Here is a 288,358-nt window from a genome sequence, read left to right as displayed (position 1 = left end):
TTTTTTTTTCTTTTGCTCTTTCCCAGTTTTGTTCCTTGGTCACAGTTAACATACACCTTGGTGGACACTTTTATAGACTAGGTGGTATTCATGGCTGCAGCTTCTGCTTGATGTTACCCTGGGCTTGCTTTACAAATGAAGTATTCACTGTATACTGATTTTCAGCAGCCTCAGGGTTAAACAGGGTGTAAAGCCAGAATGCTTTATAGAGTCTCTTATAAAACTGACTTAGGCTCTTGTCAGCTTCTTGAAGCATTTCTGAAGTCTTTTTTATATTACTTGCTTTTTTCTACCAACTCTTAGCCTCTGCAGAAGTGCTTCTCAGTACCTCTGCAAATGCTGAAGCTGAGTTGCATTCTCTGGGCTTTTTTCCTCTTTTTCCTAGAGTAACAGGCTCTTTTTTAAATATAATTTTTCGTGCACTTGGAGGGTTAAACAGGCATACCGAGAGTCAGTGTAAATGTTTACAGTCTTATCTTCACTGAGTTCTAAGGCCCGAATTAAAGCAATGAGCTCAGCTTAACGACAGTGTCCAGGGTTACCACCGCATATTCTGCACATCTCTCTCCTTGTGGGTTGATGAAGCTGTTCCCATCCACGTATAGCTCCCAGTTTACTGATGCCCAAGGCTGGTCCTGGAGGTCAGGTCTGCTAGAGTAAACTTGAGTCCAACACCTCTGCACAGTTATGCTCGACAGGGTTCTAGCTGCCAGGAGCAAGCTGGAGGGTTCAGGGTATTTCCAGTTTAGTAGATCAATGGTTGAAAAGGGCTGATAGATGAAAGTCTGTTGCCCCCCCAGATGTGGGCCTGGTCATTATAATCGACAGGTCCTCGTGTCTCCCTGAGAGGCATTTGCATAGCTCCAGCAAGACCAGATCTGAGACGGCCCATCTGACTATCTTGACTTCCTTCCTTGGCCTCTCGAGGCTCCAATCCTCCCCTTTGAGGTGAGACCTGGGGCGTGTTAGCTCCTGAATCTCATTTCTGAGGGGGCTGTTGGTCTCGGTAAAGGGGGATAGGCTGGGACATATGGAGAAAGAATTTCTATTATCTCTGGCAGCTCCCGCAAAACTGGCTTCTCTTGCTGTTTCTGGGACTCCCTTTTTAACTCCGTGTCTGCTGGGGAAGCTGCTCTTATTTTTACTTTTGGCTTTTTTGCAATAAGCTGTTAAACAGGGTTAAATTTATGCCAATTTTGTCTATATTATATTTAACTGTGAGTCAATATAAAGTAATTTGATCTAGGTACACTGGCTGTCCTCCGACCCCTGTCACCACCTTAAATACATGGCCAATTGTTCCCTGTCTATAGTTCCTTCGGTGCGCCATCCAACACCAAAAGAGGGCAATTCTAATTTACACAGAGTTCTTAACCTCTAGGGGTTAACTTGACTCTATAATCTCCTGCAAAACCCTTCTTAAGGTTCTGTAACCTGCATTTTAATGCAATTAGTTTTGATGACTTGATGACTTTCCTTTTATTTTTCTTTTTGAAATATTTTTTTAACACAGCTCTTAGTGGAGTAGGCTTACTTTATGTCTGACCTATTTTTCTCTTGAGACAAAACAACATTCACACTACAAGAAAAAAGGATAAAAGGTCACTCACTTGTCTAATTCACACTAAATCAAAATGAAAACTAAAACCAAAGTGTTGTTAAAGGCACACCTGTTCGTCAAGCAATTTAAGCCAAGTCAAAATCAGAACCAAAACCAAAGTGTCAATAAAGGCACGCCTGTTTATCAAGCAATTCAAGTCAAGTCAAAATCAAAACTAAAACCAAAGTATCAAGCAATTCAAGTCAAGTCAAAAACAAAAACCAATCTGCCTGTACAGGCACACCGTGGGTGAACGCCACACTTCCACTCAAGTGGAGTGGGCAAGTTCCAAAGACCAGTCTTACCAAGTTTCAGATGTCCAGACTTAAAGTGCCGGTTCCTTCCTGGTGTTCAGCCACTGCATTGATCCTCTGTGGGGGCCTGCTGTGCGCTGCTCTGGTGAGGCGTTCCACCGGGGCAAATGCCTACCAGGGAGCGCTCTTAGGATCCGCATCACTCAAGCTGGCCGGAGTCCCCCGCAGGGATGCTCTACAGGGCAGACATAAGCTAACTAAGGGGCTGCCTGGACCGTCCCTTAATCACCTCGCTTCCCGGTCAGGGAACCAAGAAATGTAACAGGGCGAGCCACAGACAAAACTCCTCAGACACTGGATTAAAGAAGGAAGAGGTTTTTATTTGGCCAGGAGCGTCAGCAGACTCACGTCTTAAGAGCCGAGCTCCCAGAAAAAGAAATTCTTGGCATTTTTAAAGGCTTACAACTTTAAGGGGTCCACATGAAAGGGTCGTGATACATCAAGCAAGCATGGGAAATGTGATTGGGGGCTACATGCATCAGCTAACAGAACAAAAAGTTTTACAATGCTTTTTTTCATACAGTGTCTGGAATTTACAGATAACACAAGTAGTTTAGGTCAGGGGTTGATGTTGTTATTACTTTTTTTAACTCCTAGGGCCGGGTGGTGGTGCCAAGGTTGTCTGGCTATTTATCTTACTTTTGTTTTTTTCCAACTTTTTGCTTTTTCTCTCTTCCTGTCTTGTGAACTATGCAAGGTGGGGAGAGGAGGGCAGCAGGAGTAGTAGTGGTCTCCTTCCTTATAACTTTTGCTAAAGAGCAGGTTGGTACTTTAAGAAAAACCTGTTATGCTTTTACTTTAATGTCCAGTTCACAGAAAAACTGGATGATACTTCTTTAACTTTAATATGTTTACACACAGAGTGTTCTTTGCAATTAACATTTTAAAACTTGCTTAAACCTTCAAAACAATAATTTTATTTTTTTTAATGTAGGTAAAAATGTACATTCTTACGCCTCCTTATAATCCTTTTACCAAAGGTATATTTTACTTTTCTTATATACCTTGCACATAAACTGTTTTTTTTTTCAATAGGTTTACATTCAGGAGGCCTAGTTACTTTTAAATTATACAACATTTTTGCATAAATTCTTTTTTATAACATTTTTCTCTTTCATGACTTTCACAGACAATTCTTCAACATGCCTCAACTTTCTGACTTATTACAAATATTTTTCTTTAAATAACCAGTTAACTTATTTCAGGACAAGAATTTATCATATAATACTCTTTTTATATAAATTCCGCCCCTCCTTTTTTTTCTTCCCCCCCCCCCCCCCGCTTAGGATACTTCTTTTTTTTTTTTTTAGATGGAGTTTTGCTCTTGTCGCCCAGGCTGGAGTGCAATGGCACTATCTCGGCTCACCGCAACCTCTGCCTCCCGGGTTCAAGCAATTCTCCTGCCTCAGCCTCCCAAGTAGCTGGGATTACAGGCATGCGCCACCACGCCCGGCTAATTTTTGTATTTTTAGTAGAGATGGGGTTTCACCATCTTGGCCAGGCTGGTCTCGAACTCTTGACCTCATGATCCACCCGCCTCAGCCTCCCAAAGTGCTGGGATTACAGGCATGAACCACTGCGCCCGGCAAGGATACTTCTGAACTGGTGAGGTTTGCTCACAATGAGGTTTCCTCTAAAAGTTAATTTAAAAAAAATTTTTTTTTGTTGTTAGCAAAGCAGATGCTGCTACAGATTGAATGCATCTGGGCCATCCGTGGGTTACTGGGTTAAGGATTTTTGATAGGAAGGCCTCAGTGCTTTCGGGATATGCCCTTGTTTTACACTGACAACAAAGTGGTATTGGAGTGTTATAGTGTTATGGAGAATACCTTCAATTATCAATTATAGGTTTTAAATTTACCTTGGCTTTTAAAGGAATAGGGTACACTTTTTTTTTTTAAACTACTTGTATATCTCTCTCTCTTTCTCTCTTTGACTTTCCTTTTGCCTGTCTCTTTTTCCCTCTCTCTGCCTCTCTCTTTCTCTCTCTCTCTCCTTGACTCCCTCTTTGTCTGTCTCTTCTTCTCTCTCTTTGCCTCTTTTCCTCTCTCTTTCCTTTTTCTCTCTCTGCTGGTCTTTCCTTGCCTCTGCCAGCCACTTATGCTGCTGTTCTCTCAACCACTGTGTGTTGGGGGCGGGGGGTCTAAAACCAGCTGTAACCAAGTGTCTATGTATGGGAACTGGTCTGGGTTCCCTGGCTTACAGGTTACCTTGTGCCATACCTTTGAAACAAGGGACCTGTCCAGGCTTCCTTCTAATGGCCAACCTACCTCTAATGCTGGCCAGTCTATCTTACACAAAGTTTTAAGTTTTCCTAGTGTCATAGTACTCCACAGTCTCCTTTAAATTCTTTTTTGAAATGTTTCAACATAGTTTCTAATAGGGTGGGCTTATTTGTGCCTGACCTATGCTTCTTCAAGACAAAACACCACGCTCACACCACATGCACACCACGAAACAATGGGTAAAAAGGGCACACACAAACTTTTGCAGTTTGCACCAAACCAAAATCAAAACCAAAATCAGAGTATCCAGAAATCCAAGCCAGGTCAAAACCAAAACCAAAGTATCAAGCAATCCAAGTCAAGTCAAAAACAAAAACCAAAGTGCCGGTACAGGCACACCATGGGTGATCAGGCCACACTTCCATTCAAATGGAGTGGGCAAGTTTCAAAGACTAGTCTTACCAAGTTTTAGATGTCCAGACTCCAAGTGCCCGTTCCTTCCTGGTGTTCAGCCAACCATGTTGATCCTCCATGGGGACCTGCCACACACTGTTCTGGCGAGGCGTCCCAACAGGGCAAGGGCCTACCCAGGAACGCTCTCAGGATCTGCGTCGCTTGGGCTGGTCTGGTCAAAGTCCCCCGCAGGGATGTTCCACAGGGCAGGCTTAAGCCGCCTAAGAAGCTGCCTTGACCAACCGCCAATCACCTCGCTTCTGGGTCAGGGAACCAAGAAATGTAGCAGGACAAGCCCAGACAAAACTCCTCAGACACCAAGTTAAAGAAGGAAGGGGTTGCGGGGTACGGTGGCTTACACCTGTAATCCCAGTACTTTGGGAGGCTGAGGCGGGTGGATCACGAGGTCAGGAGATCAAGACCACGGTGAAACCCCATCTCTACTAAAACTACAAAAAATTAGCCAGGCGTGGTGGCGGGCGCCTGTAGTCCCAGCTACTCAGGAGGCTGAGGCAGGAGAATGGCATGAACCCGGGAGGCAGAGCTTGCAGTGAGCCGAGATCGCGCCACTGCACTCCAGCCTGGGCGACAGAGCGAGACTCTGTCTCAAAAAAAAAAAAAAAAAAAAAAGAAGGAAGGAGTTTATTCGGCCAGGGGCATCGTCAAGACTCCTGTCTCAAGAGCCAAGCTCCCCGAGTGAGCAATCCCTTTTAAAAGCTCACAACTCTAAAGGGGTGCACGTGAGAGGGTAGTGATCAATTGAGCAAGCAGGGGGTACGTGACTGGGGGCTGCATGCACCAGTAATTAGATGGGAACAAAACAGGATAGGGGTTTTTTGTTTTTTTTTTTGAGATGGAGTCTCACTCTGTCACCCAGGCTGGAGTGCAGTGGCATGATCTCAGCTCACTGCAACCTCTGCCTGCTGGGTTCAAGCAAGTCTCCCTCCTCAGCCTCCTGAGTAGTTAGGACTGCAGGCACCTGCCACCATGCCCGGCTAATGCTTTTTATATTTTTATTAGAGACGGGGTTTCACCATGCTGGCCAGGCTGGTCTCGAACTCCTGACCTCGTGATCCACCCGCCTTGGCCTCCCAAAGGGCTGGGATTACAGGCGTGAGCCACCACGCCCAGCCAGGGTAGGGATTTCCACAGTGCTTTTCTATACAATGTCTGTAATCTATAGATAACATAACCGATTAGGTCAGAGGTCGATCTTTAACTACCAGGCCCAGGGTGTGGCGCCCGGCTGTCTGCTTGTGGATTTCATTTCTGCATTTTAGTTTTTACTTTTTCTTTCTTTGGAGGCAGAAATTGGGCATAAGACAATATGAGGGGTGGTTTCCTCCCTTAGTCTATCCGAGAGATCTCATATAAGTGGAGTCATACTATATATATATTTTTTTTTTTTTTTGAGACGGAGTCCTGCTCTGTCACTGCAACCTCCGCCTCCCAGGCTCAAGAGATTCTCCTGCCTCAGCTTCCCAAGTAGCTGGGATTACAGGCATGCAGCACCATGCGTGGCTAATTTTTGTATTTTTAGTAGAGGCCAGGTTTCACCACGTTGGCCGGGCTGGTGTCAAACTCCTGACCTCATGATCTGCCCGCCTCAGCCTCCCAAAGGCGTGAGCCACCACACCCAGCCTATACTATATATATATAAAAAATATATAATATATATTATATATAAAATATATAATATATAATATATAAAAAATATATAATATATTATATATAAAATATATAATATATAATATATATAAAATATATAATATATATGAAATATATATAATATATAATTAATATATAAAATATATATATTTTATATATATATATATATTTTTTTTTTTTTTGAGAGGAGTCTCACTCTGTCGCCCAGGCTGAAGTGCAGTGGTGTGATCTCAGCTCACTGCAACCTCTGCCTCCTGAGTTCAAGTGATTCTCCACCTCAGCCTCCCAAGTAGCTTGGATTATAGGTACCCACAACCATGCCTGGCTAATTTTTATTTTTTTATTTTTTTTTATTTTTAGTAGTGATGGGGTTTCACCATGTTGCCCAGGCTGGTCTCAAACTCCTGACCTCAGGTGATCCGTCCACCTTGGCCACCCACCTCGGCCTCCCAAAGTGCTGAGGTTACAAGCATGAGCCACCACTCCTAGGCCAATATTTGTTCTTTTTTTTTTTTTTCCCCCAGTCTCGCTCTGTCACCCAGGCTGGAGCGCACTGGCACAATCTCGGCTCACTGCAACCTCTGCCTCCCAGGTTCAAATGATTTTCCTGTCTCAGCCTCCTGAGTAACTGGGACTACAGGCGCCTGCCACCATGCCCAACTAATTTTTTGTATTTTTAGTAGAGACGGGATTTCACTGTGTTGGCCAGGATGGTCTCAATCTCCTGACCTTGTGATCTGCCTGCCTCAGCCTCCCAAAGTGCTGGGATTATAGGCATGAGCCAAAGTGCCCGGCCTCCAATATTTGTTCTTTTGTGCCTGCCTATTTCACTTCATATAGTTTTTTCAAAGTTCATCCTATATCAAAACTTCTTTTCATGACTGAATAATATTCCATCATATGGATATACCACATTTTGTTTATTCATTCATCAATTGATAGACACTTCGGTTGTTGCCCTTTGGTTATTGTGATTAATGCTTTGATGAACATTGGGTTATAATTCTTTTGAACGATTTGTCTACTAATTCTAACATCTGTGTCTGTTCAGGATTAGTTTTGATTATTTTTTCAAAATGGGTCATGTTTCTCTCTTACTTTGCATGTCTGACAATCATTAATTGAGTGGTAGAAATGAATTTTACCTTGTTGTTTATTTGATTTTTTTTTTTTTAGATGGAGTCTTGCTCCATCTTGCCCAGGCTGGAGTGCAGTGGTGCGATATTGGCTCACTACAGCCTCCACCTCCCAGGTTCAAGCGATTCTCCTGGCTCAGCCTCCTGAATGGCTGGAACTTCAAGTGTGCGTCACCATACCCAGCTAATTTTGTATTTTTAGTAGAGACAGGGTTTCACTGTGTTAGCCAGGCTGGTCTCCAATTCCTGACCTCAGGCGGTCCACCTGCCTTGGCCTCCCAAAATGCTGGGATTACAGGTGTGAGCCACTGTGCCTGGCCCAATATTTTCTATTCTTATACAACTTCTTGTTCTTTGTTCTGGGATTCAGTTAACTTATGTGGAAACAGTTTGATTATTTTTGTTACTACTTTTGTCATTTGTCCAGCAGGTCTGAAGTAGTGCTCAAGCTGGGGCTAGACAAAGCAAGCCATATCTGAGTATTTTCCCAGTGCCTGGTGAATTATGAGTTTTTCTAGTCTAGCTGGTGAGAACAGGCACTATTCCCAGTCGTGTATGAGTGCCAGGCACTGTTCTCCAATCCATTCTAATGGTTTTATCTCAGCTTCAGGAAGTTTCTCTCACACATGCACTGATCAGCACTCTGCTGAGTATTTGAGGGAGGCTCTCTGCAGATACCTGGACGTTTGGTACAAATTTAAAGACCTTGATGTTGAAGGAGTGAAGGACGTGCCATCCCAAAAGATGCTGGATTGGTATATTGATTATTTCTAGCTAAAAACATTGGTGAGGCCAGAGGTGGTGGCTCACGTCTGCAATCCCAACACTTTGGGAGGCAGAGGTGGGCTGATGGCTTGAGGCCAGGGGTTTAAGACCAGCCTGGCCAACATGGTGAAACCCTACAAAAAGTACAAAATTTAGCTGGGCATGGTGGCACACAACTATAATCCCAGCTGCTTGGGTGGCTGAGGCATGAGAATTGCTTGAACCCCCGGAGGTGAAGGTTGCAGTGAGCCAAGATTAAACCACTACACTCCAGCCTGGGCAACAGAGGGAGACTGTCTGAAAACAAAAAACAAAATGTTGGCAAAATTGTAGTTTCGGGAAAAACTGGCTAAACTGTGCCTTCCAGCAGGCAGTAAGCCATAAGGATTCCTCTAGGAGGAGTACCCTCCCCATACCAGGGTGAGAAAATAGCCCTCATTATCAGAGACACACTGGGGAGCTGCCATGGACCTGAATAAACATACTTAACCTAGTAATTCTTGTCTTCTATTAGTTTTACACCCTCCCCTACATCGCCTAATGACTCCCCTAGAAATTTACTGCCCCTTGCCAGATTTTCTTTGTCTTGTCATTTCTTCTCAAATTCATCATCCTTTGTCTAAAAAGTATAAAGGCAGCCAGGCACGGTGGCTCATCCCTGTAATCCTAGCACTTTGGGAGGCCGAGGTGGGAAGATCACGTGAGACCAGCCTGGCCAACATGGTGAAACCCCGTCTCTACTTAAAGTACAAAAATTAGCCAGGCGTGGTGATGGCCGCCTGTAGTCCCAGCTACTTGGGAGGCTAAGGCAGGAGAATTGCATGAACTGGGAGACAGAGGTTGCAGTGAGCTGAGATCACTCCACTGCCCTCCAGCCTGGGCAACAGAAGGAGACTCTGTCTTAAAATAAAAAAAGTGTAAACGCATCTTGCATCTTGCTTTGACCACTTGTTCAGACTTCACTGTCTTGTGAAGATCCCCATGCACATGTAAAACCAATACAATTTGTATGCTTTTATCTTGTTAATCTGTCTGATATCAATTTGGTTTCCAGACTCAGCCAAAGAGCCCACACAATAGCTAAAGAGGGGCTGGAGGTGATGTCTGGTTCCCCTACAAAGTCATCATTTCTTTCCTCACCAAAAGAAAAAGCTGAAAACACTGAAAAGCAATAACTCTTCTTAGAGCCAAAAGAAAATTGAGGTCACAGGACAAATTGCTGCCCCCCAAACTGGAGAGACAAATGAGCTGATACAGAAAAACACAGCCTACTAGGGGCAGAAGCCCAGGATGAGAAGCCTGCAGCTGAAGCCAGTAGTAGTAGGGACATTTTAAACTTAATTAACAAATCCCTGGAGGCTCCATGTTGACAAGAGTTAAAAAACGCTGCAGATGGCCAGGTGTGGTGCCTCATGTCTGCAATCCCAGTGATTTGGGAGGCTGTAGGCGGGAGAATCACTTGAAGCCAGAAGTTTGAGACCAGCCTGGGCAACAAAGGGAGACCCCCGTCTCTACAAAAAAACATTTTTTAATCAGCCATATAAGCCGGGCGCGGTGGCTCATGCCTGTAATCCCAGCATTTTGGGAGGCCAAGGTGGGCAGATCATTTGAGGTCAGGAGTTCGAGACCAACCTGGTCAACATGATGAAACCCCGTCTGTACTAAAACTATAAAAATTATCCAGGCATGGGCTGGGTGCCATGGCTCATGCCTGTAATCCCAGCACTTTGGGAGGGTGAGGTGAGTGGATCAGGAGGTCAGGAGATCGAGACCATCCTGGCTGACACGGTGAAACCCTATCTCTACAAAAAATACAAAAAAATTAGCCGGATGTGATGGCGGGCGCCTGTAGTCCCAGCTACTTGGGAGGCTGAGGCAGGAGAATGGCGTGAACCCAGGAGGTGGAGCTTGCAGTGAGCCGAGATCGCGCCCCTGCACTCCAGCCTGGGCGACAGAGTGAGATTCCGTCTCAAAAAAAAAAAAGAAATAGCCCCATAACTCAGAAAACCACCAACTTTTCTCTCAGACTAGCCACTTTGGTCAGTCTCCTTTTTCTGTTTTGTACCAAGATCACACCACTGCACTCCAGCTTGGGCAACAAAGCGAGACTTTGTCTCAAAAAAAAAAATCAGCCATGCATAGTGGCACAGGCCTATAGTCCCAGCTACTCAAGAGGCTGAGCCAGGAGGAGCTCTCAGGCCTAGGAACTCAAGGCAGCAGTGAGCTATCTTTGCACCACCGCACTCCAACCTGGGTGATAAAGTGAGACCCTGTCTCTTAAAAAAATAAAAAAATTTAAAAGTATCAAATTATACAGTTTAAATATATGCATTTTATTGTGTATCACATATCCCTCAATAAATGTTGGTAGAATTAGTGACTCACAGACACTAGGAATTCTATAGAGGCTCAGATATAATATTTCAAGAACAACTGACAAGTAATATAAGAACATCTATATATAGAACATCTTGTTCCATATTCTTGTTTTTATATTCATGTTCGATTACTTTTTAAGTCTCATTTCTTAGAGGCAGAATTCATAGATTTCTTAGGTACTTTTTCCCTAAAGGCAGAGGCTGAGACAAAGACATGGTTGTGGTGGTTTATTTGGGAAGTGACCCCAGGAAGTGGAAGTGAAGGAGTGGAGAATGTGATTGAAATAAGAAAGGGGAAAAAAATCCAATAAAGGGTGTTACTGAAGTGGTCACCATGCAAAGAACAACTGGGGCTCGATCTTACATGTAGACAGTACTTTGGACCGTCCTGCTGAAGAGCAGGGAGGTTGGGGCATTTATCCACCAATTCCCACTGAGAATTCCCCAGGGATATTAAATCCCCCACACTTACAGGTTGTGCCTCCAAATGGCAAGCAGTACCCCCAAAGCAGGAAAAGAGATATCCTCATAGCCTTTGTTTGATGTGGGATGATGATAAGTACATGAGAATTTCCACACAGAGATCAAAGCTGCACTCAAGTGAGCCTCTTAAGTGGACGGAGCAAGAGTGTAAAAGTGATTAAAAGCACAGGTTCTGGAGTCATTCCACACTGGTTCAAATCTCAGTTCCATCATGAGCAACTTTTTTTTTTTTTTTTGAGATGGAGTCTCGCTCTGTCACCAGGTTGGAGTGCAGTGGTGCAATCTCGGTTCGCTGCAACCTCTGCCTCCTGGATTCAAGCGATTCTCGTGCCTCAGCCTCCCGAGTAGCTGAGACTACAGGCACCCACCATCACACCGGCTAATTTTTGTATTTTCAGTAGAGAGGGGGTTTCACCATGTTGGCCATGCTGGTCTCAAACTCCTGACCTCAGGTGATCCACCTGCCTCGGCCTCCCAAAGTGCTGGGTTTACAGGCGTGAGCCACTGCGCCTGACCGCAAAGATAAATTTAGATAATGCATATCAAGTGCTTAGCACAATATTTGTCACATGGTAACAATCAACTCAATTATGTATTTTATTCATCAGAGAAGATTCCAGATAACTTTACCTACCCTCAAAGGGCGACGTTTCCTCATCACTCAGGATATTCTTACAGAATTAATCGTGGGCTTTGAAGGCAAAAGCAAATCAAAGGGTACAAAAATTTTACTGGTACAAAACAGAAAAAGGAGACTGACCAAAGTGGCTGGTCTGAGAGAAAAGTAAGTTCCTGGATAAGGAAATCAAGCTAAGTACTTTTAAGACTAATCATAATTCTTAAATACTATAAAAGAAGCACATCAGCCAGGCATGGCGGCTCATGCCTGTAATCCCAGCACTTTGGGAGGCCAAGGCAGGAAGATCACCTGATGTCGAGAGTTCAAGCCCAGCCTGGCCAACATGGCAAAACCCTATCTCTACTAAAAAATACAAAAATTACCCAGGCATGGTGGCAGGCGCCTGTAATCCCAGCTACTCGGGAGGCTAAGGCAGGGAGAATTGTTTGAACCTGGGAGGTGGAGGTTGCAGTGAGCTGAGATCTCACCACTGCACTACAGCCTGGGCGACAGAGTGAGACTCCATCTCAAAAAAAAAAAAAAAAAACACACATCAAAAATCTTTTTAAAAATTTCTCCTATCTGTTCAATTTCTTGAGACTGAAACAAAATAAAATGTTATTACAAGTAATATGTTTCCAGCATATTTAAGAACAAAGCCATATTTAATTTTCTTTAAAAAAAATAGGGAGAAACCACTTTATATCTAGTTGTACTAAAATACTCCATATTTAATGCCAATATTAAATATATGAAACCTTATACAACCAAGCAAGTAGAGAAAAAAAATTATTGGATAGGTTTATTGAGGGGTGAAATAAACTTATTTTCTTGTTCTGATCAAGAACATTTAAAAACTATTCCTATTTATTAACCCCTGAATACATACGCTATTCTTAGAATTTCTAGAATCTACCATAGGACACTAAAGACCCAAACTACACCAGATCTTCAAACATCTCAGCATGAGCAGAGCTCATGGATCCTCTTCACAAATTCAATGTGTGACTCTAGTGAAGACATTACCACATCAAAGTGTCCTTACCTACAGGAGACAGCAATAAAAGTCTCTAAGGTAATCATGGCCAGGGGTTTTGGAAAAATCAATCTACACACCTGGCACATGTAAAGTTCCTTTTTTTTTTTTTTTTTTTCCCAAAAGAAACAGCAACTGGGTGCAGTGGCTCAGGCCTGTCATCCCGGCACTTTGGGAAGCCAAGGTGGAAGGATTGCTTGAGCCCAGGAGTTAGAGACCAGCCTGCAACATGGCAAGACACTGTCTCTACAAAACAAAATTAAAAATTAGCTGGGCATGGTAACACACACCTGTGGTTCCAGCTACCCGGGAGGCTGAGATGGGAGGATCACCTGAGCCTGGGAGGTTGAGGCTGCAATGAGCCATGGTCATGCCACTGCACTCCAGCCTGGGCGACAGACTGAGACCCCATCTCTAAAATAAATATAATAAAATAATTAAATAGAAACAACTTCCACATAGTATTATAATATTAACTTTCTGGCCAGGCGCAGTTGCTCATGCCTGTAATCCCAGCACTTTGGGAGGCTGAGGCAGGTGGATCACCTGAGGTCAGGAGTTCAAGACCAGCCTGCCAACAGGGGGAAATCCCCTCTCTACTAAAAATACAAACTAATTTGCCAGGTGTGGTGGTGCACAATTGTAGTCCCAGCTACTTGGGAGGTTGAAGCACAAGAATCGCTTTAACCCGGGAGGCGGAGTCTACAGTGAGCTGAGATCGTGCGGCTCCCCTCTAGCCTGAGAGACAAGAGCAAAACTCTGTCTCAAAAAAAAAAAAAGTAACTTTCTTTTTCTTGAGGCTTTGAAAATGTCCTGGTCTGGTCTTTGTTAAATAATGAATGATGGTTAAATAGTAGTTGTCTACAGGAACGAGGCATAATAGAATCTTCTATACTAGTTTTTTTTTTTTAAGACGGCATATCCCTCCATCACCCAGGCTGCAGTGAAGTGGCACCATCTCAGTTCACTGCAACCTCCGTCTCCCAAGTTCAAGCTATTATCTGGCCTCAGCCTCCAGAGTAGCTGGGATTACAGGCATGTGCCACCACGCCCAGCTAATTTTTTTTTTTTTTTTTTTTTTTTTTTTTTTTGTATTTTTAGTAGAGACGGGGTTTCACCTTGTTAGCCAGGATGGTCTCGATCTCCTGACTAGAGATGGGGTTTCACCATATTGGCCAGGCTGGTCTCGAACTCCTGACCTTGTGATCTGCCCACCTCGGCCTCCCAAAGTGCTGGGATTACAGGCATGAGCCACCACACCTGGCCTTCAGATGTTCTTTCAAGAAGCTAGTCACATTATTTAGCCTTGAAGAAAATTGAAGCTTCTAGAATTTTAGAATCTATAAACTCCTCAATTGAAAGGTCTTTATGAGGAAATCTAAGAAGTTTGAAAGCAGAAGTAACATATTATTCTATAAAGTGACATTCATTCAGGAATATGGAAATGTAGAAAATTACACCTAATGCTCTAAGAACTACATACACAGAAATGAAGAAATAGGTCACAGACTTTAGAATTCTGTTTCACTCTGAGCAGCTTGGGCAAATTTTCTTGGTAGAAGGTGGTGACCTGCTAGATGAAATTTGCTCAGTAATCCACAGTATGGAAGAGCTGAAAAGTCCAGTCCTGTAATAAGCAGTGTGCCTAATGAAAGGTAATTTTACAATCAAGGCCGGGCGCGGTGGCTCATGCCTTTGGGAGCATGAGCACTTTGGGAGACCCAGGAGGGCAGGTCACTTGAGCTCAGGAATTCATGACCAGCAACATGGCGAAACCCTATCTCTACTAAAAATACAGAAATTAGACAGAGGTGGCGGTGCACACCTCTGTAGTCCAAGCTACTTGGGAAGATGACGTAGGAGAATCGCTTGCCCCCGGGAGGTTGTGGTTGCAGTGAGCAGAGATCAACAATCAGAACCAGAAACTTCAAGAGCTATGGTCAGAGCTTTAAAAAAGCTTTATTCTCACTAGGAGAAAAAAACAGCATTAGATAGAACGTGACTATTAAGTATAGATTATTTGTTTTATAGAGCTTTTCAGTATTGAAATTTAATATTATGTTGAATATTATAACCAGTGTTTAAATTTTGGACATCGCCAAATTTAAAATTTAAAAAGAGCGCCGGGCGTAGTGGCTCACGCCTATAATCCCTGCACTTTGGGAGACTGAGACAGGTGGATCACTTGAGGTCAGGAGTTTGAGACCAGCCTGAACAACATGGTGAAAGCCCATCTCTACTAAAAATACCAAAAATTAGCCTGGTGTGGTGGCAGGCGCCTGTAATCCCAGCTACTTGGGAGGCTGAGGCACAAGAATCGCTTGAACCCGGGAGGCGGAGGTTACAGTGAGCTCAGATCACGCCACTGCACTCCAGTCTGGGTGACAGGGTGAGACTCGGTCTCAAAAAAAAAAAAAAGAAAATTATTACAATACATTGTATTGCATATATACAAAAACTAGATATTTCTTTAGGAGACTGAGGCAGGTGGGTCAATTGAGGCCAAGAGTGCGAGACTAGCCTGGGCAACATGGTGAAACGCTGTCCCTACTAAAGAAACAAAAATTAGCCCGGTGTGGTGGTGGGCTCCTGTAATCCCAGCTACTCAGGAGGCTGAGACAGGAGAATCGTTTGAACCCGGGAGGCAGAGATTGCAGCGAGCTGAGATTGCGCCACTGCACTCCAGCCTGGGCGACAGAGGGAGACTCCATCTCAGAAAAAAAAAAAAAAAAAAAAAACAAGGAGAAAAAAAATAAAAGAAATAAAGAAACAAACTACTGATAGGCATGGTGGTTCACATCTGTAATCCTAGAAATTTGGGAGGCTGAGGCGGGAAGATTGCTTGAGCTCAGGAGTTCCAGACCAGCCTGGGCAACATAGGAAGATCTCATCTCTGCTTAAAAAAAAAAAAAAAAAAAAAAATTTTTTTTTTTTTGAGACACTCTCTCGTTGCCCAGGCTGGAGTGCAGTGATGTGATTTCAGCTCACTGCAACCTCTGCCTCCTGGGTTCAAGCAATTCGCCTGCCTCAGCCTCCCAAGCAGCTGGGACTACAGGCGCACGCCACCATTCCCAGCTAATTTTTTTTTTTTTTTTTTGGATTTTTAGTAGAGACAGGGTTTCACTATGTTGGCCAGGATGGTCTTGTACTCCTGGCCTTGTGATCGGCCCCGCCTCGGCCTCCCACAGGCTGGGATTACAGGGGTGAACCACTGCACCTGGCCTGCAAAAATTTTTTTTAAATTTGCCAGATATGGTAGTGAGCACCTGTGGTCCCAGCTACTTGGGAGGCTGAGGTGGGAGGATCACCTGAGCCTGGGAGGTCGAGGCTGCAGTGAGCTGTGATCATGCCACTGCACTCCAGCCTGGGTAATAGAGTGAGACTCTGTCTCAGAAAAGAACCCAACAAACTATTGATACACCTAACAATGTGTATGACTCTCAAAATAATTAATGCTGAGTGAAAGAAGCCAAATAAAAAAAGAGGCTGGGCGCGGCGGCTCACGCTTATAATCCCAGCACTTTGGGAGGCCAAGGTGGGTGGATCATGAGGTCAGGAGTTCAAGATCAGCCTGGCCAAGATGGTGAAACTCCATCTCTATTAAAAATACAAAAATTAGCTGGGCGTGCTGGCGGGTGTCTGTAATCCCAGCTACTCTGGAGGCTGAGGCAGAGAATTGCTTGAACCCGGGAGGTGGAGGTTGCAGTGAGCTGAGATAGTGCCATTGCATTCCAGCCTGGGCAACAGAGGGAGACTCCATCACACACACACACACACACACACACACACACACACACACACACACACACACACAACGCATGTCAAAGGATTCTATTCATATAAAATTCTGGAAAATGGAAACTAACCTATAGTGGTGAGTAAGCAGATCAGTGGTTGCCTGTAGATTGGTAGAGGGAAAGGAGAGATGTATAGGTACAGGAGTTAAGGATTACTAAGGGACACAAGGAAACTTTTGGGGGTGGCAGCCATTTTATCTTGATTGTAATGTGAAAATTGTTAGAATTGAGATTTAACACTAGGAGTCACTAGTGTTTAAAAAAAAAAAATAGAGCCAGGGAAGGCTTGTATGTCTGATAACAAAAGCTATCACAAAAGACTCTTGAAAAAACACAACCTTCCACAAAAGCCATCACAAACTTACACAAAAAATTCATCTGCAAAGACATCTACCAAGCAACTGCCTGTCCAACCTCAGCCAGGCAACACCCTTGTTAAGGATTTTTATAGCCAAGGATATCATTTCAAAACAATGATGTAATCCTCTTCATTTTTTCCTTTGAAAACCTTTCTCCTGTGTCTTTTTTCTTTTCCTTTTCTTTCTTTCTTTTTTTTTTTTTTCTTTTTGAGACAGAGTCTTGCTCTGTCACCCAGGCTGGAGTGCAGTGGTGTGATCTCAGCTCACTGCAACCTCTGCCTCCTGGGTTTGATTCTCCCGCCTCAGTCTCCCCAGTAGCTGGGATTACAGACATGCACCACCATCCCCGGCTAATTTTTGTATTCTTAGTAGAGACGGGTTTTCGCCATGTTGACCAGGCTAGTCTTGAACTCCTGGCCTCATGTAATCCACCCACCTCAGTCTCCCAAAGTGCTGGGATTGCAGGCATGAGCCACCGCGTCCGGCCAAAACCTTTGTCTTTCTTTACCTACTCAATACATATACATAGTTTACTGTGGCACACATATTCCCATTGCAATGCGTAACTCCTGAATAAATCTCTTTTTCTTTTAGAGAGCCTCTCTCTCTTTATTATTTAGATTGACAGTGGTAATGATCTTATTGGTGTATACATATGTCAAACTTTATCAAGTTTGTACTTCAAATATGTGCAGTTTATTGTATATCAATTACTTCATTTAAGCTGCTTTTTAAAATGTTCATTATGTTTTCCTGTGTAAAATGGAAATTCGTGTGACTATTTATAACTTTTTCCAACTTGTTCTGTCTCTGTTAAAACAAATCTGTTGTATTCAGCTTCCAGCTCAGACAGAAAACTGGTACCAGATTTCCCTTAGTGCTGTAAACAACTAGAAAACTGCATGAAGTATACGAAACAACTGCTGTTCATACATGGTATATGTGTTTGCTAGAGCTGCCATAACAAAATACCAGACTAGTGGCTTAAAAAACAGAAATAGGGGCCAGGCGCGGTGGCTCACGCCTGTAATCCCAGCACTTTGGGAGGCTGAGGCGGGTGGATCACAAGGTCAGGAGATTGAGACCATCCTGGCTAACATGGTAAAACCCCATCTCTACTAAAAATACAAAAAATTAGCCGGGCGTGGTGGTGGGCACCTGTAGTCCCAGCTACTCGGGAGGTTGAGGCAGGAGAATGGCGTGAACCTGGGAGGCAGAGCTTGCAGTGAGCCGAGATCATGCCACTGCACTCCAGCCTGGGCAACAGAGCGAGACTCCATCTCAAAAAAAACAAAAACAAAAACAAAAAACAAATAGGCCGGGCACAGTGGCTCACGCCTGTAATCCCAGCACTTTGGGAGGCCGAGGAGGAGTCAGATCACTTGAGGTCAGGAGTTCGAGACCAGCCTGGCCAACATGGTGAAACCCCGTCTCTAATAAAAATACAAAAATTCGCCGGGCATGGTGGCAGGCACCTGTAATCCCAGCTACTCAGGAGTCTGAGGCAGGAGAATCGCTTGAACCTGGGAGGCGGAGGTTGCAGTGAGCTGAGGTCGTGCCACTGCACTCCAGCCTAGGTGAAAGAGTGAAACTCCATTTCAGGAAAAAAAAAAAAAAAAAAAAAAAAAGCCAGAAATGTATTTTCTCACAGTTCTTGAGGGTAGAAGATCAAGATGGCAGTGTTGGCAGGTTTAATTTCTTCTGAGGTCTTTCTCCTTGGCTTGCAAGGGCTGTCTACTTGCTGTGTCCTTTCCTGGTCCTCACGTGGTCCACTCATCCATGGTGATTCTTCCTTTTCTTATAAAGATATTAGCCATAATGGAGTAAGGCCTTATCCGTATGCCTTCATTTTACCTTAATTATTTCTTGAAAGGTCCTATCTACAAATATAGTCACATTCTGAGATACACTAAGGGTTAAGACTTCAATTGGATTTTTGGGGGACACAATTCAGTCCATAACACATGGCAAAATAGGCTATACAGGATTGTGATTCCCGAAAAAAGGGTAATAAATGAGGCAAGCACCTCTGCACTCCAGCCTGGGTGAAAGAGTGAAACTCATGATTGTCACATGCTATCTGCCTGGAAGCATTATCTGATCCATGGTGTAGAGAAGAGGACCCAAACAAGAGCTTGGAGTTCTTGCTGCATTGAGGAGACAGAGTTCGGAGTTTTTTGTTTGTTTGTTTGTTTGTTTTAGACAGTCTCCAGTTGCCCAGGCTGGACTGCAGTGGCAGCACAATCTCAGCTCACTGCAACCTACGTCTTCCAGGTTCAAGTGGTTCTCCTGCCTCAGCCTCCTGAGTAGCTTGGATTACAGGCACACGCCAGCACACTTGGCTAATTTTTGTATTTTTAGTAGAGACGGAGTTTCACCATGTTGGTCAGACTGGTTTCAAATTCCTGACCTCAGGTGATCCACCCACCTCGGCCTCCCAAAGTGCTGGGATTACAGGCATGAGCCACTGAGCCCAGCCAGAGATTGGAGTTTGATAAGGCTGAAGCAGCTGGAACTTGTGGAACAAAATACTAGAAAGAAGGGAGCTATATAGAAAAAGAATCTGCATAAAATTTATTTGGAGTTATTGGCAGAATACTAAGTTGTGCATGTATAGAACAAGACTCCACAAGGTCAGAGAAAAAACAACTGTTGAAAAAAGAACAACAACTAGAGAGTTTTACGTTGAACAATTCCTAGAGCTTACAAGGGCTGGGGAGACATTCACATTCTGACTATTCAGAATAGAAGAACCTTGTTACACACCTAAGGCATCCAGTGGAAATACTAGAATTAGGCCTAAAGAAAAGGTCACTCCAGACTTGCTCTACCAAATCTAATTGCCTGCCAAAACAAAACTAATCACTCTTAAAAGTAAGACATTCGACAATGTAATATTCACAATGTCCAGTAAGACATTCGACAATGTAATATTCACAATGTCCAGCATCTAGTCAAAAATTATTAGACATGTCAAGGAGCAGGAAAATGTGAACCATAGCAGTAGAAAAAAATCAGCTAATAGAAAAAAAAAAAAAAAGGTCAGGCATGGTGGCTCACACCTATAATCCCAGCACTTTGGGAGGCTGAGGTGGGAGGATCATTTGAGGTCAGGAGTTCAAGACCAGCGTGGCCAACATGGCAAAATCCCATCTCTACTAAAAATACAAAAATTAGCCGGCCGTGGTGGCATGCACCTCTAATCCTAGCTACTAGGGAGGCTTAGGCAGGAGAATCACTTGAACCCAGGAGGCGGAGGTTGCAGTGAGCCAAGATCATGCCACTGTACTCCAGCCTGGGCAACAGAGCAAGACTCCCTCTCAGAAAAACAAAATTAAAAAAAAAAGTTAAAGTTCTAAGTCAAAAAAGAATACAATATGTGTTTAGTTTTATAAACATAATATAGTAATATATATTAATATAAGTATATAATAAATGGATTTTAAAAGATAAAAATATTTTTTAAAGAAAAAGAAAAATAAGGCCAGGCATGGTGGCTCATGCCTGTAATCCCAGCACTTTGGGAGGCTGAGGTGGGTGGATCACCTGAGGTCAGGAGTTAAAGACCAGCCTGACCAACACAGTGAAACCCTGTCTCAACTAAAAATACAAAAATTGCCGGATGTGGTGGCAGGAGCCTGTAATCCCAGCTACTCAGGGGGCCGAGGCAGGAGAATCACTTGAATCTGGGAGGTGGAGGTTGCAGTGAGCTGAGATCGCACCATCACACTCCAGCCTGGGGGACAAGAGCGAGACTTCATTTCAAAAAAAAAAAGTAAAAATAAATCCAATAGAGAATGACTGGTTAACAATGAACAGCACAAACCAGAATAATCAGCCAGGCGCAGTGAGGCCAAGCCCTGTTGTCCCAGCTACTTGTACTTGGGAGGCTGAGGTGGGAGGACTGCTTGAGCCCAGGAGTTGGAATCTAGCCCCATCTCTTAAAATTTAAAAACTAATAATCATTTCTATTTGTGTGTATCTGTGTGTGTGTGTGTGCACCCCTTAAGCAGGTAAAAATTAGAACATCAAAAAAACAAAAAACAAGTAGGGGGGGCAAGGGATGGTGGGAGGTTGGTGACGGATAAAAGACTACAAATAGGCTGCAGTGTATACTGCTCGGGTGATGGGTGCACCAAAATCTCACAAATCACCACTAAAGAACTTACTCATGTAACTAAATACCACCTGTACCCCCAATAACTGATGGAAAAATTAAAATTTTTAAAATTTAAAAATTTAAAAAAAAAAAACAACAAAAAACAAAGAGGCCAGGCATGGTGGCTCAAGCCTGTAATCTCAGCACTGTTGGAAGCCACGGTGGGTGGATCCCTGGAGTGCAGGAGTTTGAGACCAGCCTAGGCAACATGGAGAGACCCTTGTCTCTACTGAAAATACAAAAAAAAATAGCCGGGTGTGGTGGTGTGCCCCTGTGGTCCCAGCTACCTGGGGGACTGAGATGGGAGGATGGCTTGAGCCTGAGAGGCAGAGGTTGCAGTGAACTGAGATTAAGTCATTGCACTCCAGCCTCGGCAACAGAGCGAGACTCTGTCAAATAAAAAAGAAAAGAAAAAAAGAAAACTGTGAGTATCTTAAAAGTTGGTATTTGCTGCTTTTTGGCATCTAATGAGATGATTACATGGTATTTATCTTTCATTCTATTTATGTGGCATGTCACATTTATTGATTTGCATATGTTGAACCATCCTTGCATTCCAGTGATAAAAACATTTCTCGACATGCAAATGGCTAACAGATAATAAAAAAATGCTCAACATCACTAATCATTAGAGAAATGCAAATTAAAACCACAATGAGATATCATCTTATACAGTGCTCATGCCTGTAATCCTAGCACTTTGGGAGGCTGCAGTGGGCAGATCAAGAGGTCAGGAGATTGAGACCATCCCAGCCAACATGGTGAAACCCCGTCTCTACTAAAAATACAAAAATTAGTTGGGTGTGCCTGTAATACCAGCTACTTGGGAGGCTGAGGCAGGAGAATCACTTGAACCAGGGAGTCAGAGGTTGCAGTGAGCCGACATCGCGCCATTGCACACTCCAGCCTGGCAACAGAGCGAGATTCCATCTCAAAAAAAAGGGAAAACAGTATGGAGATTTAAAAAAAAAATCCAAACAAAAAATAGAATTATCATATGATCCAGAAATCCCACTTCTGGGTATTAATGCAAAAGACTTGAAATCAGTTTGTTAAAGGGATGTCTGCACTCCTATGTTCATTGCAGCACTATTCACAGTAGCCAAGTTATGGATTCAAGCTCTGCCCATCAACAGATGAATGGATTAAAAAAAAAATTATAGTGCATATACATAATGGAATACTATCCAATCTTTAAAAAAAGGGAAATTCTGGGCCGGGCACAGTGGCTCATGCCTGTAATCCCAGCACTTTGGGAGGCCGAGGTGGGCGGATCACAAGGTCAGGAGATCAAGACCATCCTGGCTAACACGGTTAAAACCCTGTCTCTACTAAAAATACAAAAAATTAGCCAGGCATGGTGGTGGGCACCTGTAGTCCCAGATACTCGGGAAGCTGAGGCAGGAGGATGGTGTGAACCTGGGCGGTGGAGGTTGCAGTGAGCTGAGATCGCGCCACTGCACTCCAGCCTGGGCGACAGAGTGAGACACCATATCAAAAAAAGAAAAAGGAAATTCTGGGCCGGGCACGGTGGCTCACTCCTGTAATCCTAGTGCTTTGGGAGGCTGAGGTGGGTGGATTGCCTGAGCTCAGGAGTTCGAGACCAGCCTGGGCAACACAGTGAAACCCTGCTTCTACTAAAATACAAAAAATTAGCCTGGCATGGTGGTATGTGCCTGTAGTCCCAGCTACTCGGGAGGCTTAGACAGGAGAATGGCTTGAACCTGTGAGGTGGACGTTGCAGTGAACCAAGATCACACCACTGCACTCCAGCCTGGATGACAGAGCAAGACTCTGTCTCCAAGAAAGAAAAAGAAAATTCTGGCTGGGTGCAGTGGCTCGTGCCTGTAATTCCAACGCTTTGGGAGGCCAAAGTGGGCAGATCACTTAAGGTCAGAAGTTTGAGACCAGTCTGGGCAACATGGCAAAACCCCATCTTTACTAAAAGTACAAAAATTAGGCCAGATGTGGTGGCTCACGCCTGTAATCCCAACACTTTGGGTGGCCGAGGCGGGCGGATCACGAGGTCAGGAGATCAAGACCATCCTGGCTAACACGGTGAAACCCCATGTCTACTAAAAATACAAAAAAATTAGCTGGGCATGGTGTCAGGCGCCTGTAGTCCCAGCTACTTGGGAGGCTGAGGCAGGAGAATGGAGTGAACTCAGGAGGCAGAACTTGCAGTGAGCCAAGATCGCGCACCACTGCACTCCAGCCTGCGCGACAGAGCGAGACTCCATCTCAAAAAAAAAAAAAAAAGTACAAAAATTAGCCAGGCATGGTGGTGCACACCTGTAATCCCAGCTATGCAGAGGCTAAGGCAGGAGAATAGCTTGAACCCAGGAGGCAGAAGTTTCAGAGAGCAAAGATCACGCCACTGCACTCCAGCCTGGGCGACAGAGTGAGACTGCATCTCAAACAAACAAACGAAAAAAAACAAAGAAAAGAAAAAGAGAAAGAAATTCTGACATTTGTGACAACATTGATGGAATTGGAGAACATTATGCTAAGTGAAGTAAGTCAGGCCCAGAAAGAAAAATATCACATGTTCTCATTTATATGTGGAATTTAAAAAATGAACTTATAGAAGCAGAGAGTAGAACAGTAGTGACAGAAGCTGGAGGATGGGGGAAATGGGGTGGTGATGATCAAAGGGTATACAATTTCTTGGGTTTTTTGTTTGTTTGTTTCTTTCTTTTTGAGAGAGAGTCTTGCTCTGTCATCCAGGCTGGAGTGCAGTGGCACGATCTTGGTTCACTGCAATCTCCACCTCACAGGTTCAAGTGATTCTCCTGCCTCAGCCTCCCGAGTAGCTGGGACTACAGGCATTGTACAGGCATGCACCAACACACCCAGCTAATTTTTGTGTGTGTTTGTACTTTTAGTAGCGATGGGGTTTCACCATGTTGGCCAGGCTGGTCTTGAACTCCTGACCTCAAGTGATCCACCCACCTCAGCTTCCCAAAGTGCTGGGATTACAGGCATGAGCCACCGCGTCTGGCCCAAAGGGTATACAATTTCAAATAGGGAGAATGTTTTCTCTTTTTATGCGTTCTATTGCACAGCCTGGTGAATATAGTTAATAATAGACTGTTGTAAATTTCAAAATTGCTAAGTAAATTTCAAGTGTTCTTGCCACAAAAAAATGTTTAGTATTTGAGGTGACAGATATGTTAACTAGCTTGATTTAATTATTTCACATTGCATTCATAAATTGTAACAGCATTTTGTACCCCACAAATGTTTTCCCCACACAACACCCTCTTCACAGAACCCATAAGTCTATACAATTATAAGTTGTCAATTTACAATTTTAAAAAAGAAGAAAAAAGTTGGCATTTGCTATAACAAAAGTACCCTAGAAAATAGTATATATATAAAAGTTGGATTTGCCAGTCTGACAAATGAAGGGTGAAGCTGGAGCAATATGTTCAAAGGCAAAGAGGAAGAAAACCCAAGATACACTTGGGGAAATAGAGAGTTTGGGCCAGGAACGGTGGCTCACGCCTATAATCCCAGCACTTTGGGAGGCTGAGGTGGGCGGAACACCGGGTCAGGAGTTTGAAACTGGCCTGGCCAATATGGTGACACCCCGTTCTACCAAAAATACAAAAATTAGCCAGACATAGTGGTGCACGCCTGTAGTCCAAGCTACTCAGGAGGCTAATGCAAAAGAATCTCTTGAACCTGGGAGCTGGAGGTTGCAGTGAGCCGAGATCGCACCACTGCACTCCAGCCTGGGTGACAGAGCGAGACTCTGTCTCAAAAAAAAAGAGAGAGTTTGGTTTACATAGAGCATAGTTTTAATGGCACAATGCAAGATGAACTAAAGAAAGAACCAGATTTGTGTGACCTGATAAGGAGTTTGAACTTTGTTGTACAGGAGAAAGTGATTCCAAGCCGAAGAGAAATGATCAGGTGAGTGTTTTAGGAAGGAAACTATGTCATGAGCAAAAGGTGCAGGAGTGAAGGCAGCTATGGAATCAATCCAAGTGTCCATTGATGGATGAACAGATAAAGAAAATTTAAGATACATACACAGTAGAGTACTATTCAGCCTTTAAAAGAAGGAATTCTGTCATCTTTGATAACACAGATGAACTTGGAGGACATTACCTGGGTGAAGTAAGCTAGGCACAGAAATACAAATGTCTCATGATCTCATTCATATGTGGAATCTAAAAAAGTCAAACTCATAGAAGCGGAGAGTATAATGGTGGTTACCAGGGGATGGAGCGTGAGAAGGAAGATTGGGGAGATAACAAAATTTCAGTTAAGAGGAATACATTCAAGAGTTCTACTATCGTACACCATGGTGACTACAGTTGATAACAATGTATTGCATACTTGCAGATCGCTAAGAGGATGAATGTTAATTGTTCTCATACAAATAAATGATAAGTATGTGAGGTGATGCATATGCTAATTAGCTTAATTTGCCATTCCACAATGTATACATATTTCAAAACATCATGTTGTATGCTATAAATATATATAATTTTTATTTGTCAACAGAGAGAAAAGGCAGGAAGACTGGGATAAGGGATACTGGCAGAGTCCATTGGGGTTATATAAACTGAGACACTGAATTCAAACTGTGCTGGCAGATACAAAAAATGCTGAAGTTAAAGACATTTAAGAAATATAAAAGGAGGCCACCTGCGGTGGCTCACGCCTGTAATCTCAGCACTTTGGGAGGCCAAGGCAGGTGGATCACCTGAGGTCAGGAGTTTGAGACCAGCCTGACCAATATGGTGAAACCCTGTCTCTACTAAAATTACAAAAATTAGCCGGGCATGGTGACACACGCCTGTAGTCCCAGCTACTCGGGAGGCTGAGGCAGGAGAATCACTTGAACCTGGGAGGCAGAGGTTGCAGTGAGCCGAGATCGCACCACTGCACTCCGGCCTGGGCGACAGAGCGAGATTCAGTCTCAAAAAAAAAAAAAAAAGAAAAGTAAAAGGGCCAGGTGTAGTGGCTCCCACCTGTAATCCCAACACTTTGGGAGGCTGAGGCAGGAGGATAACTGGAGCCCAGGAGTTCAAGACCAGCCTGGGCAGCATACTGAGACCCATCTCTATGAAATAAAAAAATTAGCCAGGCATGGTGGTGCATGCCTGTGGTTCCAGCTACTTGGGGGACTAAGGAAGATCACTTGAGCTGGGGAAGTCGAGGCTGCAATGAGCTGTGATTGTGCCACTGCACTGCAGCCTGGGCAACAGAGTGAGACCCCTGTCTCAAAAAATAAAAAGTTTGAAACAGAAAATAAGAAAACAAAATAAACTGGGTGTATATCGTCAGGATCATCTTTAGTCTTTTCCAGCAGTCCTTGTGGTACTACCACCGTTTTGTTAAATTCACCAGCCAAAGGTTTTTATTTTGTCTTAATATTTGATGAAAAGAAACTCCTGGTTCCAAACCAATAGGTAAATGGAGAGTACTTAAGACATAAGATAAAATATTGATAAATTCTCAGATGCAAGAATTCTTCTTTAGGTCTTGCCAAGGGAGAAGTCATCACACAAATGTTTTTTTACTGCTCAGTCCAGAGCCCTTTTCTCAGACACAGACTGGCTTCCCTTTTCTCTTGATGCAAGTCAGCTTTCCAATCCATTGTGATCACTACCACGGAATCTGTCATTCACGTATCTTTTCCCTCTCCATGCCACAGCCTCAGGGTAGAACCCTGTCCGAAGGCACCTTCCTCACTGTTCTGAAAAACAACCACCAGTCCCTTTTCTTTTAGGAATTGAGACACATCTAATCACTTTAAGGAAAAAGAAAGGATGTAAGTGTTCCAACCATCTCAACAGAGTTGTCACACATGCGAGAGAAGTAGCCATCTTGGACTTGGACACCAATAGCCTTCAGAAGACTTCAGACCTGGCCTCCCTCTGACCTGGAGCTGCCTGGCCGAGCCCAGCCAACCCTAAAAACCATAATGAGTTGTTGTCTAAAGCCACTGAGTTTAGGGGTAGTGTGTTAGGAAGCAATAGATAACTGAACTAGAGGTAGTGCTAAGAAACAGACCACAGCAGAGCAGGGGGTAAAACCAGTGAGGAAGTGATTTTAATAATCCAGGTGCCCTCAGTGCCTCTTGTTCAAGGATTCCCACTGCTCTTCAGATAAAGTTCAAAATACTTAGCATGGCCTACAAGACCTTTTTTTTTTTTTTTTTTTTTTTTTTTTTGAGATGGAGTATCACTGTCGCCCAGACTGGAGGGCAGTGGCATGATCTTGGCTCACTGTAACCTCCGCCTCCCAGGTTCAAGCAATTCTCCTGCCTCAGCCTCGCGAGCAGCTGAAATTACAGGCGTGTGCCACCACGCCTGCTAATTTTTTTGTATTTTTAGTAGAGATGGGGTTTTACCATGTTGGCCAGGCTGGTCTCGAACTCCTGACCTCAGGTGATCTGCCCACCTCAGCCTCCCAAAGTGTTGGGATTACAGGCGTGAGCCACCACACCCGGCCAAGGCCTCTTCTTACACCACTCCAAAAGTCTTTTTTCAATAAAGCTTTATTTAAATATAATTCACGCATCTAACAGTTGATCCATTTATACAACTTAATGGTTTTCAGTGTATTCACAGATATGTTCATCCATCACCACTCAATTTTAGAATATTTTATTTTTTTGAGATGGAGTCTCACTCTCTTGCCCGGGCTGGAGTATAGTGGCTCCATCTTGGCTCACTGCGAACTCTACCTCCTGGGTTCAAGTGATTCTCATGCTTCAGCCTCCTAGTAGCTGGGATTATAGGCATGCACCCGGCTAATTTTTGTATTTTTAGTAGAGTTGGGGTTTCACCACGTTGGCCAGGCTGGTCTTGAACTCCTGACCTCAGGTGATCCACCCACCTCAGCTTCCCAAAGTGTTGGGATTACAGGCGTGAGCCACTGTGCCTGGCCTAGAATATTTTCATTACCTCAAAAAGAAACCCTGCATCATTCAGCTATGATACACCTATTATTCCCCATCACTCTCTCGGCCACTGCCACTAATCTACTTTGTCTCTGTAGATTTCCATGTTCTGGCCATTTCACATGAATACAATATGTGGTCTTTTGTGACTGGCTTCTTTCACTTAGCATGTTTTCAAGCTTTATCCATGTTGTGGCATGTTATCAGTACTTCATTCCTTGTTATGGATTAATAATATTCTTTTGTACAGATATACTACATTTTGCTTATCCATTCATCAGTTGATGGACATTTGCGTTGTTTCTACCTTTTAGTTATTATTATTATTATTGAGACAGGGTCTCGCTCTGCCACCTAGGCTGGAATGCGGTGGCGCAATCACAGCTCACCACAGCCTCGACTTCCTGGGCTCAAGTGTTCCTCCCACCTCACCCTCCTGAGTAGCTGGGACTACAGGTACAGTGCCACCATGCCTGGCTAATTTTTGTATTTTTTGTAGAGATGGGGTTTCTTCACCATGCTGCCCAGGCTAGCTACTCCCAAACTCTGGGGCTCAAGCAACTCTCTCGCCTTGGCCTCCCAAAGTACTAGGATTACCGATGTAAGCCACCAAACCTGGCCCTTTTGGCTATTATTAATGCTGGTATAAACATCTGCATACAAGTTACTGAGCAAATGTTTTCGTTTCTCTTGGGCATTGGAATTGCTGGGTCACTTGGTGACTCTATGTTTATTTGCCGAATTGCGAGACTGTTTTCCAACATGGCTGCACCAGTTTACATTTCCACCAGTGATGTATGAGGGTTCCCATTTCTGCCCCCCGCCTCCCCCACCCAAGACGGAGTCTCACTCTGTCACCCAGGCTGGAGTGCAGTGGCACGATCTCGGCTCACTGCAAACTCTGCTTCCCAGGTTCAAATGATTCTCCTGCCCTAGCCTCCCAAGTAGCTGGGATTACAGGCATGCGCCACCACACCTGGCTAATTTTGTATTTTCAGTACAGACGGATTTTCGCCATGTTGGCCAGGCTGGTCTCAAACTCCTGACCTCAAGTGACCCACCCGCCTTGGCCTCCCAAAGTGCTGGTTTCACAAGCCTGAGCCACCAAGCGTGACCTTGATTCTAGCCTTTCTAATGAGTATAAAGTGGTTTGGATTGGATTTCCCTAATGACTAATAATGTCTAGCATCTTTTCATGTGCTTATTAGCCACTTACTAATCTTCCTTGAGAAATATCTATTCACCTTCTCTGCCTTTTTTGAGACGGAGTCTCACTCTGTCGCCCAGGCTGGAGTGCACTACAACCTCCACCTCCTGGGTTCAACCGATTCTCCTGCCTCAGCCTCCTGAGTAGCTGGGATTACAGGTACCAGCCACCACACCCGGCTAATTTTTTGTATTTTCAGTAGAGTCAGGGTTTCACTATGTTAGCCAGGCTGGTCTCGAACTCCTGGCCTCAAGAGATCTGCCTGCCTTGGCCTCTCAAAGTGCTGGGATTACAGGCATCAGTGCCTATGTCTTAAGTGTATTTATTAAATATTTTTGTTTTTTTCATTTTTTTGAGACAGGGTCTTGCTCTGTCACCCAGGCTGGAGTGCAGTGGTGCCATTATAGCTCACTGCAGCCTCAGCCTTCTGGGCTCAAGTGACCCTCCCACCTCAGCCTCCTGAATAGCTGGGACTACAGGCAGGTGCCACCACACTCACCTTATTTTTAAATTTTTTGTAGAGTTAGGGTCTTGCCATGCTGTGCAGGATGGTCTTGAATTCCTGGCCTCAAGTGATCCTCCTGCCTCAGCTGGGATTATAGGCATGAGCCACCATGCCCAGCCAGTCCTAAGAATTCTTTATATGTTCTACATACAAGTCCCTTATCAGCTGCATGATTTGCAAATATTTTGTTCTCATATTTAGGGCTTCAATCCATTTTTTAATTTTTGTATACGGTGTGAGGTGGCGTCTTTTTTTACATGTGGCTACCTAGTTTCCCAGCACCACTTGTTGAAAAGACCATTATTTCTCCATCGGATGATTTTGGTAACCCTTGTTGAAAATCAGCTGGCCATATGTGCGAGCGTTTATTTCTGGACTCTCAATTCTATTACTCTATGTCTATGCTTGTGCTAGTAGTACAACAGCCTTGATTACCATTGCTTTGTAGTAAGTTTTGAAATCAGAAGTGTGAACTCAACTTTGTTCAAGATTTGTTTCCAAGATTGTTTTGGCTATTCTGGGTCTCTTACAATTCTATGTGAATTTTACAATCAGTTTATCAATTTCAAGAAATTAGCTAGGATTATGCTGAATCTGCAGCCTAGTTTGCTAAGTGTTACTACCATGTTAACAATGTTATTATGGAATATTTCCCCAATTATGTGTCTTCTTTCCACAATTTATTTTCCTCTGAATCCTTTAGTTATTTCAATAGTGCTATGTTTCTTCAACTCTGTTTAGAACCAAACCTGTTTTAGATCCAGAACATTATGTGCCCACTATTTTGTTAAAATGTGGACTTTGTCATGTTTTCAGTTCTAGGCTTCTCCACCCTTCAAGACTATTGTTTTAGAACACCTGAGTCAGGTATTGTGTCAAGTACTTAACATACCAACTAATCAACAGCCCTGCTATGCAGCAATTCTTGTACTTAATTCTACTTACCATTTGAGGTTAAGTAAACTTGCAACAGATGGCCTCTCCTTGGGACTTCCATTCCTTTCAGTACTTAGGCTCTTTCTAATTGTTCCCTATGGACTACATGATCTGCAAGTTAAATTTTCTCCCTATCAAAAAACTGCTAATCAGGCTCTTCTGATTACATGGTATACTAAGGGAAATATCCTTTTTGCCTGTGAACCTTATCACTGGTAAAGAGACTTGAAAATACCATATGCTCCTTTTGCATCTTTAGGCACTGCTAAATGTTTTTGCATCATTTTCTATCTCAATGACCCTATGAAAAAGGTGTTTTGCAGATGAGCAAACTACAACTAAACAAACTTGCAAGATAATGCAGCCAGGCAAATTGCAGAAATAATGTATGAATTCCGGTAGTATGACCTCACATACCCCTAAACCACTATAATATACTTTATATTGTTTTTGCCTTGAGATCCACAAAGCTTCAGATCCACAGTGGGAAAACTAAGTATTAACAGAATTGAGGCAAAACAATGACTCCAAGATTCTTGATTTGGGTGTAAGCTGACCTGATTATTTAAAAAACACAGAGTATGAAAAAAATTGACCAGATCTTAGTCTCATTCCTGGGAGTTAACTGTACACAGCTTCTCAAAACAAATTTCATACTGGCCGGCTGCGGTAGCTCACGTCTGTAATCCCAGCACTTTGGAAGGGTGAGGCGGGTGGATCAGGAGGTCAGGAGATCCAGACCATCCTGGCTAACATTTTTAGTCTCTACTAAAAATACAAAAAAATTCGCCGGGCGTGGTGGCAGGCGCCTGTAGTCCCAGCTACTCAGGAGGCTGAGGCAGGAGAATGGCATCAACCCAGGAGGCGGAGCTTGCAGTGAGCCGACACTGCACCACTGCACTCTAGCCTGAGCGACAGAGCGAGACTCCATCTCAAAAAAAAAAAATTTCACGGGATGAGTAGATGATGTACCTTAACTTTGTGGCTATTTCAAATTCTCTCAAGCAAACCTGAAATTTTTTCTGCTCAATTGAAGCAAAATAATTAACTTTCTGAAATTCTGCACTATTAGTAATGAGGCCCCACACAGCAACACAAATACCTTTAAGCATGAGCCTCAGATCTCATCCTGAACAAATGCTTTAGTGAGCGCTTGCTTTGGCAGAACATACTGTAAAACTGGAATGTTTGTGGGAGGCCGGGCGTGGTGGCTCACACCTGTAATCCCAGCACTTTTGGGGGGCCGAGGCGGGCGGTTCACCTGAGTCAGGAGTTTGAAACCAGCCTGGCCAACGGAGACTCAGTCTCAGAAAATAGTCATAATAATAATTAGTGTGCGAGACTAACAGCTTCGCAAGTTTTAGTATAAGGGCTCCAAGAGTGAAGGGGACAGATAATTTGTGTACAATTTTTACTAACAGCTTTTAAGTCAGTTCCAGATTTTTCCTTACATTTAGATGTTCTCAAAAATTACCCAGATCACACTCCATTATCAAATTTTATTTGACTTTGAGAAATTGACAGCCCTTCATTATTACTCAGACCAATCAAAACACAGTAGAGTCCTCCCTTGTCTGTGAGGAGGTAACATTCCGAGACCCCCTCAGTGGATGCCCAAAACCACAAATGGTACCAAAGCCTAGCCTAGCCTACATGGCCTTTTTTTTTTGGATGGCAAATAGCATATACAGCATGGATATGCTGTATCCAACATTCCCACCAGTATCCCATCCAAGGTGGGAAGGACAGGATGCCTCTCAGAAAAGCACACAATTTAAAAATTAATAACTCTGAGATTGTGGTTAACCATGGTTGCAGATAAGGGGATATTACTATATTGTTATTTGACTATGCTTGCTTGTGAAGCGATGTGTGACTATCTGATAACCGTCATCTGATAGTTCGTACATACAACAGAAGTTGGAAATACAGAATGCTATGTCTGAAATCCAGTCAAGATGTAGGTAGTAATTGCTAAATTAATAACATGCTAATTTTAGAAATAAAAATTAGAGTGAAGGCAAATATCTAAAATGGACCATAAAAACTGATCAGTAATTGAGACTGAAACCAGCACTACCAAGTCACAATAGGATCCTGAATTATACTTAATCTGGTTCTGTGTCTGTAATACAGACCATCTTTTTTTTTTTTTTTTTTAATGTCACTTTGAATACATTGAAGTCAGGAAAATTCTAGAAAATAAATGAACACTAAAAAAGCAAAAACAAAACCAAAGGATAATTAGGATAATGCCTTTATTAACGAGAACGAAACGTTCATTCCTCCTTCCACTCCTTCTCGTTGGTTTTCTGGACACAGCTCACCTGATCCTGCTAATTAAAGGGTATGATTACTCCAAAGGATAGAAGAATCAGAGTTACCAAATTCTCAAACATAACATTATATAACTGTCAAGTGAACTAATACCAAAGAAATCTTATCAATCGGCCTGGCGCGGTGGCTCACGCCTGCAATCTCAGCACTTTGGGAGGCCGAGGAGGGTGGATCACGGGGTCAGGAGATCGAGATTACTCTGGCTAACATGGTGAAACCCCGTCTCTACTAAAAAATACAAAAAAAAAATTAGCCGGGCGTGTATGGCGGGCGCCTGTAGTCCCAGCTACTCGGGAGGCTGAGGCAGGAGAATGGCGTGAACCCGGGAGGCGGAGCTTGCAGTGAGCCAAGATCACGCACCACTGCTCCAGCCTGGGCGAAAGAGCGAGACTCCGTCTCAAAAAAAAAAAAATTTTAATCAAAGAACATGGCATTAATTGTAAATAGGCAGGGCGGAGTGGCTCAAGCCTGTAATCCCAGCACTTTGGGAGGCCAAGGTGGACAGATCACCTGAGGTCAGGAGTTTGAGACCAGCCTGACCAACATGGTCAAACCCTGTCTCTACTAAAAATACAAAATGAGCCGGGCGTGGTGGAACATGCCTGTAATCCCAGCTACTTGGGAGGCTGAAGCAGGAGAATCGCTTGAACCCAGGAGGTGGAGGTTGCAGTGAGCCAAAATCACGGCATTGCACTACAGCCTGGGCAACAAGAGCGAAACTCCATCTCAAAAAATAAAAAATTAAAAATTAAAGGTTCCCACATTAGTAATGTTATTTTTGTACCACCCAAGGGCCTTTCTGAAGACAGTTTAACAGACTAAATCATTTAACTTACCTAGAAACATTGTCAGTCTGCTTGTGGCTTCCCTCCTTGATTGACTCACGCTGTGTGATGTCTTGAGAAGTATCTATCCACCTGTAACAAAAAATCTAACTTGCTCACTGCAGCCTCAACCTTCCAGGATCAAGTGATCCCTCCCACCTCAGCCTCCAAGGGAGTTGGGACCACAGGCACACACCACCACACCTGGCTATATTTTTTTCTGTAGAGACATGGTCTATTTTGCCCAGGCTGGGCTCAAGCAATCCTCCCACTTCTGCCTCCCAAAGTGCTAGGAATATAGGTGTAAAGCCACCATGCCTGACCTTCTCCTACATTTTCTTAAGTAAAAAAAGAATCATGGAGTTTTAGATGGAGTCTAAACTTGAATTGAATATTGAGAATATGGCCTTTCCCCTTATTAAGTCAAGCTTTCTTTTCTGTTCTTCTATGATTGTTATATAACCATCCACTTTTTTTGAATTCTATTGTTTGACATTTTTATAATGCCTCTCACTTGCTTTCTCACATACATCCCTAATTTCCAAACAAAAATACAGGGATATTATCTTAGAAAAGGTAAACATCTCAAAGTTTCACCCCACATATCTAAATGAAATTATTTAAATCAAACTCAAAAGCCTCTAGATGTTAAGATTTCTAAAGGAAACTTACTTCATGTGAACGAGCACTCCAACATCAGCCAACATCAATCATTCTTACCTAAAGAATAATAAGAAAAAGTTAATATAAAAGACAAGGGTATAAAATAAAGGTTTGAAAATGCTAGTCAACTTCAAAATTTAAAGAGTAAAAATCCAGAGATAAAGATTGGGGGTAAGTTACAGCATAAAAAAAATAGGAAGAAACTTCATGGTGGGGGGGAGATCTAAAATTAATCTTACATAAAATAAGTAAACACCTGAATTAGAATGAAAACTGTATTTTCTTTAAAATGTAAAAGCCTAACTCTTATTTTCACCGGTCTGAGCACAAGTTTGACTGCAACCCAAAATATACTATCCCTTATGTGAAGGTATGTGACAACGTTGACCTCACCAAATGAGTTTTAACATCAGCTCTTTTTTCATATGAAAGCACATACCCTGCTCCCCATTCAAGTATGTCTTCCATTGTCAGGCGGGCTGACCACCTTCAGCAGGAGTCCTCCAACAGTGCCCAACTCCCCTTCCCACAGTACACAACGCTGCAGTTGTTGTCCTGCAATCCTTTGTATTTACCTCATTCTTTCCCATCTAAGTCCTCACTGAGTTTTAAAGTTAGGGCTGGAAAAGCTATGCCTTACTGGGACAGCAAGGAACCAATTTTTTTCTGAGGGAGAAGACATTCACCTTCACTATATGCCTGGCAGGGCCACAGTGCACAAAACAAAGATCAGCCTTCATTCAAGTTCCAGGTTTTTCTTCCTCCCTGAATGATTACTGCAAAGGGTATATGAAGTAAGAGTTCCCTGTTGCACATGTACCATCCATAAGGGATACTATATCGTTTTGCATTCTTCCCCCCATTCTCCACATTGTCCTATCCTACGTCCAAGCCCTTTTCACTCTCAAAAAAAAAAAAAGCAATGTATTTTTTTCAGCACTGGTGTTCAAAAGCAACATTTTGATGGTTAATGGTTTACCAGCAACTGTTGAGATTTCCAGTTGAGTCTTAAAAATCGCCAATCATTATCTAGCAGCAATGACAGATGATTAGGAGCAGTCAAATCCTCTGAATTCTTTCCCTAATAGGCAGCCATTTGAGAACTGCACTAGCTGACATCACTAAAACATTATCAGCTAAAACCAAAACCAAATAAAGGCCCAGACCAACATCCTAGCTCTCTAAAACCTGTCCAAAATCATTAAGTGAAAGGCAGTAAATGCAGGACTGTGGATCATGTCACTGCAGCTGACAATGATTAACAATAGGAGACATGCAACCCCCATTAAGGTTAAAAGTCCAAAACTAGTCACACGCATCTCTTTATTGGGGAAAAGTGAGACTATTATGCATTCTTGGTAGGTTTGCAACCTTGCATGAAGAGCACCCATTGCATTTCTTTCATCTTTCAGAAAGCACCGGTATCTGTTCCAAGGGCCTAACAGTACGAAAATACATTCTGGCATCACACCTCTGAACCCAAGACTGTTCTCATTAAAAATAATTTTGGTTTGTAACAAAATTATGAAATACAATGCAAGCACCTCGGTATAGCATTATTACTGAAACCACTTAATTCCCAGCTTTTTGACTGAGTTTTTTAAAAAAACCCACTGCACTAAGATTCACAATTCATTGCTACATACAAATTAAAGCTAGTAAGAACACACTAACGTCACAAGTTTCTCATTCTAAAGTGCAAAAGCCTAATCATCTGAAAGTGAACAGGGTAAGGCAAAATTAACCCCCCACCCCAATAAAGTTCCTGAAGTCCATATATTATACCAAGTACATTCTCTAAAAATTGTTACTGACTGGTAAGAAATAGACCCGAGTTTTTATTTCTAACACCCAATTACTAAACCACGGCAGCAAGCACTGGCCACCGATTTAATGGATTACGACACAGGAAACCCCATCAGGGTTCTATGTAATTTAGTGATACTCATGTCACTAATATTGAGCATTATACTTGACCTGCATTATATTCTTGATATGCAGAGGCTAAACTAGTCATCATTTGCTCTTTCATCTATCAGTAGAGTCCAAAGTTGTTTGCTTGAATGGACTACATGTTAAAGTACAAGTCTGTCCCCACCTTGTGAATTGCTTGCCAACGAGCAAGCTCTTTTTCTAGATACACAGAAGAAAAGTCTCATAGTCATGAAGTTTTCATCAGCATTTATGCAAAGTAAACCACTTGCCAGTTACAGAGCAGAAACATTATACATGAAAGCTCTCTCTCATGCATGCTAGCTAAAAACCAGCTCAGAGACCAAAAAGTTGAAATGAGGTCTGGAACAACAGTTGATGCAAAGTCCTAAGCAACAAAAGTTGTGCTTTTGAAGACTTAGGTTTTCTTGTAAACATTTTGGACTATAACATCACATCCCTAAAGCTAAGGGAACCAAATTCAAAAAGCTACTCTGAACATATGCAGTCATCCTACAGAAACGACGATGTCTTATGATTGGGAATGATTCCCAACATGTATTCGACTGTAGTCAAGTCAATGTTCCACACCACCTTCCCCCAGGTTTAGAGTATAGACATATTTAGACAAGTCCCATAACTTGAACTATTCACATTAGATTCCCATCTAAGCCCAAGTTAGTAACAATGGTGTTTTCATGAAGCCCATGTTTTTAAAAATTTTAAATCGCATTACAAAAAAACCTGTACTTTTAGTTCAACTCAACTTGTAGAATTACCAAGATTGCATAATGAAATTACTGATATTGCCGATCTATGGGCAGGTCAGTTTGCTACAATAGAGACTAATTATCACATGCTATACGGTCCACGTCAAGGTGCTAAAAGCACCCTAGTTCCCAAGTATAGTTTAGTTCCCTCTCCCCCACACCACTGATGTGTTCCATGTTATCTTCAGTTACAATGCAACTAAAGGAAACCACACAACTGAGTCAGATATACCAAAGTATCAAGTTTGCACTTTTTATCTGAGAACTGCAACAGCACTGAATTCTGCCTGACAAATTACAGATCTAACCCCACACCCACACAGTTTTGATGTAAGCTAGCTTTACCATACAAGTGTCAGGTGCTGCACTGTAATTTCATTGTCAGAAATGTGATGCCAGAATGCCCACGGAATAAAAGTACATAGCAAGTCACCAAGTTAGATTATATTGCTTGTTACCTACCTGTATGCAGTCGGCAATGAGAATCTTGGAGCAAGCAGGAATACTACATCCGGGTCCTAATGTCCATTGCCATTTGCGGTACTACGTTCCTCACAGTTACGCACTGCAGAAATGCTGGCTAAATGCAGTTATGTAGCAGGCCACTACTTTAATAGTGCATAATTGCAGTCCAAGAACACCAGAAAACATTCCGCCACAACTTAGTGGCTTGCCCAAGAAAAGCCAAGTATCTAAATTTTAATCTGCCATAATATGCCACTTAAAAATTGCACAGGCGTAACGTTACAATTTCCCCAATTTTTAGCTGTTTATATTAGTGGTACAATACATCTATAAAGAGTGGTGGGGTTTGTAGTACTTCTTAGGAGTTTAATTAATGTTCTAAGCAAAGAGGATTATGGTTTCACTAACATGAGCCAATGGGCTATGCTTATAAAATACCTATTAAATACACTGGGGTCTTAACAGTATGCAGTTTTTAAAGATTAGGAGAAGTATAAAAAACAACCAGTGTTCCTCTTAAAACAAAATTATGAGAAAGTGGAGAAGAGGAAATGGGGACAAGTGGTTTCTTTAAATGAGAAAAATGGCTAAAATACTTCAAAATTGCTACCTCCCCTTTCCCACCCCAAGTTTCAGATCGACTTTTAGGAAACTATTAAGATTATTTAAATTCACATTAGGCTAAAAACTATCATATATACATTGAAGACTTATTGAAAGTCTATTTGAGTAAGCTTACAACCCTGGGTACATTGCTGTTTCAGTGATGAAAGTCAAATGTCATTTGAAACTAAGCAACATTATTTGCTAAACAACGTTTAGCAACTCTACAGTCCACAGTAAGGGTATCAAAAGCCACAACTTTCAGGAGATTATCCATTAGCATCCTTCACCACTCTTCAAAGGTACAGTACTACCAAAAGCTTATTTTAGGGGGTCTGTGCCAGCATCCCTTATAAAGAAAGGCATGTAATCTGAAAAATAAACTGAAACATTAATTTTATAGGCAGATTTTCCCATTTCCCGACCAGCCCCCACCCACACACATTCAAAGATCACCCTCTGTGGGTGTCTCATGAACACCCCTTATTTTCTTGTCTTTAGTAGTCCCTACTATATAATTCAACCAAACTGCAATGGATTCCTTTCTAATCAAGACCCTTGTTTCCGTACAGAAAACCTCTTATGTATCACCAATTAATAACCTGTTTTGGGACAAAACTTCCTCGTTGATATAATCATGGTAAAACTACTCATATTTCCGAGTGTGCTGGTGAATGATATAATGAGCATTTTCTAATGAGAGTCTCTCCTTTAGCACACCACGTACCTGTCAGTCATACAACCATAATTTGGTGAGATGCTTTTATACACTAGTGTTTACTTTCAGCATTATCCTGTTTCCTATGCAGAAAGTGCTCAGATTGTTCCAACAATAGGTCTCCTTTTGTACACAGGCACAATACTAAACTTCAGCATGTTAATAAAGGTTTGACTTAGAATTTTTCTTTTGCCAATTAGCACCAAGAACAGAGGTGAAAAGGAGGAAGACACATTCCATAGTAAGAGATCTATAATGTACAGATTTGAATGGAACATAACTAAGAACAAAGCCAAACCATTCAATTACTTTACCTACTGTTAGGAAGCTGTTCCTCTAACATATTTACACTGGGAAATCAGGCTCCCATTATACTAACAGGCAACAATAAACAATCTACTTTAATAGTCAAAGTCTCTTGTTCTAATGGAAGGGGGTTCAATGAAGTTGACAATTAACTGACAACACCATGGAAACATTCCAAGCCTTTATGGTGGGAGAAAGGGATATTTGTACTGTGTAGCATGAGCAACTTTCTCCAGATTTAGTGCTACATGATAAACGAAACTATGTAAAAAAAACAAGTTAACAAATTTACAATAAGAATGATTATCTGCAACCCTATTTGTTAACAGTCACCACTAGCTCTTAGAAGAGAACCAATAGATTTTTATAGTCCTATAGATTTTGCCCAACAGAAGTAGCACAAGGAGATGTAAAAGTTACAGAGTACAAATGTATATATAACTAAACCTACTTCAGTTACTAAACCTTTTTTTTTTTTTTTTTGAGAGTCTCGCTCTGTTGCCCAGGCTGGAGTGCAGTGGCACAGTCTCAGCTCATTGCAACCTCCACCTCCAGGTTCAAGCAATTCTCCTGGCTCAGCCTCCCGAGTAGCTGGGATTACAGGCGCCTGCCACCACTCCCAGCTAATTTTTTGTATTTTTAGTAGAGACAGGGTTTCACCATGTTGGCCAGGCTGGTCTTGAACTCCAGTTCTCATGATTTGCCCACCTCAGCCTCCCAAAGTGCTGGGATTACAGGCGTGAGCCACCACGCCCGGCCCAGTTACTAAACCTTCTTTCTTTCATGTTTTGTTTTTTAGACTACACCCCATCTTTATAAATCACTTGAATACATGAAAAGGCTTCATGTTTAACAATCTTTAATTCAAATGTAAAAGTTCAATACAAGCCATTTATAGGGCTTGAGATTTGTTGGTCTTTTAAAAACAAGAAATGGGGAAATGCAACAAAATGATCTTTCCACTTTTCAAAAGCTTTCAAAAGTAAAGGATAGATCATAGGGCCATAAAAGATCCATTTAATCAAACCCACTTTCACCCCCTACCAATTGTCTTACACCCATTCCACAATCTTAATACATATTCCTGAATGAAGATTTACAGTTCAGCTTTGCTTACATAACCATTTAAGAAATACTTAGCACCAGCGTGCTTCCTATATGCCAAACAAATCATGAAACTACTTCAATATGCATTTCTTCTTTTTAAAACAAAGGGGGCAGTTATTTGTAGAAAGCAATACTTAGCCTCCAGATACATTTCCCAGAAATGGCATATGCCATTCAAAGGCCTAGACACTCTCATGCTTTCAGTGTGGAACACCTAGCCTAATGTGCATAGAAGCATGAATGGCAAAGTTGAAGATCAATATTATAACTATTTTTCTATTTATTTGAAGCACAGTAAAAAAAAAAAAAAAAAAAAAAAATTGGTACACTTTGGAAATTCAGTGGCACAAGGTACACTGCCATAACTTGAGGGACATTATACAGTAAAAAAGAAAAAAAAAGAAATAAAAAGGAAAAAAAAATTCTCCTGTTTCAAACACTGCATTACATAATTTTACCTGCCCAAACAGACCATTTACAAATATTAGGTCAATAAACTGCTAACATCCATAAAAAGATAGCTTTCTTACTAAAATGCAAGAATTTAAAAGATTGGTATCTAAACAAAAAACAAAACAAACTGGAATGAAAACCTAAATATCACATCTAAAATCGGGGTTTTTTGTTTGGGCCTTCGTACTCTTCTCTCCCTCTACCATATCCTGCTGGAGTTCCAGGCCCCATTCCTCTAGGACCCTGTCCACCCACAGGCCCCGCACCTCCCTGCCCAAAGCGCTCAGTACGCTATTGGAACAGTAATTAACAGTTCATTATAAGTAGTTGATGTCCATGTGTGTTAAGTAAATATTTTAGAAGGTTCCGTAGTCAACGTTCGTCGATACAATCACCAATGAGTCGATCCACAGGTACCGGGAACATAGAAAGGAAAAAAGGGTAATTTGAAAATTAGTTTACGATAATACATGCCTTGTGGTATGTTCCCACTTGAGCCATTCTCATACACCTGTTTCAAAGAACAGATCTTCCCTGTAGTGCTAAAAAATTTAAGAATTAGTGCAGATGTGAAAATCCATTCCAAAATGAGTTCTAAGAAATTTCACATCAGATTAACCCACTGAAAAGCTTGCAAACTCTCACTTTCAACGTCTGAACAGGAAATTTAATTTCCAAGTAAGCCTAACAAGCCCAACCAGAGATTCAATTCACTCAATGAAGTGACAAAGACCTACTCACCAGTTAGTGGCATGTGCTGCTTAAGAAACCTTGCGCTTTTCAAGATCTTAAGACACATCTGCTAAGTTGCAGAAATCTTAAAAGGTTGAAAGTTTTAATAAAATGCTACCAGACTACAAAAAGAAAAAGCATAAAAGACTGTAGATTTAGTCACTTAACCGGCACAGTAACTTGATCAAAAAAACTTGTGTTGCCAAATTCTCACAGGCATACTACCTTCCGAGCCATCACTATATAACCAGAGACAATTACGTTCTCAGTACTATTCTATATTGTTGCAAACTAAATGAACAAACCCCACCCACCTTCATCAGTCCATCTTTTCCCTTAGGTCTTTGAAAAGTGCAGACACTTTGCTGTAATTCCATGTTTTAGATACTTCCCAAACAACACCAAGCTAAAGTAACTGCAATAAAGCAGTGAGTGACTTCACTATTCCCATCTAGTTTTAGGTAATTCTGGAGATAGAAGTTTTCGATAGAAACATATGTGCCTTAAGTAGCAGACCCCTCAGGTATGCAAACACAGCAGCCTACACTTTTTCTCATTCCATTTATAATAGACTAGTTACTAAGAGTATTACTCCAAATAAAAAACTAAAATGGCATCAGGGTTTAACTGTTCCTATACACAATTTCAACATTTTTTTAAACAAAATACTATTGAGCTACTCAAAATGACTAAACCTTAATCCTTTGTTTTTCAAAATCTTATAAATTACAGGGTTTTTGGCTCATTGTTCTGTGTTCTACCTCTAAGAGCTTAAAAAAAAGAAAAATTTGGGGCTTTCATAATTATGTTAATTACACCAGCTGAGAACCCAGGAGCTATCAGCTACCTGTTATCTAGAATATAAACCTTTAATTGTGAGAACATGAGGTCAAATTAGATTTTACACATTACCTAACAATCTGTCTTTAGGAAGAATATAAACCAAAATGTTACCCACATACTCTGAAAAATCTCAAGAAAGCCCATAAGTATTACATTTTACCCAACCAGCCATTTATAATTCTAACTTTAATTCCCAAAAAGTCTTAGGTAGATTATAAATAGGTGAGGCCCTATACTAAATCTTTATGTTTATACTTATAAAATGCATCTTATGAGCTACACACTGCAGCTCCCCTCCTTTGCCAAAAGCCTGTAGTGAACTCATCACATTCAACTCAGCTATAAAAATGCACTCTCTAAACCCACCAAAATTCAGTCCTAACGATTTGTAAAGCCCTAATGCAGCCACTCATACCAGTTCAACTGATTGTTCTAAGCATCTGACAGGCTATATTCACAGCTGAAACATGATAGCATCAAGAAGGTTCAGATCAAATGCACACCATTAGTATGCTTAAAAATTATTGTTGATTTTTGCTACTCTGTAGCAAAATGGAGATGTCAGTTGATTTTAGAAGGTATACCTACAGACAGGCCCAACAGGTGGGAAACGACGAGTCAAAACACTCAATTCCCTTTTCATAGGATAGAAGCCACACCAAATATAGGTCAAAGTCCTACACATCACTAAAACATGCCTAAAGCTTCAAACTACAAGTCTGATTCCTACTCATGGCAAATACCAGCTTAAAGAATGACAGTTTGCCATTTGATTATTCTCACTTGGATGTAGAATAATCAGATACATTATCTAGCATCTAGAATTTGGATTTGCCATGCACTAGAGTTCAAAAGCACCTAAATCTACTTATTGCCAAAGGTAATTCCACATACTACTAACAGCATTGACTCCTTGTTGGCAACCGTTATCTGTTTGGGTTACCACACACCGAGTTCTTCTATGTTGCCAAAGTATTCCTCAATATTACATATTTATGTATGAAATTGGTAGGGGAAACTAAAAGAGGTCCAGTCACCTACTTAAAACAAAACAAAACAAAACAAAACAAACACACCTAAGTTGTGAAAATGAGAATTTCCTTGGTACTACGTCCCACAGGATACATTACCATGTCACTTCCCATCATGGAACCACTCATGGTTGCTGGTGGAACGCCAGGATTAGCTTCATAACCTATGCCACCACCACCACCTAGAGGTGGAAATTTCTGGCCTCCTGAACCATAGGGATCTAGAAAACAAAAATAGTGGTTACAACTCCACCAGAATACCACTCTCTACTTATATCATTAATTTAAATTTCACACTTACCTCCCATGTTCATTGCTCCTCCACCACCCATTCGCATGTCTCTTTCCCTCTGCAAGAAAAAAATTCCTTTCAATATACCTGTACTATACCCACAGCAAGCATTCTTAAGAACTGAGAAATTTTCAAGAGTTAAACAAAAAACATGGTAAAGTTCAAAAGTTCATCATCTGAATTATTTTTGAAATCAATATTCTGAAAACTAAGTTAGACTCAATTATCCAAAGACCTATAAAACTTCCTATTCAAGGCCAGGAGCAGTGGCTCACGCCTGTAATCCCAGCACTTTGTAAGGCCGAGGCAGGCAGATCACCTGAGGTCAGGAGTTCAAGACCAGCCTGGCCAACACGGCAAAACGCCGTTTCTACTAAAAATACAAAAATTAGCTGAGCATGGTGGCAGGCACTTGTAATCCCACCTACTCAAGAGGCTGAGGCAGGAGAATCACTTGAACCCAGGAGGCGGGATGCTGCAGTGAGCCAAGATCAAGCCACTGCACTCCAGCCTGGGTGACAAGAGCAAAACTCTCTCCAAAAAACAAACAAAACAAAAAAACCAAGAAACAAAACACAAAAAAACTTCCTATTCAATTAAATCCTCTGACCCATACAAGGAAATCAAACATAATATACTTGGTTAGAAAAAAAGCAGAAAATAACTGTAATTTGATATTAAAATTTCCTGTAATTCCTTTTAGGTACCTGCAAGTTCTATAGACAATTCCAATTAGAAGGCAGTAAAGGTTGACTTACTGGATCCATGTAGCCCATTCGGCTGTAACTTTCCTCTCTTTGGCGCCTCATTTGTTCTTCCATCTCACGTTGACGAATCATCATCTCTTCCTCTCTTCTACGTCGTTCCTCCTCTTGCCTAGAAATACCCATCAGGCACATAACTGAAGAGTTATCTACATCTTTTAGAATTCAATGTGAAGAAACCTAGCAGTTGGCCTAAGAACTAGGTTACAGCTAAAAAACACAAAGGCTTAGAGTGAGTCTAGGGGCACAGTACTAAAGACATCCTGGCAAATAATGTAGGCTTTATTAAGGAAAATCTTACACTGTATTCAGTTTTAAGTGTTAAACCAACACTGACATAATATTTAACCTTTGTATTTTGCCTGACTGACCTGAAAAACTAAGTACATCTTTTCCCTAAATGTCAGAATATAAATGTTAGTGCAGAAATCAAGGCTTAAGGCCAGGGTTGGTAGTTCATGCCTGTAATCTCAGTACTTTAGGAGGCCAGGAGCTTGACACCAGCCTAGGCAATATAGGAAGACTCCATCTCCACAAATACAAAAAAATTTAAAAAATTAGCTGGGGGTGGTGGCCTGTGCCTCTAGTCCCAGCTACTCAGGAGGATTGCTTGAGCTGAGAAGTTTGAGACTGCAGTGAGCTATGATCACGCCACTGCACTTCAGCCTGGGCCCATCTCAAAAAAGGAAGAAAAAAAATGGCCAAGCGTGGTGGCTCATGCCTGTAATCCTAGCACTTTGGGAGGCAGAGACAGGTGGATCACTTGAGCTCAGGAGTTCAAGGCCAGCCTGGCCAACATGGCGAAACCCCATATCTACTACAAATACAGAAAAACTAGCCAGGTGTCGTGGCGGAGGCCTGTAATCCCAGCTACTCGGGAGGCTGAGGCAAGAGAATCGCTTGAACCCAGGAAGCGGAGGTTGTGGTGAGCTGAGACTGCACCACTGCACTCCAGCCTGGGCAACAGAATGATACATTTCGAAGAAAAAAAAAAATGAAGGCTTAAACCTTAAACACAATTTTACCTCAATTGCATTTCTTTACGTTTCTGCATTTCTTGATTGTGAAGTTCTTCCATGCGTCTTAATTCTTCCTGTCGTCTCATCAGATCTGAACATTGGAAAATATTTTGGATTCACATTAACAAGATTCTAATAAGGTGAAAAACAATTGACCTTAGCAGCGATGTTCATGCAGAGATCTTTTTACCTTGGCGCAAAAGATTTGCCTGATGTTCATGATAGGCATCTTCCATTTCACTTTCCAATTTGTCTTTTGCATCTTTCATGTTTTTTTCAACTTGTTCCCTTTGCTGTTTTTCCATTTCATCCAAAGACTTCCATCGCTGAGAATATTCGTACTCAAATGTGCCATGCTGGGCAAAACGAGGAGGGGTTTCTCTCTCCCTAACAATACACAAAATTTTAAAATGAACCAATTTGTGTATGCATACCAGAAAATACTTGCCCTAGTACTGGTCTTTTTCCTGTTATATTTCTTGTAAAGAGTACAAAAGGCAAAAATTATCCTGATTCATCTAAAAATATCTTCATAGCAAAAATACTCAGAATACTCAATAAAAGAATACAGGCACTGGAGATAAATCCTACCTTCCTCGTTTTCTAATTCTGTTTTCCTCTAGCCAAATTCCTTACCGAGGCTTATTTTTTCCACCCATAAAAATGTACTCCAGGCCACGCACGGTGGCTCACCCCTGTAATCCCCGCACTTTGAGAGGCCAAGGAGGGTGGATCACCCGAGGTCATGAGTTTGAGACCCATATGGCCAACATGATGAAACCCCGTCTCCACTAAAAATACAAAAAATTAGCTAGGCATGGTGGCGGGCACCTGTAATCCCAGCTATTCTGGAGGCCTGAGGCAGGAGAATCACTTGAACCCGGGAGGCAGAGATTGCAGTGAGCTGAGATCACGCCACTGCACTCCAGCCTGGGAAACAAGAGCGAAACTCCAACTCAAAAAAAAAAAAGTACTTCAGCCAGGCACGGTGTGTCATGCCTGTATCCCAGCACTTTGAGAGGCCGAGATGAGCGACTCTCCTGAGGTCAGGAGTTCAAGACCAGCCTAGTCAACATGGTGAAAGCCCATCTCTACTAAAAATAAAAAATGAGCCAGGCATGGTGGCACATGCCTGTAATCCCAGCTATTTGGGAGGCTGAGGCAGGAGAATCGTTTGAACCTGGGAGGCAGAAGTTGCAGTAAGCTGAAGTCATGCCACTGCACTCTGGCCTGGGCAACAGAGTGAGACTCAGTCACACACACGACTTTATGCCATTATTGTAGGGACAAAACAGGACTGCATGTGAATGTATCCACCTCAGAAACAAACAGCTATCCGAATAACAGCTTCAAATCTTCCTCAGTCTGAGATTTTTTACTAATAAGCACATCCACATCAAATAATTTTGCATATTTTAAGCAAAATTGGAAAATCACTAAAATAAATTTATCCTTTACACTTAAATTAAAAACTGCCAAAAAAGTTTAATCAATCTTACTTTTGATACATTGGATTCTTCTGGGCAAGTTTTTCAGGAAGACCATCTTCATCGTCTAGTTGTTCAAGTGGTTCCACAATGACTGGACGAGGAGTTCTAATAACAAAAATGGTTCCATCTTAGCTTTGTTCCAGTTTTATTGCCACCATCTCATATAAGTTGATAGAAATTATTAGAATAAACAAGACAACTTACGTCGTCAGTAAGAAAACACCTTCACTGCATCGTTCAAATGCCTTTCTTGCTGCTGGCTTAGAAGCAAATTCAACAATGCCTTTCCCTGTAGATCTTCCACGATCGTCCACTATTACAACAGCCCTTTCAATAGGACCAAATTGGCTAAAGGCTTCTTCCAACAGTTCATTGGAAACATAAGGTGAAAGATTACGAACAGAAAGGGCAGCAGCATGTGTGGCAAAGCGAACTCGAAGCTGTCTACCTCTCATGGGTGTATCATCGAGTTCGGCTTTGGCAATTTCAGCCAAAGCTCTAGATTCCTGTGTATCAGAGACACTCATGTTAATGATCTCCAAATTGGTTGATGTCTACTCTTAAATTGTCATAAGCCTACTTCCTACTCCCTTTCTTCCTTCAGCTCAGTTTGAGCATTACCTTTAGGCAGCACCCACTAACACCACTTAGTTTACCCACCCCACCCCTCTTTTCTCTTGGGTAGCAACAATTATGCATTATACCGCACGCATATTTTTCCTGTAAGAACGGTGAAAAATCTAAAAGACCAATTTATCCTCCCCAGTTTAAAAACCAAGCCTTCAGCGTTTGTAGTGACAAAAAAATCCCCCACCCCTTTTAATTCTACATAAAATCAAACAATTACACTCACAAGCTTAATAAATCCGAATCCTTTGCCTTTGTTGATAAAAACTTCTCCTGGTTCTCCATATTTAGCAAACAGTCTTTTGAATTCATCCTCCGTGATATCAGCAGGTAGATTCCCAACAAACAACCGACATCGCTGTGTGTAAGTTTTCTCTCCAGGCCTCCTCAAGAGAGACAAATTGGCTTTAAACCCCTAATGAAAAAGGAAAGAAGTTTTCAAACATCAGAGACCTCTGCAAGTGAAAATCCCCAAGATAGTACTTGCTTATCTGAAACTTATCAGTTGCCTTTCTGTTCCGTTTGGTCACAATCAAGGTTTTACTATGTGAAATTTCTAACATGAGCACTATCTTAACATTGAAAAAAGGGCCCTATCATCCAGAATGTTCGAGAATAGACACACTTCCCCAAAGAGTAGACGTCCATCAGCAACTCTGTCAGCCACATATGTTGAGTGTCCCTAACAAAATCTAAATAGTATGAAAATTAAAATAGGAAAATAACACTTAAGTCCAAATGCCACTGTAGCCTACACAATCTGCGCCTGAGCTTTTATGGAACTTCCCGGTTCTCTCCAAACCTACGCCGCACGCTCTGCACTACGCCAGTACCAGGGACAGGCTACCTTCTGCAGGGCCGACCACCGCAGCCCGGCGCTTCCTTCCGAAAGGAAACCTCCCCTAGCTTTCCGCCCGCCAGGAGAACAAGGCGCGGCGGAGGCCAATCCCCCGCCGACCGACGGCCCCGCAGGCCGCCCCGCCCCCGCGGCGACGCGCGCAGGCGCCCCTTCCGGCGGCCGACAAAATGGAAGCCCAGCGCGGGGGCGGGGGCGGGGGCGAGGAGGGGGCCGCCGCCATCTTAGGGGAGCCGACGCGTCGCTCCCATAGACACTCACCTCCGAGTCCGAGATCTTCTCCTCGCTGCGGCCGCCGGGCCCGCCGGGCGGGGGCCCCTGGTGATGCTGCTGGTGGTAGGGCGGGTGGTGCTGGCGGCCCCCGCGGGGCTCCCCGCCGCCTCGATGCGGCGGCTTGGGGTGGCCGCCAGGAGTGCTTAGGCCCGGGCCGCCACCTGGCTTCGGCCCGCCAGGCATTTTGCCGCCTTTGGGACCACCCGGACCTGGGCCCTGCTTAGGCCCTGGACCCGGGCCCGGGACTGCCGCCGGCGGAGGCGGTGGGCCTCCGGCCTGAGGAGGTGTGGTAGGGACCCCGCTGCTTGGCGGGGTGGGTGGCGGCGCCCCGGGAGGGGCCGAGGTGACTGCAGGCGGCGGGGTCGGAGTCGGGCCTGGCCCGGACCCTGGCGGGGCCCCCGAGGTTGGTGGAGTGGCGGGCGGGGCCGAGCTGGAGGCTGGCGGCGCACTGCCTACTCCGGGAGCGGGGCCGGGTCCCTGAGCAACGACGGGCTTGGAAGAGTCCTGCGGCGGTGGCGGCGGCTGCTGCTGCTGATGCGGCTGTGGATGCGGCGGCGGCTGATGCGGCGGCGGCTGCTGCGGCGGTGGCTGTTGCTGCTGTTGGTGTGGAGGCGGTGGCGGGATCGGAGGCTTAGGGCCGCTCTGGCCCGGGCCAGGACCCATGGGGCCGCGATTCTGATTGAGGCCCATGCCGGGCGGCGGAGAACGGAAGTCGTGGAGGCCGCCGCGGCCGCCGCCTCCTCCGCGCCTGTGGAAGCCACCACCACCACCGCCACGACTCCGGAACCGATCCCGAGACATGTCCGTGGTCAAGGGGCGGTCGAGGCAGAAGCGAAGAAGACGCTCAGGAAACGTGGAGGCCACCTTGCTCCTCACAAAATGGCGGATGACACAGGCGGCGCGCCGCCTTTGTCCTCGTCTTATATAGGCCAGCTGGCACGGCTCCGCCTACTCCGCGATCGACAGTTACAGTAGCCAATTGCAATTACTATGCTTGATGACACTAAGTTGCGAACCTCTGATCTTTCCTATTGGCCTCTGGGTGAGAGGCGGGAGGCATGGAGGGACTGAAGTTTCCAGTTGGCCAGTGAGCGAAGAGGGCGTTGGGTGTAGGCCACTATGATTTGCTAGGAGAAATTTGAATGGGTATGCCAGGGCAATTTTCACTTGCGAGCAAATAACCAGGGCCCTATCCGCTCCTGGGGAGAAGCGTTGGAGGTCTCTTCTTTTTTGATTGTCCCTAGGAGCAATCTGCTGATATCCTTGCCCAGAAAAACAGATGTTTTCCGATTCGAAGTCAGAAATCGAGTGCCTGCTATCTACCCTACCTCGTGCCAACTCAATGAAAGTAGAGAAGTAAAATCTTACCGATTTCAAACACACGCAGTCTTAACTGATTTCATTATGGAACCTCATAGGAATACAGATTTATTGTAGCAGCATAAACTTTTCAATAGGCTTCTGTGGGTGCGCGCTTTGTTCAAAAAGAGCCCTTGTGTGTATGTGTGTTTATATACACGTTTAAGAATACCAATCACAGGAGTAATGTAAATATTCCACTCAACACTTTGCGAACAGACTAAGGTACTTATAAAAAAGTACAATGTTAGGCTGGGCGCTGTGGCTCACGCCTGTAATCCCAGCACTTTGGGACACCGAGTCGGGCAGATCACCTGAGGTCAGGAGTTTGAGACCAGCCTGGCCAACATGGCGAAAACCCGTCTTTACTAAAAAATACAAAAATTTGGCTGGGTGCGGTGGCTCACGCCTGTAATCCCAGCACTTTGGGAGCCGAGGCGGGTGGATCACGAGGTCAGGAATTCGAGACCAGCCTGGCCAATATGGTGAAACCCCGTCTCTACTAAAAATACAAAAATTAGCTGGGCGTGGTGGCGTGCGCCTGTAGTCCCAGCTACTCGGGAGGCTGAGGCAGGAGAATTGCTTGAACCCGGGAGGCAGAGGTTGCAGCGAGCAGAGATTGTGCCACTGCACTCCAGCCTGGGCGACAGAGCAAGACTCAGTCTCAAAAAAAAAAAAAAAAAAAAATTTGCTGAGCTTGATAGTGCACACCTATAATCCCAGCCACCTGGGAGGCTGAGGCAGGAGAATTGCTTGAGCCCAGGAGGCGGAAGTTGCAGTGAGCTGAGATCACGCTATTGCACTCTAGCCTGGGCGACAAGTGCCAGACTGTCTCAAAAAAAAAAAAAAATTACAATGTTACAATGTCTATAGGGTATTAACCAGTCAGATGCATCAATTATTTTTCTTTTATTTTCTTTTATTTTTTTGACACAGAGTCTCGCTCTGTTGCCCAGGCTGGAGAGCAGTGGCACTATCTCAGCTCACTGCAACCTCTGCCTCCCAGGTTCAAGTGATTCTCCTGCCTCAGCCTTCCGAGTAGCTGGGACCACAGGCGCACGCCACTGCACCCAGCCAATTTTTGTATTTTTAGTAGAGATAGGGTTTTGCCATGTTGGCCAGGCTGGTCTCGAACTCCTGACCTCAAGTGATCCACCCACCTAGGCCTCCCAAAGTGCTGGGATTATGGGAGTGAGCAACCACACCCAGCCTGTATTTCACAGTCTCCAGTTTCTTTGAGGTCCACAGACCTTTTGGGGAATCATTCCTCCCTCAACATTAGCTCATAGCTTATTATCTTCTTTTCTGCCTCTAACTCTCTTCATTCAAGATCCAGGTGCGGTGGCTCACGGCTGTAATCCTAACACTTTGGGAGGCTGAGGCGGGAGGGTCACTTGAGGTCAGGAGTTCGAGACCAGCCTGGCCAACATGGCAAAACCCACTCTCTAGTAAAGATACAAAAATTAGCAGGACGTGGTGGCATGCACCTGTAATCCCAGCTACTCGGGAGGCTGAGGCAGGAGAATCACTTGAACCCAGGAGGCGGAGATTGCAGTGAGCCGAGATCACACCATTGCACTCCAGCCTGGGCACAGAGTGAGACTCTGTCTCATAAAAACCAAAAAAAGATCCAGGCAGATGACCCACCCAGCACCTAATGCTCAGTTCCTTACCTCCTCCATTAGTATTTTCTTCTAGCCTGTATCACCATCCAGTCTCCCATCCTCCCCTCATCACACTCACCCCTGTTTGTTATTACCAGTAACTGCACTATCTCTGAAATCTTTAGTTCAAGCATTCCTCTTACTGATCATACCTTTTCTTTCTGGCTCACATAACATAGTAACCTCATGATTCCTTTTATTATTTTTTTTTCTTTTTTTTTTTGAGACGGAGTCTCGCTCTGTCACCCAGGCTGCAGTGCAGTGGTGCGATCTCGGCTCACTGCAACCTCCACCTCCCAGGTTCAAGCTATTCTGCTGCCTTAGCCTCCCGAGTAGCTGGGACTACAGGCACGTGCCATCATGCCCAGCTAATTTTTTTATTTTTAGTAGAGGCGGGGGTTTCACCATATTGGCCAGGCTGGTCTTGAACTCCTGACCTCAGATGATCCACCCGCCTCAGCCTCCCAAAGTGCTAGGATTACGGATGTGAGCCACCATGCCCTGCCCCTCTCCTCATATTTCTTTGAGAATATAACAGTCATCGGAGAGGAACTTTCCAACCCAACTGGAAAAGCCAGGAGCCTACTTAAATTTGCCTTGTCTCTCTTAATCTTTGTCCCTCATACCACGAAAAATGTGTCTTTGCCCCTATCAAAGGGCAAACCCATGGCTGGTCTGAGTGCAGCGGTGTTTACAACTAATTGATCACAACCAGTTACAGATTTATTTGTTCCTTCTCCATTCCCACTTGACTGGCACTATTAAAAAAAAAAAAAAAAAGCAAATCCTCTTCTTGTGCTATGGATCCCATCTCCACAAGCCTTCACCAGAATTTTTCTTTACTCTATCAATTACTTCTATTGAATCATTACCATCCCATTTCTTTTATCCTATCTCATCTTTGCTCCTCTTTGTAACAAAACTTTTTTTTTTTTTTTTTTTTGAGACGGATTCTCACTCTGTCACCCAGGCTGGAGTGCAGTGGCATGAGCTCGCCTCACTGCAACCTCCGCCTCCTGGGTTCAAGTGATTCTCCTGCCTCAGCCTCCTGAGTAGATGGGACCACAGGCACACGCCACCATGCCCAGCTAATTTTTGTATTTTTAGTAGAAATAGGGTTTCACCGTATTGGCCAGGCTGGTCTCAAACTCCTGACCTCGTGATCCACCTGCCTCAGCCTCCCTCCCAAAGTGCTGGGATTACAGGCATGAGCCACCACGCCTGGCTTTTTTTTTTTTTTTTTTTTTTTTGTTTTTTTGAGACGGAGCCTTGCTCTATACCCCAGGCTGGAGTGCGGTGGCCGATCTTGGCTCACTGCAACTTCCGCCTTTTGGATTCAAGCGATTCTCCTACCTCAGCCTCCTGAGTAGCTGGGATTACAGGCATGTGCCACCATACCCAGCTAATTTTTTTTGTATTTTTAACAGAGACAGGGTTTTGCTGTGTTGGCCTGGCTGGTCTCAAACTCCTGGCCTCAAGTGATCCACCTGCCTCGGCCTCCTGAAGTGCTGAGATTATGGGTGTGAGCCACCGCACCTGGCCATGTTTGTAACAACACTTTTAAAACAAGTTGTCTACGCTCACAGTCTCCATTTCCTCACTTCTCTTTCCTCTTCAATCCACCCCAGTCTGTCCACACTACTCCTCCTAAACTGTTGTGGAGGATACCAATGATTTCCATGTTGCCAAATCCAGTAAACACTTATCTATAGTCATCTTTGTTTACCTGTTAGCAACATTCAACATATATAGTAATCTGTCTTTTTTGAAGCACTTTTTCTCACTGTCATTCTGTGACACCACACTCAGGATTTTTCTCTTCCTGCCTCACTGATCATCCCATTTCCTCCTTGTAGGACCTCCAAGCATTGAAATATTTTAGGACTCACTTCTCGCCGGGCGCGGTGGCTTACACCTGTAATCCCAATACTTTGGGAGGCCAAGGCGGGCGGATCACGAGATCAGGAAATCCTGACCATCCTGGCTAACACGGTGAAACCTCCTCTCTACTAAAAATACAAAAACTTAGCCGGACGTGATGGCGGGTGCCTGTAGTCCCAGCTACTTGGGAGACTGAGGCAGAAGAATGACATGAACCCGGGAGGCGGAGCTTGCAGAGCCGAGATCGCGCCACTGCACTCCAGCCTGGGTGACAGACCAAGATTCCGTCTCAAAAAAAAAAAAAAAAAAGGACTCAGTTCTGAGATATCCAGCCGTTTATTAGACATAGCCACCTGGAGACGACTTAGTTGATATATCAGATTTATTTATTTTTTTTTTTGAGACGGAGTCTTGCCCTGTCGCCCAGGCTGGAATGCAGTGGCGTGATCTCCGCTCACTGAAACCTCCACCTCACGGGTTCAAGTGATTCTCCTGCCTCAGCCTCCCGAGTAGCTGGGACTACAGGCACGTGCCACCACGCTTGGCTAATTTTTTTTTTTTAATAGAGACGGGTTTTTGCCGTGTTGGCTAGGCTGGTCTCAAACTCCTGACCTCGAACAGCCTCCCAAAGTGCTGAAATTACAGGCATGAGCCACAGCACGCAGCCTATTTCTTCACTTGTCTATTGTCTGTCTCCTCTGTTGGACTGAAACTCTGAGTTCTTTAAGGCTGTATCACTGGCACCTAAAACAGACACTAGCACAGAGATAATAAACATTTGTTGAGTGAATGAATAAATAAAAGCATAATGGTGAAGAACAGGCTGTTTCCATCTGAGCAGGGTATTGTTCCAAGATCTTTCACTTTTCTGACACACTTGCTTTTTGGGGACATTGTAAGGATTGTGTGAAGTGTTTAGTACTTTCTAAGTGTTCAGTAAAGCCAGGCGCACTGGTTTGAGCCTGTAATTGAGCTCCTGGTTTCGAGCTCCTGACCTCAAGTGATCCTCCCACCTCACCCTCCCAAAGTGTTGGGATTACAGGCATGAGCCACTACGTCTGACCGATATATCAGATTTAATATGTCCAACTTGGAGCTGTTGATTTTATCAACTGAATCTATTCCTTCCCTCAAACTCTCCCAGCATACTAAATAGTACCACCTGGTTGTTTAAAACAAAAACCTAGAATTGGTCCTCTTTATAAAAATCCAAAGATTGGTTCTACCTCCAGAGTATATCTTGAATCCTCCCCCTTTACCACTACATACTAATCTTCTCCATCTCTATGTCTCACGTAAAGTCCTGCAATCACTAATATTTCGGTCTTCTGATCCATTCTTCACATGGCAGCTAGAGTGTTACTTGTTTATTTGTTTATTTTTTTTTCTTTTTGAGATGGAGTCTCACTCTGTCACCTAGGCTGGAGTGTAATGGAGCGATCTCAGCTCACTCAAAAAAAAAAAAAATCAAATAATGTCATTTGTTTCCCCTATTTAAAGGCCCTCAATGGCTTCCGGTTGTTGTTAGAATAAAATCCAAATGCCTTAGCAAGGTCTACAAGTCCTGACTTGGTCTGACCCCTACCTGCCTTCCCAGTCTTATCTCCCTAGTTCCCTACTCTATTTGCACTAAGCCCTAGCTATTCTTTTTTTCTTTCTTTTTTTTTTTTTTCTGAGATGGAGTCTCACTCTGTCGCCCAGGCTGGAGTGCAGTGGCGCGACCTCGGCTCACTGCAAGCTCTGCCTCCCGGGTTCACGCCATTCTCCTGCCTCAGCCTCAGGAGTAGCTGGGACTACAGGCACCGACCACCACGCCCAGCTAATTTTTTGTATTTTTAGTAGAGACGGGGTTTCACCGCGTTAGCCAGGATGGTCTCGATCTCCTGACCTTGTGATCCGCCCGGCTCGGCCTCCCAAAGTGCTGGGATTACAGGTGTGAGCCACCGGCCCTAGCTGTTCTTAAGATTTATCAAGTTACTTTACCTGTATGTTTTGCCTCAGGGCATTCGCACTTGCTCTTTACTCAGCCTGTAGTGTTCTCCCCACTCGCCCTGCCCCGGCTCTTTGCACAGATATCTCTTCTTAATCTTTTTTTTTTTCTTTCCCTGCTTTATGGAATGATCTCTTCATCCTCCTATCTGAGCTTGAAAATCACCTCAAAAAAGTCTTCTGTGCTCATCATCACATCCAAAGTAGGCTCCTCCTCTCTGTTGCAACATCCTGTATGTAATATATACATTATAGCTGTCTTCACAACTTGTATTTTCTTGTTTATTTCTTTTTTCTTTTCTTTTTTCTTTTTTTTTTTTTTTGAGACAGATTCTCACTGTGTCACCCAGGCTGGAGTGTAGTGGCACAATCGTGGTTCACACACCCAGCTAATTTTTGTGTTTTTAGTGGAAATGGGATTTCACCATGTTGGCCAGGCTGATCTCAAACTCCTGACCTTAAGTGATCTGCCAGCCTCAGCCTCCCAAAGTGCTGGAATTACAGGCATGAGCCACCGCACGCAGCCTATTTCTTCATTTGTCCATTGTCTATCTCCTCTGTTGGACTGAAACTGAGTTCTTTAAGGCTGTATCACTGGCACCTAAAACAGACACTAGCACAGAAATAAACATTTGTTGAGTGAATGAATAAATAAAAGCATAATGGTGAAGAACAGGCTGTTTCCATCTGAGCAGGGTATTGTCCCAAGATCTTTCACTCTTCTGACACACTTGCTTTTTGGGGACATTGTGAGGATCGTGTGTTTAGTACTTTCTAAGTGCTCAGTAAAGCCAGGTGCACTGGTTTGAGCCTGTAATCCCAGCTATTCAAAAGGCTGAGACAGGAGGACCACTTCAGGCCAGGAGTTTGAGACCAGCCTGGGCAACATAGCAAGACCACATATCTAAAAAAAAAACTAAGAAGGAAAGTTATCTGGGCATGGTGGCAGGTGCCTGTAGTCCTAGCTACTTGGGAGACTGAAGTGGAAGGATCTCTTGAAGCCAAGATCCAGGAGTTGGAGGTTGCAGTGAGTTGTGACGGTGCCACTAAACTCTATCCTGGGTGACAGAGCAAGATTCTGTCTCTAAATAAAAGTTAAAAGTTTAGTATGTGTACCAAAAGAGTAATTATTTAATACTATAAGTAATATCTACTTCAAATAATAGCCAGTATCAAAATAGCCAAAATGAAACTGATCATTTAGTTTATGCCGTACAATGTAGTAAATACTTAATATTGAATTGTGTTTTCGTTTTTGGTATTGTTTTGTTTTGTTTTGTTGAGATGGAGTCTTGCTCTGTTGCCCAGGCTGGAGTGCAGTGGTGCGATCTTGGCTCACTGCAACCTCCGCCTCCTGGGTTCAAGCGATTCTTCTGCCTCAGCCTCCCAAGTACCTGGGACTACAGGTACCTACCACCAGGCCCACCTAATTTTTGTATTTTTAGTGGAGACAGGGTTTCATCATGTTGGCCAGGCTGGTCTCGAACTCCTGACGTCAGGTGATCCACCCGCCTTGGCCTCCCAAAGTGCTGGGATTATAGCTGTGAGCCACTGTACTTGGCCTTAATATTGAATTCTTATTACAACTCTGAGACTTATGGTATCATTTTCTCATCTTTCAGATTAAAAAACCACCATTACTGTAATCCAAGGTAACATTCTTTCTCTCTCCTTTTTATTTCTTGAGAGGTGGAGTCTCATTATGTTGCCCAGGCTGGTCTCGAACTTCTGTGCTCAAGTGATCCTCCCACCTCAGCCTCCTGAGTCTACAGGCACAGGTCACTATGCCCAGCCAAGCTAACATTGTTTTGTTACATCCAGGATACACATTGGAAACTAACAATGTAACATGATTTCTCACCTAGACTTCTGCAAAAGCTTTCTGACTGGTCATCCCAATTGCCTTCCTCCTTCCTATTTTCCAGGCAGCAAGCAAATTATCATCTTTAAAGGCAAATCTGATGCTTCAGTTCCCCTCTTTTAAACTCCTTATTGTCTTCCTATTGCCCTTAGAAGAAAAAACAACCTCCTTAACTCCTATGATGTCCTCCATTCCCTGGCCATCCCATTCCTCCCCAGCCTCATCCCTGACTCCTGAATTCTTTGCTGTAGTCACACTGACTGCCTTTAGTTCTTTTAACTTCTCATGTTCTCACCTGAAATAATATCTTCCTTGTCACCGTCTCTCTCCTTTATGGTTAGCTCTTATCCATCTTTCAGGACTTGACTTACACTTGCCCTTCTCTGGAGGCCTTCTGTGACCCCAAGGACAAGTTGCTGCATTTCATTAGCATCCTGTACTTTCACTCTTATAGTATTCATCCCGCTTTGTTATAGAGACTTGCAAAATTGTACACTTTAGCCTGTAAGATCATGAGGACAATGACTGAGATTCTCTTTTAAGTACCAAATCCTCAGGGCCTAGTGCTGTGATACTCTATATTTGAACAAATGAATAAGTGAATGAGCCCATTAATCTTTCCTATTCTGAACCATTGAAGAATGTCCTCAACATAAGTGACTAATTTCAGATATTAAACACAACTCTGTAGTTCACATCTGTGGTAAATTATCATGCCTGAATAATATGTAGAACAATCTTTACCTTGTAATACTCTGAATGTGGGTGAACTTACAGTTCAAACACTATAATTACAATAAAATGAAAATTATAATTATCCTCTTGTTTGAGTATTTATAAGGCCTAGAAGGGTAGGGGATGGAAATAATATGCTTGATGAAACACGCTGCTGCTCTCTAATGAATATTAATTCAATTGACTAAATTTACATCTTCAGCTGTCCCCCAGGGCTTGAGAAACCATGTTGGTCAGCAGGTGTTAATTTAGCTTCGTAGTTCTCTCTTCCAACTTTGAAGAGGCTATTCAGTTTTCAGATCTATCAGCGCTTGTCTCTGAGGCTTCATGCACACAATAGAGAGCTCAAATTATTTTACTGGGGGCAGAAAAGGAGAGCTAAAAGAAGGACATCTAAGCTCCTCAAATGCACACCGCCTCCCCCAAGGAAGTGGCTCTTAGATGAGCCCAACTGGCAAACTCTAACCGTGCAGTAAAACCCTCACCACTAGGTGTCTCAGTGGCCGTGCCACTTCCTCCATCTCCTTGGAAAGCAGCTAGCAGCATACACTCCATTACTCTATTGTTATTGAGCCTCCAAGCAAATAACCTTTTGGAAGGGTTGATTTCAATACCTGGGTAAATTTTCCAGTAGATCTAATCAGTATCTAGATTGCCTCTCTTAATAAGGGAAACATTGGATTAACTGCAGTGTCTTCCTCTGTTACTGCCTTCCTTTATTTAGGGAAAACATGCTCTGTTTGTAGTACCTTTATTTATTTAATTATTTCTCCATCTAATTTATTTCTTTATTGTGTTGGGGGATGGGGATAGGTCTTCCTTAGTCATGATGAGCGACCCCATTTTCATCACCTGTCACCCCCACACTAAACTAAATGTCTTTCCAGGTTTTTTCCACACAGTTACTTTAGTCTTGAAGGCATTTATTTTCAACTGCCTCTAAGTTTACCACTTGAACTGATTTTAAAGGTAAAAAAAAAAAAATGGAGTTTAAAGAATCATCAAATGGAGGAAGGTAGCTCAGAGGTAGGTACAAATTTTTGTCATGAGTATACTTCAGAAATTAATGAGAAGGGAAAGAAATATTCAACAAATGGTATTAGAGTATTTAATTTGCTATATATGTATATATATATATAAAATCAAACTGATTCCAGATGGATAAAAGAAATATGCATATTTTTAAAACAAACCCAGAAAGAATGAGAAGAAAATAAAAGTGAATATCAGATCTTTGTCAGGAAGGGCAATTTTTAAGATTAACTCTGATAGAATAAATCGCAAAACAAAATATCAGTAAATTTCCCTGCATGAAGATTAGAAACCACCAGGTTAAAAACCAAGATGATAATAAAAATTAAAAGTTAAATTGAAAAAATAATTGCAGGAAAAAATTATAATAAGTGGTTAATATCTTTCCTATGTAAAGGATGTGTACAATTTTATAAGAAAAATAATCAAGATCCCAATTAATAGCCAAAATAAATGAACTAACACATGGAAAATATTCATCCTCTGATGATAATTACAGAACTGGAAATAAAAATGAGAGACTATTTTTCATCTAAGTTAACAAATTTAAACAGCCATTACTGATATAATTCTTTTGGAAAATACTTTGGCAAATTCATTTTCTCCCTCTCTCTCTCCTTTTCCCTCCCCCTCTCCCTCCGTCTCTACATCCTCCCCCCTTTCATTCATTCATTTATTTAACAAATACCCTCTGTGTGCCTGCCAGGTGCTGGAATCTAGCCTAAATTCTAAATACAGAAAAAATTTTATGTATAAATTTGTTCATCTCCACATGATTAGTAATAGCATTAAATCAAAAACATCCTACATTGTCATCCATAGGCAAGGTCTTATTTTGCTTAAGACAATCTTAGTTTATGTTTGATATCCCAGCATAATTAATAAACAGTCCCCCCCCCCACCCCCCGCCCAACTAAGACAGCTTTCTGGCTGATAGCAGTCAAGTATCTTGAGGAAGGGCCAGTTTTTCTAATTTGTACAAAAGCACCATTGGGATTAGCCACTGTCCATTAAGTTACTAAGGTTGGATGATTTCTGGTTTCCTATTTTTCTGCAATTTCTAGATTTTCTAAAATGGATTTTACGTGTGTGGGCTTTACATGCATTAACTATTTAATTTTCACAACCCCATGATTATTTATTTTTCTTATTTCACCCCCTTTTTTTAAGATAACGGATTAAGTCACTGAGAGTCACATAGTTATGAAGTGATAGAACCAAGATTTACACCTGCATAGTCCATATCCAGACCTTTAAACAGCAAGTTATCCTGTCCATAGGGATAACTATATCCAGTTGGACATCTTATTCATTTATGGGGGGATAAAGATTACCTATGCTCACAAATGTTATTTGGAAAGTGCATACAAATAGTAGCCCCAAAATGTGTCTATCTCTTATAAATAAAATGTGTTCTCTTAAGTCCACTAATTATAAATACATTGTAAATACAGTAATTGATTTTTTAAAAAAATGCAAGAATTCATTAACAAATAAAATGGAAGAATCCCAAATACCCAATTATGAAGTATCTTTTTGATGTATAGTTATATCTGTTTAAATTTCTTTTTATTGGCCAGACGTGGTGGCTCATGCCTGTAATCCCAGCATTTTGGGAGGTGGATCACTTGAGGTCAGGAGTCCAAGACCAGCCTGGCCAACATGGTGAAACCTCGTCTCTACTAAAAATTAAAAAAAACAGCCAGGTGTGGTGGCGCACGCCTGTAATCCCAGCTACTTGGGAGGCTGAGGCAGGAGAATTGTTTGAACCCGGGAGGCAGAGGTTACAGTGAGCCGAGATCCAGCCTGGGGAACAGAGCGAGACTCTATCTCAAAAAAATAAATTAATAAATACTTATTTTTATTTATTAATTTCTTTCTTTCTTTTTTTTACTCTGGGCTCATTTCTCAATCTGTTTAAATTTCAACATATGAGGCTGGGCACAGTGGCTCATGCCTATAATACCAGCACTTTGGGAGGCTGAGGTGGGCGGATCACCTGAGGTCAGGAGTTGCAGACCAGCCTGACCAACATGGCGAAACCCCGTCTCTACTAAAAATGCAAAAATTAGCCAGGTATGTGGCACAGGCCTGTAATCCCAACTATTCAGGAGGCTGAGGCAGGAGAATCGCTTGAACCCAGGAGGCAGAGATTGCAGTGAGCTGAGATTGTGCCACTGTACTCCAGCCTGGGTGACAGATCATGGCTCATTGCAACCTCTGCCTGCCAGGTTCAAGTGATTCTCCTGCCTCAGTCTCCTGAGTAGCTGGAACTACAGGCGTGTGCCACCATGCCCTGCTGATTTTTTGTATTTTTAGTAGAGACGGGGTTTCACCATGTTGGCCAGGCTGATCGCAAATTCCTGACCTCAGATGATCCACCTGCGTTGGCCTCCCAAAGTGCTGGGATTACAGGCGTGAGCCATCACGCTTGGGCCACATACCACTTTTAAATGTATTGATGGAAAAATAATATTTTTTGTAGGTCATGTGTGGTGGCTCATGCCTGTAATCCTAGCACTTTGGGAGGCTGAAGCGGGTGGATCGCTTGAGGCCAGGAGTTCAAGACCAACCTGGGCAACATGGCAAAACGCCCATCTCTACAAAAAATACAAAATTTAACCGAGAGTCGTGGCATCTGCCTGTAGTCCCAGCTAGTGGGGAGGCTGAGGTGGGAGGCTTGCTTTAAGACAGGAGAGCTCCCTGGACCCCTTCACAGGACTTGCAACAGGAGTGTGGTTCACTTACTCGGCTACCATCCTAAAACTCTTTGTGGGAGGGGGAGCATGCAGGCAAGTGGGTGCTGGGGCTCTGACGAGAGCTTTTGGGCTCCATCTCCATGGTAGCGTCTAGGGGTATGCTACAATTAATGCTCTTTTAGCAGTTTCTGTCTGCAGACAGCTAAGTGTTAACCAGTTCAGTGGAGAGTCAGGGTGACAGCCTTTCACACCTTTCCTTCTTGGTACCCAGGTCCTTGTCTGGTACCCAAGAAGAATCTGGCCACATGGACTTGAAGGATGGTGAATGTGGAGGTTTCATTGAGTGATAGAGGTGGCTGTCAGTGGGACAGGGAGCTAGAAAGGGTATGGAGTGGGAAAATAATCTTCCCCTGGAGTTCGGCCGTCCCCAGCTGACCTCCTTTCTGATAGTCCAGCTGTCTCTTCAACATTCAGACGCTTCTTCTCTTCTCTCCTTCTCTGCCATGCCACTCTGCTCCTCTGCCAGTGGAGTTTGGGGTTTTTATGCTTACAGGATGGTGGGCGTGGCAAGCCAGGGTGGTTTTGGAAAAAGCCTTTGTGGTTTGGGTGGGAAAAGAGAGATGTAAAGAGAGGGTGGTTTGGGTGGGAAAAGAGAGATGTGAAGTTTTTATTTAGGGCTGCAGCCCCAGGCTTGTGGGTGGGGCTTTTGCGGGGAACCACCCTCTTCTACCCAGTATTTCCCCGCCTGTGGTCCGTATCAACATGACCCCAAGTGGTCGAGGCTGCAGTGAGCCAACATCACACCACTGCACTCCAGCCTGGGTAACACAGTGAGACCCTGTCTCAAAATACACACACACACACACACACACACGCAGACATATATATATACATACACACAAATATATATAGAGATGTTTTTGTTACATGATTTATTGAAATTAAACATGTATCACTAATTAAATGGGCAAGTATAAAAAATTACAGTTTATGAGTATTATTAAAGATTTATAAATACAGGCCAGGCACAGTGGCTTGCGTCTGTAATCCTAGCACTTTGGAAGGCTGAGGTGGGCAGATTAACTGAGGTCAGGAGTTTGAGACCATTCTGGCCAACATGGTGAAACCCCGTCTCTACTAAAAATACAAGAATTAGCCAGGCGCGGTGGTGCATGCCTGTAATCCCAGCTACTTGGGAGGCTGAGGCAAAAGAACTGCTTGATCCCGGGAGGCGGAAGTTGCAGTGAGCTGAGATGGCACCACTGCACTCCAGCCTGGGTGACAAACCGAAACTCTATTTTAAAAAAAAAGGCCAGGTGTGTGACTCACGCTTATAATCCCAGCACTTTGGGAAGCTGAGGTGGGCGGATCATGAGTTCAGGAGATCGAGACCACCCTGGCTAACATTTTGAAACCCCATCTCTACTGAAAACACACAAAAAATTAGCCAGGCGTGGTGGTGGGCGCCTGTAATCCCAGCTACTCGGGAGGCTGAGGCAGGAGAATGGTGTGAACTGGGGAGGCAGAGCTTGCAGTGAGCCGAGATTGCGCCACTGCACTCCAGCCTGGGCAACAGAGCGAGACTCCGTCTCAAAAAAAATAATAACTAATAAAAAAAAGAAGTTTTTTTGTTTTTGTTTTTGTTTTTTGAGACCGAGTCTCGCTCTGTCACCAGGCTGGAGTGCAGTGGCCCCATCTCAGCTTATTGAAACCTCTGCCTCCCAGGTTCAAGCAATTCTCCTGCCTCAGCCTCCCGAGTAGCTGGGACTGCAGGCACACACCAGCATGCTTGGCTAATTTTTGTTTTGCATTTTAGTAGATACAGGGTTTCACCATGTTGCCCAGGCTGGTCCCGAACTCCTGAGCTCAGGCAATCCGACCGCCTCGGCCTCCCAAAGTGCTAGGACAACAGGTGTGAGCCACCACGTCTGGCAAAAAAAAAAAAAAAAAGCTTTATAAATACAACTGTATAATGTTGCCTTTAACTATATGCTAATCTGAAATAAATTATTTTGGTTGGGTGTGGTGGCTCACGCCTGTAAATAAAATAAAATAATAAAATAAAATAAAATAAGAAAATAAAATAAACTTATGGCCGGGTGTGATGCCTCACGCCTGTAGTCCCGGCACTTTGGGAGGCCGAGGCAGGTGGATCAAGAGGCCAGGAGTTTGAGACCAGCCTGGCCAATATGGTGAAATCCTGTCTCTACTAAAAATACAAAAATTAGCCGGGTGTGGTGGCACACGCCTGTAGTCCCAGCTATTCGGAAGGCTGAAGCAGGAGAATTGCTTGAACCCGGGAGGCAGAGGTTGCAGTGAGCCAAGATCATGTCACTGCACTCCAGCCTGGGCGACAGAGTGAGACTGTGTGCCAAATAAATAAATAAGATAAAATAAAATAAAATAAAATAAACTTGTAATTAGCCGGGCAAGGTGGCAGGTGCCTGTAATTCCAGCACTTTGGGAGCCCGAGGCAGGCGGATCACCTGAGGTCAGGAGTTCAAGACCATCCTCTCAACATGGTGAAACCCCATCTCTACAAAAATACACAAATTAGCCGGGCATGATAGTGAGTACCTGTAATCCCAGCTACTCAGGAGGCTGAGGTGGGAGAATCGCTGGAACCCAGGAGGCAGAGGTTGCAATGAGCTGAGATCATGCCACTGCACTCCCGCCTGGGTGACAGAGCAAGACTCCATCTCAAAAAAAAAAAATATATATATATATATAATACATATATATATCACTCATGCCATGCTTCCATTGTGTTCTTCTCTGCTTAAGCAGGTGAGATTATATATATATATATATAAAATACATAAAAATACATATATTAGATATAATAATACATGTATTATATCTAATATATGTATAATGTATTATATATGTATAATATATAATATATAATAATACATGTTAGATAGATAGATAGATACATATAATCTCACCTGCTTAAGCAGAGAAGAACACAATGGAAGCATGGCATGAGTGATATTTCCTGAGAAGATAAGGAAACAATCTGGAAGGTCAGGGCCAAGCAGGCGAAATCACCTAGTTGGTTTTTGGCAGGCATTCTGTGCACTGCACGGGAGTGTTTGGGACAAGCAGGACTAGCTTTCAACATTCTTCAGACCACAGAGGGGATAAGCTTCCTGCCCTCCTGACACTGTCGTGGAAGCCAGGTTGGACACTGGCACTGCAGTAAACGCAGTAAAAGAGCCTCGTCTCACCGGCTTCCCCCCAGACAGGCCCAGAATGAGGCCTTAGCTCCAGGCTTACTGCCACTCTTCAAAGCTCTCATTGTTATTGAATAACCTACCTTGGGCTCCATGAGCACCTTACTACACAGGCGACATGCCTATAAATCCCTTTGCCAAGCTTCACTGCCCTATTCAGGATCAAGGTTGTGAGGATTAAGTGAAATAATGCATATTTAGTACAATGCCCGCCAAGAAATGTCAGCTATTTTTTCTTCAGCACCTCCATGCTCCATGTGACCAGGAATGCAGTGGGCATGGGTTAATTAAAGGCCACCTTCCTGGGACTTCCTTGGGCAGGGCCCATCATTTCTCCTTTGGGCTCCTAAATCTCCTGTTCTTCGTTTGTCGCTATACTTACCACTCTACATTCTGTTTCAATTGTCTGCTTACTTGTATGTTTCCTCCACTTGGTTGTGAGTTCTTTGAAGGCAGAGATCACGTTTATCTTTTTTTTTTTTTTTTTTTGAGATGGAGTCTCACTCTGTCGCCCAGGCTGGAGTGCAGTGGCACGATCTTGGCTCACTACAACCTCTGCCTCCTGAGTTCAAGCAATTCTCCTGCCTCAGCCTCCCGAGTAGCTGGGATTACAGGCGTGTGCCACCACACCTGGCTAATTTTTGTATTTTTAGTAGAGGTGAGGTTTCACCATGTTGGCCAGGCTGGTCTCCAACTCCTGACCTCAAGAGATCCACCCATCTCAGCCTCCCAAAGTGCTGGGATTACAGGTGTGAGCCACCATGCTCAGCCCGGGATCACGTTTTTCATCTGTGAATTCATATCTTAGGTGCTTGATGAATATTTCATGACTGTTAAATAAAGTGAAGTATGTTGAAAAAAGTATGCATTTTAGAGTCTTTTTTATTTTCCTTTCTGATGCCTTTTTTTTTTTTTTTTGGAGACAGAGTCTCACTCTGTGGCCCAGGCTGGAGTGCAATGGTGCAATCTTGGCTCACTGCAACCTCAGCCTCCTGAGTAGCTGGGACTACAGGTGCATGCCACCATGTCTAGCTAAGTTTTGTATTTTTTGTAGAGACAGGGTTTCACCATGTTGCCTAGGCAGGTCTCAAACTCCTGAGCTCAAGCAATCCACCAGCCTCAGCCTCCCAAAGTGCTGGGATGACAGGTGTGACCCACCACACCTGGCTGCATTTTAGAATCTTTATAGGCCTGGATTTGAATCCCAGCCTCATCATTATAGCTGTTTAACCATAGTAAGTTGCTTCTCTCAGAGTTTCCTCACCTAAAAATGGGGCCAATCATGACTCCCTTGTGGCATTGTTGTGAGGATTAACAAGGATAGAATAAGAAAACATGTATCCCCAGGACCTGGCCAATTTTAGGTGCTCAGTAAATGTGTTCCTTTCTAATAAGCAAAAGAGATGGAAACACAAATCTGGAGACTGAGTTTCCTTCATTTGTAAAATTCTCATGGAGTAAGAATACATGAGGTCAATGTAAAGTACTCTGATGTCTTTGGCTAAGCAATGGTGCATTAGTTGAAGGAAAAGTCGGGTGTTTTATTCCTGTGCTTAATGAAGCCCTCTCTGATAGTCTGACCTCACAGATGTAAATACATTGTCCTTGGAGTTCATTCAAGGAACGCCACTCACAGGAGGGAGGGCCCAGGGAGGGAATCATCAGGGAGGCCTGGGGCCAATCCCCCACCCCAGGCAGCTGCATTTCTTCCCAGTCCTCTATGTGGACACCAATAGACCCTGCTAAGTGCATCCTCCTCCTCCCCCGGAGCTTCTTATGAGCCACCCCAACAAGACCAAGCCTGGAAACAGGACGCAGGATTCACCAGGCCTGGGGGATGGCTGACAGCAGGGGCTGAGTCTGACAGAGGAGACTGCCTTTTAAATAGACACACATCTGAGGCAGAGAGTGAAAGATGATGAGAAGGAGAAAGAAACCAGAAGGATAAGTGGAGAGATTTTCCTACGAACGCCGATGTAAGCCAGATTCTGAGGTTGCCAGTACCTCCTCCGCAGTCCGTCATCACCCACCTTGCAGCCCTCCCCCACTGCCTTTGTACTGCGTGCTGAATTTAGACCACAAGCCACGTGCCTGCTGCCTCTTCAGAGCCCTCCTGGGAGTGAGGATCTGATGCTTCTGCAGCAGCCCGGTAATCCACTGCACAAAGTTAAACAGCCTGCTCCCTCTCTTCTCTGCAGCTGGCCTCCATTATCTGGAGTCAATGGCCAAAACAATGAACAGCATATTCATAACACTGGATTAAATCCCGCAGCAACCCCTTTGGGCCATCATTTCAGCACCCGTCCACCACCGGCCACTCCCTTCTTTCCAAATGCCTTCCCACTGTTGCCTACTCCGTGGAGAATGGCCTCTTTTACTCCCTCTGTCTCCCCCAAGTTAACAAGTTTTTTCAGAAAATTACCTCAGCCTCACAAGTCTGAAATCCTTGATTCTGAAAAAAGCTCAAAACCCTTATTTCTAAAACTTTAGCACCTCCCACCTCTTTTCTTGGGATCTCTTATCCAACTCTAAGAAAATTCCCCCATGCTATTTTCTCATGCTCTCAACATTCTCAAGGAATTGCCTACCTCCAGATGTCTGAAACCAGTTTCTTGGTCATAAAAGAAAAAATAAATAAATAACAAAAAACATTTCAGGCAATAGAAACAAATTTACTCTTGAGAGGCAATATAGCGTAGCTATAAAGAAGGACAGAGACTCTAAGGCCAGGCAGGATGACACATGTCTGTAATCCCAGTGCTTTGGGAGGCTGAGGCTGGGGGATTGCTTGAGCCCAAGAGCTCAAGATCAGCCTGGGAAACATAGCAAGATCCTGTCTCTACAAAAATTTTAAAGATTAGCTGAGCATGGTGGTGCACACCTATAGTCCTAGCTACTCTTGAGAGGCTGAGGTGGGAGGATCACTTGAGCCCGGGAGGTCAAGGCTGCAGTGAGCTATGATCACATCATCACTGCGTTCCAGCATGGCAACAGAGTGAAATGCTGTCTCAAAAAAAGAAAAAAAAGGTGCATGGACTCTAGATTGTCTAGGTTTTGAATCCTGGGTCTGCCACTTACTAACTAGTTGTAAATGTTTTGTTAAGTCTCCTTTTTTGTTGTTGTTCTCTCTCTCTGTGTGTGTGTGTGTGTGTGTGTGTGTGTGTTTGTTTTGCTTTTGTTTTTTTTAGAGACGGGGTCTTTCACTCTGTCACCCAGGCTGGAGTGCAGTGGTGCAATTATAGCTCACTGTAGTCTCAAACTCCTGGGTTCAAGGGATCCTCCTTACTCAGCTTTCCAAGTAGTTAGGACTACAGGTATGCATCACCACACCCGGCTAATTTCAAAATGTTTTGTAGAGATGAAGCCTTGTTATGGCTGGTCTCAAACTACTGGCCTCAAGCAATCCTCCCACCTCAAGCAATCCTCCCCTCTCAGCCTCCCAAAGTGCTGGGATTGCAGACCTGAGCCACCATACCCAGCCTGGCTTTGTTAAATCTCTTAACTTCTCAGGGCTTCCGTTTCTTCAATATGAAATGCAAGAATACCAATAATATTTACCTTTTTCATCAGGAAGATTAAATGATTGTTTAAAGCACATAGAACAGCAGATAGCACATAAAACATACTGGAAAAATGCATGCTATTGTTTTACTGGAATGTAGATTTGAACACTAGTAAATAGATGGCAACTGGAACTTATATCCCAGATCATTCTGAGAAGCCATCATTCCCAGTCTATTTTATTTATTGAGACGGAGTTTCACTCTGTCGCCCACCCCAGTACATTCTGAGAAGCCATCATTCCCAGTCTGTTTTATTTATTGAGATGGAGTTTCGCTCTGTCACCCAGGCTGGAGTGAAGTGCCACGATCTCGGCTCACTGCAACCTCTGCCCCAGGGTTCAAGCAGTTCTCCTGCCTCAGCCTCCCAAGTAGCTGGGATTACAGGCATGTGTCACCACGCCCAGCCAATTTTTGTATTTTTAGTAGAGATGGGGTTTCGCCATGTTGGCCAGGCTGGTCTCGAACTCCTGACCTCAGGTGATCCACCTGCCTTGGTCTCCCAAAGTGCTGGGATTACAGGTGTGAGCCACCGTGCCTGGCCATTCCCAGTCTATTTAAACTCTATTGCAACCTTATCCCACTCTCCTATCTGGTCACCTGAATGCTTAATCTTACAAGGGTAAAGTACCTCTCATCAGTGAAAGAGGCTAAATGAACCCATCCTGGTCAGAACTTCTTTGGTGAAACAGTAGTGGCTCAATTTCTAGATTTGAAAATATTTCAACTCGTGGAAATGAGAATGTCTGCAGAGTTGAATGAAGGAAGAGCAGGCCTCAAGAAGGAGAACAAGGACTGATTCAGAGGTTAGAAGGGTTGGCAGTGTCCACAAGCACAACTAAAGATGAGCTCAAATGCCTTGAAATTTTGCCCTTGTCTCAAACACATTACGGTAGTTGTTACTCTGCAAAGTCACCGATATCCCCTTTGAGCCAGTCCAGGCCTTTCTTCAGCCCTCATCCTTTCTTCAGCCTTCATCCTTTCTTCAGCCCTCATCCCTTCTTCAGCCCTCATCCTTTCTTCAGCCTTCATCCTTCTTGCAGAGGCCAGCTGTCACTTCTTGCTCCACACCAAAGCCTTTAAGTCCTAAGAGGCATGTTAAGGGCACAATGGCAAGGACACAGTCAAAAGGTTACAGGAAAGCTCTACAATGAAACAGAACAATGGAGATAATAACCAGGCCACAGAAAATGGAGGAAAAGGAATACAACTGTACCAAAAGCGGCTGCGACAGATTTATTGCCTTCTCCCTTTTTTCTTTTGTATTTGTTTTCCCTACATTAGATTAGGGAGAGACTTTTCTTGTGAGGAGGTAACAGATTATAAATATATAGATAAGTTTATAATTTTTTTTTCATGGCACTTACCCAATTTATCATTTTACTGATTGTTTTCTTGAGTTTTTTTGCTTGTTTGTTTGCTTGCTTTTGTTTTTGTTTTTTGAGATAGAGTCTCACTCTGTCACCCAGGTTGGAGTGCAGTGGCATAATCTCGGCTCGCTGCAACCTCCACCTCCTGGGTTCAAGGGATTCTCCTGCCTCAGCCTCCTAAGTAGCTAGGATTACAGATGCCCACCACTACGCCTGGCTAACTTTTGTATTTTTGGTAGAGATGGGTTTTCACCACGTTGGCCAGGCTGGTCTCGAGCTCCTGACCTCAGATAAACTGCCCGCCTTGGCCTCTCAAAGTACTGGGATTACAAGTGCGAGCCACTGCACCCGGTTTCTTGATTTTTGGCTGTTACTCCACTACAATGTAAGCTCCAGGAGGGGCAAGAACAGGCCCCTCTGTCCTGCTCATCCTTCTATCCCCAGCAACCAACACAATGCCTGGCATGTTGTTATAGATACTAACATAGAAAACAAACTATGCAAATGCTAGTAGGAGATATTAGGAAACATTTATTTTTCTATTCTTGGGGTTCATAAAACCATCCTTAACAAAAGAGAAAATAGAGAAGCCATGAAGAAAAAGATCACTAGATCTGACTACATAAAAAATTTAGGGCCAGGCATGGTGGCTCACGCCTGTAATCCCAGCACTTTGGGAGGCCGAGGCAGGTGGATCACCTGAGGTCAGGAGTTCAGACCAGCCTGGCCAACATGGTGAAACCCCGTCTCTACTAAAAACACAAAAATGAGCTGGGCGTGGTGGCAGGCGCCTGTAATCTCAGCTACTTGGAAGGCTGAGGCACAAGAATCACTTGAACCGGGAGGCAGAGTTTGCAGTAAGCCAAGATTGCGTCATTGCACTCCAGCCTGGGCAACAAGAGCGAAACTGTTTCAAAACAAAAAAAATTTTTTTAGACATTCTATCTGAAGAGTAATAACATAATAACCAGCAATTATTTATCACTTTATATATGCCAATTTCTGTTCTAAGCAATTTACATGTCTTAACTCATTTAAGCATCCCAGTGATCTTATGATGCAAGCATTATGATTATCATCTGCCTTTTATAGACAGGAAATGGAGGCACAACAAGATTAAATACTTTGGCCAGGTGTGGTGGCTCACGCCTGTAATCCCAGCACTTTGGGAGGCAGAGGCGGGTGGATCACAAGGTCAGGAGTTCAAGACCAGCCTGGCCAACATGGTGAAACCCCGTCTCTACTAAAAATATGAAAATTATCCAGGCATGGTGGTGGGTGCCTGTAATCCCAGCTACTTGGGAGGCTGAGACAGGAGAATCACTTGAACCTGGGAGGCAGAGGTTGCAGTGAGCCGAGATTGCACCATTGCCTTCCAGCTTGGGTGAGGAGAGTGAAACTTTGGCTCCAAAAAAAAAAAGATTAAATCTTTTGCTAGAGATCAAATAGCTATCAAGTGGTAGAGCCCAGTTTTGAACTCATCCAGTCTGGTTCCAGGGTTCATACTCTTGACCATTACATTATAGTTGCCCCTGAAAGAAACATATGGCAGACAAAAAGGTAGTCTTCATAATGTGTATGAATTTTCACATATTAATAAGAAAATTACAAATAACCCAGTTGAAATATTTGGTAAGTAATAGGAGTCAAAAATTCACTGAAGAAGAAACACATATGGTCAATAAATTTTCCTGCTTAATAGATAGCAATTCCTAAAACTGTAACAATAGTAAGATACTACTTTTTACCCTTTAGATTAGCAAAAAGTAAAATATTGCTAATATCTACTATTGGCAAGAGTGTAGGGAAGAGTAAACTGGTACAATTGCTTTCTTATTTTATTCAATGTGTTATTTTTCATTACACTTTCTATTGATGTTGATTCTCAAGTTGTCCCAGATTTGGCCAGTGGAGCCTGTTCGAGCTGACTCATGTGTCCTCTTGACTTATGCAGTCATTCTTTGAGCACTATTTACTGTCTGGCACACAATATCCACAGGCTCATTCTGTCCCAACTCTGGAATCAGTCATTTCTCTAGGGGGCTCTGTTCCTTTTGGAAACCAACTGTATTAATTGCTATTATATGTCATTGATTTCAGGTCCTCTTGAAAAGCTAGAAAATGAATGTATGTAAAAATGCTTAATGATAAATTTTAAGTAATATAAGACAGAAATTGTATATACAGTATGGTAGTTTTCATTTAAAGCACACACACAGATATAGCAAATTGCTGAATTATGGTGTTTGGGGTGATTTTTTTTTCATTTCAATTTGTATTCTAAAATTTTCAAAGTGTGGCCAGGCACGGTGGCTCATGCCTGTAATCCCAGCACTTTGGGTGGCCAAGGCGGGTGGATCATGAGGTCAGGAGATCGAGACCATCCTGGCTAACACAGTGAAATACCGTCTCTATTAAAAATACAAAAAGTTAGCTGGGCGTGGTGGAGGGCGCCTGTAGTCCCAGCTACTCCGGAGGCTGAGGCAGGAGAATGGCGTGAACCCAGAAGGCGGAGCTTGCAGTGAGCCGAGATCACGCCACTGCACTCCAGCCTGGGTGACAGAGCAAGACTCCGTCTCGGAAAAAAAACAAAAAACAAAACACGAAAACAAAGAACAAAAAACAAAAAATTCAAAGTGTTATATTTTCCCTCTTTCTTTCTCTTTCTTTCTTTCTTTCTTTCCTTCTTTCTCCCTTCCTTCTCTCTCTCTCTTTCTTTCTTTTTTGAAATGGAGTCTCACTCTGTCACCAGGCTGGAGTGCTGTGGCACGATCTCAGCTCACTGCAACCTCCGACTCCCTGGTTCAAGCGATTCTCCTGCCTCAGCCTCCTGAGTGGCTGGGATTACAGGCACGTGCCACCACGCCCGGCTAATTTTGTATGTTTAGTAGAGATAGGATTTTGCCATGTTGTCCAGGCCAGGCTCGAACTCCTGACCTCAAGTGATCCACCCGCCTCAGCCTCCCAAAGTGCTGGGATTACGGGCGTGAGCCACCTCGCCCGGCCTCTTTGTCTTTCCTCTTCTCTTCTCTTCTCCTTTCTCTTGCTCTGTCACCCACGCTGGAGTGCAGTGGTGTGATCTTGGGTTACTACTATCTCCACCTCCCGAGTTCAAGCAGTTCTCATGCCTCAGTCTCCCAAGAAGCTGGGATTACAGGCATGCGCCACCATGCCCAGCTAATTTTTTTTTTTTTTTTTTTGTGATACGGAGTCTCGCTCTTGTTACCCAGGCTGGAGTGCAGTGTCAAGATCTCAGCTCACTACAACCTCCACTTCCTGGGTTCAAGTGATTCTCCTGCCTCAGCCCCCCAAGTAGCTGGGATTACAGGTGCCCACCACTATGCCAGGCCAATTTTTGTATTTTTAATGGAGACACTTTTTCACCAAGTTGGCCAGGCTGATCTCGAATCTGTGACGTTAGGTGATCTGCCCGCCTCGGCCTTCCAAAGTGCTGGGATTACAGGCATGACCCATTGCACCCAGCCAATTTTTGTATTTTTAGTAGAGACAGGGTTTTGCTATGTTAGCCAGGCTGGTCTCCAACTCCTGGCCTCAAGCAATCGTCCTGCCTCCGCCTCCCAAAGTGAGGAGATTACAGGCATGAGGCACCACACCCAGCCTATTTTTTCAATAAATTTTTTATTTTAGAAGAAATTTAGATTAAAGAGAAGTTGCAAACATAGGACAGAGTTCCCTTATACCTCATACCCAATTTTCCCTACTGTTAACATCTTTTGTCATAATTAATGAGCCAATATTAAATTATTATTGAATCGTTATTATTTTTTGAGATGGAGTCTCACTCTGTCGCCCAGGCTGGAGTGCAGTGGTGCGATCTTGGCTCACTGCAACCTCTGCCTCCCGGGTTCAAGCGATCCTCCTGCCTCAGCCTCCTGAGAACCTGGGATTACAAGCGCTTGCCACCACGCCTAGCTAATTTTTTGTATTTTTAGTAGAGATGGGGTTGACTATGTTGGCCAGGGTGGTCTCGAACTCCTGACCTCAAGAGATCCACCTGCCTTGGTCTCCCAAAGTGCTGGGCCTGAATCATTATTGACTTAATAAAAATCAGTGAAATTATTGACTTTTATTATTAAATAAATAAAAGTCCACAATTTATTCAGATTTCTTTGGTTTTTATCTAATGTCCTTCTTCTGTTCCAGGATCCCTCAGAGGACACCACATTATATTTAGTTGTCCTGTCTCCTTAAGCTCCCCTTGGTTGTGAGTTTCTTGGACTTCCTTCTTTTTGATGACTTTCATAGTTTTGAGGAGCACTGGCCAGGTATTTTGTAGGATAAATCTCAATTTGGACTTACCTGATGTTTTTCTCATAATCAGACTGGAGTTATGGGTTTTGGGGAAGAAGACCACAGAAGTCAGGTACCATGCTCATCACATCATATCAAGAGTATTGTTGGTAGATTTATTTATTTATTTATTTTATTATTATTTTTTTTTTTCCAGAGTCTCGCTCTTTCACCCAGGCTAGAGTGAAGTGGCATGATCTCGGCTCACTGCAACCTACTCCCCCTGGGTTCAAGACATTCTTCTGCCTCAGCCTCCGGAGTAGCTGGGATTATAGGCACCCACCACCACACCTGGCTAATTTTTGTATTTGTAGTAGGGATGGGGTTTTGCCACGTTGGCCAGGCTGGTCTTGAACTCCTGACCTTAGGTGATCCACCCACCTTTGCTTCCCAAAGCCCTAGGATTATAGGCGTGACCCACCACGCCCGGCCAGGTTATTTTTATAATGAAGAAATAAATGTGTGTTTTTTTTTAAAAGTTCTGCTCAAGAACAAATCCAATGCATTTTCTTATATATTAGCTTAGTTTGGAAGTTTGGCTGCAATAACAAAAAGAAACAAAACCAAATTTCAAACATGATAGAAGTTCTTTCTCTAAAAAGTGTCTAGACAGGCCAGTTCCATTGGCTCATGCCTGTAATTCAAGTGTTTAGGGAGGCTGAGGCAGGAGGATCACCTGAGGCCAGGAGATCAAGACCACCCTGGGCAACATAGTGGGACCCCCATGTCTACAAGAAATTAAAAAAATTAATGGGGCGTGGTGGCATGTGCCTGTAATTCCAGCTATTTGGGTGGCTGCAGTGGGAGGATCTCTTGAGCCCAGGTGTTCAAGATTACAGTAACTTGTGATTGCACCATTGCACTCCAGTCTGGGGACAGAGCAAGACCCTGTCTCTAAAATAACAACAGCCGGGCATGGTGGCTCACGCCTGTAATCCCAGCACTTTGGGAGGCCGAGGCAGGTGGATCATGAGGTCAGGAGATCGAGACCATCCTGGCTAACACGGTGAAACCCCGTCTCTACTAAAAATACTAAAAATTAGCCGGGCGTAGTGGAGGGCACCTGTAGTTCCAGCTACTCAGGAGGCTGAGGCAGGAGAATGGCGTGAACCCGGAAGGTGGAGCTTGCAGTGAGCGGAGATCGCGCCTGCACACCAGCCTGGGCAAGAGAGCGAGACTCCGTCTCAAAAAATAATAATAATAATAATAAAATAAATAAATACATAAAATAACAACAAAAAAAGAAAAACAAAAACAAAAGGTCTAGACAAAGCAGTTCGGGCCTGGTTGGGCAATTTGCTTCACAAGATTAGTAAGAGGTCCAGGTTTCTTCTAACCTATAGTTCTGTGTTCCTTAGCAAGTAGCTTCCCTAGCTACTATGGAAGTTTCCGTGGTTGCATAGGTATAGGTACTCTAGAACCTGCCATCACATCCACATCCATTGGGAAAGGGAGGATATACTCCCTTTGCTTCTAAAGACACACCTGGAAGTTGGACATTTCACTCATCCTGGTCATATTCCATTGGCCAGAACCTAGTCACATGGCCACATCTAGTTGCAAGGAAGGCCGAAAAATGTGGTCTTTTACTAGGCAGCTCTATGCTCAGCTAAAATCGCGGTGGCTCACGCCTGTAATCCCAGCACTTTGGGAGGCCGAGGCGGGCAGACCACGAGGTCAGGAGATTGAGACCATCCTGGCTAACATGGTGAAACCCTGTCTGTACTAAAAAAGTACAAAAAATTAGCTGGGCACGTTGGCGGGCGCCTGTAGTGCCAGCTACTCGGGAGGCTGAGGTGAGAATGGCGTGAACCCAGGAGGCGGAGCTTGCAGTGAGCCGAGATCGTGCCACTGCACTCCAGCCTGGGCAACAGTGCAAGACTCCATCTCAAAAAATAATAATAATAATAATAATTTCTATAACTATCAAGGAAGAGGAGGCTGCCTTTGGGGGAGCCAATCAACAATCTCTGCCAAAGCTGGGTTGCAATTATCCAGCCATGAAATATGAACATGGAAAACCCAGAAATCTCACACTCTAGTGGCTATTAACTATTACCTCCATATTACCATCAAAAATGTCAATGTGAACACCAGACATTCCTTTCTTTCTTTTCTTTTTTTTTTTTTTTTTTTGAGACAGAATTTTGCTCTTGTTACCCAGGCTGGAGTGCAGTGGTGCAATCTCAGCTCACTGCAACCTCCGCTTCCTGGGTTCAAGCAATTCTCCTGCCTCAGCCTCCAGAGTAGCTGGGATTACAGGTGCCCACCACCACGCCCAGCTAATTTTTGTATTTTTAGTAAAGACGAGGTTTCACCATGTTGGCCAGGCTGGTCTCGAACCCCTGACCTCAGGTGATCCGCCCGGCTCGCCCTCCCAAAGTGTTGGGATTACAAGCATGAGCCACCACGCCTGGCCAGACATTCCTTTCTAATGTCATCCGGCTGCCCACTGCTAAGGATTTTACACCAATAATTTTCACTCCACAGAGTCACCACCTTCATGCCATTTCCACCTTTCTTTGTCCAATCCCACTCTCCATTATCCTTCCACTCAGGAGAAAAACTGAACTCTTCAACTCACTTAAAGTAGTTTAGCCACAGTCATGCCCTTAAGGTTTCACCTTCTACTCCAAGAGGATTTTACCAAGATATTTTCCAAAGAAATACCTTCCCTTACAAAAATGGTTTGTTTTTTGAGATGGGAGTCTCACTCTGCCTCCTGGGTTGCAGTGCAGTGGCAGGATCCAGGATCACTGCAACCTCCACCTCCTGGGTTCAAGCAATTCTCTTGCCTGAGCCCCCAGAGTAGCTGGGATTACAGGCATGTGCCACCACACCCTGCTAATTTTTTGTATTTTTAGTAGAGATCAGGTTTCACCATGTTGGCCAGGCTGGTCTCAAACTCCTGACCTCAAGTGATTCGCTCACCATGGCCTCCCAAAATGCTGGGATTACAGGTATGAGCCACCACACCTGGCCACAAAAATTGTTAACATTTTCAGCACCTCTTCACTAAAACGTCCTCCCCACCAACAGACCCCTTGTGTTTCTTCACATGGCCACCAGGAGCATAGGCTGAAAATCATTGTTCACAGCAGGCTTCCTGGCCCCATATGAGACTATAAACATTTGAAAAGGTTATTCTCGAGTGCCTACAGTTTTTCCCCTACATCCTTTTCCTCTCCCTCAACCTCTTCCCTCTCTCCTTTCCCACCATAGGCTGCTCACCCCCCAAGCCTTCTTCTTGCCTTTGCTTTCCCAAAACAATTCAGCAACTACATTTAACTAAGATATAAATAACAGTGGGATGTCTGGTTACTAATTTCAGAGCCATATACATTTTAACAAGAACTAAAGACTGAAGCCTAGGAAGTGAATGTCTAAATGGGAGAATTCCATGGTTCTTGGGGGAAATTCCTTCATCTTTCATATCATTTAGGCAAAAGAATGAGGTAAAAAATGAGCTTTTACTGAACAGCTTTGTATGGAAGGCCTGTATGCACTAGTCTTGTACACAAGACTTTCACATGTCAGTGTATTTAATTCTCACAATAATTATGGTGGCATTATTATGCCTATTTTTCACATTAATTGAGGCTCAGAGAGATTAAACAATTTGAACCCAGATCTGTCTGATTTCTCAAACCTGTATTGTTTCCACTATAGCAGCTGTTAACATTTATGTAGAGAAAAGAAATTAAGGATTGCTACAGTCTCAAGGGACCAAACTTCTAGAACCACCCCCAGACAGAGTGGTTGCAAGAGATCAGTAAATTCTTTTTTTTTTTTTTTCAGATTGGGTCTTGCTTTGTCACCCAGGCTGGAGTGCAGTGGCAAGATCTTGGCTCACGGCAGCCTCCACCTCCTGGGCTCTAGTGATTCTCCTGCCTCAGCCCCCCAAATAGTTGGGACTACAGGCGTGCACCACCATGCCCAGCTAAGTTTTGTATTTCTTTGTAGAGACAGGGTTTTGCCAAGTTGCTCAGGCTGGTCTCAAATTCCTGAGCTCAGGCAATTTGCTCGCTTCAGCCTCCCAAAGTGCTGGGATTACAGGTGTAAGCCACTGCTTTTGGTGAGATCAGTAAATTCTGTACCCAGACAGACCCAGTCATTTTTTTCAGTGTTTCTCAAAAAGTGGCCTACAATCAGAATCACCAGTGTTCATTAATAAAAATGTGGCTTCCTGAATCCCTTCCTAGACTACCGAATCTGACCTCTGGGGGCAGGGCCTGTGAATCTGGACTTTAAATATGACTTTCTAAAACACACTAAGTTTGCAAATCGCTGCTTTAGTGAATAAACAGAAAAGAAAAGCTGTCATCCTACTTCCTACGACTGCCCATATTTTTGTAATTTTACAGCTTATTCACACTCTTGTCAGAGGCTGGGAACCAGAAAGGCTAGGATTCATTCTCCTAAATTATTCATTTAACAATTATTTATTGCATGCTTTCAAATGTGCCAGGCATAGGAAAGCAACCACATTGCTTTTGAAATGTATTACAAGGGAGGGCAAAAGACTGTTGAAAGAAGATTTGAAAGCAACGGTTAAGAAGAGATTAGTTTTGAGAAATTATCTGAATGGCTGGTCATTCACATGGACTATCAGGGTCCCCAGAGAGGTAGCTGCAATAATGTGGGACTACACTGGAATTGTTGGTTACACATGTGCTCTCATGTTACAGGCCTGGCCTGGAGGATATTTGTCCACATATGCTGGTCAAAGATGGAGAGGCAGTAGAACTGTTTCCTCTTCTGCTACCAGTGAATAAGCCAGATCTTTAGCTTTTATCTTGCTGGGAGGAGATGCATTTCTATATTTGGAGTGGATCCAGGTTTTGTAGGGCCTGAGCTTTTGCAATTCCTGAGGCCCTTTCCAAGAAAAAGAATACAAAATTATGACTACAGTGTTAAGTATGCATGTGAATATTTGTTTGGAATGAGAAAAGACATCAAGACAAATTATTGAAGACAGAGATTCAGATCCTGCTTTTCTGAGATAGTCCAGGCAATTTTTCAGAAATGCTTATGCAGAAATTCTTCTTGATTGCAAACTGCTTCCTTTCCTTATCTAGAGCAGACTACAACTCCTAGCAACACCCATCTCTCAGAGGAGCCCCTGCAAGTGAGGGGTCCTGAAACTTAAGCTCCATTAACTTCAGAATAAATCCTCCTTCCCTCCTTCTCTCCTTACAGGGCTTGGTGCTAATTTTTTTTTTTTTTTAAGACAGCCCAGGCTGGAGTGCAGTAGCACCATCTCAGCTCACTGTAGCCTCGACCTCCCAGGCTCAAGCCATCCTCCTGCCTCAAAACCCTCCTCCACCCACTTCCTTGAGTAGCTGGGATTACAGGCTAGAGCCATCATGCCCAGCCTTGATGCTAATCTTTGCTTCACTGGCCTTTGCTGTAGGCTAGCTTCCATAAATATGTACAAGGCCAGTTGTTTAACTGATTGATCTAGGCAGCAGTCTCTTTTCTTTTTAATTAAAAAAAAAATCTTTTTAAATGTAGAGATGGAGTCTGGCTACAGCCTAGGCTGGTCTCGACCTCCTGGGCTCAAGCAATCCTCCGGCCTTGGCCTCCCAAAGTGCTGGGATTACAGGTGTGAGCCATAGCACCTGGCCTGGGCAGCAGTCTTGACAGAAAAAACTCTGATGATGGTGGGGTATAGGTAGAGAAAATTGATTACTGAATCTGAGACAGTTATCTCACCCCGTTCACCCTGGGGAATCTACAAGCAGCAAAGGGAGCTAACATAGTTTACATTATTTGCTACAGTCAGGCTGTGCAAGCTGGAAAATAACATTCTTTTGGCTTAAATTTATTAATTCAGTTAGGTTGCAAGGGGTGTGTCTCCCCTGCTATCCAGAAGTTCTCATAGACTGCTATCTCTTTTTTTTTTTTTTTGAGACAGAGTCTCCCTCTGTTGCCCAGGCCGGAGTGCAGTGGCACGACCCTGGCTCACTGCAACCTCGCCTTCTGGGCTCAAGTGATTCTCCTGCCTCAGCCTCCCAAGTAGCTGGAATTATAGGCGCCTGCCACCACACCTGGCTAATTTTTATGTTTTTAGTAGAAACAGGATTTCACCATTTTGGCCAGGCTGGTCTTGAACTACTGGCCTCAGGAGATCCACCCGCCTTGGCCTCCCAAAGGGCTGGGATGACAGGCGTGAGCCACTGTGCCTGGCCAACTGTCATCTTATATGAGTAATACATACCAGGAAGGAGAATAAATAATTTCTTAGTAAATGCATTTTGTTTAATAGATAAAAACATGGTGTTCAAGACAGGGGTAGTAAAAAGGTTGAGAAGTAATAATCTGGTCCACGCACCTTACTTTAGACATGATAAAACTGAGGCCAGAGAAAGGAAGAGAGGTGTTCAAAACCATATAGACAGGCAGTAGCGTAGCCAAAATAGTATTTCTCACCCAGGCTTCTTGTTTGACCAGACAACCTTCCCAGTTCAAAATTCTAGTTTCTAATAAAAGGCAGAAGAATGAGTCAGAAAGCCAAGGAGAATAATCTCCTGTTAAATTAGCTTTGGAGCTATTGACAGTCTGGTTGGGAGATGATAGGCCAGGCTACTTCTCTGCTGAGAGGAGTAATTTTTCTGCTGGAGAGTTATTTCTGTAACTTGTATCAAAAGCCTTTAACATATGTATGTGTCCTGACCCGGAAATTCCATTTCTTGGAATTTATTGTAAGGACATAATCAGAATGAGTGTGATGATGTATATACATTGATATTTATTGTAGCATCATTTTCATTTTTTAAAATATAGTCCAGGCATGGTGGCACATGCCTGTAATCTCAGCACTTTGGGAGGCCGAGGTAGGCAGATCATGAGGTCAAGAGATTGAGACCATCCCAGCCAATGTGGTGAAACCCCATCTCTACTAAAAATGCAAAAATTAGCTGGGCGTGGTGGCGCATGCCTGCAGTCCCAGCTACTCGGGAGGCTGAGGCAGAAGAATTATTTGAACCCGGGAGGCAGAGGTTGCAGTGAGCCAAGATCATGCCACTGCACTCCAGCCTGGTGACAGAGCAAGACTCCGTCTCAAATAAATAAATAAATAAATAATAAAATAAAATATAAATATATTGGCCCAGCACAGTGGCTCACACCTGTAATCCCAGAACTTTGGGAGGCTGAGGCAGGCAGATCACTCGAGGTCAGGAGTTTGAGACCAGCCTGGTCTACATGGTAAAACTCCATCTCTACTACAAATATGAAAATTAGCTGGGCGTGGTGGCGGGCACCTGTAATCCCAGCTACTTGGGAGGCTGAGGTAGGAGAATCGCTTGATCCCAGGAGGCAGAGGTTGAAGTGAGCTGAGATTAGGCCACTGTACTGTCCAGCCTGGGAGATAGAGCAAGACTCAGTCTCAAAATAAATAAATAAATATAAATATAAATATGAACAATTTTAAATATTACTTACATAAAACTAATATATAAATTAATATAAGTAGAATTATCAAGAAACCCAGTGATCCTTTTCCTACCAGTCCCTGCCCACTAACTTCACTTCCCAGAATGTCAACTATATTACCTATATATTTTTTCTGAAATCTACTTTCATATCTCTTAATCATATACTGATATACTATTTTTTATTCCTCTTCTTCTTTTATTTTTATTTATTTTAAATTGTTATTTTTTTTTGAGACGGAGTCTCACTCTGTTGCCCAGGCTGGAGTGCAGTGGCACAATCTCGGCTCAGGGAAACCTCCACCTCCCAGGTTCAAGTGATTTTCCTGCCTCAGTCTCCCAAGTAGCTGGGATCATAGGCACCTGCCACCATACCAGGCTAATTGTGTTTTGTATTTTTAGTACAGACGGGGTTTCACCATGTTGGCCAGGCTGGTCTCAAACTCCTGACCTCAGGTGATCCACCTGCCTTGGCCTCCCAAAGTGCTGGGATTACAGGTGTGAGCCACTGAGCCTGGCCTTTATTTATTTAGTTAGTTATTTATTTATGAGATGGAGTTTCGCTCTTGTTGGCCAGGCTGGAGTGAAGTGGCACAATCTCAGCTCACTACTATCTCCACCTCCTGGGTTCAAGTGATTTTCCTGCCTCAGCCTCCCAAGTACCTGGAATTACAGGCATGCCCCACCACGCCCAGCTAATTTTGTATTTGTAGTAGAGATAGGATTTCACCATGTTGGCCAGGCTGTTCTTGAACTCCTGACCTCAGGTGATCTGCCTGCCTTGGCCTCCCAAAGTGCCCAGCCTTGTTCTTCTTTTCAGAAACAGGACTTTATTCTGTCATCCATGCTGGATGGAATACCATGGCATAATCCTGGCTCACTGCAGCCTCAACCTCTTGGGCTCAAGCGATTCTCCCTCTTCGGCCTCCTGAGTAGCTGGAACTATAGGTACACACCATCATGCCCAGCTAATTTTTAAATTTTTGTGTAGAGATTGGGGAGAGGAGGGCGGGAATGGATCTCACTATTTTGCCCGGGCTGGTCTTGAACTCCTGACCTCATGAGATCCTCCAGCCTTGGCCTCCCAAAGTGCTAACATTGTAGGCATGAGCCATCGCTTCCCAGCCATGATTTCTAAACTTCAGACATTATTCATTGACTTCTTAAGGTAAGTGAGAATTTAGCTCCAAACACCCACCACTCCCTCTTCCTCTTTTCATTCTCCCAGTATCACAATTGTTCGTTAAATCAGTAATCAATATTTGCATTATTATGGTTTCATAAGCATTATTTACTTCTGTGCCAATGAGTATACTATGAAATTCAGTTTTTGTCCTATTGTATTTTCCTACAGGTATTGCTTCACTTTTAAATTTGCTTAGTTTCCCTTATTCATACAATCAGCTTTCCTTATGTGTTCCACGATACACTGTATGCCTATCAATACTATTTTTCAACTGATCAAATCAATTCCATTTCCCCGCCCCCCACCGACATCGCTGTTCCATAGCCCGCTACTACTACATTCTGCAATAAGAGCTAGATGTCTAGGTCTGCGACAAGATGTTACCACTAGACTTCTTTTCACCATTTTCTTGTGTTGTGTCTTCTGCTGCCTTGATCTTATTTCATTCTCTTTGTAGGACTATTCCCTTATTTTACTGGAGCACATCTCCCAGTTGCTTCTCTATTGAAGAGAGTTTCTAAGGTAAATCAACTGAATCTTTATAAACTGAAAATGTTTTGGCCAGGTGCAGGGGCTCACACCTGTAATCCCAGCACTTTGGGAAGCCAAAGCAGGTGGATTATGAGCTCAGGAGTTCAAGACCAGGCTGGGCAACATGGCAAAACCTTGTCTCTACCAAAAAAAAAAAAAAAATTAGCCAGTTATAGTGGTGCATACCTGTAGTCCCAGTTACTGAGGAGGCTGAGGTGGGAGGATCACTTGAGCCAAGGAGATGGAGGTTGTGATGAATCAAGATCCACTGCACTGCACTCCACTGCACTCCAGCCTGGGCATCAGAGTGAGACCTTGACTAAAAAAAAAAAAAAAAAAAAAGAAAAGAAAAGAAAAAGAAAGAAAAGGTCTTAATTCTATTCTCACACTTAATAGTATGGCTACTTGAAGAAAATTAGATTGATCAGCCCATTTTTCCCCCTCAATGTTTGAAAAGGTTTGTTCGATTGTCTTTCAGCTTTCAACGTTACATTCTGCTTCCAGAATGTCATCTGTTTTCTCTCTCTGGAGACTTTGAGGGATTTTTTTTTTTTAATATCTTGCAGTTTGAAATTTTTAGATGATGTGCCTTAGGCTGTAGAGATGGGGTCTCACTGTGATTCCAGGCTCTTAAAATTCATATGCTGGGCCCATTGGTAGGCTCTTTCAATCTGGAAACAATTTATCTTAACAAAAAAGTATATAAAATGTCAATTGTGCACAAATTTCTTAACACAAAAATATTAATAATATGGCTTGATTCCCTTAAACTTTTCTATATTATGTTATAAAGCTTTCCAGAGTTTCAAGATGTAGACTAGAAAAGGAAACATTGATTGAGATTACGAATGACCAAAGACATACCAAAAACTCTTTAAAATTATTATATCGTGGCTCACGCCTGTAGTCCTAGCACCCTGGGAGGTTGAGGTGGGTAGATCACGAGGTCAGGAGATCAGGACCATCCTGGCTAACACGGTGAAACCCCGTCTCTACTAAAATTAAAAAATTAGCCGGGTGTGGTGGTGGGTGCCTGTGGTCCCACCTACTTGGGAGGCTGAGGCAGGAGAATGGCGTGAACCTGGGAGACAGAGGTTGCAGTGAGCCAGGACTGAGCCACTGCACTCCAGCCTGGGTGACAGAGTGAGACTCTGTCTCAAAAAAAAAAAAAATTATATTGATGAATCAGTAACTTCAAGTGGAGTTATAACACAATGATACCACAGCCCATGTCAAATATACCCATTTCCTAATTTATCTTTTTCTCACATTCTTGTCGTGTTAATTAATTAATTGATTTTGCATTTCTTTGGTTCTTCAGATGTGTACATGTCTTTTATTTCAAATTCTTAAAACCATTTAATTTGATGAGTTCATAATATATTAATATCTTCCATTTAAAATGTTTTGAGTTTTAAAGACTGGAACTTGGAGGAATCTTAGAATCTTGCATTCTTACATATTACCAGAGTGAAACAATTCCTTTGAATATTTGATACCTCACTTAATTTTGAATATCTCATAGATTTTGTCTGACTTGCACTTACAGCCTAAAAGATCGTTCTAACTTTTTTTTTTTTTTTGAGATGGAATCTCAGTCTGTTGCCCGGGCTGGAGTGCAGTGGCATGATCTTGGCTCACTGCAATCTCCACCTCCCGGGCTCAAGCGATTCTCCTGCCTCAGCCTCCCAAGTAGCTGGGACTACAGGCACCTGCCACCACACCTGGCTAATTTTTGTATTTTCAGTAGAGATGGGGTTTCACCATGTTGGCTAGGCTGGTCTCAAACCCCTGACCTCGTGATCTGCCACCTCAGCCTCCCAAAGTGCTGGGATTACAGGTGGGAGCCATTGTGCCCGGCCTATTCTACTAACTTTTGAGTGGTAGGGTTCCCTGGGGGAGTATAAAAAGGCTCATGAGATCAAATCTGGATGATGAAGTCAGAAGGCTATGGAGAAAAGACTAGATTTCCCTTGTAACAAATTTTCTCCAGGTATTGGTAGCAACAACTGTTAGGACATCATAATACTAGTATTGTTTATTAATAATCCCCTTGTATTTTACAATGCTTCCCTATTCAAATCTGTTCACTAAATACATATTAAGGGAAGGGAAGGCTTTCCCATTTATTGTGGTCCTCCTACCGGATAGAAAGTCTTGACTGCCAGTTGTCCAGGTTCTTGGCACATTGAACAAAGAATAGAACGAAATGCACAAACAAAGCAGCAAAAGAATGAAGCAATGAAAGCACAGATTTATTGAAGTGAAAGTACACTCCACAGAGTTGGAGACCACTGGAGCAAGAGCCCTGATTGTAATGTTCCTTGGGATTTTTATTGAATTAAAAGAACATGGTAACACCCCTAAGTACCCTTTAGAGACCTCTGATTTATATAGGTTATATCCTACACAAATGAAGACTTCTGCCCAGGACCAGTCAGAGGGAGGATTCTTCCCAGGACCAATCAGAGGCATCCTGCCTGTGATGTATATGCAAATGAAGGTTTCAGAATAGACCAATTACAGACATTCCTGTTCAGGATGTAGGGGAGGAGAGGTTCAGAAAGTGGGGGACTTTGGTCCCTCATTACTTTGTTGTGGAAGGGTGGCGTTTTCCTCTTAGTCCACTTCCAAGAAGGTAACCACGGGTTGGCCTTAGGCTTCCTGTCTCCAGACCCTATTCTCCCACCTAAGTCAGATGTGCCTGGAACTAGGCTAGACATCAACAGACATGATCTTACTGAATCTTCCCAGGAACTTACAAGATGGGTGTCCTTGTTCCTACCTTACAGATGAGGAAACAGAAGTTAGGAGAACAGCTAACTTGCCCAGCTCACCCGAGGAGGCACTGTGCTAAGTATGCAGTAAGGGAAACAGGTTACCTGTTTCCTATAAAAATCACCCTGGGAATTTTTACAATCTAGTGAAAAGACAGACACACAAATGACTAAATAGAGAACAAAGAAAATAAGTAGAAAGGTAAACGGACAAATAAAATGCCCAGAGAACCTACAGAAAGGGAAATTTTATCCTGACTTGGTGAGAGACAGGTGTTTGTGCTGAATCCTAAAGGACAAGTAGAAATTTTTTTTTTTTTGAGATGGAGTTTTGTTCTGTCATCCAGGCTGGCGTGCAGTGGCGCCATCTCGGCTCACTGCAACCTTCTCCTCCTGAGATCAAGCGATTCAGGCACCCGCCATCATGCCCTGCTAATTTTTGTATTTTTAGTGGAGACAGGGTTTCACCATGTTGGCCAGGCTGATCTTGAACTCCTGACCTCAGGTGATCCGCCTGCCTCGGCCTCCCAAAGTGCTGGAATTACAGGTGTGAGCCACCGCGCCTGGCCCAACAAGTAGGATTTTAACAGAATGAAAAGGGGTTCCCAGAATGTGGCTTGAGCAAAATCATAGAAGTGTGAAAGTGTATTTTGTGTGCGGAGTACAACAAATGTCATTGTGACTAGAACACAGAGAAGGAAGAACAAAAAGGGGAAATACGGCCAGATCATGAATGGTCTTGAAGGCCATGTTGTGGAGTGTGGACTTGTTTCTGAATGCAGGAAAGACATAAGCAGAAATGAGGACAAAAGTATTATGTCAATGCCTGGTTTAGAGCAATGATTCTCAAGGATTCTGGATTCTGGAGAATCCCTGAGACCTTTTCAGAGGGTTCATGAGGTCAAAACTATTCTTACAGTAATGATGGTAATAGTAATACTACATTATTTGCCTTTAAAAATTGTGATAAAAATAACAAAATGTACCATCTTTGTACATTGAAAAATTTTAAATTTTATTTATTTATTTTTTTAGAGATGGGGTCTTGCTATGTTTACTAAGCTAGGGTACAGTGGCTAATCACAGGCATGATCATAGTGCACTACAGCTCCAAACTTCTGGCCTCAAGTGATCTTCCTGCCTCAGCCTCTCGCGTAGCTGGGACTACAGACAGTGTTTGTTGCCAATAATAAATCCAAGCTTTCACATAAAATTAGAAGTTTGGAAAAGTTGTATTTGCCATCATGAAGTTGATAGCTTTGCGATACTGAAGGCTTTTATTAGATTAATAAGGTTGATTGTGATATTAATGAATAAGACTTTTAAATGTCTATAATGATATATGCACCACTGCATCCAGCTTACCTTTGTACATTTTTAAATGTATAATTCAGTAGTGTCAAGTATATTCACATTATTGTGCAACTGATCTCTAGAACTTTTTTCATCTTCCAAAACCGAAATCTATACCCATTTTCACCCCTGCAAGCCTCTGGCAGCCACAATCCTACTTTATCTTTTTGTATATTTAACTACTTTGGATACCTTTTAAAGGGAGCCTTTCTGAACCTATTCTGATTTGGGGCTTCCTTGATACGTTTGTGTTTTGTTTTGTTTTGTTTTGTTTTGAGACAGAGTCTCACATTGTTGCCCAGACTGGAGTGCAGTGATGTGATCTTGGCTCACTGCAACCTGTGCCTCCCAAGTTCAAGTGATTCTTCTGCCTCTGCCTCCCAAGTAGCTGAGATTACAGGTGTCTGCCACCAAGACTGGCAAGTTTCTGTATTTTTAGTAGAGATGGGGTTTCACCATGTGGGTCAGGCTGGTCTCGAACTCCTGACCTCAAGCAATCCAACCACCTCGGCTTCTTAAAGTGCTGGGATTACAGACTTTTTAAATTATGCTTGGATATACAGCATATACAGATATACAGTTTATTTGACATTGATAAACTTTTTTAAAAAAAATCTCATATAATTGGAATCATATAGAAGTTGTCTTTTTGTAACTGGCTTATTTCACTTAGCATAATGTCCTCAAGATTCATCCATGTTGTAGCACGTGTCAGAATTTCCTTTTTAGGCCAGACACAGTGGCTCATGCCTGTAATTCCAGCACTTTGGGAGGCTGAGGCAGGTGGATAACCTGAGGCCAGGAGTTCGAGGCCAGCCTGGCCAACATGGCAAAACCCTGTCTCTACTAAAAACACAAAAATTAGCAGGATGTGGTGGCAGGTGCCTATAGTCTCAGCTACTTGGGAGGCTGAAGCAGGAGAATCACTGGAACCTGAGAAGCAGAGGTTGCTATCAGCTGAGATGGTGCCACCGCACTCTATCCTGGGTGACACAGCGAGACTCTGTTTAAAAAAAAGAAAAAAAGAAAGAAAGAAAAAAAAATTCCTTCTTTTTAAAGTCTGAATAATATTCCATTGCATATATATACACCACATTTCGTTTACCTATTCATCTGTGATGAGCATTTGGATTGCTTCCGCTTCTTGGCTATTATAAATAATGCTGCTATGAACATGGGTATGCATATATCTCTTTAAGATCCTGCTTTCAATTTCTTTGAGTGTATACTCAGCAGTGGGATTGCTGGATCATACAGTATTTTCATTTTTAATTTTTGGAGGAACCGCCATACTGTTTTCCATAGCAGGTACACCATTTTCTATTCTGTTATTAGCCTTTTTAACTGGGCTGATATTTGCATTGATGCTGCAAATCAATGGCAGGTTTATCTGCTGGAACTTAACACAGTGGCGCCAGGCTGACCTTGTACTCATTGCACTCTTTTTTTTTTTTTGAGACGGAGTCTCGCTCTGTCGCCCAGGCTGGAGTGCAGTGGCGCGTGATCTCGGCTCACTGCAAGCTCCGCCTCCCAGGTTCACGCCATTCTCCTGCCTCAGCCTCCCGAGTAGCTGGGACTACAGGCGCCGGCCACCACGCCCGGCTAATTTTTGTATTTTTAGTAGAGACGAGGTTTCACCCTGTTAGCCAGGATGGTCTCGATCTCATGACCTTGTGAACCACCGGCCTTGGCCTCCCAAAGTGCTGGGATTACAGGTGTGAGCCACCGCTCCCGGCCCTCATTACACTCTTTACCGACACCTTTACTGACACAGTAAAACAAGTGTTCCTGGTGAAGCAGTAAAAATTATTAATTTTAATTTTATCAAATCACAACCCTCAAGGCATGTCTTTTTTTTTTTTTTTTTTTGAGACTGAGTTTCACTCTGTCACCCGGGCTGGAGTGCAGTGGCTCAATCCTGGTTGACTGCAACCTCCACCTCCCAGATTCAAGCAATTCTCCTGCCTCAGCCTCCTGAGTAGCTGGGACTACAGGCATGCACCACCACGCTCAACTAATTTTTGTATTTTCAGTAGAAACGGGGTTTCACCATGTTGGCCAGGCCTATCTCAAACTCCTGACCTCAGGTGATTCACCTGCCTTGGCTTCCCAAAGTGCTAGGATTATAGGCGTGAGCCACCACACCTGGCCAAGCCATGTCTTCTTAATAAAGCACTTCTGCTGTATATCCAAGCATAATAACTACTTTAAGGAAAAGCACTTGTGGGATTGGATCTAGTTCTAGGAACAGAATAGCTCTTTTTTTTTTCTTTTCCTTTCTTTTTTTCTTTTTTGAGACGGAGTTTCAGTCTTGTCACCCAGGCTGGAGTGCAATGGCGCGATCTCTGGTCACTGTAACCTCTGCCTCCTGGGTTCAAGAGAGTCTCCAGCCTCAGCCTCCCAAGTAGCTGGGATTACAGGCTCCGGCTACCATGCCCAGCTAATTTTTGTATTTTTAGTGGAGACAGGGTTTCACCATGTTGGCCAGGCTGGTCTCAAACTCCTAACCTCAGGTGATCCACTGGCCTTGGTCTCCCAAAGTTCTGGGATTACAAGCATGAGCCACCTTGCTTGGCCCTTTTTTTCATAAAATACCATTTTTACTTGGAAGAATGACAGATAAACTATGGTTATACAGACTTGGGTTTTTGGCAGACATTTTTCTCAAAAGTGAGTGAAGTGAGACCATTAATTCATGGAAAACAACTGATAGTATTCACTGCCAATAATAAATCCAAGCTTTCACATAAAATTAGAATTTTGGAAAAGTATTTGCCATCTTGAGCTTGACAACTTTGCAACACTGAAGGTTTTTATTATAAGATTGGTTGTGATATTATGAATGGGATTTTTTAATGTTTATAATGATATTAATGAATGAGATCTTTTATTTGAAAGATTGGCATAACTTTGCGAATCAATATTTTCCAAATGCATGGTGTTACAAAATTATTCATGGGTAGAACATGTCTTGTAATTCACTCATTACAAGACAGACTGATGGATTTTGATGTAACAGAATACCAAAAATTCATTGGTGTGGTTTCAAATTCCACATTGAAGCTACCCTTTAAGAAACTACAATTTGTTGGCCAGGCGTGGTGGCTCACTCCTCTAATCCCAGCACTTTAGGAGGCCGAGGCAGGTGGATCACCTGAGGTCAGGAGTTCAAGACCAGCCTGGCTGGCCAGGCACAATAGCTCACGCCCGTAATCCCAGCACTTTGGGAGGCTGAGGCGGGTGGATCACCTGAGGTCAGGGGTTCGAGACAAACCTGACCAACATGGTGAAACCCTGTCTCTACTAAAAATACAAAAAATTAGCCAGGCATGGTGGTGGATGACTGGAATCCCAGCTACATGGGATACTGAGATAGGATAATCACTTGAACCTGGCAGGCAGATGTTGCAGTGAGCTGAGATCACACCATTGCACTCCAGCCTAGGCAACAAGAGTGGAACTCTGTCTCAAAAAATAAAATAAAAAGACTAGCCTGACCAACATGGTGAAACCTGAAACCCTGTCTCTACTAAAAATATAAAAAATTAGCCAGGCATGGTGGCACACACCTGTAATTCCAGTTACTCAGGAGGCTGAGGCAAGAGAATAGCTTGAATCCAGGAGGTGGATGTTGCAGAGATCTGAGATCATGCCACTGCACTCCAGCCTGGGTGACAGAGTGAGATCCTGTTAAAAAAAAAAAACAGAAGGAAACTACAATTTGTTGATTATTGGTATAATACCAAAGAAAAATATTCACAATTATTTTTAGAAAGACTTTTAAAATACTCTTCCCTTTTCCAATAACATATCTGCATGAGACCAGATTTTCTTCATATGCTTCAACCAAAACAGCATATCTCAATAGACTGAAAGCAGAATATATGAGAATCCAGCTCTTTTCTATTAAGTGAGACATGAAAGAACTTCACATAACATGGGTGGGCACGGTGGCTCACGCCAGTAATCCCAGCGCTTTGGGAGGCCGAGGCAGGCAGATCACCTGAGGTCAGGAGTTTCAGACCAGCCTGGCCAACATGGCAAAACCTCATCTCTACTGAAAATACAAAAATTAGCTGGGCTTGGTGGTGGCCACCTGTAATCCCAGCTACTCAGGAGGCTGAGGCAGGAGAATTGCTTGAACCTGAGGCAGGAGAATCAGCCACTGCACTCTGACCTGGTGACAGAGTCAGACTCCATCTCAAAAAAAAACAAACAAAAAAAGTAAAACATGCCATTTTTTTTCACTAATTATTATTTTGGAAAATGTAATTATTTTTCATGTAGTATATATTATTTATATAAACATACAGTGGGTTTATTGCTATAATTTTAACTGAAGCAATAAATATTTTTAAACTTTCTCAGTTTTAATTTCAAATATAGTAAATATGCATAAAAAAAGTGCTACAGTTTTTTGTTTTTTTAATTTTTAATTTTTGTGGGTACATAGTAGGTGTATATATTTATGGGGTATATGGGATATTTTGATACAGACATACAATGTGTAATAATCACATCAAAGTAAATGAGGTATCCATTATCTCAGCCTTTATCCTTCATTTTACAAACAATACAATTATATCTATATATATATAGATAGATAGATTTTTTTTTTTTTTTTTGAGATGGAGTTTTGCTCTTGTTGCCTGGGCTGGAGTGCAATGGCATGATCTCAGCTCACTGCAACATCTGCCTCTCTGGTTCAAGCGATTCTCCTGCCTGAGCCTCCCGAGTAGCTGGGATTACAGGCATGCGCCACCACGCCCCGCTAATTTTTTTTTTTTTTTTGTATTTTTAGTAGAGATGGGATTTCTCCATGTTGGTCAGGCTGGTCTTGAACTCCCGACCTCAGGTGACCCGCCCGCCTCAGCCTCCCAAAGTGCTGGGGTTACAGGTGTGAGCCACTGCGCCTGGCCTACAGTTATATTCTTTAAGTTATTTTTAAATGTACAATTAAATTATTATTGACTAGTCGCTCTATTGTGCTATTGAATACTAGATCTTACTCATTCTTTCTATTTCTTTGTACTCATTAGTCATCTCCCTCCCCATCCCCACCCCACAACTACCCTTTCCAGCCTCTAGTAACCATCATTCTCTTCTCTATCTCCATGAGTCCAGTTATTTATTTATTTATGTATTTATTTTGAGACAGAGTCCTGCTCTGTCACCCAGGCTGGAGTACACTGTCAGGATCTCTGCTCACTGCAACCTCCACCTCCGGGGTTCAAGTGATTTTCTTTCCAGGAGGCAGAGGTTGCAGTGAGCCGAGACCAGGCATTGCACTCCAGCCTGGACGACAGAGCAAGACTCCATCTCAAAAAAAAAAGCAAAAGAAAAGAAATGCTACTGATTTTTTGTATGTTGATTTTGTATCCTGAAACTTTACTGAATTTGTTTATCAGTTCTAACAGTTTTTTTGGTGTAGTGTTTGGGATCTTCCAAATATAAGATCATAACATCTGCAAACAAGGATAATTTGACTTCTTCCTTTCCAATTTGTATGTTCTTTATCTCTTATTCCTTTCTCTTGTCTGATTGTAAAGCTCTACAGTTTTTTGTTTGTTTGTTTGTTTGTTTTTTAGGTGGAGTTTCACTCTTTTGCCCAGTCTGGAGTGAAGTGGTACAATCTCTGCTCACTGCAACCTCTGCCCCCTGGGTTCAAGTGATTCTGCTGCCTCAGCCTCCCAAATAGCTGGGATTACAGGCACCTGCCACCACGCCTGGCTAATTTTTGTATTTTTAGTAGAGACGGGTTTCACCATGTTGGCCAGGCTGGTCTCAAACTCCTGATCTCAAGTGATCCACCCACCTTGGCTTCCCAAAGTGCTGGGATTATAGGTGAGAGCCACCGTGCCCCGCCAGCTCCAAAGTTTTTAAGAGTGCTAAGGAGTCCTGATACAAAACAGCTTGAGAACCAGTGATTTAAAGACCAGGTGCCACATACTGAGAACCGTTTGGTTTTAAAAAAAAAAAATTCTAAAGGTGGTATACAGAAAGGCTGAAAGGCAAAAAAACAAAACAAACAAACAAAAAAAAACTGGAGGCAGGGAGACCAGTGAGGAAGCCATTGAAATAATTCTAACGAACATTCTACAGTTTCAATGTAAAGTAGAGGCAAAAGGTTTCAACTCGGTAGAAACTTTAAGAATACTAAAAACTACAAGAAGAACCATTTTTCACCTAATTGATGATTGGCAACACTCAAGAAGTCTGGTAATAAATTTTGTCAGTGAAGGTGCAGAGAAACAGTCACTTTCATGCATAGCTGGTATAGGTACATACCTTTACAAAACATTAGTATCTATAGTAGTTAAAATGTACATGTATATTGAATCAGAAATTCCATTTTTAGAAATTTATAATACAAATATATGCACATTTGTTCAGAATTACACACACACACACACACACACACACACACACATATATATGAATGTCAGTTGCAAAAAATGGAGGCATTCTAAAGGTCCATAGAGGATGTTTAAATAAATAATGATAATGCAAAAGTGGTATAGTAGGGAGCCCCTGAAAAGAATGAATCAGTTTTATGGGTACTAATATAGAATTATCTTCAAAAAATATTGTTACTGAGGCCAGGCATGTGGCTTATGATTGTAATCCCAGTACGTTGTGAAGCTAAGGTGGGAGGATAGCTAGGGTCCTGCAGTTTCAGACCAGCCTGGGTAACATAGTGAGATCCAGATTCTCTAAAAAAAAAAAAAAAAAGCCAGGTGTGGTGGTGCATGCCTGTGGTCCTAGCTACTTGGAAGGCTGAGGTAGAAGGATTGCTTGAGCCTGGGAGGTCAAGGCTTCAGTGCCCTGTGATCGCACCACTGCATTCTAGCTTGGGCAACAGAACAAGACCTTGTCTCCAAAAAAGTACATACATATTGTTGGTGAAAAAAACAAGGTTGAAAACAATATGCATTATATGTTATCATCTATGAAAAATTGTGTGTGTGGGCCGGGCACGGTGGCTGACGCCTGTAATCCCAGCACTTTGGGAGGCCGAAGCGGGTGGATCACGAGGTCAGGAGATCGAGACCATCCTGGCTAACACGGTGAAACCCCGTCTCTACTAAAAATACAGCAACAACAACAAAAAAAATTAGCCGGGCTTGGTGGCCGGCGCCTGTAGTCCCAGCTATTCGGGAGGCTGACGAAGGAGGATGGCGTGAACCCGGGAGGTGGAGCTTGCGGTGAGCCGAGATCACGCCACTACACTCCAGCCTGGGCAACAGAGCAAGCCTCCGTCTTAAAAAAAAAAAAAAAAAGGAAAATTGTGTGTGAGTGTGTGTATGTGTGTGTGTGTGTGTGTTTGTGTGTGTGTGTGTGTGTTAGATGTGTAGCTTCTGGTAAGATATACAAGCAACTCTTAACAGTGGCTGCCTGTGGAGAGGAGAACTAGATTGCTGGGAGACAGTAATGGGAGACTTACCTTTCACTGCATATCTTTTTGTATCTCTTAAAAATTTCACATCAGGTGTATGTATTATTATTAAATGTTTTAACTTAAATAATTAAGACACAAATAGTTCCAGTGACCATTGATGAGGCTCTTAGCAATGGCAGATGCTGTGAAAGAACTGCTGGAAACAGGTATGAAAGACATTGCAAGGCAGAATTACTTGGTCTTGATAATGAATTTGATTTTGAAGGTGTGGGTGGTGATGGGGTTCAAAGAAAAGAAAAAGAAAACTTAATCATGATTTAATTTTCCAGATAGAGTGGCTTAAGATGCCATAACCATGAAAGAAAAACAAAGACAGAAGCAGGTTTATTTGTGGTGGTGGGAGGGGGAAAAGAGATTATGAGTTTCAGACCCAGATTCTCCTACCATTTATGGAGGCTGCATCTATAATTTAGGAAATGCTGCTAAATATATTTTCACAAACATAGTCTCTTTTCATTTACTTATTTTTGAGACAGGGTCTCGCTCTGTTGCCCAGAGTGGAGTGCAGTGGGATAATCACAGCTCACTGCAGCCTCTACCTCCTGGGCTCAGGTGATCCTCCTGCTTCAGCCTCCCAAGTAGCTGGGACTGCAGGCAAGTGCCACCAAATCCAGCTAATTTTTTTTTTTTTTTTTTTTTTTTTTTTTAGAGACAGGGTCTTGTCATGTTGCCCAGGCTGGTCTCCAACTTCTGGGCTCAAGCAATCCTCCCTCCATGTGCATATATTTGTATTATAATCCCAAAGTGCTGGGATTACAGGTGTGAGTCACCATAAGCAGCCTGTCTCTTTAATTCATACAAAAAGAAATAAACGAATGAACAAACAAGCAAACAAAACAATCTTATGAGGTAGGAATTACTATCCCCATTTTACAGATGACAAAATAGCCTCATAGATGTTAAGAAACTTGTACGAGGTTGAACAGCTATTTAAGTGGCAGAGGCTGGACTTTAATGGAAGCTGATCTTTTTGTTGTTGTTGTTTTTCATCAAGACGGATTCTCTCTCTGTCACCCAGGCTGGAGTGCAGTGCTGCAATTTCAGCTCACTGTAACATCTGCCTCCTCGGTTCAAGCGATTCTCCTGCCTCAGCCTCCCAAGTAGCTGGGATTAGATGCATGCACCATGACGCCTGGCTAATTTTTGAGTTTAGTAGAGATGGGGTTTCACCATGTTGGCCAGGCTGGTCTCGAACTCCTAACCTCAAGTGATCCACCTGCCTCGGCCTTCAAACTGATTTTAGACTGGCAGAAGTGAAAGCTGTGGAAACAGGATTTGGAGTGGAACAGACTTGGGTTCAATTCCCAACTCTGTTCATTTCCAGCTTTATGACCTTAGCATGTTACTTCGCCTTTCTAAATCTCAATTTTATCCTCAGTATTTAGTAATAGGGTTTGAATTAAATCATGTATCTAAAGCTTGGGCAGATACACGATTGCTTAGTAAACGCCGCTAAACAGTTGTATTGATTGGACATGGGACATGTCAGATCAGTAAATTTACATTAAGAACTTTGGATCTGGGCCGGGCATAGTGGCTCACACCTGTAATCCCCAAAATTTGAGGATGACTCGTGGATTACTTGAGGCCAGGAGTTCGAGACCAGCCTGGCCAACATGGCGAAACCTTGCCTCTACTAAAAATACAAAAAAATTAGCGGGCATAGTGATGCATGCCTGTAATCCCAGCTACTTGGGAGACTGAGGCATGAGAATCGCTTAACCTGGGAGGCAGAGGTTGTAGTGAACCAAGATCGCACCACTGCACTCCAGTCTGGGCAACAGAAGGAGACTCTGTCTCAAAAATAAATAAATAAATAAAAATAAATAAATAAAAACTTTGGATCTGTAATTAATGAGAGAGGAATATAGACTTTTTTTTTTTTTTAATGGAGTCTTGCTCTGTCACCAGGCTGGAGTGCAGTGGCATGATCTTGGCTCACTGCAACCTCTGCCTCCTGGGTTCAAGCGATTCTCCTACCTCAGCCTCCCAGCCTCCCGAGTAGCTGGGACTACAGGCATGTGCCACCATGCCCAGCTAATTTTTGTATTTTTAGTAGAGATAGGGTTTCATCATGTTGGCCAGGATGGTCTTGATCTCTTGACCTCCTGATCTGCCCACCTCAGCCTCCCAAAGTGCTTGATTACAAATGTGGGCCATCGCGCCTGGCCATGGCATATAGACTTAACTCACATAATGATCGTTCAATTTATGACTTTTTGCCATAATGGCTCTTGAAAAATTGTTTCACCTTTCAGTCAGTAATTGATTTTTCCCCTAGTATTATTACTTTTTCACTTAAAAATGCACTAAATATATGCTATAAGAAGTAATATTTCTTTTTCTTTTTTTTGTAGAGTCAGGAGTCTTGCTTTGTTGCCCAGACTGGCTTCAAGGAATCCTCCCATGTCTACCTCCCAAATTGCTGAGATTATTGGCATGAGCCACTGTGCCCAGCCAGAAGTGATATTTCAGTACAGGCAAAGATACATTCGCTACTTGGTGCTGCAGATTTTAGTCAGAGAATATCATATGAACAAGTTTAAATTGCGCTTTATGTTTGGATAAACACAAAATGTTTTGTTTTGCTTATATATGCCAAGCGAGAGAAATGAGGAGACACTATCTTCTATGACTCTTCAGTCAATTGTACATGCATGTCATTTCCATTTCTGAAGACACTTTTATATTTAGACTTTATTTTGCTCTAGAGGAGTTTTTCTGTGTAATAAATTAATTTTTAAGTGCAGTTTAAGGGCAAGACAACCATGAGCCCTTAAAAGATTTAAAAATTAGTGAAAATGGGCCAGGCATGGTGGCTCACGCCTATAGTCCCAGCACTTTGGGAGACCGAGGAGGATGGATCATGAGGTCAGGAGATCAAGACCATCCTGGCTAACGCGGTGAAACTCCATCTCTACAAAAAATACAAAAAATTAGCCAGGCGTGTTGGCAGGCGCCTGTAGTCCCAGCTACTCGGGAGGCTGAGGCAGGAGAATGGCCTGAACCCAGGAGGCAGAGCTTGCAGTGAGCCAAGATTGTACCAGTGCAGTCCAGCCTGGGTGACAGAGCGAGACTCTGAATCAAAAAAAAAAAAAAAAAAAAGTTAGTGAAAATGGACCCCCCCAAAAAAGGATGTACCTTCCACAGAATAACTCCCTTCACATTTCTTCACCCCCTGCTTTCCATAATCGAGTCTTCCTATGGTCAGTTTAATAGAGCTAATTGAATTATATGTTATGTACAAATGATTCTAACCTTCAAATAGCTGCTTATTTGAAGGTTAACATGATATCTTATACGGCATACTGTATATTATATAAATTTATCTTCAGTGCTCAACAAATATATTTCTTTTCTCTCTCTTTCTTTTTTAGAGACAGAGTCTTGCTCTGTCACCCAGGCTGGAGGGTAGTGGTGCCATCAGAGCTCACTGCAGCCTTGAACTCCTGGGTTCAAGTGATCCTCTCACCTCAGCCTCCCAAGTAGCTAGCACCTTAGGTGTGTGTCACCATATCTGGCTAATTTTTAATTTTTTTCTAGAGACAGGGTCCTGCTATATTGCCCAGACTGGTCTCTAACTCCTGGGCTCAAGCGATCCTCTAACTTCTACCTCCCAAAATGCTGGGATTACAGGCATGAGCCACTGTGCCTGGCACAATAAATGTATTTCTTTCTCTTTAAAAATTGATTATGTATCTTGGTTTGGGACATTGAGGTAGGTAGAATTCTAAGATGGCCCCCAAGATTTCCATTTTTTGGTGTACACATCCTGTAAAGTCTCCTCCCCATAAATATATGTGGGACCTGTAATTATTATGGGATATATTTTTGTGATTAGTTTATCTCTTACGGAAAAAGTGGGGAGATTTTGGAGGTATAATAAGGCCCCTAACCAGTTGGCTTTAACTTATTCAAAAGGAAGATTATTCTGGGTAGGCGTGACCTAATCAGCTGACTCTTTAAAAGAGGAGTCTAGAAGTCAGAGTCAGACAGAAGTCAGAAAAATTTGAAGTGCCAGAGATGCTCACTCTTGGCCTTGAGGAAACAAACTGCCACTCTCTAGGGAGGCTGAGGCAGGAGAATTGCTTGAACCCAAGGGGGTGGAGGTTGCAGTGAGCCGAGATCGTACTGCTGCACTCCAGCCTGGGCAAAAGAGAGACACCATCTCAAAAATAAAATAAAATAAAACAAACTACCACCCTGTAGAGAGGGCCACATGGCAAGGAATGGTGTGTGGCTGCTAAGTGCTGAGGTGCTCAGTCCTACAACCGCAACAAATTAAATTCTATCAATAACCAGTGAACTTGGAAGAGGACCCCAAACCTGAGATGAGATCACAGGCCTGGCTGATATCTTGATTTCAGGTAATTTGTTATGCATGCATAGAAAAATGATACATGTGGCCAGGCACAGTGGCTCATGCCTGTAACCCTAGCACTTTGGGAGACCGAGGTGGGCAGATCACTTGCAGTCAGGAGTTCAAGACAAGCCTGGCCAACATGGTGAAACCCCATCAATACTAAAAATATAAAAATTAGCTGGACATCGTGTCACACACCTGTAATCCCAGGTACTCAGGAGACCGAGGCAGGAGAATCACTTGAACCCAAGAGGCGGAGATTGCAGTGAGCCAAGATGGCACCACTGCACTCCAGCCTGGGTGACAGAGAGAGACTCTGTCTCAAAAAAAATATATATATATGTGTGTGTGTGTGTGTGTGTGTGTGTGTTTGTGTGTGTGTGTGTTTGTGTGTGTGTGTGTGTGTATAAATTATCTATTGCCACAATAATGCTGTATAACAAACCATCCCAAAACCCAGTGACTTAAAGGATCCACCATTTTTTATTTGTCACGACTTCATGGGTTACCTGGGTAATTCTGTTGATCTGAGCTGGGCTAAGCTAATCTCACCTGGACTTTGTAACGAATCTGCAAGCAGCTACTGGGTTGACTGGGAGCTGGCTAGTCTATGATGGCCTCAGCTGGGTTGACTTGGCTCCATGCCACATGATCTCTCATCTTCCAGCAGGCTAGTCTGTGTTCTCATGATAGTGGCAAGGTTTAAAAAGAGGAAGAAAAAACACTTGGGTAATTTTTCAAAACTGCTTGCATCAAGTTTGCTATTGTCCCATTGGCTGAACCAAGTCACAAGAGAAGAGAAATGAAAATGTATTCCTACAAAGACTTCTGCAAAAATGTTCATAGCCACTTTATTCACAATAGCCAACAACTGGAAACAACCTAAATATCCATCAATTCAACAAAGAACAAACAAATTGTGGGAGAGTCACAAAATAGTATGTTATTCAGCAATAAAAAAATGAATTACTGATCCAAGCAACAATGTGGATGAATATCAAACACATTTTTCTGAGCCAAAGGAGTCAGACAGAAAATAGTGCATCCTGAATGATTCTTTTTGTATGAAGTTGAAGAATGGGTAAAACTCATCTATGGTGATAGAAATCAGGATGATGGTTATCAATAGGGGATGGAGATCGAATGGAAGAGGATATGAGGGTGCTCTCTTGGTTCATGGAAATATCTATTATCTTAATTGAGTTGGTGGTGACACTGGTATATTGATTTATCAAAAATCTTTAAATTGTACACTTTAGATCTATGCATTTCACTGTATCTAAATTATGCTTAAAAAAACTCTAATACAGTACAAAGAACAAAGAACATTGGTGTTAAAACACTGGTGTTAAAAGCCTTAGATTTTGATATTTCTAGTTACTAGCTGTGTAAAGTCATGTACACAGGCCTTAAATTTTTCATCTATAAAATGGGAAAGTTATTTACCTCACTGGGTCTTTTTTTCACTGTGACAAAATATATTTAACAAAATTTAGACCAGGTGCGGTGGCTCACACCTGTAATCCCAGCACTTTGGGAGACCAAGGTGCGTGGATTACCTGAGCTCAGGAGTTCGAGACCAGCCTGGGCAACAGGGTGAAATCCCGTATCTACTAAAATACAAGAAATTAGCCAGGTGTGGCGGCGTGTGCCTGTAATCCCAGCTACTCGGCAGGATGAGACAGGAGAATCGCTTGAACCTGGGAAGCGGAGGTTGCAGTAAGCTGAGATTGCACCATTGCACTCCAGCCTGGGCGACAGAGTAAGACTCCGTCTCAAAAATTAAAAAAAAAAAAAAACATAAAATTTTCCCTTATAACCATATTTAAATATACGGTTTTGTAGCATTAAATAGATTTACATTGTTGTGCAACCATCATCACCATCCATTTCCAGAACTCTTTCCCCTTTCGAACTGAAACTTTGTACCCATTAAATATTAAGTCCTCATCCCTAGCCCCTGGCAACCACCATTCTACTTCCTGTCTCTTGAAATCAACTAAACTAGGAACCTCATATAAATGGAATTCTAAAATATTTGTCATTTTGTGATTGGCTTATTTCACTTCACATACTATCTTCAAGGTTCATTCATGTTGTAACGTGTTAAAATTTCCTTTTCTTTTTCTTTTTTTTTTTTTTTTTAGACAGTTTCACTCTTGTTGCCCAGGCTGGAGTGCAATGGCATGATCTTGGCTCACTGCAACCTCTGCCTCCTGGGTCCCAATTGAAGCAATTCTCCTGCTTCAGCCTCCTGAGTAGCTGGGATTACAAGCACATGACACCATGCCCAGCTAATTTTTTTATTTTTAGTAAAGATGGGGTTTCACCATTTTGGCCAGGCTGGTCTCGAACTCCTGACCTCGTGATCCACCCGCCTCTGCCTCCCAAAGTGCTGGATTACAGGCATGAGCCACCGCCCCCAACCCAAAATTTCCTTTTTATTTTTAAGGCTGAATATTCCACTGTATGTGTATATCACATTTTGTCTATTCATTCATCCACTGGTAGACTCTTGGATTGCTTTCACCTTTTGGCTATTATGAATAATGCTGCTGTGGACATGGGTGTACACATATCTGTTCAGGTCCCTGCTTTCATTTCTTTTGGATGTATACCCAGAAGTGGATATACTGCATTATACAGTAATTCTGTGTATAATTTTTTTATGACTGTCCATACCATTTTCCGTAGTGGCTGTACCATTTTACATTCCCACCAACAATGCTCGAAGATTCCAATTTCTTCACACCCTTGCTAACACTTATTTTCTCTGTGTGTGTGTGTGTGTGTGTGTTTGTGTGTGTGATAATTGCCATCTTAACAGCAGTAAAGTGGTATCTCATAGTGGTTTGATTTACATTTCCCTACTAATTAGGAGGAAAAAAGATGATGAGCATCTTTTCCTATGCTTATTCGCTAATTGTATATCTTTGGATAAATGTCTAAGTTATTTGCTTTTTTTTTTTTTTTTTTTGATACAGAGTCTCCCTCTGGTTGCCCAGGCTGGAGTGCAGTGGTGCGATCTTTGCTCAATGCAACCTCCACCTCCCAGGTTCAAGCGATTCTCCTGCCTCAGGCTCCCGAGTAAATGGGATTACAGGCGTGTGCCACCATGCCCGGCTAATATTTGTATTTTTAGTGGAGATGGGGTGTCATCATGTTGACCAGGCTGGTCTTGAACTCCTGACCTCAGGTGATCTGCCCGCCTTGGCCTCCCGAAGTGTTGGGATTACAGGCATGAGCCACCTCGCCAGGCCCATTTGCTCATTTTTAATTTTTTAATTTTTTACTTTTTTGAGGCAGAGTCTCTGTTACCAAGGCGGGAGTGCTGTGGCTCGATCTCTGCTCACTACAACCTCTGCCTCCTGGGTTCCAGCAATTCTCCTGCCTCAGCCTCCCGAGTAGAGTAGCTGGGATTACCAGCATGTGCCACGATGCCCGGCTAATTTTTGTATTTTTAGTAGAGATGAGGTTTCACCATATTTGCCAGGCTGGTCTTGGACTCCTGACCTCAAGTGATCCACCTGCCTCGGCCTCCTAAAGTGCTAGGATTATAGATGTGAGCCACTGCGCCGGGCCCCATTTGCTCTTTTTTTTTTTTTTTAGGTGGAATCTCACTCTGTCTCCCAGGCTAGAGTGCAGTGGCACGATCTCGGCTCACTGCAACCTCCACCCCCCGAGTTCAAGCGATTCTCCTGCCTCAGCCTCCCGAGTAATTGGGATTACAGGCACCTGCCACTGGGGTTGACTAATTTTTTCGTATTTTTGGTAGAGACGGGGTTTCACCATCTTGGCCAGGCTGGTCTTGAACTCCTGACCTCGTGATCCACCCGTCTTGGCCTCCCAAAGCGCTGGGATTACAGGCATGAGCCACCGTGCCCGGCCCCATTTGCTTATTTTTTAATTGTTCATTTTTTGTAGTTGAACAACAACAAAGAAAGTTGTTACTATATTTTAATATATTCTTTATATATTTTGGATAGTAATTATTTACCAAAATAAACAATTTACAAATATTTTCTCCTATCCTGTGGGCTGCCTTTTTTGCTCTGTTAATAACATTCTTTGATGCACAAAAGTTGTAATTAATTAATTATGTTTTTCAGAGGCAGGGCCTTGCTCTGTCGCCCAGGCTGGAGCACAGTGATGCAATCTCGGCTCACCACAATCTCTGACTCCTGGGTTTAAGCAATCCTCCTACCTCAGCCTCCCCAGTAGCTGGGACTACAGGCACACGCCATCACACCCAGTTAATTTTTGTATTTTTTGTAGAGATGAGGTTCCACCATGTTGCAAAGGCTGGTCTCAAACTCCTGAGCTCAAGTGAAATACCTTCCTTGGCCTCCCAAAGTGCTGGGATTATAGTGTGAGCCACCATGCCTGCCTATTTAATTTTTTTTTTTTTTTGTAGAGATGGGTTGGCGGGGCGTCTCACTATGTTGCCCAGGCTGGTCTTAAACTCATGGCCTCAAGTGATCCCCCCACCTTGGCTTCCGAAAGTGCTGGGGTTACAGGCATCAGGCCACCACGCCTGGCCAAAAGACTTAATTTTGATGAAGTTCAACTTAACTATTTTTGATTTTGTTGTCTGTGCTTTGGTGTCATATCTACGAAATCATTGGTAAACCAATGTTGTGAAGCTGTTGCCCTCATTTTTTCTTTTAAGAGTTTTATCGTGGCCAGGTGCGGTGACTCAGGCCTGTAATCCCAGCACTTTCGGAGACCAAGGCGGGCGGATCACAAGGTCAGATCAAGACCATTCTGGCTAACACGGTGAAACCCCGTCTCTCCTAAAAATACAAAAAAATTAGCCGGGCGTGGTGGCGGGCGCCTGTAGTCCCAGCTACTCGGGAGGCTGAGGTAGGAGAATGGCGTGAACCCGAGAGGCGGAGCTTGCAGTGAGCCGAGATCGCGCCACTGCACTCCAGCCTGGGCGACAGAACGAGACTCTGTTTCAAAAAAAAAAAAAAAGTATATACATATAAAGAGTTTTATTGTTTTAGCTCTTATGTTTAGGTCTTTCATTCATTTTGAGTTAATGTTTCTGTATAGTGTAAGATAAGGATCCAGCTTCATTCTTTTTTTTTTTTTTTTTTTTTGAGACGGAGTCTAGCTCTGTCGCCCAGGCTGGAGTGCAGTGGTGCCATCTGGGCTCACTGTAACCTCTGCCTCCTGGGTTCAAGCAATTCTCCTGCCTAGCTGGGACTATGGACGCGCGCCACCATACCCCGCTAATTTTTGTATTTTTAGTAGATATGGGGTTTCACCATGTTGGCCAGGATGGTCTCCATCTCTTGACCTCGTGATCCTCATGCCTCAGGCTCCCAAAGTGCCTCTGAAGTGCTGGAATTACAGGTGTGAGCCACTGTGCCCAGCCCAGCTTCATTCTTTTGCCCTGTGGATATCCAGTTTTTCCAATGGCATTTGTTGAAAAGACTGTCCTTTCCCATATTGAATGATCTTGACGCTCTTGTTGAAAATCATTTAACCATATATCTAAGGGTTTATTATGCCTGACCTCTCTATTCCATTTCGTTGGTCTGCCTGTCTGTCTTTATGACAGTACCACACTCTTTTGATTACAATGGCTTGTAGCAAGTTTTGAAATCAGAAAGTATGAAAACTCCAATTCTGCAGTTTTGTTCTTCTTTTAAAGATCATTTTGGCTATTCAGGGTCCCTTGAAATTCCATATGAATTTTAGGATAATTTTTTTTATTTCTATAAAACAGTCATTGGGGTTTTGATAGGGAGTGCACTGAATTTGTATATGACTTTGGGTAGTATTGTCATCTTAACAAAATTAAATCTTTTGGTCCATGCGTACAGGATGTTGTTTGTGTTTAATTTCTTTCGGCAACCTTTTGTAATTTTCAATGTGCAAGTCTCCTGCCTCCTTGGTTAAGTTTATATTTAAGCATTTTATTATTTTTGATGCTATTTTATTTTATTTTTATTTATTTATTTATTTGAGACAGAGTCTGTCTCTGTCACCCAAGCTGGAGTGCAGTGGCACAATCTTGGCTCACTGCAACCTCTGCCTCCGGGGTTCAAGCTATTCTCCTGCCTCAGCCTCCTGAATAGCTGGGTCTACAGGCACCTGCCACCACACCTGGCTAATTTTTGTATTTTTAGCAGAGATGGGGTTTCACCATATTGGCCAGGTGGGCAGATCAGAAGGTCAGGAGTTTGATGCTATTTTAAGTGAAATTGTTTTCTTAATTTATTTTTTGGATTATTCATTTTTAGTGTATAGTAACAAAACAGATTTTTATGTGTTGATTTTGTATCCTTCAGCTTTGCTGAATTCACTTATGAGTTTTAACATATTTTTTATGGAATCTTTACAGTTCTCTATATCTGAGATCATGTCATTTGCAAACAAAGTTAATTTTACTTCTTTGTTTTCAACTTGGAAGTCTTTTATTTATTTTTCTTGCTCCATTGCTCTAGCTAGGACTTCCATTGCTACATGTAAGTGGTAAAAGCAGGCATCTTTGTTTTGTTCCTGATTTTAGAGGAAAAGCTTTTAGTCTTTCACCAGTGAGTATTATGTTGGCTGTGGGTTTTCATATATGCCCTTTATTGCATTGAGGTAATTTCCTTCTATTCCTGGCTTGTTGAGTGTTTTTATCACAAAAAAAGTGTTAAATTTTATAAAATGGGCCAGGCTCGTTGGCTCATGCTTGTAATCCCAGCACTTTGGGAGGCCAAGGTGGGTGGATCACTTAAGCTCAGGAGTTTAAGACCAGCCTGGGCAACATGGTGAAACCCCACCTCTATAAAAAATACAAAAATTAGCCTGTGTGGTGGCACATGCCTGTAATCCCAGCCTCTTGGGAGGCTGAGGTGGGAGATTGTTTTAGCCTGGGAGGCAGAGGTTGCAGTAAGCCAAAATCATGCCACAGCACTGCACTCCAGCCTGGGTGACAGAGTGAGACCCTGTCTCAAAAAAAAAAATTATAAAATGATTCTTGATTTTCTTTTTTTTTGTATCAATTGAAATAATTATGCTTTTTTTTCCTCCTTCATTCTGTTGATGTGGTATACTACATTGACTGATTTTCTTTTCTTTTTTTTTGTTTTGTTTCTTTGAAACAGGGTCCCGCTCTGTCTCCCAGGCTGAAGTGCAGTGGCACAGTCATGGCTCACTGCAGCCTCATACTTCTGGGCTCAAGCAATCCTTCCACCTCAGCCTCCCAAAGTGTTGGTAATACAGGTGTGAGCCACTATACCTGGCCTGATTTATTTTCATATGTTGAGCTATTCTTGCATTCCAGGAATAAATCCCAATTGCTCATTGTAATGGCTTATTTTAGGTATCAACTTCTGGCAAAAAGGCATTGTGGCATGCGCCTGTGGTTCTAGCAAATTGGGAGGCTGAGGCAGGAGGATTGCTTGAGCTCAGGAGTTTAAGGCTATAGTATGCTATGATTGTGCGTATGAATAGCTACTGGACTCTAGTCTGAGGAACATAGGGAGACCCTGTCTCAAAAAGAAAGAAAGAAAAAGGAAGGAAGGAAGAAAGGAAGGAAAAGGAATAAAAAATGAAAAGAAAGAGAAGAAAGAAAAAGAAAGAAAAGCAAGCAAGCAAGCAAGCAAGCGAGCTGGTAAAAGATTATTTCTAGGTGTGTCTGTAAGGGTGTTTCCAAATGAGATTGTCATGTGAGTCAGCGGACTGAGTGGGAAAGAAGCAACCTCAATGTAGACAGGTACCATCTAATCAGCTGGGGATCTAGATACAACAAAAAAGGAGAGAAATATACTTTCTTTTTTATTTTTATTTTTTAATTTATTATTATTTTTTTGAGATGGAGTCTCTTTGTCGCCCAGGCTGAAGTGCAGTGGTGCGATCTCTGCTCACTGCAAGCTCTGCCTCTCGGGTTCACGCCATTCTCCCGCCTCAGCCTCCCAAGTAGCTGGGACTACAGGCGCCCGCCACCACGACCGGCTAATTTTTTTGTGTTTTTAGTAGAGACGGGGTTTCACCGTGTTAGCCAGGATGGTCTCCATCTCCTGACCTCGTGATCCGCCCGCCTGGGCCTCCCAAAGTGCTGGGATTACAGGCGTGAGTCACCGCGCCCGGCTGGGAAATATACTTTCTTTCTTTTTCCCCCGGAGCTGGGACACTCTCCTTCTCCTGCTCTTGGATATCAGAACTCCAGGCTGTCCAGCCTTGGGATTCCAGAACTTACACTAATGGCCCTCTGCGTTCTCAGTTCTTTGGCCTTGGATAAGAATAAATACCACTGGCTTCCCTGATTTTGGGGCTTTAGAACCTGGACTGAACCACACTCTGGCATCCCAGGGTCCCCAGCTTGCAGACAGCCTGTTGTGGACTTCTCAGCTTCCATAATCACATGAATCAATTCCCCTAATAAATCCATTTTCTCTCTTCCTCATATATATCTGGAGAACTCTGACTAATACAGTCATGGTGTATAATCCTTTTAATATGCTGCTGAATTTGGCTTGCCATTATTTTGTTGAGATTTTGGCATCAATATTCATAAGGGATATGTAGCTGTGGTTTTCTTGTATCTCCGTCTGGTTTTGATATCAGAGTAACACTGGCTCATAGAATGAGTTAGGAAGTATACCCCTCTCTCCAATTTTTTAGAAGAGTTTGAGCAGGACTGGTGTTAATTCTTCCGTAAACACTTGATGGAATTAATCAAAAGTAGGTAAGTAGTGATAAACAGAAAAAAAAAAAAGTGTGGTGGAATTCACCAGGGAAGGCATCTAACTGGTCCTGGGATTTCCTTTGTTGAGAGGTTTTTGATTACTAATTCTTTTTTTTTTTTTTTTTTTTTTACTAGTTATAATATGGCTGTTCAGATTTTCTATTTCTTCATGATTCATTCTTGGTAGGTTGTATGTTTCTGGGAATTTGTCCATTTCCTCTAGGTTATGCAAGTTTTTGGCATATAATTGTTCATAATTCTCTCATAATTCTTTTTACTTTCGCAAAATTGCTAGTAGTGTCCTGCTTTTATTATTGATTTTAGTTATGTGAGTCTTGTCCTTTTTTTTTCTTAGTCAATTTAGCTAAAGGTTTGTCACTTTCGTTGATGTTTTTGAAGAAGCAACTCTTGGTTTTTTGATTCTCTCATTAGGTTAGTGTGAGGATTAAATAAGATAATGAGCTACAATTCCTAACAAAGAATGTAAATTGTCATGGTCATAGTTTAAAGAGTTGTTCCTCTTAAAATAGTTTTTTAAACTTTATTTTAAAAATTATTTATTTGTTTACTAGGTTCATAGCTTCAACTAAAATAATTTAAAGAAATGAAGAGAACAGTAAGATACTATTATTCTATCAAATTGTCATAGCTAGAAAAAGCCCCAGTTAGAAGTTACCCTCTAAGGGCTGGGTGCGGTGGCTCATGCCTGTAATCCCAGCGTTTTGTGAGGCCAAGGTGGGCAGATCACCTAGGTCAGGAGTTCGAGACCAGCCTGGCCAACATGGTGAAACCCCATCTCTACTAAAAATACAAAAATTAGCCAGGAGTGGTGGCATGTGCCTGTAATCCCAGCTATTGGGGAGGCTGAGGCAGGAGAATCACTTGAGCCCAGGAGGCAGAGGTTGCAGCGAGCTGAGATAGTGCCATTGCACTCCAGCCTGGGTGACAGAGCGAGACTCCAAAAGAAGTCACCCTCTTGTGTGTGCGTATAGTTACTGGAAGGCGGCTTCTGGGATGTTGCTAATATTTTATTTATTAACCTGGGAACGGGTTTTGTGTTTTAAAAATTAATTGACCAGTGGGAAGTTATTGTTTATTGGGTAGAGAATTTCTGTTTTGCAAGATGAAGAGAGTTATGAAGATGGGTGGTGATGGTTGCACAACAATGTGAACGTACTTAATGCCACTGAGCTGTATACTTAAAAATAGTTGAATGGTAAGTTTTATGTTATGTATATTTCACCACAGTTTAAAAAATCCATTAAGCATCTGGGTGCTGTGGCTCACACCTGTAATCCCAGCACTTTGGGAGGCCGAGGTGGGTGGATAGCCAGGTCAGGAGTTTGAGACCAGCCTGGCCAATATGGTAAAACCCCATCTCTACTAAAAATGCAAAAATTAGCCGGGCATGGTGGCAGGTGCCTGTAGTCCCAGCTACTCGGGAGGCTGAGGCATGAGAATCGCTTGAACCTGGGAGGCAGAGGTTGCAGTAAGCAGAGATCATGCCACTGCACTTCAGATTTTCTGTTTCTTCATGCACTCCAGCCTGGGCGACAGAGCGAGACTCTATCTCAAAAAAAAAAAAAAAAAAAAAAAAAAAAATCCATTAAGCCATACACTTGTGATCTGTGCCCTATTCTGTATGTAAATTATATTTTAATTATATTTTAAAACTACAGTACCCAGCAATGGAAGCCTGCAGTAAGCAGACACCGCTAATGAAAGTGTAAATTGGTATCTTTTTGGAAGGCAATCTGGCAACACGTATCAAAAGCTACAATCTTTGACTCAGCAATTCTAGAAATTTATCCTAAGGAAATATTTAAGAAATTTGCAAAAGTCTGTGTACAAGGAAATTTACTGTAACGTTGCTTATATTGGGTACAAGGACATTTACTGTAACATTATCACAACAAGAAACTGGAAACCACCTAAATGTCCCATAAAAAGAGTCTGGTTAAAAAAAATTATATATATATATATATATGTATATATATATGCCTCAGCCTCCCCATATATATATATGCCAGGCATGGTGGCTCATGCCTGTAATCCCAGTGCTTTGGGAGGCTGAGGCAGGTGGATCACGAGGTCAGGAGTTCGAGAACAGCCTGGGCAACATAGTGAAACCCCGTCTCTACTAAAAATACAAAAATTAGCCCAGTGTGGTGGTGGGCGCCTGTAGTCCCAGCTACTCAGGAGGCTGAGGCAGGAGAATCGCTTGAACCTGGGAGGCGGAGGGTGCAGTGAGCCAAGACGGTGCCATTGCACTCCAGCCTGGGTGACAGCGCGAGACTCCATCTCAAAAAACAAAACAAAACAAAACACACAAACAAAAAATATATATATGTACATAGTTTAGCCACACAATGGAATATGTAATGCTATAAAAAATGCTGTGCATTAATCTTTATCATCAGGCAATATGTTTTGCTGCATTAAGTGGAGAAAAGGGAGAGATTAAATATGAAATTTATAAAAAGCACAAAAAATTTACCAGCAGTGTTTTGCAGTGGGCAGCCCTATGCAAACCTACCCCCAAGGTCCAAGGAAGCTAAGAGGCCAAAGAAAGAGGCTGACAAATCCAGTTTTTTTAGACAGAAACATTTATTTATTTATATATTTCTTTTTTAAAAGAAATAGGGTCTCACTCTGTTGCCCAGGCTGGAGTGCAGTGGTGCAATCATAGCTCACTGTAGCCTCAAATTCCTGGGCTCAAGCAATCCTCCCTCTTTGGCCTGCTCAAGTGCTGGGATTATAGGTGTGAGGCACTGCACCCAGCCTGGAAAGAAACATTTCATAGATACTTAGGAATAGAAGCCATGTCTGTGTCTCAGGCACTGACAAGACAAGATGGTGGATCCTCACCATTACCCCTCAGACCTAGGGCTCATGGTATGGGTAATTATTACTTGTTTTAGTGTAAGTTGAACTAATCATTGTTGAATGGAAATCAATCAGTTACTGATTAGATGATTAGAAGTTGGAAATAGTATAGTGGGGAATAAAATGATTAATACTACTATGGGTAGACCATCAGGTAATATGTTTATATCATAAGGAAGGGGTATATGTGATTCAGAAAGGACATGCAGGACAACTGAAGTATGATACAATCAAGATTGCTTTGACCTAAGGAGTAGGATTTATGGTAAGTATGTGCTGTTACCCAAGAAACTATAGATAAACTGGAAATCTTAGAGGCCTTCTAGGAACAAAGGTTAATCAGAAGTCAACATGAAGGATTAGCGTCCAAGATGGAATTGCTTTGGCTTCCACAAGAAGTCATCTACTTTGAGCAATGGAAATACATTGGCTTTTAATTTTCTTCCTCTTTTATTTGTTGTGTTGTATATTTTCTTTGAGAAACATGTGCTACCCTTTGTAATAATAAAATGTATAAGTTATCAGTAATTAGAAAAAAATAAAATGCTTGGCACACAGTAGGTGCTCAAAAATGTTAGTGCCCCTTCCTTTCTTTGGAAAAGTAATTGCTGGGTGCTCATTATATGTGTTCTTCAGAGAAACAGAACGAAGAGGATGTGCAAACATATAGAGAGATTTATTTTAAAGAATTGGCTCATACTATTATGGAGGTTGGCAAGTCCCAACCTTCAGAGTGGGTTGGCAGGATGGAGACCCAGGGAAGAGCCAATGTTGCAATTCAAGACCAAAGGCCATCTGCTGGGAGAATTCCTTCCTGCTCAGGGATAGCGGGGTGATGAGGCAGTCAGTCTTTGTTCTATTAAGGCCTTCAACTGATCGGATGAGGCCAGCCCACAAACATGGAGAGCAATCTAATTTATTCAAAGTCCATTGATTGATTGATTGAGACAGAGTCTCACTCTATTGGCCAAGCTAGAGTGCAGTTCTGTGATCTTGGCTCACTGCAACCTCTGTCTCCCTGCTTCAAGTGATTCTCATACCTCAGCCTCCCAAGTAGCTGGTATTACATACAGGTGTGTGCCATTACACCTGGCTAATTTTTGTATTTTTAGTAAAGATGGGGTTTCACCATGTTGGCCAGGCTGGTCTTCAACTCCTGGCCTCAGGTGATCTGCCCCCCTCAGCTTCCCAAACTGCTGGGATTAAAGGTGTGAGCCACCACCCCCAGCCCAAAGTCCACTTATTTAAATATTAATTAAGCTCATCCAAAAAATGCTCTCACAGAAACATCCAGAATAATGTTTGACCAAATATCCGAGCACTATGGCCCAGACAGGTTGACACATAAAATTAACCCTTACATTCCCCTTCTATAAGGTTTGTCTGTGGGCACCTGGTGAGAGGTAGCAGAAAAAGAAAAAAGGACTTAGCTCCTTGGACCAATTAAGTGTTTCCAAGAGACATGAACTTACCATGAAAACCAGCATACCCACAAATTCTTTATTATTTATTTATTTAATTATTATTATTTGAGACAGAGTCTGTCTCCCAGGCCAGAGTACAGTGGCATGATCACAGCTCACTGCAGCCTCAACCTTCTGGGATCAATCGATTTTCCTGCCTCAGCCTCCAAGTAGCTGGTACTACAGGCGTGTGCCACCACATCAGCTAATTTTTATATTTTTTGTAGACATATTGTCCAGCTGCAAACTTGTTAAATCTGCTTTAAGGTTTTCACAAACTATAAAATGAGGCTGTTGGCCTCACTCTAGGAAGTGCTCACTTTAGGTTTGTTCATACATGAAGATGCCCAAGATAGAGTGATCAAAACTGAATAGGACAGACCCCTGTGTCTGGGAGAAAATTAACACTCTTTTCCACGTTACTTCCCATTTTCATCCTAGGAGCTGGAGTTTGCTGTGTCTCTAGGCTACCACTGCTGTTCCTGTGAGGCTACAAAGGGAACAGATTGTGTTGACCTGGCTTGACCTGTGCTGCTATTGGTTTTAAATATTTTTTTCTTCCAATGTTTGCCTGTATACCTTCCCTTATTGCTGTTTTTTTATTTTGTACGATGCTGTTAGGAGATATTAATTTGAAGTTTATGTAAAGGTTGCAAATTGGGGGCATTGCAGATATTTATTGTTGGCTTATATGGAAAGTTTAAAACTATTTTACTTAATTGACAGCATTGAAAAACTGAGAAATTCCATGCTATATCCATACAATGGAATATTACTCAGCCATAAAAGGAAATGAAGATCAGGTGTGGTGGCTCACGCCTGTAATCTCAGCACTTTGGGAGGCCGAGGGCAGGCAGATCACGAGGTCAGGAGATCGAGACCACCCTGGCCAACACGGTGAAACTCCGTCTCTACTAAAAAATACAAAAATTAGCTGGGCATGGTGGCACGTGCCTGTAGTCCCAGCTACTTGGGAGGCTGAAGCAGGAGAATCGCTTGAACCCGGGAGGCAGGGGTTGCAGTGAGCTGAGATGACACCACTGCACTCCAGCCTCGTGACAGAGTGAGACTAGGTCCCCCTCACCAAAAAAGGAAAAAGGAAATGAAGTACTGATACATGTTACAACATGGCTGAACCTTGAAAACAGCATCCTAAGTGAAAGAAGTCAGTCATGAAAATCACATATTGTGTGAGTCCATTAGTGTGAAATGTCTAGAATAGGGAAATCTATAGAGACAGGAAGTAGATTAGAGGTTGCTTAGGAATGCAGGGGGAGTAGGGGCCATGGAGACAGGAGAGCAATAGCTAAAGTGTATTTTTTTGAGGTGATGAAAATGTTCTTTTTTTTTTCCATTTTTTAAAATTATTATTATACTTTAAGTTTTAGGGTACATGTGCACAATGTGCAGGTTAGTTACGTATGTATACATGTGCTATGCTGGTATGCTGCACCCATTAACTCGCCATTTAACATTAGGTATATCTCCTAATGCTATCCCTCCCCCCTCCCCCCACCCCACAACAGTCCCCAGAGTGTGATGTTCCCCTTCCTGTGTCCATGTGTTTTCATTGTTCAATTCCCATCTATGAATGAGAACATGCGGCGTTTGGTTTTTTGTCCTTGTGATAGTTTACTGAGAATGATGATTTCCAATTTCATCCATGTCCCTACAAAGGACATGAACTCATCATTTTTCATGGCTGCATAGTATTCCATGGTGTATATGTGCCACATTTTCTTAATCCAGTCTATCATTGTTGGACATTTGGGTTGGTTCCAAGTCTTTGCTATTGTGAATAGTGCCGCAATAAACATACATGTGCATGTGTCTTTATAGCAGCATGATTTATAGTCCTTTGGGTATATACCCAGTAATGGGATGGCTGGGTCAAATGGTATTTCTAGTTCTAGATCCCTGAGGAATCGCCACACTGTCTTCCACAGTGGTTGAACTAGTTTACAGTCCCACCAACAGTGTAAAAGTGTTCCTATTTCTCCACATCCTCTCCAGCACCTGTTGTTTCCTGACTTTTTAATGATTGCCATTCTAACTGGTGTGAGATGGTATCTCATTGTGGTTTTGATGTGCATTTCCTGGAGGCATCACACTACCTGACGCCAAACTATACTACAAGGCTACAGTAACCAAAACAACATGGTACTGGTACCAAAACAGAGATGTAGATCAAAGGAACAGAACAGAGCCCTCAGAAATAACGCCGCATATCTACAACTATCTGATCTTTGACAAACCTGAGAAAAACAAGCAATGGGAAAAGGATTCCCTATTTAATAAATGGTGCTGGGAAAACTGGCTAGCCATATGTAGAAAGCTGAAACTGGATCCCTTCCTTACACCTTATACAAAAATTAATTCAAGATAGATTAAAGACTTAAATGTTAGACCTAAAACCATAAAAACCCTAGAAGAAAACCTAGGCATTACCATTCAGGACATAGGCATGGGCAAGGACTTCATGTCTAAAACACCAAAAGCAATGGCAACAAAAGCCAAAATTGACAAATGGGATCTAATTAAACTAAAGAGCTTCTGCACAGCAAAAGAAACTACCATCAGAGTGAACAGGCAACCTACAAAATGGGAGAAAATTTTCGCAACCTACTCATCTGACAAAGGGCTAATATCCAGAATCTACAATGAACTCAAACAAATTTACAAGAAAAAAACAAACAACCCCATCAAAAAGTGGGCGAAGGATATGAACAGACACTTCTCAAAAGAAGACATTTATGCAGCCAAAAGACACATGAAAAAATGCTCATCATCAGTGGCCATCAGAGGTGATGAAAATGTTCTAAAAGTGACTGTGGTGACTGTGGTAGCTCACATCCATAATCCCAGCACTTTGGGAGGCCGAGGCGGGCAGATCGCCTGAGATATGGGTTCGAGGCCAGCCTGGCCAACATAGTGAAATCCTGTCTCTACTAAAAATACACGAATTAGCTGGGCGTGGTGGTGTGCGCCTGTAATCCCAGCTACTCGGGAGGCTGAGGCAGAAGAATCACTTGAACCCAGGAGGTGGAGGTTGCAGTGAGCCGAGACTGCACCACTGCATTCCAGCCTGGGCAACAGAGGGAGACTCCATCTCGAAAAACAAGCAAACAAACACCCACTGAATCATACATGTTAAATGGGTGAGTTGTATGGTATGTAAGTTATAGCTCAGTAAAGCTATTTTTAAAAAATTGGGTTCTGAGTACATATCCAAAATAATTGAAAGCAGGGTCTCAATGAGATGTTTGCACAATCATGTTCATAGCAGCATTATACACAATAACCAACAGGCAGACAACTCAAGTGTCCACTGATGCATGAATGGATAAACAAATGTGGTATATACACGCAATGTAATATCATTCAGCCTTAAAAAGGAAGGAAATTCTGACACGTTGCAACTGGATGAACCTTGAAGACTTTATGCTAAGTGAAACAAACCTGTCACAAAAGGACAAATATTGTATGATATGAGGTATTTAGACTAGTCAAATTCATAGAAACAGAAAGAATGTTGATGGCCAGGGGCTGGGGGAGGGAAAATAGAATTATTGTTTATTGGGTATTGAGGTTCAGTTTTGCAAGATAAAAAAGTTCTGGAGACTGAATGCTCAACAAAGTGAATATTCCTAACATGACTGAAATGTAAGCTTAGGCCAGCTGGTGGCTCAAGTCTGTAATCCAGCACTTTGGGAGGCCGAGGCAGGTGGATCACTTGAGTTCAGGAGTTTGAGACCAGCCTGGCCAACACGGTGAAACCCCGTCTCTACTAAAAATACAAAAAAAATTAGCCGGGCGTGGTGGTATGCGCCTATAATCCCAGCTACTAGGGAGGCTGAGGCAGGAGAATCGCTTGAACCCGGGAGGTGGAGGTTGCAGTGAGCCAAGATCATATCACTGCACTCCACCCCAGGCAATAGAACAAGACTCTGTCTAAAAAAAAAAAAAAAAGTAAAATAAATTGAGAAATTTCAAATACAGTCCAATTTCTGAGTTAGCAATGTGAAGATCTGACAAGGCTGGGCTGGCATTCCCTCTTGGGAAGAATATCCTGGAATGAGTAGTGGCTGCCCCACCAGAGAGGGCATGAGCTTTCTGCTATTCCACTTGGGGTTTTTTACTCATTTATGCTGCATGTTAGCTCCCGTAAGCATTTACATTTGTAACCTTGGTTCTGGGGTAAGTATTTGCATTTGTAACCTTTGTCCTGAAATTGTCTAAACTTGGAGTCAGCCTAAACATCTATCAGGTTCCTCCTCTTATTAGCTATGTGGCCTTGGTGACAACCTATGGTCACTTAACCTCTGAGAGTCTGTGTCCAATCCTGTAAAACAATGTGGATAAAATGTTCTCTAACAGGCAAGATGAAAATGTGTGTGAAAATACTTTGTAAGCAATAAATTGCGTTCATACAGAAAGCATGATAAATAACACTTGTTCCAATCCTGTTGTTTAATGTATGCTGGATGTTTTGCTGATGATAACATTATTTTTTCATTTATTTCAGGTCTTTACTATTTTAATCAGAATTCTGAGGGAACTAGTTTAAAAGTTATTTGATTTAAAAAATAAGTAATAAATTTGCATAGTTCAAAAACTGAAAAGGTATAGAAGGAAGGTTATTCCCTCAATCTTCCTTTATCTTCGAAGTTACAAATTGTAGTAGTTACATATGTAACTTACCACTGCTGTAGTAGAAGTTACAAATGTAACTTACCACCGCTGTAGTTAGTAGAAGTTACAAATGTAACTTACCACCGCTGTAGTTAGTAGAAGTTACAAATGTAACTTACCACTGCTGTAGTAGAAGTTACAAATGTAACTTACCACTTCTGTGGAAGAAGTTACATATGTAACTTACCACTTCTGTAGTAGAAGTTACATATGTAACTTACTACTTCTGTAGTAGAAGTTACATATGTAACTACTACTATGACATATGTAAGTACTACCACCTATGTAGCAGAAGTTACAAATACGTAACTAATTTTTTTTTGTATCTTTCCAGAGTTTTAAAGTGCATATTCTGGGCCCCTCACGGTGGCTCACACCTGTAATCCCAGCACTTTGGGAGGCCGAGGCTGGTGGATCACCTGAGGTCAGGAGTTCAATACCAGCCTAGCCAACATATAGTGAAACCCCATCTCTGCTTAAAAAAATACAAAATGTGCTGGGCATGGTGGTGTGCACCTGTAGTCCCAGCTCCTTGGGAAGCTGAGGCAGGGGAACCGCTTGAACCTGGGAGGTGGAGGTTGCAGTGAGCCAAGATTGCACCACTGCACTCCAGCCGGGCAACAGAGCAAGACTTGGTCTCTCTCCAAAAAAAAAAATTTAATAAAATTTAAAAGGTGCATGTTCTGTTTTTCTTTCTTTGGGGGGGGGGGGTGTTTTTGGTTTTGTTTGTTTGTTTGTTTTTGTTTTTTGAGATGGGGTTTTGCTCTTGTTGCCCAGGCTGGAGTACAATGGTGTGATCTTAGCTCACTGCAACTTCCGCCTCCCAGGATCAAGCGATTCTCCTGTCTCAGCCTCCCGAGTAACTGGGACCACAGGCGCATGCCACCATGCCCGGTTAGTTTTTGTATTTTTAGTAGAGATGGGGTTTCATCATATTGGTCAGGCTGGTCTCCAACGCCTGGCTTCAGGCGATCCGCCTGCCTCGGCCTCCCAAAGTGCTGGGATTACAGGCGTGCGCCACTGCACCCAGCCGGCGGGAATGATTTTTAATATAAAACTTTTTAAACCTTTACTTTTGAAAATAATTTCTGCATTACTGAAAGCAATGTTGCTGTTATTATTGTCATCATTTTAGGAGCTGAAAACTGCTCATGATTATTCAGCTGGGTTACAATACTGTTACTCGCCAGGCCACGTTCTTTACCTTTTCTTTCTGTCATGCAAAATATCTAACTCCCACCAGCATTAACTGTGCTCATCTTTCATCTTTTCTTTCTTTCCCTTTCTTTCTTTCCTTTCTTTCTTTCTTCCTTTCTTTTCTTCTTCCTCCTCCTCCTTCTCTCCTCCTCCTTCTTCTCCTTCTCCTCCTCCTTCTTCCTCCTTCCTCCTCTTCTTTCTCTTCTCCTTCTTCCTCCTTTTTCTCCTTCTTCTTTTTTTGGACAGGGTCTCACTATTTGCCCAGGGGACTGGAGTGCACTGGCTATCTACAGGAACAATCATAGTTCACTACAGCTGCCCAAGAAGCTGGGACTACAAGCACATGCTGCCACGCCCAGCTTCAATGTGCTCATCTTTAATATATCCTAGTTAGTACTGAATTGTATCTCATCCAGTAGAACTTGAAGAACAAGGTTTATAGAAGAAGTACACTGAATTTACTGTCTGGGCACAGTGGCTCATGCCCAGCACTTTGGGAGATAAAGGTGGGAGGACTGCTTGAGGCCAAGAGTTCAAGACCAGCCTGGACAACATAGAGAGACCCCATCTCTAAAAAATATTTTAAAAATTAGCCTGGAGTGGTGGCACAGGCCTGTAGTCCTAGCTACTTAGGATGCTGAGGTGGGAGGATCCCTTTAGCCCAAGAGTTTGAGGTTATAGTGAGCCATGATCACACCACCATACTCCAGCCTGGGGGCAACAGAACAAGACCCTGTCTCTAATATAAATAAATAAATAATCAATCAGTGAACTGATATTTAGCTTCCTTTGCAGAAAAAAACAATAATTATGATAATTCTAAAGAATGCATATCCCAGGGACTAAATACCAGATGGAGAACTGACTTCTAGAGTTGGATTTACCCCAGGATGCGTGATTTCTTTTTGACCTGCCTGGTTATCTACTTCCTGGCTCTTCTCTACTGTCTCAGCCTCATCTCCATGGTTTGTCTCAGCTTGGAGGGAGAGGTTTTGGAAGCCATGTCCTTTAATTTAATTTAATTTTATTTATTTATTTATTTATTTATTTATTTATTTATTTTTGAGATGGAGTTTTGCTCTTGTCGCCCAGGCTGGGGTGCAATGGTGCAATCTCAGTTCACTGCAACCTCTGCCTCCCAGGTTCAAATGATTCTCCTGCCTCAGCCTCCTGAGTTCAAGTAGCTGGGATTACAGACGCCTGCCACCATGCCCAGCTAATTTTTGTATTTTTAGTAGAGACAGGGTTTCACCACGTTGGCCAGGCTGGTCTCAAACTCCTGACATCAGGTGATCCACCCACCTCAGCCTCCCAAAGTGCTGGGATTACAGGCATGAGCCACCGCGCCCGGCCCATGTCGTTTATTCGACCTTTCCAATGTATTTGGTCATGGTTTACTATTTTTAATGTGCACCAGTGATTCCCATCTTTTAAAAAAAGATTTCTTGGGCCACATTCCTCTCCAATAGCACTCTATTTCTCTAATCTTTTTCAAAGTGAAACTTCCTGAAAGAATTGTTCACATTTACTGTTTCTATGTCTTCATCTCTTGTTCTCTCTTCAGGCCACTCCAATCATGCTTATGTTTAAACAAATCCACTGAAATAATTCTAGTCCAGATCACTAAAGATCTTTCAATCGTATCATCAATTCTTGGGCCTCATCTTACTTGTCCTCTCAGTGACATCTGAAAAATTAGTAATTGAGACTCTCCCAAAACACTCTTTATTTGGTTACTGAGACAACAAATTCTCCTGACTTTCCTGCTACTTGGCTGATTCTCTTTCTCTTCCTGAGTTGTAAATGTTGGGGTGCCTCCAGATTCATTTCAATATACGTGCTCTTGGTAACTCTATCAAGTCTATGGCTTATACCGATGACTCTCATATTTCTATCTCTAGCCCTGCTATCTCTCCTAAGCTTCAGATTTGAATATCTAACTGCTATTCGACATTTCCACTTGGATGTCTAGAGGCATCTCAAATTTATCATGTCCAAGACATCTTCCTTCCTTCTCTGCCCACTATCTCACATCTGCTCTCTTCTTCTCCATTTCAAATAATGGGCAACAACATTAACCTATCTATTCAGGCTAAATCACTTTTTCTTTCACTCCCAGCACCCAATTCATTAGCAGCAATTCTATTGGCTACACCTCCAAAATACATATATCCTGAATCTAATTTTTACTATCTCCAATGCCCATGCCCTAGGATAAGTCATTGTTATCTCTTACCTGGACTGCCACAAAGCCTCTTAACTTACATCCACCCTTGCTCCTTTATGGCTCATTCTTCAATGCACATGGTATCCAGAGGGTTCACATCATTTTTTTTTCCAAAGACTTCAATGGCTTTCCATCATACACAGAAAATTACAAATCCTTACCATAGCCTCCAAGGATCTTCATAATTTGTCTTTGTCTGCTTCTCTGACTTCATCTTCTGCCCCTATCTCACTTGGTTCTAGTAACATCGGCACCTTGCTTTTCTTGAACACTTCAAGTTTGTTCCCGCCAAGGGGTTTTACATTTGCTGCTCCCTTTGACTGGAATGCTCTGACCCAGACATTTGCACAGATGGCTCTCAGTCATGAGGTCATGATTTAAGTTTCAGTTCAAATGTCACCTCCTAGCCAGGTGTGATGGCTCACAGCTGTAATCTCAGCACTTTGGGAGGCCGAGGTAGAAGAATCACTTGAGCCCAGGAGTTTGAGGCTCCAGTGAGCTATGAAGGTGACACTGCACTCCAGCCTGAATGACAGAGCAAGACCCTGTCTCTCTCTCTCTCTTTTTTTTTTTTTTTTTAATACAGAGTCTCACTTGGTCGTGCAGTTGCACGATCTTGGCTCACTACAACATCTGCCTCCTGGGTTCAAGCAATTCTCCTGCCTCAGCCTCCCAAGTAGCTGGGATTACAGGCGTGTGCCACCATGCCCAGCTAATTTTTGTATTTTTAGTAGAGACGGGGTTTCACCATGTTGGCTAGGCTGGTCTGGAACTCCTGACTTCAAGTGATCCACCTGCCTCGGCCTCCCAAAGTGCTGGGATTACAGGCGTGACCCATCATGCCCAGCCAAAACCCTGTCTCCAAAAGAAAAGAGAAAGAAAAACAAAGTCATCTCCTCGGAAAATATTCACTGACTAACATATCTAAAGTAGCCCCACTATAGTTATTTTTTATCCCACTTGTTTTACTTTCTTCCTAACATTTTCTGAATGGATCTACCTAAATGTCCAATGTAGTTTAAAACATATTTGAATCTAATGGTTAGAATTCCGTTAGTTAATAATTTCTTTTGGAAAGAAACACTGTATCTTTCCTGTGGCTGCCCTCTCCCTCTGAGTGAGTATCTAAAATAGCATCTGCATCTATGAGGCATTATGACGTTGGAGAAGCCTTAGACCTTGGATCTATTCGGAGTCCCTGACCTCTCAGGATGCTTTACAGCCTGTTGGTAAGAGAGTGGAATGTTTTGTAGCCTGGCCTCGCTAAGTTTGCTCAGGGCCTGAAGGCAAACCACAGCTCTTCCTGAGGTCTGGCTGTTACTACTTTTTGTTCCTGGCCCAGTGTAATTTACAGAGCTACTTCCTCCTATACTTGCCAGCCAGCATTCTTGGCTACTTTCCTTATTCTTCTACAGGGTATGTGGGAACTTCTGGATATATTCTCTCGCAGGAGCTAAGGACCACTCACTTGCAGAGCTCCTCCCAAAACTCTGTACCTAATTTTGTGTATGTAATTCTGTGTTCTTTTTCTTAAAAACAAAACAAAACAAAACAAAACAAACAAACAAAGAAACCCTCCCTCTCCCCCCATCACATAAGCTTCAAGATCTGTAAAACCTGGATTCATCTCTGGCTGAGAGACACTCTGAGGAGCTAAATGCAGACCTGCTCTTTTTTCCCAACTACATCAGGGCATGACTTTCACTCACATGTGGCTGTCTGCTTGTTGGTATGGGCACAGTCTGCAAGTCATCTCTACTTGGAATCTTAAACAGGAGCAGAGTAAGAATCTTCTCTGCCCTGAAGAGCTGGAATGGGAAGACAGGAGCACATGTCTCTCAGTGATGCCTCTCTTACTTCTCTCTTTGTTCTTCTTCTCTCTACCCTTTTATTAAAAGAGTCAGACTTTTCTTTTATTTCCCTATACGCAGCCTCATGGCTTAGCTGTCCTGGATGGAAGGACATTTGGATGGAAGGCATTTCCTGTGGAGTATGTAAAAACTCTATGAAATTATTATGTGCTGAGCTTCATAGATTAAATGGAACCAAGAAAATTTAGCAAATTCTTTTTCTCTCCATTCTGTTCACTCCTGATTGGGAAAATAAGTCTCAAGGCTACATTTCAAGCAAGAGTCTATGATAGAAGATGACTTAAGAAAGTTAAAAGAAATCTGTTTGATATTTGCAAGATACTAGCCCCATTATAGTCTAGTTTTTTTTTTTTTTTTTTTTTGAGACAAGTCAAAACACTGAACTTGTAGGTGAAATATCCCATTTAAAATGTTGATATATGATTTAACTTTAAAAAAAAAAAAAAGATAATGGCCGGGCACGGTGGCTCACGCCTGTAATCGCAGCACTTTGGGAGGCCGAGGCAGTTGGATCACAAGGTCAGGGGATCAAGACCTTCCTGGCTAACACAGTGAAACCCAGTCTGTACTAAAAATACAAAAAATTAGCCGGGCATGGTGGCGGGTGCCTGTAGTTCCAGCTACTCGGGAGGCTGAGGCAGAAGAATGGCGTGAACCCGGGAGGCGGAGCTTGCAGTGAGCCCAGATGGTGCCACTGCACTCTAGCCCGACGACAGAGTGAGACTCTGTCTCAAATAATACTAATACTACTACTACTACTACTACTAATAATAATAATACTCATATGGTATTAGGAACCAACAGTGTTCTAGGAGATTTAGAGATGTTAACTAATTTAATCCTCTTGGTGTCCCATTTTGCAGATAAGGAAAGTGAGGCACAGGACAATTACCCTGACCAAGATCATATAGCTATACACAATACAAATCAAATGCATTTCTGTGGGACAGATCTGGTTACAAGGCCACCAATTTACAATGTCTACTTTACGATATTTCAAATAAGTCAGAAAGAACAAGCCTTTGAATTCTGACTTGGCCTCTGTGCTGAATGATCTTGGACTAGCCACTTAAGCTCTGTGAATCCTTCTATAAAATTATGATTAACTTTTCAGTGCTCACTAAATGGTTTTCTCTTGTCTTATTCCTCCATATGGATGACTGCCCTGAACATTCATGTTATGCTTGTATATCATCTGAAATGCACAAATCCCACCTATTATTCAAGATCTAACACATTGCTAATACCTCCAGAAACAGTCTGTGTAGGACAGAGCCCTGAGGATCAAGATGTCTGTTTCAGTCTTGATACTGTTACTAATCCTGTGTGTGATCTCAAGCAAATCATATCTTCTCTAAGCCTCAGAGGTTCCATCTTGAAAATGTGGAGTTAGACTAAACTAATAAGTTTAAACTGTGATCTGAGAAACTCAACATTTCTGTAATGATGGGAGGGGGCATGAAAGGAGAGAGAGTGCAAGGGTGAAGCTGGGTGAATAGACTAGTGGGTTCCCCACTTACACTCTCAACTTAGCAGCTCCACATTTTAAACCATCAGATTTTATTAGAAGGGAGTATTCCACTGCCAACAAAATGGGTGGAAACCACTATAAGTTTTATGTAGCCACATTCCCTGGAATTGTCTTTTCTTGGCTCCTCTTTTCTTTCTTGTCCTGGACATGGAACTAAAGGGAACATGTTTTTAAAATTCTGGCTGAAATGAACATATTTCTTTGTCCTTCTTTCTTCTCTGCTACCGAGGAGTGAAATTAAAGACAGTGCTAAAGGCATAAGCAAGGCCAGTATGGAAACTTCCAGCAATTTCACCAAGTTTTCAGCAAAATATTACAGATTAGAAAACATCTGTTCAAGGATAGCTACCAAGTGCTAAATAAAAAAGAAGTTACATCTCATTATCCTGTGACTTCAGGAGCTATTCACTCCCACTTGAATATGTCTTGTCATGGGAAATGACCTTCAGGAGGCATCTTCTTTGTATTTCTTACTATGTGTCTCCCCACTGTCCCTGAACTATCATTATAAACTTCATTTTTTCTCCACCCAAAGCTTGTGGGAACTAGAATGAACAGAAGAGGAATGAATGAAGCCCTCATTCTCTTCAGCGATTTTCAGCTTAGGACCCAGTTTTGGAACAAGATAGACCCAAATCCACTTCCTGGTTTCCTGCTTAGAAATAAGATGCTTATCCTTTAAGGCAGATTGTCAAGCTCCTTCAATAGAGGTGAATGAGGACACACATCATCTGCAAATCATTACATCTTCATAGGAGAATTATGATATTCTCCAAATACCATGAAACTTCAATTTTTAATCTTCTAGGGATATCAAATTAAACCAAATTTATCTCTCGCCTGAAGACAGCCTGGAGGACTGAGACTGTAATCTTGATTCCAACTCCACACCAGCCATTAGTTACATTGGGACAAATTCCTTCCCATGATCAGGCTGCAATTTTATCATTGGGAGCACTGGAGTAAATGGTTCCCTAAGATCCTTCTCCATTTTGATGTTCTAAGGAGGAATTACTATTGAAGAAATTATTTCCAGTTGTTGGTTCAATCTTCAAAATCACCAAAAGCTTTGGTTTGAAGGTGAGGTTATAGGAGTTGGCTCTTGATATTCTATGCCTTGTGCTTCAGAACAGGCGGTCGAAAGGGAGGAAAGTTGGTTTTCCTTGAGATGATGTCTTGTTCCCTCATTGGTTTGGGATTCTTCATGTTCAGAGGTCCACTGAGAACTTCAGGTCACCATGACTTTCCCTTTTCAATGGTACCAATGTAGTCAGGTGTAAGATGGTGATGTGGACCCCTCACTGACATTGCACCCAATTCTCCAGATTGTCTTTCCAGTAATTTCTTTCATTTCTCCTTCATCCCTGCGTCATGGTCCCTTTAAGGGAGCGGCCATAGTTGAGTGGTGGGAGCAGCTGCTGGCAGCAAAGAGACTTGCAGGATTTGGCCTACCCAGGGCCACTTACCGCGCACGCTCAGGACCGGGGGCTTGGTGGGAAAGGAAGGAGGGACTTAGGGTGCGCCTGCGCATCAGGGGCGCGCGCAAGGGGCTGATTTGGTGATCCCTTTAAGAAACCGCAGGCGGAGGAATTTCTCTGAGAGAAAATAATCCTACTCACGGGGCCCCTTGGAGGCCATTAACCCCCCGAGTCCCGGCCCCCGCCCCCGCCGTCCCCGGGCAGGCCCTCCCGCCCACGCGCGGACCCGTGGGATCTCAGAAGCTGCGGCCTGGCGCGCGGCATCCGCCCCCTCCCCACTCTCGGCGCAAGGCCCGGCTGGGTCCGGGGAAGCTGCCGCGAGGCGGCCGTGCCTGCAGTGTGGGCGGGGGCCGGGGGGCCGAGAGGTACCGCCGCCACCGCGCGGGGAGCCGCAGCGGTTCCGAGCGGGGCCCAACATGGCGGAGAGAGAGGTGGAGTCCGGCCCCCAAAAGAGGGTAGGTGAGGTGAGGCAGAACTCGGGCGGCGGGGGGCGGGGCGCGGCCCGGGGCCGGGAATGGGCCATACTCAGGTTCGTGGAGGGGTCGCCGAGGCCCGTTAGGACAAGGTTGCGGGCAGGTCTGAGGCAGCCTTGGGTCCGGAGCGCGCTGGCGAGCGGTCCCTCGGCAGGTGGGACAAAGATTTGCTGCTGGGTGAGGGGGAGGGGAGGGGGCCGTTGTTTGCCTTCCTCCCCCCCACCTTCCCCAGCAGTGGGGTGGGATATCTGGGCCCAGGGAGGGGAGGTGTCAGATTCTTAAGTGCATCTTTAGTACATCAGAGTCTGGAAGTTTTAACTGGGGAGAGGTCAGGTGGGGGTGGTGGTGGCGGGAATAAGTCGTGTAGGGGTCTCAGGAGAAATAACCGGAGGGTTCTTCAGTAACACCATCGCGAATTCATTTTCCTGCCTCCTTTCCCCTCCCCCCATAGCCGTTATCTAGACCAAAGTCGGGGTGGTGGTCTTACCTGTGAAGAAGTGGGATCGTTGGCATGTCCTGATTTAGGAGAAAGATTTTGGCTGCTATGAATGTCATGTTCTAGCCTAGCCTCTTACTCGCAATTAGGGACTTGGAAGAATACGACAAGTTTTCTCGTAACAGGGATGTACCCAATCGACCTGCAGAGGTGAAGCCAATTCTACATAGAAGTTGTTTGAATACCTTATAAAGTTTGTCTGGAAACTTTTCTTATTTAATTCTGAGTGGTTTTTTTCAGATGGCGAACAATACTGTACTATCGATTGAGCAATATCCCTCACTTTTCTTTTACTTCCTCCCCGCTTAGCATGATAAGAAGTAAGTTTCCTTTTAGGAGTCTTCCTTTTGGGAATGGTTTCAGAAACGATCAATTAGCAAAAGGGCAAAAAATTACTACTTTATGAAGAATGCCCTTTCAGCTTAGCGTAAAATTAGTAATCTCATAATGATGCTACAGCTGGTGTTTTGAGGGCTTACTATGTGCCTGGCACTGAGCTAAGACCTTTATGTGAAGAATTTAACTTCATAGTAACCCCACATAGAACCTATTTGCAGATGAGGAAATTTAGATGCTGAGGGCTTAAGTAATTTACTTAGATCACACAGCTAGTTGCAAGGTTGAGGTAGGATTTGAATCCAGGTTTGTCCCAACTATAGTGCCTGTGTGGGATGCCACAGAGGAGCTTCTTTAATCTGTGTTTCTCTCCTTAAAAGCTTAAATTGTAAATGACCAAAGAACTGTCAAGTATTATTTTTTCCAACAATTTGTTAGGAAAATATTTTGAACTATCCGGCAATATTATAAAACTTACGGGGAGCAGCCATACACCCAGCCGCCTAGATCCTACTGTTAACATTGCATTCTGGACATGCGCGGCGGCTCACGCCTGTAATCCCAGCACTTTTGCGAGGCCGAGGCGGCAGGATCACTTGAGGCCAGGAGTTCGAGACCAGCCTGGCCAACATGGTGAAACCCCGTCTCTACTGAAAATACAAAAAATTAACCCAGCGTGGTGGCGGGTGCCTGTAATCCCAGCTATTCGGGAGGCGGAGGCAGGGGAATCGCTTGAACCCGGGAGGCGGTGGTAGCAGGGAGGCGGTGGTAGCAGTGAGCCGAGATCATGCTACTGCAGTCTAGCCTAGGTGACAGAGGGAGACACTGCCTCAAAACCCTCTCCAAAAAAAAAAGATTGCATTCCACTTGTTTTATCATATATTTACCCCTCTATCCCTCTTTCTGTTCATCAGTCATGTTATTTTAATGCATTTCATTGTAGTGTTTTGAACAATAAATTTTTACCATTGATAAGTTTACAAAATGTTGGATTCACCTAATGCAATAATTAGTCATAGAGCAAGTTAAGCTGTATGATGGTATGTCCAAATAGTTTTGTAAGTATAAATGTTGGGTATGGAATGCATGTGTTTTGAAATTTAAAAATTTTCAAGTTGTGTTCAGTTTTGAACTGGATCCTTACTGTGCTTGGATGAAGGCATATGGCATATAAGTCCACCAATGAAAATATACAGGGTAAATTACTTAAGATATGTAATGTTAATTCAGGGAGATTTCTGCATCCAGTTGCTGTGAATGTTGTCATTCACCTTCTTTGCTAGGATGTTCTAGCATATTCTAGAAAACGATGCACGTTGACAACAAATTCAACTAGATTTTAAATATATTCTATCTCTTGTCGTACACTTAAAAGATGTTACTGGTCTTGTGAATCTTCTGCTAAAGGAATGCTGGAAAAGAAAAAAAGATACCACAGTGGTAGCAGTAAAAACTTTATTATTATTATTATTTTTGAGACGGAGTCTTGCTCTGTTGCCCAGGCTGGAGTGCAGTGGCGCAATCTCGGCTCATTGCAACCTCCGCCTCCCGGGTTCAATTAATTCTCCTGCTTCAGCCTCCCGAGTAGCTGGGATTACAGGCAAGCACCACCAGGCCTGGCTAATTTTTGTATTTTTAGTAAAGATGGGATTTTGCCATGTTGGCCAGGCTGGTCTCGAACTCCTGACATCTGGTGATCAGCCCACCTTGGCTTCCCAAAGTGCTGGGGTTACAGGTGTGAGCTACCAGGCCTGGCCCAAAACTTAATTTTATTTTTAACGACCTATAACATACGCAGCACTTGTATAGGTTTCCCCCATTATTTTGCCAGTTTCATCACAGAGGAAGGTTACATTCATTAATTTTTCGAATTAATGGTGTGGTGGCACATGCTTCTAGTCCTCGCTATTCACAGGTTGAGGTGGGAGCATCGCTTGAGCCCAGGCGGTGGAGGTTTCAGTGAGCTATGATATTGCCACTGCACTCCAGCCTGGGTGACAGAGGGAAACCCCCTCTCTAGAAAAAGTAAAAATAATACATAAGTAATATTTTTGATCTATAATTCATTTTGTTTTTGATATTTCATTAGAATGTTCAGTATGATTGTCTTAAATGGTATAAGTACTTTTTCCACTTTTTTTTGGTGTGTGCCAAATTACATGTGGATTCCATATGTATACTCCAAGCTGATTAATGGGGACTATGCAGTACCATGTCTTTGGAAATTGACTGCCTTGAGGGAGTTGAAACAAACTATCCACATAGACTTAGTAACTTGAGGCTATTAAATCTGAAATTGCATTGATGACATGGTATTGTACTTAATGATGCTTACTGCTTTTGACCTTTGTAATCATGTCACAGAAAAGTTGCTAAGCACCTGTGCTATTTCATAAGCTACATGCTAGGCATTGTGCTTTGTTACTTAGGGTCATTTAGGATAATATATGCTGGCTCTCTTGATAAATTGTGAACTCCTTTAACATAGTATCTATTTCATTGCTTTTTGCGTCTGGACATCTTGTGACCTCTACACAATAGGAACTCAAAAGACTTGCTGACTTATTTTTGTAAGAATAGCTTACCTAGTACAGCAGAGGCTCTATGGGTTGAGTACCAAGTTCTCTGCTTTGTAATTTTGAGGGGCTCTGTAAATCTTTCATAGCGTCCTTTACTCCCCAAAGTTCTCTCCTGTGGATCCAGATTTACGGATCTTCTGATTGTTCTGGATTATGGTTAGATGGGCAGGTGATTGCATTTTTTGTTGTTGTTTTTGAGACGGAGTCTTGCTCTGTCGCCCAGGCTGGAGTGCAGTGGCGCTATCTCAGCTCACTGCAAGCTCCGCCTCCCAGGTTGACGCCATTCCTTCGCCTCAGCCTCCCGAGTAGCTGGGACTACAGGCTCCCACCACCATGCCCGGCTAATTTTTTGTTTCTGTATTTTTAGTAGAGACGGGGTTTCACCTTGTTAGCCAGGATGGTCTCGATCTCCTGACCTCGTGATCCGCCCGCCTCGGCCTCCCAAAGTGCTGGGATTACAGGCGTGAGCCACCACGCCCAGCCGTTGACTGCATTTTAAGACCATTGGGTTAACAACCTTAAATTCTAGGTAGCCTGCCTGATGTCTTGTTTTTATATTTGTGGGCAGTTGGAACACTTGTGTTCAGAATATGCTAGGATGCTAGTCTCTGAATTTGTGAACATGGGGGAGCTGAGTATGTGGGTGGATCAGCGCTATATTCATCTATCGTCTCTGGTATAGAGAGAATTAAGTTCATATCCTAGTGCCTGTTCATGAAGGCGTTATAGCAAGCATCACACCCACACAAATACATACACACACACACACTTTAAAGTTGGCATATTATTTAATTTTTTTAGATGATAAAATTTTTGTTTTCTCAAATAGCTTTTAAGACTCATTAGGTAGGCTTATTATAAATGATTGAATTATTTATGCATGGCTATTATAATAACCAGTATGTTATGAAGTATGAGGTCTGACTAAATCGGGTGGCCATATTTTGTTGTAAAATCCTTGTCTTTTCAAAGTTTACATACAAAATAATAACTTTTGTAAATGTAAATATTACCTGGTCTAGTAAATTGTATTCATTTTCATACTTAAAATTCTCTGTATATTAAATTTGAGATGTATATATCTGGTATGCTTAAAAAAGAGAGAAAGCATATGTATAAGTAGTATGCTTCCATTTTTTGTGAAAAACAGAACAAAACGACCTTTCCTGCCTCCCCACATTTGTGTCTATATATGCTTGTATATGTATAAACTTAGAGAAAATTGTGGAGGACACAGGTCAGGATATTACCATTGATTACCTTCAGTGGGTAGGGAGGAGAAACGAAAGAGAGTATAAGGGTGCAAATTTCACAAAGTGGAAAAAGTATTGATGGTATAATGCTAAGTGAAAATGTAGACTATAAAATGTTATCTATTAATATATAAATGTGTGAAAATTGAACACACATATAGACAGTAGAAAATACGAATAAATGAAAGCATTGACTTCATGATGTGATGGGATATGGAGAAGTTTTATTTTGAATTTCTGTTATTTTAATATTTTATAATAAAATAATTGCAAAAGATTGATCCCTCTTAATTCCTTAATGAACTTTTTCTCTTTTCTGTCTTTTTGCTAAATGTATTACTTAAAAACATGGCGGTACATATCATTAAAATATTTGCAGTTTGTATGTATGCAATGTGAATAATTTGTTTTAAGAAAGTATTGACTTTGTTTAGAGACCATTTGAAGAGGCCATTCAAATACAGTGATTCTGCGTTGTTTTCACACTGCTTCCCATCTTGTAACACACAGAGGCATCTGTAAATAATAATACTTGTGGCTGGGTACAGTGGTTCATGCTTGTAATCCTAGCACTTTGGGAGGCCGAGGCAGGAGGATGGCATGAGGTCAGGAGTTTGAGACCATCCTGGGCAACATAGCAAGACCCCATCTCTACAATAAATTAAAAAAATTACTCGAGGTTTAGTAGCATGTGCTTGTAGTCTTAGCTACTCACGAGACTGAGGTGGGAGGATTGCTTGAGCCTAGGATTTTGAGATTGCATTGAACTATGATTGTGCCACTGCACTCCAGCCTGGGTGACAGAGCAAGAGAGACACTGTCTTTTTTTTAAAAAAAAAAAAAAAAAAAAAGGAGAGGCCATTCTAATACTGAGAATGATTCTGAGTTGTTTTCACACGCTGGTTTTTCCCATCTTGTAATAAGCAGAGACATCTGTAAATAATGATAATACTTGGTATTTATAAACCCTTAAGTGCCAGTCATTTTTCTAAGTATTCTACATGTGATATATTTTTCAACCACAATTATTGTCCCATTTTATAAATTAGGAAATTAAGGCACAGAGAGATTTGCTGGAGATATGATGGCTAAATCAGGATCAATTATTACTCGAACTGGTCCTGTTCGATCATATGGGTTAGAACTTTTGTTTATCCAGAAATATTATGGTTAGTGTTTATATTCTTATTTGTAAAATAAAGCACATAATTCTTTATCTGGAATGTATGGATGTTAGAATAATTTGAATTACATCCAAAGTTGATGTAAATTACTTCTCAGGAATCATTAAGTTAATTTGTTCCCTAAGAAATACATTTTTGTTTGAGATCATCTTAAAATATGTATTCACAGCTCACATTTATTTTTTAGAAAATATACACTAAATATTTTGAAGCTGTGATTTACTTTAAAGATTATGTTTATACTTTTTTTTGACAATGGAAAGATTTTCTTTTTTCTTTTCTTTTTTTTTTTTTTTTGAGACAGAGTCTTGCTGTGTCGCCTAGGCTGGAGTACAGTGGCGCGATCTCAGCTCACTACAACCTCCACCTCCTGGGTTCAAGCAATTCTCCTGCCTCAGTCTCCCAAGTAGCTAGGATTACAGGCGTGCACCACAACGCCCAGCTAATTTTTGTATTTTTAGACAGTGTTTCACCATGTTGGCCAGGCTGGTCTTGAACTCCTGACCCCATGATCCTCCCGCCTCAGCCTCCCAAAGTGCTGGGATTACAGGCGTGAGCCACCGCGCCTTGCCAGAAAGGTTTTCTTACTAAAGAATATGTAAGTAGATAAATATAAAATTGCAGTTTCTATGGATACTTAAGAGGTATTTTTGAATTCTGTATTAGGAGAACAGCCACTATTTAAAGAAGAGTGATATTTCCCTTAAAAATTCTGATTATTTTACTATGAGCTAACTGTATGTAGTTACTTTAGCAAAGGAGAAAGGCAGGTATTGTATAAATGTACTGTATTCAACCCAACAAAATTGCTAATACTTGACCATTTGACTTAAAAAAAAAATGATACTTTTATGTGGCTTAGCCATTAGTAAGAGCATGGGTTTTTCAAAGTCAGTTTGTGGTATAATCTCTGGAATTTAGCAATTTTGGGGTAGTAATAGTTCTTATCCAACCTTCTCATACCTATACCCACTTTCTTGTACTTAGGAAATATTTATATTGTTATTTTAATTTCATTCATATCATCTTTCTGGCCTCCTAGAAGCTTTAATTAGCTGTCTTTGACCAAAGATAGTCCTTTTTTTTGTTTTGTTTTGGTCTATCCAGCATATAGAACCCAGCACTGTCAGTTCTTTGAGAACCCAGCACATATCAAGAATCATATGTGTTTTTCTTTCTTTACACTTCCCAATATATCTTACAAATGTAAGTATTTTAATACTGACATGCGTATTATACATTTATAAGCCAAAAATTAATCTACCATTCCTGTCTCATCTAACTGCTCATTTCTGTCTGTCCCTCCCTCGCTCCTTCCCTCCCTCCTTTCTTCCCTCCTTTCCTTTCCTTCCTCCTTCCTTCCTTTTTTTCCATAGTTGAAATAATTTCAAAGAAATAACTCACATCACATCATTTAATCTATAAATACTTCCGTGTGTATTTCTAACAGATAAGAATTTTTAACAAGCACAACCACAATACTGTTACACCTAACAAGAGTTCCTTAATCCAGTCTGTGTTCAGACTTCTCTTATTCTTTAAGTGTCTTTTTACACTTGATTTGTTTAAATCATCCAACTAAGAGTTACACATTTCATTTAGTTTATATGTTTCTTAAGTTTTTCTTAACCTTAATTATCCCCCCCCCCTTTTTTTCTTTTTGAAATGGAGTTTTGCCCTTGTTGCCCAGGCTGGAATGCAGTGGCACGATCTTGGCTCACTGCATCCTCTGTCTCCTGGGTTCAAGCGATTTTCCTGCTTCAGCCTCCCGAGTAGCTGGGATTATAGGCATGCACCACCAGGCTTGGCTTATTTTGTGTTTTTAGTGGCGACAGGGTTTCGCCATGTTGGCCAAGCTGGTCTCAGGCTCCTGACTTCAAGTGATCCACCCGCCTCCGCCTCCCAAAGTGCTGGGATTACAGGCATGAGCCACTGCGCCCAGCCAATAATCCCCTTTCTTAACTCATACCCCCTGTGCTCCTTTCCCATGCTATTTACTTGTTGAAAAAAATAGGTTATTGTTCCAGGATAATTTTCCACATTTTGGATTCGACTGATTGAATCCTTGTTATGGTATTTAACATGTTCTTTTACCCCTCATATTTCCCGCAAATTAGTAGTTAAATACAGAGCAGTGGTTCTGAACTTTGGCTGAAACTTTAGAATTATCTGGAGAGCTTTTAGTTATCCTGATCCCTAGGCCACATCTCCGATAAATTAATCAGAGCCCATGAGGTAAAATGTCATCATCAATATTTTTAAAAATTTACCAAGTGATTTCGGTCTGTAGCCAAGATTGAGAGCCCTAGTTGGTAGAGCTTGATGAGTTTAGGTTCAGTTTCTTTGGCAAGAAATATTTATAAAGAATGGTTATATAATTTATTTGCAATCAGACAATTTTGAGAATGAAAGGGGATGCTATAATGATTACACAGAAGGAAAAGTTTAAACTGGAATTGTTCTAGACAAATTAGGATTTATAGTCACTCCATTAGATGGGGCTGTGAATTCTTGTTGGATCATTCTAGGAGGTAACATAAGTGGTGGTTCTACTTTTAGTGATACTAAATGCATCATTTGGTTTAGGTTCTGTCAGTGGGATCCAAACGTAATTTATTTTTAACTTTTCATTTAATGGATTTATCAGCCAATGATAATTCTTGCCTATATCCATTATTTCATTAGAAGAGTGATTTTTTTTTTGGTCATTTCTTTTGTATTTATTAACTGGAATTCTTTCATAAAGAATTCCCTCATCAATTATTTGGTTACCTTGTAATATGGTTTGTAAAGAAAAAGCAGGATAAATGCTTATTTTTTTCCCCTTTATCAATAATTTTCAGAAAAATGAATTGATGCCCGCCCTCACAACTCCCAAAGGTGAGGTTTGGGAGGGAATATCCTTATGAACTCATGAGTTTTACCATATGTGATACATTCTAATTTATCATAGTCATTACTTTTGGTGTTCAATTTGTTATACCTTTGATGATTGCTGGTCTCTTAAATTAGTTTCCTAAGGCTGCGAAAAAACTGCTACATACTTGGTAGCTTAAAACATCAGAAATTATCTCACAGTTTTGGAGGCTAGAAGTCCAAAATCAAGGCTCTAGGGAAGAATCTTTGCTTGTCTCTTCTATCTTCTTGTGGCTTGGTTGGTATTCCTTGACTTGTGGCGGCAAAACTCCTGTCTTTGCCTTCATCTTCCCATGGTCTTCTTTCTGCATCTTCTTTTCTGTCTCTTAGGGTCTACCTTATTCCTGGATGTTCTCATCTCAAGATCCTTACCATAATTACCTCTCCAAAGATCTAGTCTGCTCACATACTGTGGTTCTGGGTGGACATAACTTTTGGGAGCCACAGTTTAATCCACTACAGTTCTTTTTTTGACCCCTAAAACTTCATTTACATCCCATATGCAAAATAAATTCACCTCATCCCAACATCCTCAAAAGTCTCGACCTGTTGTTACAGCATGAACTGTGTTTTTTTTTTTTAGACGGAGTTTCACTCTCTCGCCCAGGCTGGAGTGCAGTGGCAGAATCTCGGCTACTGCAACCTCTGCCTCCTGGGTTCAAGCCATTTTCCTGCCTCAGTCTCCCAAGTAGCTGGGACTACAGGAGCGTGCCGCCATGCCTGGCTAATTTTTTGTATTTTTAGTGGAGATGGGATTTCACTATGTTAGGATGGGCTCCGTCTCCTGACCTCGTGATCTGCCTGCCTCGGCCTCCCAAAGTGCTGGGATTACAGGCGTGAGCCACCGTGCCCAGCTACAGCATGAACTCTTAAGTCCAAAATTTCCAAATATTATAACCTCAAAAAGTTTGAAATCTCATTGTCTAAATCGTCTAAATTAGGTAAGAGTATGGACTCGGCATGATTCATTTGGGATAAAATTCTCCATCTGTGGACCTGTGAAACTGGAAAACAACTTATCTGCTTACAAAATACAATGATGAGAGGATGAGACAGTTGTAAGATAGACATTCCCATTCAAAAGGAAGAAAATGGAAAGAATACAGGATCTCCGGTTTCAAGCAAGTTCAAAACTCAGCAGGACAAATTTCTCTAGGTTTAAGGGCCTGAGAATAATCCTCTGTGGCTTGATCCTCTGCCCTCTGGGCCCATGGAGGCTCTGTCTGCAGCTGGTGTGGGCCTGTTTCTCCCCCACCCCCAACCCCCGCTATGCTGCTTGCCTTCAGTCATTTTTACTTTTCCCTGAAGAGGTGCACATGTTTGTAGTTGAGTAACTGTATTAGCCCATTTCTTGCCTATAAAATCCCAGAAGTAAGACACTTTAAAAAATTTTGTCCCATCTCTGTTCCTTTCAGTACAGGCTTACAGCATTTTTGTTGGTATGATATTCTTTAAAACCTTGTCAGTCTCCTTACATATCAAGGGGATCCATATCATTAGACGAGAGGATTCTTCACAGCTCCTTACTGATAACCCCATCTCCATTCCTCGTTTCTGTTGAGATGATTGATTGGATCCATGAGTCACACTGCTAGTATCTTCAGCATATGGTTGTCCAGCCACGTGGCCTGCTCTCTAGAACACTTTTCTAACAGTGAATTTCCTAATTTCTGCATCCTTTGTATTCTGTATAATCTGAGAACCTCCCAGTTAATCATTGTTTCCTTTTGCTTAAAGTTCCTTCTTCAATTTATCTCTTTCCTCTTGTATTTTACTATAAACACCAAGGAGGAACCAAGCTGTACCTTCAGCATTTTGCTTGGAAATCTCCTAGGCTAAATATTCAAGTTAATGGCTTCCAGATTCTCCTTTCTATCCCACAGTAGAACATAGTTCAGCCACTTTATAACATAGATCACCTTTCTTCCAGTTACCAGTCACATATTCTTTATTTACTTCTGAGACAGCAACAGAAGCATCCTTAACCAAAATATTGATATGAACCAAAATGTTCACGATTCTGTGTATGTATTCTCTAAGACTACAGAAGCTTTCTCTTAGTTGCTCATCACATCCTTCTAAACCCTAACCAGAATTGCCTTTGACATCAGTATTTCTACCACCATGTCTTTAAGGCAGTCTGTACTTTTTTAAAATCATGCATCTCAAAACTCTTTCAGCCCATTACCCAATTTCAAAGCCACCTTTCCTTTTTTTTTCTCTCTTTTTCTTTCTTTCTTTTCTTTCTTTATCTCTCTCTCTTTCTTCTTTCTCTCCCTGTTTCTTTCTTCCTTCTTCCCTTCGTCCCTTCCTCCCCTTCCTTTCCCTTCCTTTCCCTTTCTTTCTCTTTCTCTCTCTATTTCTTTCTTTCTCTCTCTTTCTCTCTCTCTTGCTCTCTCTCCCTCTTTCTCTCTTCTTTCTTTGTTTAAAAGTTTTTTAATAGAGATGGTGTTTTACCATGTTGCACAGGCTGATCTTCAACTCATGAGCTCAAGCAGTCCTCACACCTCGGCCTCCCAAAGTGTTGGGACTGCAGGCATAAGCCATCATGCCTGGCCCACCTTCACATTTTTAGATATTAAAGCAGCACTCCACTTCCATGTACTAAAATCTGAATTAGTTTCCTAGGTTTGCCATAAGAAATTACCACAAACTTGGTGGTTTAAAATTACAGAAATTTATCATCTCACAGTTCTGGAGGCTAAAAGTTTGAAATCAGGATGTTGGCAAGGCCATGCTTTGTCTGAAGCCTTTAGGGAAGAATTCTTCCTCCTCTCTTTGAGCCTCTGGTGGTCCCATGTGTTCCTTAATTTGTGGTAGATTACTCCAGTCTTTGCCTCTGTCTTTACATGGCTTATCTCTTTGTCTCTCTTGTCTTCATTTCTGTCTCTTCTAAGGACACTTTTCATTGGATTTAGGGCTCACTCTAATTCAGGATGATCTCATTTCAAGACCCTTACATTAACTACACCAGCAAAGAACTTTATTCCAAATAAAGTCATATTCTGAGGATCTGGGTGGACATATCTCTTGGGGACCACAATTTAACCCACAACATGGTCTTCAAGATCGGCACCTCAATCCTTTTTAAAAATTGATTTTTTTATATTTAAAAAATTACCGGTCGGGTGCAATGGCTCACACATGTAATCCCAGCACATTGAGAGGCCAATGCGGGCGGAACACGAGGTCAGGAGATTGAGACCATCCTGGCTAACACGGTGAAACCCTGTCTCTACTAAAAATACAAAAAATTAGCCAGGTGTGGTGGCACGTGCCTGTAATCCCAGCTACTCGGGAGGCTGAGGCAGGAGAATCACTTGAACCCAGGAGGCGGAGGTTGCAGTGAGCCAAGATCATGCCACTGCACTCCAGCCTGGGTGACAGAGCGAGACTCCATCTCAAAAAAAAAAAAAATTACCTTAAGTTTAAAAAAATGTGTTAAAATGTACATAACAAAGTGCAGTAAGCCAGCCACAGGAAGACAAAAACTGCATCTTGTCACTTAATGTGGAATCTAAAACAATAGAACTCATAGAAGCAGAGAGTAGAATTATAGTTACCAGAGCATGGGGGATGGAAGGGAGGGACAGGAAGATATTGGTCCAAGCGTAGAAAGTTGTAGTTAGGTGGTGTAAATAAGTATTTAAGGTGATGGATATGCTAATTTGTTTGATTCAGTCATTCCACACTGTATACATACCTGTGTATCAAAACACCACTGTATACCTCCTTAATTTTGTGCAATTATAACTTGTCAAAAAGCAAATCATATAATAAATATATATATAATATAACATTTACCATTTTAGCAACTTTAAGTGTATAATTCAGTGGCATTAAGTACATAAACAATATTGTACAATCATTATCGTTATTTATTTCACCCACAATAGAAACTCTACACGTTATGCAGTAACTCTGCATGGTCCCTCGGCCCAGCCTTTGGTAAACTTTAAATTACTTTCTGTGTCTATGAAGTTGCCTATTCTAGATATTTCATGTAAGTGGACTCATACAATATTTATCCTTTGGTGTCTGACTTATTTCACCTAGCATATTTTCAAGGTTCATCCAGTTATAGTATGTATCAAAACTTCTCATTCCTTTTTATGGCTGCAAAATATTCCATTGTGTGCATATACGTTTTGTTTATCCATTCATCCGTCAATAGACACCTTTTGGCTATTGTGAGTAATGTTGCTATAAACATTGGTATATAAGTATTTGTTTGAGTCCTTGCTTTCAGTTCCTTCTGGTATTGTGATGGTTTTAATGAGTTTCTTTTAAAATTCATGTTGAAATTTGATTCCCAATATGGCAGTATTAGGAGGTGGGGCCTAGTGTGAGGTGTTTGGATAATGGGGACACTGCCCTAATGAGTTGTTACAAGCAAGGTTCCACCTTTTGTGTGTCTCTTTGCCCCCTTGCCTTTCTGCTTTTCCATGCTGTGGTGCAGCACATGGCCCTCACCAAAAGCTAAGCAGACACCAATGCCATGCTTTTGGATTTCCCAGCCACCAGAATTGTGAGCTACATAAACCTCTTTTCTTTATAAGTTACCCAACCTCAGGTATTCTGTTACAGCAAGACTAAACAGACTAGTACAGGTATGTACCTAGGAGTGGATTTGCTGGGTTATATAGGAATTCTGTTTATCCTTATTTATTTATTTATTCATTTTTTGAGACAGGGTCTCACTTTGTTGTCCAGGCTGGAGTGCAGTGGTGTGATCATGGGTCACTGCAGCCTCCACCTCCCTGGTTTAAGCTGTCCTCCCACCTCAGCCCCACAAGTAGCTGGGACTACAGATGTGCAACACTATGCCCAGCTAATTTTAGTTTTTCTTAATAGAGACGGGGTTTGGCCATGTTACCAAGGCTGGTCTTGAACTCCTGAGCTCAAGCAATGCACCTGCCTTGGCATCTCAAAGTGCTGGGATTACAGGTGTGAGCCACCATGCCCAGCCTGTGTTTATCTTTTTGAGGAACCTTTTGCACAGGGGCTATAGCATTTTCCATTTGCACCAGCAGTGCATGAGGATTCCAGCTTTTCTACATCCTCGCCAATAGTTGTTATTTTCTGTGTGTTTTTTTTTTTTTTTTTTTGAGACAGAGTGTTACTCTGTCACCCAGGCTGGAGTGCAGTGGTGCCATCTCACCTCACTGTAACCTCTACCCTTCACCTTCTGGGTTCAGGTGATTCTCCTGCCTCAGCCTCCCAAGTAGCTGGGATTACAGGTGTGTGCCATCATGCCTGGCTAATTTTTTTTCTTTTTTTGTACTTTTAGTAGAGATGGGGTTTCACTGTGTTGGCCAGACTGGTCTTGAACTCCTGACCTCAAGTGATCTACCTACCTCAGCCTTTCAAAGTCTTTTATTTTTGGTTAATAACTGTCCTAGTGGGTGTGAAGTGGTATCTTTTTTTTTTTTGAGACGGAGTCTTGCTCAGTCGCCCAGGCTGGAGTGCAGTGGCGTGATCTCAGCTCACTGCAAGCTCCACCTCCTGGGTTCACGCCATTCTCCTGCCTTAGCCTCCCAAATATCTGGGACTACAGGCGCCCACCACCACACCGGCCAATTTTTTTGTATTTTTAGTAGAGACAGGTTTCACCGTGTTAGCCAGGATGGTCTTGATCTCCTGACCTCGTGATCCACCTGCCTCGGCCTCCCAAAGTGCTGGGATTACAGGCGTGAGGCACTGCACCTGGCCTTGAAGTGGTATCTTATTGTGGCTTGGATTTGAATTTTTCCAGTGACTAATGATGCTGAACATTTTTTCATGTGTTTATTGACCTTTTGTATATGTTCTCTGGAGAAATGTTATTTAAGTTCTTTGTGCATTTTTTTAATTGGTTGCTTCTCTTTTTTGTTGTTGAGTTTTAGGAATTGTTTTTATATTCTAAGTATTAAACTCTTATCACATAAATAATTTACAAATATTTTTTTCCCATTCTGTAGATTGTCTTTTCACCCTCATGATAGTGGCCTTGATGCACAAAAGTTTTAAATTTTAATGAAATCCAATTTGTGTTTTTCTTTTGTAGCTTATGCTTTTGGTATCATATTTAAGATGCTATTGCCAGATCTAAGTTCATGTAGATTTTTCCCTATGTTCTCTTCTAAGAGTTTTAGTGTTTAGGTCTTTAATTTAGGTCTTTAATCCATCTTGAGTTAATTTTTGCTTATGGTACAAAGTAAGTGTCCAGTTTCAATCTTTTGTGTATGAATATCCAGTTTTCATAGCACCTTTTGTTGAAGAGCCTGTTCTTTCCCCATTGAGTGGTCCTGGGAACCTTGTCGAAAGTCAGTTGACCATCGTATCAGTCAGTTTGGGCTGTTGTAACACAGTATCATAGTCTGGGTGGCTTAAACAACAAATTTGTGTCTTACATTTCAGGAGGCTGGGAAGTCCAAGATCAAAGTGCCCACAGGTAGGTTTTATTTTCAGGCCTTTTCTCTTGGCTTGTAGGTAGCCACTACCTTGCTCTGTGCTCATGTGATTTCTTAGTGTTTGTGAGGTGAGAAAGAGTGTAAGCTTTCTGGTGTTTCTTCTTAGAAGGGCATTAATCACATCATGAGAGCTCCACTCTCACTACCTTATCTAGCTGATTACCTTTTAAAGTCCCCCTCTCCAAGTATTATTACATGGGGGGTTAAGGCTTCAACATATGAATCTGGGGAGGAGGGACACAGACATTCAGACCATAACAACGACAAATGCGAGAGTTTATTTCTAGACTTTCAGTTCTGTTCTATTTGTCTATGTGCCTGTTCTTGTGTCAGTACTACACTGTTTTGATTACTGTAGCTTTGTAGTAGGTTTGAAATTAGGAAGTAGGAGTTCTCAAGTTTTTCAAGATTGTTTTGGCTATTTGGGGTGTGTTGAAATTTCACGTGAAATTTAGGATGGTTTTTTCCTATTTCTGAAAAAAGAGTTATTAGGATTTTGACAGAGATCAAAATTGAATTTGTAAATCAAGGGTAGTTACTGTCATCTTAACAATGTTAAGTCTTCCAGTCTGTGAACATGGAATGTCTTTCCATTTATTTTGATCATCTTTTATTTTTTTCAGCAATGTTTTGTACAGGTCTTTTAGTGTACAAGTCATGTGCTTCCTTGGTTAAATTTTTCTCAAGTATCAATCAGTATAATCTACCACATTAGTAGAATGAAGAAAAAAAAGAACTCACTACAGTCTGTCGTTTGTATCTGTGAGTTCCACATCTGCAGATTCAACCAACTGCAGATCAAAAATATTTGAAAAAAAAAAAAAGGTAATACATTTATTCCTTAATCAAGGGCCAGAGGAAAAAAAAATACAAAATTTAAAAATAGAGTATAACAACTGTTTGCATAGTATTTGCATTGTATTGGGTGTTATAAGTAATCTAGAGATGATTTAAATTGTATAGGAGGATATGTGTAGGTTATATGCAAATACTATATATAAGGGACTTGAGCATTCAAGGATTTTGGTATCTTTGGGGGGTCCAGGGTCCAGTCCCCCACAGATACTGAGGAATGACTACATCATCTCAGTTGATGCAGAGAAAGTATTAAAGAAAAGCTAACATCCTTTCCTTTGTAAAAGCACTTTAATAAACTAGGAAAAGAGGGGAATTTCCTCAACGTGGTAAAGGCTACCCGTGAAAAATCATTGCTTACATCATATTCAGTGGTGAAAGACAGAGATTTTATCCTCAGATCAGGAACAAGATGAGGATGCCTTCTTTCACCATGTCTGTTCAGTGTAGTATTAGAATTTCTAGCCAGAAGTTAAGCAAGAAAAAGGAAATAAAAAGCATTCAAATTGGAAAGGAAGAAGGAAAACTATCTCTATTTAAAGATGACATGATCTCATACGTAGAATATCCTTAAAGTTACGTCAAAAACAAAACTGTGCAAGTTAGTAAGAAATTCAGCAAAGTTGCAGGATACGGCATCAACACACAAAAATCAGTTGTATTTATATACACTCTAAATGAACAATCCCAAAAAGAAATTTTAAGAAAACAATTTCATTTACATTAGAGTCAAGAAGAAAAAAATACTGAAACACCTGTATCCCTTTGACTTAACTCCAATAGTCCTTGAAAGATTCCTTCCTGTCCGCCAAAAAAATAGAACCAGGCTCATCTATACATATGTTACTTCAGACCTGGAATTAACCTGTTTTGCGAGAAGCCTCAGTACCTTTCAGTGGAAAATGGTATCTGGAGACCACAGCCTGAACTCAGACAAGCTTTTTGAAGTTAGAATCTTTATGAGATGGTATAAGTTGCTTATTTCCCATTCACTCCTGAGCCTGCCTGCCTCTGTCTGCCTATTTTTTTTTTTTTTTTTTTTTTCAGAGACAGGATCTTACTCTGTTGCCCAGGTTGGAATGCAGTGGCATGATCACAGCTCACTGAAGGCTTGACCTCCTGGGCTCAAGCGATCCTCCTACCTCACCCACCTGAGCAGCTAGGACCACAGACAATACCCCCATGCCTGGCTATTTAAATAATTCTTTTTTTTTTTTTTTTTGTAGAGACAGGGTCTCCATATGTTGTCCAGGCTGGTCTTGAACTCCTGGGCTCAAGCAGTCCTCCACCTCTGCCTCCCAAAGATCATAGGTGTGAACCACCCTGCCTGGCCCTAGCTTATCTTTCTGTTTTGGCACTGAAATTCTTCTCTTTAGGAACACTGAAATGATCTAATAATCACCAAATCTAATGGATGCTTTTCAGACATTATTTTATTTGACTTTTCTTAGATCTTTATTTGACTTTTCTTATTTCTGTTGCCCTTCCTTCCTCGACTTTTTCCTTGTTTTATGAGATGGCATTCTCCTGGTTCTCCTCTTGAATTGCTCTTTTTGCATGCTCAATAAGTGTTATTCCCTCAGCTTGTATTTTCTTGGGCAATCTCTTCTACAGTAGTGGTTTTACTTAATTTTTTTTTTTTTTTTACTTAATATTTTTTAAGAGATGGGGTCTTGCTATATTGCCCAGGCTGGCCTTGAACTCCTGGCCTCAAGTGATTCTCCTTCCTTGGCCTCCCAAAGTGCTGGGATTACAGGCATCAGCCACTGGCTTATAGTAGTAGTTTTAGGATCTACCCATTAAGTACATTATGTGATTTCCATTTTACTTCTTCGCTTCTGTTTTTGTCTTTAAAACTAAAAATCTTATGTTTTTGCTGTCACACAAATACTGCAAATTCACTATGTCTACAACTGAACTCCTACTTCCTTCTTCCCTGCCAATTACTTGCTCACACACCTAGTGCCCTCCCCTTCTCAACTTGTTATTTTTCCTATTTATTTATTTTATTTTTATTTTTATTTTATTTTATTTTTTGGGGGACAGAGTCTCGCTCTGTCACCCAGGCTGGGGTGCAGTGATGCAATCTCGGCTCACTGCAACCTCCATCTCCCGGGTTCAAGCGATTCTCCTGCCTTAGCCTCCCATGTAGCTGGGATTACAGGCATGCGCCACCACGCCTCGCTAATTTTTGTATTTTTAGTAGAGACGGGGTTTCACCATGTTGGTCAGGCTGGTCTCGAACTCCTGACCTCGCGGTCTGCCTGCCTTGGCCTCCCAAAATGCTGGAATTACAGACGTGAGCCACCACTCCCGGCCTATTTTTATTTTTATTTTAGAGACAGTCTTGCCATGTTGCCCAGGATGGAATGCAGTGGCAAGATCATAGCCCTCTGCAGCCCCAGTCTGTTATTCTTCACATATTATTTCTATTAGTTACTGGCTTCTAGTCACCCAAGTTAGAAACCTGTGAGTCATCTTTTGTTTCTTCCCTTTCCCTTACTATTTAGTTGTAACTGCTAAGTCTTGTTGATACTGCATCAGGTATGATTTTAAAAACATTTTTGATTTTCTACTGCCACCACCTTAATTCTGGTACTCATTTTGCATGTTTTGTCTTTTGACTTTCCTTGCTTTTACAACTCTTTTTTTCTCACTCCCTTCTTTACTGTTTCCTCTACCCCATTCATTTTTACACCTTGGAGACAGATTTTTCTTCTAAAATGAAAACATGTTTATCTCTGAGGTAACAAGTTGGCTCCCTTATTATTCCAGTTCTCTAAGGTGGTTACTGGTCAGAGTTTTTTCCTGTGGCGAAAGGCAGCTTGCCTTACAGCTTTGACTCCTATCAGAAATTTACTTTTTCTTTGTGGGAGAGTTTCTTTCTGAATGTCTTTGCTACTATCGCGCTAGCTTTGGTAGAGGCCCTGCTCGTGCCCCCAGCCTCTGTGGTGACAGAATCTTTGCCTAATTCCACCCAGCACAGCTGAAACCAGGCTGTGATTATTTTAAAACAGACTTTATTAAAAGCTTAGTATAATAGGGAATTGCAGAACAAATATGTATGTATTTATATATGTATTATGTGTGGCTGATCTAGGAGAAATAGGCAGCATCTACTTGCTCAGCTTTCAGTTGTCTCATGGTGAGCAGAGGGCATCTTTTCTTTGAAACTCGGAAGCAGGTTGAAATCTGGGGGAAATAACTTATTTTTTTCCCCTTTCTTCCAAAGACCTTATTTAATGACCTATAATTTGTGTCCTGGCTGACTAACATTGGGAATATCAGTTCACTTTAGGAGATTCAGTCTCCTTCCTGCTCAGATTTATTTTTACTCTGTCTCCAGTAGAACAAATAGACCATTAGTATAGGAGAGATTCATTCATTGAACAAATATTTAGGACATGTGTCAGACATGGTTCCAAGTGCTGGACAAAGAATAATAAGGAAGTTAAGGTGTGTGCTAGTGGTGGGGGTAAGATAGAAAATAAAAAAGAAATAGAGAAAATAATTTTAGGTAGTGAAGAAAACAGGACAGCATAAGATAATATGATAGTGATTGCGGTAGGAAGAATAGATAATTCTCTAAGCATGTTGGTTTTTGTGTATGATCTAAAGAGTATGATCTCTTAAAAAGATTCTTTTGGCTCTTGTGTATGAGATGAACTTCAGGGAGCAAGATGGGAAACAGAGCGTCAGTTAGGAAGCTATTGGTATAATTCAGGTATGAAAGTAATCATTGGAGTAGGGTGTAGATGATGAGAATTGGTTGGGATATATTTTGGAGGTACAGTCAATAGAACTTGTTGGTAAATGTAGCAAAATAAAGAAGACCACTAACCCCTAGGTAGCAGGGTTAGTGCTAGATAGTTGGTGGCACCATTAATTGAAATAGGAAGACTGGGGAAAGAATACACAATGGTTGGGATGAAGGAGGAAGCTATTATTTCCTTACTTTAGATCACTCCACTGATTTAAAAATTGGTGATTACTTAACACCTACAGTGTAGTCTGAATCAGGGGTTCTCAACATTGGCACTGTTGGCATTATGGACCAGGTAATTCTTTGTTGTGGGGTATTGTCTTGTGCATTGTGGGATATTCAGCTGCATACTTAACCCACTATCAACTAAGATGTCAGTAGCACTGCCCCACTAGTTGTGGTAACTAAAAATATCTCCAGACATTACCAGTGTCTTCTGGGGAACAAAATTGCCCCTGGTTGAATACCACTGGTCCAGATACTTTTACCATATATCCTAAAGAGCTTATTAGCTGCTTTTTATACCATTCACTTAGATAAATTATTACAATATATCATAGTGAATGACTTGCCAGTTTTCTTTTTTTCTTTTCTTTTCTTTCAAATGGAGTCTCACTCTGTCGCCTAGGCTGGAGTGCAGTGGTGCGATCTCAACTCACTGCAACCCCTAGCTCCCGGGCTCAAGTGATTCTCCCACCTCAGCCTCCGAAGTAGCTGAGATTACAGATGCGCACTACCATGCCCAGCTAATTTTTGTATTTTTAGTAGAGACAGGGTTTCTCCATGTTGGCCAGGCTGGCCTTGAACTCCTGACCTCAAGTGATCCACCCGCCTTGGCCTCCCAAAATGCTGGGATTACAGGCGTGAGCCATCTCTCCTGGACTGACTTTCCAGTTTTCTTGTCTTTTTAAAAATCATATTTTATTCAGCCATAGCTACTAATTGTACTTATGCTTAGCATATTTCTTTATAGGATGTTTCTTTGCAGGTATGTGTTTTTACATGGTTAACATCACATGTACAGTTCTGTTTCCTGATTTTATTTACTTATTTAGTTTTTATTTTTTTAGAGACAGGATCTGGCTGTCACCCAGGCTGGGGTGCAGTGGTGCAATCATAGCTCACTGCAGCTTTGAACTCCTGAGCTCAAGGGATCCTCCTGCCTCTCCAATAGCTAGGACTACAGGCGCATGCCACCGTGCCTGGCTCATTTTTCATTTTTTATTTTTTGTAGAGATTGGGGGTCTTGCTGTGTTGCCCAGGCTGGTCTTCAACTCCTGGCTTCAAATAATCTTCCTGCCTCGGCCTTCCAAAGTGTGTTGGGATTATAGGAATGAGCCACCATGCCTGGCTGGATGAAAATATTCTAGAATTGATTGTGGTAATGATTGTATTGCTCTGAATATACTAAACACAATTGAATTGTGCAATTTAAATTGATGAGTTATGTGGCATTTGAATTATATCTCAATAAAGCTGTTATTTTTAAAAAAGAAGCTAAACCAAATAGCATTATATGTAGTTTCTGTCTGTAGCTCTAGTTCTCTAGAAATTAAATTACTGGTTCAGGCATGTGATAAATATTTTTGAAATAAGGTTTATTGCAGTATAATTTATATAGAGTAAAATTCATACTTTCATTGTACAGTTCTGTAAGGTTTGACATATGCATATAGTGGTATAATTAGCACTATAATCAAAATGCAGTACATTTTCATCACCCCCCAGATTCTTTTATGCCCCTTTATAGCCAACCTTTCCCCTTCCTCTGCCTCTAGCAGCCACTCAATCTGTTTTCTATTCTATAGTTTTCCCTTTTCAGAAGATCATGTTAATCATACTTTACAGTGTGTACTTTGAGTTTGGCTTTTTTTACTTAGCATTATGTGTTTGAGATTTATCCATGTTGCATGTGTCTTGCTAATGGTTCATTGTATGGATATACTGAGTTTGGTTATTCATCAGTTGAAAGATATTTATGTTGTTTCCAGTTTTTGGTGATTATGAATAAAATCACTATAAACATTTGCCTATAGGTTTTTTAAAAATATACTTTTTTTTTGGCCAGGTGCTGTGGTTCACGCCTGTAATCCCAGCACTTTGGGAGGCCGAGGCAGGCGGATCACAAGGTCAGGAGATTAAGACCATCCTGGCTAACACGGTGAAACCCCGTCTCTACTAAAAATACAAAAAATTAGCCGGGCATGGTGGCGGGCGCCTGTAGTCCCAGCTACTCGGGAGGCTGAGGCAGGAGAATGGCGTGAACCTGGGAGGCGGAGCTTGCAGTGAGCCGAGACTGCGCCACTGCACTCCAGCCTGGGTGGCAGAGCGAGACTCTGTCTCAAAAAAACCAAACCAAAACAAACAAACAAAAAATATATATATACTTTTTTTTTTTGAGTCAGGGTCTCTCTCTGTGGCCCAGGCTGGATGCAGTGGTCTGGTACAATCTCAGCTCACTGTATCCTGGTCTCAGGTAATCATCCTCTGCATCCTGGGCTCAGGTGATCATCCCACCTCAGTGTCCGAGTAGTTGGGACTACAGGCACGCACTAGCATGCCTCTCGAATTTTTCTATTTTTAGTAGAGATGGGATTTCTCCCTGTTGTCCAGGTTGGTCTTGAACTCCTGGGGTCAAGCGATCCACCTGCCTCTGCCTCCCAAAGTGCTGGGATTGCAGCCACCACACCTGGCCAAATATATACTGTATTCTTAACAAGAATACACTACCTTTAACAATTTGCTATTAGAAAGAAAATTTAAAGCAAGATATTTCATTCCCAGAAAGACTTAATAAAAGGAAGAGGCTTATTATGTTGGGCCTAATTTCTTCATGTATATAATTTTTCAAATTTAACTCTTTCCACAATGAATTTGGGGCAGTTTACAAAAAGATACATGAGTAAAAGAAATAAGGGCCGTGACAAAGGAAAATACAGATAATTCTGATGTGATTGATCAGAGAATATGATTAGTTAAGTATGTTCCATTATTAAATGGAGAGAACATACTGCATCTGCCAAGAAACAACATTTTCTAATCCTGATTCTAAAGGTAATTTCAGATGTGATTCTTCACTGAGTAATGTCTTCAGTAATGTTTTCTTTTTAACAGAAAAACTCAGCCTGAATTTCTTGTCTATACGTTTTTATATAAACATGTTTTCATTTTTCTTGGGTAAAAAGGAGTAGGATTACTGGATCATATAAATACTGTATGTCTTCTTATATTGTGTTTTGAGAGTTCTTTATATATTTTGGATACACATCCTTTATTAATGTTTTGAAAATATTTCCCCCAGTTTATGGGTTGTTTTCACTTTCTTTGTTTTGCAGAAATAGGGTGCCGGGTCTTGCTTCGTTGCCTAGGCTGGTCTCATATTTCTGGCCTGAAGTGATCCTCCCACATTGGCTTCATTTTCTTAAGTGTTTTTCAAAGAGCAGAAATTTTTTATTTTGATGAAGTCTACTTTATCAATTTTTTTTCTTTTATGGATTATGCTTTTTGTGTCATTTCTAACTTCTGTGCCTTTTAGCATTTTATTTTTTTCTGTCTCCAGATGTCTTTCTATCTGTTCTTCCTTCAAGAACCAGCTTTTTCTTTCTTTTCCCCTTTGTCTCCAGACATAGCTACAGTTATTAGCAATAATAGTAGTGGTAGTGATTGTTACTTTTTTTTTTTTTTGTTTTGAGACAGAGTTTCACTCTTGTCACCCCGGCTGGAGTGCAATGGTGCGATCTCAGCTCACTGCAACCTATGCCTCCTGAGTTCAAGCGATTCTCCTGCCTCAGCCTCCCAAGTAACTGGGATTACAGGTGCCTGCCACTGCGCCTGTCTAGTTTTTATATTTTTAGTAGATACAGGGTTTCACCATGTGTTGGCCAGGCTGGTCTTGAACTCCTGACCTCAGGTGATCCACTTGGCCTCCCAAAGTGCTGGGATTACAGGCGTGAGCCACCGTGCCCGGCCATGATTGTTACTATTTAGCAGGCCCTTTTTGCACCACATTCCCACTTTGATACCATAGTGTTTTTATTTGAGTCTTGCAAGTAAAGACTATTCTAACGTTAGTTGGGAACTGAAGCCCAAGATAGAGATTGAGGCAAGTGAATATACACACAGACTTTCAGACACACAAATTTAATTTTCTAGAAATCAGCAGATAGATAGCATCAGAAGACCTAAGAGAAAGCATATCTTGGTTTAGTCTTGTGTTTTTGTTTTAGTTTTAGACACAGGGTGTTGGTATGTTGCCCAGGCTGGAACGCAGTAGCTATTCACAGGTGCGACCCCGCTACTGATCAGCATGGGAGTTTTGAACTGCTCCGTTTCTGACCTGATCCAGTTCACTCCTCCTTAGGTAACCTGGTGGTCTCCTGCACTTGGGAGGTTACCGTATTGATGTCTACCATTGTGCAGACACCCAATTGGCATAGCTAGCACACTATAGCCCAGAACTCCTGGGCTCAAGTGATCCTCCTGCCTCAGCCTCCCAAGTAGCTGGGGCTATGGGCATATGCCACATCGTGCAGCGGTTTAGTTGTTTTTTTTTTGAGACAGAGTCTCACTCTGTTGCCCAGCCTGGAGTGCAATGGCATGATCTCAGGCCGCTGCAACCTCCGCCTCCTGGATTCAAGCAATTCTCCTGCCTCACCCTCCTGAATAGCTGGGATTACAGGCACCTGCCACCATGCCCGGCTAATTTTTTTGTATTTTTAGTAGAGACGGGGTTTCACCACATTAGCCAGGCTGACCTCTAACTCCTAACATCAGGTGATCCACTTGCCTGGGCCTCCCAAAGTGCTGAGATTACAGGCGTGAGCCACCGCGCCCTGTGGTTTAGTTGTTTTTAATTAATAATGTGCTTCAGAACCCTCAGGGGAGTTCCCCCATTTCCCCACCGCCTTCCTGCCTTTACAGTATGAAAATGCCCAGGCCCTATCTATTCTAGACCTTCTGAAGTAGAACATGAGGGAGAAGGTGAAGTATTGTAGAGTAGGTACTGCTACCATAATAGAATTGTGTCTGTGATACCATTAACACTTTTTTCTTTTTTTTGAGACAGGTTCCTGCTCTGTCACCCAGGCTGGAGTATGGTGGCATGATCATGACTTTCTACAGCCTCTAACCCCCAGGCTCAAGCAACCCTCCCACCTCAGCCTCCTGAGTAGCTGGGACTATAGGTGCCTGCCACCATGCTCTGCTAATTTTTTTTCTATTTTTTGTAGAGACAGGGAGTTCCTATGTTACTTAGGCTGGTCTCAAAGTCCTGGGCTCAAATGATCCTCCTGCCTCAGCCTCCTGAAGTGCTAGGACTACAGGTGTGAACCACCATACCATGCCTTTAACATGGTTTTTGTTTTTGTTTTTGAGATGGAGTCTCACTCTGTCACCAAGGCAGGAGTGCAGTGGCAGGATCTTGGCTCACTGCAACCTGTGCCTCCCGGGTTCAAGCGATTCTACTGCCTCTGCCTCCTGAGTAGCTGAGATTACAGGCAACGTGCCACCACACCTGGCTAATATTTGTATTGTTAGTAGAGACGAGGGATTTCGCCATGTTGGTCAGGCTGATGTTGAACTCCTGACCTCAGGTGATCCACCTGCCTCGGCCTCCCAAAGTACTAAGATTACAGGCGTGAACCCCTGCGCCCGGCTGTTTTTTTTTTTTTTTTTATAATGGATTAAATGGAAATACAGATAGTATCTAATTCTGTTCCAGTAGGTTTCGATAGGTTTAGCGCACATAAAATACCTAGCATATACTAGGTGGTAATTTCTCGAAGCCAAGGAGAAAGAGTAGAAGTTAAGGGTAGTGTCATGGGAGCCCTGGAGGTCAATGCTAGGAAGTGGGAATAAATGTACTCTTTTTTAGCCTTCCAATCTGTGGAACACTTGAATTATTTAAGAATCAGGCCAGGCTCGGTGGCTCACACCTGTAATCCCAGCACTTTGGGAGCACGAGGTCAGGAGATCGAGACCATCCTGGCTAATACAGTGAAACCCCGTCTCTACTAAAAATACAAAAAATTAGCTGGGTGTAGTGGCACGCGCCTGCAGTCCCAGTTACTTGGGAGGCTGAGGCAGGAGAATCGCTTGAACCCAGGAGGCAGAGGTTGCAGTGAGCCAAGATTGCGCCATTGCACTCCAGCCTGGGTGACAGAGTGAGACACTGTCTCAAAAAAAAAAAAAAAAAAAAGGAATCAAAATGTTTGTTCCAATTATTTCATTCAGTCTTTTCTCTTGAAATTGACTGTGGCATATCTTAATAACTTTCTTGTGTCTTGATATGATCTTTTCATAGAATGTGTGAAAACTCTGGGACTTGGAAAAAAATAGAGTGGTATATCATGTTCCTGGATGGAAAAACTCAATATTATAAAAATATGTGTTCCATAAAATTGATTAAAATTAATATTATTACATTAAGTATCCCAGTAGGGGTTTAAAAAATTATTCTATTTGATGATAGATAGGGCAGAATAATATGTGAAAGGCAAGACAATCTTGAATTAGAAGAATTATGAAGGCAGGGGGCAGTAGGGGAATATAGAACCTTGTTCTATCGTAGGGTCTTAAATATGATACTGGTATGGGAATGCTGAATTGTTACAAATAAACAGATTCATGTCTATATAACAGTAGAGTATATAGATCATTCATGTTTGGATGGTCTACTGGCCATTTTGGGGAAAAAGTTAGATCTTTTTCTTATTCCAAATGCCAATACATATCCTATTTGAATTCAATATATGAATATAAGAAAATGAAGCTATTAAAGTACTGAAAGAAAATGTAGGTAAATATTTTGGGATGGTACGCTTCCCAAGCGTAAACAAAAAAATTAATTCAAAAGAATGAGATTTGACTACATTGAAAACATTGTCACATTTTGAGAAAGGTAAATATCTTTGAAATATCAGAGTACTGGCTTTTCAGAACAAGGTATTGAACAGATAAAAACAATAGGTAACCACTTGAGTCATTTTAGATTCCACTGTGCTTCACATCCCTAATTTCTATTCCAGTCACCATTCATGCTTTCATTCAACAAGTGTTTGAGTGCCTATTATGCATGAGGAACCATTGTAGGTACGGAGGATACAGTAATGAATAAAATGGAGAAAACCTCTGCTCTATGGAGTTTACATTCCAGGGATGGGGTGGGAATAACTGCTAAACAAATAATTAATGTAGAACATTTTAAATAAAACATTTCTATAGAGGAAAATAAAGCAGACAATAGAGATATAGTGTACTTCAGTGAGAGGGTATTGCAATTCTGAACAGTGGCAATTAAGCAAAGATCTGAAAGAAATGAGAAGTCATGTGGGTATCTGATAGGAGGAACATTCCAGGTAGAAGGAACAGCAAGGGCAAAGATTATGAAGCAGGAGAGTGTTGTATATGTTTTGTGAACATCAAAGAGGCAGCATAGAGGCGGTAGCTGAACATGAGTGAGCAAGGTGGTGAACAACAGGAGATGAGATCAGGGGAATAACAGGTTATAGATAATGTAGGGCCTTTTAAGGTCAGATAATTTGTTGTGGGGGCTGTTCTGTACATTGTAGGACATTTCAGCATCCCTGGTTTCTATCTACTAGATTTCAACAGCACCCCCAAGTTCTGACAACCAAAACTGCCTCCAGACATTGCCAAATTTTCTAGATTTGGGGAGGAAAATTGCTCTGGTTAAGAACCACAGCACTGCTAAATGGGTACATAAATTCCTTTGGGGAAGACTTGGAGGAAGATTTATGGTATGTACTTGCAGTAATGGTGCAGAGTCCTTCCTCAAGAGGACCCAGTCTGTCCTCAGTCAAGAGTCTCTGGCTGGGCCTGTGAATTGACTAGCTTTGGAAACTGGGAAAATGCCCATGACTTGCATTGTGATAAGTCAAGTTGGGTTTTGGCCACCAGATTTAGACATCTTTCTGTTATATAGATTAAACTGCCCATCTATTTCATTCCTAGGAACATCGTGATCAATTAGCCACTGCCAAAGATCCCTGCTGGTCAAAACATTCTGATTACCGGTATGTCCCTGCTGTCCTTATCTTTGGGGTTAAATAGTGCCATTTGGCCTCTGCTACTTTGGTATCCCATTATCCTTGGTGAAGTCAAGCAGCCCATCTCAGTGTGGCATTTTCTGCAGTTATCCCTGACCTACAAAGGAGAACAGCCACAGGACTTTTCAAAGATATGAGTGTTCCCCTTACTAACAGAATGACCCCTGGGCCTTCTCAGGGAATGTAGTTGGGTGGTAGGTGTGCAGGTTGCAGAGGATGAGTCCACTTCAGGATTCCCTCTTCCAGATAATGCCAGGGAAATCTACTGTCTCAGTCTTATTAAATGTAGGCTATTGTTGAATCTAAGTTTCAGTCAACAATCAGAGAAGCCACTAGAGATACCTCCATCTACACAAGCTAACATATTCAATTCAGAATCTGTATTACGTGCACCTCGTATCAGTAAATTCTAACCACTGTAGTGTAATACCCTGAGACTCTGTTTTCACATGTCCCCCAGATTTCTGCTTTTATATATTAGCAAAATCTTGGAATTTTTTGGCCTGTAAAACTGTTTCCATTGTGTGTACCTGTCCCTCTACAACATGCTGAGATTTGACCCTAGTTATGGCTCTAGTGATGACTGGGTTAGCTGTGGTTGGTTTTGAGGAGAATGAACGTCCTCCTGTAGGGCATCTGTTGCACGTAAGGATATCACATGATTTTCCAGCAAAAGAAGGCTATTCTTTTTAGATACAGAGGGCAGGTGGAAGTTTGAAATTGTCAGTTTCATTCTGATCCAACCAGATACTCCCATTTGAAGTTTCAAGGTCCCATTATTTCCCAGTAATTGTTCTTATCTTTTCTTTTTCTTTCTTTCTTTTTTTTTTTTTGAGATGGGAGTTTTGCTCTTATTGCCCAGGCTGGAGTGCAGTGACGCCATCTTGGCTCACTTTAACCTCCATCTCCCAGGTTTAGGCGATTCTCCTGCCTCAGCCTCCTGAGTAACTGGGATTACAGGCATGCACCACCACACCCTGCTAACGTTTGCATTTTTAGTAGAGATGGAGTTTCACCATGTTGGTCAGGCTGGTCTTGAACTCCTGACCTCAGGTGATCCACCTGCCCTGGCCTTCCAAAGTGCTGGGATTACAAGCGTGAGGCATCGCACCCGGCCTGCTCTTACTTTTTCTTTCTTTTTTTTTTTTTTTTTTTTTTTTGAGATGGAGTCTGGAGTCTCATTGTGTCTGCTCTTACTTTCACACAATAAACTTGGCGAGACTGAATTCAACTGATTTTGTAATTCAGTTTGCACAATTAAAGTTTGCATTTGATTTTCAGCAATAACAACCTGTGGTTATATAAGAATTAAGATTATTAATACAAAAATGAGCCAGGCATGGTGTTTTACACCTCAGGGTGAGATGGGAGGATGGTTTGAGCCTAGGAGGCAGAGGTTGCTGTGAGCCGAGGTTGCAGTGAGCCAAGGTCACGCCACTGCACTCCAGCCTGGGTGCTTGTCACCAAAAAAAAAAAATGTATATATATTTTTAAGGTTGTCTTGAAAGGTCTCTCTCTGACTATGACTTGAGCTGACTTAATGGACCTGAACTTGTTATTTTCATCAGAAATGCACAAGAACACTTAGAGAATTCATCTCACATAACAGACTTTGTAGCCATCATTACTACTTTACTAGTTAAGTGCAACAGCCATTTGGGTTCCCAAGGTACTTGCTTTAGTTGGCATTTCATCATCACCAACCACAGGTGATAGCCTGATTAACTGTGATGCCCCTGCATATGTGGGGTTATTACCAAACTAGTTCCTGCTTGAGCCCTATACTCAAGCCTAAGGACACAACGAAAACCAATTCTGAATTCCATTTTTGTGTGCCTGTCTCCTATGACCACTGCCACTACCAGTCCTGTATCAGAGGACAGAAACCATACAGTAATTTGAATATGGAAAGTTTAACATAAAGAATTATTTACCATTAATGGGGAATTAACTCTTAGGCATAAAGAGAATGCTAAAGATACAGAATAACAGTAGAGGGAGCAACCACTACCTCTAAGTCTGAGGCAAAGTAACAAGGATGGAATAAGTCTGGATGATGGCCAGCCCATCAGCTTCAAGGCTGAGATTCAGATCTTATTGGAGAAGGTGTGGTCCACTGGATGCTGGAAACATTTGAGGTGGGGCAGGGTTTTGCTGGCAATTAAAAAATGCCCCCCTGGGGTGCCAATAAAAGTCAGTAGGATGGTGAGTCCCTCATCTCTACAAAAAATAAAAATATTAGCTGGACATACTGGTGTGCACCTATGGTCCCAGCTACTTGAGAAACTGAAGTGGAAGGATTGCTTGAGCCCAGGAGATCAAGGCTGCAGTGCACTCACTGTGTTTGTACCACTGCACTCCAGCCTGGGCAAGAGAGGATACTGTGTCTCAAAAAAAGTCACTAGGAAGCCCCTTGCTGAATTTGGCTAAGAAGACAGCGGGGACACTGGCAAAATTCTCTGCGAAGTCTGTCTCCCATAGGGGTGCTGCTGAAACTTGCAGGGTAGCTGCTCTCTGGAGTGCTGACAAAACTTGTCAGGAAACTAGTCATGCGTGTGTGCCTGTGTCACTGAGACTTGCTGGGAAGTTGGTCTCTGGGAGGGCCATTTGGAGTCCTGCACAACACCTCCACTGGAGCAAGCCGGCTAGAGAACAGTGTTAACAGGAAGAGAAGCCCCTTCCTTCTAGAGTATTCCTCCAGTGCCATCTACTGACAAAGGTTAACATTGTGCCAGCTGGCAAAGGAGAAAGTTTTGCAGGGTCCATCTCCGTTATGTAAAGCAGGGCAGAGAAGAGTGGGTTTGGAGTTGAGAGGCAATCCATTTATAACTGGTGAGAACCCACATAGTTAGATTGCCATACTCTTCTTTCCTTAGGGCAGACGTTTGTTTTCACATGGTGTCATTTTCCTTCTGCTGAAGGACTTTCCTTTAATACCTCTTGTAGTACTGGTCTGGTAGTGATGATTCTCTGTTTCTGAACAACTATTTATTTTGCCTCCAGTTTTGAAAGTTTTTTTTTTTTTTTTTTTTTTTTTTAAAGAAACAGTCTTGCCATGTGGCTCAGGCTGAACTCAAATTCTTGAGCTTAGGTGATCCTCCTGCCCCAGCCTCTTGAGTAGCTGGGATTACAGGTATGCACCACCACACCTGGTGTAGTTTTGAGAGATATTTTTGCAGGATTTTGAATTCTAGATTGACATTTTCCTTTACTTTCAGTACTTTAAAGATGTTGCTCCTATACCTTCTGGATTGCATTGTTACCAATGGAAGGTGTCCAGGTTCTTGGCGTCTTGAACGAAGAATTGGACAAAACACACAAAGCAGGAAAAGAATGAAGCAAAAAAAAGCAGAGATTATTGACAATGAAAGTATACTTCACAGTGTGGGAGCTGGTTGGAGCATAGGGGCTCAAGGGTGCCATTACAGAATTTTCTGGGGTTTAAATCCTCTTTAGAGGTTTCCCATTGGTTACTTGGTGTACACCCTTTGTAAATGAAGTAGTGGCCCCCAATGAGAGGCTGAAGTTAAGTTACAAAGGTTATACCCTATGCAAACCTCTGGTTGTAGAAAGCAGCCAATCAGAGGCTAAAGTGAAATTACAAAGTTACACTTCTGTGCAAACAAAGACTTGGCCAGGAATCAGTCTGAATAGTTGCCTGGTAAGTTGCAGAAAGCAACCAATCAAAGGCTAAAGTGAAGTTACAAAGTTACACTCTTATGCAAACGTCTGATTGGTTGCAGAAAGCAACCAACAGAGATTCTTTCTTTTTTTTTTTTTTTTTTTTTTTTTTGAGACAGAGTCTTGCTCTGTTGCCCAGGCTGGAGTGCAGTGGTGCCATCTCGGCTCACTGCAAGCTCCGCCCCCTGGGTTCCTGCCATTCTCCTGCCTCAGTCTACCGAGTAGCTGGGACTACAGCGCCTGCCACCATGCCCGGCTATTTTTTTTGTATTTTTAGTAGAGACGGGTTTTCACAGTGTTCGCCAAGATGGTCTCGATCTCCTGACCTCGTGATCTGCCCACCTTGGCCTCCCAAAGTGCTGGGATTACAGGCATGAGCCACTGTGCCCGGCAACAGAGATTCTTTCAATTTTCCATCTGCCACATAGAAAAAGAGTGGGGTTTACCAAGGGAGTAGCCTCCAGTTCTTCTGTTACTTAGGTGTGGAAATTTGGGGTTTTCCTTTTGATTTAGCTCTGGGAAGTCAGTGTGAATTGGCCTTAGGTTCCCTGCCTCCAGATTCTATTTTCCTGCCTCAGCATTGCTTCTATGAGTCTACTGTTATTATTTGTGTTCCTTTGGCTGTAATACCATTTTCCCCCTAGCTGCATTTAAGAATTCTCTATCACTTTTTATCAGGAATTTGATTATGCCTTGGTATGGTTTATTTCAAACTTCTGCACAGGGTTCATTGAACATTCTGATTCTGTGAGTATACAGTTTTCATAAAATTGGGAAGTTTTGGCCATTATATTTTCAAAATTTTTTTGTCTTCTCCCTTAGCATATTTATTGACTCCAGTTATATGCATATTGTATCACTAGATGTTGTTCCATAGCTCACTAATTTTCTTTAGCCTTTTTTTCTCTTTTTATTTTGGACTGTTTCTTTTGCTGTATGTTCTAATTCACCAATCTTCCGCAGTGTATAATTTTCTGTTAGTTCCATTCTGTGTAATTTTCATCTTAGACATTGGGTTTTTCATCTCTAAGTTCAGTTTGGGTACTTTTTATATGTATCTGTGTGTCTCCTTAGTATATTCATGCTTTCACCTTTACCTTCTTGAATACATGGAATATATTTATAATAGTTTTTTTAATGGTCTACTAGTTTTATCGTTTGTATAATTTCTGGATCTGTTTCTGTTGATTAACCTTTCTTATTATAAATTGGCTGTTCTTGCTTCTTTGCATGCTTGGTAGCTTTTGATTGAATGCCAGACATGGTGGCCTCTACCTAGTTGGGTGCAGGACTTAAAAAAAAGGTTCCCTTAACTATTCTCAAGCTTTGTTCTGGGATACAGTAAAGTTACTAGAAACAGATATTTTTGGTACCCTGTATCCCTGCCTTAAAAAAATAAATAAATAAGATAAACAAATCTTTTTGAGGCTTACTTTTAATCTTTGTTAGGTGGCGGCACCAGAATAGCTTCTTGGCAAAAGCTAATTTTATCCTACTGCTGACTTTTTATTATACTATTGAATAATTGATGCCCCATGTGATGCCCCATGTGATACCCCATGTGTTAGAAGGTCTTTTCCTTCTGGGCCGAGTGCGGTGGCTCACACCTGTAATCCCAGCACTTTGGGAGGCCAAGGCGGGCAGATCACTTAAGGTCAGGAGTTCAAGACCAGCCTGGCCAACATGGTGAAACCTCGTCTCTACTAAAAGTACAAAATTAGTCTGGCATGGTGGCGGGCACCTGTAGTCCCAGCTAGTCAGGAGACTGAGGCAGGAGGATCGCTTGAACCTAGGAGGTGGAGGCTGCAGTGAGCCAAGATCGTGCCACTGGCTCTCTCTCAAAAAAAAGTCTTGTGTTTTCTTTTCCTTCTGGTTGATGGAACATGAACTATTTCAGGCCCTGTATAAACTCTAGGAATTGTTCTGCCCACTTTTTTCTGGTGACTGTTTCACTGGCCTCCATGGTTTCTTCTCTTACTTGTGCAGCTTGATACTTAGCTGAAGACTAGAGGCGAGTCCTCTGCAGATCTCTGGACTTCTCAGTGTATCTCTCTCCTTTTTAGTATTCTGGCCTCTTTGATGTCTGCTAACTCTGAACCCTGTTTCCTCAACTTCGGGAGATTGCCAGGCTCCATTTAGTTTCACTCTGTATGCTATGTGGCCTGGAAACTCTCCAGACGGTAAGCTGGGGCAAAGATAGGACTCACCTCATTTGTTTCTCTTGTCTCAGAGCTTACTGTTCTATTCTGCCTGTTCTCCAATGCCTGAAAAACTTACTTCATAATTTTGTCTGACCTTTTAGTTGTTTAAGGCAGGAAGGTAAATCCACTCTCTGTTACTTCATAATAGCCGAAAAGTTGAAATCCTGTTCCATTCATTTTTGTTGTCTGAGTGCAGTCTCTAGAACAAGGGTCAGCAAGCTGTAGCTCACAGGCCAAATTCTAGTCGGTAGCCTGTTTTTGTATTATCCACAAGCTAAAAACGGCTCTTGCTTTTTTTTTTTTTTTTTTTTTTTTTTTTGAGACAGGGCCTTGCTATGTTACTCAGGCTGGGGTGCAGTGGCGCCATCACAGCTCACTGCAGCCTTGACCCCTGGGCTCAATAGATCCTCCTGCCTCAGCCTCTGGAGAAGCTGGGACTACAGGCCTGTGCCAGCGGACTGGCTAATTTGACTTTTTTTTTTTTTTTTTTTTTTGAGATGGAGTCTCGCTCTGTTGCGCAGGCTGGAGTGCAGTGTGGTGCGATCTCAGCTCACTGCAAGCTCTGCCTCCCGGGTTCATGCCATTCTCCTGCCTCAGCCTCCCGAGTAGCTGGGACTATGGGCGCCTGCCACAATGCCCCGCTAATTTTTTGTATTTTTAGTAGAGATGGGGTTTCACCATGTTAGCCAGGATAGTCTCGATCTTCTGACCTCATGATCCGCCCTCCTCGGCCTCCCAAAGTGCTGGGATTACAGGTGTGAGCCACAGCGCCCAGCCTAATTTGACTATTTTTTGTAGAGATGGGGTCTTACTATGTTGCTAAGTTGGTCTCAAACTCCTGGGCTTAAGTGATCCTCCAGCCTTGACCTCCTAAAGTGCTGGGATTACAGGTGTGAGCCACTGCACCCAGTCTGGCTTTTGCATTTTAAAGGGCTGTTTTTAAAAAGAGAGCCTGATGTGGTGGCTCATGCCTGTAATCTCAGCTACTCTGGAGGCTGGAGGTGGGAGGATTGCTTAAGGCCAGGAGTTTGAGACCAGCCTGAGCAATACAGGGAAACACTGTCTCCAAAAAAAAAAAAAAAAAATAGCCAGGGCATAGTGACCACACCTATATTCCTAGTTCCACCAGAGGTTGAGGTGGGAGGATCACTTGAGTCTAGGAGTTCGAGTCCAGCCTGGGAAACCTGGCAAACAAAACAAAACAAAACAAAACAAAAAACCTTGTCTTTGCAAAAAATTCAAGAATTAGTTAGGTGTAGTGGTGATTGCCTGTAGTGCCAGCTACTCTGGAGGCTGAGGTGGGAGGATCAGTTGAACTTGGGAGGTCGAGGCTGCAATGAGCTGTCATGTACCACTGCACTCCAGCCTGGTGACAGGGGGATACCCTGTCTCCAAAAAAAAAAAAAAAAGAAAAAGAAAAAATTACTTATAGTATTTCTTTATTTTCCTTGTAATGTCTGTAGATTTGTAGTGGTGTTCCCTCTTTCATTCCTGATATTGGCAATTTGTGGGGTTTTTTTTTTTTTTTTTTTTGAGACGGAGTCACCCAGGCTGGAGTACAGTGGCACAATATCAGCTCACTGCAACCTCCGCCTTCTGGATTCAAGCGATTCTCCTGCCTCACCCTCCCAAGTGGCTGCGACTATAGGCATGCACCATCACACCTATCTAATGTTTGTATTTTTAGTAGAGACAGGGCTTTGCCATGTTGGCCAGGCTGGTCTCAAACTCCTGACCTCAAGTGACACATGCATGAGCCATGGCGCCCAGCCTATATTGATCTTTTGATAGAACTCATTTTTGGTTTCACTGATTTTTATGCTGTTCTTTATTTTCTATTTGATTTATTTTTGCTTTTATCATTATTTGATTGATGTTTGCTTTTATCTTTATTATTTCCTTCTTTCCACTTATTTTGGGTTTACTTTGCTTTCTTTTCCTAGCTTCTTGATTTGTCATCCTTCTTTAAGTTTTATCGATAGCTTATGGTTTAAAGCTATAGACATTTCTAAGCCCTGCTTTAACTGCATCCCCAAACTCTTAGTTGTGTTTTTATATCATTCAGTTCAAAATATTTACTGAGTTTTCTCTGATTTATTTTTCTACTTACATTACCATACAGTTTCTTTTTTTTTTCTTTTTTTCTTTTTTTTTTTTGAAATGGAGTCTCATGCTGTCGTCTGGGCTGGAGTGCAATGGCGTGATCTTGGCTCACTGCAACCTCTGCCTCCCGCGTTCATGTGATTCTCCTGCCTCAGCCTCCTCAGTAGCTGGGATTACAGGTGCACACCACCACACTCGGCTAATTTTTTGTATTTTTACTAGAGATGGGATTTCACTATGTTGGCCAGGCTGGTCTCGAACTCCTGACCTAGTGATCTGCCCGCCTTGGTCTCCCAAAGTGCTGGGATTACAGGCGTGAGCCACTGCGCCTGGCCATACAGTTTCTTTAGAAGTATGCTTAATTTCTAATTTTTGATATTGTAATTATCTTGTTTTTTAGTGATTTCAAATTTAATACCACTGAGGTCAGAGAATGTATTTTCTATTATTTCAGTTATTTGATTTTTTTTTCTTTTTTTTCTTCTTTGAGACGGGATCTGGCTCTATTGTCCAGGCTGGGGTGCAATGGCTCGATCTTAGCTTACTGCAACCTCTGCCTCCTGGGCTGAAATCATCCTCCCACCTCAGCCTGTTAAGAGTAGCTGTGACTATAGCATGTGCCACCATGCCTGGCTAAATTTTTTTTTGTATTTTTTTTTTAGATATGGGGTTTCACCATGTTTCCCAGGCTGTTCTCCAGCTTCTGGCCTCAAGCAATCTTCCCACCTTGGCCTTCCAAAGTGATAGGATTACATGTGTGAGCCACCACTCCCAGCCTCAATTATTTGATTTTTATCGATGCTCTTTTTTTGTGGTCCAGCATATAGTGTATCTTGGTGCCCCCACAAGTAAACTTTATTTATTTTATTATTATTTTTTAGACAGTCTTGCTCTGTCCCCAGGCTGGAGTGCTGTGGCGCGATCTCAGCTCACTGCAACTTTTGACTCCCTGGTTCAAGCGATTCTCCTGCCTCAGCCTCCTAAGTAGCTGGTATTACAGGCATGCGCTACTACGACCAGCTAATTTTTGTATTTTTAGTAGAAACGAGGTTTCACCATGTTGGCCATCCAGGATGGTCTCGATTTCCTGACCTTGTGATCCATCCGCCTCGGCCTCCCAAAGTGCTGGGATTACAGGCATGAGCGACTGCGCCCGGCCCACAAATAAACTTTAAAAAGTGCATACCAAGTTATTAGGTGTAGTGTTTCTATAAATATCACTTGGGTCAAGTTGGTTGGTAGGGCTGTAAAAATCTTCTGTGTCTTGTTTTTTTGTCTTGTTGTAACTAACAGAACTATAAATCTGCAGCCACAGTTGGAGATTTTACTTATCCCTTTAGTTCTGTTTTTTGCTTCATGTATTTTGAAGTTGTATTGTTAGTTGCTTCACATATAGAGTTATGTCTTGTTGATGATCATATTTAGTGACTCTATTCTTTTTTCTTTCTGTTTTTTTTAAGATTTTTTTTCTCAAGTGATCTCTCAGCCTCCCAAAGTGTTGGGATTACAGACTTGGGCCACCATGCTTGGCCGAGTGACTCTATTCTTGTCATGTTTTCTCTTCTATTTTTTTTTTTTTTTTTTTTTTTTTTTTTTAGAGACAGTGTCTTGCTCGTCCCCCAGGCTGGAGTGCAGTGGCGTAATCATAACTTACTGCAGCCTCGAACTCCTGGGCTCCAGCAGTCCTCCCATCTCAGCCTCCCAAGTAGTTGGAACTACAGGTACACACCACTGTGCCTAGCTGAGTTTTCTTATTTTTTGTGGAGATGGGGTCTTTCTTGCTTTGTTGCCCAGGCTGATCTCCAACTCCAGGCCTCAAGTGATCCTCCTTCCTTTGCCTCCCAAAGTGTTGGGATTACAGGTGTGAGCCACTGTGCTGGGTGCATACTTTCTCTTTAGGCCTCCTATATCTGAGATTAATGTGGTTATATTTAATATCAGGTTTTTTTTTTATGCTTAGTATTTGGATTGACATGTGTTACCCTCCCCACCGTTTGACTTTCAGTCTGTGTCTCTATGTGGGTTTTGCCTTTTTCTGCAGCCCGACAGTTTGTAATTGTTGTGTTTATTCCTTTTAGACTTAATGTAGTAATTACATAGTTGGATTTAAGTCTTCTGTCTTATTTGTGTCTTATTGATGCCATTTGTTCTTTATTCTCGCCTTATTGTAGGTAAATTGCATTTTTTTCACTGTTCTATTTTGAGTATTTAGATGTATTCCTTTGTATTTAGAGGTTATTGTAAAGATTACAGCATGCATCTTTTAAGTTACTATCTTTAAAAATTATATCATTTATAGAACCTGTAGAATAGTATATTTCATTTATCTCTCTCCCTTCCTTTTTCTCCACCATATTTTAGGGCCTTGTCTTATGTTTTCCTTCTATGAATGCTTGTTTATTTTTTAAGTATCAGTAAGGTCTCATGAATTCTTTAATCAGTGTGTCATGATCCATTGTTACCAGTATTCATTTTGATACTCAAATTATCCCATATTCAGCCTGTGGGAGCCCCTCTAACCTACCTTCTTTTTTTGTTTCATTTTATTTTTTAAAATATCCATTAGTTTTTTGGTCTTTACTTACTTTTTAACACAATAAGATGTTCCAGAGCGATCTTTTAAATTCTTTAATCACATTATGGCTCTACTTAAAATTTTTCAGTGGCTTTCCACTAACCATATGATAAAGTTCAAAATCATTCAAGGTTGGGCATATATGGTCCTGATTATATATTTAGTTTTATGTCTTGTTTCTTTTACACCTATACTCCATTTCTTCTGTTGTGGACCTCCTCCACTAAAACTTTCTTACCTTTTCCTATAGCAAATGTTTTTTCATCCTTCTAATCTAATGGATGCCTTTTAAATTTATAGACTAGGTTAAGTCACTGCTAAATAAATTTCGTAGCATTTTCTTCTTCCCCATGATACCGTTCATCTAACTATGTAATTGTTTGTGTAATATCTACATTTCCTGATAAACTATGAAAAGTACAGAAATGCTTCATTTTCAGATCTGTTTTAACATAGTTTTAATGCAGACCAGCACTGTTTGTGCCTGATTTGTAGCAGGCAAATATGCAATAAATTACCGCTGGCTAACTGACTGAACTGGGCATGTTAACTCTCTGAATGTCCTTGGGTGATTTCTTTTTCCTCATCTCTAAAATGAGAGATCTCTGTTAATACTAAATTACCTTTAAAATTACTTTCATCTTTTGAATTCTTAGTAGTATCATTTAGTTGGCATGATAGAGAGACTAACTGAATTTGAACATAAAAGTCCACATTAGAGTAAGGGGAGAAAACACTGCATTGGTAATGAAAACTTGGTAGGTTTAGGTTTTAGTGCTATGCAGTTTAGAAAGCTTTCAGGGTATGAATGCAGTGCAAAAACCCCTGTACCTTGGTACAGTGTCTGGCTGTGACATCACATGGATACCCTTGGACAAACAGAATTCACTTAGAAGGTAAATGATGTTTTTCTGTGTATCTGCAAACACATGCAGTACTTTAAAAAAAATTTTAATTGTTTTAAAAATTTTTTTAATTATTATTATTTATTTTTATTTTTATTTTTATTTTTTTTGAGACGGAGTCTCACTCTGTCACCCAGGCTGGAGTGCGGTGGCGCGATCTCGGCTCACTACAAGCTCTGCCTCCCGGGTTCACGCCATTCTCCTGCCTCAGCCTCCCGAGTAGCTGGGACTACAGGCGCCCGCCACCACACCCGGCTAATTTTTTGTTTTTAGTAGAGACGGGGTTTCACCGTGTTCGCCAGGATGGTCTCGATCTCCTGACCTCGTGATCCACCCGCCTCGGCCTCCCAAAGTGCTGGGATTACAGGCGTGAGCCACCGTGCCCGGCTATTATTATTTTTTGAGATGAAGTCTTGCTCCTGTCCCCCAGGCTGGAGTGCAATGGTGCAATCTCGGCTCACTGCAACCTCCACCTCCCTGGTTCAAGTGATTCACCTGCCTCAGCCTCCCAAGTAGCTGGGGTTACAGGTGCCTGCCACCGCACCCGGCTAATTTTTTAATTTTTTTGAGATGGAATCTCGATATCACCCAGGCTGGAGTGCAGTGGCTCAATCTTGGCTCACTGCAACCTCCACCTCCTGGGTTCAAGCAATTATCCTGCCTCAGCCTCCTGAGTAGCTGGGACTACAGGCATGTGTCATCACACCTGTCTAATTTTTGTATTTTTAGTAGAAATGGGGTTTCGCCATGTTGGCCAGGCTGGTCTTGTACTCCTGACCTCAAGTGATCCACCTGCCTCAGCCTCCCAAAGTGCTGGGATTACAGGCATGAGCCACTGCACCTGACCACAGTACTTAATTTTAAGGTAGTTTATTCACTTAATAATATGTACAGAGTACACCTACTGTGTCCCACACAAATGAAATACAATGGTATATACAAACTGTCTATCCCATGCTAGGTGCTTGAGAAATAGGAGTTCATTCATTGAGAAATTTCAGACTTTTAGGCCCAATCTCTCATAATTTGGTGGTTGAGCTGGTCTAGAACCCTAGTCGCCTGAACTAGTCTACTTTAGTGTTCCTCTTGAAGTACTAGAATCAAAGTGAGTTTTCGTAGTTAAGAGTGGATGATAAGACGGGTGTGGTGGTTCACGCCTGTAATCCCAGCTCTTTCGGAGGCCAAGAGGGATGAAATCACTTGAGCTCAGCAGTTCGAGACCATCCTGGGCAACATGGCGAAACCCTGTCTCTACCAAAAATACAAAAATTAGCTGGGCATGGTGGCGCATGCCTGTAGTCCCAGCTACTCAAGAGGCTGAGGTGGGAGGTTTGCTTGAACCTGGGGGGTGGAGGTTGCAGTGAGCTGAGATCATGCCACTGCACTCCAGCCTGGGTGACAGAGTGAGACCCTGTCTCAGAAAACAAAACCAAGAAAGTGGATGATAAAAGGAAATTTTTTGCTTTTGGAAGATTCATGCAAAACAATAATACCAAATAATTGACATAGCAAGTTAAAAGATTAGAGCAGACAGCCTTGTTTGAAAGAGGAAAAGTGGTGTGAATGACAGAAAATGGAAGACATGTTAGAATGGTATGTGAATTTGGGGAGAAATGGTGGATGAGTTTGAGAGAGGTTCTATAGCACAGATGCCTTCCTGACTAAATATGGATGCCAACCTCATTGAATCTGAGAAATGAAACAAGATGACTTAATTGTTGACATTTTATAATATTAATTTTATAATTTTGGTTATACATGGTACAAGTTTGGGGATCTTTATGAAAATGAGTTATTTAAATAAACTTTATTCTTTGAATGCATTTTTATAAATTTAGCTTATTTCTTTGACATAGACAGAAGTGTTTTTCTTAAATTTTAAGAATAGCTTTATGTTTGCATTATGTATTCAACAAACACATATTTGTCCTTTAAATTGTGCTGGGCATTGCCTTAGATTTGTTCCTTAGACTTGTAAGGAAAGGATAAAATTGTTTTAGGTAATTGAGCAATAAAGAATTTAGTCAGAATAATTTGGTCTAATATTTGGCTTTGTACTGATCATTTGTGTGTGTATAATGATTATATATTCTGAAAGGGGAGATTACACATAAGAAACTAGGTTATCCTGTCTCATCTATCTCTTTAAAAACCTTGTAATTGTTTTGTTAGTAAATTTTTAGGGATGGGTTGGGGAAGGCAGTTGTCTGCCTTTGTAATTACACTTTATATTTGTGATCTCAAAATACCTTATGGTGATTGCTTGAGCCCAGGAGCTCGAGGCTACAGTGAGCTATGATCGCACCACTGTAGCCCAGCCTGGCCGACAGAGTGGGACTGTCTTAAAAAAACACACAAAAAAACTACTTTAGAATATTCTGATTTATTTATTTTTCGAATAATTCTATGAGATAACTATATTTAAGGGACATCTTAAAGAAACTTAAGTATTTTGTGGGGTTTTTTTGTGTTGTGTGTTTTTTTTTGTTTGTTTTTCTTTTTTTGAGATGGAGTTTCACTCTTGTCGCCCAGGGTCTAGAGTACAATGGCGTGATCTCGGCTCACTGCTGCCTCCACCTCCCAGGGTCAAGCGATTCTCCTGCCTCAGGCCTCCTCAGTAGCTGAGATTAAGGCACCCACCACCATGCCCGGCTAATGTTTGTGTTTTTTTTTTTAGTAGAGACGGGGTTTCACCATGTTGGCCAGGCTGGTCTCGAATTCCTGACTTCAAGTGATCTACCTGCCTTGGCCTCCCAAAGTGTTGAGATTACAGGCGTGAGCCACCGCGTCCGACCATTTTGTGGTTATCTTTGAATGTCTTACTTTTATTATAAAGGCAGCATTGTTGTAGATGATTTGAAAGATTTAAAAAGGTATAAGCTCACAAGTGTAGGTAGTGTGCTACATGAGGGGCAAGTTTTTCACCAATATTACAAGGGTCTCTGATCCAGTGAGTGGAGTTTGATAGTTAATTTTTGATACAAGTGAAAATAAATACATAAATGAAAATAAAAAGGTATACAGAAAAGATAAAAATCTCTTGTAATTTTACTACTCACTGTATTTATTTACAATTATACATAAATTTATCTTGCATACATATGTATTTTATTTTTTAAATGAATGTATGCTAAAATTCCTTTTTTCTTTTCTTTGTTTCTTTTTTATTTTTGAGATGGAGTTTTGCTCTTGTTGCCCAGGCTGGAGTGCAATGTCACAATCTCAGCTCACTGCAACCTCTACCTCCCAGATTCAAGTGATTCTCCTGCTTCAGCCTCCCGAGTAGCTGGGATTACAGGCATGCACCATCATGCACAGCTAATTTTCTATTTTTAGTAGAGACAAGGTTTTACCATGTTGGCCAGGTTGGTCTCGAGCTTCTGACCTCAGGTGATCTGTCTGCCTCGGCCTCCTAAAGTGCTAGGATTATAGTTGTGAGCCACCGCGTTCGGCCTTTTTTCTTTTTCTAATTCACACGAGTATGAAAATCTATAAAATTCCTTTTTTGACATTTGGTGCATAGTTGATTGAATTTTAAACACACACATAGATTCTTATAAACACCACCACAAACAGGATACGCTTCTATCACCCCATTTTTGGGGTGCTTTCTTTTGTAGTCATAGCCTCTATGCACCCTTAGCCACTGGCCGCCACTGTAGTGTTACCTGTCGCTATAGTTTTGTGTTTTTGAAAATGTCATAAGTGAGAAGGCCAGGTGCTGTGGCTCACGCCTGTAATCCCAGCACTTTGGGAGACTGAGGCGGGCGGATCACCTGAGGTCAGGAGTTTGAGACCAGCCTGGACAACATGGTGAAACCCCATCTCTACTAAAAACACAAAAAAATTAGCTAGGCATGGTGGCATGCACCTGTAATCCCAGCTACTCAAGAGGCTGAGGCATGAGAATCGCTTGAACTCAGGAGGCGGAGGTTTCAATGAGCCGATATCACGCCATTGCACTCCAGCCTGGGCAACAAGAGCAAAACTCTGTCTCAAAAAAAAAAAAAGTCATAAATGAACCCCTATAATATATAATGTTTTGGGACTGGCTTCTTAGAATCAGTATTTTATCACTTCAGGTCTGGTGTGGTGGCTCATTCTGTAATCCCAGCACTGAGCCATGAGCGTACCACTGTACCCTAGTCTGGGTGAGAGAGGGAGACTGTGTCTCAAAAAAAAAAGTCACTTCAAGTGAGATCTAGACAATGAATTTGGAGGGCTGTTTTACTCTCCCTTTTATGTTGTAGCTGCCATATATGTATATATTGAAAACCCTATAATATAATAATTTTTACACTCCACTGTTAAACATAGGTTAAAGAAGTGAAAAATAAAACAATAGTCTATATATAGAAATAGTTATATTTATTCAGATATTTATTATTTCTGTTGCTCTTCATTCTCAATTTTCTACATTTTCTTCTGATATTATTTCACTTTTGTATGAAGAGCCTTTCTTTTTATTTTTCCTTTTTTTTCGAGACGAGGTCTCACTCGTCACCCAGGCTGGAGTTCAGTGGTGATCCTAGCTCACTGGAGCCTCAAACTTTGGGCTCAAGCGATCCTCCCATCTTGGCCTCCCAAAGTGCTGGCATTACAGTCATGAGCCACCATACCCTGCCTGTTTTTCTTTCTTTTGGCATCCATGGTTTCTGATGGAAAGTCTGTAGTTATAAGTAATGTGTTTTTTGTCTCTGACTGTTCAAAGATTGTTGTTGTTGTTGTTGTTGTTTAGGTTTTGGCAGTTTGATTATGAGTGTCTTGGTGTATATATCTTTGGGTTTTCCTGTTTGATGTTTGCTTAGCTTCTTGAATCTGCAGATATGTATCTGTCTTTCATCAAATTTGGGAAGTTTTCAGCCATTATTTCTTCAGATATTTTTTTCTGCTCTGCAGTCTTTCTCCTCTGCTTCTGGAACTCTGATGCCATAAATAATATACCTTTTTATACCTTTATTGTGATAAAATATACATAACATAAAATCTTCCATTTAACCATTTTTAGGTGTGTAATTCAGTGGCATTAAGTACATTCGCATTGTTGTGCTACTATTAACACCATCCATCTCCAGAACTCTCTACCTTATTCTTTTTAAAGTCTGCGTAGAATTTCGTGTATAATCTGTCTTAATAAATTAACCATTTCCCTGCAGTGGGATTTTAAAGTACTTTTTTTATTCTTTAAATTATGTGGCAGCAAATGTCTATCTTTTTTTCTTTCTTTTCTTTTTCTTTCCTTCTTTCTTTCTCTTCTTTCCCTTCTTTATTTCTTTCTTTCTTTCCCTTCTTTCCCTCCCTCCCTCCCTTCCTTCCTTTTTTGAGACAGAGTCTCACTCTGTTGCCCAGGCTGGAGTGCAGTGGCACAATCTTGGCTGACTGCAACCTCCGCCTCCCGGGTTCAAGTGATTCTTGTGCCTCAGCTTTCCGAGTAGCTGGGATTACAGGTGTTTGCCACCATACCTGGCTAATTTCTTTTATTATTATTATTGTTTTTGGAGATGGAGTCTCGCTCTGTCACCCAGATTGGAGTGCAGTGGCACGATCTTAGCTCACTGTAACGTCTGCCTCCTGAGTTCAAGTGATTCTCCTGCCCCAGCCTCCCGAGTAGCTGGGACTAGAGGCGCATGCCACCACAGCTGGCTAATTTTTGTGTTTTTGGTAGAGACAGGGTATCACCATGTTGCCCAGGCTGGTCTGGAACTCCTGACCTCAGGCGATCCACCCGCTTCAGCCTCCCAAAGTGCTGGGATTACAGGCGTGAGCCACCGTGCCCGGGCCCGGCTAACATTTTTATTATTATTAGATACGGGATTTCACCATGTTGGCCAGGCAGGTCTCGAACTCCTGACCTCAAGTGATCTCCCTGCCTTGGCCTCCCAAAGTGTTGGGATTACAGGCGTGAGCCACTGCACCCAGCCTGTCTTAAGTATTTTAAAGGTAAACTTTTATCTGTCACTTTTTCTTTTTCTTTTTCTTTTTTTTTTTTTGAGACAGAGTCTCACTCTGTAGCCCAAGCTGGAGTGTAGTAGCATGATCTCAGCTCACTGCAACCTCCACCTCCTGGGCTCAAATGATTCTCGTGCCTCAGCCTCCTGAGTAGCTGGGACTGCAGGCGGGCGCCGCCACACCCGGCTAATTTTTTGTATTTTAGTAAAGATGGGTTTTCACCAGGTTGCCCAGGTTGGTCTCAAACTCCTGAGCTCAGGTGATCCACCCAGCTCGGCCTCCCAAAGTGCTGAGATTACAGGTGTGAGCCACCTCACCTGGCCTCTGTCACTTTTATTTGCAGTGACTGTCTTAGAGGTTGGGAGATTGTAAAGGTTGTGTGTATTGGCTAAAATGAAGCCTTTATTATTGGAATTTTTATTTTAAAAATTTATGTTAAAAATGTTTATTATATTTTAAAGGCGTATGTAATATGATCAATGTGAACAAATGTGAGCCTGAAAGGGCCAGTCTTTCAAGTTGGATCCCAAGTGGCTAACTGGGCCTAAATTTAAAATACAGCCTAGCAACCATTTGTTGACTAGAGGTCATTCACATACTCTTAGTTCCTGAAAACTCACACCTCTGTTTAACTTTAGGTATCACTAATTGAAGAGAAGCAGTCCAAGGTTTTTATTTTTACCTTAAATAATTGAGAAAACTTTTATTTGTCGTTTTAGTTATAAGTTTTATAATTTACATCATGTTTGCTATAGACTTTAGGAAGCAATGAAAATAGTTTCTTTGAGGAATGCCATGGATTTTATCATAAATATTCCTGATTCTTCAAACTTAGTAAACAATTCTGTACATTATTTTGGACTAGTAAACTTAATGACAAAAACTATAGTTTATTTTTCTTTTCCCTCAAAAAAAAAAAAGTTTACTTTTTTTTTTTTGAGACGGAGTCTTGCTCTGTCTCCCAGGCTGGAGTGCAGTGGTGCAATCTCAGCTCACTGCAACCTCCCCCTCCCAGGTTCCAGCGATTCTCCTGCCTCAGCCTCCTGAGTAGCTGGGGTTACAGGCACACGCCACCACACCCAGCTAATTTTTGTATTTTTAGTAGAGACGGGGTTTCACCATGTTGGCCAGGCTGGTCTTGAACTCCTGACCTCAAGTGATCCACTCTCCTCAGCCTCCCAAAGTGCTGGGATTACAGGTGTGAGCCACTGCACCCGGCCCCAGTTTACTTTTAAGAGTAAATATAGTATTTTACACTTGCAGATTGAAAGGGAGACATTAACTATTCAAAAATGATTTTTTTTTTTTTTTTTTTTTGCTGAGGTAGTTTGATTTCTATCCTTAACTTTTGTGAAAAGAAGTCATTAAAAAATAATTTTGGCTGGGCACGGTGGCTCATGCCTAATCCTAGCGCTTTGGGAGGCCGAGGCGGGCATATCACCTGAGGTCAGGAGTTCAAGACCAGCCTGGCCAACATAGTGAAACCCTGTCTCTATTAAAAATACAAAAATTAGCCAGGTGTGGTGGTGCGCATCTGTAATCCCAGCTACTTGGAAGGCTGAGGCAGGATAATTGCTTTAACCCAGGAGGCAGAGGTTGCAGTGAGCCGAGAGCATGCCATTGTACTCCATGGGTGACAAAAGCAAGACTCCATCTCAAAAAAAAACAAAAACAAAAACAAAAAAACCAAAAGTAATTTTAAGATGATGGCCTTTTTTTTTTTTTAAAGCTATTTTCTCAGTAATGGGCTCTATTCTCTATATTCAGTGATACATTTTGACTATTTTATGTTTATCAGGTTATTGTAGCTATTCAAACAAGTTTTTTCATTAAAATATATAATGTAAATTTAACACTCAAAAGATATGTTTTGCAAAACTTCAATAGAACATTTTTAGTAGCTGGCTTGTTAAGTTTTTTTCTGAACTTGAAAGTAATTCAGTTGCTTTATTTTATCCAATTTGAGTTCTAAAATGCAACTTAACTCCATTGCTTCTACGTAGAACTTTGGTTTTTGTTTTATATAACCTTTAAAAAAAGTTCTACTAAAAAAAAATTACTACCAGCACATGAAATGTGTATTACAGACAATAAGTGTACCTACAGCAAGTTGACAGTTAGCCAGTCTTTTTTTGATGGAGAAACTAAGCCTGTTTTTAGTTTATGTCAGTGTAGTTTCTGGGAACTAATCATTTTGTTTAATTAACTTTACATAAATTTTGAAATGAATAAAAATGCGAAAAGAAGATGTATTTGCTTCTTTTTTAAAGGAAGAATTGTTAATGTCTTAAAAAGTCAGGCTCACCCCTGTAACCCTAGCACTTTGGGAGGCTGAGTTGGGAGGATCGCTTTAGCCTGGAGGTTTGGGACCAGAATTGGCAACAGTGAGACCCTGTCTCTACAGAAAAACAAAGAAAAAAATTCACTGGATGTACCTGTAGTCCCAACTACTCAGGAAGCTGAGACGGAAGGATTGCTGGCACCCAGGAGTTCAAGGCTGCGGTGAGCAAAGATCATGCCACTGCACTCTGGCGTGGGTGACAGAGTGAGTCCCTGTCTGGAAAAAAAAAAAAAATTATTATTTTTTTTTAAAGTCATTTAATTAAAAAGAAATACTTTATGGAGACAGAATTAGACCTACTTTTTATAGTTTTCTTAACAAGTATTCAGTGTCCATTATATAATAATAATTCGAGTTTTTAGTTTATGCCTAGCTTGAGAGTGAATTGTGAGCATTAAATTTGAACGTTTGGAGAGAGTTTTTAGGATTATGTAGCCCAACTTTATTATATATTCATTATATGGGTTGAAGAAATCGAGTCCCAGAGGAGTTAAGTTTCTCTCTTAAGCTTTGTTTGTTAGTAGCAGAACAGTGACTAGAATATTGCAGTATAGAAATTAGTGGTCTTTCTCAAGACCTACTGTATATTTGGTAGCAAATGTGTAATAGTAAATTAGTCCTCACTTTTATTTTGTTCTGATATGCTTGAATTTCAGTTGCCAAGGTTTAAATGCCAGTTCTCTAACAACACAGTTCATATTTCATTTACCATGGTATATTAACTATGAGCAATTGCATAAAGTATAAACTTCAGTGCTAGCTCTTGTGTTAACAAATCACTATGTAATTAGCAGATGTCTGTCATGAACAGTGACTAATCCCATCACTTCTTTCAGAGTCTGTGTTGGAGTTTGTCACTCTGCATCCATACACAGATAGCAAAGTGTGTAGTTGTGTTGCATCCTTGTCTTCCAATTATAAACTTATGTGACATTTTATAAAAATGGATACTCAAGAGGAGAGAATTTGCAAAAAAAGATGAAAGTTCAGAAAAGGAATCAAAAGTGATAACACAGGAACTGAAAAATTAGATGTGATTAGAAGATTCAAAAACGGTGACAGGTAAGTGAAGACAGGACAAGAGCTAGGCCTCCATGTAGTTACAGTATGAACTATATTGAAAAAATTCAATTGGTGGCTCACGTCTGTAAACCCAGCACTTTGGGAGGCTGAGGTGGGCGGATCTCCTGAGGTCAGGAGTTCGAGACCAGCTTGGCCAACATGGTGAAACCCTGTCTCTGCTAAAAACACAAAAAATTAACCAGGTGTGAAGGCAGCACCTGTAATCCCAACTACTCGGGAGTCTGAGCCAAGAGAATCGCTTGAACCCGGGAGGTGGAGGCTGCAGTAAGCTGAGATTGCGCCATTGCCCTCCAGCCTGGGCAACAAGAGTGAAACTCTGTCTCAAAAAATAAATAAATAAATAGATAGATAGCTTTATCACGTAATTTAAATAAATTGTATTAAGAACAGACCCTAGTCAATTTGGCTAGCATTCAGGCTGAATCATTGAAGTTAGTTGTTGCACTGAAAGAAAACTAATTACAAGCCAACCGAAGGACTTCTTGTTGCCAGTAAAGGCTGGTTTCATCATTTCAGAATGGTCATGGATTATTGACAAGTTTTCTGGTAAAGATGCTAGAACAGATAGGGATGCTGCTGTGAAATTTGTGCCCAGATTCCAGAGATTACTTAAGGCAGGTAATTGTGATCATCAGCTATTTAACATGTTGATGGGATGGGTCTTTTTTGGAATGCAGCCCATCATTAACTTATGTGATGAAAGACATAGGATCTCCAAGTGGCTATAAAGGGGAGTGTGTAGATACGTCACCTGAAGAATTCAGTGAAGACAAACTTACAAACATAAATGAGGAAAATGTTGTAACAAAAAGACAAATGGTCATAGTGGAAGTGATACTGGTACAAATTTCACAGTAACACAACTTGTTGAGATACTCACAAGATTGAAAGAGCAAAGGGTATAATTTTGGAAGCCAATTCAAATTTAGAAGAGATTATGGCAATTTTTTTTTTTTTGAGACGGAGTCTCACTCTATCTCCCAGGCTGGAGTACAGTTGCACAACCTTGGCTCACTGCAACCTCTGCCTCCCAGGTTCAGGTGATTCTCCTGCCTCAGCCTCCCGAGTAGCTGTGACTACAGGCACGTGCCACCATGCCTGGCTAATTTTTGTATTTTTAGTAGAAACAGGGTTTCACCATGTTGGCCAGGCTAGTCTTGAACTCCTGACCTCAGGTGATCCACCCACCTTGGCAGGGATTATAGGTGTGAGCCACTGTGCCTGGCTGACAATTTGTTAAGGCATGGAAAAGTTGCTTATTCTGTATCACAAGTTACATAGGAAAAGACAAAGGCAGGCACTGTGTACTCCTGGTAGGGTTTTTTGTTTTTTTGTTTTTTAATTTGAGGCGAAGTCTCGCTCTGTCACCCAGACTGGAGTACAGTGGCATAATCTCGGCTCACTGCAACCTCTGTCTCCCAGGTTCAAGTGATTCTTCTGCCTCAGCCTTCCAAATAGCTGGGATTACAGGCATGTGCCACCACGCCTGGCTAATTTTTGTATTTTTAGTAGAGACAGGGTTTTACTATCTTGGCCTGTCCGGTCTTGAACTCCTGACCTCAAGTCATCCGCCTGCCTTGGCATACCAAAGTGCTGGGATTACAGGCATGTACCACTGTGCCCAGCCATACTGCTGGTAGATTTTTTACAAATAAATAAAACCCTTTGATTCTCACATTTTAAATTATAACATAGTAAGCAAATATTAGTTATACAATATTTTTTCATTTCCCTACACATTTAAACTGACAAAGTGTTTTTGTTTTTGTTTTTGAGACAGAGTTTCGCTCTTGTTGCCCAGGTTGGAGTGCAGTGGCATGATGTTGGCTCACCACAACCTCCGCCTCCCGGGTTCAAGTGATTCTCCTGCCTCCTGAGTAGCTGGGATTACAGGCATGGGCCACCATGGCCAGCTAATTTTGTATTTTTAGTAGAGACAGGGTTTCTCCATGTTGGTCAGGCTGGTCTCGAACTCACGACCTCAGGTGATCACTCCGCCTCAGCCTCCCAAAATGCTGGGATTACAGGTGTGAGCCACCATGCCTGGCCAAACTGACAGAGTTTTTAACGTTTCAAGTGTTTTGACAAAAAAAGATCATGGAACAATTTTAATTTTTCTCTTTGATCATTAAGATTGCTTTGCATGGTTTCAGCTTGCATAGTCGTTTTTATATTTCTGCGTGGTAGCTGCCTGTGTAAAAAATATAATATCTCTGGGTGTGGTGGCTCATGCTTGCATTCCCAGCACTTTGGGATGCTGAGGTGGGAAGATCACGAGGCCAGGAGTTCAAGACCAGCCTGGGCAATATAGCAATACCCAGAAAATGTTAAAAAATTTTCTCTACAGAAAATTTTAAAAAATTAGCTGGGCGTGGTTGTGCACACCTCTAGTTCCAGCTACTCGGGAGTTGAGGTGGGAGGATCCCTTGAGCTCAGGAGTTTGAGGCTGCAGTGAGCTGTGATCACGTTACTACATTCCAGCCTGGGCAACAGAGCAAGACTCGTCTCAAAAAAATTTTTCCGAAACAAATTTCTCACATTGAGAAACTTGAAAAAAATGATTGTAAAAATCATCAGGATTAATACATTTGAAAAACTAAGGGACATCCAAATCAGAGTAGCAGCAGGGAAAGACTAACATTACTCATTGTGGCGGTTGAAGGAATAGGAATGGGATTGGACATTTGATTTGGAGTGGTCTGTTGAAAGTATACAAATTATTTGAAAGTTCAGTGGAAACTTTGGGAGTTTTGGAAAATTTAAAGTACACTCTATGGTTAAGTTTTTTAAATAAACAAGTTTCAAACTACTTATTAACTAATAGAAGTGATTCTTTTATTCAGCAAAGACTGAGTTTTTGTTATATTTTAGGCAGTGTTGTAGGTGCTAGGCTACTAAATACAGAACAAATAAAAATCTCTTTAGGCTAGTGTGATACTGTGATATAACAGGAAATACATATTTGGTCTCTGCCCCAGGTTCCTGGCACACAGCTCCTAAAACTGTTGGAATCTCTGAAGTGATAAGTGTGGATTGTGTACTAATGAGTGACTTGGGCTTAGGGCCAGGCCTTTCCATAGCTTCAGCATGGGGCTGGTCACCAAAAATACCAAGACATGACTAGAGGGCTAAACATTGAGTTGAGCAGCAGTGCCAATGATTTACTCAATCATGGCTACATAATGAAGCCTCCATAAAAACCCCAAGGCAAGGTTCAGAAAACTTCTGGATTGCTGAACCACGTAGAGGTGCTGGAAAGGTGGCATGCCCAGAGAAGACACGGGAACTCCATGCGTCTCCCCAGCATATATCATCCTATGCAGCTCTTTCATCAGGTTGTTCACCTGTATTCTTTGTAGTATCCTTTATAATAAACCAGTAAATGTGTTCCCCTGAGATCCATGAGCTGCTTTAGCAAATTAATTGAACCTGAGGTGGGGATTGTGCGCACTCCAAGTTATATAGCTGGCCAGTTACAAGGTCAAGTCACAGGCTGGGGCTTGTGATTGGTATCTGAAGTGGGAGGCAGCCTTGTTGGACTGAGCCTTCAACCTGTGGGATCTTACTCTTAATTCTAGGTAGATAGTGTCAGAATTGAAGTGAATTATAGGACACACAGTTGGTGTCTGCTAGATATTTGGTGTGTGACGAAAAAGTCCCACATATCTGGTCACTGAAATGTTCTGTGTTGCGAGACTGTTATAGGAGAAAAATAATCTTTTATTTGTTTTTTTGTTCAGGGTGCACTTTTGCCTGCCCTGGCTTTGAGAAGTGTAGGATTTCTAATCCTTTGTAGAATCTTGATTTCATTTAGGTTCTATTGAAAGAAACTAACTAGATTGTTTTTTGTTTTTAATTTTTAACATTATTCTAAAGGTCTTTATATAAAGCGTTCCTTTTTATTGATTTTGTGTTTAGTCTCCAAAGTTGGATTAAAACTCAAGGTTTGTATAACCCCTGTTATCTGTCAGCAGGTTGGTCTACAAAAAGAATGGGATATGACCTCATACAGCTTCAGAAACCTGTATGGGTACTTGATTCCTTATAGCATTCCCAACTTGGGAGTAAAGTTATTATAGTTGTTACATAGTCACATTGGTCGTAGTATCACTAGGAAAGAGCTGTGAATTCTACTTTGTTCGGGAAGTTGGGTGTGTTTGGGTTGTGTGTGAGATTATGGTACCATAGAGGAGTTGCAGCTTTAGCTTGAAGCTGAGTATATGTTTACTACTGAATTAAGACTGGAAAAGCTTAAGCACTGTGCACAATGGCCCAGATGCTTGAAACTACCTGAAAGGTTGGGTGAGCAGCTATAGGTTATTTATAATGGCTGGAGCATTTGCTTACAGGATGGGGATGTAATGGGAACGTGAAGACAGGAAAAGATGAAGCTATAGAGGAAGTTAGGGCTAGATTTTGGAGAGTCATATATATCCACAGAAGTTTGGACATTTTTCTTGGGAGACTTTCAGAGCTCTGTGTGTGTGTGTGTGTGTGTCCTTCCTCTTAACCTCTCAGTACTTCCATTTCTTCACCTATAAAATAGAGGTGTTAACACTACCTACCTTATGAGATTTTTGGGAGATTAAATTGGATTAAATCATATAAAGTACTTGGAAAAAAAGTGTCATAAACTGGGCATGGTGGTGTGTTCCTGTAATCCCAGCAACTCATGAAGCTTAGTTGGGAGGAATTAAATTAAAAAAAATTAAATATTTAATTTTTTTAACCTAGTGATCTTTTTTAACCTAGTGATACCACTTCTAGAAATTGATCCTACAGATATACTCACATACCTAAGCCATATCGTATATATACAGATGACAACTGCAATATTACATTTGTAAAAAAAAAGCAGGAGGCAACCTTAAAATGTTCATCAGTACAATATAATAAGAGACTATGCAGCCACTGGAAAGAATGAAGTAGATCTCTGTATAAAGATAATTTTCCAAGATATACGATTGGGTTTTTTAAAAACAGGGACGTTTCTATGTCTCTCTTCATTTTGTATCTTTACCAGTCTGAGAGAAAATGGTATCTCAATTTTGATTTTGGGTAAGATTGAATGTTTAGTGCTTGGTTATGTTCTTTGATCACTTTCTATTAGGATAGTACTCTTTAATTGAGTCCAAGATTGCTTTATACATAGAATATTAACCATTATTATACTACTACTACAACTTTTTCACTCAGATTACCTTTAAGCTTTTCCAAACAGTTTTTTAAAAATATAGTCAAACTTTAAAATCTTTTTCATGAAGATTTCTTTTTCTGGTTAAAAGACTTTTCTATGTTCTAGGGCTTTTATTTTTTTTCAGTTTATTTTTAACTTATCTGGGATTAATGTTGATGTGAAGTAGTGATTGTGATCCAAATTTTTTCACCTTAAATGGTTGTCATCTTCTAGTTCTCTTTTTTCGTTTAGGAGTGAGAATAGATCATTGGGTTTAGCAGTGTGGAGGTCGCTTATGACCTTGACAAGAAAAGTTTCAGTAGAATTAGTGCGGGCAAAAGCCTTACTGAAGTGAGTTCAGGAGACAGGTGTCGTAGGCAGCATGTATAGACAACTTTTGTTTTTGTTTTTGTTTTGTTTTTTGAGATGTAGTCTTGCCCTGTTGCCCAGGCTGGAGTGCAATGGCGCGATCTCGGCTCATTGTAACCTCTGCCTCCCAGGTTCAAGCGATTCTCCTGCCTCATCCTCCCAAGTAGCTGGGATTACAGGTGTGTCCCACCATGCCCAGCTAATTTTTTTGTATCTTTAGTAGAGATGGGGTTTCACCATGTTGGCCAGGCTGGTCTTGAACTCCTGACCTCGTGATCCACCTGCCTTGGCCTCCCAAAGTGCTATGATTACAGCATGAGCCACCAAGCCTGGCTTTTTTGTTTTGTTTTGTTATTGTTTTTGTTTTTGTTTTTGAGATGGAATCTTGCTTTGTCCCCTAGGCTGGAGTGCAGTGACACAATCTCAGCTCCCTGCAACCTCCACCTCCTGAGTTCAAGTGATTCTTCTGCCTCGCAGCCTCCCAAGTAGCTGGGATTACAGGTGCCCGCCACCATGCCCAGCTAATTTTTGTATTTTCAGTAGAGATGGGTTTTTGCCATGTTGGCCAGGCTGGTCTTGAACTCCTGACCTCAGGTGATCCGCCCACCTCGGCCTCCCAGAGTGCTGGGATTACAGGCGTGAGCCACTGCACCCAGCTAGACAACTCTTTTGAAGAGTTCTCCTGTCAAGGGGAAGAGAAAAATGAGCAGTAGCTCTAGGGGAATAGAGAATCATGAGAAATATTGTATAAGATGAGAAGGAATAATAGCATCGGGCCTTGGGACAGTATTGTTCAAAAACAAACAGTGCTATTAAACAATGGGATTCCTCTCAGTGTAGGCAGATGCTTTCATTCTTTGGCTTACAGAGTGACATTTTTCTTTTTTTTTTTTTTTTCGCTCTGTCACCCAGGCTGGAGTGCAGTGGCACGATCTCAGCTCACTGCAAGCTCCGTCTCCCAGGTTCACACCATTCTCCTGCCTCAGCCTCCTGAGTATCTGGGGACTACAGGCGCCCACCACCATGTCCGGCTAATTTTTTTTGTATTTTTAGTAGAGTCGGGGTTTCACCGTATTAGCCAGGATGGTCTCGATTTCCTGACCTCATGATCACCTGTCTCGGCCTCCCAAAGTGCTGGGATTACAGGCGTGAGTCACCACGCCTGACCCAGAGTGACATTTTTCATTTCCCATTTCCCTTTCATTCTAGAGCCTAGCTCATTGACTGGAATGGTAGGTGGAGTGACCTTCACTATTTGTTTGCTTTCCTTTACTTTCCAATGTTTACATAGTTGAATTTCAAGTTAAATGTGTTTATAAATTACCTGCACTATCATTTAAAAAAATTGCTCCTTTTGTTTTCTTTTGGAATTCTGATATATTTTACCAGGATGTATCTTTTTTTTTCGTTATTTCTTTGGTATTTAGTGGGTCCATTCCATCTCAGATATGGTATTTATATCTTCAGTTCAGGGAAATTTTTTTCTGTTATCCCCTTCACCATTATTTTCTTCTTTGGGGGTACCTTTGATATTGTTGTTAGACTTAGTGCTTCAATCCTCCATGTCACATAAATTATCTTTTCCAACTTTTTGTCTAGAGACGAAGTTTCACCATGTTGGCCAGGATGGTCTCTATCTCCTGACCTTGTGATCCGCCCCCCTCAGCCTCCCAAAGTGCTGGGATTACAGGTGTGAGCCACTGGGCCCAGCCAAGAAGTTGCTTTTTTATAAGTTACTTGTTTCCTTCTGGAGTGGTGGTTCTGTTTGTTTACCTTGAACTTTCTGTTTCACATAGGTTTCTTTTGGAAACCTGGGATCTTTTATTTTCTGTTAATATTTATGAATATCAGATACTACTGATTACTATAGCTAGCTGTTGTGTTTCCTCTACAGTTATGTAGGTAGCTAGGTAGTTCTTTTTTCCTGAAAGTTTCTCCCTTGAATGGGGTGGCTGATTCTGGCTTCTTATAGTAGGCAAGGTTTATCAAGAAGCAGCATTTCTTGTGTTCTTGCCTCATTGGTGAGTAACAGGCAGGGAAGCAGGAACCTCCAAAGTAAGGAGGCCTTCAGAGACTCAAAGTGAAGTGTGCCATTTTCTTTAGTTCTTTGGTGGAGTTACCGGTGCTTTGCTTTCTTTTCCCTGTGTGTTTAAAGATCTGAAATTACCTCCGACATGGCTTTACTTTTGTCTTAGGCACTAACGTACTCAGTAGGAACCATCCCTGTAACAGGCCTCACTTTCAACTTAAGAGCAGCATGTTTCTGGCTTTAGCTTAAGAGAAAAAGCTGTTAATTTTTTTGTTCAGTTTTGATGGGAAGTTTTACATAGTCAGTTCTCGGTGTTAGTAAGTTCTTATGAAGTGTTAGCTGTGTTTACTGTTATTAAAATATATATATGATCGTCTCTTTTGTGACATGAATGATTAAAAAAATAAGTAGTTGTTTATAGTGAGAGGATGTGATTTATCTCTTAGTTTTTGGTTTGGGGCTTTGGTCTGAGAACTACTTTGGTTCATCCTAAATTTTATTTTACTCTATTTGGCAATGTTTTTGTTTATATTGTGCACTTATGTAATTTGGGTTGAAAATTACAGCTCCCTGGGGAATAGGGAGGGGTACCAAAAGAACGTATGATAGAAGATATGATGGTAATGTTACTTTTCTCTTTCCTTTTTTGCTTTTCCAGTTTGAACAAAAAAGTGGTGCAGTTTTTGATGAAATTGTAGAGAACTGTAAGTACCATTTGAGAAAAAACAATCATGTCTTTAGATAGAAAATGAATGTTAATCTAGATACGGTATTTAACTATTATAGTGTTTAGTTAGGGCTGATTTATGTGATGGTTCAATCTGATTTAGTCTAGATCTCATCACATACTGTTCTTTTAGCAGATTAATCTGAATTGTAAGAATCTTACTTTTTTTCAATAAATATTTTATTCTCATAGTTATCATATTAAAATATAGCCATACTTTGTGTCTATATGGAAGATTATACTTACCACTATCAAGGGTTTCTACTTGGTTTAAGGTCTTTTATTTTCTTTTAAAATTCTTTTTGTGTTATTGTATTTTTAGAAATAATTTGTTTTTTATGATTATAAAAGTAATACATTCAATTTTACGATACAGAAATGAATAAAATAGAAAGTGAAAGCCTTTGTCATTACCATTTTCCAAAGATAACCAGTTTTAAAAGTTTAACATATATATCTTTCCAGACTTTTTTCTGTGAGTGTATATATCTATACATGGTATATGAAGATTTATATATGTGTGTAGGAATCATAGATACTGTTCTTGCTTTTTTTCATTCAACTGCGTAGACATCTTTCTGTGTCAATGGATATAGACCTGTTGCACCCTTTTTAATGGCTACTAAGTATTTTATTGTATGGCTGTATAATAAGTCCTCACTAAATGTTGTTGATATGTTCTTGGAAATTGTGACTTTAGGTGAAATGACATATAATGAAACCAATTTACTGTAAGTTTAAGTTGATATAAGTAAGAGTTAAGTTCCTGTGGCATATTTTTAGTCACAAAAACACCATCAAACTTCTAAATAAAGATCTGAAACACTTCTAATATTAAACATTGAAATAAATGTGAGCTATGCATGCATACAGGAAAGATTAATAAAAACAAGATAATTATTTACCCAGTTTTTGGTGAATCAGCGAGTGATGGTGCTTGTAGTGGTGGTTGGTTAACTTAAGGAATAAATGTTTGCAAAGCAAACACTGTCAAGAGCACCTCCTACCACCATGCAGTTCAGAAACAAACAATAATAAACATGATGGGCTCACTGAATGTATCATTTATGTACATTTCTGTGCTGATTATATATTTTATGAATTTTATTACAATAATTTGTATTCATTCGTTCATTTTCCAATCCCCTTATTCCAATTCAGGGTCATGGGTGGCCGAAGCCTATCCTGGCAGCCTCAGGGCACAAGGCAGGAACCAGTCCTGGGCAGGATGCCATCCCATCACAGCATGCATTCACACACACACACCCATGCTCACTCAGACTGGGACAATTTAGACATGTTAATTAACCTAATGTGCACATCTTTGGGATGTGGGAGGAATCTAGAACATCTGGAGAAAACTCCTGCAGACATGGAGAGAATATACAAACTCCACATAAATAATAGCCCTGGCTTGGAGTCATTTTTTTTCTCTCTTTTTTTGAGATGGAGCCTTGCTTTGTCACCCAGGCTTGAGTGAAGTGGCGTGATCTAGGCTCACTGCAACCTCTGCCTCACAGGTTCAAGTGATTCTCCTGTGTCAGCCTCCTGAGTTACTGGGACTACAGGCACACGTCACAACTCCTAGCTAATTTTTTGTATTTTTGGTAGAGAAGGGGTTTTACCATGTTGGCCAGGCTGTTCTCGAACTCCTGACCTCAAGTGATCCACCTGCCTCGGCCTCCCGAAGTTCTGGGATTACAGGCGTGAGCCACAGCGCCCAGGCTTTGTTTCTGTCTTCAGTGCTACAGCAAAATAACATTGAATGAAATGTTATTAGAGGACCTGCTGTACTATAATTTAACTAGCTTCTTTTATACATGTGTAATTTATTTTCAATTTTGCATTATTATTAAGAATATTGAATATGTATTCCCATACACATCTTTGTATACTTGTTGAAGCATTCTGTAGAATAAATTCCAAGAATAGAATTGATCAATTATGAAAGGATATTTTTGTGCTTTTTTATGAAAGATAAATTTTGTCAACTAGAGTTGTTGAATTAAGGGAATGTACTTTTTAAAAAAAAAAATTACTTCTACCAGTAGGATCTGTACTTTCTTTCTCTTTGTAATTAGTTTAATATTTTAGAATAATAATATTTTTAGACTACCATCTGATTTTATGTTATTGGATATTGAGAGGTAACTATATCTCCTGATCTTCAGTGGATTTAGTTATTGTGTGTCTTTTTTGTGTTAGGCAATCAAAAATAGAATTTAGCTAGCTTATCCAGAAGAAACATTTTAGATATATACTAGGATATTTCATAAAATATAAGATAAAATGAATTTCCTCCAGGGTACTCAGCAAAAGGAGATCATGTCTGTTCTCTACAAGTGCTGCCAGAAAGCAGTTATATTCTCATGATTTTTAGTCTTTCTGTATATCCATTCTAAATTTCAAGTTGTTTGGAGAAAGATTATGATTGGGCCAGCTTGATTCTCATGTTCATCTTTGAACCAATTATCTATGGTCAGGGAAACCAGGCCAGATAGTAAAACATACCTCTTGGAAGGCATCCCTCTGTCACTACTCACTTTCGCCAAATAATGTTTGAATACCTATTTTGGATGATATGCCTTTGCTCAAGTGCGTATATTGGTATTAGAAATGAATCATATAGCTTTCTAATGAAGATTTTAATATGATGCATTGTTAAGGTTGTTGCAGTAAAAACAATCTTAAAGAGGCAATAGGAATCTGTATTAAACCTGTAGCCGGGCTACTGTACTTGGAGTTCTACACCCAACATTTGGGGTTTGTGTTTCTGGTGCATGGTTATGTTTCTGGTGCATGGTTTATGTTTCTCTGCTCTCCTTCCTTAAACATTATTAGGCTCTAGATTTACAAGCAGAATGTTTTATTCTTTATTTTAGTTTTTATTTTAGAGACAGGGTCTTGCAGTTGCCTAGGCTGGAGTGCAGTGGCATGATCATAGCTCACTGCAACCTTGAACTCCTGGGGTCAAGTGATCCTCCCATCTCAGCGTCCGAGTAGCTGGGACTATAGATGTGATCACCATGCCTGGCTAATTTTTTAAATTTTATTTTATTTTATTTTTATTTTTGTAGAGATTAAGTCTTATTATGTTTTCCAATCAGGTCTTAAACACCTGGCCTCAAACAATCCTCCTGCCTTGGCCTCCCAAAGTGCTGGGATTACAGGAGTGAGCCACCACACCCAGCCAACCAGAAGGTTTTATACCAAATGTTAGTTGCAAATGGTGCAATAAAGGTTACCCTTTATCTCCCCTTTTCTGGTAGTTTAAATTAAAAGGATATTGAAAGCCCTGGAGGCAGAGAAGTGACTAGCTTGGAAGGAATACTGACCTCTCTCTGTGAGGGGAATTCAGGAACATAGACCCCTATTCAAGAGAGATAAGGGCAGACAGCTACATAGATGATATTCTGGAAAGCTCCGATACCAAAGATGATCATCCTAGCCCTCTCATTTTGTCTTGGGATTCATGTCTAGAAGAAAAGATTAACTGTATGTCAGGGAAGTGTCTCAAAATGTCTGGTGTAGCACTAGACCTACCAGACCTACCCTGCTAGACCTACCATCTACTCATTGCCCAACACCACCAGGATGTGGGACCTCAAATACTTGTTTTGTAGATCAAATTCTGCCCTACTGTGGTATAATCCCATCACTGTCAGCAAAATATAGTATTTGCTAATTATTGGCACACATAAACTAGCAGAGGCTAACCCCATTTGTGAAGACATTGAGAAATCTAGTTTAAACATGAAAAATCAGAATTGACTTTCCAAAGATACCATATCTTCAGTGAAAGGGATTTAAAAGAAAGAAGACTTCAACATTTCATACAGGTGAGAAGAGAAGGTACGGTTCTTCAAGTTTGTTCTCCTGTGTCAGGAGAATTTGTGATGTGGATTTTTAAAGATACATGGTGTGTTAGAGGAAATGACTGATTCTGTAGATGATCTTAAATTCATGTTCCCTCAACCATTACTAGTTTATGTGAAGTTTTAAAGAAGTTGAAATAAAATAGGAGGATTGTTTTTATTTAATATATTCAGATAGTTGCTTCCTTAAGTCAAGGATTTTTATTCATTAAATGGCTCTAAGATAACCAACTGGTTACTCAGCAATGGTTACTTTTCTTATTGGTAGAGTAAGTTTATTGAACATAGCAGACTTGACAGTTTCAGGGCAAAAGTAAGAGCATTGCTGATTTGTTCATGAAGTACAGTTATTTGGATTCTAAAAATTATTCTTATTATTTTGACTACTTTCAGTGTACTAGTTTACTTGTGAAAAAGTTACATGTATTATCTTTTAAAAATTCTCCCTTTCTCTGGTTTAATTGAGGCAGGGTCTTGCTATGTTGCTGAGGCTGGCTTCAAACTCCTGGGGTCAAGCAGTCTTCCTTCCACTGCCTCCCAAACTGCTAGGATTACCAGCATGAGTCACCATGCCCTGCCCTTTAAAAATTCTAATAATAATTATATTAATTAGGATATTAGGTTTAACTATATATAATAGAAACACAATAGAACTTTATTTCTTGGCGCGGCATGGTGGCTCACACCTGTAATTCCAGTACTTTGGGAGGCTGAAGCAAGAGGATTGCATGAACCCAGGAGTTCAAAACCAGCCTGGGCACATAGCAAGACCCTGTCTCTACAAAAAATACATAAAATAGTTGGATGTGGTGGTGCATGCCTGTAGTCCCAGCTGCTTGGGAGATTGAGTCAGGAGGATTGATTGAGCCCAAGAATTTGAGGTTACAGTGAACTGATGGTGCCATTGCACTCCAGCCTGAGCTGCAGAGAAAGACCCTGTCTCAAAATATAAAAGGAAGGAAGGGAAGAAGGGAGGGAGGGAGGGAGAGAGGGAGGGAGGGAGGAAGGATAAGGAAGGAATCAGGAAAGAAAAGAAGTTATTTCTCATATAAAAGAAGCCCAGATGATAATATGGCTCTGTGGTTATCAAGAAAGCTCTTCCAGCTATCTGGATTTTATCCCTAGTGTGTGACTTCCATTTTCAAGGTAGCGTGGTGTTCTAGGATGGCTGCTGTATCTTGAGCCTGGAGTAGGGAGGAAGGAGAGCAAAAGGCACACTTCTGAACAGAATCAGCTTCTTGAAGAACTTTCCTGGAAACTCTACCTGTGTACTTAGGTTTATATCTCATTGGCCATCCTACCTTCAAAGAAAGCTGGGAATAGTAATCCTTTAGCTGAGCCCATTGTTGTCAAGAATAAAATTGAGGCTCTCTTAGTAAGGCAAACGGAGAGAATTGTTATTGTGTACATAGTGTCTGCTGCAACAACCTTTTTTCAAAGGTACTATGACTGTTTCTATTTCACTAAGGAGCAAACTAAGGCTTAGAGACATCATTTCACTTTTAAGTGATGGAATCAGGATTTGAATGCTGATTTACCTAGCTACAAAATCCCTCCTTTCAAATCTTTCATTACCTGTTTCTGTACCTCACCCTAGTTCACTTGAATCACAGGTTTTGAAGAATAACTATTATTCGACAAAATAGTGGAGTAACTTATAAAGTAATTCAGAAATAGTTTTAGGTATATTAACCATGACTGAAGTTTTTGTGGCTGCTTGTGGAGCATCAGCATCAGTTTGTGTCTGAATTATAATGTGTCTGCCTTATCAGTGCAGCTCGATTTTTAAAAGAACTGATATAATTAAAATTTTTCTAAATGGAACAAACAAAAAATAAAAAAACTGATAATTTGAGTCTTTTTTTAAAAAAATACTTAAAAATTTTTGTTTACGTGGTCTTTTGCTAAGTATTATTTGGGTCCTTCAAACATTGTAAAGGAATACTTTCTTTATGAGAATGTTGAAATCAAAGCCTAAAAGTCTTCTTTAGGGATGTAAACATGGGTAGAGAATTGAGATGGTGTTAATTGAAAAACACCTCACAGTTCTCAATAATTTTTTAGTTATCCTTAAATAAAGGTATAGGTTCTTCTTGAATTAAACAAACTGATCAGTGATTAGTATACAATTTTCAAATGAATAAACTGAACTAAACTGATTTTTGTTTTATCTCTGTATTGGTAAAAGGTTTATGTTTTTGCCAGTAACTTATAGCAATTTCAGCATTGTTATCAATAAAATTGTGGTGTCCGTCAGGTGTAGTGGCTCACGCCTGTAATCCCAGCACTTTGGGAGGCCGAGGCGGGTGGATCGCTTGAGGTCAGGAGTTCAAGACCAGCCTAGCCAACATGGTGAAACCCTGTTGCTACTAAAAATACAAAAAATTCACTGGGTGTGGTGGCGGGCACCTTTAATCCCAGCTATTTGGGAGGCTGAGGCAGGAGAATCACTTGAACCCTGGAAGCGGAGGTTGCAGTGAGCCGAGATCGTGCCACCGCACTCTGGCATCCTGAGAAACAGAAAAAGACTCCATCTCAAAAATAAATAAATAAATAAATAAATAATAAAATTGTGGTATCAAGGAAACTCTGACACTAAAAAGGAGATATAAGTTCTATGTGAATTTTAGTTTAGGTTGATCAGTAGGATAAGAGGGTGGTAAAAGTATGTTGTAAATATTTGAATATAAGATGATTCCAAATACAGGGTTCTGACCCATTTCCCAGTGAAAAGATAAGAGAAAAAAATAGAATTTTGTTATCTAGAATACATTTACTAATAGCCATGTGGGTGAAATAGATGTCTATTAATCATTTATTAAATTATACATATTTAAAATCTCCTTATGTTAAATAGTATTGATTTAGAAAATACTGGTTTTCTTATAGTTGTTTTGTGAATTTTATGCAGAGTCTAGAAATTTGACATTGTTAATCACTAGTGTCACTTTTTAAGTCAGTTAATGTAGTTTTCCATAGCCTTCTAAATTATGTAAGATATATTCTGAATTTGCATTCTGATTGCTGGTATGTGCTACTTAACAAATCACCCCATAACTAATGTGTAAAACACATTTATTAAGCTCAAGGATTCAATGGCTCAGGTGTTCAGAAAGGGTATACTAGGGATTTTTTTTTTTTTTTCTCCACAATGTCTTTGGTCTTGACTGAGAAGATTTGGAGGCTGAAGTTGACTGAATGGCTTGATGTTGGAATAATCTGAAAGTTTGTTCACTTATGTTTGGTGCCTTGCCTAACAGGACTCAAAGACTGTGACTGCTGACTTGAGCACCTGTGCGTAGTCTGTTACCTTGCCTTCCTCATAGTGTGGCAGCCTTAAGGTCTTCTCACTTCTTTTTTGGTGGCTCAGGGATCCAAGCAAAATAATGATTCAGTGAATAAGGCATAAGTTATATTATTATTATTATTTTTCCCCAGACAGGCTCTCATCCTGTCACCCAGGCTGTAGTGTAGTGACTATCATAATTCACTCTGACCTCGAACTCCTGGGCTCAAGTGATCCTCCTGCCTCAACCTCCCAGGTAGCTAGAACTATAGGCCTGCACCTCTGCACTCGCCTGAGTTTTAAATTTTTTTTGTAGAAATGGGTCTTGGCTATGTTGCCCATGCTGGTGCATCATCTTTTCTGACCTAGCTTCAGAAGTAATTTGGCATCCCTTCCACCAAGCAGTTCACAAGCTTGCCCAGATTCAGAAGCTATAGACCCCACATCTTAATAGGAGGAGGGAGGGTGAAGGTCACGTTATAGAAGAGCACATGGATGGAAGATACTGTTGCAGCCATTTTTATAAAATAAAATCTGCTGTCACAGCATATAAAATACCCTGTTAAAAAATATTCTAAGCCATCAAATAGCTTTAAAAATTTTATCCTATAGGTCTGTGTTTGGATCTTCATGGCATTAACTATTTCCAGTAATACATGTATGTAAATTTCATGAATCTGATCATACAGGATTTTTTTTTTTTTTTTTTTTTGAGACAGAGTCTTGCTCTGTTGCCCAGGTTGGAGCGCAGTGGTGCGATCTAAGCTCACTGTAGCCTCCGCCTCCTGGGCTCAAGCAATTCCTGTTCCTCAGCCTCCCGGGTAGCTGGGACTACAGGTGCACCACCACGCCCGGCTAATTTTTTGTATTTTTAATAGAGACAGGGTTTCACCATGTTGGCCAAGCTGGTCTCAAGCTCTCGGTCTCAAGTTGATCTACCTATCTCGGCCTCCCAAAGGGCTAGGATTACAAGTGTCAGCTACTGCACCTGGCCCATATATGATTTTTTAAGAGTAACATTTTGGCTTTTCTGTTGGCTTGGCCTCACCTTCCCATATCATTGTTCCTATCCCCTCTCATAACCTGTGTCAACAGCTTTGTAGGTAGCCTTCCATGTTTTTTCAATGCTCATAAAATCATTATTTACATAAACATACACAAATATATGTATGTCAGGATTTTGAGTTTTTCTTATTTAACAAAAATGGGATCATATACATACTTTTCTCCTCCTCACTTCTCTCTGTCTTGAGTACTTCATAAAACCCCTTCACCTCAACCGGAACAGCTCTCTATTCTGTGATTTTGATGCACAATAAGTCATTTTCTGCTTTGTTTTTAGGCATTTATGTTGTTTAAGATTTTTTCTGCCACAATGAACAATGATACATTAAAAGTCCTTTAATGTATGTTTTTGTAAATTGGTCATTTTGTGTATGTGGTTAGATTCCAAAGAATAAGGATTCTGTGATTTTTTTTCTTTTTATTATTATTATTATTATTATTATTATTATACTTTAGGCTCTATGGTACATGTGCGCAACGTGCAGGTAAGTTACATATGTATACATGTGCCATGCTGGTGCGCTGCACCCACCAACTCGTCATCTAGCATTAGGTATATCTCCCAATGCTATCCCACCAAAAAGCATGCTGTAATCCCACCACTTTGGGAGACTGAGGTGGGCGGATTGCTTGAGCCCAGGAGTTCGAGACCAGCCTGGGAAACATGGCGAAACTCCGTCTCTACAAAAAATACAGAAAAAATTAGTTGGGCATGGGGGCGCATGCCTGTAGTCCCAGTTACTTGAGAGGCTGAGGTGAGAAAACTGCTTGAGCCCAGGAGTTCGAGGCTACAGTGAACTATGATTATGCCACTGTACTCCAGCCTGGGTGACAGAAAGAGACCTTGTTTCTAAAAAGTAAAAAAGCACTTTAATACCTCACATTTCCACCAGCAGTGTATAAGAACACCTTCCGCCATCCATTAGTATATATGATAGCTCTTCTTAATATTTTCCAGTCTGATGGATGTAAAATATCACAGCCTTAACTTCAATTTGCATGTTCCCAACTCTTGTAGAATTTGAGCAGCTTTTAATAAGTTTAACATTTAGACTGGCTTTCTCTGTATTGTCTAGTAATAAATATTTGTTGAAGAATGAATATCTTTTGCCCTTTAAAAAAAGTTTACTTTTTCTTCATAGCAAGTTGTAAGCTTGTTTTATATTTTAATAATAGCTGTTATGGTGAGTTACAGTAAGCACAGTAAAGCATACATCTGAAAGAAGATTCAGATATACATAATAGACAATCACTGTATTCATTCAGGATTTTTAACTTTGAGAATGCATAACGTAAAGTTCTTTTGATGGGGGCGGGAGTTCTGATTTCCCTCATTTGACTTCCTTTTTGTGTCATCTTGAGCTAAATAAATGTTTTTGACACTTAAACATTTTGGTATTGTTTATGACATCTGGGTTTTCAGTCTTGTTTAAGAAAGTTTTTCTCACTCCTTGGTTATTTCTCGGAATACTTCGAAAGCTTTTTATAAATTATTAAACACAAAATACACTTACAATGTAAGATATATTTTATGAAAACCCTTAACCACTTAGCTTTTTAAAATGTATATTTTCATGCTCTTGATGCCAGTTTCCCAGTCTTATACAAGTAGCCACCTCTCCAAAAAGGTAGCCATCATCCTGAATTTTGTGTTTATTTTCTTGCTTTTCCTTTACCACAATTATTGAATATTTGTAGTGTTGCTTGTTTTTGAGCTTTGTATTGTTTTTGAATCATGCTGTGTGTTACCACTTGCTTTTATTTCCTATTGCTTTTTTTTTTTTTTTTTTTCCAGACAGAGTCTCGCTCTGTCACCCAGGCTGGAGTGCAGTGATGCGATCTCGGTTCACTGCGATCTCTGCTTCCCAGGTTCAAGTGATTCTCCTGCCTCAGCATCCCGAGTAGCTGGGACTGTAGGCACCCACCACCATGCTTGGCTAATTTTTATATTTTTAGTAGAGATGAGGTTTCACCATGCTGGCAAGGCTGATCTCAAACTCCTGACCAGGACTCTTGATCCGTCCGCCTCTGCCTTGCAAATGCTGGGATTACAGGTGTGAGCCACCATGCCCGGCCCTCATTGCGTATTTCTGAGATTTTACTGCATTGTTGTATGTGGTTCTTGTTTATTTGTTTGTCACCAATGCATGATAATTCATTATATAAATATATAACTTTTAAATTTTGGAAAAAACATAAAATTCTGGGCCGGGCGCAGTGGCTCAACGCCTGTAATCCCAGCACTTTGGGAGGTCAAGGTGGGAGGATCACGAGGTCAGGAGATCGAGACCATCCTGGCTAACACGGTGAAACCTTGTCTCTACTAAAAATATAAAAAATTAGCCGGACGTGATGGTGGGCGCCTGTAGTCCCAGCTACTCAGGAGGCTGAGGCAGGAGAATGGCGTGAACCTGGGAGGTGGAGCTTGCAGTGAGCCTGGGCGAGAGAGCAAGACTCCGTCTCAAAAAAAAAAAAAAAAAAAACCATAAAATTTACCACCTAAGTGTGCAGTTCAGTAGTGTTAAGTATATTCACACTGTTGTGCAACAGATCTCTGGAACTTTTTCATCCTGCAAAACTGAAACTCTGTACCCATTGATCAATAAGTCCTCATCACCCCATCTTCATCCCCTGGCAACCTTAGAAGTTTTATCTTCTAAGAGTTTGACTATGATAGTAACTGTGTGTACGATAGCATATCCTCAAGGTTCATCATGTGGAACCACCTTGTGGAACCATGTTCCATGTTGAACCTTCTTGTACCATGTTGAACATTCTGATACATGTTGTAGCATGTGTTAGAATTACCTTCATTTTTAAGGTAAAAATGATACGTTAGTATATCCTCAAGGTTCATCATGTTGAAACTTGTGGTACCATGTTGAACATTCTGACACATGTTGTAACATGAGTCACAATTACCTTCTTTTTTTTTTTTTTTTTTTTTTGATACAGAGTTTCACTCTTGTTGCCCAGGCTTGAGTGTAGTGGCAGGATCTTGGCTCACTGCAACCTCCACCTCCCAGATTCAAGCGATTCTCCTGCCTCAGCCTCCCGAGTAGCTAGGATTACAGGCGTGGGCTACCACTCCTGGCTAATTTTGTATTTTTGGTATAATTTTGTATTTTTAGTAGAGACAGGACTGTACCACGTTGGTCAGGCTGGTCTCATTCCTGACCTCAGGTGATCTGCCCACCCCAGCCTTCCAAAATGCTGGGATTACAGGCATGAGCCACCACGCCCAGCCAATTACTTTCATTTTTAAGGCTGAATAATATTCAGTTGTTTATATAATCCATGATATGGTTTGGCTCTGTGTCCCCACCCAAATCTCATCTCGAATTGTAATCCCCACATTCAAGGGAGTGACCTGTAGTCCTCATGTCTCTACAAAAGAGAAGTGATTGGATTATAGGGGCAGTTCCCCCAAGGTTGTTCTTGTGACAACGAGTGAATTCTCATGAGGTATCATGGTTTTATAAATGGTAGTTTTCATGTGCTCTTCATGCTCTTGCCTGCCACCATGTAAGACATGCCAGCTTCCCCTTCTGTCATAATTGTAAGTTTACTGAGGCCTCCCCAGCCATGCTGAGCTATGAGTCAATTAAACCTCTTTCTGGGCCGGGCACGGTGGCTCACACATGTAATCCCAGCACTTTGGGAAGCTGAGATGGGCAGATCACTTGAGGTCAGGAGTTCGAGACCAGCCTGGCCAACATGATGAAACCCCATCTCCGCTAAAAAAAAAAATACAAAATTAGCTGGATGTGATGTTGCACGCCTGTAGTCACAGCTACTTGGGAAACTGAGGCAGGGGAATCGCTTGAACCTGGGAGGTGGAGGTTACAGTGAGCCAAGATTGCACCACTGCATTCTAGCCTGAGCAACAGAGCAAGACTCCAACTCAAAATATATATATATGTATATAGTAAATCCATCCTGTTGTCTATAGATTTCTTGATGTTTCTAGTTTTTCTATTGCAAATTTATCCTTTATGATTATTCTTGCATATGTTTTTTGATAACATATAAGAAATTAATATGTATGCAATTCAGTATAAGATCTGTTTCTTATGGTAGGTCTCTAGGGCAGAGGTTGGCAAACTTTTTCTCTAAAGGGCCAGACAGTAAACGTTTTAGACTTTGTAGATCATACTGTCTCTGTTGCAGCAGTTCAGCTCTGCCTTTGTAGCATAAAAACAATACAGATAAGGCCGGGTGTGGTGGCTCACACCTGTAATCCCACACTTTGGGAGGCTGAGGTGGGTGGATCACCTGAGGTCAGGAGACCAGCCTGGCTAACATGGCGAAACCCCATCTCTACTAAAAATACAGAAATCAGCTGGGCGCGGTGGCAGGCACCTGTAATCCCAGCTACTTGGGAGGCTGAGACAGGAGAATCCTTTGAACCCAGGAGGTGGAGGTTGCAGTGAGCCAGGATTGCACAACTGCACTCCAACCTGGGTGACAGAGAGAGACTCCATCTCAAAAATAAAATAAAATAAATAAAAACAATATAGATAGTACATAAATGGATTATTGTGTTTCTGACAAAACTTTATGGACTCTGAAATTTGAATTTAGTGTAATTTTTCATGTGTCAGGGAATGTTCTTTTGATTGTTTTTTAAACTATTAAAACATGTGAAAATCATTCTTAGCTCTTGGGCTATACAGAAACAGCAGGTAGGTCTCTTGGATTTGACATGCAGGCATAGTTTTACCTACCCCTGTTGTAGGGTATATTTGAGGAAGTGATTGCTCAGGCCTAGGGGGGTGTACATTCTCAACTTTGCTAGAAATGCAAAACTTTTGTGCAGTTGATCCTTGAACAACATAGGCTTGAACTGTACGGGTCCACTTATGCATGGATTTTGGATTTTATTTAGTAAATACAGTTGGGCCTCTGTATCAGTGGATCCTGCAACCAAGCGTGGATAGAAAATGCAGTATGTGAGGGATGTGAAACCTGCTTATACAGAGGGCTGACTTTTTTTCATATCAGCAGTCTCATGCCAACTGTAGGCCTTGAATATGCTCAGGTTTTGGTATCTGTGGGGTAGGGGAATGTCCTGGAACCAAAGCCCCAGTAATACCAAGGAAAGACTAGTTTTATCCATTTACATTTCTGTTACTGGTTAATTAAAGTTGTGGTCACCTCACATCTGGCCAACACTTGATTTATTAGACTTTTAATCTTTGTCAGTATGGAGGATATAACATGAACTTCATTTTGTCTTTAATTTGCATTTCCTTATTAATGATTAGTTGAACATTTTTTCATGTTTATTGGGTATTTTTAATTTTTTGTGTGAAATGCCTGTTACATTAAATCTATTACCCACTTGCTGTTAGTTTTTTTCTAATTGAATTGTAGGCGTTCTCTAAATGTTCTGAACAATAAACTTACCAGTTATAGATGGTGCAAAGAAACTTCTCACTCATCTCTTATGTCTTCATAAAATCTTTGCATATGCAGAAGTTAATTGATTTTAATGTAGTTGAATGATAATAAATTTATCAGTCTTTTCCTTTATGGTTTATATTTTAACCCCCATTTTATTTAGGAAAAATTTCCTGGGCTGAGATCAGGAAGAGCAATTACAGTTTGCCCTCTGTATCCATGGGTTCTGGATCTGCAGATTTAACCAATCATGGATCAAAAATATTTGGAAAAAATATTAATGATTGCATTTGTTCTGAACATATAAAGACTTCTTTTTCTTGTCATTATTCCCTAAACAATAAAATATAACAACTATTTACATAGCATTAACATTATATTCTTTTTTTTTTTTTTAAGATGGCGTTTCACTCTTGTCGCCCAAGCTGGAGTTCAGTGGCGCGATCTTTGCTCACTGCTACCTCCGCCTCCTGGGTTCAAGCAATTCTCCTGCCTCAGCCTCCCGAATAGCTGGGATTATAGGCACCTGCCACCACACCCAGTTGATTTTTGTATTTTTAGTAGAGATGGGGTTTCACCACATTGGCCAGGATGGTCTCAAACTCTTGACCTCAGGTGATCCGCCTGTCTCGGCCTCCCAAAGTGCTGGGATTACAGGCATGAGCCCATAATATTAAGTTCTATAAGTAACCTAGAGATGAATTAAAGTATATGGGAGGATGTGTATAGATTATATGCAAATACTATTCCATTTTATATAAGGGACTTGAGCATCTGTGCGTTTTGAGCATGGTTGGGAGGGGTGTCCTGGAACTAGTGCGCCATGGATATGGAGGGATGACTGTATGTTATTTCCTAAAATCTTTATTGATTTTGCGTTTCACATATAGCTTTTGAATTACCCTACACTAATTTTTTATATGGTGTGGAGTAGAGAACTAATTTTGTTTACTATTATAAGGCTAATAAATTACCTTACTCACCAGCATCTATCAAATACTACCTCCTTTCTCCAGTAAGCTGCAAAGTTACTCTATAACTACATTTGTAGGCATCTCCCCACATTCTCAGTTAATGTTTTCTTGGACTGTTTGTTTATTCCTGTGACAGTACCAAGGTGTTGTAATGAATGAGCTGTATAATAATTCTTAATAATCTGATGGGACACGTCCCTGAAAATTTTTCTTCAGGAATGTTTTGCCTATTCTTGCCCCTGTTTACATTAGAAATATCTTGGGAAGTTTCTGACAGAACAAAATCAAATAACAAAAGTTTTTTGGGAATTTTATTGAATTATCATGAATGTGTAGATCAACTGAGAGAGAAGTGGCATTGTGTCTTTCTATCCATGAACTTGGTATGTCTTTGTATTTGTTTAAATCTTTAATGTCTTTGAATAAAGTTTTATAATTTACTCTGTAAAGTAGCAGTCCCCAACCTGTTTTGGCACCAGGGACCAGTTTTGTGGAAGACAGTTTTTCCATGGACCCAGGCATCGGGGGAGAGGCAGGATGGTTTTGGGATGATTCAAGCACATTACATTTATTGTGCACTTTATTTCTGTTATTATTAGATTGTAATATATAATGAAAATCATTATACAGCACATTATAATGTAGAATCAGTGGGAGCCCTGGTCTTGTTTTCCTGCAACTAGATGGTCCTATCTGGGAGTGATGGGAGTTAAGTGACTGATCATCAGGCAATAGATTCTCATAATGGGCAGGCAACCTAGATCCCTCACATGCATAGTTCGCAATAGGGTTTGCGCTCCTATGAGAATTTAATGCTGCAGCTGATCTGACAGGAGGCACAGCTTAGGCGGTAATTCAAGCGATGGGGAGTGGCTGTAAATACAGATGAAGCTTTGCTTGCTTGTGGGATGCTGACCTTCTGCTGTGAGGCCCAGTTTCTAACAGGCCATGGACTGGTACTGGTCTGTGGCCTGGGGTTTGGGTACCCCTGCTATAAAGGATTATCATGCAAGCTCTTTATTTTATATTTTAGCATTTAAGTTTTATTTAATTGGATGTAGGGCAAGATTGGGGTCCACTTTTATTCCTTAGATGAGTAACCTATTGTGCCACCATAATCTTTTTATCACTGAACTGAATTAGCACCACTGAGATATATTTAAAGTTCTATGTATATTGGGATCTATTTTTGGAATTTCTATTACATTCTATTAATATATTTATTTTTATATTGATGCCATATTGATTTTTATTATTTGTATATTTATTTGAAGGAGTATTTTTAAATTACTGTGTATTTATTGGCTTTGTGGTATGGACATTTATCTGCTGGGTCAAGCCACTGTCTCAGTTTTATTTTTTGTAATTTTTGCTTTCCATTAAGCCACTAAATTTTAACATGATTTTATATACTTTCCAAAAATATTTTGTTGGACTTCTCATTGAAAATGCATACATGTACGTATATTACTTTTGGGCAGAATCAATATTTTTATTATGTATTTGTTCTTACATACAATAAGAACAATACGCCCAAATCTTAGCATACAGATCTTATTTTATGCCATTCACTAACATTTTATTTTCAAGTAATATTTATTGTGCGTTTTCTTGTATCAGTTGTTCTTTAGTACTTTGACAAATGTAAAAATTTTTATTTTTTATATTGAAAAACTTTTTTCATTTCTAGATTCTTATTGCAAGAATAGTCAGGGTGTTACTTAATTCCCATATTAAATCTAGTAGGCTTTTAAAATAAATTTGAGTCTGTAGTTATGCATTCATAAAGCCATATCATCTAAAACTATTTTATTCCTTTTTTCCAGCTTGTTCAGATTATGTAATTTTACTGTTTTGCTAAAATTTATAGGACTTCATTAAATATTAAAGTAGTAGTGACTTTTGACTAATTCTTGATTCTAAGTAAAGTAGTTAATTTGTAGTATTTTGTCATTGGGGGCTGATTGTAGTTGGTTTCTGTCAAATAGGCTTAGGCTTTATTACATTAAAAAATATATATTCCCATTCTACCTTGAGGAATGGCTAAATAATATTAGTATTTATATATTGCTAGATTCAGTTTGCTAATATTTTCCTGACAAATTTTGTGTTAAGATTGGAGTTATAGCTTCGTTAAATTTTTATACAATTAATCACTGAAATTATCTGGACCTAGATATTTCTTGGTGTGATGATTTAAAATTCTGAATTCACTTTCTTTAATAGATACAGCATTTAAAGAATTTTATGTTTCATCTTGTATCTGTTTTTGGTAGGTTGTATTTTTCAAGGCATTTGTTCATTTCATTTTTGTTGTTGTTATTTTTAGACAGGGTCTCGCTCTGTTTCAGGAGTGCAGTGGCGCCACCTCAGCTCACTGCAGGCCCCACCTCTCATGCTCAAGTGAGCCTCCCACCTCACCCTCCCCCGTAGCTGGGACCACAGGCATGTGCCACCATTCCTGGCAATTTTTTTTATTTTTATTTTTTGTAGAGAGAAGGTCTCTCTCTGTTGCCTAGGCTGGTCTCGAACTCCTGGGTTCAAGCAATCCTCCTGCCTCGGCCTCCCAAAGTTCTGGGATTACACTGCTCTTGGCCTCCATTTCATTTAAGTCGTCCCTGTCTTTTGAACTGTAGCTGTTTTGTGGGGGATGGAAAGTAGCATCTCAATGCATTTCCCTGGTAACCAGTGGTGTTGAGCATTTTTCAGAGTACTTATTGGCCTTTCCTAAATGTTGTTTTGTGAAGTGTATGTTTGAATTTTTGTCCATCTTAAAATTTGTTTGTCTTCTTTTTATGAAGTTGTAAGGATCCTTTTTGTTGTTGTTGTTGTTGTTGTTGTTGTTAAGACAGGGTCTCAGTCAGTTGCCCAGGATGGAGTGCAGTGGTGTGATCATGGCTCACTGCAACTTCAATTTTCTGGGCTCACGTGATCCTCCCACCTCAGCCTCCTAAGTAGCTGGGACCATAGGCACATGCCACCATGCCCAGCTACTTTTTTGTTTTTTCTTTTTGTACTTTTTTGTAGAGATGGGGTTTCACCATGTTGCCCAGGCTGGTAGCGAACTCCTGGCCTCAAGCAACCTGCCCGCCTCAGCCTCCCAAATTACTGAGACTACAGGCATGAGAATCCTGAGCCTGGCCCAGGATTCTTTATGTATAATAGTTTGGATACAAGTCTCAATAGATGGACTGATAGAAACAGATGGGGTTATCTCTGTGTCTGTCTCCATCAATCTACATCTGTATTTCTCTCTCCATATCCATCCATCCATCCATCTATGCATTCATCTGTTCTTTGGATTGCCTTTTGTTGTATTGTTGGTGTCCTTTGAAAAGCACAAATTTTTAATATCGATGAAGCCCAATTTTATTATTATATTTTTATGGTCTATGCTGTGTTCTAAGAAATTTATCATAAGATCATGAAAATTTGTACTTGCTTTTTTTCTAGAAACCTTATAGTTTAGGCTTAGCTTTTATGCTTAAGTTGATGATCCATTTCAAGTTTCTGTATGTAGTGTAAAATAAATCTTTTTGTATATGGATGTCCAGTTGTATCAGTAACATTTATTGAAGACTTTTTTTTTTTTGATTGATTTACCTTGGCACTTTTGTGGGAAGTCATTTGACCAATGTTTTTGAGTCTATTTTTGGACTTTCCTATTCCACAAATCCGTATGTTTATCCTTAGGCCAATATCACACTGTCTTCGTTAATTTAGCTTTATATTAAGTCGGAAGTTTGGCTGGGCACAGTGGCTGACACCTGTAATCCCAGCACTTTGGGAGGCCAAGGTGGGCGGATTGCCTGAGGTCAGGAGTTCGAGACCAGCCTGGCCAACATGGTGAAACCCCGTCTCTACTAAAAATACAAAAATTAGCCGGGCATGGTGGCAGACACCTGAAATTCCAGCTATTTGGGAGGCTGAGACAGGAGAATAGCTTGAACCCAGGAGGCGGAGGTTGCAGTGAGTCGAGACTGGGCCATTGCACTCCAGCCTGGGCAACAAGAGCAAAACTCCGTTTCAAAAAAAATAAATAGGCCGAGCGCGGTGGCACATGCCTGTAATCCCAGCACTTTGGGAAGCCAAGGCGGGCAGATCACAAGGTCAGGAGATCAAGACCATCCTGGCTAACACAATGAAACCCCGTCTCTACTAAAAATACAAAAAAATTAGCCGGGCGTGGTGGCACGCGCCTGTGGTCCCAACTACTTGGGAGACTGAGGCCGGAGAATCACTTGAACCCAGGAGGCAGAGGTTGCAGTGAGCCGAGATTGCGCCACTGCACTCCAGCCTGGGTGACAGAGTGAGACTCCGTCTCAAAAATAAATATATAAATAAGTAAATAAATAATCAGATGTTCTAAGTCATTATTTTTCAAAGTTGTTTTGCTACCATAGATCTTCTACATTTCCATATACATTTTAGAAGCAGATTGTCAGTTTCTACCAAAAAGCTTACTGGAGTTTCTATTGGGGTTGTGTTGGATCTGTAGATCGGTTTAGGGGGAATTGACATCTAAATAGTAATAAATCTTTCAGTTCATGAGCATGATGTGTCTTTTAGTTTGTTTAAGCTTCTTTAATTTTACTTAACAATGTTTTGTTGTTTTCCAAGTATAGGTCTTGTACCTATTTTGTTATATCCATAGATATTTCAAATTAGGCAACTATAAATGAAGTTTTTAAAAAATTAAATATATGTTGTTGAGTTATAACTTCTAGATAATAAAATTTATTATATTTTCAAAGCATTTGAACTTGAACTTTTCACTTTGAAATAATTTCAGACTTTAAATATTGGTATAAGTCATCCAGTTCTGTTTTTTGTTTTTTTTTAATTGTTTTGGCATGGCCAGGCGTGGTGGCTCACGCCTGTAATCCCAGCATTTTGGGAGGCCGAGGTGGGTGGATCACGAAGTCAGGAGTTCAAGACCAGCCTGGCCAGCATGGTGAAACCCCATCTCTACTAAAAATACAAAAATTAGCTTTGCACAGTGACGGGCACCTGTAATCCCAGCTACTCGGGAGGCTGAGGCAGACAATTGCTTGAACCCAGGAGGCGGAGGTTGCAGTGAGCTGAGATCACGCCACTGCGCTCCAGCCTGGGCGACAGAGCGAGACTCTGTCTCAAAAAAAAAAAGAAAAATTGTTTTGGCTTTTCATGTCTCTTGTAGTTACACATACATTTTAGAGTCAATGTGTAAATTTCTAGAATAATCCACAGAGACTTTGGAGTTACATTAAATCTCTAGATTAATTTGGGGGAAAATTAATACCTTAAGTATATATAATATAGTCTTTCCATAAGCATGGAATATTTATTTTTTCCTTTTTTTTTTGAGACATTCTTGCTCTGTTGCCCAGGCTGGAGTGCAGTGGCGCTATCTGGGCTCACTGCAACCTCTACCTCCTGGGTTCAAGCGATTGTCGTGCCTCAGCCCCCTGAGTAGCTGGAATTACAGGCGTGTACCACCATGCCTGACTGATTTTTATATTTTTAGTAGAGATGGGGTTTCTCCATGTTGGCCAGGCTGATCTCGAACTCCTGGCCTCAAGTGAGCCACCTGCCTCGACCTCCCTAAGTGCTGGGATTACGGGTGTAAGCCTCTGTGTCCAGCCGCTAGGATCTTTATTACAGTATTGAGTAGAAGTGGTGAGAGGAGAGATTTTTAACTGTTTTTTTTCAACTTAGGGGGAAAGTATTCAGTCTTAAACTGTTAAGTAGGTCATGAGATGTTGTTTTTTTTTTTTTTTATAGATGCCTTCTCTCAGATCAAAGACCTTCTTTTCTCTTTTTAGTTTACTGAAAGATATTTTCATGAATGAGTATTAAATTTTGCCAGTTGCTTTTTCTCTATTTAGATGACCATGTTATTTTTTCCTTTAATGTGTTAATATGAAGATGAATTTTAAAATATTAAACTTACTTTGCATTTATGGGATAAATCTTACTTATGATATATTATTTGTTTTATATGTTTCTATATTCAATTTGCCAATATTTTAAGTATTTATGCTAATATTTTAAGCACCTATGTTTGTGAAAGATACTGGCGTGTATTTTTCATGTAATGTGTTTTCCTGGTTTTGGTCCCAGGGCAATATTGGCCATATAAAATTAGGAAATGTTCCTTTCTCGTATTTGCTTAAAGAGTTCATATAAGATGGGTTATTATTTCTTAAGTGTTTTATTTATTCAATTCACTAGTGGAGACATCTGGGCCTGGGGCTATTGAGATTTTCTATTTCTTCCATGTCAGTTTTGGTAATTTTCACCTTTTGAGCCATTTCGCTATCTGCACAGTCAGTCTGCATCATCATGGAAATGTTCTGTCTGTACACAGTTAAAGTATGGTAGCCACTGGCACCTGTGACTGTTGAGCACTTGAAATGTGGTGGGTGCAGAACTGAAGTTTTAGTTTAACTAAATTTATTGCTTCTGGGCCTCTTGGCTAAGATCAAGTGTAATTTAATTAGAATTAAGTTTAAATAGTCACAGGTGTCACATGGCTACTGTATTGCATATCACAAAGCTAAACTGTCATTTATTTTTGTAAAGTTGTTAAGCATTCTTATGTATTGCCATCAAGTTAATATTTTAAACTGTGTGGACCTCCAGTTGTTTATAATATTTTCTTAGTTTATTTTTAATTTCTATAAAATCTGTAGTTCCTTATTTCATTCCTAATATTGGTAATGTGTATCCTCCCCCACTCCCCGTATTACTTTTTTTTTTTTAAAGACATGGTTTTACTCCTGTTGCCCAGGCTCTAGAAGGCAGTGGTGCGATCTCGACTCACTGCCATCTCCGTCTCCCGGGCTCAAGTGATTCTCCAGCCTCAGCTTCCTGAGGATTACAGGTGCATGCCACTTCACCGGCTAATTTTTGTATGTTTTGTAGAGATGGGGTTTCACCATGCTGCCCAGGCTGGCCTTGAATTCCTGGGCTCAATCAATCCGCCTGCCTTGGCCTCCCAATCCCACGGTTGCTGGGATTACAACCGTGAGCCACTGTACCCAGCCTCCCATATTACTTGTTAAAAAATATCTTTAAAAACTTTAATTGTAGTAAAATATGCATAAAATGAAATTTACCATCTTCACCGTTTTTAAGTGTACAGTTCAGTAGCATTAACCGTTTACATTGTTGTGCAATCAATCTCTAGAATGCTTTTCATTTTGCGAAACTGAAACTGTACACCCAGTTTCCCAACTCGAAATTTCTCTCTTCTTTCAGCCTGTGGCAATCACCCTTCTACTTTGTCTTTATGAATTCAGGTATTCTGTAAAATTCTGTATGTTATGTAAGTGGAATCATGCAGTGTTTATCTTTATTTGGACTGATTTTACTTAGCATAATGTCTGCAAAGTTCATCCATTTTGTAGTATGTGTCAGAATTCCTTTCCTTTTTAAGGCTGAATAATATTCCATTGTATGTATATACCACATTTTGTCTGTTTATCTTTAGTTGGACACTTGGGTTTCTTCTACCTTTTAGCTGTTGTGGATGAGGCTGCTATGAACATGGGAGTACAGATATCTCTTTGAGATCCTGCTTTCAGCTCTTTGAGGGTAATATGATAATTCTATTTTTAAATTTTTTGTGGAACTGCCACTGTTTTCCATACAGCTGCACCATGTTAAATCGTTTGCATTTATAGTGCACAAGGTTTTAAATTTCTCCACATCTTTGCCGACACTTGTTCCCTCTGTCCCTCCCTCCCTTCCCTCCCTTCCCTCCCTTCCCTCCCTTCCCTCCTTGCCCTCCCTTCCCTCCCTTCCTGTCCTTCCCTCCCTTCCCTTCCTTCCTTTCCTTTCCCCTCCATTGTCTTCCCTTCCCTTCCCCTTCCTAACTTCCTTCCTTTCTTCCTTCCATCCTTCCGTTCCTCTATCTCTCTTTCTCTTCTTTTCTTTCTTGGTTAATAGTCATCTTAATGGGTCCAAGGTGGTATCTCATTGTGGTTTCGATATGCATTTCTCTAATGATTTGTGATGTTGTGCATCTTTTCATGTGCTTATTGGTTGTTTATATTTTTCTCTTTTTTTTTTAATGGTCCGTCTAGAAGTTTATCAATTTTTTTTTCAAAAATCTTGTTTTTGGTTTTATTAATTTTTCTCTGTTATTGATCCATCTTCTATTGCATAGATTGTTTTCTTATCTTTATTGTACCTTTCTTCTACTTTGGGTTTAATTTGGTTGAGTAAATTTTTATTTTAGGTCTGTTGCTCTTTGTTTTCAGCCTTTTCTTTTTCTCTTCTCTGTGCTGTCTGTATGGTTTTTATTACACTGTCTTCCTCTTTAGCTGTTATTTTCTTTTGTATTGTCAAATCTACTATTAACCCATCTAGTAAATTTTTATTTTAGATACTGTATTTGTTAGTTCCGGAAGTTCCTTTTAAAAAAAATATATTTTCAGGCCAGGCACAGTGGTTCACACCTGATCCCAACACTTTGGGAGGCTGGGGCAGGTGGATCACTTGAGGTCAGGAGTTCGAGACCAGCTTGGCCAATATGGTGAAACCCTGCCTCTACTACAAACACAAAAATTAGCTGGGAGTGATGGCATACGCCTGTAATCCCAGCGACTGAGGGAGCTGAGGCAGGAGAATCACTTGAACCTAGGAGGCGGAGGTTGTAGTGAGCCAAGATCACGCCACTGTACTCCAGCCTGGGTCACAAAGCGAGACTCCATCTCAAAAAAAAAAAAGAAAAAAAGAAGAGAAAGAAATAGTTCTATAGATAATTTCCCTAAGTAGCTTTCTAAGCCTATTTAACTCAATATTATTTCTCTGCCATAATGCCAGTTGTACTGTGTGAACCACACATAGCCACATTGCCATAGATGGAGTGTTAGCAAACCTTTTTCCTAAAGGGCCAAATAGTAAATATTTAAGCTTTCTTGGCTGTGGTCAACAAATACGACTTTTTGCATTCTCCTTATTCTTTTTACAACCTTTTAAAAATGTAAAATCATTCTTAGCTTAGAGCCATCCAGAAATAGGCCCTGGATAAAATTGTGTAAGTAGGACTTCTTCTATATATATATATTTATTTTGAGATGGAGTTTTGCTCTTGTCACCCAGGCTGGAGTGCAATGGCGCTATCTTGGCTCACTGCAACCTCTACCTCCTGGCTTCAAGCAGTTCTCCTGCCTCAGCCTCCCAAGTAGCTAGGATTACAGGCACACGCCACCACACCTGGCTAATTACTTGTATTTTTAGTAGAGACAGGGTTTCACCATGTTGGCCAGGCTGGTCTCTAACTCCTGACCTCAGGTGATCCACCGGCCTCGGCCTCCCAAAGTGCTGGGATTACAGGCGTGAGCCACCGCACCCAGCCTTCTACTTTTATTTTCAAAAAAATCTCCATTGACCATTTTTGCACATAGTATGAGCTCTAGTAGAAGTGGTTTATTCTGTTAATGAACTTATGAGAGTAAAAAAATGAAGTTGTTATAAATTTACTGATGCCATTGAGGGAAAAAAAAGTACAAGTTACTGTGTCTCTACAGTTATAAAGCCCTTAATAAAGGATTATTTTAACATTGCTTTCTTTTTTTTTTTCCCTGGATTATAAGGGGTAGCGTTAAAAATTAGGTTCAGGGCTTGAACAGATTCTTGTTTATCTGAATAGAAAGGGATATCAGCTAAATCTGCTGTGACAAGTGGAGAGAGAAGATGAAAATACAGATTTTTGTTTTATAAGTAACAGAACTATGTTACAGAAATTTTGGAATTAGAAGGAAGAAGAATAGTAGGAATGCTTATGGGCCTAAAGATTGGGGTACAGTTGGGTAGTTGCTACTGTCTCCCCGTATCTCTGTGGTATTGTGCTTCTGCCATTATTGTCAAAAATGACTTTTGTATTTATTATTTTGTTTAAATATTATGTTATTCTGCTTACAAAAGTAATATGCTCTTTGAAATACTGACATGTAATAAGATGAAAATTTTACTCAGTAAGATGATAGTTTATTACAGTGATGTGCTTCAGTTTTAATAGACTTTTGACAGTTTTTAGGTAATTGCTGAATGTTTTGTCAGTTTATATAGATACCTCTAATCTTATTGATCATTGTTGCCAGAACACTAGAAATAACAGGGATCATTCTAAAAAGTAAAGTCTGTTGTAGTTGTTCTCATATTGAAAAACAATGATTTGTTTTGTAAAATGGTTTATACTGTACTTCAGTCATAATTTTTAAAGCCTTAGTGTGTAAGTTGACTATTAAAATTGGTAAAAATCAAACTCATTTCTATCAGAAATGTATCAAGTGTACATATTTATCACCTTTTGGTAAGCTATAAAATCAGATTGATCTAAATATTCCACTGGTTTCAAACTTTAAAAAAAAATTTGAAACACTGTTAGAGATATATTTTACATTGAGACATATACATGTGTATCTCTGTGTGTACACAAACATTTTGTTGTAGCATTACTTATTGTCATTCTATATGATACACTTCGCTTTCTGTTCTAGCCCATTAAAAAAATACTGGTTCCTTAATGTGTCCATTCCTGCAACTTGAAAGAAGACTAAATTATTACATTGTAGTTATTATCTCATTCTCATGCAGAGTTTTCTTTTGGCTATTGCCATATTAATGACTATGATTCTTTTTCAGTTTAGGATCATACATAAGACTTAACCATTTTTCTATTGTAAATGTGCTCTGATAAGAATCAGGGTCTGTCACTAAAGGAGAAAACTAGAGTGGCTATTGAGGAGCATCTAGTAGTTTCAGACACAGCCACACAATTCAGCATGCTTACCAAGATTTATTGTGTTTGTTCCCAAACTTTATTAGTACTTGCCATTGTAGTTATGTAAGTTAACTTGTACTTTTTTTTACACTAGTGAAATTTACTTTGAAAAGTAAACCGTTGTTTCTGTGAAAATTTGAATGCTTTAGAAAAACTAAGCAAGTCAGTAAAAACATGGATGTGCAAGTATCTTTACTTTCTCCCTCCATTTTAAAGAAACTCAGATTGCAATCATGAAGATGGCCTATATGGTTGTGATTTATTTATTTTTATTTCATTTTTTTTGAGATGGAGTCTCCCTCTGTCACCCAGGCTGGAGTTCAGTGGTGTGATCTTAGCTCACTGCAACCTCTACCTCCTGGGTTCAGCGATTCTCGTGCCTCAGCTTCCTGAGTGGCTGGGATTACAGGCATGCACCTGGCAAATTTTTGTATTTTTAGTAGAGACAGGGTTTTGCCCTGTTGGCCAGGCTCATCTCGAACTCCTGACCTCAAGTGATCTGCCTGCTTCAGCCTCCCTAAGTGCTGGGATTACAGGCGTGAGCTATGGTGTCCGGCCTGTGGTTTAGTTAAGAAAGACATATTAGTATAGCCATTATCAAAATCTTGGCTGATATTAAATGATTGGTAAATGTGCTTTTGTGTGTCTCAAGTAAAAATAAATGTTTGAGGCATTTATGTTTCATTTTTAATGATTTTTGGCTTCGACTGTTGAATTACATTGTGATCTTATAAAGGGATTTTTATTATTTAGGAAATTATATTTTATTGAATAGCAGTAATAGTCAGATCATCTCTTAGAAATGTTTATGTGACAGTGGCCGAGCGCGGTGGCTCATGCCTGTAATCCTAGCACTTTGGGAGGCTGAGGCGGGTGGGTCACTTAAGGTCAGGAGTTCAAAACCAGCCCGGCCAACATGGTGAAACTCCGTCTCTACTAAAAATACAAAAAAAATCAGCCAGGCGTGGTGGTGGGCACCTGTAATCCCAGCTGCTTGGGAGGCTGAGGCAGGAGAATTGCTTGAACGCAGGCAGTGGAAGTTGCAGTGAGCTGAGATCATACCACTGCACTCCAGCCTGGGAGACAGAGCAAGACTCTGTCTTTAAAAAAAAAAAAAAAAAAAGTTTCTGTGACAAAACAAAGCGCTAACTTAAGCTTTTATTTAAAACAAATCACAATCACCTTTTGTTTTTCATTTTTTAATTTATTTTTGTTTTTTTTTCATTTTATATATATATACATTTTAAAGACAGAGTCTCTCTCTGTCACCCAGGCTGGGTTCAGTGGCGCAGTCATAACTCACTGCAGCCTTGAACTCCTAGGCTCAAGTGATCCTCCTGCCTCAGCCTCTTGAGTAGCTGGGACTACAGGTGTGTGCCACCATGCCTGGCTTGTTTTTTAATTTTATTTGTAGAGACGAGGTCTTGCTGTGTTGCCCAAACTGATCTGAAACTCCTGGGCTCAAGTGATCTTCCTGACGCCATCTTACAAAAAAAAAAGTAGCAATCTTAGGGAATTGTTAGAGAACCATGATTTCTAAAGTTGAAATTACTTTTTTTTTTTTTTTGAGACGGAGTCTTGCTCTTGCCCAGGCTGGAGTGCAATGGCACAATCTCGGCTCACTGCAACCTCTACCTCCCAGGTTCAAGTGATTCTCCTACCTCAGCCTCCCTAGTAGCTGGGATTAAAGGCATGTGCCACCATGCCCAGCTAATTTTTGTATTTTTGGTAGAGATGGGGTTTTGCCGTGTTGGCTAGGCTGGTCTCAAACTCCTGACCTCAGGTAATCCGCCCACCCCACCCTCCCAAGGTGCTGGGATTACAGGCATGAGCCACCACGCCTGGCCGAAATTACTATTAATGCTAGTTTATTTCTGAAAATTATGCTTTGATGAAAAACAAAAATGTGCCCTTCCCACTCCCAGTGCTGCTGGGCCTGCAGGTCTCTGTCGAGCCGCGGACAAAGATCTCTCTTCTGCAGGATGGGATTTGTTAAAGTTGTTAAGAATAAGGCCTGCTTTAAGAGATACCAAGTGAAATTTAGAAGATGACAAGAGGGTAAAACTGATTACTATGCTTGGAAACGCTTGGTGATACAGGATAAAAATAAATACAAAACACACAAATACAGGATGATAATTCGTGTAACAAACAGAGATATCATTTGTCAGATTGCTTATGCCCTTATAGAGGGGGATATGATAGTCTGCGCAGCATATGCATATGAACTGCCAAAATACGGTTTGAAGGTTGGCCTGACAAACTATGTTGCAGCGTATCGTACTGGCCTGCTGCTGACCCGCAGCCTTCTCAATAGGTTTGGCATGGACAAGATCTGTGAATGCCAAGTGGAGGTGACTGGTGGTGAATACAATGTGGAAAGCAATCATGGTCAGCCAGGTGCCTTTACCTGCTATTTGGATGCAGACCTTGCCAGAACTACCACTGGCAATAAAGTTTTGGGTGCCCTGAAGGGCGCTGTGGATGGAGGCTTGTCTATCTCTCACAGTACCAAACGATTCCCTGGTTATGATTCTGAAAGCAAGGAATTTAGTGCAGAAGTATACCGGAAGCACATTATGGGCCAGAATGTTGCAGATTACATGCACTACTTAATGAAAGAAGATGAAGATGCTTACAAGAAACAGTTCTCTCAGTACATAAAGAACAGCGTAACTCCAGACATGATGGAGGAGATGTATAAGAAAGCTCATGCTGCTATACGAGAGAATCCAGTCTATGAAAAGAAGCCCAAGAAAGAAGTTAAAAAGAAGAGGTGGAACCATCCCAAAATATCCCTTGCTCAGAAGAAAGATCAGGTAACTCAAAAGAAGGCAAACTTCCTCAGAGCTCAGGAGCAGGCTGCTGAGTGCTAAACCAAACAATTTTCTATGAGGATTTTTCAGATAATGACAATAAACTGATGGATAGCAACAACAACAACAAAAATCAAAAACCAAAAAAACAAAAAACAAAAATGTGCAGGAGGAATTAATATATTAGAATATTTAACAATATTTATATGATAGTTGAATTCCTTAGTTGGTGGTTATACCTTGAAATGATTCTTGGATATAGCATAGAAGTATCAATATACTGCTAAAGCAATGACTAAGAGGGACAAAGAATGAAGGTTGACTTTACCTCGAAGTATGAAATTTGCTTTCATTATAAAACAAATATTGTTCTTAAATTGCTTAAAATAACTTTATTCTCCTTGTGCAAAATCTATTTGCATTTTACTGATCACAGTCTCTATTACACAAAGATTTTCCTCTTGAACTCACTGCTCTTTATTAGAGCTTTCTTGTAAGCATACTACAAAGCTGTAATATTCTCAATCTTAAAAAAATTCTTATAAAAAAACCACAAGTAAATAGGCCTGGTACAGTGACTTTCACCTATAATTACAGCATTTTGGGAGGCTGAGGTGGGAGGATCGCTTGAGTCCAGGAGTTCAAGACCAGACTGGGCAACAGAGCAAGACCTTGTCTTTACTAATAATTTAAAAAGTAGCACGTGCGCGCACGCGCACACACACACACACACACACACACACACACACACCCCCAAACACACACACACACACACACACACACACACACACACACACACACACACACACACACACACACACACACACACACACACACACACACACCCCCAAAGTCAAAAAAACAAAAACCTCTATTAAAGGCCTCTGAATAGTTATCTCTGTTCCTTCAGTTCCTCTGAAAAATTTATACTAGGATTCTCAAGTTATCTCCTCTCAATCTCTATTGGGATCACTCCACTCTGACTTGTACACTCATTTTCCCACTGATGTAGCTGTTGTCAAGTTAGAAGTTAAGTTCGCAGTCTTCATTTTATCAGTCATCTCAGCAACATTCATTATGGTTAAGTCACTCCCTCCTATTTTCTTCATTAGCTTCTGTGACACCAGTCTCCTCATTTTTCTCCTACTCTATTAGCTGTTCCTTCTTAGTGTCTTTTTCTGACTCCTTCTTTTCAACCAGATTTCTAAATACTGAAGTATGTCAGGACTCTCAGCTGTCTTCCATCTGTAGTAAATAAACTCACTAGGTGATCTTATCTAGTCTCATGAATTTTAAGTACCATCTCTTCATTGATGAGTCCCAAATTTATGTCTCATTTCTTGGCCAGTCTTCTCTTAACTACAGGCTAATATATCCAGCTGTCTTCTTGATATTTCCATTTGAAGATTTAAGAAGGATATCGAAATCTACCATCCCAAAACCAAATTATTCATTCTCCCTCTTTCAGTGTGGTCCTCCCTTAGTGTTCCTATCTCAAGAAATGACACCCTGTTGTGTTATTCTTGACTCCTTTCATACCCAGCATCTCATATACGTATCAGGCAATGCCTCTCTACCTTCAAAATATATCCACATCTGACTACTATTCTTCACATCCACCATTATTATTACCTTGGGTTTAACTACCAGTTTTTCCTTGGGTTATTGTAGCTTCCTAAGTGGTCCTAAGTGGTCTTCCTGCTTCCATTCTTCTTCTGCTCCCTATAACATTGAACACTTCATAGTACACAGAAGCTATATGTAGAATGTATGATCCTTGTAAAACATAAATTATGTTAATTTGTCTGTAGAGTCTTCTAACGACTTCCTTTGACACTTACGTACATTGCAGTTTTTTCCTGTTGCTTGCAATTTCCTAATAGATCCATTCTCTGTTTATTTCTCTTTTCTCATTTTTTAATCACTCTTCCTCTCATACATGCAATTCCAGCCATACCATCCTTGCTTTTCCTCACATACGCCAAGCATACTCACAGTGTCTAAAAGCCAGAAATCTTCCATGAGAAATTTGTGCTTTCAGGTGTTTCAGCTACTGAGATTGTAGTGTTCTGTTTTGTTCTCTTGATATAAGCTCTGAGAAACAGAAACTGTTTCTTTTATTTGGTTATATGGATCACAAGGATGAGAAGAAGTAATGTAACTAGTACTTATATTTTAATTGCATAAGATTTTATGCAGCCTACAGATTTATTGTGTAAGTACCAAAATTGCTAATTCAAATCAGTCGGTTTGTTAGAAATTGACATCTCTGAGGCCAGGTGCAGTGGCTCATGCAATCCCAGAACTTTAGGAGGCCAAGACAGGAAGAGTGCTTGAGCCCAGGAGTTTGAGACCAGCCTGGGCAATGTAGTGAAACTCCCATCTCCACAAAAAATTAAAAAAAAAATTAGCTGGATGTGGTGACATACCTCTGTGGTCTCAGCTATTTGGGAGGCTGAGATGGGAGGATCACCTGAGCCCAGGAGGCTGAGACTGCAATGAGCCATGATCATGCCACTGCACTCCAGCCTGGGCGACAGCAAGATTCTGTCTCAAAAAAAGAAAGAAAAAAAAAAAAAAGAAATTTACATCTCTGAGAAAACTTTGCCAACCCCTGTGCATTTCAAAGATTTAAAAAATTTTTTTCACTTAACAGATCTTGGGAATTCATAAAGCTGCCTCATTCTCTTTAACAGCTATGTAATATTCCATTAGAGGTATGTACTATAATTAAGTTAGCCTCACTGATGAACACATATGCTGTTTTCAGTCTTTTTCTGCTATAAATGTTCTTTTTCATCACTCTCTTGTGAGATTATATCTGCAGGATGAATTTGTAAAAGTTGAGTTGTTGGGCTGGTGTGTAACGCCTGTAATCCCAGCACTTTGGGAGGCCAAGGCGGGTGGATCACCTGAGGTCAGGAGTTTCAGCCTGCAACATGGGGAAACCTTGTCTCTACTACAAATACAAAAATTAGCCGGGTGTGGTGGCAGGTGCCTGTAATCCCAGCTACTCAGGAGGCTGAGGCAGGAGAATCGCTTGAACCTGGGAGGCGGAGGTTCCAATGAGCCAGGATGGCGCCACTGCATTCCAGCCTGTGCGACAGAGTGAAACTTTGTCTTTAAAAAAAAAAAAAGTTGAATTGTTGGGTCAAGAGTTCTGTGTATTCACAGTATCAAAAACATTGCCTAATTGCTCTTTATTAGTTTTGTACCAGTTTGCATTCCTACCAGCAGTATTTGACTGCAGGGGTTGGAAAATGTTTTTCTGTTAAGGGCCAGATGGTAAATATTTTGGACTTTGCAGCCTACATATGGTCTCTGTCAAAAACTTTTCTTTGTATATATTTTAGTCTTGGGCCATAGTTTCCCAATTTTGGCCTATAATATAGCTGCAAGACTTTATTTTTTATTTTTATTTATTTATTTTTTTTTGAGACAGAGTCTAGCTCTGTCGTCCGGGCTGGAGTGCAGTGGCGCAATCTTGGCTCACTGCAAGCCCCGCCTTCCAGGTTCACGCCATTCTCCTGCGTCAGCCTCCCAAGTAGCTGGGACTACAGGTGCCCGTCACCACGCCCGACTCCTTTTTTTTTTTTTTTAAGTAGAGACGGGGTTTCACCATGTTAGCCAGGATGGTCTCGATCTCCTGACCTCTTGATCTGCCCGCCTTGGCCTCCCAAAGTGCTGGGATTACAGGCGTGAGCCACCACACCCAGCCATCTGCAAGACTTTTATCAAAACTTTTTGTCATTACCAACCTGCTGTGTGAACATTGTATCTCGTTTTATTAGTTTGCATTTCTCTTGTTGAACCTTAGTGTTTTGCTCTCTCTGAAATATTTATTTGAGCCCTTTGCTTTTATATATGTGTTTGGTTATTTGTCTGTATCTTTACTGAACTATAGGGTCCTATCTTTATCGTTTAAGGAAATTACCCTTCGTGATATGAAATAAAACCTTTTAAATCAGTTTATCTTTTTATCTTTTTGATTTGGTTTGTGTTTTCTCATCTCTAGCCATTTTTAAAGTCACATTTGATGTTTTATATTTTTATTTATAACTTGATCTTTTATTCTGGATTTTTTTGGTCATTATTAGAATGGCTTGTCTCTGCAACTCAAAAATAATTCTTCCATAGTTTCTTTAATATTACTAAAATAATTCTTCCATAGTTTATTTAATATTACTGTTTTATTTCTTTATGCCTAAAACTTAGATACATCTGTAAAATTTTTTGATGTGAGTTAGGGATCTCATTTTTCTATATGACTACCCTTTTCTTCAAATACTATATCCTGAATTTAAATGTAGTGATAAGGGGCTGGGTGCAGTGGCTTATGCCTGTAATTCCAGCAGTTTGGCAGGCTGAGGCAGGCGGATTGCTTGAGTTCAGGAGTTCAAGACCAAACTGGGTCTCTACAAAAAATACAAAGATTAGCCGGATGTGGCAGCATGCACGTGTAATCCCAGCCACTTGAGAGGCTGAGGTGGGAGGATTGCTTGAGTCCTGGAGGTGGAGGTTATAATAAGCTGAGATCATGCCACTGCATGCCAGCCTGGGTGACAGAGCCAGATCCTGTCTCAAAAAATGAACCAACTAACTAAATAAATAAGTAAATGTAGTGATAAGGAAAGTTGCTTACAATATTACTTCTCAGTATTGACTTCTCATGCACTATAGAACTCATTGTTCTGACTACATAAAATGCCTAATTTTTCATTCATGAAAAATTACAGAGCACATGCTATGTGGTCAGCTACTAATGATGAAACGTTGAGATGGCTCACCTGTAAGTTCTTCAGCATACATCTCCTAAGATTTTAGCATCTGTTTTACTATCTGTTGTCTCAATTGATTATTTTAGAAAGTATAGACAATTTTTCCAAATCTATTATTGCCTCTACGTTTATTAGCAAATGTTCTTATGATAAAAACAAGCTTTTCTCTCCTTCCGTTTGACATTATGGACTCAAATCATTATTTACCCTCATACTGTTTCTAATTTTCTGTTTATTTTTTCTAGCTCTGTGAGGAGGAAGAGTCATAGCTATCTCTTTCATCAGTTTATCCCTAGAACCTAGCGCAATACCTACCACAGAGTGGTTTCCTAATAAATATATACTGAATGAATGAATACTTCAAGCAGTGGGGAGCTATTGAAGAATCTCAAGGGGGGGTGTAATGTGAAATGATTTATATTTTGGAAAGGTAATTCTGGTGTCATTATGGAAGAGAGCAACTTGAGCAAAGCTCAGTAAAAAAAAAAGAAAGAAAGAAACAGGGGGTTGCCCTGTCACATCACCCAGGCTGGAGTGCAGTGGCACAGTTATAGCTTGCTGCAGCCTCAAACTCTTGGGTTCAAGTGATCCTCCTTCCTCAGCCTCCTGAGTAGCTAGGACTGCATGTGTGTACCACTACACCTGGCTGATTAAAACAAAATTTTTTTTTTGTAGAGATGGGCTTTTGCTATGTTGCCCAGGCTGGGCTTGAACTCCTGGCCTCAAACAATCCTCTGGCCTCAGCCTCCCAAAGTGCTAAGATTATAGGTGTGAGCCGCTGTGCCTGGCCCAAGAAAGCTTTCCTTTGGGTTCTGTATCAGTTGGGACCTGATTACAGATAATCCAACTCAAATCAACTTAACAAAAGGAATTTATTGGATTATGGAATCCAGAGAAGGGTTGAAGAACCAGCCACATGAAGGATGTAACTGGGCTTCAGGAACAAATAAGAGCAAGGATGCCAATGCCACTAACATTTTTAGTCTTCGCCTCGCTCTATTTTTATCAGTTCCAGTTTGTTTGCTGATGTATCAGTTAAATGTGGTTTGGGCATAGAGTTTATAAGGGTATGGTTGCTTCCTGAGTATCCATGTGGACTGAATTAGTATACCTTTGAAGGTATTGTAGAATCCAGGAGGAGACGTGGAGTATTAGAACTAGGTGCTAAGTGGAAAAGATGGATTTGAGAGAGATAAGTAATAAAGTTGACAGAATTTGTTCAGAGGGAAATCTTGAGCAACTGCTGGTTTGGTGAATCTGTTAACTATCTGAGGGAAATATAAGAAGCATATGCTTGGAATGGGAGGGAACATGATGAGTTTTGATTTTAGAGATGCTAAGTTGGAGAATGTGTAGGAGCAAGCTGAATATAGACATCCGAAATCTTGGAAGAAAGGTCTAAGCTTAAGTGCTTAGGAAGTCAGTAGCAAAGGTAACTGTTATGGAGGTGAACAAAATAGCTCAGTCTGAGTGTAAAAGTAAAGAGAACGGGAATCTTGGAGAAAAACTAACATTGAAGCCATGTGAACAGAAGAAGAGTATAAAATAAATTATAAGGCAATTAAGGAAAGTAAGAAATAAGAGTACCAAAGAATCCAAAGGAATTTTATCCATGAGGGATATGCCACTTAGGGATTGAAAAAAGTCAATTTGCTTTGGCCATTAGGAGATCATTGATGATGTTAATGAGAAAAGTTCCAGTGGAAAGTTGGGAGCTGATTGTATTAAGCTCAAAGGGTTAATGATAGAGATGAAGTAGAAGCAAACTAGGTAGAATTTTTTTCCTACAAGTTTGTGAAGGGAAGATGAATGAGGGCATTGTAGGGTTAGGGGGTTGCTTTGTTTTGTTTTGGAATTGGAGAGATCAGTATATATTAGTAGTTTTGAACAGTAAATAGTTTTTTATTCTAGGTTGGATAAAATTTATTTTTATGTGTAAGTATTAACTGCCATCAGTGTTTATTAGTGTTAGTGCAGAGAAAATGGGACTCAGACCAAAGACCTGAGTGCTAATCTCAGTTTTCCCTGAATAATCGCCATAATAATTATAATTACCATTTTATATTCCCTTCTATTTGTCAGTCATTGTGTTAGTAGGTCTTTTATACATACTATCACTAATCCTCACCACAAATTAATCTCCAAGGTGAGTATTATGCTGTTGTATAGATAGACTCTGAGAGTTTACTTTTTAGGATTACATAGATTTTCAGGATCATGCTTTGATTTCAACACAGATATGTCTGATTCTGAAGTTGGTGCTCTTTTCTCTATATCGCGTAGCTTTCTTTTCTAACCTAAAGTAGTTTCTCAAGTTTTGGCTCCTCGTTTCCTTAACTGTCAGATAGGAATAGTCATATCTGTCACACCTATATCAAAGTGTTAAATGAATACTATGGTAATATCTGTATTTTGTTTGAAAAAATATTTATTTGGTTAAATACCAGACTGACCTTATCATTGTGGTCATCTTTAGCACTATCGTTTGTCTAAACAGTATTTTACTTTTTAAGGTGGTGGTATCATGGATACAGAAATGTCTGAAGATATAGACCACAACTTAACTCCTACCCTTGACAGCATGTCTTATGGAATGCCGAATCAAACAGGATCTGAAAATTCATTGCTGGATGAAGATGATTATTTTTTGAACTCTGGGGATCTTGCAGGAATTCCAGTCGTTGGTAGTGACAATGAGGATGAACAGGATTTTAGTTCAAAGGACAATCTTGTTTCTTCAATTCATACTGATGATAGCTTGGAAGTAGAGAGAAGAGTCACACAGCATGAATCAGACAATGAAAATGAAATACAAATTCAAAATAAGTTAAAAAAAGACTTTCCTAAACAGTTTGATCAGGTTTCTGTCTTTAAATCAATACGGAAAGATTTTAGTCTAGTAAGAGAAAACAGTAAAGAGACATTTTCTGGAAAGGAGAAAAATAGAGACCTAACTTATGAACGTGAAAAACGGTTGGATAAACCCCATAAAGATTTGGATTCAAGGTTGAAAAGCAGTTTTTTTGATAAAGCAGGTAATAATTGTTGGAATTAGAACCATAAAACACAATTAAAAATTACTGAACATAATATATAGCTTTTATTACTTTTGATGTTAAGTGAAGTATGAACGGTTAAATTCATTGTAAGCTTGTCATTTTTCTTTTGTCCTTGTTCTTTGCAGAGTGACTGAATTTCTCCCAGTAACTTTTGGTAATGGTATAAATGGTTGAAAATAGCCCTAAACCTCATTTCTCCCTCCCCTGGTTGCAATGTTTTGATGAGAAAGGCAAGATACTTGAATCACCTGTTCATTTTCTTTGGTTGAACATTGGAACCTGAAGTTGGATTTAACTTCTTTGTGCTGTAAGCACTAATTCAAACTGCTGTCTCACCACTTAGTCCAAATTAGGGAGTTATTTTATTTTTTTAATTTTAATTTAATTTTTTGTTTGTTAACTCTCACCTCTATCTGAAAGGGAGGTTTTTTTTTTAATTAAAAAAAAGACATTACTAATTTATGTTTCAGAAGTTTCTTGAGGTTCCTCCTGAGCCTCTTTGCCCAGTGTACCCTATACTTTAGCTTTAGTTAACATTCTTGAATATACCACATATTTCCTTCTATGCCTTCCTTTCCTCCTGCTATTCCATTTGCCTGCATGTCATTTTCTCTCTGTATATTTTCTTGTGAAAGTACTTCTTATCCAGCAATGCCTAACTCATAAATCTCTTCTACTCTGTCATCATTCTAACTGCTCTACATCAAGAATGAATTGTTTCCTTATCTATATTTCCACAGCATTTTCATTCCTCATTATTTATAGTACTTATCACACAGTATTATAGTTCTGTATTTGTTTTACCTTACCTACTAGCGTAGGAGTTGAGGGCCAGATTGTATCTTACTCATCTTTGTATTCTTGGGGCCTAACCTGGTGTAGTAAAATAGTAATTCTTCAATAAATGTTGAATAGCTGTGAAGGAAAGCAAGTATTCTATATCAGTCCTTGTATTTCTTCTAACAATGCTAGGAAATGTATGGTAGAAAGAACAAACCAGTATTGTTAAAAAGACAGCTTTTGAGTATGTACAAGGCTGTGCAAGGATATACTATATTTTTCTCTATAATTCAGTATATATTTCCAATATCCCTTCTTGGGGTATGAGAGTCATGTTTCTCAAGGAACATAATGTCTAGTAGTAGAATGGACAAGACAAGTCAGGCTGTAGAAGTGCCAATGTCCAGCTGAATAGCGTAAGATTTAATTTACAGTTAAAGACAGTGGTAGAAGAGTTTGTCATAAGGCAGTTCAAAAAGATGTCTTTCAGATAACTGAAACTGTGTTTTAAGGATTCTTAGAAGAGAGATGATTTTTAACTTAGTGAACAGGGAAGGTTTTATAGAGGAGAGGTGAATTTTTAACTGAGCCGAGTCTGGAAAACTGTATAAAGATTAGGATAGACAGAGGGGACTTGGAATAGATTAAGTAGAAATGGGGGAGAACAAACACAAGCAAAATATAATTTTTTTTTTTTTAAGGTTTGAGCAAGGAAAAAATGTAGGGTAAGGCTAAAAGCTAGGTGGGGCCAGATTGTGCAGAACTTTGAGTGAAAATACCTTTTGGGTGTTTTTGGGACCCAGTTCACTCTAACGAGCATCTTTGTTGGAAAAGAGAGGTGATTATCAAATGATAGCTTTTTAGGTCACTCTTTATAAGATTTGTTATTCATATACATGTGTTTGTTTGTTTGTTTTTTCCTTTCAATAGCTAATCAAGTTGAAGAAACATTACATACCCATTTACCACAAACCCCAGAAACAAACTTTAGGGTAAGTTTTCAGTGTGTATGTAGATTGCTGTAACTGTGACAAGTGTCAAAGTTTTCTTTATGTCACTTTCTAAATTCTAACAATGTATTAGGTAGAGCACTGATTTTTTTTTTTTAATTTGTTTAATATTTGTGTAAGGTCATCATCGGAGACATTTTAAAAAGCCTCAACTCTTAGGGTCTTTATTTGTATTTGGTATTTAGTCATATAACACAATTACTTTTAGGCATAGGCATAAAATCCAAAAGCTAATGAATGTCCATAGAGTTCTTCATTTCCAATGAGCTTTTCTTTGGGTGTTAAACCTGAAGAGGAATCATTTTAAAATCTGAATATTTATTAATCCTTTATATTGTGTTTTAGGATTCCAGCTACCCATTTGCCAATAAAGAATCCATTGGTTCGGAACTGGGGAATTCCTTTGCATCAAATATTAGAATTAAAGAAGAACCTTTGGATGATGAGTATGACAAAGCAATGGCACCACAGCAGGGACTACTAGACAAAATTAAAGATGAACCTGACAATGCTCAAGTAAACATTTCACCTTTTTTCCCCCCCTTCTTTTTGTTCCACACATTGAATTATTCATTTGAGAGACGAAGTGCTTAAGAAGTGAAATAGTTTGTTGACAGGGTGAAAGGAAACCCTTAAAGAAGGTTGAGGCGATTTGAATTACCATATAAGGCATTAATGAGCTATATGAAACTTTTCCTGAGTAGTAATTAAGGCTTTTAATCATCTTTGTTTCTTAATACCACTGTGATTTTTGCAATGCATTTTAGTGCAAGGCTTTGAGAACTATACAGCAGATATGGTTGAAGATTTATGGTAGTTTATAGGTTTGTGGTGCAATCAAGTTTATGTAGGATAGTAAGCCTTTTGCAGTTAATGCTAATGAAGTACAGGCTATATATGGATTTAAATATTTTTCAGGAGGGGTTAATGGACAGATCATCTTTGGAAGGGTTAATTGATTGAAGAACCAGTTCATTAGATTAGTGGATAGAAGGTAAAGGAGGCTTTGATGAATGATACATGATTCCAAGTTTGAGATCTGTGAAGGTCTCTGGTATTTCAGGGTTGCTCTGGAGATAAAATCATAGAGATCTTATAACTGTGAGGTCCTGAAGTCAGCTAAGCTATCCATGCAGTTAATGATGTTGCTGTTGTTGGAATAGAAGAAAAAAGTTATATCAGATGCTGCAGTCATTTTGAAGTGCAAGAAGGGGTCCAAGGGATGAGTATGCAATAGCAGCAATTATTTGAGGGTATCTGTGTTTTGTAAAGATGGTATGAATTGGGTCTTTTTCTGAAATGACATTTAATCTGGGGGAAACTTATATTTTCCTATCTTTCTGTTTGTATTAGAGGGTTTGAGACTGTCAGACTTCTGTGGAAGTACTTTCTTCTTCTTTTTGTTTTTTCTTTTTTTTTATGAGACAAGGTCTTGCTCTGTTGCCCAGGCTGGAATGCAGTGGTGCAATCACTGCTCACTGCAGCCTCAACCTCCCAGGCTCAAGTGAACCTCCCAGCTCAGCCCCTCAAGTAGCTGGGACCACAGGCGTGTACCACCACACTGGCGAATTAAAAACAATTTTGTAGAGGGGCCAGACGTGATGGCTCATGCCTGTCATCCCAGCACTTTGCAGGCTGAAGCCAGCAGATCACTTGAGGTCAGGAGTTCCAGACCACCCTGGCCAACCTGGTGAAATCCCATCTCTACTAAAAATACAAAAAATTAGCCAGGCATGGTGGCGGGTGCCTGTAATTCCAGCTACTTCGGAGGCTAAGGGAGGAGAATCACTTGAACCAGGAGGTGGAGGTTGCAGTGAGTTGAGATTGCGCCACTGCCCTCCAGCTTGGATGACAGAGTGAGACTTTTTTTTGGTAGAGTAAGTTGCACAAGCTTGTCTCTAACTTCTGTGCTCAAGCGATCCTCCTGCTATGGCCTTCCAAAGTGTTGGGATTACAGACGTGAGCCACCGTGCCTGGTCAAGAGCATTTTTCATTTGGATGTTTTTGGACAGGATTTCTCAAACTCTACAGCATTGACATTTTGGACCAGGTAATTCTTTGTTGTGACGAAATGTCCTGTGCGTTGTGGGACATTTAGTAAGCATTTGTGGCCTCTACCTACTACATGCCAGTAGCAGCCTCCTCCCTTGCCAATTGTAACAAAAAGTGATCTACTATTGAGAACCATTGTATTAGAGTAAGCAGATGGAAGAATAGGAGATTGCAGAGGTTGGTGATTCATATGAGTCAAATTGATGCTTAGTTAGCATGAATTCCATGACGTTCAGTGGAAGTTGGATGTGTTAGGGTAGTGATAAAGCTATAGGAGTTGGATGGATATGAGTATAGTTGCTACAAAGAAGAAAGTAGAAGGAATATAAATAGATTTTTCTATTCTATTTAAATAGAAGGTAAATAAAAGCATGTTTGTAGAAGCAGGTAATGGAGATCTTATATATCTGAATTAGGGATAAATAGATGTCCTAACAACTGGGGAAAGTTCGTGTGGCAGTACATGCTTCAGAAGACTACAACCGTGTCTATATGAAGGGCAGATCTTGTATCTCTTCTCCTGCCCCAATGTGGGCATGCTGGCAGGGTACCAAAATCATCTCTTTCTTTTGTACTTGAACCATGTGACACTTCCTTGGGACAAAACGGCACTTAGAGCATAAACCAAATACAATAGGGGTAGAGAACACTGAGAAGGTTATTAGTATTGTTGTTTTCAGAACAATCAGAGGTTCCAGTGGCTGGAGAATATAAATAGGATGGAACAGATAGAAACACTTAAATTTTTATATACTTATTCAGAATTATAAAATGTGTTACAAAATACTGAATATGAAGTTTCGTCATGATTATGGGGAAGAACTTTCCCAAAGGCTCACTCCCTGATTGATTGGACTTGAGAATTAAGCAGTAATGTGAGTAGGTCCTGGGCATAATATCCGAAAGCATTCTTTACCCTGAGCCCACAATAAGGCACTTGTAGTATGTGAGTGGGATAGAGCTACGTTTTCCCTGAGGAGTCCTTTTTGTTGTCAGCCATACCAGTCCTATAGGATCAGACCTTTGATAATTCTTCTAGAAATCCCCCCAGAGCAGCTCACATGTTATAAACTAGATATGTGATTCTTTCCTTTTCTTTTTCTTGTCTTTTCCACACCCCTCTCCACCTTCCCTCCTTCTTTTAGAAGAGTATCGCCTTTCAATATTGCATAATTTATTACTTTTATTCATTTCCCATGGACTGGAAAAGAGAACTCTAGTGTATTTTGTTATTAGTCTCAAAAAAGTACTATTAGCCTCCCATAAAATACTGATAGATTTTACAGTTGTGGTCAGCGTTTACTGGTAACCGTCAGTTACCAGTAACTTTTTTCATGGTTCAGTAAAATCATAGCTTTAGTTTATGGCACCTTTTCAAAACTTCCCTTGGCTTTTCTTTGTGCTTAATTTAGGTAGTTTTGCTTTTAGCTCACTTCCTAATTCTCTTTTTTACACAATTCATTTTGGTCCTAATTTCTTTACTTTACTGTATAAACAAGGTGCTGAAATGTGTGTATATGTATTTAACTTCCTCTACCCATTTTTTCTTGGTTATTTCTTCAGTTATGATATTCTGGATTGGCCAGTCATTGTCCGTCCTCCTGCCTCTATTACTGGCATAATGTCATTGGGTCTCTCAGTTTCATTTCTTCATTCTAATTCTATTGCATGTTTCTATAATGTTTTCTGTAGTATTTTTACAGTTACAGATGCTTTTACACATACTGTGTTGCTTAATTCTCCTAACAACCCTGTATAAGATGGCCAGAGTAGAGGATGTTAACATTTGTAGGTGAGAGAGCTGAGAGATATAGAGATTTAGTTACTCAAGCCCTCATGGCCAGGAAGGAGCCAATCTGGGGTCATAATCAAAGTCTTTTTTTTTTTTAGTCTACCATTCTTTCTGTAAATAAAAGTTGTTTAATTTTAAAATACCTAGGGAAGGTTTCAACATAGATACTTTAAAGAGAGCCAGAGACCTCATTTTCCTCTTTTGCCTTTTCCATAGGGTCTAAAAACTGTACATTCAGTAAATACTACATTAAAGTCATGATTTCTTTTTCTTCTTGTTCATAATAATAGAGGAAGAGCTAATGTGTAGTCTCTCATTGAAAGAACTCAATTAAAATGGGAAAGCAAATGAACTAATTGTCGTCATAATAGTGCTTCATACAGTTTTGGAAAGAAAATATAGTAATTCAAATGTTGGGGCTGTTTTAGCCATATTGAGTTAATTTGGCAATAGAAACTGTGTTATTCATTTCTAAAATACTTTCATGGGATATTAATATTGATCTTCATTTGTAGTAAACTAAGAAGGTAAAGGTATTGGTAAAGGAATTTTTTTGTGTTTTGGCATGTGTTTTTCTGCTTCTGAAAGCTTTTGGGTTACCAATTAGATATTTACTTCTCAGAAAATATTTATTAGTATTTGGCTAGTCATTGATTTGTTTATCAAATACTTGTAAAATTAGTGATCATGGGAGGATACAAACATAAACCAAACATGATTGTGCCTTGAAGGCATTGTGGACCATACAAACAGTACTTCAGATGTATACTATTTTACTATATTCCATAAATAATATGTACTCAATGCTAAAGGAATCCAGCAGAAGTTTGCAATAGCCATCACAGAGACTAAGAGAGCTGACTGGAGACCGTTAATGTATGCCAATGAGTATTGGTTGTTTCTGGAGTTTTCTGAGATTAAAATAAAAATATTTAAGGAAATTTTCTTTAATACACTATATAATGAAGGAATGTCATGATTAGTCGATGTTAGAAAATCTTTTAATACATATATTTCATCAGCAGGTCAAATAAGGTTATCTGTAATAGTCACTTTATTAGATGCCAAAAGACATCTCATGTAATTCAAACATTTCTTACAATAGATTTTTTCTTGATCATGGTAAGGAACTACTACTTCAGATCAGTAACAGTTATTGAAGTTGAAGTAAAATGATGGAAATCTTCTGTTAATATTACTAAAAGAATACAAGTTGCAGATGTCATTGTTATTATTTAACTCTTGTTGGATTTTTACTTCAGTCCATGTTAAAGAAATTAGAAGAAAAAATAATGGAAAAAGGGAAATAAAATTATCACTTGCTATTAAGAATATTTATGAAAGAATTAATAGAATTCATGAATATTTAGTGGAGTACCTAGCTGAATTATACCAATACTTCTATAAATAAACTTCCCAGTTAGATGATATAATGAAAAAGATACACTATTCCCAGCAGCAACTAAAAAGTACTTATATCAAATACAACTTGAAATAATGAAGAGACCATCTTTGTAAATGTAAGAAATATGAAGATGTCAGTTATTTTTGAATTAAGATTTAAGGCCGGGTGCGGTGGCTCACACCTGTAATCCTAACACTTTGGGAGGCCGAGGGGGGCGAATCACTTGAGGTCAGGAGTTCAAGACCAGCCTGGCCAACATGGTGAAACCCTGTCTCTTCTAAAAAATACAAAAATTACAGAAGTTAGCCAGGCATGGTAGTGCATGCCTGTAATCACAGCTACTCGGGAGACTGAGGCAGGAGAATCACTCGAGCCTGGGAGGTGGAGGTTGCAGTGAGCCAAGATCGCACCATCGCACCCCAGCTTGTGGCATAAGAGTGAAACTCCATCTCAAACAAAAAAATTGAGATTTAGATTTGATGCAATTCTGATGAAAATATCAATGGTTAGGTTATGAAGTTTTGTAGAAGAATAATAGGCATGCACATACACACACTTATTACACATATATTCTAAAAAATGGATGGAGAGGTTGAATGTGGCAAACCCTGTTAAATGGTTGAACATCATACAATTAATTTCTTTCTTTCTTTCTTTTTTTTTTTTTTTAAAGACAGAGTTTCACTCTTGTTGCCCAGGCTGGAGTGCAATGGTGCAATATTGGCTTGCTGCAACCTCTGCCTCCCTACCGCCCTGAGTTCAAGCGATTCTCCTGCCTCAGCCTCCTGAGTAACTGGGATTACAGGCGTGCACCACCACGCCCCGCTAATTTCTGTAATTTTAGTAGAGACAGGGTTTCACCATGTTGGCCAGGCTGGTCTCAGACTCCTAACCTCAGGTGATCCGCCCACCTCGGCCTCCCAAGGTGCTTGGATTACAGGTGTGAGCCACCACGCCTGGCCATAAGCATCCTATAATTAGTTTCATTAGGATAGCATGATATCATAAGATTAGTCGGACTGAAAATTATATAGAAGAGATAGCCCAAAAACAGACATTATTTTTTAAGAATTTGATATGTTTATCAATGGCAAATGAAAGAAATTCACTATTTAGAGAAAGAAAAAGAAGTAGGCATGGTGGCTTACGCCTGTAATCCCAGCACTTTGGGAGGCTGAGGCAGGTAGATACTTGAGGTCAGGAGTTCAAGACCAGCCGGGCCAACGTGTTGAAACCCCGTCTCTACTAAAAATACAAAAATTAGCCGGACGTGGTGGCAGGCACCTGTAATCTCAGCTACTGGGGAGGCTGAGGCAGGAGAATCACTTTAACCCAGGAGGCAGAGGTTGTAGTGAGCCGAGGTTGAGCTAGCCTGGGTGACAGAGTGAAACTCTCTCTCAAAATAGAAAAATGTTCATTATACATCAAAATGAGTAAATTCCAAATGGACTAAGGCAGGGGTTGGCAAATTATCAGTGGTGGGCCAAATCCAGCACCCCCCACCCCATTTTTTTTGTTTTTCCACCCACTGCTTTCATAAATAAAGTTTTATTTGAACATTGCCACATTCATTCATTTACATATTATGTGGGTGCTTTTGCTCCACCAGAGCAGAGTTGAGTAGTTGGGACAGAGACCATATGGCCTGCAGAGTCAAAAATATTTGCTATCTGGCCCCTTACAGATAAAGTTTGCTGATCCCTGGATTAAAGAAATGTATTATTATAAAAACGAAACTATTTTCTTATTCTTTTAATGTGGAAATAAAACTTTGTAAGAGGTAGAAGAAATCACAAAGGTAAAGACTTGTCAGTTTTTTTGGCATAAAAATGGAAACAAATATATAAAATTTTAACTTAAAGTATATATTGAGGAAATGTTGATAACAAATGCTACTGAGAGTTAATACTGTTCCATTATAATGTACTTTTTGTAAATGAACATTAAAAATAGCTGCAGATTGAAACAGTGGGAAAATACTTTTAAATGGTGTTTTTTCATAAATTACTGGAGTAAATATAATTAAGAACATTTTTTGGGGAGGAAAACAACCTGTCGTTACGTATCAAGAACCTTTACTATGTACCTTTTTACCTAGTAGTTCCACTTTAGGAATTCTTTTCTTAGGAGATAATCCTAAATATGGGAGTATGAATATTCACAAAGATATTCATCATGGCATTACTGATTGTACTGAATGTGCGGAAACATTAAATGGACCAACATTGTGTTGTGGTTATAAAATCTCGGTGCCATGTGGGGCCATTGGAGCCTGAGGCAGAAGGAAAAAATCAGTAATACTGATTTGGTATTTATTTAAAATTTTGATATTTTGCTCATCATGGACCTTGCATAAATTTGATTTTTAAAAATACTGTGTTAAAATATTATCTTCATTACTGAGGTTTTTGGTGCCCCCTTAATTTTGTACCTGAGGCATGTGCCTCACTCACCTCATCCCAGTCACATCTCTGTGTAATGTGTTATGTTTCTTAATACATATTTGTATTTTCAAACTTGAGTAATGTGCCGACACCTCCCCATCACAAAAAAGGAGATATATCTGAGATACTCCAGAATTCCAAGAATAAGTGTTCTTGCAGAGTTTTTGCATGTTTCAATATGATAAACAATATATTAAAATAAAAGTTAAATCTATTATGTAATGATTTTAGAATGCAGTCGCATAATTGTAAAAAGCAAACAGCACTGAAAAGTTGTAGTAGAACTCAGTTATATGGTGGTTACTCATGACTTAAAATACGTGTACATGCACATAAAAATCATTGAAATAAAAACAAAATTTAAACAGCATTCTTTTAGAATTTTCAGACTATGTAGACCTCAGGGATTCTTGGACTTCAGTTTTAGAAACACTGGTATATTTAGCCATTAGAAGTTATTTTGCAGTAATATATACTAACATACAAACGTTCAAATGATTCAAATGAGCAAAAAATCAGTTTATAAGAATGGCATATTTAGTATAATTACAACTTATTAAGAAATAAAACCTCTGCATTGAGGAGGGGAAAAGACTGGAAAGAAATATACCCAAAGAATAACAGTGGTTGTTTTGGGGTGATTAAAATATGATTAATTTTTTTCTTATTTTTATTTATCTAAATTTTCTATGGTGATTGTGTATTACTTTTATAATAAACAGTAACTTATAATACTTTAATAAAATTAAAGATTTTTCAAAAATAATAAATACTTAGTAGTGTCACAGACTAAGTACTTTCATTTTTTTCTGTCTTACACTCCTAGCATATACATACTATACCCATATTTAATTATAGTTTGCTTGCTGTTTTGTATTTTATTATTTCTTATTAATGTTTTAAACATTTTCCACCTCTATATAGTGGTAGTAAAATGTCTTGAATGTCTGGATGTCTTTAGGTATTTATTCTTTTCTCTATGTATTTATTTATTTTTTTCTTCTTTAAAGGAGTATAGTCATGGCCAACAGCAAAAAACTCAAGAGGGGGAACTGAAAATTAGTGCTGTGTTTTCAGTCAGTGGCAGCCCTCTTGGTAAGAAACCGACCTGAATAAATGGATTGTGTATATTCTGACCAATGTGAATGAGAAGAAATTCTGCTTGTATTAATAAACCAGGCAGCTCTCTCTACCCACTTAAGATGCCTTTAAATTGTATATTGCATAATTACTGTTGGGTTTCAAGACTAGTTCTAGAAGAGAAAGAAAGAATGTCTACTTAAAATTCATGGTAAAAAGTAAAACATTTTTTTCTTTCAATTTTTTTTTTTTTTTTTTTTTTTTTTTTTTTTTTTTTAAAGCTCCACAGTTGACTACTGGCTTTCAGCCCTCACTGGCGTCATCTGGCATGAATAAAATGCTTCCTTCAGTTCCAGCCACAGCTGTTCGAGTTTCCTGTTCTGGTTGTAAAAAAATCCTCCAGAAGGGGCAAACTGCTTATCAGAGGAAAGGGTCTACTCAGCTATTCTGCTCCACACTGTGCCTCACTGGATATACAGTTCCACCTGCCCGCCCACCGCCTCCTCTCACCAAGAAAACTTGTTCAAGTTGCTCAAAGTATAGCAGAATTCTAAATTATCTTTTTTGTTTCTTTCCTTTCTCTTAACATACTTTGTTCTTAGCTCATGTATTACATTTGATATTCTACATTTCTTTCTTTCTTTTTTTTTTTTTTGAGAAATACCACATTATTTTCTGTCTGCTTTCAGTTGTTGCTTTTCAGTCTTCCAGGTGCTAGGTGCTCAAGCTTGTTTTTTAGCTTTCAATAATGTTACTTTTATGTATTGTTTTTGAAACCAGCTCTCCCATCCTTGTTAGTTGAAGTGCCTGATATAACAAAAAGTGCACATTTAGGGATATTGTATTACAGCAGTATTTTATTTTATAACTATAAGCAATAGATATTTAAATCCAACAAATATTTAAAGTTATATTTCCTGTTATGTAATTTGAATTTATTTAATACTTTTCTTCTTAACCTTAAATGGCTTCCAGTGTGTATGTATGTGTGTATGTGTATATATATATATTTATTTATTTTTTATATATATATTTATTTATTTATTTTGAGATGGAGTCTCGCTCTGTTGCCCAGGCTGGAGTGCAGTGGCATGATCTCGGCTCACTGCAAGCTCTGCCTCCCGGGTTCATGCCATTCTCCTGCCTCGGCCTCCTGAGTAGCTGGGACTACAGGTGCCCGCCACCATGCCCGGCTAATTTTTTCTATTTTTTAGTAGAGACGGGCTTTCACCATGTTAGCCAGCATGGTCTCAATCTCCTGACCTCGTGATCTGCCTGCCTCAGCCTCCCAAAGTGCTGGGATTACAGGTGTGAGCCACCACGCCTGGCCTATATTTTTATTTTCTCAATGTCTCTGAACTACCGCATTGTGTCCATTGGAATGTTTAATAACAAAAAGGGGGTATGATCTTATGACTGTAATAAGGTCATCCTGATATATTTGAGGAATACACAATAACTTTGACTAATTTTGTGATTGTTAGAAACAGTTTAAGTCAGAAAAAGAGGAATAATGCTCTTGTTCTGAAACACTCTATAATCAGGCTACTCAAACCATGATTCATTTATTACTTTAGGCGGTAATGTTTATAGTTCCTCACACAGATGCTGCACTTTGTCTGCCCGGAGAGGAGAAAAAGATACTCCTCCTCCTAGTTCAGTTAGATAAGAGATGTTTAAAAGAAATTTAAATATGGTTAGAAGTTTTTCTGGAAGTTAGTTATATGCATATCGTTTATGCTTCATTTTTTTGAAATGACCGAAAGGGCAAATTTTGGTTATATTTGAGGCAGCTTAAATATATACTGTAACTTATATATACAAATGTAGATTGGACTTCAGTTTTCTTTGGAATTTCTATTTTTATTGTAAAATTGCCGCTATTTAAAAGAACAATAGAAACTTCTGCAACTTTTTGTTTTGGGACTATCTTTTAAGCTAATTACACATTCTTTTGAATAGCTTCTGTGCTATCAAATTTTTATTTCCTGAGTGCTTATTTACTGTTCACATGTGGCCAAAAGCCATTTAGTACCATGTATATTGATTAAAGTGCAGATTAAGATATTTTATATCAATTTTTGTTCAAAAATGAAATTTGATTATATAAGATTGGTGCTTTTGTGACTTTCAATGCCTTTTGTGAAGGAATTTATAAAAGGGAATTTAAAAAATATATCTTTGAGTTATGTTGTCATTGTTAGAATAATAATTATACCAGGGCTATTTTGAGTGATAGATTTTGGCTTATTTTTTAAAAAATTTATTTCATTAGAACATAAACCATGAGGAAGTAGTTGGGAAAGGTGCCAGGGAATGTTGGTTAAAGGATACAAAATTTTTTAGTTAGAAAGAATTGAAGATCTATTGTACAATATGGTGACTATAGTTAATGATACATTGTATTCTTGAAAAATGGTGAGAATGGATATAAAATGTTCTCACCACAAAAATAGTAACCAAGGAATGTATATATTAATTAGCTAGATTTAGGCATCGCACAGCGTGTGTGTATACACACACAGACACACACACACACAGGTTGAGTGTCTCTTACCTTAAATGCTTTTTTTTTTTCTTTTCTTTTTTTTTTTTGAGACCAAGTCTCGCTGCTCTGTCGCCCAGGCTGGAGTGCAGTGGCACAGTCTCGGCTCACTGCAAGCTCTGCCTCCTGAGTTAACACCATTCTCCTGCTTCAGCCTCCTGAGTAGCTGGGACTACAGGCATCCGCCACCATGCACGGCTAATTTTTTTTTTTTTTTTGTATTTTCAGTAGAGATGGGGCGTTTCAGATTTCAGATTTTTAAAAAGGTTTTGGGATATTTGCATTATATCTACTAACTGATTGAGCATTTCTAATCTGAAAATCTGAAATTTAATGCTCCAATGAGCATTTCCTTTAAACATCATGTTGGCGCTCAAAAAGTTTCAGATACTGGGAGCATTTTGGATTTCTGGTTTAGGGATACTCAGCCTGTTCTTTAAAATATGATGTTGTGGCTGGGCGTGGTGGCTTACACCTGTAATCCCAGCACTTTGGGAGGCTAAGGCAGGTGGATCACTAGAGGCCAGGAGTTCAAGACCAGCCTGGCCAACATGGTGAAACCTCCATCTCTGGTAAAAATACAAAAATTAGCTGGGCTTGGTGGCACATGCCCATAATCCCAGCTACTCAGATGGCTGAGGCACAAGAATCACTTGACCCTGGGAGGTAGAGGTTGCAGTGAGCCAAGATTTCACCAATGCACTCCAGCCTGGATGAGAGAGTGAGACTCTATCTCAAAAAAAAGGAAGAAAATTATGTTGTACACATAGTAAATACATATAATTTATGCCAGTATAAATAAATAAATATATATATATATCTATGCACACACACCCACACCCCCCACAAGGGTAGGAACTTTGTGTATCTACTTCAATATACCCAGCACAGTAAATGCTTAATACGTATTTGTTGAATGGGAGAATTAATGATCTTAACTTTTTTTTTCTTTTTTTTTTTTTTGAGACCAAGTCTCGCCGCTCTGTCGCCCAGGCTGGAGTGCAGTGGCGCAGTCTCAGCTCACTGCAAGCTCCGCCTCCCGAGTTAACGCCATTCTCCTGCCTCAGCCTCCTGAGTAGCTGGGACTACAGGCATCCGTCACCATGCACGGCTAATTTTTTTCTTTTTTTTTTTTGTATTTTCAGTAAAGATGGGGTTTCACCATGTTGGTCAGGCTGGTCTCAAACTCCTGACCTCCTGATCCACCCGCCTCAGCCTCCCAAAGTGCTGGGATTACAGGTGTGAGCCACCGCGCCCGGCCCTGCACGGCTAATTTTTTATATGTTTAGTAGAGGTGGAGTTTCACTGTGTTAGCCAGGTTGGTCTCGGTCTCCTGACCTTGTGATCCACCCGCCTCAGTCTCCCAAAGTGCTAGGATTACAGGTGTGAGCCACCGCGCCCGGCCCAATGATCCTAACTTCTAAAAAAGCTATACTTACTACTTTACAGGTATAACTTATGTAGTAAAATTACTTAGTAAAAACAGACTTTATACTGCTTGAATTGTAAAATGTACTTTTAAACATGAGTACTTAGGTATATATCCTGTCTCTAATTTCTGTATTCCAGTATATTCATCATGGGATTCTTTTTTTTTTTTTTTTTTTTTTTTTTGAGACAAGAGTTTTGCTCTTGTTGCCCAGGCTGGAGTGCAATGGCACGATCTTGGCTCACCACAACCTCCACCTCCAGGGTTCAAGTGATTCTCTTGCCTCAGCCTCCTGAGTAGCTAGGATTACAGGCATGTACCACTATGCCCAGCTAATTTTTTTGTATTTTTTGTAGAGATGGGGTTTCTCCATGTTGGTCAGGCTGGTCTCGAACTCCCGACCTCAGATGACCCACCTGCCTTGGCCTCCCAAATTGCTAGGATTACAGGCGTGAGCCACCATGTCCGGCACTCATCATGGGATTGTAAGACTTAAGTCAGTTTGAAGATTTTAATTTTTATAGTTTTTTTCCTGTTTATTTTGCCATGAAATCATTTCACATAATAACTTCATATTTCTTTATTTAATTCTTACTCTAGGGATCAACAGTCTTTAAAATTTCAGCGATATTTATCCTTTTATAATCATAGCGATGGGCTGGGCATGGTGGCATGCACTTGTAGTCCCACCTACTCAGGAGGCTGAGGTGGGAGGATTGCTTGAGCCCAGGAGTCTGAGACTCAGCCTGGGCAACATAGTGAGACCTGGTCCTCCCCAGCCCTTAAAAAAGGTCAGCCATATCTCTGTCTCCCAAAAAAAAAAAAAAAGTCAGTCATAGATTTTTTTTTTTTCCAAAGATTTATCAGTTATTTTCAAAATGGCTATGGAAAACTCACGTAAGTTTTAAAATATGCCCTCTTTCTCGTTTTAAAAAATTATTATTATTGTCCATACATGTTACTCTTTTCATCTAGATTTATCATGTTTCTTTGACCTCCAGACTCTGGTGTTTGCCTAAGCTTTATTAGAGACAGGTCATTTCTACCTATGTGTCATTTTATCTATGTCTTGATCTTATGTAATTCAATTGCTCTTTAAGATTATGTTCTCTTCTCATGTTTGGTTTATCCATTATCCAAATTTTCCATTTCTTCAACCTGTTATCCCTTGACTCTTTACAGTTCTACCTTTTTATTCACTTATTCTTTTACCCTTTTTTTATTCCTGTTTTTCATTCACCCCTTTCTGTTTTTCAGGTACTCCTTACTTATCTCCTCAGCCTTTTCTTCTTCATTTTCTTTCTTACTTTTCTCCTACTTCTCATTTTACGTAATACTTACTTTTTGCTTCAGTCTTCAACCATTGTCAATCTTGTTTTTCCTTATATTCCATTTTACTTTCTGAACTACTCTTTAATCTCCTGTTCAACACTACCTTTCCTTCCTTTTTATCCCCTCTTATTTACACTGTGATTACAACAGTTGGGTATAGTCTGATTTATCTGAGTGTAAAACTGATGAGTTGGATGTACCAAAAATATAAGGAAGCTAAATTCAAAGAAGCTAAAAGATTTGCTTGTGTCACCTAGCTGGTTAATTTTGGCATATGCATTGTTTTTCTACATAGTCTCTATAGTCAAACAGGTTTCATTTAGAAATCATTCCCCATAAGAAGGGTTTCAATTTGATTTGAATAGGCAGAGATGGAAAAAATTTCCTCTCTGATAACTACTGCTATTGTTGTATACCAGTAGAAATATAACAGCAGCACTTCGGTTAGAAGAAGCTCATTAACTATTCAGAATAAATTTTATTTTTCTTAATTTTTGGTAATCATATGTCTTAGCCTCTTGAATTTAACTTAAACTCTCAAAAGATTTTGGTTGCCATTTAATTTTTAGGTTTCCTTAATGATAGGGACCTAATAATTTGTTTTAAAAAATCTGTCTTGGCTGGGAGCAGTGGCTCATGCCTGTAATCCCAGCACTTTAGGAAGCCAACATTGGAGGATTGCATGAGCCCAGGATTTCGAGACCAGCCTGGGCAACCCAGTGAAACCTCATCTCTACAAAAAGTTAAAAAATTAACCAACCGTGGTGCCACATGCCTGTAATCCCAGCTGCTTGGGAGGACGAGGTGAGAGGATTTCTTGAGTCCAGGAGTTTGAGGCTGCAGTGAGCTATGATCACACTCCTGCTCTTCAGCCTAGGTGACACAGCAGGACCCTATCTTTGAAAAAAAAAAAAAAATTATATTTTGCAGAAAAGAGGTAATTTGGAGGATAATTTTGTTAATACTGTTAGATCAGATTCTTGTTATAATGATATTCAAAGAAGTAACACCCAGATTGTCTGTACCATTTCTGAATTTTCACTAACTTGAATGAGATTGTTTCTTCTCATTCTGTCATAAGATATAATCCACTACCACAATAAGATGTAATCTAATTGGATTCTAAGCATAGTGAGAGCAGTGAAAAAATACCTAATTTTATACTTCCATTTCCTTGATCCATGCTGCTCCCAATTCTTATCTCCTTTCTGGAAAACTCCTATTTCAGGTCCAGCTAAAATATCACCCTTTGGGTTGCCTTTCACGTTACATGTAGTCTGAAATAATTGTTTCTTCGTTTATATTTTTATGGCACATTATTCGTGTCTTCTCCAAAAATTATTTATACTTTTTTTTTTTTTTTTTGAGACAGAGTCTCGCTTTGTCGCCAGGCTGGAGTGCAGTGGCACCATCTTGGCTCACTGCGACCTCTGCCTCCCAGGTTGAAGTGATTCCCCTGCCTCAGCCTCTCGAGTAGCTGGGACTACAGGCACACACCACCATGCCCAGCTAATTTTTTTGTATTTTTAGTAGAGAAGGGGTTTCACCATATTGGCCAGGATGGTCTTGAACTCTTGACCTCAGGTGATCTGCCCACCTCGGCCTCCCAAAGTGCTGGGATTACAGGCGTGAGCCACCACACCCAGCCTATAATATTTTAAGAATGCTTCTGTTACAGTATTTTATAAAATATTTGTCTATCTGTCACAATAACTCTGAGCTCCTTAAGTACATACATCTCTTTTTTGAGATGGAGTCTTGCCCTGTTGCCCAGGCTGGAGTACAGTGGTGCCATCTACGCTCACTGCAACTTCTACCTCCCAGGTTCAAGCAATTCTCTTGCCTCAGCCTCCCGAGTAGCTGGGACTACAGGCGCATGCTACCACGCCCGGCTAATTTTTGTATTTATAGTAGAGACGGGGTTTCGCCTTATTGGCCAGGCTGGTCTCAAACTCCTGACCTCAAGTGATCTGCCCGCCTCAACCTCCCAAAGTGCTGGAATTACAGGTGTGAGCCACTGCGCCTGGCCCATATGTGGACCATATTTTGACTCAGGGTTTCGTTAATGTCTGGCTCAATGTAACTTCTCACTAAATATCCTTCTCACTAAATATCCCTCTATGAAATACATTAAAACCTAATTTTAAAAATAACAGGAAATGCAAAAAGCAAAGCAGTCTAGAGCTGCTAAGTATGGAAGATGGCAAGGTATGGAGTTATGTATTATAGTAAAATATTAGGTGCTCCTAATGATGATTTCCCATTATATCTACTATTTTACTGAAGCAGAGAGATTTGTATAGCCATACTTCAGAGATATTCAGGGTTTGGTTCCAGACCACCTCAATAAAGCAAATAGCTCAATAAAGCAATTATCTCAATAAAGTGAATGATATTAATTTTTTGGCTTCCCAGTTCATATCAAAGTTGTGTTTATACTGTAGTCTGTGTGCAATAGCATTAAATCTTTAAAAACCAATGTACATTTTTAAATTAAAAATACTGCATTGCTAACAAATGCTAACAATCATGTGAGCCTTCAGTGAGTCATAATCTTATTACTAGTGGACAGTCTTGTTTCAATGTTGATGGCTGCTGATTAATTCAGTGTGATGGTTGCTGAAGGTGTTGGTGGCTGTGGCAATTTCTTAAGATAACAATGAAGTTTGTCACATCAGTTGACTCTTCCTTTCACAAAATATTTCTTTGTGGCATGCAATAATATTTGATAGCATTTCACCCAGAGAAGAACTTTCCAAATTGGAATCAGTACTCTCAGACTCCACCATTGCTTTATCAACTAAGTTTATGTAATACTTTAAATCCTTTGGTGTCATTTCACCAAAGTTCACAGCATCTGCACCAGGAGTAAATTCCATGACAAAAAATTACTTTCCTTGCTCATCCATTGGAAGCAACTCCTTATCTGTTCGTTTTATCATGAGATTGCAGCAATTCAGTCGCATCTTCAGGCTCCACTTCTAGTTCTCTTACTATTTCTCCCACATTTGTAGTTATTTCCTCCACAGAAGTCTCAAACTCCTCAGAGTCATCTGTGAGGATTGAAGTTACCTACTTCCAAGCTCCTATTAATGATGATATTTGGATTTCCTCTCATTAATCATGAATGTTCTTAATGTCATCTGGAATGGTGAATCCTTTCCAGAAGCTTTTTAATTTCCTTTGGCCAGATCCATTATAGGAATCACTATCTATGGCAGCTGTAGCCTTAGGAAATGTATTTCTTAAATAATGAGTTGCAAAAGTTGAAATTACTCTTTGATCCACAGGCTGCAGAATAGATATTGGGTAAGCAGGTATGAAAATAACATTAACCTCTTGTACATCTCCATCAGAACTCTTTAGTGACTAGATGTCAATGAGCAGTAATATTTTGAAAGGAATCTTTTAAGTGTCCTGGGATTTTTGAAAGTTAAAAGTAGAAGCTGGTGGCTTCTACTTGATGAAGTCACCAGCTACATTAGCCCCTAACAAGACAGTCAGCCTTTCCTTTGAAGCTTTGAAGCCAGTCATTGACTTCTCTCTAGCTATGAAAGTCCTAGATGGCATCGTTTTTCAATAGAAGACTGTTTCTTCTACATTGAAGATGTAGCCACCATCATAAGTTGTCTTAGCTAGATATTCTTGATAACTTGCTACAGCTTCTCCATCAGCACTTGCTGCTTCACCTTGTACTTTGATGTTCCAGAGATAGCTTCTTTCGTTAAACCATATGAGCTAACCTCTACTAGCTCTAAACTTCTGCAGCTTCTTTACCTGAGTCTTCCTAGAATTCAAGAGAGTTAGGGCCTTGCTCTCGATTAGGCTTTGGCTTAAGGGAATGCTGTGGCTGGTTTGATCTTCTATCTAGACCACTATAACTTTTCTCCACATCAGCAGTAAGACTTGCACTTTCTTTTTGTTGTTGTTGTTTTGAGACGGAGTGTCTCTCTGTCACCCAGGCTTGAGTGCAGTGGCGCAATTTCAGGTCACTGCAGCCTCCACCTCCCGGGTTCAAGCAATTCTCCTGCCTCAGCCTCCCAAGTAGCTCGGACTACAGTCACATGCCACCACGCCCAGCTAATTTTTGTATTTTTAATAGAGATGGGATTTCACCATGTTGGCCAGGATGGTCTGGATCTCTTGATCTTGTGACCCACCCACCTCAGCCTCCCAAAGTGCTGGAATTACAGTCGTGAGCCACTGCGTCCTGCCTAAGTTTTGCATTTTTTAGTAGAGACGTGGTTTCACCATGTTGGCTAGGTTGGTCTCCAACTCCTGACCCCAGTTGATCCACCCGCCTCGGCCTCCCAAAGTGCTGGTATTACAGGCGTGAGCCACCATGCCCGGCCAACTGTTGCACTTTCTTATCATTCATGTCTTCACTGGAGTACCCCTCTTAGTCTTTCAAGAACTTTTCCTTTACATTTACTATGTGGTTAAATGTTTGGCGCAAGAGACCTAGCTTTCTACATGCCTTCCTCACTAAGAGTAATCATTTCTAGCTTTTGATTTATAGTGAGAAACGTGGGACTCTTAATTTTGTTGAGCATTTAGAGGCCATTGTGAGGTTATTCATTGGCCTGCTTTCAATATTGTTGTGCCTTAGGGAATAGGAAGGCCTGAAGAGTGGGAGAGATACAGAAGTCAATGGAGCAGTCAGAACACACACAATTTTCAATTAAGTTTGCTATCTTACATTGACCTGGTTTGTGGTTACTCCCCAAAACAATTACAATAGTAACATCAGTGTTCACTAATCACAGAAAAACAGATATTATAATAACAAAAACGTTAGAAATATTGGGAGAACTACCAAAATATAATACAGAGACATGTCGATATTACATGATATATATATATTACAGATATTATAATAACAAAAACGTTTGAAATATTGGGAGAACTACCAAAATATAATACAGAGACATGTCGTGGGCAAATGCTGTTAAGAAATGGCACTGATAGACTTGTGTGAGGCAGGGTTGCTACAAGCCTTCTATTTGTTAGAAAGTGCAGTATCTGTGAAGCACAATAAAACAAGGTATGCCTATAATTTTTTCTTTAAAAGTATCCTATTAGCGTAATCTCTTTAAGATACAAGCATGAGTATAAAGCAGTTTATTAACTATTAGGTGAATGTATACTCATGGGAGAGAGACATTGATTAGAAAATTTCACCAGTTTGAAAAATTGGTTTTATTTATTTATTTATTTATTTATTTATTTATTTATTTATTTGAGACAGAGTCTCGCTCTGTCACCCAGGCTGGAGTGCAGTGGCACAATCTTGGCTCACTGCAAGCTCCGCTTCCCGGGTTCATGCCATCCTCCTGCCTCAACCTCCCGAGTAGCTGGGACTACAGGCGCATGCCACCACGCCTGGCTAATTTTTTGTATTTTTAGTAGAGACGGGGTTTCACCGTGTTAGCCAGGATGCTCTCGATCTTCTGACCTTGTAATCCGCCCGCCTCAGCCTCCCAAAGCATTGGGATTACAGGCGTGAGCCACTGCGCCTGGCTGAAAAATTGGTTTTTAATATGGTTTCCACTTGAACTATCTGGTAAACTACTATAGAGTGAGTGGTTTGGTGGGATTAGGGTTGGAGTGGTAAGGAGCCTTAATCATTAGGGTTTTAATCTTCATTGCCTTTGTTACTAGTGCTTAGGAATTAAATTATTTAGATATGGTAATGTTATATTTTATGTAAGTGTGCTAGAATATGCACTGTGTAGTGTAAAATGTATGTTTACTTTTAAAATATACTAATTTTTGACAATGTTAAATGTAATACAGTATTTTTAAAAGAATATTTTGAAAATACAGATAATTCTAGAAAAGAAAATAAAAATCTCCCATAATCCCTCCTGTAGAGATAATGAATGCTAATCATTTGATGTTTTCCTTTTAGTCTTTGAAACATACTAATTCTCATAACAGTTCTATGAAGTAGGTGCTGTATTAATTCCACTTCATAGAAAAGAATTTAAGGATCAAAGCAATTTTTAAGTGTCTCCCAGAAAATTAAAGTTTTTAAACTTAAATTCCAGTGTTATTTCCCTACAGTATAATTGCCTCTGTTTTATTTAGTTATTTTAGCTCACAGAAAGGAAAAAGAAATTAATTATACCATGGCTTATGTTATTTTTTTTCTTATTTTTAGAGACATTTTAAATCCAAAGGATGTGATCAGTGCCCAGTTTGAAAACACCACCACTAGTAAAGATTTTTGCAGTCAGTCATGTTTGTCAACATATGAACTGAAAAAAAAACCTATTGTTACCATAAATACAAATAGTATTTCAACCAAATGCAGCATGTGTCAGAAGAATGCTGTTGTAAGTTACCATTTTCCTTTATTGGGGCAGGAGTCTAATATTAATATGTCTGTGCTTAAAGAACAGCTTTTGATGCTCTCTGCTCCTTGTTTTTGTGTTGCTATTTTTTAATTTCTAGATTCGACATGAAGTTAATTATCAGAATGTGGTCCATAAACTTTGCAGTGATGCCTGCTTCTCTAAGTTTCGTTCTGCTAACAACCTCACCATGAACTGTTGTGAAAACTGTGGGGGTTACTGTTACAGTGGGTCGGGACAATGCCACATGCTTCAGATAGAGGGACAGTCTAAGAAGTTTTGTAGTTCATCGTGTATCACAGCATACAAGCAGGTACATGACCATATTTAATCGTGATGTCTTTGTTCAGTTCAGGTAATCTGTATTTTTAGTCGAAATTATTTATGAAAATGTTGTTTTGCAATATTGGGTTTACTGGCCGGGTGCCATGGCTCACACCTGTAATCCCAGCACTTTGGGAGGCTGAGGTGGGCAGATCACCTGAGGCTGGGAATTCGAGACCAGCCTGACCAACATGGAGAAACCCCATCTCTACTGAAAATACAAAAATTAGCCAGGTGTGGTGGCACATCCCTGTAATCCCAGCTACTCAGGAGGCTGAGGCAGGAGAATCGCTTGAACTCGGGAGGTGGAGGTTGCAGTGAGCCAAGATCGCGCCATTGCACTCCAGCCTGGGCAACAAGAGCGCAACTCTGTCCCAAAAAAAAAAAAAAATCAAAAATGTATATATATACACACACACACACACACACACGTATATATACGTATATATGTATATACGTATATATGTATATGTATATATACATATATAGAGAGAGAGTTTACTATTTGCTAACTGGTATTCTTTATACATAAATAGTATTTGTTGAATAAATGTGCATTAAGTATTCGTATAGAGTTCTGTAAGCAGCAGTTTTGTTTATGCATTTGAAATACATGTTTTTAGAGTGTGGCTTTTTTTTTTTTTTTTTTTTTATGAGATGGAGCCTCACACTGTCTCCCAGGCTGGAGTGCGATCTTGGCTCACTGCAACCTCAGCCTCCCTGGTTCAAGCGATTCTCCTGCCTCAGCCTCCCAAGTAGCTAGGATTACAGGCGCCCACCACCAGGCCTGGCTAATTTTTTTGTATTTTTAGTAGAGATGGGATTTCACTATACTGGCCAGGCTGGTATCAAACTCCTGACCTCAAGTGATCCACCCGCCTCGGCCTCCCAATCCCTGTGCTGGGATTACAGGTGCGAGCCACCACGCCCAGCCAGTATGGCTTTTTTATTTCAAAAGTGATTTGTATTCTTTAACAATATTTTGAAAGTTAAAAAAAAACATGAAGAAATACAGTGTATCTCTCACAGATAACAAATCCTATCATTTTGTATAGCCTTCTAATCTTTCCAGCATGTGAGATTTGCATATATACTTCTTATTTGACAAGGAAAGGTTCAAGTTGCGTATGTATTGTTGAAATCTGATTCACAGAATTAAAATTGCAAACCAGATAATCAAAATTATATCATTAATTGTTACAGTAAGGGATTTTTCTTATCTTTATGAAATAGGAAGAAATAGATGTGGATTATATATTTGTGAATTGATGAGGTGTGCATGGGATGAACTGGATGAACTCTATAACAAATGTCTTTTATGTAGTTTTGTGTGTATTAGATTTGTATTTTATTAGTGAATTTTGATCAAATATTAGTTTTAAAATTGATAAACCTAAAGGAATAGTAAATGCTATATATATATAGTTTTAATTTTTAATTTTTTGGGTCCATAGTAGGTGTATATATTTATGGGGTAAGTACTTTTAATATTTTTAATTTTGTAATGTCTCTCTATGTAAGTGCATTTGCTAATCATTCTTTTCCTTAGAATAGTAAATCTTTATACAGTTTACCAAAATTGGTGAATTTAATAGTGTTGATTAGGAACTTTCTTGTTAATTGTTCTTAAAACTTTGTAGTAATTTTGGAATTTAAACATGTTTCAATTTATTTCCTGTTAATGTGAAAACACACTATAATGGCTAAGTTTTACTATTCATTCCTTATTTTTGTTCACAAAGGAAAAAAAAATCCCCACATCTTCATTGTTTTATCTTTTTCCAAAAGACTGTTCTTTGCCTGATACTGTATCAGGTACTAAAAGTTACTTGGATTCAGTCCATTGAAAGATGAGTCATAGTCCACAAGAGAGGGAGAAATAGGATGAAACATCTTAATTTTAAATTTATTCTTTACTTTTAATGTAGCCAAAACCTATTAAATTTTTCATGTATTATATCTGCTGTGGTAGAGAAAGAACTGGAATTTAGAAGTAAGGCAGATCTAGATTTAATTCCAGACCTTATGTTCAAATACAGTTTTACCTTGGGGAAAGCAGTTAAGCTCCCTGAGTCCCAGTTTTTCTGTCTGTAAATAACTATGATACCACCTATGTCACTGGGAAGTTTTTAGGATTATAGAAAGTAAGAATGAAAGAATGCCTAGTATGTAACTGGGGCATTGTAGATGGTCATTTCTGCTACTTTCCTTTCTTCCTTACATGTAATTCATTCAACAAACATTAGATATAATTTCTGTTTTGAGGGGCTGCGTGTCTCCTGAGAAAGATAAGACGTATAAATGAGTAAATAGAGATGCTATGATGGAAGTATTATGGGTACAGTGGGCCACAGAGGTAGCATAGTGAGCTCTACTTGATAGGGAAAGATGAGACTATCAGCAAAAGCTTCACAAAGGTAACTCTTGACCTGGGTCTGACAAATGAGGTTTGCTTTTACAGTCCTCATTAGGGAGGAGAGGCTTACAAATGAGGTTTGCTTTTACAGTCCTCATTAGGGAGGAGAGGGAAATGGGGTTAGAGATTTAGAAGACATTCCAGAATTCAGGCATATATTCACTTTACTGTGTATTTATTTTAATATCAAGTTTCACAAATTGATTCTTTAAGAAGGAAGATTGCTCTTAAAATCTCCTAATTGGTGCTGGACATACTTTATAAATTATGCTGAATGTGTGATATGTTAATAATACTTAGCATTATTTGCTGCTGAATCCCTAATTGGGTGAAGACTTAAGATAACGGACTCTGATTGTTTGTATTTGGACACCTGTGATATCCCAGGTTTGCTCTCACTTTACGCTTATAGATTTTTTTTTTATTATTAGTGGTAGAATATTTGCCAATAAGTTGCCTAATAAGTTTACTAATTTCCTTAAATTCATATTTATAAGCACCTTTGGAGGGGGTTATTTCAATTTATAGGATGATATAGTATAAAAGCATGAACTTGCTATTATTTAATGTTTTTAAAACTATGGTTATGACCTATTAATAGACCCTGAAATTAATTACTAGGTTATAACCAGCATTATTATTTTTTTCTTTTTCTTTCTTTTTTTTTTTGAGATGGAATCTTCTCATTCTGTCGCCCAGGCTGGAGTGCAGTGGCGCGATCTCGGCTCACTGCAAGCTTCGCCTCCTGGGTTCACGCCATTCTCCTGCCTTAGCCTCCCAAATAGCTGGGACTACAGGCGCCTGCCCCTATGCCTGGCTAATTTTTTTTGTATTTTTGTACAGGCGGGGTTTCACCATGTTGGCCTTGCTGGTCTTGAACTCCTGACCTCAGGTGATCCACCCACCTCGGCCTCCCAATGTGCTGGGATTACAGGGGTGAGCCACTGCGCCTGGCCGCATTACTTTTTTAATGAAACAGAAGAGATTGGAAAATATCAAAGTGCATTACATGTTATCATGATATTTATTCCTCTATAAAACTTTTTAGTTTTATTACATACATACATAATACACAAATGCAAAATCTCAGAAGTACATGTGTACCATGAAACTTCCTATTGAGGATTACAATCATAAAAGTTTGAAAATCACTGATTTCAAATATTTCGAAAGTGTTGAGTATAAACATTTCAAAGAATTATGCTTTTACTAGGAATTTGTTAAAAATGAATGTTGTTTTATTCTCTTAATAGAAATCAGCCAAAATTACACCATGTGCGCTTTGCAAATCATTGAGATCCTCAGCAGAAATGATTGAAAATACCAATAGCTTGGGGAAGACAGAGCTTTTCTGTTCTGTTAATTGCTTATCTGCTTACAGAGTTAAAATGGTTACTTCTGCAGGTAATATTGGTTTCATAAACTATGAAATGTAATAGTTGAAAAATTATGGTTATTGCTTTGTTTTTAAGGTATATTTTTTTGGTTGATTTTTAAGGCACATTTAACATATTTCAGATATTTGTTGTAAAATATCACCTGTTACCTTGATTGCTTATTTATTTACTTGCATGCCTATTTATGCATTTCCCCCTTACCAAAAGAATTTCATATGGCTTCTTTAATATATTTTCTTTATCCCCACCTAATTTCTTTGAAGTTTCATTTATTTGGTAGTTTCAGGGTAGACTTTGACTAATTTAAATTGGAAAGAAAAATTTTCAGTATTATGTTAGTTTTTGTCTATATGTGACATGATTTAGTTTCAGTTCCTACAACTTACCCTGGCCCTTGAATTTTCTTATGTTGTATAATATTATTTAATTTCTCATACTTTTGTGTACATTTGTACATATTACTCATTGGTTTTTATTTTGATTTGCTAAGGTGTACAAGTTCAGTGTAACAGTTGTAAAACCTCAGCAATTCCTCAGTATCACCTAGCCATGTCAGATGGAAGTATACGCAACTTCTGCAGCTACAGCTGTGTGGTAGCTTTCCAGGTATGGCTTCAGGAACCTTCCTCTTCTTCAGTCAGTGAGTCACCTACTGTATGAGTCTGTTCTTGCACTCCTCTAAAAAAATACCCTAGACTGGGTAATTTATAAAGAAAGAGGTTTTATTGGCTCACAGTTCCACAGGCTGTACAGGTAGCATGGCTGGAGAGGCCTCAGGAAACTTTCAATTATGGCGGAAGGCGAAGGGGAAGCCGGCACGTCTTACATGATGGGATCAAGAGGAAGACAGAGAAGTGGGAGGTGCTGCACTTTTAAACAACCAGATAGTGAAAACTCACTACCACCAGAACAGCAGGGGAGAAATCCACCCCCATGATCCAGTCACTTCCTGCCAGGCTCCTCCCCCAACACTGGGGATTACGACTGGACATGAGATTTGGGCAGGGACACAAATTCAAACCTATCACCTACTATAGTAATGCACGTTTATTAGGTGTTTGCTAGGGCCTGGGTTGTGTAAGTTTCTATATCATTCCTATTAAACTTGGATTTGTAGTTCATTCTGTATTTGGAATTTAACTGCCTTCTATAAAATTGAATGGTACTTTTATCACCCATATTATCTATCGGGAGGATATTATTTTTGAGGAAGATTATTAGTTATTTTATTTTTTCATCATAAATGAGACTCCCCCCATTCCGTTATAAGCTGCTCAGAGGCAGGAACATTGCCTGTTAACAGATGTACCTTACATGCCTAGAACTGTGCTTGGCATATGTAGGCACACGATACTACTTTGTTTTAACAAAGATTAAATTGATGCTTTTCATTGTTTTGTTTTTCCAGAATTTATTCAACAAACCAACTGGAATGAATTCTTCAGTAGTGCCCTTGTCTCAGGGCCAAGTAATTGTAAGCATCCCCACAGGTTCCACAGTGTCAGCCGGAGGAGGTAGCACATCTGCTGTTTCTCCCACCTCCATCAGTAGCTCTGCTGCAGCTGGTCTCCAGCGTCTCGCTGCCCAGTCCCAGCATGTTGGGTTTGCACGAAGTGTTGTGAAACTCAAATGTCAACACTGTAACCGTCTTTTTGCCACAAAACCAGAACTTCTTGACTATAAGGTAAAGTATACCATGTTCATGATAAGATTTTGAGTATACATGGGTCTATTTGTAAAATTATTTTTAACTTTGCATCTCTCAAAATCACACCATTTGTTTTGAAAGTAAGGGAGATAGGAGTTCCATAAGACAAACCAAATGTTTAATTAGTATTTAATGATTATTTCTTTGCAGGGCAAAATGTTTCAGTTCTGTGGCAAGAATTGTTCTGACGAATATAAGAAAATAAATAATGTAATGGCAATGTGTGAATATTGTAAAATTGAGAAAATTGTAAAGGAGACTGTTCGGTTCTCAGGTGCTGACAAGTCATTCTGTAGTGAAGGTAAAGACGGAAGATTATCTTACCTACTGAGCATGTTGGTTGTTTTAAAGCAGTTGATGATGATTTAAGCTTTCACTAAGTTAATCTGTTTTATTGTTTATGTATAACGTAAATGCCTTTTCGATTCATTTACACTTAGTTCATTCTTTTTTGATCTAGTTTTCTTATTATGTAGATGTTAAAATGAAGTGAAAGATTTGCAAAGTATAATGCAGAAGAAGATGATGTGAAAAACATTTAACATCCTTAGGTTCCCCATTATTAGGTTGATGGGAACCTCAAAGATCATTCCATTTCTAAATGGAATGCCTTAAATTATGGTAACATTCTAAGTTTATACTTTTATTGTCTTAAACAGCCATTATATTTCTGAATATAAATGGCTTGAATATGCAAATTAATATGTGGAAGATTGTTTTCTTGATTTAGATAACTATTCTATATGTTTATAATGTTTTATTTTACTCTAAAGCTGTATTAATTAGCCTTCTAGAGCAAGGGCTTTCAAACCTTTTGATAACACAAAAGAAGAAATACGTTTACACTGTGACCCAGTATATTTTCACATACCTAAATAAAAGTTTTTTTGTTTTTGTTTTTGTTTTTTGAGACAGAGTCTTGCTCTGTCACCCAGGCTGGAATGCCGTGGAGCGATCTTGGCTCACTGCAACCTCTGCCTCCTGGGTTCAAGCGATTCTCCTGCCTCAACCTCACGAGTAGCTGGGATTACAGGCACCCGCCAACACACCTGACTAATTTTTGTATTTTTAGTAAAGACAGGGCTTCACCATGTTGGCCAGGCTGGTCTCCAACTCCTGACCTCAGGTGATCCACCCACTTTGGCCTCCCAGAGTGCTGGGATTACAGGTGTGAGCCACTACGCCCAGCCCCAAAAGTTTCATGAAATAAAACCGATGCAGTTTAATATTTTGTGTTCTGTCCTATCCTGTCTTATATCATTTAAAACCAAAACCAAAACCAAAACCAAACAAAACAAAAACTAGTATAGATACGCTAAAAAATCAAGATACTCTGTGAACTGGTCAGGACCCAAGTGTGAAAACTTTGTCCTAGGCCACTTATTTTTCCTTTTTTTGTTTTTGTTTTTGTTTTTATTTGAGATGGGGTCTTGCCATGTTGCCCAGGCTGGTCTCAAATCCTGGGCTCAAGCAATCGTCCCACCAGCCTCCCAAAGTGTTGGGATTACAGGTGTGAGCCACTGCACCCGGCCTGTCCTAGGCCATTTAAAGATGCAGAAAACTAATATTTCTACCTAATGTTAATTTTATCTTTCCTGATTTTTAGGTTGCAAATTGCTTTATAAACATGACTTGGCAAAACGCTGGGGAAATCACTGTAAAATGTGCAGTTATTGTTTACAGACATCTCCCAAATTGGTACAGAATAATTTAGGAGGGAAAGTGGAAGAGTTCTGTTGTGAAGAATGCATGTCGAAATATACAGTTTTGTTCTATCAGGTAAATAGAATTCACATTCCTGGGTTTTTCAAGCTAGGGCATAAATTATTCCCTTTTAAAATTTCATGTCACATAAAGGACAATTTAATTATTTAAAACTTTTAAGTATTAAATGTTTATGCCTTCTAGCAATTAATATAAGATTTAGAAAGACTTTAATGTTATTGAAGTTTTATTTCTTTTGTTTTTAATTTCCTGTAGGAGACATATCAGTCTTAAGACATTAAAATATTTAAACTTATAATTTTATTCATTTATTATTTAAATAAAGTGAATTTGTCTTCTGAAGTCTGAGGAAGATAGACCTTATTTTTATTTCACTTTTTTTAACTGCTATAGAGTGAAGTCTGTATGTTACATGTGTTTTTAAAAAAATTAATATAAAATCAGCTGGGCGCGGTGGCTCACGCCTGTAATCCCAGCACTTTGGGAGGCCGAGGCGGGTGGATCACGAGGTCAGGAGATCGAGACCATCCTGGCTAATATGGTGAAACCCTGTCTCTACTAAAAATACAAAAAAATTAGCCGGACGTGGTGGCAGGCGCCTATAGTCCCAGCTACTCGGGAGGCTGAGGCAGGAGAATTGCATGAACCTGGGAGGTGGAGCTTGCAGTGAGCCGAGATCGCGCCACTGCACTCCAGCCTGGGCAATAGAGCAAGACTCCATCTCAGAAAAAAAATATATATATATAATATATATATATAATATATATAATATATATATAATCATTGATAAAGACAGTCAAACTTTAATTTTGTGATCTAAATTCTAAGTTAATTTCACTTGTTATGTGTGTCCTTTTTTATTCTGTCAGACCGCAGATAATTTGTTTCTTACTCCTTGACTACCTTCTTTTTTTTAGATGGCCAAATGTGATGCTTGTAAGCGACAGGGTAAACTCAGTGAGTCCTTGAAATGGCGAGGGGAAATGAAACATTTCTGTAACCTGCTTTGTATCTTGATGTTCTGTAATCAGCAAAGTGTATGTGACCCACCTTCACAAAATAATGCAGGTAAAATTAACCTTAAGTACTGAATGGAGTCTTTGGTCAATACTAGGAACTACTGTTCTTTTACAGATCAGGAACTGTGTAAACAGTTGTCATTAATGTCATGAAACCTCAGTTTCCTTGTATTCTGTATCATTAATATTTAGTTTTTTTTGTTGAACACCTTATTTCACTCACGTCCGTGTGAAGACACCACCAAACAGGCTTTGTGTGAGCAACAAGGCTGTTTATTTCACCTTGTGCAGGTGGGCTGAGTCTGAAGAGTCAGCGAAGGGAGATGGGGTGGGGCCGTTTTATAAGATTTGGATAGGTAAAGGAAAAAGGGGGGTTGTTCTCTGGCAGGCAGGAGTGGGGGTCACAAAGTGCTCAGTGGGGGAGCTTTTTGAGCCAGGATGAGCCAGGAAAAGGAATTTCACAAGGTAATGTCATCAGTTAAGGCAGGAACAGGCCATTTTCACTTCTTTTGTGTTGGAATGTCATCAGTTAAGGCAGGAACCGGCCATCTGGATGTGTATGTGCAGGTCAGAGGGGATATGATGGCTTAGCTTGGGCTCAGAGGCCTGACACCTCAGATTAAAGCTGAGTAAAAATGAGTTTTTGATTAAATAGATTTCTGTGAGAATATTGAATTAAATCAACTCTGTAAGAACTTAAGTTTATGGGAAAGGATAACAGTTAATGGTTTGTAATTGAGTATAATTGGCTTCCTTAAAAAATCCTTTGAGACTACTTACAACAAAAGACATAAAGTCGAAATCACATGGCCTTTTAAACATACCATGTGCAGGCCAGATGTGATGGTTCATGCCTGTAATCCCACCACCTTTGGAATGCTGAGGTGGGAGGACGGCTTGAGGCCAGGAGTTCAGGGGTGCAGTGAGCGTTGACCACAGCACAGCAGTCCCAGCTGGATGATATAGTGAGACCCTGCCTCTAAAAAATTAAAATAAAACTATATGTCGTGGGTGTGACTAGTTGGGGCCAGTGTCACAGGCTATAAAGGAATTTACCAAGACAGTCATAGGTAAAGGCAGATTTATTAGAGAAGGTGTGAAAATATGTTGCAAGGTTGCAGTGAGCAGCACAGCAGAGAAGGGGAAGTCTGCAAAGAGGCAGCGGCTTGAGGGAAGTTTTACAAGGTACTGCTGGAGGGGGCTGCTTGCAGAATGAAGCTGTGCTCCAGGGGCTACCTGTAGGAGGTCATCTCTCAGAGTAATTACTCATTGTTCTCCCCCACCTGGTGCCCCTTCCTCTTTGTTGCTTACTTACCTTATCAGGACTTACTTATCTTATCAGGACTACACACTAGGTGTGTAGGCCATTTTATCTCAGAAAATTTATTATTTAAAAACAAACAACACTAGTATCATCCTGAAAGCTAGAAGAATTTAAGTATAGTCTCCTTACAAATAAAAGCAAAATCTACAAGAGCCTACTCCAAAACTTAAAAAAAAATTATTTCTGTATAAAGGCAAGATTTAAGAAAAACATTAGGCTGAATTGTCCATTAAATCTAACCCGTGATCTTCATTGGTATTGTATGTTTGAGGATTTGCATTGTTGGTTTTTAAGTTAGACTATTTGTTGCATTTTTATGTAAAGATAAAGTAAATAGAAAACTTTCAAGTTTTACTAATTAAAAAGTAGAAAACCAGGATATGGTGGCTCACGCCTGTAATCCCAGCACTTTGGGAGGCTGAGGCAGGCTGATCACGAGGTCAGGAGTTTGAGACCATCCTGGCCAACATGGTGAAACCCCGTCTCTACTAAAATACAAAAAATTAGCTGGGTGTGGTGGTGCGCACCTGTAGTCCCAGCTACTTGGGAGGCTGAGGCGGGGGAATTGCTTGAACCCGGGAGGTGGAGGTCGCTGTGAGCTGAGATCGTGCCACTGCACTCCAGCCTGGGCAGCAGAGTGAGACTCTGTTTCAAAAAAAAAAAAAACAAAAAAAAAACCCCAGTTAATCCTAAAGTGACTTTTTGCTCCAACAGAAATTACTCAAACCTGAAAACATTGTTTAACTTCCTTGAAATGGTTTCTGTGTAAGTACATATAAATCACGTGAGGTTTCCTTATTTTTGTTTATTTTAATCAGCAAATACTTCCATGGTTCAAGCTGCTTCAGCAGGACCCCCATCTCTGAGAAAAGATTCGACTCCAGTTATAGCCAATGTAGTATCATTGGCAAGTGCCCCTGCTGCTCAGCCCACAGTGAATTCTAACAGTGTCTTACAAGGTATGGCTTGATTGGAAAGCATTTATCTAGCCTATTTAGGTTGAATGCAGTGGTCCTCTAACTTCCTTTCATCAGGGATTATTTTCATACGTTTGACACATTCATATTAGGAATAGTGGCTCGCTGCACAAGTTTCATATCTCATACTATAGAATTGCTAGTTTCTTCCGTTGAATTAAAAAAACACATGTTCTTAGTATGAGGGTTTGTGTTTATGTACTGATAATCAGCTTTTAATGCTAATGTTAAAATAATTGTAAAGATCCTAAATTTATGTTTAAATTTATATCAAGGTGCAGTTCCAACAGTAACAGCGAAAATCATCGGTGATGTAAGTTTTATTACTTTTATTGGTATTGTCACTGTATTTATTTTTTATTTTTGTACAGTATAAATATGTGTGAGCTAATTTGCCCTCCTTCTTTATTTATTATATGAAATAGATTTCATTAGCTCATTTAATCTTTGTTCAGGAATAGGATTTTCTGGCTATTTAAATAGGTCTTTTATGTGCTTTAATATCTTTGAATGCTGGCTATATAGTTACTGAAAGTTTTTCTTTAATTACACAAAATTGAAGTAAATTGTACAGGATTTAGGCATGAAAGACTTTTGGATGTTTTGTGATGTACTCAAATAATAAATAAAATATTTATAAAATGTAGCTTATCCTCCCTCTGACCCATTACAGATTATACTGTAAAAAAAAAAAAATTCTTTTTTAACCCATTAATATTTTTTGCTTTGTCTCTTAAAAGAAGAAAATAAATAATGAGAAAAACTTATGACTGGAACAGTGGCATTTCTAAGGTGTTTCTCCAGGTTTCTGGGATAACTTTCACATTGTCTTTATTCAAGTTACTTAAATGATCATAAGTGATTCTGTTATTCCTAGTTATCTTGAATCTTTCAAGTCCTCTGTGTCTTAATCGGGAAGTAAGAATTCTCATTTTAAACTTAGCCAGCATTGTTATTGATCAGCAGTGTGTTACAATAGAAATAGCATTTTTCTTGGTAAATAGAAATTGTGATTAGAGACATGCAGAGTAATATATAGTTATTAAAACATTCCTTGATTACTATTAATATTTTAGGAGTATTGTATTTCTTATACATTTGGTTGAATATTTACTTGCTATGTCCTCCATGTAATTCCAATATGACATTTATTTTAATATTATAATATTTCTTATAATTACGATGAGATTTTTAAAAATGTTTTTGGTTTCTAATTTGTTTTTTTACTAGGCAAGTACTCAAACAGATGCCCTGAAACTGCCACCTTCCCAACCTCCAAGGCTTTTGAAGAACAAAGCTTTATTATGCAAACCCATCACACAGACTAAAGCCACCTCTTGCAAACCACATACCCAAAACAAAGAATGCCAGACAGGTATGTTCCTTGGTCTTTCTTTCTTTATTAATTTTTTAAGGGAAAGAAATCTAGGATCTACTTACATTGAGTACCTGCTATTTCCTAGGTGATGTGTTTGGTTGTTTGTATACATTGCCCAATTTAGTTCTCACAGCATCCCTGTGAGTTAGGTATTTTCCGCATCTGAGGCTTAACAAGTTGGGTCAAAGAGAAGGAAGTTAATCAGTGATACCATACTGTGAGCAAGTCATTTAATTCTCTTATTAATGACAATATAATATTATAGAATAAGCATAAGGTTTGGAATTACATGGACAGGCTTCTAGGAGGTGCTATTGTTTTCCAGTGTGACCTTAAGTTTGAACTACTCCACAGTCTCTTGGCTCCTCCACACTGTTTCAAATGAAGTCAGTTCCTTTGAGGAGAGCTTCAGAGCTTTCTTTCTTTTTTTTTTTTTTTTATGAACTGCCTCTCCCCCTAGGCAGAATCTCTGAGCCACCTCTGTGGATGCTGGGTAGGGGTAGCCTCTGGCCTTCTTGGCTTGCCTCTCCTGGCATGGAACTTCTGCCCTGCAAGTGAGCTGGGGTGAGGGTGATCAGGATCCCAGTGTTCTTGGCCTGCTTTTCCTAGGGTAGAGCCTCCATCCAGTGGATGGAAACTGGGTGAAGGGAAGCCCCTGACCTCTTGCCCATACTCACCAGGAATTTAGCCTCTTCAGCTTTCAGTTGGAGGGGATGAGAAATGCTTGTGGCCTACCTTTCTTGATGAGATATGGTAACACTTGATTGGGAGCTGAGTGGAGGGAAGCCCATTTTTATTGGCCACAGCTACCCATAGTGGAGTTTCTGTCAAGCTGAGCTGAATTGAGCTGGGGGGATAAAGCCTGTGATGGCTGAAATGTCACAGACTTTCACTGTTCTTATGAAATTTGAACAGATTGTCTTGAATAAATGTTTCTTCATTTGGTATATGCCTTTAGGACAATTTCCCAAGAATTTAAATGGCTGTTTTTAAATAGTTTTCACTTTCTTTGCTTGTTTCACTAAGGAATAGATCTTTGTAGCTCCTCATGCTGCCATCCAAAAGTCCTAGAATTTTGGCTGATTGCGGTGGCTCACACCTATAATCCCAGCAGTTTGGGAGGCTGAGGCAGGAGGATCACTTGAGCCCAAGAGTTCAAGACCAGCACGGGCAACATAGCGAGACCATCTCTACTAAAAAATTTTTAAAAGTCCCAGAATTTTTAAACTAGAAAGAAATTCTTGATTTCTAGAGCTGCAAGGCTATCCTGTCAGCCATTGCTTCTCAAAGATTAATATGCACATGAATTATCCAGGAATTTTACTAAGTAGATTCTTATTCAGTGAGGCCTGAGCTTTTGCGTTTCTTATAAGCTCCCAGGTAAAGTCAGTGCTTCTGGTCCATGGACCACACCAAAATAGCAAGGCTCTAAATGATTTAGTTCTTTTTTTTTTTTTTTTTAATCAATAGCAGTTTATTTAGTATTATGTAATTTGGTTATCAGATGTTTTTAAATCAAGTAACAATTTTTTAATGTCCGCTGTATTATGTAAAGTTTATTGGCCAAGTGTGCCTCATGCCTATACTCCCAGCACTTTGGACAGCTGAGGCGGGAGGATTACTTGAGCCCAGGAGTTCAAGACCAGCCTGGGCAACATGGTGGGACCCCCATCTGTTAAAAAAAAAAAAAAAAAAAAAAAAAAAATTTATGCCATATTATTTTCCCACTTCTAACTCTAGTCAAATTGTTAGCTCTTCTCTTTCTGTCCCTAGCATTACCCTTCTCCTAGATTAATGATTTTACACTTATCTAGCATATTCTCTGACACATAGAAAGGACTCTATATGCTCCTTGACTTATAATGTTGTACCCATCATATGTTAAAAAAATCATGAGTCAGAAATGCATTTAATATGCCCAGCCTCCAGAACATCATCATAACTGGGCCTAGGCTATTTTAAACATGCCCAGAACACTTACATTAGCCTACAGTTGGGCAAAGTCATCTAACACAAAGCTTATTTTATAATAAAGTTTTGAATACCATGTAATTTATTCAGTGCTATACAGAAGTATGGTTATGGTATATACTTGTTTTTGCACCATCATAAAGTTGAAAAATCCTGTATTGAACCATTGTTAAGTTGGGGACCGTCTGGTTAAATAATGGAATAAATCATCCATCTTGCTACTTTCTCCAAGTTTTTTTCCAAGTTCTGTTTCATCTTTTTAAGACTTAGAACATCTGCTATATATATTTATTCTTTTTTGTAGGTATCATAACCTAGAGTAGTCTCCCATCATCTTAGCTCTACATATTATAATTGCCTCCTATTTTAACAGTTGATATATTTTTTATTCAGTGCTGAAATTGTTGCCAAATTAATCTTTTTTGATGTCATTTTCATCACTACTTTGTGTTAAAAAAAATCTTCAGTAGCTACAAATGATTTTGAAATGTGCATTATAGCATGATGGAAATGGCCCCTCCCTATTCAGCCTCCTCTTTAGCAAGTGGTTTTCCATGCCTGTCTTCTAGGTTCCCTGTTTCAATCCTTTTGATGTATCCATCTAAATTATATCCTGCATTCATTTTCTCCTCACATCACTGATATTTGTTACCCACTTTTTGTCAGTGCTATACTCAAGATTTTTTTTTTTGGCTACTTTAGTTATTTCTCCTTTGTAAGAACTCCTGTAGTCTGGTAGGTTACTCTTATTTTGAACTATAAACCTCCATAAGCTTTTTTATTTTGAAATCTTATTAAAGTATTTCTAACCCTCTTTGCTTTTTGTGATTTTGTTGTTGTTATTGTTAGAAGACACTCCAAGTCAGCCCCAGATTATTGTGGTGCCAGTTCCCGTACCAGTGTTTGTTCCCATACCTCTTCATCTTTATACTCAATATGCTCCAGTCCCATTTGGAATTCCAGTTCCAGTGAGTAATCATTTAGAGATTAAAGCTAATATAGCATGCATTTTCCTCAATTAAAATTGTATAGTTCTGTGAAGAAAGTTTTCATTTGTTGGTAAAATATACCTGCTTCTGATTGGCTGTTATCATATTCCCATTATTGCTTAACATGGATTATATAAATGACTGCTAATTTGTACCCCTCCTTCTCAGAAAAGGTTATGATGTAGCTTTTTAAAAAAGTTACATGCACAATAAGACCACTCAAAGAGAAAAAGATCAGAAATGGTGTATGTTGAAATCCTGGAATCTAGCAAGGGTGAAAAGAGTACTGTGATTTACATAATTCTCATTCTTGATTAAAGAAAAATGTATTTTTTAATTACAAATTTATTTTTCCCAGGTACTGAGTCCTTAAAGGAAACAGTTATGAGAAAATTGTGAGAAATACAAGCAAAAACAACAAAAACAAAATGCAAGTGTATTATAGAATTATTCTTTTAGAGGATTCAGAGACGTAATTGGTTGAGTGTCCAAAGCACTTATTGAAATTTTATTTAAATGGCTCTAGTCTTATGAAAACAAACTAGCAAGACTGTTTTAATCATCAGCAATGAATATATCTTAAATTTGTTTACTATTTTAATACCTAAATCATCTCACAAATCATACTTTTGGCTACAAACCTGTTGCCAAAGAAAGCCTTCAGTCTATCCTTGGTCTTTCAGATGCCTGTCCCTATGCTTATTCCATCTTCAATGGATAGTGAAGATAAAGTCACAGAGAGTATTGAAGACATTAAAGAAAAGCTTCCCACACATCCATTTGAAGCTGATCTCCTTGAGATGGCAGAAATGATTGCAGAAGATGAAGAGAAGGAGAAGACTCTATCTCAGGGAGGTTGGTATAATCTTTAAAAGTAAAGAAAGAAAAAACACGTTTTACACATTTTCAGGTGACTCAAATAATTTTAAGTATAAGACAGTCAGGGTGTTTCTAAAACCTTTATTGTCTGTGAATACCAAGCCTGTGGGGTTGATTACACTTTTTAGTGCTTCTGAAAGCTCTTATTGTTTTTATGAAGGAAAACCAAGTATTGGTATTCAATAGTTTTTAGTTATGATTCCAGAAAAATAACTTAGAAATCAAGATTTCATGATCATTTTCCAATTTTATCTCTGTAATCAAAGCCATGGTCCCCACATAAGAATTCCTGTTATATAATAACCAGCATGCTGGTAGAGGGTAAATAGAACCTTAGGATGGAAAACCATTTGGCTCAAAATAACTGATAGATAGATCTCATACTACTAGTGTGGAATCATGATAAAAACAATAGTTAACGTTTTGTGTGCTTGCCATTCTCTAGGCATTGTGCTCAGTGCATTGTGTGCCTTGCCTCATTCAATCTTCATGACAGCCTTATGGGGTGGGGAGGGGGTACTATGTACCTCAAATTTCTGATCTGGAAAGTAGGATGTTAGACTTGCCTTGGTTATGCAGTCCAGAAGTGGCGGAACCAGAACTTGAATCCAGATACATCTGACTCCAAAGCACATGATACTAACCAGAATCCCCATTAACAGTGGTAATCTGTTTAACTGCATTTATCCCTAACGTCTAATTTTGTTAATGAATTATTCTTTCTGCGTATGAAATCTATTTACTTAGAACTTTGTGGTATGATTTATGTATATAGTGCAGTCATTTCATTTGAGATATAATTTGTTGTATAAACATAAATTATTTATGTGCTTTTCTTTTTCTTTAGAGTCTCAAACTTCTGAACAGGAACTCTTTCTAGACACCAAGATATTTGAAAAAGGTTTGTAGTTGAAAATATGTTTTGATTTTTAGAAATACTACCCTCTGTTAGTGATAGAAACCTATAAAATATTAGTACCCTTGGATTTTATATTTGTAATTTTAACTATTTGTAAAGGGTATCAGATGTATATGAAGTGTACTAATTTGTAGTGAGAATAATAAAAGCCACTCAAATGTTTGTTTTAAAAATTAATTGAGATAATGCTTTCAAGTGCCTACCAAAAATATGAATCCAGTTCTTTGAGGCTGATGAACAAGTTACCTCATTCTTGAGTGTACCTAGGTAATTGTCCATCAGCCGTATCTCATTTTTTGGTATTTAGGGGTTCAGGAAGTTTCCGAGCATGTCAAGATGAGGCTATTTTATTTTGAGGGCTTGATTGTTACCTATATATTTCAGACCAAGGAAGTACATACAGTGGTGATCTCGAATCAGAGGCAGTATCTACTCCACATAGCTGGGAGGAAGAGCTGAATCATTATGCCTTAAAGTCAAATGCTGTGCAAGAGGCTGATTCAGAATTGAAGCAGTTCTCAAAAGGGGAAACTGAACAGGACCTGGAAGCAGATTTTCCATCAGGTTTGTGTACAGTAACCTGTCCACTGAAAGCTTTTTATTTTAGAAGATCCGTACAACTCTGAATTGACACTATTAAGCAGTGCCAATTGTTATTGATAATAACAGTGTAACGTGTTAGAGGTCATAATCTAGAGCACAAATAGACCCTGGCTTTGTAGGTGTTAATTTGTACCGTATTGTTCTTATAAGTGGTTAATTTGGTTAAAATTTTTTTTAACCTTTCCCGTAGTAGCTATATAAGAGGTTTTCCTGATTGTTAATGAAGTTTTCATTTATGCACTATATCCTTGGTTTAAGTCTATAAGTGGAATTCTTATTTTATCACAAACAAACGAATGAATATAGTGATGATTACCTGATATTTCTTTCCTAGTCTAAGTCTTTATTTAAATTTGTGAGTTATTTACCTCATGTTGTCCTTTCTGCTGATTATTATAGAATCCTTTGACCCACTTAATAAAGGACAGGGAATCCAGGCACGTTCCCGAACAAGACGACGACACAGAGATGGCTTCCCCCAACCCAGACGAAGAGTAAGCTGCAGCTTAACTTTTCTAGACTTTTCTTTCCTTCATTCTACAAGCATTATTTAGTTCCTGCTGCTGTCAAAACTCTGTAACAGCCAGAGTCAGGTAGTTCCACATGTTATTTTGCAACCTCGTAATTTTATACTTTTGTTTTTTGAATTCAAGAACCATATATTTTATTTACATTTCTTTCAGTAGGAACTTTTTTGTTTCTGTAGTTAAGGGTTTTCTTTTATATTGCTTTGTTTACTTTAAAAAACTTTTTATAATTATTTTTTACGCTTTTATCTTTTTGAACAGCCTCTAAATTTAGCTCTTTTTTCATGTTATAATACTGAGTACTTTGGGAGGCCGAGGCAGGCGGATCACGAGGTCAGGAGATCGAGACCATCCTGGCTAACATGGTGAAACCCTGTCTCTACTAAAAATACAAAAAAATTAGCCAGGCATGGTGGCGGGCGCCTGTAGTCCCCGCTACTCGGGAGGCTGAGGCAGGAGAATGGCCTGAACCCGGGAGGCGGAGCTTGCAGTGAGCCGAGATCAGACCACTACACTCCAGCCTGGGTAACAGAGCAAGACTCTGTCTCAAAAAAAAAAAAAAGTAATAATAAATAAAAATAAAAAATACTGAGTAGTTCACTATTTTTTTTTTTTTTTTTTTTTTGAGACAGAGTTTCCCTCTGTCGCCCAGGCTGGAGTGCAGTGGCATGATCTTGGCTCACTGCAAGCTCCGCCTCCCAGGTTCAGGCCATTCTCCTGCCTCAGCCTCCTGAGTAGCTGGGACTACAGGCGCCTGCCACCACGCCTGGCTAATTTTTTTGTATTTTTAGTAGAGACGGGGTTTCACCATGTTAGCCAGGATGGTCTCAATCTCCTGACCTCATGATCCACCCACCTCGGCCTCCCAAAGTGCTGGGATTACAGGCGTGAGCCACCGCACCTGGCCAGTTCACTATTTTTGTAGTATAGTAAAATAGTGAAGTTCACATGGCTGTTTTTCACATTGACAGGGCTTTCCTATAGAAAGTTGAAAGAATAATAGCTTTATTTTTAAAATTAGCCCTATTGTATAATTACATTAAAACATTTATAAGTTCTGAGTGTACATTTTGATGGCCTTCAACTAATGTATATGTTATGTAATTACCACCACAATCATGAACAATTCCACTTAGCAAGAAGTTCCACTGTGACCTTTTGCAGTCAGCCCCTCTGGCTGCTGACAACCAAGGATCTACTGTGCAGATTGATGCAGAATGCCACTGCTTTGCCTTTTCTGAAATTTCACATGAATGGAATCCTATAATATGTAGTCTTCTGTGTATAAGTTCTTTTACTTAGCATAATGTTTTTGAGATTTATCCATGTTATTTCATGTCCCAGTAGTTGATTCCTTTTTATTTCTGAGTAGTATTTCATTATATGGACAAACTACAATTTGTTCAGCTGTTTAACAGGTGATAAAAATTTGGGTTGTTTCCAGATTGGGTCTATTTTGAATAAAACTTACTCAAAATGTTATGAACATCTTAGTATCAATCTTTGTGTGAACATATGTTTTCATTTCTCTTGAGGAAAAAGATCTAGGAATGAGATTGCTAGGTTTTATGCTATGTGTATTTTTAACTTTATAAGAAAGCTGCCAGACTGTTTTCCAAAGGAGATGTACCATTTTGCAGTCCCACCAGCAATGTATGAGAGAGTTCCATCTGCTCCATGACTTTGCTAACACTTGGTATTGTTGATTTTTAATTTCAGCCATTCTAGTCAATGTATAGTGGTACCTCATTATGGTTTTAATTTGTTTTTCCCTAATGATTAATGATGTTGAGCATCTTTTCATATATGTATTTGCCATTCATGTGTCTTATTTGGTAAAGTGTTCATTCACAGCTTTTGCACTTTTTTTTTCATTTTTTTATTGGGTTGGTTGTCATCTTGCTGAGTTGTAAGTATTCTTTACTGTGGACATAATTTCTTTATCAAATCAACGTTTGGTCCTATTTTGTTACTTCCTTTTTTATTTTCTTAATGATGAATACGAGATTTTGATTTTGAGGAAGTCCCTTTTATCAATTTGTTATTTTATGGATTGTGCTTTTTAATACCTCATCTAAAAATTTTTGCCTAACTCATAGTAACGAAGACATTCTCTTACATTTTCTTCTAGAAGTTTTATAGTTTTAACTTTTATGTTTGTGATCTATTTTGAGGTAATTTTTATATATGAGTTGAGGCAAGGGTCAAGGTTCATTTTTTGCATATGGACATCCAGTTGTTCCAGCACTGCCCTTGAAAAAGACTATTCATTCCCCATTGAATTACATTGGCAACTCTGTTAAAAGTCAATCATATATGTATGTGTCAGTTTGTTTCTGAAACTCTGTATTCTGTTCTATTGACTTATATGTCTATTTTTATACCAGTACCAACTGTCCTGATTACTGTGATTTTACAGTGAGCCTGGAAATTAAGAGTGTAAATCTTCCAGCTTTGTTCTTCTTAAAATTGTCATTTGCATGTCTATATACATTTTGGAATTAACTTGTCAATTTCTTTAGGAAAAAAAAAAGCCTGCTAGAATTTCAGTTGGGGCTGTCCTGAATCCAGAGAGACAGAATTGACATTTTAGGAATGTTGAGTCTTCTAATGTGGAAACATGGAATAGTCTCCGTTACAAGTCTCCTAATATTCTGTTAGGTTTATTTCATAAGTATTTAAGATATTTTGATGCTGTTGTAAATAGTATTATTTTTAAATTTCATTTTTCACTGAGCACAATGACTCACACCTATAATCCTAGTACTTTGGGAGGCTAAGGCAGAAGGATTGCTTGAGCCCAGGAGTTTGAGACCAGCCTGGGCAATGTAGTGAGACCCCATCTCTACTAAAAATTTTAAAAATTAGCTGGGCATGGTGACGCATGCTGGTGGTCCCAGCTACTTGGAGGGCTGAGCTGGGAGAATTGCTTGAGCCTAGGGGATCAAGGCTGCAGTAAGCCCTGATCATGCCACTGCATTCTAGTCTGGGCGACAGAGCGAGACCCTGTCTCAAAAAAAAGAAAAACAATTTCATTTTTCGTGTTCCTTACTAGTATATAGAAATACAGATAATTTTTCTTCTATGATATTTATCTTAGAAATAAAAAAAAAGAAATATAGGTAATTTTCATGTATTTACTTTGTGTCCTGTGACTTTGCTCAACTAAAATCCTTAGGATTTTCTACCTAGACAATCATATTATCTGTGAATAAAGACAGTTTTACTTTTTCCTTTGTAATCTGAATGCATTTTCTTTCCTTCTTTTTCTTGTTTTATTGAACTAGCTAGTATCTTCAGTACAATGTTGAATATTAGTAGTGAGAGCAGACCTTTTTGCCTTATTCCTAACCTTACGGTGAAAAAAGTCTTGCAACAGTAAGTATGATGTTACCTGTAGGTTTCTCATAGGTGGTTTCTATCAGATTGAGGAAGTTACCCTTCTCCTTTTAATTTGCTGAAAGTTTTTAAAATCATGATTGGGTATTGAACTTCCTCAGGTGTATTTCTTGCATCTTTTGAGGTGATTATCTGGTTTTCCTTTTTTTAAATCTGTTAAAATGGTGAAATACATTGATTTTTTCAAATGATTAACCTTCCATTCCTGGGATAAACCCTACTTTTTTCTGTATTTATTATTTTTTTTGTTGCTGGATTTGGTTTGCTAATATTCTGCGAAGGTTTTTTGTTGTTGTTGTTCTGTTTTGAGACAGAGTCTCACTCTGCCGCCCAGGCTCGAGTGCAATGGCGTGATCTCGGCTCACTGTAACCTCCACCTCCCAGGTTCAAGCAGTTCTCCTGCCTCAGCCTCCCAAGTGGCTGGGATTACAGGTGCCCACCACCATGCCTGGCTAATTTTTGTATTTTCAGTAGAGATGGGGTGTCACCATGTTGGCCAGGCTGGTCTTGAACTCCTGGCCTCAAGTGATCCACCCACCTCACCCTCCCAAAGTGCTGGGATTATAGGCGTGAGCCGCTGTGGCCGGCCCTGTGAAGGTTTTAAGTGTCCCTGTTCAAGACATATTTATCTGTACTTTATGACTGGTTTTGGTATCAGGGTAATGGTGACATTATAAAATTAGTTAATATTTCTTTTTCTTCTATTTGTATAATTTCTTTAACTATGATAGAATTTGTATAATTTCTTTAACTATGATAGAATTTAATCCATCTGGGAATGGAGTTTTTGTGGGAGGGTTTTAAGTTATAAATGCTGTTTTTATGGCTATTTAGGTTATCTGTTTCTTTTAGAGTAAGTTTAATTAATCTTTCAAGAAGTTTGTCCATTTCATCTAAGTTGTTTAATTTATTGGCATGAGAGTCACAAGTGATCCACCTGCCTCAGCCTCCCAAAGTGTTGGGATGACAGGCGTGAGCCACTGCACCCAGCCTGGGTTTTAATTTGGATTTCCTTTTCTGGTTTTTGGCTTGTTTGTTTTTAGACAGGGTCTCCACTCAGTCACCCAGGCTGGAGTGCGGTGGCGTAATCATGGCTCACTGCAGCCTCAACCTCCCGGGCTCAGGTGATCCTTAAACCTCAGTCTCCCAAGTAGCTGCGACTACAGATGTGTGCCACCATGCCTGGCTAATTTTTTAATTTTTTGTAGAGACGGGGTCTTGCCATGTTGCCCAGGCTGATCTCAAACTCCTGGGCTCAGTCTGCCCACTTAGGCCTCCCAGAGTGCTGGCATTACAGGTATGGGCCATTCCACTTGGCCTTCCTTTTCTAGTTTCTTAATATAGAAGCTTAGGTTATGGATTATAGACTTTTTAAAAATTTTCTTATTGAAACATTTTAATACTACAAATGTCCCTTTAAGTACTGCTTTAGTTCCATCACAGAAATTTTGGTAAATTTTATTTTCATTTTCCTTTAAGTTCAAAATGTTTTGTGATTGCATGTGTCCTTTCTTCTTTGACCCATAGAGCTGTTTAATTTATGATTTTGGAGGATTTTTTTGGACATCTATGCATCATTGGTTTCTATTTTAATTTCATTGTAGTTAGATAATTTGTTGAGGCTTGTTTTATAGTACAGAATATGATCTGTTTACATGTTTCATTAAATAGACTTGAGTGGTAATAATAGTTATTCATACCTCATCAGGTGAGTCTATATCTGGAACATAGTAAATACCCAAATGTTAGTGATTATTACAGTGTACTCTTATGCATTTAAACTTTTTCTTTCTTCCTTCCTCATATGGATTGGATTAAATAATCTCTAAAGCCCTTTCTTGCTCTAAGAACTCTGAATCTTTAGGATGTAAAACTAAATGCTTTATTCTACAAATGTATACCCTTTCCAGCTTTGAGAACCCTGACTCTTAAAAATCCAAAACTAAATTTTTTGTTCTGTAAATTTTTGGAATTCTTACAGGGACGGAAGAAGTCTATAGTGGCTGTGGAGCCCAGGAGTCTTATTCAAGGAGCCTTTCAAGGCTGCTCAGTGTCCGGGATGACACTGAAATACATGTATGGGGTAAATGCTTGGAAGAACTGGGTTCAGTGGAAAAATGCCAAGGAAGAGCAGGGGGATCTAAAATGTGGAGGTAAGTGCATAGCATGAATTGTATCTTGATTTAGGTAGGGGGAAATATACAGATAATCTACTGAAAAAGGGATACATTTTAGGTCAAAAACCCCATAAAACTTTGGTTTGGGCTTTACTTAATTTTTTCCACATTTTTATTTTATTTAAACTTTTCTTTTGTTTCTCTCCTTGTCAGGGGTTGAACAGGCCTCATCTAGCCCACGTTCTGACCCCTTAGGAAGTACTCAAGACCATGCACTCTCTCAAGAATCCTCAGAGCCAGGCTGTAGAGGTAAAATTTGTTTCTCTCCATTTGGTATGAATTATTTATATTATTATTGAGGATTTAAATTTGTAAATTGAATATTTAAAATTATTTAAAATTTAGAGTCTTAAGGTTAGAAAGAGAAATTAATCTTATCCCATTTTAAGGAGGTTGTTATAAGGGTAAGGTTATGTCTTCTGATCTTGAGTTTATTATGCAAATATACAGAATTTTGTTTTATTTTTGACACTGTGCAAGTGCCTCAAAATACGTCTTCTTGAGCCCTGCATCTGTATAGTAATCCATGTGGAGCCCAGTATATTTTTTTTTTTTAAGAAAAATACCTGGAAAAGTCTTGCTTCTAATGTAGGAATTTTTCCTTACAGTGAGATCTATGTAACTGACAATGTTTGTGGGTTTCACTTTAGCTGCCAGGAAATTTGGTATTACATGAACATTTCAAATAAAGCAACAGTGTATAATTTTCAGGCCCACATTAGTTTTCATTTTTCACTGCTTTTGACACCCTATTCTAAATTTTTGTTTCACTTTATCTTTTGCTTTTAATTTGTGTTTTATGTAAGATACTTGTACAATCTTTATGGAATGACATGGGGCAGAATGGATGAGTATATCCATGTAACTTGATTTTATTCCACTTTCCAACTATATCTTCTTTCTGTCTTAAACCTAGGTGATTTGTATGCACTCTTGGCTTCACTCCAGTCTACCCTGTTGGTTTTGGGGCACAAGTAACTGTCCTTATTGGAGCACTTAGTTGCTGCTGTGGGCAGTTTCTAACTCATTGAGTTCCTATAGATCAAGTGTAATCTGTCTGCTCCAAGGCTATGTAAATACACTCCTGTTGTGGAGGTTTACTAGGCCATTAACCGCCTAGTAGCATGTTTTAAGTTAAAAGAGCAACCTGCTGGGTGCAGTGGCTCATACTTGTAATCCCAGCACTGTAGGAGGCTGAAACAGGAGGAACTCCTAAGCCCAAGAGTTCTGAGGCTGCAGTGAGCTATGATTGCACCACTGCACTCCAGCCTGTGCATCAGAGCGAGACCCTGTCTCTAAAAAAATAAAACAAAAAAAGCCAGGGAGGGGTGATACTGCAAATGGAGAGGTAATACTGCTTTAGACTACTAAGCCTAAATGCAGCTGTTACAGGGGATGGCAACCCATTTCTACCACTCTTTCATTGAGAAAATACTTACTGAATATCTCTTATATACCAGGTATGAAGCTAGGTACTAGGGTGAAAAAGTCAAACATGGTCTGTGCTCTCATGAGATACCGCTTGCTTTAACTAAAACCAACTCACAGGAGCCCATGTGTATGTAATCTTATCTCAATGCAGAAGAGCAATGACTAGAAAGGGTGTTTTAATCTTGGCCCCACAATGTGGATCAACATGTTGTAGTAGGACCTCTACAAATCAAATTGGATAACTCCCCTGCTCAAAATTAATTCAGCTCATTGTCTGCAAAATCTTAATATGAGAAATGAGGCTGATCATGATCTGCCCCCACCTGCCTTTCTTGCCTTGTCCTATACACCCAAGTCCCCTGAACCTTTGCAACCTGTGACCTAGCAAAGGGAATACTGTATTCTAGCATTTCCAAAGGCAAGAGGATGTTATTCATTATTTGAGGTGTTCTGTATTCAAATAAATATCAGCTGAAGAAAGTTAAACAGCTGGTCGGGTGTAGTGGCTTACACTTGTAATCCCAGCACTTTGGGAGGCCGAGGCAGGCGGATCACCAGAGGTTGGGAGTTCGAGACCAGCCTGACCAACATGGAGAAACACCATCTCTACTAAAAATACAAAATTAGCTGGGCATGGTGGTGCACGGCTGACTCCCAGCTACTCAGGAGGCTGAGATAGGAGAATCACTTGAACCCGGCAGGCGGAGGTTGCAGTGAGCCGAGATTGTGCCATTGCACTCCAGCCTGGGCAATAAAAGTGAAATTCCATCTCAAAAAAAAAAAGAAAGAAAAGAAAAAGAAAGTTGAATAGCTTTCTTTTTTGCAGATATGCTCAGAGTCTTTAATGTACCATTAAGCACTGTGAATTCTTCAGAGACAAATATAGTATCTTATGTTTTCTGAATATCAAATCTTAGAAACCCAGTGTTCTCCAGCTCTCACATAAGACTAGTGTTTTGTGGACTCTACTTTGGGAAGCCTTTTGGTGTATCTTCAGTTTGGAATTCTTTACCTGTCTACCTGTTTAACTCTTCCTCACCTTTTAAGGTCTAGCTCCAGTATCATGTTTCCCAGAATCTAACCTGACTCTTCCCTGTTGGATAGCCCTCATTTGCTTTCATAGAATGCCATTTAAAGAAAGCCTCTATCATAGCATGTATTGCACCATATGCACTGGTCTTTATTTCCCTAACTGAAGTAGACTTGAGATCAGAATCTATCTTTAATCCATATACCCACTAGTCTGCATCGCAGTGCCTGGGGCACAGTAGTGTTCAATATTTATTCGGTTAATCAAGTAATGCTACTATGTTTGTTAAAAGTTAATGTTTCAGATGTTTTCTACCTTTCCACAGTCCGCTCTATCAAGCTGAAGGAAGACATTCTGTCCTGCACTTTTGCTGAGTTGAGTTTGGGCTTATGCCAGTTTATCCAAGAGGTGCGGAGACCAAATGGTGAAAAATATGATCCAGACAGTATCTTATACTTGTGCCTTGGAATTCAACAGGTATCAAGTTACACATATGGATTCTTCAACCTAGCAAATCCATTGACCAGAATATGTCCCCACAGAAATTACATGCACGTGTACACACTCAGATATATAGTGGTATTTTCATTGGAACATTGTTTTTAACAACAACAAATTGGAAACTGCTCAAGTGTTAATCAAGCTTTGTGGATCAGTCAATTATAATATGTCCGTACTGTGCAATACTGTAAAATATTTAAAAAGGAATGGCTTGCTTCTGTATTTATTGACCTAGGAAATTCTTAGAGGCATATATTTTAAAAAGTAACTTGCAGGGCCAGGTGTGGTGGCTCACGCCTGTATTCCTAGCACTTTGGGAGGCTGAGATGGGAGTATCACTTGAGGCCAGTGATTCAAGACCAGCCTGGGCAACAAAGGGAGACACTGTCTCTACAAAAAATAAAAAATTAGCCAGGTATGGTGGTGTACGCCTCCACTCCCAGCTATTCAGGAGGCGGAGGCAGGAGGATCACCTGAGCCCAGGAGTTTAAGGCTGCAGTAAGCCATTGGAGCTCCAGCCTAGGTGGCAGAGTGAGAACCTGTCTGAGGAAAAACACAAAAAAAGTAACTTGCAGAATTATATATATAGTGTGATTGTTATGGGAAAATATGCATAACATAAAATTTACCATTTTAAAGTTTGCAATTCAGTAGGACTAATAAGTACATTCTTAATGTGCAGTCATCACCACTGTCTATTCTGTAACTTTATGACTCCAAAGGGAAACCTCAAACCCATTTAGTAGTCACTCCCCATTACTCCCTCCACCCATCCCTGGCAACTATAAATCTGCTTTCTGTCTCTCTGGACTTGCCTATTCTGGATATTTCGTATCAGTGGATTCACACACTATGTGGCCTTTTATGTCTGGTTTCTTTCCCTTAGCATTATGTTTTCAAGGTTTATCCATGTTTTAGCATGAATCAATATAGCATTCCTTTTTATGGCTGAATAATATTCTATCATATGGATATACCACATGTTGCTTATCTGTTCATCCACTGATGGACATTTGAGGTTCCACCTTTTGGTGATTGTGAATACACTGCTGTGAACATTCATGTACAGGTTTTTGTTTGAACACCTATTTTCAATTCTTTTGCCACATATGCTTAGGAGTGGAATTACTGAGTCTTGTAACTATGACTGAGTTGTTGAGGAACTACTGAACTGTTTTCCAAAGTGGCAGCACCATTTTACATTTCCAGCAGCAGTGTATGAAGATTCCAGTATCTCCACATTCTTGCTAACATTTGTTAATTTCTGTCTTTTTTTTTTTAAACAACCATCCTGGTGGGTATGAAATGATATCTCATTGTGTTTTTAATTTGCATTTTCCTAATGACATTGGGAATCTTTTCGTGTAATTTTTGACCATGTGTATACCTTCTTTGGAGAAATGTCTATTTAAGTCCTGTCTTAGTCTGTATTGCCATAGGGGAGTACCTGAGGCTGGGTAATTTATAAAGAAATTCTTGGCCGGGTGCGGTGGCTCACGCCTGTAATCCCAGCACTTTGGGAGGCCGAGGCAGGCAGATCACGAGGTCAGGAGTTCGAGACCAGCCTGGCCAACATGGTGAAACCCTGTCTATACTAAGAATACAAAAATTAGCTGGGCGTGGTGGCACGTGCCTGTAGTCCCAGCTACTCGGAATGCTAAGGCAGGAGAATCGCTTGAACCCAGGAGGCAGAGGTTGCAGTGAGCCAAGATTGTGCCCCTGCACTTCAGCCTGGGTGACAGAACAAGACTCTGTCTCAAAAAAAAAAAAAAAAATCTCATGCAGAATCATGGCTTATGGTTCTGCAGGCTGTACAAGAAACATGGCGCCAGCATCTGCTTCTGGTGAGCACTTCAGGAAGCTTCCAATCATGGCATCATATGATCATGGCAGAAGGTGAAGGGGGAGCAGGCGTCTCATGGCAAGAGAGTGAGGATGAGGTGTCAGGCTCTTTTTAACAATCAGATCTCTCAATAACTAATAGAGGGAGAACTTCATTACTAGGAGGAGGGCATCAAGCCAGTCATGAGAGATCAGGGCCTCACTGCCAACATTAAGGATCAGATCTCCACATGAGGTTTGGAAGGCACAAGTATCTAAACTATATCAAGTCCTTTGCCTAATTTTTAATTGAATTGTCTTTTTGTCATTGTGTTGTAGAAACTATATATATTCTAGATATTAAACTTTTATCAGATATGTGATTTGCAAATATTTTCTCCCATTCTCTGGATTTTCTTTTCACTCTCTTGGTGTAGTGTACTTTGAATGACAAATATTTATTTATTTATTTATTTATTTATTTATTTAGAGACGGAGTCTCGCTCTGTTGCCCAGGCTGGAGTGCAGTGACGCTATCTCGGCTCACTGCAAGCTCTGCATCCCGGGTTCACGCCATTCTCCTGCCTCAGCCTCCTGAGTAGCTGGGACTACAGGCGCCTGCCACCACACCTGGCTCATTTTTTTTTTTTTTTTTTTCCAGTAGAGACGGGGTTTCACCGTATTAGCCAGGATGGTTTGGATCTCCTGGCCTCGTGATCCGCCCACCTCGGCCTCCCAAAGTTCTGGGATTACTGGCGTGAGCCACCGTGCCCGGCCAAATTTTTTTTATTTTAATGAAGTTCAGTTTCTTTTTTGTTCTTCCTTTTCTTTTCTTTTTATTGCCTGTGCTCCTGGTGTTATATCTAGGAATCCGTTGCCACATTCAAGGGCATGAAGATTTAATCCTCTTTTCTTCAGAGAGTTTTATGATTTTAGCTCTTATATTTAGGTCGCTGATTTATTTTGAGTTAATTTTTGTATCTGGTATGAGCTAGGTCTACCTTCATTCTTTTGTATGTGATTATCCAGTTCTCTCAGCACCATTTGTTGAAGAGACTGTTCTTTACCCATTGTATGGGCTTGATACCCTTGTAGAAAATCTTTTGACCAAATATAGATGGGTTTAATTTGGACACTCAGTTCTAATCCATTTTTCTTTTTTTTTTTTTTTTTTGGAGATGGAGTCTCGATCTCGGCTCACTGCAAGCTCTGCCTCCCGGGTTCACACCATTCTCCTGCCTCAGCCTCCCGAGTAGCTGGGACTACAGGCGCCCGCCACTATGCCCGGCTAATTTTTTTTGTATTTTTAGTAGAGATGGGGTTTCACTGTGTTAGCTAGGATGGTCTCGGTCTCCTGACCTTGTGACCTGGGATTACAGGCGTGAGCCACTGCACCCGGCCCTAATCCATTTTTCTATAGATGGCTATTTTTAGGGCAGTACACAGTTTTGAAACTTACACTATAGCTTTGTAGTAAGTTTTGAAATCAGAAAGTGTGGTTCCTCAAAATTCTTTTGGCTCTTCAAGGTCCTTTGAAATTCTATGTCAGTTTTCATATTTTATGAATTGATATTGAAATTGAATACCTTGTAAAAGCTTTGCACCTGTTTCTTAATATGTTCATTCAATATTTATTAAATACCTCTTCAGTACCGAAAAAAAAAAAAAGAATTAAATATCTAAAAAAAAAAAAAAAAAAAAAGAAATTCTATGTCAGTTTTAGAATGGGTTTTTCCATTTCTGCAAAAAAGAGCCGTTGGATTTTGATAAGTGAATCTATAAATTGATTTGGAGAATATTGCCATTTTAACATTATTAAATCTTCTGATCTGTGACTACAGGATGTCTTTCCATTTATTTACTTGTTCTTTAATTTTTGCTTTCAGCAGTTTTTTGTGGTTTTAAGTGTGTAAGTCTTACATCATTTTGGTTACATTTCTTCTCAAGTATTTTATTCTTCTTGATGCTTTGGTAAACATGGGACTTGTTTTTTTTTGTTTTTGTTTTTGTTTTTGTTTTGAGACGGAGTCTCACTCTTGCCCAGGCTGGAGTGCAGTGGCGCAATCTCGGCTCACTGCAAGCTCCGCCTCCCGGGTTCACGCCATTCTCCTGCCTCAGCCTCTGGAGTAGCTGGGACTACAGGTGCCCGCCACCGCGCCCAGCTAATTTTTTTTTTTTTTTTTTTTTGTATTTTTAGTAGAGACAGGGTTTCACCATGGTCTCGATCTCCTGACCTCGTGATCCGCCCGCCTTGGCCTCCCAAAGTGCTGGGATTACAGGCATGAGCCACCGCGCCTAGCGGGACTTTCTTAATTTCCTGTTTGGATTGTTCATTGCTAGCTTGAAATACAACTGATTTTTGTGTATTGCTTATATGCTGCAACTTGGCTGGATTCACTTATTGCTCTAATAATTCATTTTTCTGTGTATTCTCTAGGATTTTCTATATATAGGATTCTGTCACCTACAACTAGAGATAATTTTACTTCTTCCTTTCCTATTTGAATGTGTTATATTTATTTTTCTTGCCTGGCTGCTCTGCTAGGATTCGCGGTACAGTGTTGATGAAGAATGGCAAGGATAGGCATTCTTGTCTTGTTCCTGGTTAAGGGGGAAGAGACTTTTTTTAAACAACATGTATGTTGTGTTATATGTACTGATATATTTCTGTAACTGTACAAAACTCACTTTTGCATAAAGGAATTTCTTAAAGATTGGAAATATTTTTGCATATGAATAGTAGTTGACTTTGTGTGATGAGTTTGAATAGTCTACTTTTTCTTTATTTTGAACTTTTTCAATAACGAAGATATATTTTTAAGCTTGAAAGTGACTATATTAAAAGAAGAAAAAGAAGAATACTATTGAACAACAAACTGTAATCTGACAATAAGTTCATAAATTGCCTTTGAGGAGGCCTCATAAAAATGCCTATTGAAGTGGTAATTTTTGTTAGCCAGAATAAATTTAAACGGAAATAATTTTCTCCAAATCATATATAGAAATGCAAGAAACCAGGATAGCCATGGAAATATAAATTAAAAATACTAAACCTTAAAAACACCAAAATACTTTTATCATGTAATTACCTGCTGCCTTGGATTCTGTTACCACTCATGGTGTGTCCCTGTCTCAATTGATTTTATCTGACCTGCGCCGTCAGTACTTTTTAAAAGAGACAGGGTCTTACTCTGTTACCCAGGCTGAAGTGCAGTGATATGATCATAGCTCGCTGCAGTCTCAAACTCCCAGGTTCAAACAACCCTCCTGCCTCAGACTCCCAAGCAGTTAGGACTACAGGCATGTACCACGACCCCTGGCTATTTGTTTTTAAATTTTTTGTAGAGATGGGTCTCACTGTGTTGCCCAGGCTAGTCTTGCACTATTGACCTCAAGTGATCCTCTCACCGTGGCCTCCCAAAGCACTGGGATTACCATTCCTGGCTCAATACATTTTTAAACTGTAGGCATTCTTTTTGTTCTAGCCTATGATATGGTTGTTAATGGTTATAATTAACATAGTTCAATGTCCTATAATTAGACTTGAACTTTTTTGAGGGCTAGGTTGTGGGGCAGAGTTGAGAACTGTAGTTAGAAGGCTCCAAATAAATAGTTTTTAAATTTGGGTTTCCTCAGGTGAACTGACATTAGCTAACTGTGTTATTGCAAGAAATGATCTTGTATCTAGGGTAAAAAACAAAAGAGCACATCTGCAGATACGCATTATGAATCAGGAAAAACATGATTTGGAACATGTGCATTGGAACCAAGTTTTAGTATGTCAGTTTTAGAAACTAAGTAAAGGGTTCTTTATAATACTTGTTCTGTACCATCCGTGTTTTAAAACGAAATAAAAAAACTTTACCTTGCAAGGTCAGTGCTGAAGATAATGTGTTAACATGAAAAGGAGCTTTAGCTTGAATTCTAGTGTTTTAACAACTATCTAAAGTACTGAGAGGTTGAACATGGTTTATAGTATTGTAAGGGCAAAAATTAAGGGTAAACTGTATTTCTTACAATAATTGTTTAAGAACTCATGTTCTCTTTCTATCAACGTGTATTTTCTTTTTTTCTTGTAGTACCTGTTTGAAAATGGTAGAATAGATAACATTTTTACTGAGCCCTATTCCAGATTTATGATTGAACTCACCAAACTCTTGAAAATATGGGAACCTACAATACTTCCTAATGGTAGGGTGATTTTTTTTTTATTGTTTTCATGATGTGCTTTCTTAAATTACTTAAGTTTTTTGGTTATCTTTAAAAAAATTGTTCATTTTTATTTCTGTCCAGATTTATATCATCTTTGGACTTCTGAGGAGAAGGTCTTTGGTTTATTGTTGATTGTTTTAGGAAAACTGTGCAAGTCATATAGCACATGTATAGATACTGATTGCAGAAAATATAAACTAATTTGAAGTTACATTTACCTTTTTAGAAGCCATTTTTGATCTGGTAGCATTGGTGTAGCTTTCACCTATCATATCTGCTAACAGTGGACCTTTTTTGGTAGTTTGTGTGTATACTGAACTGTTGTTAAGAGAGTTAAGTCCTCGTCCTTGAATTATCTTTGACCAGATGTCATCAGACAAGTCCATAATTCACTCCAGGTCTCAGGCTGAGGTGAATGAAGAGGTTCAATGTTGTGCTTAGTAATATATGCACCTTTCTGTTGGGCTGCAGAACACCTTTAACAGTAAGCTTAATGATCTCCAACAGGAGTTTGCAAACTATGGTCCATGGGCCAAGTCTGGCCTGCTCCCTGTTTTGCAGTCTATGAGCTAAAAATTGCTTTTACATTTTTAAATAGTTGGGGAAATTTTTTTAAAGAATTCCTATTTCATCATGTGAAAAAAATATTCATTTCATGGCTGGGTGTGGTGGCTCACACCTGTAGTCCCAGGTGTGACTTTGGAAGGCTGAGGCAGGAGGATCACTTGAGCCCAGGGGTTCAAGATCAGCCTGGGCAACATGGTGAAACTCTGTCTCTACAAAAAATTAGCTGGGCACAGTGGTGGTGCCTGTAGTCCCAGCTACTCAGGAGGATGAGGTGGGAGAAGCACCTAGTCCAGGAGTTTGAGGCTGCAGTGAGCCCTGATCGTGCCACTGCACTCCAGCCTGGGCGACGGAGTAAGACCCTGTCTCAAAAAAAAAGAAAAGAAAATTATATGACTATAAATAAATTTTACTGGCATATATCTCTGCCTGTTTATGTGTTCTCTACAGCTCCTTAGTTTTTACAGCAACAGTGTTGTTCAGAGCCTATATGGCCTACACATCCCAAAATACTTACTTTCTGGCCCTTTATAAAGACAGCTTAACCCCTAATCTAAAATATCAATAGATTAAAACGGTTTCAGGAGACTCTCACGAACGGTGTCTACTTGAGTGGAATCATCTGCCTTTTTCTTTGTGGTGCCTTTTCTGGTTTTCTGCATAAGGAAGAGAGGAAAGAGGAATAGTCAGTTTTTCTCTTTATATCTCCCTGTCCTAGAATTTGAGAGATTACTTAGTCTTCTTTAGCAGGAGCTCAGTACTGTTTCTTGTACCCCTTCTTCTGTCTAGGTTACATGTTCTCTCGCATTGAGGAAGAGCATTTGTGGGAGTGCAAACAGCTGGGCGCTTACTCACCAATCGTCCTTTTAAACACCCTCCTTTTCTTCAATACCAAATACTTCCAACTAAAGAATGTTACTGAGCACTTGAAGCTTTCCTTTGCCCATGTGATGAGACGGACCAGGACTCTGAAGTACAGTACCAAGATGACATATCTGAGGTTCTTCCCACCTTTACAGAAGCAGGAGTCAGAACCAGGTATGGGATACTGTTTGTCAGATTTCTCTTTGAAGTCTTAGTGGTAGTACTAAAATAGGGAGTTACTGCAGAAAGGTAATTATAAATGCTAGACGTGGAAGAGTGTACCTTTAACATTCGAATATTTTTCTCTATTGTCAGAGAGTGGTCAAAGGCTGGCCTCAAAGTGAGAGGAATCACGTGCTTCAGTATACTTTCATTGGCTTTTAAAGTAGAAATTTTGATTTAATTGCGTAGAGCTCAAATAGCCTGCATTTTAAAACTTCTCAGGAAATTAAAAAATACAAGCAGGGTTGAGAATCACTTATTTACTAGCACCAGATGAGTCAATCACTAGTTAAAAGAAACCGCAGAACTTTTAGTCCATTGTTTCTAAATCTTTTTTTGACCAGAGCCCCTCTTTTTAGTTAACATTGTGAAATTCTGAAGGAACTTAAAAGCTGACCTACAGTGTACTGCTTTTGTACACAATAGAATAATAGCAGTGACAATTTTATTAGAAGGTTTATTGTCTTGCATTTCAAAAACAGCCTATTAAATAACGGTTTGTTTTTAATGTTCAAAAACTTAATCTTGGTATTATAGGATTAGAAATTAAATTTATTATTTTTGAACAGAATCATAAGTCCTGAACTTCCCAAAATCAGTTTCTAAGACTGAAATACATTTTTTGAATGTGAGAATTTAAATCACTGAAACTTAAAATCTGTATTTGTGATGTTCAACTTTGTGTAAACTTTTTTCTGAATTGTTCATTTACTAAGATTTTCTTTTTCACCTAATGCCTATGTCCTGTTTGCTTAGTTATATATATATTTAACCCACTTTGTGCTCTCAATTGATTTTTATTTATTTATTTATTTATTTAAGATGAAGTCTCACTCTGTCACCCAGGCTGGAGTGCAGTGGTGTGATCTCAGCTCACTGCAGACTTCGCCTCCCAGGTTCAAGCAATTCTCCTGCCTCAGCCTCCCGAGTAGCTGGGACTATAGGCGTGCACTACCACGCCTGGCTAATTTTTGTATTTTTAGTACAGACGGGGTTTCACCATGTTGGGCAAGCTGGTCTCGAACTCCTGACCTCAGGTGATCCACCCGCCTCTGCCTCTCAAAGTGCTGGGATTACAGGCGTGAGCCACCGTGCCTGGCCTCAGTTGGTATTAACTGGGGGAGGGAAAGGCAGGTGCATAATGTTTCCCTGTTTGCTGATTAGGTACTTGACATGATTAGTAATAAATTCAGCTTGTTTTCTAAGTGAGTAACTAGCAAAGTCTTTCTATTTAGGTAGCTGCTAAATGGAAAATGGGTGAATTTTGTTAAAGTAATAATGCAGGAAGCTGGGGAAAGTCCTATACCAGTTGTTAAGAGCAGATATAGGCTGAGTGCAGTGGCTCATGCTTGTAATCCCAATATTTTGGGAGGCTCATGCGGGAGGATTGCTTGACCCCAGGAGTTTGAGGCTGTAGTGAGCTGTGATGGAGCCACTGCACTCTAACCTGGGCAACAGAGTGAGACCCTGTCTCCCAAAAAAAAAAAAGAAAACCTTTTTTCCTTGGGTCCATCTAGTGTTCTCTTGAGGAGTGAATGGAAAAAGTGGGAAAGAAATAGCCCACTTTCCATATCTTCACCCTGACTTCCTTATATAATGCTCGGCCTCTGCAAAATACTGTTGGGGAAAAATGGTTTGTTCTTTTCTTACCAAATAGTAACTCTGCTGATAATTTCTCTTCCCAACAAAGATGCCATTTCTCACAGTATTCGAACAAATAAACTTGAGCAGATGCCCAGTACTAGTGCCCCACAGTAGAAATAGTCTCACAGAGATGACAGCTTCTGCTGAGTTCGGTGGCTTGTACCTGTAGTCCCAGCTACTCCAAAGGCTGGGGTGGGAGGATCACTTGAACCCAGGAGTTCAAGGCTGTGGAGATTCAAGGCTGCTGTGATCATACCATCATGCTTCAGGCTGGGCAACAGAGTGAGACCCTGTCTCTTAAAAGAGAGATGGCGGCCGGGCACGGTGGTTCATGCCTGTAATCCTAGCACTTTGGAGGCCAAGGTGGGCTGATCACCTGAGGTCAGGAGTTCGAGACCAGACTGGCCAACATGGTGAAACCCCGTCTGTACTAAAAATACAAAAAAAATTAGCCAGGCATGGTGGCAGGCGCCTGTAATCCCAGCTACTTGGGAGGCTGAGGCAGGAGAATCGCTTGAACCTGGGAGGTGGAGGTTGCAGTGAGCGGAGATCGCGCCATTGCACTCCATCCTGGGCAAGAAGAGCAAAGCTCCGTCTCAAAAAAAAAAAAAAAGAGATGGCAACTTCTGTCTTGATCTCTACTGTAGGAGAAAAACATGTGAAACCCTTCTTTCTGCTTTATCTTGCTATGTCTTAGGAACCCTGTGCCTAATAAAGTTTATTAATAAAGTCAGGCTCAGAATAGAGACATTCTCCAGTGCCAGTGTCATACTTTTTGTCATGGTGCCCCCACTTTGGTGAGCAGGGAAGCATAAAATTCATAGGATAGGGACTTTGTTTAATGCCGTAGAACCCAGCACTTAAAATAATGTCTGGCACCTTCAAAGGCACTCAGTATTTGTTGAATGAGTGTGAGTGAGTGAAAGGGAGGAAATGACAAAGTTCTCGCTGCGAAGCAAAGCTCATTGGCGTCTTGAGACTCAAAGAATAGACTTTTCTAATATAATCCTTTGCTTATTATTTCCTGTCTCAAGATAAACTGACTGTTGGCAAGAGGAAACGAAATGAAGATGATGAGGTTCCAGTGGGGGTGGAGATGGCAGAGAATACTGACAATCCACTAAGATGCCCAGTCCGACTTTATGAGTTTTACCTGTCAAAATGGTAATCTTTCTCTGAACTGAATGTAGTGCACTCAGAAGGCAGTTAACATATTTTGGATTTCAGATGCTTGAACATCAGAAAAGTAGCTTGCCCATGGCTTTAGACAAGGATTTACCATGATTTTTTCCCCATTGTCGTATCTATGTGGATTTTGAACCACAAAACAAATTACCTTGTCTTCATAATTATTTTATGAAAATGTCTTCAAAAGCAAGAATCGCTGCTATTGTTTGATCTTTACAACTGTTGTACAACCTTTATGTGGTATCTAATCTGTAGTTATTTTGTTATTTGTATAGAAAAGAAATTTTGTTTTGCTAAAGCTATAATAGAAAAACAATTTTTAAGGAATTGAAATTTTCTAAGTAGTCCTTTTCTTAGAGGAACTTTATGATTTTAGAGTTGTAACACTTTTTTTTCTGAAAGAAATGTAATAGCTGCATTTGCCCTTTGATAATGTGTATTGAGTGCCCTTGGAGTTCATTCCAGGATATTGGGCACTTCCAATATGTGGTGCTTAGCCATAGTGTCACATGTGAGTTGACTTTTTTGTTGCTCTTAATAATGTTTGAAGTACTAAAATTTATGATTTACACTTTTTCTTATATTAACTTTATACTCACTTCCAATCCATTGTGATTTCAGTTGATTCCTGGGAGGAAATATTCCTGTAAACTATCTCTGTGGGTACATTGCTTTCCCCATTGTGAGTCACCGTGGAGAAAGGTGGAGAGCCATATTAGGGTTGGTGCAAAAACAATTGCAGTTTTTGCCGTTACTTTTAATTATTTTTAATGGCAAAAACCTCAGTTTACTTAAGAATAGTACATATTTCCTGTACTCTGATTTCTAATTTTTTTTTCTTTTTTTTTTTTTTTTCCTGTGGATAGTTCTGAAAGCGTGAAGCAGAGGAATGATGTGTTTTACCTTCAACCTGAGCGCTCCTGTGTCCCGAATAGCCCCATGTGGTACTCCACATTCCCGATAGACCCTGGAACCCTGGACACCATGTTAACACGTATTCTCATGGTGAGGGAGGTACATGAAGAACTTGCCAAAGCCAAATCTGAAGACTCCGATGTTGAATTATCAGATTAAAACGGAAGTGAGGTTCTTATTTTCATACATATTGGTATGCACCAAACTGTGAATGCATCCAGCTGTTGGAAAACGATGTATAAGTCTAAGTCCTCTTGACTTGACCATAAGATCATGGAAAACAGATGACTTGTTAACCCCACAGTGTGGATGTGCAAATGAAAATTGAAGGAAAGAATATGAACTGAGAAATGTTCTTTGGCAGTGATATAGTTCTTAGACATCTTCAGAATGACTAATTTCTCCGAGTGGTGCATAATCTTATTTTGTTTGGGAGTAACAAATCGTGGAATATTTTTAAGGAAAACTGTTGTATAAAACTCTACCATAGTAACCTTAGACCTTAGAGAGGTAGCTTTGGAGTGAAACTTTGGCTGCAATAGGCTACTTTGGCAAGCCCTCCGTAAAAGTCAGAGGAGAGATCAGTACAGAGCTAAGAGTGACATCAAATGAGGACTGTGGGACCCAGATTTGAAGACCCAATAAAAATACTCAACTTTTTAAAAAAGATAGTGAAGTGGTCTTGATTGATTTTGATTTTCACTGCCAAGCCAATCACGTGAAGGACAGAAGCTTTTGCCATGGGCCCCTCACATCAGGGAAAATGACCTTCACTGCTAACAGTAATGTGTCCCTTTCATTTTCTGGGTCAAGCCTTCTCAGCGGTGGGTCTGGATGTGGGTAAACTAAGGTAAAGGGGATGATATTCCACAAACTAATTATGCACACAGAAAATCTGTGGAGCCTATCAGACCCCAAGTGTCTTGAAATGTTTGTAGAAACCCACTAAAATGCCCTTTCTCTGGGTGTGGGCCCTTATTGCTGCTGTCTCACAGCCTGAGCTGTAGTACAGAGAAATGGGGGTTCTCCTTTTATTTTCATTTTTTTTCCCCAATGGCAGCTTTTCTCCCATTGTTTTACCTCCCTGCTTCCCAAACAGTTCCTCTTATTTTGTCTTTTGCACCAGTTTCTGGAGGCCCTTGTCATTTCAAAAAGGATAGTCTCTTTTCTTACTCTGGCAAACCTGTGAGTGATTCCACAAAGATACAGTATTACTTGGCTATCTGAATTATGATAGAAAAGGTCCTAGTTAGGTTCCTATATAAAGCATTTGGAAGATGACCTTGTTGCCCTTGAAACTTGAAAATAGGGATTCTGGGGTGAGGATACAAAGGCATTGTCTTGCATATCCATAAGCAGGTCTTAGAGCATTATTCCAAACTCTAGCTGTTTCAGTAGTTCTGTGAGGATTGCAAGTCGTAGGTGTGTGTGGCATATCAGTCCATCTCCCTCATCTCCATTCTCAGTTTCTTCCCCACAAAATTTGGAATCAAAGCTTTTATGACGTTTGCCAATTGCAGAACTTCTTTAGCTAAGGTTAATTTGACGCTATGATAAAACTGAGAGATGTCAAAAAGCCTCTTAGAAATTTTAATCTTGAAAGACTTTTCAGGGTATCTCATTTTTTAGGTGGGGGTGGCAGGTGTATTTCTTTTTTAACAAATAAAAGGCATTTCAGTAAAACTAAAATGAGAAAAGTAGGCCTTTTGACGCTGTGTGCTTGATGGTTCTGTCCCTCTGCCTGTAACAAATCTCATTTTTGTTACCAAGAACTGTATGAAAGAAGTAAATCCGCCCCGATTCTGTATGATTAATTCCATCTGTGTTTGTCATTTCTGACTGGAAAACTTCTTACTCCATACCTTGTTTGATATGGAGGACAAATAATTGGATTGTCTGATAAGTCTGCCAATAAACTATCCAGAAATAGCAAGTGTAATAGTCCCCACTATACGAATTTTATGGTTTGTATAAACACTAACATTTTCCCCTTCTGTAGTTGTATGAAAAAACAAATATTGTTAGCATAGTAGATAAATTGTTATGAAGTACCAGAAAAAAAAAATCTGTATCTTTTACTGAGAACACCCAATACCCAGATAAATGACTGTATCAGGATTTCATTTGCATGTTAGTCCACAGAGTTGCCCAGAACCCTAAATTTATTCATAAGAGAAAATATTGATTAATTATTGGTCATTCCTCATAAGTGTAGCTGTTGATGTGTGTGTCTGATTATTGCTTTTTTAATTTTATGAAAATTGTGTAAAATTACATTTTTTTTTCCAGGGGAGAAAAAAACATCAAACAAAAAGAAACATCTAAATCATCCTTTTTGTTCTTTTTCGGTTTTTAACCACTTTTAGGTTTTCCCCTTGCAGAAACCACAGAAATATTCCCTTAGAATAAAATAGTATATTTGTATTTGATGGGTGAGTTCTTCTTCTTTACGTCTTAAAAGAATTTGAAATCTCTTTTTCTGATTGACCTTATTGGTATGACCCAGCAGTTAGTAAAATTACAAAGAAAGAGAGCAGTTTCCAAGAAAGAAATTTTTTTTTTATGTAGTCCAGTCAACATATTCTTTCATTGCAAATTCTTTTATTTCTTTTTTTCCATCAAAAGACTTGTTCCCATTTCTAGCTAATTTACTGACTGTATTCAAAGTCCCAACAGGTAGAAATATCAGAGATCACTTATACATATCATTTCAGGCAAAATTTTTTGAGATTTACAAAGCCAACATCAGTTCAACTTTAATGAAATTGTAAGACTAGAATACAGGATATGTTCATTCTTAAGTATAAATACATGTTTAAAACGGGAATGTAAGACTAAATAGTATTTTCCTTCGACTTCAAAGTTGTCTTGGTATTATGCAGCTGTACTTTCAAATTCTGTATCGACTTTCTACCTACCTGCCTTGTGGCAATCCTAAATTTATAAAACAGGTTTTCCCAAAAGGTCTAATGTAAAATGAATTTCTATCAATGAATTCAGAATTTAATTTTCCAAAGAAGTCTCGTAGGGTACTGAGTTGAAATTTTAGGAAAGAAGCAATAATACCCTGAACTCCTCTAGACTAGCACTTGTGTGTTATTATACTGTGCTATCATCATTGAAGAAAATAGTGATTGAGAGGCATTGTTATGTAGTGGAAAGATCATAGGCATTGGAGCCTAGTGTTTCTACTTACTGGTTGTATAACTTTAGGTAAATTACTTAACCTCAGGCCGGGCATGGTGGCTCACGCTTGTAATCCCAGCACTTTGGGAGGTCGAGACCATCCTGGCTAACATGGTGAAACCCTGTCGCTACTAAAAATACAAAAATTAGCTGGGCGTGGTGGTGGGCGCCTGTAGTCCCAGCTACTCAGGAGGTTGAGGCAGGAGAATGGCGTGAACCCGGGAGGCAGAGCTTGCAGTGAGCCGAGATTGTGCCACTGCACTCCAGCCTGGGCAACAGAGTGAGACTCCATCTCAAAAAATAATAATAATAATAATAAAAATTAACCTCTCTGTGCCTCAGTTTTCTTATCTATAAAGTGGGCATAACTCCCTTATTAAGTTGTGCCTGGCACATGGTAGGCTTTCAAATGTCAGATATTTTTTATTATATGCAAATTTCCTGGCCTGTACTAACACTTTAAATAAATGTTAATTCCCACACTACAGTCTGAATTTTTACTAAGTTCAGCACTTTGGCTTCTGCAAAACATAATACTCTATTTATATAACCAATTCTACATATTTGAATCAAACAAAATTACAAATTCTTCACTTGTGCTTATGTGTATATCAATAGTAATCAACATCACAAGAATCCATTGATATTTTCACTATATTGAAAAATGGGGCTGGGCACGATGGCTCATGCCTGTGATCCCAGCACTTCGGGAGGCCGAGATGGACAGATCACTTGAGGTCAGGAGCTCGAGACCAGCCTGGCCAACATGGTGAAACCCCATCTCTACTAAAAATACAAAAATTAGCTGGGCGTGGTGGCAGGTGCCTGTAATCCCAGCTGCTCCAGAGGCTGATGCAAGGAAAATCACCTGAACCTGGGAGGCGGAGGTTGCAGTGAGCTGAGATCAGGCCACTACACTGTCCAGCCAGGGCAACAGAGTGAGACTCTCTGTCTCAAAAAAAAAGAAAAAGGAAAGAAATGGGCCTGTATATCAGTATATATAGGAACAGCATATGATAGAGTTTATTCTTTTCTTTATATTTCTTTTTGTTTGTTTGTTTTGAGACAGGGTCTCACTGTTGCTCAGGCTGGAGTGCAGCAGTGCGATCTTGGCTCACTACAACCTCTGCCTCCTGGGTTCTAGCGATTCTTCTGCCTCAGCCTCCCGAGTAGCTGGGATTACAGGTGTATGCCACCACACCTGGCTAATTTTTGTATTTTTAGTAGAGACGGGGTTTTGCCATGTTGGCCAGGCTGTTCTCGAACTCCTGACCTCAAGTGATCTGCCCACCTCAGCCTCCCAAGTGTTGGGATTACAGGTGTGAACCACCACGCCTGGCCAATATTTCTTTTTTCTTTGAGATGGAGTCTCGCTCTGTTGCCCAGGCTGGAGTGCAGTGGCTCGATCTTGGCTCACTGCAACCTCTGCCTCCTGGGTTCAAGTGATTCTCCTGCCTCAGCCTCCTGAGTAGCTGGGACTACAGATGCACGCCACCATGCCCAGCTAATTTTTGTATTTGATGGGGTTTCACTATGTTGGGCAGGCTGGTCTCGAACTCCTGACCTCAGGTGATCTGCCTGCCTCGGCTTCCCAAAGTGCTGGGATTACAGGCATGAGCCACCGCACCTGGCCTATTTATATTTCTTTGCATATGAATGCCAGGTCATAAATTTATTTTTTAATTGGGAGAAAAACCTTAAATCTATGAAACTTCTTTTACTTGGTAGGTGATGTATGTCATCAGTTTAGGAACAAGACAACGGTACAACAGCAATCTCCCCACGCTTCACTTCATTAACAGAACTGCTCCTTCCCCACAAGTTTTAGCTAGGCAGTGGCTCCCTTGGTGAAAAAGTGTATTTTCCAGGCTAACTTGTAGTTAGGAGTGACCATGGGACGAAGTTTTGACCAATGGCATGGAAGCAGACGTGAGTTTACATCTCCCAGGCTACATTCCTAAAAGGAAAACGCATGCTCCTCTCTTGTTTTCCCTTTTTCCTCAGATCTGGAGCATGAACGTGGTCATGACAAACCAGTTTTGTCCACGGGGGAAAGGGCAGCATACCAGAAGCACATTAACCTCACGGACAGAGCCACCTGTCTTTCCTGGTCTGCCTACTAGCTCAGAGCTTCACATAAGAGAGGAACTTTCATCTTATTTAAGCCTTTTTTTTTTTCCTCTTCATTAAAGTAGCCAAACCAGTATCCTAACGAATACACCGGTAATGCCCACTGTCACATTACCACTAAACAGAACTGGAACTTCTCATCACAACAAAAATGATTATCAATATTGGAAGGTGAGAAAACACATTTGTTGTTATGTTTTGTTTTTGTTTTTGTTTTATTTCGTTTAGAGATGGAGTTTCGCTCTTGTTGCCCAGGCTGGAGTGCAGTGGCGCGATCTCCGCTCACTGCAACCTCCATCTCTCAGGTTCAAGTGATTCTCCTGCCTCAGCCTTTCAAGTAGCTGGGACTACAGGCATGTACCACCACGCCCAGCTAATTTTGTATGTTTAGTAGAGACGGGTTTAACCATGTCGGCTAGGCTGGTCTCAAACTCCTGACCTCAGGTAATCCTCCTGCCTCAGCTTCCCAAAGTGCCGGGATTACAGGCGCGAGCCACCACACCCTGCCAACACACTCTTAAATAAGTTTGGCCGGCCGCGGTGGCTCACACCTGTAATCCCAGCACTTTGGGAGACCGAAGCAGGCGGATCACGGGGTCAAGAGTTCGAGACCAGCCTGACCAACATGGTGAAACTCCATCTTAACTAAAAATACAAAAATTAGCCGGGCGTGGTGGCGTGCGCCTGTAGTCCCAGCTACTCGGGGAGGCTGAGGCAGGAGAATGGCGTGAACCCAGGAGGCGGAGCTTGCAGTAAGCCAAGATTGCACCACTGCACTCCAGCCTGGGAGACAGAGCAAGACTGTCTCAAAAAAAAAAAAAATAAATAGCTAGCCAACCTAATTCGTGTGTGTGTGTGTGTGTGTATTTCACACAAATGAAATCTTAATTTTATGTATCTCTTGATTCTGGTGTTTTGTTTTGTCCCCTAAGGGGAGGTCTTTGCCATTTTTATTTACTTAATGCCCATTGGTCTACTCAAGTTTTTAAAGTCTTGCCAATTTGCATTTTAACTTCCTCATTTTCATCTATATGTTCAGGTTTATAACATATAGTTCATAATTATTTCCTTTTTAAATTTTGTATTGTGTTTGCATCTTCTCATTTTCCTGGTCATTCTTAACCTTTTCAAAGAACCAGCATTTGGCTATGTCAGTCTTGTTTATTTCATGTATTTCTAATTTTATTAATACTTTTCTTCTCTTTTCTTGTTTTTTTTTTTTTTCCAGTTGTTCATTCTTTAAATGATTGAATGATTGCTTCATTCATTGTTAATCTTTCTTGTTTCCTGAAAATGATTTAAAATCTACAACTTTTTCATCTCAGTACGCTTTAGGTGTGTTTCCCGATTCAGACATAATGATATGATCATCATCTAAAAATGTTTTCCCATTTCCTTTTTTAACCCAAGTGTTTGTCCATCCTCCTTTGCCTGCTAGCAGCCTTGTCAGTTTTCAGGCTGTGTTTGAGGTATACTAATACTCATCCTATTTACATTTTTTGTTTCATTGTTCTTTCTTATCTGTATATCCCACCTTTTTTCTTTTTTGCATTGAATTGTTTTATCAGATACTGTAAATATTGCTCCCCCAGTTTCTCTTGGTTAATATTTGCCTGTTTTTTCCCCCATCTTTTTTGTCCTATAATTGTTAGATTGTTTAAAAATGTTTATATTGAGAGTCTTTGTTATTTTTTATTCATTTATATATGTCATTATAGACTCTTAGGTTCCTATCTTATTCAGTAGGTTGTATTCTGATGCTCATTTATTTTGATACTCAAATTGTCATATATTTGACCAACGGAAGCCCCTACTAGCTGGCTTTTGTGTCCTTCTGACATGTTACCGTCCATTTTTCAGCATTTCTTCACTTAAGATATTCCAGAATTTTGTGGTACTTTTTTGGAATCAGTCATCTCTCTATAGAGCCATAATGCCTTAGCACTTGGCATGCTCACTGCTGCTAAGGTAAAATTGCTTCTATGCCCTCTCAGTGGGTAGAGCAACCAATCAATAAACACATATTCATATAACTATATACATCTATATCCATGTGTGTGTATGTATATAGTTTCTTTAAACCTGTGAGTTGATTCCAGTTTTTCCACTTTCAGTTCAACACCTCAGGATTCTTTGCAGCCTTCTCTCCCTTTCCACATTCATAATCCTTTCTCAAAAACTGTGAAACCTGGCTACCATTATCCTCAGTAAATGTACTTATTTTCTCAATGAGGAACTTGTTTGCGCAGTGTAATTAACCTCCCAACCATTCCAGCCACCCACTGCCCCTCTTACCCTGCTGCTAGGCGGTGGCTGCCTCACCAGGAGACCCCTCACCACGTGCACATGCGGCCATGGTTTGAGGAGGCCTTCACCTCCTCAGAGGCCACTGTCTCCATGCAGGGAGGGCGGTGGAGATGGGAAGGAAGAGGCGAGAGTCTGGTGTTAAGTTCATATGTAAACACCTTAAACTTTTAAATACAGCTAATAGAACTTATTTCTGCTGTTTAGTTTTGTGGGGTTTTTTTTTTTTTCACAATTTCTGTTTACTGAAGTTTTTGGTTTATCCCCTTGCTTCCCACTGAGTAACAAATTTTCTTCTACCTGTTTAAAAAAGTAATACTTTCTACTTTGATTGATATTACTTTTTTTTTTTTTTAATTTGAGACAGAGTCTCCCTCTGTCCACCAGGCTGGAGTGCAATGGTGCGGTCTCAGCTCACTGCAACCTCCGCCTCCCGGGTTCAAACGATTCTCCTGCCTCAGCCTGCCAAGTAGCTGGGACTACAGGTGCATGCCACCATGCCCGGATCATTTTTGTATTTTCAGTAGAGACGGGGTTTCACCATACTGGTCACACTGGTCTCAAACTCCTGACCTCATGATCCACCTGCCTCATCCTTTCAAAGTGCTGGGATTACAAGCCTGAGCCACTGCACCAGGCCAGAATGCAAAGCTAGTCAAGCGTGGTTGTGGGGGGAGACGATGGTAAATCAGCTTAACAATAACCCACAACACTCGGACCAACATATTACTCTTAATACTAATCATGTTTGTTTACCCCTGTTGGTTACTTTAACTTACCATCTAAATCTTCTCCTAGTAAGACTTTGTTAGACTTTTATGTTCGTTTGGTCTTGCCCACTCTTACTTACTATGTTAATTATTTTATTATATACTTACAGGTTTTTTCCTTTCTGTTAGTCCTGTTTCAGACTACAAACTTTGCCAGGGTATTTGCTCACCATCACTTCCCGTCTCTCTTCCGATGTCTAGATTAATTTTTCTATATTTGACCACTTCTTCCAAGAATATGTTCTAAATGGGCCCTTTTGTGAAAAAGTTACTGAAGCCTTGTGTCCCTGAGGATTTTTTTTTTTTTTTTTTTTTTTTTGAGACAAGGTATTGCTCTGTCACCTAGGCTGGAGCCCAGTGGCATAATCATGGCTCACTGCAGCCTCTAACTCCTGGGCTCAAGCAGTCCTCCTGACTCAGCCTCCAGAGTATCTGGGACTACAGTCGTGTGCTACCACATGGAGTTAATTTTTAAAATGTTTATTTTGTAGAGATGGGGGGTCTCGCTATATTGACTAGGCTGGTTTCGAACTCCTGGCCTCAAGCGATCCTCTTGCCTCGGCCTCCCAAAGTGCTG

The 288,358-nt window shown here is 40.5% G+C and overlaps 3 protein-coding genes, 1 long non-coding RNA gene and 1 other non-coding gene across 18 annotated transcripts in view; 3 read left to right on the top strand and 2 right to left on the bottom strand.

Annotated features, from left to right (window-relative positions):
* The window catches only part of LOC129051605 (uncharacterized), a 7,898-nt gene extending 3,077 nt beyond the window's left edge, over window positions 1–4,821 (bottom strand). Inside the window, exons 1-2 of the long non-coding RNA XR_008515968.2 lie at window positions 4,602–4,821; window positions 1,906–2,089 (exon numbers count right to left, since the gene is read on the bottom strand). This is a non-coding gene — a long non-coding RNA (uncharacterized LOC129051605). The remainder of the gene's footprint in view (window positions 1–1,905; window positions 2,090–4,601) is intronic.
* Window positions 4,822–32,803: 27,982 nt separating this feature from the next.
* On the bottom strand, window positions 32,804–50,036 carry SFPQ (splicing factor proline and glutamine rich). Of its 6 annotated transcripts, none has more exons than XR_008515955.1 (13): window positions 48,656–50,036; window positions 47,765–47,953; window positions 47,116–47,417; window positions 46,921–47,016; window positions 45,612–45,808; window positions 45,428–45,512; window positions 44,397–44,514; window positions 43,648–43,696; window positions 43,446–43,567; window positions 37,551–41,031; window positions 34,396–34,443; window positions 33,736–33,816; window positions 32,804–32,898 (listed from the first exon to the last, which is right to left on the bottom strand). XR_008515955.1 is itself a non-coding variant. In XM_009252674.3 (11 exons), exons 1-10 carry the CDS (start codon window positions 49,466–49,468, stop codon window positions 34,420–34,422), a joined length of 1,995 nt encoding a protein of 664 aa, XP_009250949.2. In that variant the 5' UTR covers window positions 49,469–50,036; the 3' UTR covers window positions 32,804–32,898; window positions 34,396–34,419. The 6 variants fall into 6 exon arrangements, 1 of the variants encoding a protein (XP_009250949.2); XR_008515960.1 differs by having other exon boundaries at window positions 32,804–32,895; XR_008515962.1 differs by lacking the exon at window positions 33,736–33,816.
* A 75,537-nt stretch (window positions 50,037–125,573) lies between these two features.
* ZMYM4 (zinc finger MYM-type containing 4) lies at window positions 125,574–281,820 on the top strand. 9 transcript variants are annotated; one of them, XM_063713428.1, is made up of 31 exons: window positions 125,609–125,955; window positions 141,137–141,170; window positions 182,944–182,989; window positions 218,497–219,018; window positions 220,753–220,814; window positions 221,178–221,348; window positions 229,536–229,620; window positions 229,887–230,142; window positions 241,075–241,249; window positions 241,368–241,580; window positions 245,261–245,411; window positions 245,895–246,010; window positions 246,813–247,088; window positions 247,263–247,413; window positions 248,719–248,891; window positions 249,755–249,905; window positions 251,999–252,139; window positions 252,433–252,470; window positions 253,388–253,532; window positions 256,356–256,474; window positions 257,179–257,350; window positions 258,222–258,275; window positions 258,678–258,857; window positions 259,296–259,390; window positions 264,804–264,975; window positions 265,153–265,248; window positions 267,786–267,937; window positions 273,862–273,973; window positions 275,348–275,596; window positions 278,323–278,452; window positions 279,343–281,820. In XM_063713428.1, exons 4-31 carry the CDS (start codon window positions 218,508–218,510, stop codon window positions 279,548–279,550), a joined length of 4,554 nt encoding a protein of 1,517 aa, XP_063569498.1. In that variant the 5' UTR covers window positions 125,609–125,955; window positions 141,137–141,170; window positions 182,944–182,989; window positions 218,497–218,507; the 3' UTR covers window positions 279,551–281,820. The 9 variants fall into 9 exon arrangements, with proteins under 9 accessions (XP_024104376.1, XP_002811116.3, XP_063569498.1 ...); XM_054537882.2 differs by lacking the exons at window positions 125,609–125,955; window positions 141,137–141,170 and adding exons at window positions 153,776–153,840; window positions 205,120–205,193; XM_024248608.3 differs by lacking the exon at window positions 141,137–141,170 and having other exon boundaries at window positions 125,574–125,955.
* LOC112131302 (small nucleolar RNA SNORA62/SNORA6 family) lies at window positions 168,172–168,324 on the top strand. Its single transcript, XR_002913397.2, has one exon. It is a non-coding gene; the product is annotated as a small nucleolar RNA SNORA62/SNORA6 family (small nucleolar RNA).
* LOC129051604 (large ribosomal subunit protein uL18-like) lies at window positions 209,691–213,807 on the top strand. Its single transcript, XM_054538021.1, has one exon. It carries the CDS (start codon window positions 210,522–210,524, stop codon window positions 211,263–211,265), a length of 744 nt encoding a protein of 247 aa, XP_054393996.1. The 5' UTR covers window positions 209,691–210,521; the 3' UTR covers window positions 211,266–213,807.
* Window positions 281,821–288,358: the final 6,538 nt, after the last annotated feature.

The sequence above is a fragment of the Pongo abelii genome, chromosome 1 (assembly GCF_028885655.2).
Source record: "Pongo abelii isolate AG06213 chromosome 1, NHGRI_mPonAbe1-v2.0_pri, whole genome shotgun sequence".
NCBI lineage: Eukaryota > Metazoa > Chordata > Mammalia > Primates > Hominidae > Pongo > Pongo abelii.
This window is presented reverse-complemented; position numbering and strand designations above follow the sequence as displayed.

Excerpts from the sequence above, each read along its gene's own strand:
- LOC129051604 (XM_054538021.1), top strand. The coding sequence starts at position 210,522 with ATGATAATTCGTGTAACAAACAGAGATATCATTTGTCAGATTGCTTAT.
- SFPQ (XM_009252674.3), bottom strand. The coding sequence starts at position 49,468 with ATGTCTCGGGATCGGTTCCGGAGTCGTGGCGGTGGTGGTGGTGGCTTC. Across the intron at positions 47,954-48,655 it reads AGAAGATCTCGGACTCGGAG|GGGTTTAAAGCCAATTTGTC; the intron begins GTGAGTGTCTAT and ends CTTTTTCATTAG. Across the intron at positions 47,418-47,764 it reads GATTCGGATTTATTAAGCTT|GAATCTAGAGCTTTGGCTGA; the intron begins GTGAGTGTAATT and ends TCTGATACACAG.
- ZMYM4 (XM_002811070.5), top strand. The coding sequence starts at position 125,917 with ATGGCGGAGAGAGAGGTGGAGTCCGGCCCCCAAAAGAGGGTAGGTGAG. Across the intron at positions 229,621-229,886 it reads AGTCAGTGGCAGCCCTCTTG|CTCCACAGTTGACTACTGGC; the intron begins GTAAGAAACCGA and ends TTTTTTTTAAAG. Across the intron at positions 252,471-253,387 it reads CAGCGAAAATCATCGGTGAT|GCAAGTACTCAAACAGATGC; the intron begins GTAAGTTTTATT and ends TTTTTTTACTAG.